Here is a 234,004-nt window from a genome sequence, read left to right on the forward strand (position 1 = left end):
TCATAATAATGCTAGAGCATTTTCCATACTATGTATATTCTTACCTTTATCAGACAAAAGATATTTGAGCACTTAACTGTTTTGGACACGATTCTAAGAGCTGGCCATCGAGCATTGAACAAAACAAGCAAAAATCGGGGCACCTGGGTGGCTCCGTCAGTTAAGTGTCTGCCTTAGGCTCAGGTCATTATCCCAGGGTCCTGGGATCGAGCCCCATGTTGGGCTCCCTGCTCAACAGGGAGACCGCTTCTCCCTCTCCCTCTGCCTCTTCCCCTGTTTGTGCGTGCTCTCTCTCACTCTCTCTCTCTCTCTCGCTCACTCTGTCTCTCAAATAAATAAAATATTTTAAAAAAAGCAAAAATCATCACAGGCGAAACCTGAGTAAAACTGTATAGCGCTCCATCTCCTTAATAACTGACAAGCTGTTAGGTCACACTTACGGGGTGGAAGGGGACGGAGAAAAAAAGAAATGAGAAAAAGAAAACCTTCGGACTCTTTCCCAGTATCCCTAAACTCACCTGCAAGGCTGCTTTTTTTTATATCTTTTGGAAACCACTGGCAAATCTGCCCGGGAGAGGGGAGCGGAGAAGCTTTTAGGCAGAAAAATGGAATTCAGTTTCCATCAATCAGTATTGACCTAGCATTGCAAGTGTTTAACACGATCGGGAAAAAGTCTGAGATTGTATTATGAGAAAAGTCCACACAACTGGTTCTCATCCTCAGATGATAGGCCATCTAGTAAGAGTTCCTGCTCCAGGACTTTGCATACTGATCGTTGTGACAATGTTCCACATCGCTCTGTAACTGCATGCACATTTTATCATTGGTTTTAGATTTTGGCTCTGTGCCCTCCTGCTCTGAAACACTTGTGTCTTCTCAGTTATCAATCAATATCTGTGGCTTCTGCCTGTAGGGTGGGTGATCTGCGTTTAACTTGCATGGTGAGGGCTTCCATAAATTGGAGAAGTATGTGTGATAACTACTCAGACCCTTCCAGTCTGGAGTTCCCCCTTGCTAGACCACCACTGAACCACCTGTATCACCTTTCCAAGTTTCGGCCTATCTTCTGGACATCCTGGTGACTACTAAAACCTGGAGAAGTGGAATAATACTCCTGAAAGTCCTAAGTAAAGAATCTATTGAAGGATTTTTCCGCATGCTCAGTGGCAGATGCGGGTAGCAGGAACCCTGCAACACAAAGAAAGGGAGACAACAGACACAATGAGAACAAAGAGCTGCGAGCTTCCCCATTAGCAAAAGAAATTGGGAAGAGACACATAATAGTGAAGACAGCAAGAATTCAGATGTAAAGAAAAGCAGTCATTTCACTACAAAATGTATATACTCTAGAGAAGCAGTGAAATAAACAGCCCACACCTCCCCCATTTACTCACTACGGTCTACGGAATATAGCCAAGCAACCAGTAGTCAAGTCTTAGAACTGTGTCTTCTAAGTCACAGTTATCAAATAAAACATTAGTGTTTAAAAAGTAAGTGTTCACTGCAATTTAGACATAGAATAGAGATGACACATTCTGCCCTAAATTTCTTTTCTTCATTCTTCTTCTGAAAAGAAAAATTTGCCCTCTTCACAACTGTTTTAAAAAGTATGAAATGACTCATGTCCAGAGAAATTTTAAACAATTTCTTTTCCTTTCTATTAAAGCATCTCTTTTTGTCTCCCCTTCTGTGAGCTACTCATGTACACACACCAGAGAGGACCAGAATGTACACAGATTTTAACTTGGTATCCCCAGGATGCCTGTCTCTTTAACACGTAATTAAAGAGGTTGATGGTGTCAAGGTTTTAATTAAGCAGTCTTGATTTTTTATTTTGATGCAAATTTGCAAAGCTTTATGCTTTGAAAGAAATTGCATGCATAGTTGCTCCACTTTAAGTTATTATTATTTTAAATAAAATATATGATTTCAGAGGCTTATGAAATATAAAAGTGCACATCTCATTAAGAACTTTGCTTTAACAATGCATTTGAAATACCATAAAGTGCTGAGAAACATCCATATATCACACAATCAAACCAGATAGATAAATAAATGCATATTTCTCTATTGTTTCCCATTGCTTAAGCTTCAGAACTATGGTCACTAAGTCATTTTACTGAACTTAAAGAGAAAAAAATAACTTTTTTTGATTTGTATGTTTGCATATATCTTTAACACTGTCTATGGACATTAAATTGACCTCGCCACAGAACTGAAAAGGCAGCAGTTTCTTCTTGAGTGTGTAAATCTAATTCTCTGAGGGAATCTAGGAACAGCTTGTTATTATCCTAGTTTTACAGATGGGACCTAACAAGGTTAGGCAACTCGCCCAAATTCAGGCATGAAAACAATGACGGCTCTCAGCATAGTTTTTAGTGGTGCAACCACTCTTTTCCTTATATCCTTGTCTTAGGGTAAAAGTCCTCTAAGAGGGAGCCCCATTCATTTTAAATGTAAATTTTCCATCAGTGCAATGGACATACCCTAAGATGGGCACCACATTTATCATGCCCATAGATCCAATTACTCTAAGAAGAGGAAATCACTTTAAGTGTTTAACCTAAGATCAAAGATCCCCAACTGTGTTTTCTAGTTCAATCAGACTATGGTGTTTGATTTCGTTTGCCTCTTAATGAAGATTCCTGATTGTCCATATAGAATAAACTCGAATACTGTGGGTCCCCACTGCCTTGATACAGTTCCCCACACAGTGTCTAGCACATAACAAAGACACATTGAATTTTTTTTAAGAATAAATGAATAAATAAATCAATCCCCAAGTTTTAGCTGGAATTTAGACAAAAACGTAAGTAGATATTTCCATAAGCCTCATTTATGGTGTGGTAACATCATGGAAGGATTTAGAGGGCTTTTTGCAACCCCATAATAATTGATTATTTCACATCTGGACCAATTAAAAGCTAGAATCATACTTGCTACATCTAATGTGTTCATTTTAACATGCAGTGATAATGCAGAGAGAAAACAAAAATACGCAAGCCACATATTATATAAATAATCCCTGTGTGGGTTGCCGTGTTCAAACCCCACCCAACTCTACCTCTCGAATTCGGGCCAATAACCCATTTAATTATACCCTGTAAAGTTACATATAGTAGTAGTTATAATAGTAATAATGATAGTTATTCTGTTTATATGAAAAGCTATATTTGTCAGAGACCTCTTTAATAAATACTTATTACATGTCTATTATGTTCAAGTCACAATGCTAGATGATTTTTAGATGTGAGTAAGACAGTGTCTCTTTAAATGTGAGTAAGACAGTGTCTCCACCACCAAGACCTTTATCTGGCTGGAGAAAGAAGCATATTCATAATTAACTGTAGTACAAGACCGTGTGTTAAGTGTCATGGCAAAAATACAAGTCAACAGTATAGGGAGTGTCCAAGTAAAGGCAATTAATTTTGGCTAAAAAATTTAGGAAGAAACCATGGGGCATTGGGACAAGTATTGTGACATTCATTTATCAGACAGGATATCAAAGCAATAATAGAACTAGGGTTAGGGCGCCCATCTCTAATTTCTGATCAGTATTATTTCCTTTGTGGTCACTTTGTTTCGTTTTTATAAATAGCTCACATATCTACCACTCCCCTTAAAATGAAACTTTTTACAATTTACCTTAATAGTAGCAATTGGTGTTTACTAACTGCTAGTACCTGTTCCAAACCCTTTACTAGCATTAAGGCATTTAATCACCCAATAGCCCTTTGAGGTAGTTTCTGTTATTATCCCTGTTTTATAAATGAGGAAACTGAGGCCCAGAGAGGTTCAACACTCTTACCTAGCCAGTAAGCAGGAGAACCAGGATTTGAAGAGAGGCGGTCTGGCTGCAGGGTCTGGGCTTGTAAAATGGAGTATTTCCCTTTGAGTCTTAGGCAGCACCGGCCAGAATACCCTGTTCGGGTCACAGTGGCTTATCAATAAAAACTATTTACTAATGCAAAATCAATAGCAAAGAACATCTTGAACAAAGTCTGATACATTAATCAGCAAATATTACTGGAACTTACAAAGTTACCCAGCACAGATTAGAAAACAGTAGGTTTCCAAGATCAACAAAGTTGCCAGTGCTGGTACAACCTTTGCAACAGTACGTGGGCACACTCATTCTATGCTTCTTTCTGCACAAACAGCATAACAGCATTCATTGTCACTGCTTTGTCCTGCATTTCTAGCCATTTAGCTTCTTCTTATATCAATTCCACTCTGAAGAATACTCAAAACGAACAATGTTGGACTATGTCCCCCTGAACAGATCCCGTCATGATTATTGAAATACAAAAACAAAAACAAAAATTCAGAAACTTTTTTCAAATTTAGAAACTTTTTTTTTTTTTAAACCACAAGATGGTTTGCATTTCTTGAAAACGAGTGTGTGAGATAACTTCAATCCTGAAGGATAACATCAGGCTGAAAAGCATCTTGAATTTTTTTCAAAATGTGTTAACTTCATGAGAGAAAAACTAATCTATAGGGCTTGAGTCTCACTGGCAAAAATCGGTTTGTATGCTACCCACCGTCATACTGGTATCTGCCCTAGAGGTTTTGAAAGTATTTCGATATAGAACAATCTATTTTCTTGTTTTCCTCAAATGTTCCTGCCATCATAAAAGTCAACGTGGTAGAGAGTGTTCTTTTTTTAATTCAAAAGAGTTATTCTTCTTTGATAATTTCCAGGATGTTTGTAAAACTCCCTTGCAAAAAAGTTGCAGTCATACCAGAGTCTTGCAAACCAAAGTCAGAAATTATTTCAAAGACTGTGTGACATTCAGGGCAACAAGACCTCCTACGATAATGGATTCTTCCATCCTCCTTCAAGGCACTAGCCTGGTTTCAAGGACATGACTATCCAAATCTAAGTAAATGGCAGTGAAAGGTGGCATACAGAAAATACCTCAGCATTCTCTCCAGCAGATAACTGTTCACATTCTAGAGGTCGGAAACCAGTCTGAAAAAAAGTAGTTACAAGTTTATCCAAAATAAACAATCAGTGAGTGTCTAACGATGGTCTGTGCACAATTAATTTTCAGAAAAGAATAGTAATTATACCAGAAAGGGCTGGTCTGTGTTTCAGCTATAAAATCTCATCCTAAATGTTTCCCAGTGACAGTGGTTCTAATCGTGCCCTAGAGGATTGTGCCATTATGATTATAGATATGTTCTTATTTCTGATCTCTAGAAGTATGATTTGTTTGTTTTCAGAAAGGAAGATACGTCAATTAGCAGGAAATACTTCATTAAAGGTATGATTGCCTTCACCAAAACAGAATACAAAAAAGCTCAAAGATGAATGCGTTCTTGGCAACTGAAGAAGAGCCAAATGGTTGGGACAGGGACGAATTAGCCACCAAGCAGTTTTGCAAAATCTATCATCAGCTTAAAGCCTCTGTTTTCAGACTCTGGGCTTTATTTGGTGATATTTTAAGCACTTTTTTTAAAAGGGTGTTGGAGTTTGGGGAGGGCTGAGAGAGTGGGAGGATCTTAGGCAGGCTCCATACTGGGCTTCCAGCATGTACAGTTGATCTCAGATCTCATGACGCTGAAATCATGACCTGAGCCAAAATCAGGAGTCCAGAGCTTGAGCACCTGGGTGGCTCAGTGGGTTAAAACCTCTGCCTTTGGCTCAGGTCACGATCCTAGGATCCTGGGATCGAGTCCTGCATTGGGCTCTCTGCTCAGCAGGGAGCCTACTTCCCTTCCTCTCTCTCTGCCTGCCTTTCTGCCTACCTGTGATCTCTGTCAAATAAATGAATAAAATTAGAAGAAAAAAAAAAAGGAGTCCGAAGCTTAGTGGACTGAGTCACCCAGGTGCCCCAGAACTTTTTCTTAGTCTGTGGAATACAGTATCTGAAAGCTCCCAGATGCTACTAAAAAATTGGAGACAGAGCAAACAAGAAATAATAAAACAGGCTGACGAGGTGATCAGGTCAATAGATTGCAAAAGCAGCGCCAAAGAAGAAAATTGAAAATAATTTATCTTGTAGAAGACAAAAACCCAGAGAGTAACTGGAACCCTAACTTGGATATCAGATGGTGGCAATCTGTCCCTTTGATGCCTTACACATGTGGACAGACAGGAAGAGAGTGAGAGGAGGCCTCAGAAGAGTGTCAACCTCACTCAGGTACCTGGGCTCAGGGAGGCTCCATGTCCATGCTTTCTAACAGCCAGCCTAAGAACAAAGGGTCTGGCCAACTGTACCCTAATTCAAAAATGTGGCAAAAACGCCTTCTACTTACGTTTCATTGACCTAAGCAAGTCATATGGCTGTACATAACTTCCCAGCACCATGGAGATGCAATCAAACCACGTGACTAAAAGAACTGGAAATATTTAGTGTACCACACCGAATTATAATTCACTCTTACGTAAATGTTTCTTGCTACTAAAAATACTTAAGGTTAATCTTACCTCAAATATTTTGGCAGAGTCCCATAAATCTTGCAATCTCCTGTTTTTGTGGTTGTTTGCCTGTAAATTCATTGCAATCGTGTCTTAGGTTTGTTTGTAACATTAAAGAAAATTTTTGTTTGTATATATATATGATTTTTAAATCACCTTTTATGGGCGCCTGGGTAGCTCAGTTGGTTAAGCAACTGCCTTCGGCTCAGGTCACCGTCCCTGAGTCCCAGGATGGAGTCCCGCATCAGGCTCCCAGCTCCACGGGGAGTCTGCTTCTCCCTCTGACCTTCTCACCTCTCATGCTCTCTCTCACTGTCTCTCTCTCAAATAAATAAATAAAAACTTTTAAAAAAATAAATAAATAAATCACCTTTTACAATATCGAGTCCTAATTTAATGGCATGGTGACTAGGGGTTATGATCTATATTAATCTGATTCTCTGAAAAAAATTCTTGAGGTGTAATTGACATACAGCATTATACTAGTTTCAGGTGTAAAACATAATGATTTGATATTTGTATATATTGCAAAATGGTTTGTATATATTGAAAAATAAGTCAGGTTGACACCCATCACCACACACAATTACAAACATTTTTTTCCTTGTGATGAGGACTTTGAAGTGCTACTTTCTTAGAAGTTTTCAAATATATGATACAGTATGTTCGATCATGTACCTCCTGCTGCCTGTTATGCCCCCATGACTTATTGGTTTTATAACTAGAAATTTGTACCACCTTCATCCACTTTGCCTTCTCCCATGTCCCCTCTGGCAACCACCAATCTGTTCTATCTATGGGTTTCTTGTTTTGTTTTGTTTTGTTTTGTTTTTAGATTCCAAGTATCAAGGAGATCCTATGGTATTTGTTTTTCTCTGTCTGATTTATTTCACTCCGGTTCATTGAAATTTGATGAGACTTCCTTTGCACCCTGTACACTGTCAATATTTGGAAATATTCTATGAGTATTTGAATAGTATGTATACGTTTAATTTGTTGGATACATACCCACATATATAATTTATATACATATAAATATTACATTTATTTAAAGTTAGATTTATAAAAATATATAATTTGTGTGTATTTCTTTGAAATAATGTTGCTTATATTATTCAGATCTTCTACCGGTCTAAGTTATCTATCAATTACTGACAGAAAAGTGTTTAAATGTCCTATTGTAAGAATGTATATATAAATACACATATATTTGTTGTATTAAATATTTTATGTATCCATGGTCATCATTTATATATTTGTAGATAATTCCATTTATTATTATGCTATGTCTCCTTCATCCTTTTCAATGTCTTTTTGCCCTAAAATATAATTTGCTTAAAACTGATAATATTAATATTGCTATACCAGCTTTCTTTCAGTTAGTATTTTTATCTTCTCTTCCTACTATGTTGCTTTATTTTAGAAGAGATTTGCATGAGGTACATATAGTTAAATTCTGTTTTATCATCCAGTCTGATTGTCTGTTATTTATTAAGTGAATTCATTTCTTGTGATTATTGGCATTTCTGGACTTATTTCTATCATAATATTTTGTGGTTTTTGTTTACCATATTTTTTCCTTTTCTGCTTTTTCTTAGATTTATACATTTTTTATAGTCCACTTTTTCCATTCTGTTGATTTAGAAATTATGCATTTTACCAATTAAAAAATTGGCAGGAAGGTACCGCAGTGGTTTAATTGTGTTGTTTTATGTTAGTTAGGCACCCAACCCTTGATCTCAGTTCAGGTATTGATGTCAGGGTCATGAGTTTAAGCCCCATGCTGGGCTCCAAGCTGGGTGTGGAGACTACTTAAAAAAAGAAATGGGCAAAAGACATGAACAGACATGTCTCTAAAGAAGACATCTAGATGACCATAAGACACATGAAAAGGTGTTAACATTACTCACCATCAGGGAAATGCAAATCAAAACCATAGTAAGATATCTCCTCATACCTGTCAGAATGGCTAAAATAAAAAACACAAGAAACAGCAAGTGTTAGTGAGGATGTGGAGAGAAAGCAACCCTCACGCACTGTGATTGGAATGCAAACTGGTGCAACCACTGTGGAAAACACTATGGAGTTTCTTCAAAAAATTAAAAATAGAACTACCCTGTGATCCAGTAATGACACTACTGGGTATTTACCCAAAAATATAAAAACACTATCTCAAAAGGATATATGTACCCCTATGTTTATTGCAGCATCGTTTACATTTGCCAAATTATGGAAGTAACCCTTGTGTCCATCAACAGATGAATGGATAGGGATAGCCTGGGTGGCTCAGCTAAGTTTCTACCTTCCGCTCAGGTCATGATCCCAGGGTCCTGGAATCAAGTGTCACATTGGGCTCCTTGCTCAGCGGAGAGCCTGTTTCTCCTTCTCCTTCTTCTTGCACTCTCCCTGCTTGTACTCTCTCTCTGTGTCAAATAAATAAATAGAATTAAAAAAAAAAAAACAGAGACAAGCAGTAAGAGCATTTAAAAAAAAAAGAGTCTGTTTCTTGGTTTGTCTCTCTCTCTCTTTTCTTTACTTGTTCATTGTTTTGTTTCTAACATTCCACATATGAATGAGATCATATGGTATTTGTCTTTCTCTGACTGACTTAGTTTGCTTAGTGTTGTTATACTCTGTAGTTCCATCTCTGTTACTGCAAACAGTGAGTTTCATTCTTTTTTATGGCTGAGAAATATTCCATTTATACACACACACACACATATATAATATCTCTTTTTTATCCATTCATCTCTTTTTAAAAATATTTTATTTATTTATTTGACACAGAGAGAGAGAGATCACAAGGAGGCAGAGAGAGAGGAGGAAGCAGGCTCCCTGCTGAGCAGAGAGCCCGATGTGGGGCTCGATCCTACGACTCTGATATCATGACCCGAGCCAAAGGCAGAGGCTTAACCCACTGAGCCACCCAGGAGCCCTCTTTTTTTTTTTTTTTTTTTTTTTTTTTAAAGACTTATTCCTTTATTTTAGAGACAGAGCTGGAACAGCGGTAGGGAGAGAGGGAGAGAGGGAGAGAAGCAGACTCCCTGATGAACACAGAGCCGGACATGGGGCTTGATCCCACAACACTGACATCTAACCTGAGCTGACATCAAGTCAGATGCTTAACCAACCGAGCCACCCAGGTGCCCCAAGAAACAGTGTCTTAACTATAGAGAACAAACTGATGGTTACCAGAGGGGAGGTGGGTGGGGGAGACGGGTGAAACAGGTGACGGGGAGTAAGCATACACCAATCACGATGAGCACTGAGCTATGTACAGAACTGCTGAGTCACTAAATTGTACACCTGAAAGTAATATAACGCTGGTATGTTAACTACTGGAATGAAAATTCTGAGTAGATAGGTATTTTCCTATGAACTTCAAAGATACAATTTTATCTCTTCTGTCATCTCCTGCCAATGTGAAGTCCAGGTGTAGCTACCCTGTCTTTTCTTCCTGGTACATTTTAAGAATATATTTGAATTTTGTTGTCTTATGTTAATGTGTCTAAAGGTGCATTTACTTTTAGTCTTCTGGAGTATTCTTTCCATCTGACAGCCCATATTTTACATAAGCTTTGAAAATTCTCAGTTTTTATCCCTCTTCTTGTTACTTCTGCACCCATTCTCTTCTGGGATTCTGTGGGGGGAGGGAGTGGGGTGTGAGTGTGAGTGCACATGTGTGTATGTGTGTTTGTATGCCTCTGGCATGTGTTCACTCATTCATTCATTCATAACTATCTCCATATCACTCTATCTCCATATCTCTTAACTGATCTTTCATATGCGTTTTTTCTCTTCGCTTCTCTGCTATATTCTTGGTGAAGTCCTGTGAATTGTTTCCCAATTCATTTGTATTATTTTAATTATCCCAGTTTAGTGTTTATCCACTCAACTAAGTTTTAAAGACCACCCTTTTTTTTTTTTTTGCGTCATTTCTCACTCCTTTTTGGAAAGATGCTAGTGTTTTTTATATCTCTTTGATAGCTCTAGATATCGTGAAATCTTCTTAAGATAGCATGTTTATTTTTATTTCATGCAGAATGATTTTATTTCCCAATATTTGGTTTTACTTGGCTTCATTCTTGGTTTTAATATTCTTTGTATGTTTTGAAATTTTGGTTTTTTGATCCACCTGGATTTGGTGCTACTTTCCTTTTTCTTTCTCTTACTTTTCCTTATTTAAAAGATTTTGTGGTTGCCTCACCTCAGCCCCTACAACCCAGAGTCCAACACCGGATCTGCTCTTGATGTCCATATTCCACCATGACACTGGGAATAGTATAAAGTCAGATATTTTGGCTACGTTTGGCCTTGAAAGTTGAGTCCATCCTGATGTCTGTCTTGGTACTCAGATTTTTAATCAGCTGTTGCTCTGGGAAGCAAATGGCAGCGCCTTTTTGCAGCCTCTCTTCCCAGGATGGAGACCAAGGATGGAGGAGGGGAGAATGACTTGCCACTTCTCCACAGTCCGAGGCACTTGCATCTGCGCTGCCTCGGCCACACGTGGTGCTGAGAATGGCAGTCCTGTGGCTTCTGTCCCATATTTCTCTTCCATTCCTGGTCCATACAGAGAACTTTTTTCTCCCAGTTTTATTCCCTGGGATGTGGAATCTGTGGGTGGTTCAAAATATGAACTTTGCCACTTTGATAAGAGGTCTACACTCTTTCATTATATGATAAAAAAACAAAAACAAAAACAAACAAACAAAAAAACCCTAGTGCATTCATCCTAGCCCCACTCCACAGCAGATGTCTGACTGTGCGCTAGCTCTCTCTGCAGGTTACAACCCCACTTGGCCTCTAGTGCGCCATGGACGGTATGCCATTTCATGGGTATGTTGTCCCTGATCACAGAATGAGACGAAGCTACGGTGATTTTAAACTTCTCTCTCTGATGTAAAAACCAGGAGGTAAATTGCATAAAACATCTTCTCACCAAAAAAAAAAAAAAAAAAATCACATGCATTTAGGTATAGTGATATGCTCTCTGTGTCAGTCTAGAAGAGTCAACTGGGCCGTGGCGGCAGCTTTCTCTCTGCTGGTGCCTCCTAGAAACTGTAGTCTCATAACTCTTGTGCTCCTACTTCTTGGTCACGAGTGAGGGAAAGAAAGCGGATAAAAATCAAGCACTAGCTGGCCAAAGAAACCACAAACAGCCCACTGTTTAAGATGAGTTGTAATGGATTTTGAAAGCTAGGATAAATGATACGTTTAAAATAAACATCTCGGAATCATACTTGTGATGTTTTTCTCCCCTTTCTTGGCAAAGAGTGGGATGGAGAAGAGGAGGGAGGTTTACATTTGGATTTGTTTTAAAATTTCAAAAGCTGTTCTTTTAAATTTACCATCTGTTCCTTCAGTGCTTCAAAGTGGCTACGGTGAAGGTAACTGTTCGGGGAGACCAGACAGAAGCGTGGTGTAATCGGGTATGGCTTGACCCCTACTGTGCCTTTCTAATGGAGGGAGACCAACTCATTGTGAGTCCTGTCACATTACAAGAGAGTTTCTCTGCAAATATGTTAGCCCTGGCGTCACACACAGGGGAGATAAGAATTAGTTTATAGACGTGCTTGTGAATCATCTGAATATGAGGTGCTAATTCTTTTTTTTTTTTTTAAGATTTTATTTATTTATTTGACAGATCACAAGTAGGCAGAGAGGCCGGCAGAGAGAGAGGGGGAAGCAGGCTCCCTGCTGAGCAGAGAGCCCGATGCAGGGCTCAATCCCAGGACCCTGGAATCATGACCTGAGCTGAAGGCAGAGGCCTTAATCCACTGAGCCACCCGGGTACCCCTGAGGTGCTAATCCTGAGAAGAAGACTCTACCATCCTCCGAGCCGGACTTCACACATAAACAGTACCTCCACTGATCTTACATAACACCAAGTAACTATGCTTAACCCATGCGATTTGTCTTTGCTTAAGAAAGAGTCATCCATAGGGTCAGTTTTCAGAGTCTCTCCTTTTCCTAGAGATACTTTGACTTGAATTGAAGAAATTGCGAGACATGTATTGTTGATCGTGGTATCGATATGGTTCTTTAGAGACTGTGACATGTGCACTCAGCCATAAAGCAAATGAGTGTTACATTTGTGTCCCTGAGTACTGGTGTTAATAGCATAGGAGAAAAGGGATCTCCACTAAGATCATGAGTTCAACTTCTTATCCTAAACTGAACTGGAGTATCAGTTCAAACTCCTTTGCAGTACAAAATATTTATTTTTAGCACTAGTCACTGAAATTGCTTAGAGATACTGACCAACACAATAGCAATGAGTTACCCTAGTGCCTCGGTTTTGGTCTTAAAATACCTTTTTTTTTTTTTTTCCCCCACAAAAAGAGATCAGGGTTCTTGAAACCTGGTTGGAAGTCTGAGGTACGAAATGTGGTAGATGATCCTGAAACTTTTTATCAGGAGCCAGTAGGATTGTGTCAAAAAGACCCAGGAACCAACTTCAATAAGTTCCCACTATCTGAAGATTACACAACTCAAGTGACAATATAAGGAGAGGGACTGCCATAATTAAAGCGCATCAAATATACTTACTGACACTTACACACATAGATCATCTTTGGAGCATATGAAGGGCTTTGGGTTATCATTTTGAAAACTAGTAAATAAAGGAGAAAGACTTTATTCTATCTTTTTTATACAAATTATGGGTAACCAAATTAGTGATGAGAGAAGGTATCTTTCAATGGCTGTGTTCTGGCTAACAAATGAACAAGGAACAATAGAAGGAGAATATCGCTTTTTATAGTCTCAGGCAAATTGCTAATATCACAAAATGAGAAATATTTTGCACCTCTCGTGAAAGGACCCAACACCACTTGCTAGGTAGTCTTCATACTTGCACCACACCACCACCAAACCTGGTATCTCAAGACATGGGAATAAGGCCAGGAAACACTTATAAAATACAACAAAAATATAAACTGCAGGAAACTATAAGACAAGTGACCCAGCTTCTTTTCTTTCTCCCCCTTCTTCCCCTTCTCCTTCTTCTACAAAACATACAAAATTCCAAAGGGGAAAAAAAAGAGAGAGAGATGGAGACAACATGTATAGATTAAAGGAGATAAGAGCATGTTAACCAGATGCAGTGTACAGAGTTTTCTGAACCATGATTCAAAAAAAACTCAAATAGAGAACATTTATAGCACAATTTGGGAAATGGCAGCACTGATTAGATATTTGAGGGGATTAAGGAATTGTAGCTGATTTGGGAAATATATTGGTGATATGGTGTCATGTTTTAAAAGTGTAAGGATGGTAAATGTCATACAGAAAGCATCCTATTTTAACCACCATTGAATCAGTCTCCTGAAGCCTGAAGTAAGGGGGAGGCGGGTCACGGAGGTAGAAAGGAAGGGTTGCTGCCTCCTTTTTCCAGAAGAATAAACTATAAAATGTATTTCAAGCTTGGTTTTAGTTCACCCTGAAGCATGCGCGTGAGTCGTTTAACAAATGAACCCACGATGCTGTTAAGACACGTAGATGGTGGAAAAAGTTTTCTCTCTGGCTCATTTTTCTCTAGTAAAGAAAGAGTATTGAAACTTTGTCACAGATTCAAACATCTCCACGTATACTAGAGAATAGAAGTCAACACTTCATGAGAGAGTTAAACATACAGACATATGCCTGCATTTTAGAATTTTGTGTTTGTTAGAGGCTAGTAGAATCCTAAGACTTTCCCCCTGCTCTCCCTAAATTAACCATCCAATACAGAGTAGAAGACAACCATTTAAGAGGCGCCTGGGTGGCTCAGTGGGTTGGGCCGCTGCCTTCGGCTCGGGTCGTGATCTCGGGGTCCTGGGATCGAGTCCCGTATCGGGCTCTCTGCTCAGCAGGGAGCCTGCTTCCTTCTCTCTCTCTCTGCCTGCCTCTCAGTATACTTGTGATTTCTCTCTGTCAAATAAATAAATAAAATCTTTAAAAAAAAAAAAAGAGTATGAAATAATAAAGAAAAAGGAATCTTCGAGGCTGAATATTTTGATACTTATATATTTTTTCTTCCCATGATACATATTTCCTTTTCCATATCAAAGTATCATGGAATCAAGCCCTTTGCTGTATACACCTGTAGCATTTCTTAAATGGTTTTGCCTTCACTTTCCCCAAGATGTGACATCTCTGAAATAGTGAGATATTAGACCCAGAAACATATGCATGGAAAATGAAACAGTTGGTATCCAGTGAATGAAAGTTACTATTATTGTATCAGAAAAAAAAATATTGGCATATGCTTTGATTTTCACCCATTTTCCGGACTGTCAAAGAAAATTTGCATCAGGGAACCCAATTTTCCACCTCTTCCAAGTTCCAAAGGGGATGGATACTTTTGTGCTGAATTTAAGACTAAACTCTACTAAATAATGTTAGGAGAAAGAGGAGAGAGGGAGGGAAATATTAAGATACTCTGGGAGTCTAAGAGGGTTTTGGGGGGCAGGAAAGGTTGGGAATGAGGGAAGCAGATTTAATAAAAGTGGATGTGGAGCATGTATTTGGATCCTCTTGAATGTCCTTTGAGAGTCACTAGTTACAGAGATAACTCTTTTTAATTACATTTTAAGAATTGAACTATATTTCTTAAGTGTAGCATTGTTATGGGAATGAATCCCAAGTGTGTCTGAATTTACAGGCTTATATTATTATTTACTTGAAACTTATATACAGTAAAAGATTGACCTTGCCTAAGGAGAATAAGCCTTTGCCCCTGTTTCTTGGCGGGGGGGGTGTCTTTAGAATGTTCTGCCTGCTATGTGTATCTTTGTTTACTTGGAGGTCTTGGGCCACTCCAGATACCCTCAGCTAACAATGGTGGGGCTTTGGGTCTCATGGTATCAGCTCCACCTCTAGTGGGGCTGGAGATTAAGGTCAACGACACAAGCAGTCAACCAAGTCTACATGATTGAACCCCACTAAAAACTCTGGACACCAAGCCGAGATGGGGTTCCCTGGCTGTCACAACTCATTGCCTATCATCACCTATCATTGCTGGTAGAAACAAGAGCAGTCCCCACAAATCCACTGGGGGAGGACACCAGAAGATCCGCGTTTGCTGTTTCCTGGACACTGCGCTATGTGCCTCTTGCCCTGGCTAATATTAACCTGTACGTTTTCACCATAATAAACTATAATTGTAATAGTTGTTCTGAGTTCTAGGAATCTTTCTTGTGAATTACGGAAATGAACAGTGGCCTAGAAGAACGCTTGAACTTGTGGTAGAAGCCAGAAATGAGAATGGTCTTGAAAACCCACACTTTGCAGAAGCACGTGGCAAAATATATCTCTGCAGAAAATGTAAGGTAAAGTGTTTATGGAAAAGCCTTAAAGCGAAATAGAAAATCAGACTTCGAAGGGAATAAACCTAGAATTGGAGACCAATCAGCTATATTTCTAGAAGAAATATGGGAATACATACGCAAAATAGGAAAATGTGGAAAATAATGTAGACTTTAAAGGAGTAAATCCTAATCTAATTTCTTTTTTTTAGTAATAGGAATAAATATAGTAAATTGAGAGGTATGTAATGGATATAACACATAAGAATTTTAGTAAACTTTTTATTTGGTCCCAGGATTTGACTCTAAAGCATCTCATATTAAATGGGAGCCAAAGGACTATAAATTTAACTAATTCAATAATGACACATGGAGAGTACAAAAAGCAACTCATAGAAGAAGAAATCCATACAAATGCAAGCTAGGACAGAACTTATTTTTCAAATGTATGGCATAAATTGATTTAGAATCACAAAAACCACAAGATCAGTAGGAGTTAGCAGTGTGTCACTGTAATTCTAAAAGCTAATAAAACACTAAATTCTCTAAACAGGAGAATGGCAAGGGAGGCTTGGCTTAGTCTGCCACTGTTATCTATTCTGGTGAGATCAATTTTAGATTATTGTATTCACTTGAAAACCCCACAGTTAGTGAAAAAGACTTCAGCACACTGGTCTCTAATCCAGTTTTGCCACTGAAAAATTCAAGCCCCCAACTCTCCTCATCCATAAATCCTATAAATTGGGGGCATCAGGCCAGAATTATTCTCAAATGGCCATACAAATCTAAAATCCTCTGTTCATCCGGAAAAGACATTATTAGTTGAGATGCCCTTCAGCAGATGAATGGATAAAGAAGTTGTTGTCCACATATACAATGGAATATTACTCAGCCCTCAGAAAGGGTGAATACCCAACATTTTCATCAACATGGATGGGAATGGAGGAGATTATGCTGAGTGAAATAAGTCAAGCAGAGAAAGTCAATTATCACATGGTTTCACTTATTTGTGGAGCATAAGGAATAACACAGAGGACATGGGGAGAAGGGAAAATTGAAGAGGGGAGAAATCGGAGTGGGAGAGGAACCATGAAAGGCTATGGACTCTGGGAAACAAACTGAGAGTTTTAGAGGGGAGGTGGGTGGGGGGGTGAGCCTGGCGATGGGTATTAAGGAGAACAGGGATTGCATGGAACACTGGGTGTTATACGCAAACAATGAATCATGGAACACTACATCAAAAACCAATGAAGTATTGTACGGTGACATAACATAATAAAAAATAAAAGTTAAAACAAACAAACAAAAAACAATGGCTGTGGAGAATTGGATCACAATACCTTTGTATACAAAGCAATGTTTATAGGAGGATCTGTGATCAGATCCACTGATAAGGTCTCGCAGGGGCTGGAGGAAGAAGTCCTAGTTCATGGGCTCCTGTGCCAAAAGGACCACCTGCTCCCACAACCCATGGGTCCATCCTCTTAGGAACAGAAATCTCAAATTGTCTTAGCAGGCACATGGCTAGGACCGACATGTCACCCGGCAGTGACGTGTGGCTGACAAGACATGAGTTGCCAATTGGACGTGACCCACAGGAACAGGGTGGCTTTTCATTGCTTTCTTTTCCTCTCCCCTCAGATAGGGCCATGGTTCTGCGGCGTGTGAGCCCGCTTTGATGGTGAGATGCTAGGGGACGGCAGCGCAAGGATACGCCCTAGTCAACATCACGGATACGGCATATTCCTCTTTTACCATGAGAAAGGGAACAGAGCATCTTGCCCGAGCCACTGGACTTTGTTATAGCCATTTAGCTGTCCCCTCGCTTGTTTAGAAACTGGGGCTAGAACGAGTACGCTCTCAAACAAAAGCCTAAATCGTGTGGTGTTAGCTAATCGCTCATGCAGGAGGGAAGGAGGAACGACATCCTGCAGGCTGGGAATCCCCAACCCTCATTACACCAGGGCCCAACATCTGGCCGAGTTCTCACTTACCTTAGCTACAGAGCCTGTGATTCTGTGATTCTTGGGGAAGGGATAAAAGAAATTCAGAAGACAGAAACTAAAACTAAAGCCTAGATTTTATTCAGAACTCTTCAGTTTTAACCTAAGTTCTCCTCACCCCCCACCCCCCAGTATCTCATCCATGAACACATTACATTTAGACACCAGTTCTTCTGGGCTCTTCTTGGCTGTGATGGTTTCTCAGACTTTATCGTATTTGATGACTGGCCTTTTCTTTTTTTTTAAAGATTTTAGTTATTTATTTATTTGACAGACAGAGATCACAAGTAGGCAGAGAGGCAGGCAGAGGTGGTGGTGGGGGGCAAGCAGGCTTCCTGCTGAGCAGAAAGCCCGATGCGGGACTCGATCCCAGGACTCTGGGATCATGACCTGAGCGGAAGGCAGAGGCTTTAACCCAATGAGCCACCCAGGTGACCGTTTTGAGGCATGTTGGCTCTTCAATTAAAATGTGTCTCATGTGGGGGTGCCTGGGTGGCTCAGTGGGTTATTTATAAATAAATAAAATCTTAAAAAAAAAATGTGTCTCATGTGTTCCTCATGATTAGATTGGGGTTACAGGTTTTTAGGGAAGAAAATCAGAGAGCAATTGTGTCATGCTTATCACATTTTATCATGGATGCCTGTTAGCAGGATAATTTCTTGTCATTGACGTTAATCTTGGTAACCTGTCTGAGGAAGTGCTTATCAGGTCTCTCCACTGTCAAGTCACTCTTTTCTTTCATCCCACACTGTACTGGGGAAGGCAGTCACTATGTGCAGCCCACATGTAAGAAGGGGACAAGTATACTCTACCTCCTTGAAGACAGAGCAGTTATAGAAATTATTTGAAACTCTTCTGCATGGGAGGTTTGTGTCTCCTGCATTTATTGAATTTATTTGCTCAATCATTAATTTAAACCATCATCGACTTGCAAATGTTCACTTTATACGTTGGGTTATAATTCAGTACTACATTATTTATTTAGTTACTCAAATTGTTCCAGCCTTGGGCATTGGAAACTCTTTCAGTTGAATCCTATATGCCTTTAGCATATCCACATTGAGGGGTATGTGTGTGTGTGTGTGTGCGCGTGCGCGTGTGTGTGTATTTATACATGTGTATTTGAACACTTCCTTATTTTCTAGCACTATAAGATGCTCCAGATTCATCTTACATACATCCTGCTCCAGTCCTAGAACCAGCCATTTCTCCAAGAAGCCTTAGTCCCTTATACTGGAGAATGGCATTAGAAGTCAAATCTAGATACCAACTACACCCATTGCTATTGGAGTTTCATTGCTTGTAGGCCCTCTCCGTTGACAGAACAATATATGCATGTACAGCAATCCATGTATATGTACATATCTGGAAATACTTCTATATTTGACCATTTGTATCCATGTTAAACTAAACCTGAATGCAAATGGATGTACTCACTATCACACAGATCATTCTAGCCTCCTCCCTTTGCTTATCTGTAATCTCCCCCTCCAGCTATGAGATATCTGACCCCCTCTATCCACTATTTACTTAATTGTTCAATTCCAGCATACAGTTATAGTGGCTGAAAAATTGTTAACCTGGACCCCTCAGAAAACAACTTTATTGGCTAGAATACGGTGTTCTTATAGATACTTTTGTCATTAATCTTGTAGAGGCCACTCATTTCCAGAGTTACTTAGGTCAGCATTTTTCCACTCAGCCCCTTCAGTGAGATGGTGTTATACATTTTTAATACAGTTAGATTCTTTTGGTACATTCTGCATTCTATCCTGAGATCTCCGGTCCCTGACCACCTAAATGAGATTCTAAATCTGCTTATAATAAGGTTCCTTCTTTGTCCTGTGAAGTTCTATGGGTTTTGACAAAAGCATAGTGTCATTTATCCACCAGTACAGTGTCACAAAGACTAGTCTGCTCTAAAAAATTCCCTGTGCTTCACTTACTCAACTCTCCAGCTTCCCAGACCCAGGCTCCCTTAACCTCCAGCATTCACTGATTTGCTTACAGTTTCTATGGTTTTGTCTTTTCCAGAATGCTGTATAGGTGGAATCATATGGCATGGAGCCTCTGTCCGACTTTGTTCATTTACCAATATAAGAACATTTAAGAAGGATCCATGTTTCTGCAAATTTTTTTTAATTTTTAACAAATAATTTAATCATGTGGAGAAATTTTTATAATCCAAGATTATGAGAAAAAAACTTAAGAGGAAGAATAAAAACACTGGTAAGCCAACTCCTAATTTCACAAGTAAGTATAGGCATGAACCAAATGCATCCTTGAAATATACCAAGATACTAATAGTGTAAGAGCTCTATTATGAATAATTCTTTTAAAAAAAATTTTTTATTTTTTATTTTTTATAAACGTATATTTTTTCCCCAGGGGTATAGGTCTGTGAATCGCCCGGTTTTGTTTCTGCAAATTTGATAGTTTCTTGTTTTATGAGCCTGAAGGGCCCTTGAAGCTCATGAATCCCTTTTCTCTTGAGAAAGGAGGTAAAATTAACAAACTGTGATTTCCAAGAAAGTTATACCAAGATATGAATGTTTCTTTCCACCAGATCCATTATTCATATTGCAAGAAGGTAAGAGAACATGTAATGTTTATCAAATTCCTAGGAGAAGTCTCTCCCAGATCAGAAATCATGCTGGCTGTTTCATGTTTCCACTTGGAAAACAGAAAGTGACTTAATCCTTAGTGCCTCAAATGAAGTGAGCAAAGGTCATACCCACGGTTTCCAATCCATTTGAGGGCTTGTTCAGACTTCCCTCTCGCCCATCACCACCTTTGGCAGAGTCACCAGAACAGGCCCTTTGGCTCCTTTCTCTGAGTGAGCACTTCAGCCTGAGGACCAGGATTTCTGGAGCCACTTGATGTAATCCACCCCTTTTTGAAAGCTATCTGAGTAATATTTGAATATTGTTTTGGATGAAGACCAGAGGAAGCTTAAAAAGTTTTGGTTGATCTTTGCCTCCCGGCATCTTGAACTTCTACCTTATTATTTTTAAAGGGGAAAATGCTCTGATTTTGGCCAATTCTAAGACCTGGTCACTATGTTTTATTTCTTTCATGGGTCTTACTGGTTTCAGAGATTACTGTGTTTATTTTCTGTCTTTTGAACTGCTCCTTTAGCCTATAAATCTCATGAGGCCAGGAACCTTGGTGGTATTGGTCATCTCTAAGATCTGGAACATATGATTAAAATGAAGATTTTTAAGTTTACTGAATAACAGAACAAATGACTGACCAACTGAATAATAGTAGATTATAAGCCATGCATTTTTTTATATAGCACCTAGAACAGTTCAGCAATTCAATGTTATAAGGAGAGAATGTATTAAAGAAACTACAGAGGCAATGATGTTAAAACATCCTTCTCATATCATTCATAAGGCAATCATAATGTTTAGTTTCCTCTCTTCTAGTGAAAAACTGAAAAAAATGTCTTTGAACTTTTCTGTAATGTCTCTGAGAGCCATACTTTTCAAATGACAGGACAAAGATACAGTAAATAAAGTTCAGATGGAGGCGTGTCTTGAAAGAATTTACTGTGGCTCATGATGAAGTTATTGCCTATGTTTTCCTCTAGGATTTTGATGGATTCCTTTCTCTCATTGAGGTTTTTCTTCCATTCTGAGTTTATCTTTGTGGATGGTGTAAGAGAATGGTCGAGTTTCATTCTTCTGTACATAGCTGTCCAATTTTCCCAGTACCATTTATTAAAGAGACTATCTTTTTTCCACTGGTTTTTTTTTTTCCTGCTTTGTCGAAGATTATTTGACCATAGAGTTGAGGGTCCATATCTGGGCTCTCCACTTTGTTCCATTGGTCTATGTATCTGTTTTTGTGCCTGTACCATGCTGTCTTGGTGATCACAGCTTTGTAATAAAGCTTGAAATCAGGCAATGTGATGCTCCCAGCTTTTTCATTTTCAACATTTCCTTGGTGATTTGGGTTTTTTTCTGGTTCCATACAAATTTCAGGATTGCTTGTTCCAACACTTTGAAAAATGCTAATGATATTTTTAATCAGGATGGCATTGAAAGTATAGATTGCTTTCGGCAGCACAGACATTTTAACAATGTTTATTCTTCCAATCCATGAGCATGGAATGTTCTTCCATCTTTTTGTGTCTTCTTCAATTTTTTAAAAAATATTTATTTATTTATTTATTTGACAGAGAGACAGAGAGAGATACAGCGAGAGAGAGAGAGAGAACACAAGCAGGAGCAGCAGAGGAAGAGGGAGAAGCAGGCTTCCCGCTGAGCAGAGAGCTAGATGTGGGGCTCAATTCCAGGACCCTGGAATCATGACCCGAGCTGAAGGCAGACGCTTAACAACCGAGTCACCCAGCTGCCCCTACAGTTTCATTGTTAGTGCAAGGGAAACAAAAGCGAAAATGAACTTTTGGGACTTCATCAAGATAAAAACTTCTGCACAGCAAAGGGAAGAGTCAAAAAACAAAGAAGCACCCCCCTCCCCACAGAATGGGAGAAGATATTCACAAATGACATTACAAAGGGCTGATATCCAAGATCTATAAAGAACTCCTCAAACTCAACACACAAAAAACAGATAATCAAGTCAAAAAATGGGCAGAAGACATGAATAGACTTCTCCAATAAAGACATACAAATGGCTAACAGACACATGAAAATATGTTCATCATCACTAGCCATCAGGGAGATTCAAATCAAAACTACAAGAAGATACCACCTTACACCAGTTAGAATGGCCAAAACTAACAAGGCAAGAAACAACAAATGTTGCATAGGATGTGGAGAAAGAGGAAACCTCTTACACTGTTGGTGGGAATGCAAGTTGGTGCAGCCACTTTGGAAAACAGTGTGGAGGTTCCTCAAAAAATTAAAAATAGAGCTACACTATGTCCCTGCAATTGCACTACTGGTTATTTATCCTAAAGATACAGATGTAGTGAAAAGAAGGGGCACAAGCACCTCAATGTTCAGAGCAGAAATGTCCACAATACCCAAACTATGGAAAGAGCTGACAGACAAATGTATATACATTTGTTGAAGGACAAATGTATAAAGAAGATGTGGACCATATATACAGTGGAATATTATTCATCCATCAGAACGGATGAATACCCAACATTTGTATCAACATGGATGGGACTAGAGGAGATCATGTTGAGGGAAATAAGTCAAGCAGAGGAAGTCAATTATCATATGGATTCACTTACTTGTGGAACCAAAGGAATAGCATGGAGGACCTCAGGAGAAGGAAGGGAAAAGTGAAGGGAGGGAAATTGCAGAGGAAGATGGGAGTATGAGAGACTGGGGACTCCAAGAAACAAACTGAGGGTTTTAGAGGGGAGGAAGAGTGGGGGGGATGGGTGAGCCCAGTGATGGGTATTAAGGAGGGCCTGTATTACATGGAGCACTGGGTGTTATACATAAACAATGAATCTCAGAGCATTACATCAAAAACTAATGATATACTGTATGGTGACTAACATGACATTAAAAATAAATTAAAAAAAAATAAAATAAAGTTCAGATGGTGCCAAACATTTGTACTGTGATAAAGCTAACATACAATTCTAAAGTACAAGAAGATATAACATGTAAATATTCATGCAGTCAACATAGGAGCACCAGGATATGTAAAGCAAATATGAACAGACCTAAAGTGAGAAATAGACAGCAATTCAATAACAGCAGGGGACTATAATGGCCCACTTACATCAATGGATAGATCATCCAGACAGAAAATCAATAAGGAAACATCTGCCTTAAATGGTATGTTAGACCAGAAGGACTTAACAGAAATATACAGAACATTTCATTCAAAAGCAATAGAATACCCATTCTTGGGGTGCCTGGGTGGCTCAGTGGGTTAAAGCCTCTGCCTTCAGCTCAGGTCGTGGTCCTAGGGTCCTGAGATCGAGCCCTGCATCAGGCTTACTGCTCAGAGAGGAGTCTGTTTCTCCCTCAGCCTCTCCCCCTGGCTTGTGTGCTCATTCTCTCTCTCTCTCTCTCTCACTCACTCGCTCTCTCTCAAATAAATAAATAAAATCTTTTTCTTTTTTTTTTAAGAATACCCATTCTTTTTAAGTGGACATGGAACACATTCAAGTAGAGATTGTAGATTAGGCAACGAAACAAGCCTTAATAAGTTTGAGAGGATGAAAATCATATCAACCATCTTTTCCAAGCACAATGGTATGAAACTAAAAACTAATTACACAAAGTAAAATTCACAAATATGTGGAGATGAAGCAACATGCTACTGAACTACTAATGGGTCAAAGAGAAATCAAAAGAAATTTAAAAACACTTTGAGACAAACAATAGAAATGTAGTATACCAAAGTTTGTGGAATGCAACAAAAAAGTTCTGAAAGGGAGGTCTATAGTGACAAATGCCTACATTAAGAATTAAGAAAAGTCTCAAATAAACAATCTAACATTACAGCTTAAGGAACTAGAAAAAAGAACAAAGTCCAAAATTAGTAGAAGAAAAGAAATAACAAAGATTAGAGCAGAAGTAAATGAAATGGGACTAAATAGACAATCGAAAAAAAAATTCAGTAAAATGAAGAGCTGATTCTTTGTGGAGAATAAAGAAAAATTGTTTGAAAAAATTGACAAGCCTTCAGCTAGACTCACCAAGAAAGAGGACTCAAATAAATTAAATCAGAAATGAAAAAGGAGATGTTTCACTGATACCACGGGAATACAAAGAATCATAAGAGACTACTATGAAAAATAATACATCAACAAATTATACAACCTAGAAGAAATGGATAAATCCTAGAAACATACAACCTAATAAGACTGAATTCAGTAGGGAGCCCTCTCTCTCTGCTGCTCACCCTGCTTGTGCTCTCTCACTCTCTCTGTCAAATGAATAAATAAAATCTTCATTAAAAAAAAGACAGAATCAAGATGAAATTTGAAAAATCTGAATAGACTGATTAGTAGTAAGATTGAATCAGTAATCAAAAACCCTCTAACAAACAAAAGTCCAGGACCAGATGACTTCACTGGTGAATTCTACCAAACATTTGAAGAAAAATTAATACCAATCCTTCTAGAACTCTTTCAAACTCATTTACGAGGCCATTATTATCCTAATACTAAACCAGACAAGGAGCCAAAACTTATATGCCAATATCTCTGCTGACGATAGATGCAACAATCCTCAACAAAATATTAGCAAACCGAATTCAACAATAGATTAAAAGGATCATACATGATCATGTGGGATTTTTTCCAGGGACACAAGGATAGTACAACATCCACAAATTGATGGGATATATCATCTTAACAAAATTAAAGATAAAAATCATATGATCATTTCAATAGATGGAGGAAAGCATTTGACACATTCAATATCCATTTATGATAAAAACTCTCCACAAAGTGGTTATAGAGAGAAAGTAATAAAGACCATATATGGTAAGTGCACAGCTAGTATCATACTCAATGGTAAAAGCTGAGAGCTTTTCCTCTAAGATAAGGAAAAGGACAAGGATGCCTAGCTCACCAATTTCATTCTACATAGTAAGGGAAGTCCTAGCCAAAGCAATTGGACAAGAAAAAGAAATAACAGGCATCCAAACTAGAAAGAAGTAAACGTCACTATTTGCAGATGACATATTATACACAGAAAACCATAGAGACTCCATCAAAAAACTGTTAGAACTAAAAACAAAAAACAAACAAACAAAAATACCCCTAAAAATCCTGTTAGAACTAATAAACTCATTCAGTAAAGTTGCAGGATACAGAAATGATACACAAAAATCTTTTGCATTCCTAGATACCAGATAACCACAATGAGATATCACCTCACACCAGGTAGAATGACTATTATCAGGAAGAAAAGAAATAACAACTATGGATGAGACTGCAGAGAAAAGGAAATTCCTGTTGGTGGAACGTAAACTGGGGCAGTCACTATGGAAAACAGTATGGAGTTTCCTCAAAACATTAAAAAATAGGAGCACCTGGATGGTGCAGTTGGTTAAGTGTCCATCTCTTGTTTCTGCTCACGTTGTGATCTCAGCAATGAGATCAAGCCCTGTGGCAGGCTCCACACTCACCAGGAGTCTGCTTGAGTTTCTCTCTCCCTCTCCCTCTGTCTCTCCCCTACCACCTTCTTTCTCTCTCTCTCTCAAATAAATAAAATCTAAAAAATAAAAAGAGAACTACCTTGTAGTTCTCCTTGGGTGGCTCAGTCAGTTAAGCGTCCAACTCTTGGTTTTAGCTTAGGTCATGTTCTCAGGGTCACGAGATTGAGCTCTGCATCAGGCTCTGTGCTCAGGGGGTAGTCTGCTTGATATTCTCTCTCTCTCTCTCTCCCTCTCCCTTCACCCCTCCTTTACCCTGCCTCTTGAATAATAAATAAATACATAAATACATAAATCAAACTGCCCCATAATCCAGCAATTCTACTTCTTGGTGTGTATTCAAAGAAAATGAAATTGCAATTTGCAACAACACAGATGGGTCTTAAGGTCAGTGCTAAGTGAAGTAAGTCAGAGAACAACAAACACAAAATGATCTCTCTTATATGTGGAATCTTAAGAAACAAAAACAAGGGGTACCTGGGTATCTCAGTTGGTTAAGCATCCAATTCTTGGTTTTGGCTCAGGTCATGATCTCGCAGTTGTAGGATCGAGCTCCACATTGGCTCTGTGTTCAGTGCAAAGTCTGCTTCAGATTCTCTCTCCCTCTTCCTCTCACCTGCACTCTCTCTCAAATAAATAAATAAAATCTCAAAAAAAAAAAAAGAAAAAAAAACACAACAAAAAAGCAAAACCGAAAACCACCACCACCATCAAGTCCATAGACATAAAGAAAAAATAAAAATATAAAACATTCAACAACCTGTAGGCATCTAATGAAAGAGATTATCTCAGAATGAGGCAAGCAGCAGGTTCACAGATCCATGCAATGTTGGAGCTGGTAGGGTACATGTTCTAAGAGTTCTAAATCTCACATTTTATTTTTATTTAAAACTTTTTTTTACTAAGTGAAATCTATCCCCAACATAGGTCTTGAACTTGCAACCCCAAGATCAAGAATTGCATGATCTACTAACTGGGCCAGCCAGGCACCCCTGAATCTCACATTTTAAGTAATGAATAGGACCACAGGGAAAAGGGCATGCCCCAAGTTAAAGGAGACATTTAGGGGTGCCCCTGGGAAATGCTGAGTACTGAATAGGTAGAATTCTAAAACTAACTTATTTACATTGTTACAAAATAACCAGTAAATTCAGTAGGAAACACACACACAAATAAAAATCAACATAGGCATTGTCAGTTTGCCATAATATAGACCAAACAGTCACTTGTTTTGGTAGAACTCTGAATCAAGCCACATAGGAAAATGTTCCAAACACTCATGATTTTCTATGGTAATAGACAAGTCAGAGACCACACTGACAACAAGCACTGGACCATAACTCATCACTCATATTTAAGGACAGGAATAGTTGCAATCAAACAATTAGGGTGTACAAATTACTTCCTATGTTTTTATTTCTTAGCCTTATTAAAAGAAAGAATACTATCTTAACAAATCCTATTTCTGAGATTATTATATTTCTTCCATTTCGCTTTTTTAGAAGGATATTGCTATGTTGCAGCCATTCTTTTCAGAAGTATCTCTTAATTAGCAATAGAATTCAGGACCTGGTGTTTGAGATTTAGGCAATCGTGCCCAGGAAAAGTATAGCAGTTATAACATAATTAATTTGCTGCCAAAAAAAAAAAAACCCAAACAAAAAAACTATAACCTTCCAAATCGTCTTAGAAATCTGTATTCTGATGGTGCAAATAAACCCAGACATAATGAAGTGGTCTTAGTGAATTGGAAGCCTTGCTCTCTCCACTCTGTATTCTTTCCATTTTTACAACAGTTTTTGGTTTAATTTAATACATTATTATAGAAGGAAGGGTCCATTAAACAGCTACAGAAAAGTGAGAAATATGTTTCTTTTAAGTTTTTTAAAATGCAGCATTAAAAATTAGAATACTTCTAAAATGATGTTCAAATGATTTTTAATTACTACAAAGGCATTGAGATGTTAATAGACTTTATATAAAAGGGAGGGATACTCTTCCATCCGTCCTTTTCTGCCACAAATTCCAACCCTAAGAAAATTATTTCTTTTGATCCACTCTGATAGCATGTAATAAAAGAACAATAAAACATATGGCCCAATTACCACTGCTTCTCATCAAGCATGAATTAATGAATATCAAATTATTATTAATTGTTTTTTTCTGGCTTCCTCTCCATAGGACAATTATACATTGCTGTGTTTTGATAAGGGTTTTGTATTTAACACTTTGCAGACCAGTCTCTAAGAGGAACAGATGCTGATATCATTACACAGAAGAATAATTCTTTAAATTTATCAACATTTGGAAAATATATGATGATCATTTAATCTCCCTAATTGATGTCCGTTTTTCACAACTACCTTAGGCTTCCCTAAAATTCCACCCTCTCTTCAATGTTCTGTATGCCTTCCTTTGAGAAAGCAGTTCTATGTGCACATAATATAGTTTATAAGAACAATTTCTCACAAATATACTAGATCCTCATATAGGATTATTGAATTTTCAATTCCTCAAGAAAAAGCTCTTAAAAAATAAATGCTGTGGGGTGCCTGGGTGGCTCAGTCAGTTAAGCAACCCCACTCTTGATTTCAGCTCAGATCATGATCTCAGGGTTTTGAGATGGAGCTCTGTGTCAGGATAGGCACAGGCCATGGAGCCTGCTCGGGATTTTCTCTCTTCCTCTGCCCCTCCCCCACTGCGCTTCTCTCTCTCTCTCTCTCTCTCTCTCTCTCTCTCAAAATAATAATAATAATAATAATAATAAAAAAAAAACTATAGTTCAAGTAGTTAAAGAATTAAGTTAACCAGTATGGCACAGAATATAATAAATTGTGATCTCTGTAACTGATGACATCAAAGTCAGTGAATATTTATAGACATTCCACAAAAAGATTCTGTGTAACTGGTAATTCATTTTATTTTTATTTATATGCTGTCTGTAGCTGTAAAGTGCTATGTAGTATGAATAGATATGCAACAAGCAGAAGAACATGTCTTTGTAATCCACAACCATTATTTCTCAGAGATTATTCATATACCGGGATTTTGAAATACATGCAAAGAAAATTGAACAATTTATCATATGTAAACTATCCACATCATGTGATTTTTTTCCCATTACCCATAAATCCATGTCTATTTTTAAAACATTCTATAAAAATTATATCTCTGGCAAATTGAAGGATAACATCAAATTGTTTAGAATGTACTATTTAGTTCAATATGCTTAACAAACACATATTCAATTGTAGTTTTGAGAAGAAAACAACACTTGCTTTAGAATCAGATAATTTGGGGAGCAGAAAGGGACCCTAGAAATCATTTTGTTTGGAAGGGTCAAGTGATTCTCTGAGGTTCATTCAACTTTATATGAAACATCTTTCTGCCAAACTTCATAAAAAATTTCTATCAACATTTCTTTTGAGCATAAAAGAAACATATTTTGCTTTTTTGACAGTTTGTCAGGATGTCAATAATGTCTGTAAATCCAAATCCTTAGGGAAACAAAGATGAGAAAAAGGAAACTCTTCCATAACAGCAACCACAACGTCCACACACACATAGGGGACAGACATGAACCTAGTTAAGGTTGACACAGCTCACTGCCCTCAGAACAATCATTCCTTGGACACTGGTAGCTGGAACCTCTTGAATTTTTCATGGCTAAATCTAGCCAGACACCAGATGGTTTCCTTTTTGTATATGACCTTATTGAAGGCAATTAGATTATTTGTGCAATAGCAGAATTGTTAGATACAAGAGTCAATCTTCAGTGTAAATGCTTTTCCAGATGAAATATTCTTAAAATAAAATTGTAACTTCTTAATGTATGCTTTTCTCTTGATTTCCACGTGCCAGAATTATTGAATCCACTTTGCTGAAAATTTGAAAGAAAATAACAGTTAGAAATACAACTTCAGTACAAACATAAGCCTACAATTAAAAAATGTTAAATAACTATCATTGGTGGGGTAGTGGTGGGTTAAGCATTCAATGTTTTCTTTCTACTGCATTCATTACTATGGCTTTTGGTCATACACCATAAACACAAAGTTACCAATGCCTGATACTTGTACTTATGAGATGTCTTGAGAGTGGTGTCTTGACAACTGATACATACTATAAAAAAGGCAATGCCTGTGGAGTGCACCTAGACAGGGAGGAAGATACAAAGATTTCTGAGTATTCTGGTAATCATATCTCCCAATCCATGTCATGGATTTCTAGAAGACTGAAAGTTTCAGATTGTCACCATGCACACCAAGGCCTTTGATACAATACTGGATCATAATAAGTCTGCTAAATTAGGAAGAAAACAGAATATGGGAACTGGCTGGGGAAAGCAGGAAATAGAAAGCAAAGTGTGAATATAATTAGGTTTGTTCTTATAATTGATACTGCAGCCTGATGGAACGTGGGTTTCTGAGTATTTCTCAGAACATTTTCCAGATGCAGCCTCCCAGTACCTCATTAATGTCACACATTTGTCATTAAATTCCATATTTTGGATCCCATGGAAGAATCCCACATGCTCCTCTTTTATTTACCACACCAGTAAGATGTCAGGGAACTTGCCCCCATGTAGGGCTGTTGTCCTGGTATCCAATATCACCTCGGTTATTCTATGTACCATTGAATTAAAAAATAAAATGCTGACACTGGTTATTAAAAACTACTCAAGTTTCATAGGATTTTATTTTACTATCTTAGTGTACATTGTACATAACTTTAAGATCAACTTTTACAGTTTTCACACTGTTTAAAGAAAATGAGTTAAAAATGCCAGTCCTTAGTGTTTTCTTTTCATATCATTTATGACAATTAAGAGCACATTAAAAAATACTTAGATGCTATATTAATATAAAATTATATAGAACTAGCTCTAAACCTTGCATTTAAAAATAACATTAAAGGATTTGTGTAATAACCAAATTAGGTACAAAATTATATTTCAGTGCAAAAATAATAGGTCATTCACAGAAATGGACTTCAAGTCAAGAAATTATTTGAACAAAGATCTTTATTTTTGTTTGGAAAAAATAAAAAAACTTCCCAAATTAAGTGGCTTCATTATTTAGTTGTATTATGCCTGGTCTGATATCAGGCGACAATAATACATGTTGGCAGATTATATACTTTAAAACACTATGATAGTGTAACTACCTTCAGCTGAATTCTTAACTAAGTATAATTAATAAAATATTTTTTTACTTTATTATTTTATTTATTTAAATATTTTTTACTTTATTTACTTTACATTTATTGAAATGAAAATCTTCATTTCAACATCAAGTGCTCATTATTATTTGTAAAAGTGATCATTTCTTAAAGTGCTTAACACTTACCCATAACTTTAGAGTAGCAAGGTTCACAGTGTATTGTCCGTCTATAAATCCAAATACTGTCACCTGCTTGTAGGTTTTCCAAAGGCTGTTGGCATATTTCACACTTTAAAAAAAAAAGATACATGAAGTTAACATGTATTATGCATGGTGTCTAGATTCTTAGTGCAACAGGATAGAAAAGCCCTTTCACTTCATTCAGTACGGTCCTACACAGTAATGCTCAGATGAAAGAGAACCCTCAGGGATTGTGAGAATGTACTTGTCCAGGATCCAAACATTGAACTTTTCAAATAAACTCTTATGACATCTCGCTACTCTGAAAATGTGTATTTCAGGGCATATTAGCACCGGAACATCTATTTAACTCACAACAGAGTAGATATAATTTTTCAAAAATGGGTTAATGTCAATAGCAAGATCACCACTCAATATCTCAAACAAAAGCACAAAGCATATCGCTGGCTTGCTAAGGATGAATTATGTTGTCTGCTTAGAGTCTCACTGGACAAAACAGACCTGTGATCTTAAATAGGCTTTAGGGAACAGTTTGTTTTGCATTGTGTTGGTTATGGAGGCAGAAAAATGTTGACCTGTGTTCTTTGGAAACAAGTTCACTGCTGGATGGCTGACTTTCAGGCATGCGGCTGTTACTGATTGGATGGCTTTCAGAGGTGAGTTCACTGCAGCAAATTGTCATTGATCAATTCAGCATGCTTAAACAAGTCCAGGTGGTTCTCTATTATCATGGCTATAAGAGCAATACCTCTTTTCCGAGGAGTGTGGCGACATTTTTATTCTCAGTAGTATTTTATAATTAAACCAAAAATGGAAATATTATCCAAAATACAATAAATGGGGCACCTGGGTGGCTCAGTGGGTTAAGGCTCTGCTTTCAGCTCAGGTCATGATCTCGGGGTCCTGGGATTGAGGCCCGCATCGGGCTCTCTGCTCAGCAGGGAGCCTGCTTCCCCCCACCCCCCCCACCCCCAGCCTGCCTCTCTGCCTACTTGTGACCTCTCTCTTTCTGTCAAATAAATAAATAAAATGTTTTAAAAATATATAATAAATGGGAATTATTGTTATTTACAAAAAATTAAATGGGAGAATTATTTTATTTTAAAGTTTTCTGCATAATAACTTTCAATAAAGATATGTGGACTAACTTTTGTTTTATTGAGTAAATTTTCATAACTAAAAGGAAATTTCATTTTCCCATAATTAATTGTGCAAATTTCACATTTTATTTTATATGGAATTCTATAAATTGTGGCCTAAAATTTGACTTTTCTTATCAAAATGAGGCATCATATATCTGATTGCTATGTGTCACTGTCTAAAAGCAAATTGAAGGAAAAGCAATCAGTTGTCTAAAGAATTACAGGTGCTTGATCACATTAGGTAATTTATATCAACCACAGAAGGTCAGCACAGAAAGGACACTTGGATTTAGGCAAATGATTCTTAAACTGGTTGCCCTTGGATCTATCCAAGGAGCTTTTAAAAATACCAATGCCCAGGAATCTTTGAGAGTTTTTTATTTAACTGGGGCTGGTCCTAAGCAGTCTATTTTGCTCCTAACTGCCCCCAGGTGATTATAATGTACAGCCAAGTTGAGAACCACTAGTCTAGTCAGCTACCTCATTTAACAGAAAAGGAAACTGAAGCCAAGCTAATTAGGGGCTGGTCCAAAATGACAATCACAGCTTGTGGAAGTGAGAACTTGTACTCAGGCCTTCAGACTCCCAATCCAGTGCTCATCAAGTTACACCAACAACTGTCATGTTGACTTACCCAAATTATTGTGAGAAGCAAAAGAAATGGCAAATGAGCACAAGCTGAAGCATTCTTCTGCATAAGCTTTATTTTTATTACACTAAGCCACAATTAGTTATAACTAACCATGTTCTCAAAAGCAGACTGAGTTTCAACTGTTAAGCTTATCAGTCCTAACCACATGCCTCATGTAAAAAGTTGCTAGGTTTCTTCTCAACAATTTCTTTTTCTTTTTGGATTTTGTGACTTTTTTATGCAACGCATGATTCATTAAAATGTTGCAAAAGCTTTTATAAAGAGGACAAGTGTTTATATTTTTACAGATTTAAATCTCTAGGGTAAGAGTAATAAATGTGTCAGTAATCAACTCTAAGCCTAAAGCCAAGATAGTAATTATAAACCTTTGAGGTTCAGGCTGCAGAACTCTGAGAAATATTTAAGTAGTGCATTATTAATGTGGATGAGAGTGTTTCTGAAGGCTTTAACTTCATCTCATGTATTTCATTAAATAATTATTTTGATTCCAGCCATCATTATGCAGTTTTATATTTCATTAACTACAATAAACATGTCCTTACCTTGAAGCAAGTGGAATGGCAACAAATTTGTAATTCATCTAAAATCATTTTTGTTTCTGTGCCCAAAGGTTTCCGGCAATAAGTACACATATCTCTTTCTATGACAGACCTATAGGGATGTAAGGAATTACAAATACATTTGTCATCATGCAAGAGATGGATGTTTTCCCCATAAAGTCATGTAGAAGCAATATGTTAATTTTGTTGATACTTTAGGAAATTGTGTGAAAATCAAGGAAATTTTGGGACTTACTTATTCTATTGATAGAATTGATTCTTCTAGTTACCTCAAAATGATATCAAAGAATTAACATGAAGGAAAGTCTCAAATTATTAATTCATTAGCAATCAAGGGTGCATCTGGGCAGGGCAAAGATGTTCACAGTTTCCTAACTGAACTAGGTCATGAGTACCCCTTGAAGCTAGAAGAGGTTTTGAATTATTAATTTGCATATATCATAGAAAAAATTATACAGTAGATTAATATAAAATTTTAGGTCTCGAAACATTCAATAGGATAAAAATACAAATCCACTCAAAAATATTTTGGTAAATTCACAAATGTTGGGTCCATATTACCCCAGACTCCAGGGTCTAGAGTCCCCAAAATGCTCCCCTACAACTCCTATAATCTCTTGGTGTCTTTTAAGACTCAGAATACAGGGCTAGCTTTCATGACCAAATTTATGTTCTCCAATAAGAAATAACCCACATATTTGATGAGGAAAAGAGTTTTGTTATTTATTTTCAAAAAATAGTGTCCAATAACATGAACCACAGATACGATCAGCAAGTCCCAAAGACCTCGGGTCAGCACCTTACAGAAGGCCAACAGCTCTGCAATTCTTTTCCTTTGGGAAGGTACTAGAACTGTCTTACATAGCACCTCGCGAAGTTTATTAGTTTCAGGCAGGCCTGAAATTTCCACAGTAGAATACACAATGGGGTGGTAAAATAAAAATATCCAATACTGGGTACCTGGGGGGCTCAGGCAGTTAAGCATCTGACTCTTGGTGTTGACCGATGTCACGATTTCAGGGTCGTGAGACTGAGCCCCACTTTGGGCTCCGTTCTCAACGTGGAGCCTGCTTGACTCCCTCTGCCCCTCCCTTCCACCCTTCCCCTTTTTCATGCGTGCTCTCTCTCTAAAATAAATATATTTTTTAAAATAACCAATACTTATAGAGTGCTAATCGGCTTTATGCGGGCAGTGCGCTTTCCATGCACTTGGCTCACTTAAACTCATTTATTTTTCACCACATGTCTTGAAAAGCAGGTACTACTATTTTTACATCAACATACAGAAGAAGAACTAAAGCACAGAAGGGTAAGAAATTTGTTCCAGTCATGCAGCTAGCTGAGTGGCAGCAGCAGGATTTGAGTGAAGGCAGTGTGGCCCCAGAGTCCCTGTGCTACCTAGGCCTGCCCACAAAGACTCTCAGACTCCCTGTGGAAAAGTGAACTAGGCATGCCCGGGAGCCTTGATCCTAGGATCAAGCCCAGGACCAGAAGCAGAGAGGAGGGAAAATGGTTAGAAGAAGGAGGTAGGAGAGAAGATTCAAGCAGAAGAATATTGTCCAATTTTATACTTTCGGTCATTCTAAGCCATGTCTTCCTAGTCCTTATGTATATCAATAAATATTTTCCTCTTTCAATTAACTCTAAAGGTACTTGGGTATATATTCCTGGCAAGCACTTTCCTATGGATAATTCATATACATACATATATATGTACACACACATATAAATTTCCCCTGTAAGACTGCAAGCTCTTGAAGAGTAGAAAACAGGCACTCTCTATTCTACTTCCATTCCAGAGGCACTGAGGGAGGAGCTGGGAATATAAAGAAGAATGAAATGGTCTCCTTCTTTTCATGAGGGCAGCCAAGTGTATGATTTGATGATCACAGCGTATTATGGCTACATGGAGAGAATTAGGAGACCCACGAAGCAACTATTCCCCAGGCTGGAGTCAGGGAGGTCTTGCTGGAAAAAGTGCCACATGAGTTAAAGCTTGAAGACAGAGGGCCTTCAAGGTGAACTCGGCGAGGTGTAGAGGGGCAGGAGAGAGGAATTCAACAGAGTGAACAGGATATACCCAAGAGGGTATCTGAAGTCATTAAACATCAGTTAATATTCAGAAGGAGCAAGTTCTAAAGGCCCTTAAATAATTGTGCAAAGGAATTAGTCTTTATCCTGTAAAGGGGGAAGCCACTTTAAATGGGATTGAAATGCTTAGATAAGAACTCAGGGGATTCAGCTAATTTCACACAATAATCAACAAAAAAAGTTGCTTGGCTAGTCTTACAGAGAACTGACTTTTGCTCTGAGAACTAAGATAAAATTTCAAGGACCACTTGAGTAACAGAACTGAAATTCTTCACATTAAGAGCAATGCTTTTCCTTCCTTAAGTTAATAATAACAATATGAGCCAAGGGAAAGCCCTGATGTTGGTATTGTCCTTATTAAGATCATACTGTTAGTCAAAGACCTTTTTTCAAAGCATTATGAAAAAAAAAAAAAAACACCAAACTTTGTTTTTTTTTAATTTGTTTGTTTTTAGTTATCTAGACAGTATTTGTAGTTCTAACACTTGCAGGGATGACTTCATTCCTCAAGGCAGGTATGACTTAAGGGCAAGACACTTGAAAGATGACTTGTACTACAAGATCTCTTAAAAGAGACAAAAAGGATATAATTTTGATGGCTGGCCTATCTGTGTTTTCTGTAGCAAATAAAGCATTAGTTTTCTTTTTCTGAAAACATTTACTGAGTACCTGCTGGGTGCCAAACACTGCATTTCAGGCTGAGGCTGTGCATAAAAATAAGACAAGCCCTCACCCTCATAAGTCATATGTCCAGCCTCTGCTATAAAGAAATACCATTCATAGAATGTTGTAAATTTGCACTATAGCTGGTTTCCAGTGGTTGGGTATGGTAAAAAAGGATCACCAACAGCAAAAGCCTGGCGTCTCTTTCCCAGAACTACCTTGATATGCACTGTAACCCCTGTCTTGAGAACTGAGAGTGGGCCCAGAGTGGGTCATAGCAGCATATCCATATCCACGCAGCGGTGGGTAAGTAAGCTGGGTTTTGAAAACCAGAAGAAGGGAGGGTTGAGGGCATAGTCAAGTGATGCAATGAAGCCTAGACACTAAAAATGTGACATCAACAGGAATTCCTGGGAATCAGCAACAGTCTAGGGGCTGGTCTGTGAAGAAGCTGGAAGGTGTGCAAAGCTCTGTTGGAAGGTGTGCAAAGCTCTGTTGGAATCAAGTACATCAAGTACATCAAAATCAGAGAGCAGCAATAGCCAGGAAGTCAAAGAATTAATTCCTGGATTCAGAGGTTGTTGTACATTGTTCCATTCGTACACATATGCAACAGTAACTGTCAGGAGTGCCATCTCTAAGTACAATGGACAACAAGAATCACATATTTCAATAGTATATATATATAATAAAAATACATCAAATGTGAATATAAAATATTATATATGAACATATATGTATGCATACATACATATATACATATACAGTAAAATAAATAAAATATATATTATCTCTAAAAGTGTATATACACACATATATGTCTATATAAGTGTACATATGTCTGTGTAAGTATGTGTGTATACATACTTTTAGGTGTGGAAATACAGACAAACTCACCTGTCTGAAGTTGAATAAACAGTTTGTATGTATTTTCCAGAGATATTCTCCTGATATCCATCCTTCAGTGATTTACTAGAAACAAACACACATGGACATGTGAGAATTGGGTGATTTCCATAGTCTTATTGTACACACCGATATGCAGGTGACAAAGCACACATACCTCCTCATGCAGCCTTATTATTCTTCTCTGTGATGTTACCAACATCATGTACTAATGTCTTTTTTTTTTTTAATACAGAGAAGATCTAACACATAAGCCATTTCCAAGATGACATAAGTTGACATACCAACTGAAGTAAACAGAGAATAGGGCAAGAGCACAGGGACAAGGGTGAATGGGATAAGAAGTTACTGTTTCTCATGAAATTTATACTTGCCCCTCCCTTGTTCATTTACGAAAAGAAAGCCACATGTAATCTAACAGAGAAAAGGGAATACACAAAGCACGAACCAATATAAGCACCTACAAACATCACCGTTCAGGTAGGGAAGCAGAGACTCGTAGGTAGAAATGTTGTTTTTACTTGAAAACACCCAAAAAAGAATGGTCCAGAATGAAAGAAAAAAAAAAGTAATTTTAAGTCTCTTTGTTCCATTTCTCAGACTGCCCCAGTTTGTAAATGTCAGTCTTTCCGGGAGACAAACGGAGTCTGGCAATGCACTAACCAGCTGGCCACTCATAATTGCTTCCCAGTACTTGTGCTACCTGGAGTATATTACGGCTGGAAGCGATACATTGCTATTACTTCATACAGTGAGTGGTAATTCCACAACCTTCCCCTGGGAGTTGTAAATAGGAAATCTCTCTCTCCCTTCCAACTGCCCACAGGCAGACTGTTGTCAGAATACATAACCCACAATGCTAAGTAAGAGTTTGCACACATTTGTGCAAGATACATACATATATCATTACTCCCATTTTATTGATGAGGAAACTGAGATGTGAAGAAATTAATTATCTTTTGCCAAGACTACATGGTTAGTAAATGATAGAGATTCAATCCCAAATCTGAAGCCAGGATCTCCACACTATACTGCAACATCAGTGTACAATTTAGGGAGAATTAGATTCGACAGAAAAATCACACTTGAAGCTACATTTTACAAGGTAACTTATGTGTGCTTTGAAAAACCTTTTTTGGAAAATTGTCCACTTTCTGACATATAATGAAGTTCCTTGAGTCCTTTCAGGGAGCCCTCTCCACAGATGCTCTCCCTTCTTTGAAATGGGCTCTGGTTAACACATATGTCACATAGATCATATTTGTAGTCCCCATCAGTATATTATCCCACAGTTAGGCTAATTCTTATTTTTGAACTCCTTAAAATGGAATGAGTTATGAATTAATGACCTTGTTTGATGTTTTCCTCAACATTCATCACCCCAAGCAGCAGATTTTTGGAGATACCAATTCTCTGTAATTTGAGCCAGAGTGTGTCTCCTAAAAGTAATACCCCCTATTTCAGACTGGAAGTAAACAAGAGGAGATAGAACTAGAGTTATTTAATTAAAGTGGGACTTAAAATTACCATAGAAATAATGGAGTCATTTTGTATTGCATGATTTTATAAAGCTTGTTATAGACAAATAGTTACATACAATTATGTAAGAACTGACAAATGGTTATCCTATTATGTATACAGTTGTTATATTCAAGTATTTGGTTCAACCAATGACTATTTATGATTATTTGCCAAAAACTTAACACTGGATCTATTATAAAGAATTATATGCCTAGAACTTAATATACTCTAAAATGGTCATCTATTTGAAAAAACAAAACAAAACAAAAAAAAAAACAAAAAAAAAAACAAGCTTACTCCAAAATAATAGCATCTCTTCTTATACACAGATTATTTCAAAATTGGAATAAATGGAGCAAAATATTTTAAATAAATTTCCAGTACCTGTTCTCCACATACGTCCTTGTATACACAAAGGTATCCTTTGGTCCTGCATGCCTGGTTTCAGCATTGAAGCTGCAATATGAACCATTTATTTAATGTTTAAAGTTCAGTTACAAAGATAATGAAAATAATTAGGCTGTTATCCAATTCAGTGCAAACAAACAGTGCTTATATATTCCTTTTAAATTATAACTTTTGAAATGTAATTGTTAAAAGGGTATTAACCCACTTCTGCAAAATGTCTGCATATCTCCTATTTTATTCTTAGCTTCCACTGTCTTGGCCTACCTCCAGAACACTATGAAAATTGGTCACTCAGAATATCTGCTGTAGAGCATGAAGATTATTCGGAGTTCTGTATCATACATTTTGGTGTTTGTTTCCCGGGTGTTTCATTCATATTTCCAAACCATCTCTTTCCCCACAAACCTCAAGAAGTTGACCTTAATGAACTAACATGATAACATCCATTTTAATGAAAACTTTAAATCTACCTAGAGAATCTCAACACTACTGTCACAAAGAGGCTCTTCAAAAAAAAAAAAAAAAAAAAAGTAAAAATTTCAGGGAAAAATCACATTTGCATTTTCCTATCCAGATATCAAAACTTCCCAATGACTAAGTTTCTGACTTAATGCCTTTGTGTGAAGCGGTTTACATACAGCCACTGATAAAATTAGAAACTTAAGCATTTCAAAGGAGCGGTCAGGTTATGTATAAGATGATTTTTAAAAACAGGAGAGTAGACCTGTCATTTGTTTTATATTTGGCTACAGTACCTGAGATTCTTCCTGGCTTCATACGAATGGGCAGGAGATCCAGTGAGCTGGTCGTTCAAAGCATCCATGGATCCATTGACTTGGCCATCTAGCCTGGGAAAGCAAACGCGAATATTTGGCATTTCGAAGGCCACTTAGACGTTTTCTGTTTTTTTAAAATTTGTTCAATTAACATTCTTTACATACAGTGAACCTCACTATATTTTTCTGGTTTCTGTGCAGATACACGAATAGAATTACTCTCCACAGCAACCACTGTCTTACCTTTAAGAATAATCCTCAGGCTTGTGTCATATTTTCTAACACTAGGACAGAATACCTTTTCACCAAGGGCAAAAACCATCTGAAATTGGTTCCAGTAACATTGTCACACCAGCAGTGCCACTGTAGAAAGCTTCTCTTGTGTATCTTGAGCTTATCAACTTGATGAAAATTATCCAGGGATTGCTTTTGGAAATTACAGTTTCCATCTTGTTTTTAATGGAAAGCAATATTTTGAGGATTACAGAACCCTGACCTAGATTTCAGTCAACTAAAACATGCCACTATGCTTAACAAATTGTAGGCATATTTTCTTTTTCCTCTGGAACAGAGGAAAATTTTAAAGCAGGAATAGCTTTAGAATTTTAGCCACTTTTCTCCCTGCAATTTAGTAAACTCTGATATAGAAGAGATGTGAAAACCAAGAGGATAGTTTTGATCTTAATCAAGCCTTATCATTTTTAAACACGCTGTTCCTTCCATTCCCAGAGAGCTCTTAAAGAAGAGGAAAACATTTGTTCACATATTATCTCTGGCATACAGAAGATCATCTTCAAGTTTTAGGATGGATGTTTCACAAAACATACAGCTACATTAAAATGATACTAAGTAATGAAAAAGTAGAATTTACATTAGAAGATTTTCTAACCTGATTATTAGAATATGTCATTCCAGGAATTATTAACCTAACTAGCAGTTGTTTGGAAACATTCAAATCATATCATATACAAAGCAAAACCCAATTTTAACAGATAAACTGCTTCAAAGAATAAAAATTGTCCGTGATTTTTTTTTTAAAGATTTTATTTATTTATTTGAGAGAGAGACAGTGAGAGAGAACATGAGCGAGGAGAAGGTCAGAGAGCGAAGCAGACTCCCCATGGAGCTGGGAGCCCGATGCGGGACTCAATCCCGGGACTCCGGGATCATGACCTGAGCAGAAGGCAGTCGTCCAACCAACTGAGCCACCCAGGCGTCCCGGTTGTCCATGATTTTGAAATGTGTTTGTACCATCCTTGGCAGGATAAAATCGAGTATCACCAGTTAGCAAAATGAGCAAATAAGAAAGGGATGTAATCTGCAAACAGTATTGCTATGGATTGAATTGTCTCCCCGCAAAATTCGTATGTTGGAACCCTAATGCTCAATGTGATTTGTGGACAGAGCCTATAAGAAGGTAAAAAAGGTTAAGTGAGATCATGGGAGGGGCCATAGGACTTGTGTCCTTTTAAGCAGAGGACGTGACAGGAGAGATCTGCGTGTGTTTGTACAAATACAGAGGAGAGGCCATGCAAGGCTGTGGGAATGTGGCCATCTGCATGCCAAGGAGAAAGGCCTCAGGAGAAGCCAAACCTGATAGCACCTTGACCTTGGACTTCTAGCCTCCAGAGTTGTGAGAAAATAAATTTCTGTTGTTTAAGCCACTTGGTCTGTGGTATTTTTGTTATGGCAGCCCAGACAGAGTGATAATATGAGTAGCATTTCCTAGTTGTGTTTATGAGATTAATAACAATGCCTTCGTGAAGATTTAATTTTTATAATTGTGAATAAAACCCAAACACTAGTAAACCAATTTGAAATGTGAAACAACAAACTCTTTGATGGATTTTGCTCTGCCACTAGGTTTGGAAGATGACAGATTAATTAAAAAAAGGGAGAGATCTTTTATTCTCGAGTAACTCTGAATGTGTGGAAAAAGTGCAAAGATGATGTGGCCAAGCCGTGTCACCCCTTCACCTAGCTTCTCCTAATACTGCTATCACACATAACCATGGTACATTTGTCAAAACTAAGGAATCAACGTCAGTACAATACTGTTAATTAAACTATAGACTTCATTTGTATTTCGTCCATTTTTCCACTGATGTCTTTTCTCAGTTCCAGAATCAGAACCAGGATATATCTTTCACAAAATCATCATGTCTCTCTAGTGTTCTAGGGTCTGTGATTGTTGCCAAGTCTTTCTTTGCTCTTCGTGAGATGGTGATAGATGTTACACAGGAAATTCTATCTTGATGCCAATAAGTGGTGATCTATTTTTTTTTTTTGTATTATTATTTAGAACCATAGAAATAGTTAGAAAATACTTTGGCAACCAGTGAAATCACCTGTAGTGCTTTTATTAATGCTACTGGGTCTTACCACCAGGTATTCTGGTTTAATTAGCTTGAATAGCAGCTTACGTACTGGGATTCTTTTAAGCCTCTCCGGTGAGTCTCACACGCAAGTGAAGGTTGAAAACCAACACCTTAGAGGTTGGGCAGCCCCACATCTTACCAAAAAGAGAACTGGTTCTCAAAGTGTGATCCCTGGGTCAGCAGGTGGTTGTGACATGCACTAAAGTTTGGGAACCGGTACAAATCAAGTATTTGTCTCAGATGCCTTGAATAATCCTCATAAAGGAGAACTCATGACTCACAATGTTTGTTGTTAAAAAACAGTTTTATGATTAAGAATCTATTCTTCATTGAAAAAAAATTGTCGAATTATAACTTCCAATTAATGGTCATAGTTTTGTCTCAATTAAATAACAACTCTACAAAATATAAACTCAAGCACTGTGTAGGATCTTACAGAATTCTTAATGAAATTGCTCTTGAGAAAATGTTTCCTGCAGTGGAAATTCACCCTGAAAATTTACCTATCTGGAGCCCTCATGGATTGCCGATGAGAGTATAAAATTGTACAGCTGATCTGAAAAACAGTCTGGCGGTTCCTAAGATAGTTAAACACAGATTTACTATACAATCTAGCAATTCCACTCCTAAATATATACCCAAGAAAAATGAAAGATACCCCCCCCCGAAAAAGCTATGTATACAGCATTGTTCACAATAGTTAAATACAACTCCAAAATCAGAAACAATTCAAATGCCCATCAATTGATGAAGGAACAAAATGCTGTTTAGCCATACAGTGGAATAAGAACTATTTGGGAATAAAAAGACAAAGTACTGATATATGTTATAATACGGATGAATCTTGAAAACATTACAAAAAGTGAAAGAAGCCAGTCATAAAGGACCACATATTGTATGATTCCATTTATATGAAGTGTTCAGTATAGGCAATTCACAGAGACAGAAAGTAGATTAGCAGTCACCTAGGATGAAAGGTTGGGGAGAAAATGATGTGTGACTGCTAACAATATGGGGTTTCTTTTTGAGGTGACAAATATGTTCTAAAATGGACTGTGGTGATGGTTGCACATCTGCATGCGTATACTGATTAGGAACATATATTTACTCGTACATCCAATTACTATACAAAGTGAATGCATTCCTAAAGTGAATCAAGTCTGTTTAGCACATTGGCCCAAGATTCTTATTTAGATTTCCATCAGCTTACTAGATTAAACTTGGCAGCCTGACGTTAACTACCATAAAACAATTTCAATGGATAAACATCTATGCCCCTATGAACTTTATAAATCTCTTTTGCATAAAGAATAAAATTCTTATTAAAAGCCCACTATTTTGTATCATATGTGTTAGGGTTTACTTCTACAAAATGTCAAGGTCTTAAGCTCTTGTAAAAATTTCAAATTTTAAATATTTTTTTAAAAAAGTACTCTATTGTAAAAATTGTAAGAGAGGATTTGCTGCCCTAACACTTGGATTCATCCTACCTCTCTGACTTAGTAACCTTCCACACTTAGTCGTCTCTTACTCTCTGTGAGTTTTCTCAAATTTTTTTCTATTCGAGATTTACCCATTCACCCATTTTGATAGTCCTTTTTGCAGTCAGAATCCATTCCATGGGCTTAAAAGTTGGGCCTAAAGATTTCTTCTTTCCACTTTTTTCTGGGTGAAAATTTTTATTATGATGGTTGTGTCAGTGCCAGGGTGGGAGTGACATTTTCCATTTAATTTTTAGATAGCAGAACCATGAGAAATTGTACACATACAGGATAGTGATAGACCTGAAGGAGAATAAACACCACCTGAAAACAGAATTCAGGGATCAACAAATGTCTTGTAATGGTGGTGTTAAGGCATCTGGATGTAGACACCGATTGTGCTGATTCCCATCTCCCTGGGGAAAGAGTGGGTGTGTTTGCAAATGTTTCTGTCATCATTGGATTATGGGAGGCAGGAGACACAGATGAAATTGCTGGAAAGGAAAGGAGACTGTGCACCTTATTTTCAACCATGGTGTTTTCCCTCTACACACCATCTTTAATGCAGATGGCCAAACCCATACTGCCTTGTTTTAAGAGGCCAAACAGACCACGGAAAGCTAAAGTAAGCTCCAGGTATGAGGAGGCAGAAACTGAGAGGCAGCAAAGAACCTTGGTTATTGAACAGATACAGAGTAGAGAATAAGGAAGCCAACAGGCAGACGGAAGACTGGGAGAAAAACTGGGATGAGCCAAAATTCAGGGAGAAGCTGAGTTACAGTAATGATAAGGAACTAGCGTTAGCGTTCAGGGATTCCTGATGGAATGTTCTCCGGCCAAGAAGGAACAACCTTCCAGTTGAGGTCTCTACAAGACCTGGGCATGCTACCATTCCTGCTCTTGAAGTGACATACAATTTCATTTCTTCGTTAATTCTTCTAATAAAACCCATTTTGTGAAAAAGCCACACTGAAATTGAACCATCTTTCAAATCATATTAAATGAGATATTCCTTAAGCATACATGATCATTTACTTATAATTTTTTTTTACCTTGATCACTTCCATATAATTCTCAAATTATCTGGAAGACTGGTTAATTGTAAGCCCAATCCTATTCTCAAAATAACAGATGTTTTTCTAAGATAAACAGATCCTACTGAAAATTTACCCTCCCTCATTTTATCAAAGGCTTTTTTGTGACCACAAGAAGAGAAGGCAGAAGATGATGTAGGGAATTAAGGGACAGAACGAAACTACCCATTAGATGCAGTCTTTTGTAGACATTATGGGGAAAAAGTGACCCAGATCTTTTTTGCTTTTTTACTCTCCATACAATATTGGCAATATCATTTCGTTGCATAAAAAATTTTTACTAGAAAAGACAACTGCCCCTTACAAAGGTAAAAAATAAGAACCTATAGGTTTTGGGTCTCCTATATGTGTGTGGGAGGATTACAAAACATAGAAAAAAATTTTAATTCTTTCTTAAACAGTCTGTAACAACGATGAAGTATACTTTCCCTTTAAAAAAAAAAAAAAGTACAACAGTTTTAATGCCATTATACTCTGTGGTATAAAGAAATTTCAAAACTAGGTCCTGTCTTGTAGCTGTGATGAATTTGTACATTCTTTTAGCACTAGGTATCCAAGGAAGAGAGTCCCAGAGTGTTTTCTGCACCACTGAAAAACTACCAAGCAACAAAAAGTAAAAATAAATCTTCACAGCCCAAGTGCAGAGCTTTGAATTTCCATGATACCTTTAACATGAAGGAATTGAGTAGAAGGCTCTTTGACAGAAATTCCAACAGAATTTGAATTTTGTTAACTTTTTTCCATATCAACTATTAAGTACCCTGTATATTAATTTTTGTATTTCAGTAGCATTTATAACTAAATACCATAATATAACTCCTCAGCAAATCTTCTAAGATTTAAGATTATATAATTTATGTAGACTTATACGGGATTGGTAACAAAAAAGGAAATTATAATAACTCTTACCTTCCATTTTTGTTTTTAGGCACATTAGAATTTACTTCAGTTACATTTTTCAGATCTTGGTCTCTATAGGAGAAAAATATATATAATTAACATGTATAATATATATGTACAAATATAAAATATGTATATTATATGGGACATTGGAAATCCAACTTTGAGTTAATTGATCTATACAACTCATTTATAAAACCATTGATTATGCGTGATAGAGAAATAAAGAACTAATGTTTAGTAGTTTTAAGAAATCTGGTATGAAAATAGACAACCAATTTATAGTCCCATTCAGTTAACATTTAATGATTACTAACTTTGTGTCACAAAGTACTAACTATGTATTTTCACATGGATTATTTCATTCAGCTCTCACAAAATCCTGCAGGACAGCATCTGGGGCTCAGGAAGGCTAAGTGAATTTTCCAAGGTCAATTAACTAATTTGTAAAAGAGTCAAGATTTGAGGCCAAGCCACCTGCCCATCTGAAATCACTTCTTGGATATTTAATTAGAGTCTTCATTCCAGCTTTGTAGATCACAGAAACATGAAACCCAAAATTTTAGTAAACAATTCACAATGTGGAGAATAAATGGGACAATCAGATTCTTGAATCTTGAGCTACAGTAATGATCTGATATACTTTCATGATATACAATATCCTCTAGTATGTTGTTTATACATTAGTTATTCATATATTTGGTTACAACACTGGTGATTCTTGATTTTTTTTTTCCCCATGAGTTTGGAAAAGCCTTTGTCCTGAACCCAATTGATGAGAAAGCTTTTAGGAGTCAAAACAATGAAGTCATCTCTTTCCCTATTTCCTTGTTAATCAACCTTCCTAATCTTCTTTTTGTAAACTAGACTAATCATACCTAATTTCATCAGGTTGTGGTGAGAATGAATGAGCTAATGTAAATAAGAGTCATGGCACAATGCCCCCAGTCGTGGGTGAAATGAATAAGCCTAAGTAAATAATTACTAGAAGTTTGGTGACACAGCAGTAGGCACCATTGATTCCAATATTTTGACGGACTACCTTTCCATTTTTACTTCCGCTCTAATTTTCTTCACCTTTTTAATTAGCACTAGTTTTCATAAATCTCCTTTCTCATGATTATAAATAGTACATTTAAATAAGATTATTATACATGGAATCAGAGTATGGATTATCACTCCTGAAATTAATATTGATAAGGATGAAAAATACTATAAAAAGTTCTTGCAGTATAACAAGATGTAATGCTCTTTTTACATAACATCCAAACCCTCAATAATTGTTCAATCTGTAAATTAGGCAGCATTCCATAGCCACACTTAAAGTTCACATTTAAAATACTAGCTGCATAATTTTGAAAATTTAGAAATTAGTTAGATTATATTTTCATGCGAATTATAGTCAGGAAAACATGCTAATTAATACATGTCAAAAGCACAAGGTTTCGGAAGTAGCTCAGAAGTGTCGCAATCTTTTGATGCTGCAGTCTGAATGATGTAAAATTCAGAACTTACTCCCTCAACATAACTGCTAGAACCATGTAAGGAAACCTCCCAGATCACATTGTTCAAATTTGGAAATGGAGACAGAAGGCTTTTGTTGACACCCTGATGGTCCTTGGCCCCAGATTATTAAAGCTACCTCTGTGGCCTCAGGGACCACTGTACTATTTTAATAACCTGGTATTAAGTGGTCCTCCTTTTATCATTTTAAAATAATACTTTACTAAATACTTGGGGGATAGTGAAATAAAATGAAAAAATGAACCATAATGTTGTATAATCCACTCTCTTAGGAGTGCCAGCTGGGATGGTTGGCAGTAGTAAATAGTGAGATCACCAGAACTGTGAATCTTGGAGGAATTAGAATGTTGTCCCAGCAAAAGATTCTCCTTCCACTACTAACTTAGGATGAACTGAGTGCCATTTTTTAAGGACCCTGGTGGTTTTCACTACAACGTGGGAGTAGAGCCTCATTACCATGGCCTTCCATGGCCTTGTACATGGAAGCTTCTCCTAACATACTGAAATAGGAAATTAAGCTTAAATTCTCTTTTTCTACTTCCCCAGGGGAAATCTTTAACTACCTTACCTAGCTCTGGGAAAAGATATTAAAGGGGCCCCAAGGGGAAGACATTAGACTCTAAACCTTTAAGGCAGTCAGCTCTACCCACATCTAGACACAGTGTGCACCATGACCTTGTAGAAAAAGATCAGTAAAGGCAGTGATGGATATTTCATCTCCATTGGTGTCAGTCAGCCGGAACCTGCCTTACCTCACCCCCAAATTACATATATTTCTTTTTTATATACAGCTCTCAACTCTGGCTTTGTTTCCTTGTTTTGGGATGTTGTTACGGGCCAAATTGTGTTCTCCCACCAAATTCATATGTTGAAGTCCTAATGCTAGTATGGTCAGAAAGCGACCTTCTTTAGAGACAGGGTCTTCACACAGGTCATCAAGTTCAAATGAGGTCATTGGAATGGGCCTTAATCCAGTTGGACTGGTGTCTTTACAAGAAGAGGAAGTTTGGTTGAAGACACACACAGATGAAAGACAACGTGAAGTTACAGGATAAAGGCAATCCTCAAGAAGCCAAGGAGAAAAACATAGAGTCTTCTTTCTCAATCTTCAGAAGGACCCAGTCCTATAGACATCTTATTCTTGGACTTTCAGCCTCTAGCACTGTGAGAAAATTTCTATTTTAAGCCATTCCGTCTGTGGTATATGTTATGACAACCCTAGAAAACCAACGGAGATCTGCTTCTGCCCTCACAACACAATTACATTTAGTTTGTTAGTCTGATCCTGGACATCCTCTCTTTTGCTGGTACTTTCCATTTGTTCCTGGCTGCTGCAGATACTGGATCTTTGTGTATCCTCTCACCCTTGCCTCAGGACCCAAACCTTTTTGGATCCCAGCTCTCATGAGGGAGAGCAGGAATGAGTTTGGACCTGAGGAAGAATAAGAAGTGAGCAGATCTAATAACTACAAGTAGGTAACTCAAAATTGGAACCTATGCACATCTTCAAAGAAGCATGCTCCCAAAGTGATGTAATTATGAACCATCAAGTAAGCCATATTATTAGTGGTTTTATAGAATTTTTGGTGTTTTTATTAAACAGCATCACATATCAAGTTTGATAGAGTGAATTATAAGATTTTATTCTGAATAATCTATACCAATATTTAAAGCAAGATGAAAAGTTCCAGATTATGAAAAGCAAGGAATGTGTATTTGCTGTGGTTGTTCACCCTGACTGATGTCATCAGCTAGATCTGAAGATCCAATAAAAGAAGTTCAGATTGCCCATAAACTGCTCAAGTTGAAGGATATAAAAATAAATTTTCACTCTTTAATTAAGAACATATCTACTGCATCCTGTCTTTTACACTATGGCAGAAAATGAAACACTGTGAGCCAAAGTGTGACAAGAGGATTTTTATAGAAACCCAGACCCAGGCAACAGGGTGGAGCAAAACTTGATTGTGAACCTTCTCATGGCAGTTGCAGTGGAAGGAAGACCTGTGTACATTTATGAGCAGTTGGAATTAGCTCCAAGGAAAGTTCTCTGTGGATACAATGAGAAATGCTAAAAAGAAATTTTAATTTTTGCAACGAAAAATATTTTTTTAATGTAGATTTGAAAATTTGGGGGAGGGGGAATGAGCCCTCTGTTATGTAGTGTCACAGCACAACTTTTGAATATAAGCCATTTATCCTTGCTATCGTAATGTGTTTTCCACCGTCTCATTAAGGACAGTGACACATCCCTTACAGCTCAGATTAAGAAAAAAATAGGTATTACTATGTCTGGTATTACACAACTTCTGAGATAAGCTCTGCCTGAGAGAAAGTTAACAGCTCACTCACCACTGCTCTTCCTCTCTCATGAGGGTGTGGGAGGTATTTATTAAAAGCTGCAATATGTTTCTCTCTCTACAGCTTACTTAAATTGCTTTTGTAGAGTACCAAACACATTTGCAAAATTAAGAGCCTCCATATAAAAAATTTACTATGGCAGTTCTTTTGTGCCAAGAACTAAATCTTAGGCATTAAGCTTTAGTTCAAAGGGAATATTTGGCTCTCTGAAAGGAGTATAGAATACAGTGAAATTACTGGTATAATTCTTCGGTTCTGTTGACACAGCAAAATGGGCTCAATGTATATATAGTTCTTTTCAATGAGAGAGGCTTTAATATTTTATATTTAAGAAATTAACATGTCCATAGAGAAATTGGACAACATAGGTATTTTAAATATAAGATGTAACCAAGAATTTTAGTGACTCTAATTCACCATGGTTGATTGAGATTATGCCATGAGCAAGAGTTAGTCTTTGGCTTAAGCAAGCAGACCAATCACAAGATATCAGATTCCTTCAATCTGATTTCACTTCTGGGGGACTCAGAATGGTAGACCTGGAAAGCAATAAGCTTTAGTAGCTGGATGATCAAAGGTCCTCTATTAGTTTGAGATTTTGACCTTTGATTCACAAAGTATTTGTTAAGCACCTAATTGGGAGCAAGCATTATATTCTGCATTGCAAATAAAGAAGGGAGTAAGACAGACCCAATTCTTGGAGATGATTAAATAATAATTCCCTCTATGAGACAAAAGCCATGGAACAGGAAGTTCAGAGAGCTTGAGAATTTCTAGAAGAAGCACCTGAGACAGGGGTGGTGGGTCCAGGGGACCTCCCAGAGCTAAGTAAGAGACACCTATTTTGAGACCTAAGGGATAAGTAAAAGTTAGTGCGATACAGATGAAGGATGGGTGGGGTTTGCTGGTCGGGGGAGCATGATGGGAGGTAGGCGTGGGAAAACCTGTGGAGGCAGGATAAGGTAGACTGGAAACCATGTTAAGGAAGATGGTCATTGTCCAATGGTAATGGAAAGCCCCTGGATTTGATCAGAATGACATGATCAGATGTGTGTTTTAGGAAGGTCACTCTATACTGTTGCCAATGGATTGAAGATCAGGAGGCAAAACTGACAGCAGAGGGACCAGTTAGGAGACCGATTTACAATCCGGTTATGGTAGTATCAGAAAAGATCAAGTGTCTTAGTTTCTGAGATAGAAGCATCCAAAATAGCCTACTGATTACGTGAGGAATGAAGCACTGGAAAAAGTTGAGGTTTTCCCTCCCCACCAGCTTTCTTTCTTGAGCAGCTATATGAGAAATCTGCATCAGGAAGATAGCAAGAACCTCTTCTCTTGTTGGAATACTAAAACTTAAGAGGTATATGTTTTAGCCAATAGGAAGCCCTTAAAATATGGAAGTGCAATAATACAAATACTTCAGAATATTTTTTCACTTCAGATGAAGGATGCCTTTTCTAACTGTAAAGGCCTAAATGGCACTAGTTGCTTTTCAATCTTCATTTGGGAGCAGCAGTTTATAGGCGACAGATAATTGAATGTCTTCCTTTTATGTTGGTTCACGAAAATGTGAAACTGTCCCTGCTAAAAAGCCTTGTAGTTTCTCCCTGAATAAATGAAAATTCTGTGCACATCTGCATTTGTTCAAGTTGTTGTGTTCCTAGAAGGAGCTCAGGGATACCTACTTACATTCAGATCGATGACCAAAGTTTATTCTGCCTCTAACTGTGAATTAAATATACAGCTGCTGGAAATGTCAGCAAAATCACATAAAAAGGCCTCTGATTCACTGCTGTTCTACTATTAAATAATCGGTGCTCCTGTCACATTGAATTGGATGTAAAAGTGCCTGTGGCTGTTATTCCTCTGGGAGACCCTTTAAAAGGCCCCTCTCCCCGCTCCCACCCCATCCTCCCCCAGCCCTGCTAAAATCAAGTGGGTATGATAAATACATTATAGTTGCAGGTGGCTGTGCCAATTGAATGAAGTCACTCTTTTCAAATATGCAGCTTTCCTGTTCGTCTGTTCTGCTCTAATTCTTGAACAACCTGGCTGGTCATCATTAAATCTGGTGTCACCCCTAAAGAACAGTGAGACATTGCTTAGGTTCCATTCATGGATTCATGGCTGCCTTCTGAATGCAACATGATGGCCAAGATTTTAAAATTTCCTTTTCTTAGGAATCTCATCCATATAAGGAAAATTCTTATTATAGAAATTGTTCTAGAAGTTGCTGAAATACGAACTACCTTTTTATAAAATTAGTGTCTTCTAAGAAACAATAGGCAAAGAAACACGAGAAAGTTGCCATTGTCTGTCCACAAAGCACATTTGCCAGACGTAGGGAGAGAAGGAAGGGAAAGTGAGATAAAGGGGAAAGTGTGTGTGTGTGTGTGTGTGTGCGTGTGTCAGAGACAGTAGTACATTTTGTGGAATCTGAGGGAAGAGTTGGCTACAGTAATCACTGTTAGTGATTCTGCATGTGGTTAGTAAACCTAATCACTTCCAACATGGTGGGGAACCTCCTCATACTGTTACTAATGAAAAGAAAAATCTGTCCCCACCAAAACCACTATGAAGAAATGGTTTTACTTAACAAAGATATTCCCATACAATTCTCAGTAGCAGGGTCAGCAGAAGTCTGCTGTCATTTCAGCTATCAGGAAACCTCTATGAGACTACTTTCTCTCCTCCCTGTCACTTTTGTGATAACTTTCTAGAGTAAATGTTTCTAATTGTAGCCCTTTGGCTGCAGAGTGGGAGGTGGGGACTTAGAAGGGAAGAGACTGTGGGGAATATGAAGGGTGGACAGAAAAAGAGGGTCTGAACTGTTTTGGCCATAGTTTTTGTTCTTCTTCTAGACAGTGACATCAGAAAGGTGTGAGTTTAGATGTTTAGATCTGGGATGTGTTTTCTTTCTTAATAAGGTCATTTAATGACTTTGAGCTACAGTTTCCTCTTCTATAAAACAGGGTTTGTGAATAAATTTCTCTTGGGTAGTTGTAAGAATTAAATGTATAGAAATTGCCAGTCACACAGGAGGTGCTCAATAAATGCTACTCTCAATAGAGATGGCTCTGCAAACCTCTTTATGCCCGCCTATTCCAAAGACCCCAGCAGCACAGAGATAAAAAACATACAAACAGAAATGGCAAAATCATGCACGAATGTAGACAACAAACTAGGAGATAGAAGATCTGAGCCAGTGAGTGTGTATTAAAAGGTCTTCTTTCTCCCAGTGGTCTGCAGCACTTTTCCCTAGATTAATTTGCTCTCTGAGCCTAGAATATTGAAACTATAGTTCTCAGCTCTGTGTTTATCATGATAACATTGTGAACAATTTGAATTTGAATTTCTAATATAATGTACTCTGGGGCATTAGCTAATATTATCTTATTAGCGTATATTATCTTATTGTTTATTAATAAAGGACTTTAGGTAAAAGATGTCACGTAAAGATAGTAAATTGTAAGATATTTGTAGAACTCAAACTGGAAGTTCACAGACAAAATCTGCTGTAATATTTTGTGAGCCCACACAGACTGTTGAGCCTGTGATTTTGAGGACCCTAAATATCCTTTCTGATGCTCTACAGTCATCCTTATGAGCCACCAGTTTGGTTCAATTCCTCAAAATACTTTTTCTCCTGATTTAACACTCCATTTGCTACAGACAGGGAACACTAAGTTGTCTTACTGCAAATAAAAAGTTAAAACTGAGTCAAGAGTGGTTTGATTGTTGATTCCAGAAGAATGCAACATGTTTCCTTGCTGACAGGAGAAACATGAGTCACAATTGTGTCTTCACTTGAACACTAAAGAAAGAGAAAAGAAAAACTCTCTTTTTTGGGAGAGAAGGAAACAAAATTCCTAACCAGAACGTTGAGACCTATCAAGATACTTAGGCAAAGTCATTTACCCCTCAGGGTTTCTGAGAGCTGAAGATTTCACTTTAATGAGATTGTCCAAGCCTTCACTGTTTGAAAGAGAGGAAAAAAAAAAAAAAAGTTCAGATTAGGGATAGGTTTTTGGTTGGGCTAGATCAATAAAGCAACATTATAAATCCACGCCATCCAGGGGCAACAGACAGATGAAAACATGAAATGACTGCTTTTATCTGATTACCTCTGACGACTTCTGGCCACTGCAGGATTCACTTTGATGAGGTTATCCAGATCCTGGTTTCTTTAAATAGAAAAATAAAAGGCGAGCAGGTTAATGATAAAGTTCTTTTGGCAGGAGCAGTCAGGTTACAAATCTGCTTGAAATAACAATAAAACAAAACATTCTTCCTGACCAAAGCACAAAAATGAATATAGATCGGTTACCTCCGGTTGTTGGTGAGAATTTCAGGATTCACTCTGATGAGCTTATCAAGATCTTGATTTCTTTAAGTAGAAAAAAATTTAAAGAAGTTTGTGTTAGAGAAAATGCATGTTCAAGTTGGCTGGAATTAGAAGAAAAGATTAGCTATCTTATCGTGTAGTATGATACATACTGGTTTGGCATAGAACAGCCTTGAAATAAGTTTTCTAGCTAATCTAGGGGGACAAATTATGCTGGATTAGAAGAGAAGCTGCTCTGACTTTACATACTTCATAGCCAGAGCACATCCACAGGGGCACGTTGGCAGGCCTTCACAGCAAACATCTGGTGATTAACAACTTAGCACTCTGCAGTGTTTTAGCATTATGAAGATACATGCTGATTTTCATGTCCTTTTCCTTGTTATTTTTAAGATCCTATTCACCAACTAAAGATATTTTTTAAATAAGTTCTAAAATTGGGATTATACTTAGCCTAAGGCTTGGCATGGAGAATCCCAGCAATCCATTATATTGGTGACTTTTTTTCCTTTACAGTAACTAAAAAACTGAATTAAATGCAGACTCTGAAGACTGTCCACTTCCCACTGTAAGCCCCACCAGTTCCTTTTCCTCAGTCATGAACACTATTTCTTCCTACAAAGTTTGCTGCCATTCACTGCCTCAGTATAATACCTTGTTTTAAGTGATGATTTTTCAAAGTGTTCTCTTAAACCCCTTTTTAATATTTATTCCGGGAAATAAGATAGCCTGTTTTGGCAAGAAATTGCAGGACTGAGAACACTGGCTTTCCCGTACCCTCTTGGACAACAAACTGCCTGTCTCCCCTTTCCCACCCCCTCAGCAGCCCTTTTTCCTTATAGAAAAATAAGAGACATTTTACCCATCAAAAAGATTGAAACAAAGTTAAGAACTGACGGGAAGGCATTTAGAGCTTCATCCCTAAAAAATTCTAAGGAAAGTTCTGCATTTCCCTCCCTCAACCCTAACGTTTCCATAGAATGTGCTTCCCAGCTCCTGGCTTCACTCAGTTTCTTTTCAGATTTTCATGGTAGACAGAAAGCTGCTAATTGAATATTTACTATTTTGAATTATCTCCAATAATAGTATTTGCAATTAAAGATAATCAGTTGGTGTCTACAAATACTATTAAAGGAATGATAACATAAGACAGCTATCCAAAATACAGTTTCCTTGCATGAGCTGACTGCAAATCTTATAAAGCTCAACTGTGCCTAAAAGACAATAACCTCTGAAGGGAGGTTATTGTATACCTCTAACTAAAGTAACATTGTATGTTAACTACACTGGAATTAAAATAAAATAAAGTGAGGTTAATTTCATATATTAGAAGAAAAAGTATTCAAAGGTCACAGTCTTTTAACATATAAATTAATCACAATATTTCTTAGTATAACTGCATGTAATATTCATGTACCAGCAAAATTAGAATAAGCTGCACACACAACCATGAGAACTTCCACTTTCACTGTTCTGATGAGCACAGAAAATCTGATTTATCTAACAGCCTGGACAGTGATATTCAAATTACTGTTTCATAAAGCCCATTAAGAAATACACTTTGCATCACAGTCCAATACTCTCTTTTCAGACAGACAGACATACAGAAGCAAACACGAATTTCATTAAATAACACCTTTACTACATAGGAACACTCATATTCTCCCCTCTATTTAATTAATTTAACTGAAAAAAAGCTGATTGCCACTTACTACATTAATTACAAGACCCTTTAATGGGTTTTGACCTATAGTTTGAGAAATCCTAGCTTAGAAAATATAGAAATAGATGCTATGTTTTATCACTACTCCTAAAAAGACAGCATGGCGTTTTTAACAAAATAAAGGTCTTGGTGTCAGTTCTGAATTGCCTTGATTGATAGCATCATGTGGTTTATCTCAATGAACTAAAAATAACAAATGTATAGACCTTATTTTTTTTAAGGCCCTGGATCCCTGCATACAAAGGAATCTTTTATCTAAAGTTTATCCAGGAAATGTAACATTCTTCCTACTCAAGTGACTGCTTTCATTTGTTTTGCTTCAAGGATGTAGTAAAGAGATATATCCAAATATTTAGCCATTATTACCTCCACGTAGTTGAAGAGTTGTAAAGTTTGCAGTCATTTGCACATTTGTGCCATTGTCATGTATGAAGCCATATTTCAAGAGACTCTGAAGAGAAGTAAAGCACATCTCTGGGCTATCCCATGGCAAGAGCAACAATCCTAGCTTTATAAGTCTCTATTCCCATAGGTTCTTAATTAACTCTGATTTATTTTACGATCAAAGTTTGTGTCTGTGATTTCGAGACCAGGAGTTGGTCTGGGAGTGAGAAGAACTCATAGGAGACTATGAGATTTTTGTTCCTGGCCTCACTATTCTCATCTGTTAAAATAAGGAGATCGGACCATTTGTAAGAATCCACCCATCCCTAACATCTACTCCCAGGAATCTATGAATATGAAGCTGACTGCCTGTCATGTTTACTATACTAGCTAGTCAATGTCACCTTTTCTTTTTAAATGCAATGTCCTGACAATGCATTCTATATGCAGCAAGCAGAATATGAGTGTTCCAAAATGTAATATATTAAATTGACAACCTATTATTCTCTTGGAGTAACATCTCTGTGCCCCCAGTACATAATTAGCTTTAATCTATGATAATTGCCTGCTGTTAATAAGATTGAATATGTCTACTGAATTCTCTTTTTGGCGTCCATGGCCTATAATTATACCGAATGTGCAACTAATGATACCTAGTTGTAAGCTTCAAACCCAGTAGGTGCTCAGTAATTATTCTCTGCCTAGCATATCACAGAACTACTACCAGTCTTCCACCAGTTTTCTCTGTGATGCTGGTCAGATCACTTAGCCTTCGTCAGTCTGCTTCCTCTTCTGGAAATGGAATATATTTGCCTGGAACAGCAGTTTTCAAAACTATTCAGACTAACAGGGCTGGGAGTTCTCTCAGCTTCCTTCCTTCATCTCTAAAATTTTGCAATTTTATATGTACCAGCTAAACTCAATAAGGGAAATCATGAGAACATTCTTAAGTGACATGTGTATATATGTATATATATTATTTATATGACATATAGAATATATAATCTTATATATTGTGTATATTATCTATATACTCCTTTAGTGTGAAACAGTATTAAAAATCCTCATGTACCCAGAGAAAACATGAGTTTTATCATCTTATAGACACCACCTAAAGAAATAACAAATTTAGGCCCATAACTTGGCTGGAGGCATCAAATGATCTAAGGAACAATACGGTTCATAAAATTTCTGCTGACTACCAGAGAACACTCACTAAAAATGAAGTGCATGGTATTGCTGATGATGAATCTCATAAAATGTTCTAGGTCTTTATAAACATGAACTATTATTAATATATTTTCATCAGTTCCAGAGACAAAGAAGGGAAGTCACTACCACATTATTTTCTCCAGCTCTCACTCTTTCTTGCTAGAAACAAATAGATATTTATTTCCAGGAACATATAAAAACTGTGATGGCTTTTTAATACCTATATGCAGTTTGTGCACAGAATAACTATAAGCCACTTACATTCTTACTGTACTTAAAGAGGAAAAAAAAGCCAAAACAAACAAACAAATAACATCTTTCTCTTACCCAGCCATGTTTTTGACAGCTTTGGGGCTTACATTGATAAGTTCATCAAGACCTTCTTTCCTGCTAAAACAAAATAAAAGTTCAAATTCAGCTTGAAATCTGCAAATTTTATGACTGACATTTTTTCTTTTGATACATGTGGATTATACAATGGGATCCTAGATAAAAAGTAATGCTTGCCAAGTTTCTACTTTATGAAGTTTTTAAAAATCCTCAAAAAACCTACTGAGGTAGATATCACCATCCTCCCCTTACAAATAAGAAATTGAGCTTCATGGGATTTAAGGCTCTTTGGGGGCAAGTAGGAATAAGTAAGAGATAATGAACCAGGTTTGGAAACATAGCAACTCGACCCCAACCCTCACACTCCTTTTCACTATCATGTTCCCTCTATGCTCACAGTAATTCCTTATATCTGCACCATGTTTTGCACCGTCATCATAGTAATCTTGAGAGAGATACCTTGGAGTTACTCTGGCATGCTTTTCTTGACCTTTGACCCCAGATACAACGAGTTTTACCTCCTCAAGAAGACAGAACTACGGTCAATGTCGTGCGAAAATATCATGGTCAAGTATAAGAATGCTATGTCACCAATTTTCTTGAGTCATTTAAAAACTAATCCTTGGGTTTGTGGAGAAGAGAAAGTCAATATTCTTTGGTTTATCTAGTTTTATGAACAAATGATTTATTAACTATAAATTTACGGTAATGCTATGATTGTGTCAAAGTGGACTTCTTAAGTAGGGATTATACAGCATTCTCTTTAATATTGTAATGAAATAAATTGAAACAATGAAAAAAGAAGAGTCCATCCAGCATCACTACACATCAACAAATCAATCTGTTCTTATTTTTTTCATGTCCTCTTTCAGAATGCCCTTAGCCAAATGATTGATCTTATTTTTTTGGCAGAAATTGGAGACTTGCTCAGGAGTCTTCAATAATCTTGATATATCTACCTTGTGTTTGCTGAGGCAACATGTTTGGATCCTAAAAAAATGATGCCAAGTTGTAACAGCTGGTAAAATAATTCAAAATCAATAATTATCTTTACATTCTTTTCAACTTTAATATTACATTAAGAGAAATTATTGCTAACTTAAAACTTCATCAGGGGTGTCTCGGTGGCTCAGTTGGTTAAGTGTCTGCCTTCGGCTTAGATCTTGATCCCACAGTCCTGGCATTGAATCCTGCATTGGGCTCCTTGCTCAGTGGGGAGTCTGCTTCTCCCACTGCCTGCCGCTCCCCCTGCTTGTGCTCAATCTCTCTTTCTGACAAATAAATAAACAAAATCTTAAAAAAAAAAAAACACCTTCTTCATTACTTGAATTCCCTTTAGTCCTACATAGAAGCGGGTGGCTATGAATTCATATCTTATACCATTATGTATATATGAAAATTTAATTTAGTTTTATTCTTGTTTCTTTCAAGACAACCCCAAATTTAAATTGCTCTTAAGCTTCTTATTTTCCATATCATATTTTGCATTTAGGATATTTTGGGAGGTTGTAACGAACAAGAGAAAAATACAAAATTGTTTATCATTTACATGTACTCCTTGCTTCCCTCTCTAAAAAATAACAAAAACAGGGACGCCTGGGTGGCTCAGTGGGTTAAGCCTCTGCCTTCAGCTCAGGTCATGATCTCAGTGTTCTGGGATCGAGCCCCACATCAGGCTCCTGCTGCCCCCGCCTGCCTCTCTGTCTACTTGTGATCTCTCTGTCAAATAAATAAATAAAATATTTTTTAAAAATAACAAAAACGAGCAAACAAGCAAACAAAACAACAAAACTTGGGACTTCTAAAAAATAGTTATTTCCCAATTCCGAAGTGTGCAGGTAATATATATGATGCGAATGTGTAACACTGAGGCTACTCTAGGATAATAATTAAATCACTTCAGAATTGCACTTCATGCAAGGCTAAATCAGAACAAGAAGACTTTTGGATTACATAAATTACTTTTATTCTAAGCACCCAAACAGGCAATCATACCTTTAAAGAGACTTTCCTATTATCCCAATAGGCTTTTATACCAACGCTAACTCCAAAGGCCTAAACAAGTTGCCTAATTGGATATGCATTATTATTGGACACTATGTCATACATCCTGAAGAGTAAAAAGGCCAGAAAGGTTTGTATCACTTAAGGAATCTTTAGAATTAACTTGTAAACAATTTTATCATGCACATATCCTTTCATGTAAATTATTATGTTGAACTATTATGCTGAAATAGAATGATGTTGAAATCCCAAGCATGGAACACAAACCCATACTGATAAGAGATATTTTAAGAAATTCTTTATCCTCCATTGAAGCCCACAGTCTGGGAGGCCTGAGCAAGGACATGAACACTAGGTTTATGACACAAAGCTGTTGATTCTGGGTCCCATCACTGGTTGCCTCAATGGTAGAACAGTAAATTACATTTTTTTAAATTAATTTATTTATTTTCAGCATAGCAGTATTCATTATTTTTTCACCACACCCAGTGCTCCATGCAATCCATGCCCTCTATTATACCCACCACCTGGTAACCCAACCTCCCACCCCCCCGCCACTTCAAACCCCTCAGACTGTTTTTCAGAGTCCATAGTCTCTCATGATTCACCTCCCCTTCCAATTTCCCCCAACTCCCTTCTCCTCTCTAACTCCCCTTGTCCTCCAAGCTATTGGTATGCTCCACAAATAAGTGAAACCATATGATAATTGACTCTCTCTGCTTGACTTATTTCACTGAGCATAATCTCTTCGAGTCACATTTTTTTTAAGGTTAAATAGAAAAAAAAAATAGAGGAATTCCATGAACCTCACCTTTGGTTAATTCTGTTTGTTTCAGGAGACACTCTGATAAGGCTGTCAAGACTTTGGCCCCTTTAAAATGTGGAAGAAATGATTAGGTCAGTGGTCGATTTCCATCATGTGGTTGCAAATATTAAAACCAAGAAACATTTTTTGTTATAAAAATATTTTGTTATATAATAGTTATGAATACAGAGATCATCTCAAAGGATTGGAGATTTCCAGTGCTATGAATATATATATATATATGTGTATATATATATATATACACATATATATATATTTGGACCTAATTACTGCTGCATAGAAATAATAAACAATAACCAATGGCTTTAGAAAATTCATGATGTGCCAGGCAGTGGTCAAGTGATTTATATGATATATATATAAGTGAATCCTCACATTTATTCTTGTTTCTTTCAAGACAACCTCAAATTTAAATTGCTCTTAAGCTTTTTGTTTTCCAAATCATATTTTGCATTTAGGGTATTTTGGGAGGTTGTAATAAACAAGATATCACATCAATCATTCAATATAGGAAGTATTATCACCCTATTTTCTCAAAGGGAAAAACTGAGACACAGAAGATTAAGTGAAAACAAAGTAATCTAACTCAAGAGCGCTTGGCTCTGTCCATGATACCACCCATCGTACTGGCACTGAGTAATTGTGTTAGCACTGAAGTGACTACACAGCACCTGGTCCAGTTTCCTTACTGTGAGGACAAGGAAACTGAAACAAGGGAAGTGGCCAGTCTCATTTTGCACAGTTAGTGGGGGCAGAGCCAAGACCTAGACCCACAGCTATGGTCTACCATCTCCCATCCCACTTCTGTGCCAGCCTCTGTGTAAGAAGAATAAACAAATCAAAGAACACAAGTGTCTTGTCCATTCTTGGAAATCAACTGTTTATCTAAGTAATCAAAGATTGTCTCCATTTTATTAAGAATTAGTTGGCCAAAATTTCAGATATGAGGTCATGAAGGTCAGCATGACTTTTCTTGAACTATTAATTGAGTTCAGTGTCAGTCTGCTACAATCATTAATATAGTTATGTTTTTAAGCATTAATATGAGTGAAACAAAAAAATCAGAGGCATATTAAATCTTACCCTTGCATACTTTTTCCTGTTCTTGGAACCACCTTGATGGGGTTATCAAGATTTTTGGAACTTAAAAACAAAAAGCAAAAATGATAAGTAAAAATGGAACTAAATCAGTTAAGTATTTATTTAGAAGATATATGTGCTCAAGATTAATTTTACTATTAGGTTTTGAGAAAAATCAATACCAGTCTTTGTTCTTAATTTGAAAGATACAAATTTTGATGTCCATACAAATCATCAATATATGGCTCAGTTCCTATTTACCCTCAAAATGAAACCATAACATTCAGGCAGTATTGAGTTTTTAAAAAATCAATCAGCAACTATGTATTGATTTGCCAAAAACTTTCACCTGCCCCCCACAAGTATTCCATCTAACACTATAGCTGTTACTATACTAGATTTTGTTAATCATTTCCCTTTACAGTGCTTTCTTGCTTTAAAGGGATTTATATCCATCATTTTGCTTGATCCTTACAATAACCAAGTGATAGAGGTAGACCAGATAGTTATAAATGATCCTCATTTTATAAATGAAGAAGCCTCAGCTCAGGGTGTTCAAGGGACTTGCTCAAAGGCATCCCACTGGGAAGTAATGGATTTCAGACTTTTTGATTCCAACCCAAAGATTTTTTTCCACACAGCTTCTCTGATGAGCGGCACAAATTGATGCAGGCGGGGATGGAAGAAAGATAGTATGTAATCTTCACCCTGTGTTACTGCTGTTTACTTCAGGAGTCACTTTGATGAGATTGTCAAGGCTCTGGCCCCTTTAAAACATTGAAGAAAAATGATGAGGTTAATGAGAGATTAACACCAAATGAATAAAGCCATTTATTAAAACTCAGAAACAGGATAAACACTGAGATCATGCCAAAGAATGGAAAATTGTTAAAAGTAACTATGTAGAAGAATGTAGGGATTTGTACATCTCTAAGACTCAATGAGACAATATTTTAATCTTAGAGGCTTTAGGCCAGTCACAAACACTGTACTTGGACTCTGTCTCGAATATGATTCATTTAATGCTATGCTCTTAACCTTCGCTAGGTGCACTGAACATTTTGTAATAGTCTATATATGCATCTCATGGAACATTCCAGAAAGTACATCCTCTTACTATCAACCTCCAACATGCTGTGGTAATTTAAAATCAACTTTGGAGAATCTATATTTTGTAAAATTGACATTCATTATCAGGTTTTCTATTCATAACACTGGATTAAGAGTAATATACCAATTTTTTGAGGTCCATGTTATTCAACCTGGTATCTGCATGTGGTGCTTACAACTATGTGTTCAAACTACAAAGTTTGACTAGTTCTGTTGGCAACAAATAGTAGGAAGATTAAAATCTATAGAGGTCTGAAATATAAGCTATGTTTACTATAATAAAAACTCCATGTAGTCAGTATTTTGTTGTTATCTTTAAATATTTCTGTTTATGATCTTAATAGAAGTTTACTTTTCTTATTGTTTCTATGTGTTTTCCTTATACATAGCACAAGCAAATGCCCCTCCGATCTACAGAGGATGCCACATGGGTAAAGAACTTCCACAGAAGGTAATCCCTGTTTTTCCATGCCCTATGGTCCTGCTAAGATTGTATCACAAAGTCTCTGAGGTTGCATCTATACAACATCAAAGATAGGGATATTTGAATGCAATCAGATGTTGACCCAAGTTTTGACTTGTATTCAGATAACCAAGACTGTATATACCCAGGCTAAAAGCAGCAAGAGAAAAAATGCAGACATTTTCTATGCAAAATGAAACAATTAATCCAACAGAAGCAACTATTCTGTCCCAGACTACCCCTTGTTGATATTTTTTACCTCTTGTTAATTTTTGCCTACATGAAGTACATGAGATTTGAATGCCAGAGTCTGAGAAAAAAAATTCCCAGAATTCTATTTCCAGATTTGAATACTTAAGAAAAAGTAATAACACACAATAAGCATTGTAACCCCTCCCTTGTAATGTTTGTGTTGATTCTGGCATTTGCTTTGATTATATTGTCAAGAACTGATCTCTTTACACATATTAAATAAAGCACATATAAGTGGAAGGTTATTTAAATCTCAAAGTAAATAAAATCAATAAAGCAGAGTATGCTGATTAATGTAGTCATTTAAAATAATATTTTGAGCTAAACTGTGAATCAATGCCTCATAATGCATATATCTTTATATTCGATCATTCTTTCAAACCACAAATAGTTATGGAAACCTATGAATAATATGGGCTTAGGCTTAGCCCTCATGAGGCTTCGATTCTAACTTGGTTAGAGGCAGGAAGCATACAATCAAACATACAAACAAATGTCACAATTCCAGATAACAATATATACTCCGAAGAAAAGAAGGAGTGCCTGGTGCCTGTGGTGCTGGGATTGAAGGAAGGGGTGGTGACAATTATAGTCAATGGTCAGAAATGACAAGTTGGGCATAAAGTAGTTCCAAAGTGCAAAAAGCATATAAAGAACTCATAAAGCAGGAATGAAATCAGGAATAGAAAAAAAGATTAATTTGGCCATACTGTATGGAACAAGTACGCAACCATTACTGAGGGTTAGAATTGTATTCTACCTGAAATGGAAAAGCCCTGTAATTTTTTAATAAGAGAGGGAGCGTGATTTAGTTTTGTTTTAAAAGATCGACAGGACTTAATTACCTGTAGTGAAAGAAAAAGACAACCAGTGTCCCTGAAAGTTCTCACAAGGTGCATGCACACACACACACACACACACACACACACACGCACACTGTGCATACTCTGAAACACATGGACATGGATGCACACACATAAAGCACATAGACATCCATGTACATATAAAGTCATATACACACAAAAGCATAGAGATATATGTGTATCCATGTACATGCAAGCATGTGAGCACTTTCATGCAACCACATACAGGACATTTGAGAAGACATGCACACGCACATATGCATATGCACTGACACACACAAAGGCACGCCTATACATATACACACACTCACGCAAACACAAGTACACACACGCAAAACATTTATTTTCATGTATACACAGGGGCACACATAGACATGCACACACACATACCCCAATGTATGAAAAACAATGAGATGATTTAAACTACTCATAAACAAAAATGAAGAATACAAGGATTTTTCTTGGAGAATCAAAGTAATTTAAATATTTGAACAGTATCTAAATCATTAACAGAACATAATTCATCTAAATCTTCATTGTTGCTAACAATTACTTATAGTTATTCTGTGCTAGGCATGACAGTGTGATGATCTCTATTTTGTGGATGAGTCAACTGAAGCATGAGGACACAGCTAGCAAGTGACCAAGCCAAAATGTGAACCCAGAATTTAGACTCTCTGCTCCAGTTACCATCCCAGACCACCTAGGTAGCCAAGGAAATCAATGCTTTCTTCTCAGTCTATGGGGGCATATAAGAGTGTCTAACTTGCTGGATTGCTGGGCCTTCGACCATGTCATGCTGCTAGAACAGGACAGCCTGGCAGTGTGTACGCCAGCTTGTCAGCTAGCTGGGCCCCTGCTCTCCTGACTGGGCCTGCAGGCACAAGCAACACATTTTAGAATCAACTAATAATATCATGTATGGAGTTAACTGAATGGAAAGAAGTTCAAAAGAAACCACATGGAATTATTTGGTGTACTGTTTTCAGCAACGTACCAACAAGCTCAGTTTTAAATATATTCCATCTGCTTTTTAAAAAATAAAAAGCAGGAGGACATAAGCTTTCCAGATTTACTTGACAGTTCATGGGTAGCGGAACTCTTTTAATGAAGTACACTCTGTTAAGTTCTTCATCTTTAAATATATACCATGTAGGCATACATATGCTACACACAAATATACTAGACATGCACACACCATTCACACATGAACACATCCACATATACCCACACACACTACTTACACATCCACATACATACACATATATATTTATACTGTTATACATCCATATCCATGGTATATATATACACACATATATATACATTTTGATGGTAATTTCATATGTTAACTTGACTGGGCTACGGAGTGTCTACATTTGGTCAAACATTATTCTGGGTATGTCTGGGAGGGTGTTTGGGGTGAGATTAACATTTAAATGTATAGAGTAAAGCAGATGGTCCTCCCGAACATAGTGGGCCACAACCAATCAGTTGAGGATGGGATAGAGCAAAAAGACTAAGTCAGAAGGGAGTTTGCCTGACTGACTGCTTGATTTAAGACATCTCCATCTTAAACTACATCTCCCAATCCTTAGGCATTTGGATTTGAATAGAAACTTTATTACTGGCTCTCCTAGATGTCCAGCTTGCCAACTACAAATCTTGGGACTTCTCAGTTTCTATAAGATCATGAGCCAATTCCTTAGAATAAATCTCTTTTTCTCCCTATGTATATACATATCCTATTGTTTCAGTTTCTCTGGAAAACCCTAATCAGAACATGTATATACTCTTATACCCAAACCCTTATACATACACACTATTTATATATACAGAAATACATTTGTACAAACACACACTACTTACACACACACACAAGAAATCATTTAACTCAGTAGAGAAACTGAAATTCCCATTTAATTTCTCAAAGTCTACCTGACAGTAAACGTCACTCAAAAAATAAAAATGCAAAAGATCACTTCTAAGCATCATTTGTATAAAACTGCTTAATATGATATGTTTGGGGGGGAAAGAGAACTTGGTTTGAATTTCAATTTACTCTCCTGAATACAAACACTCAGGGTTCCAATGTGCTTATGAATGCCAAAGGGAAGGAAGAAAGCTTTAAATGTCTTACCTCTTGATATTTTTATTTGCTTCAGGATTCACTTTAATAAATCCATCAAGGTCTTGTTTCCTTTGAATAAAGAAATGAGTTTTAATGAATGCTATTAATTAAAACATGAATCAAGTGAATGATGATTGGAGAAGTAATGTAAGTCAAAGTTCTGTACTGGATTCAGGCAGAATATAAATTTCTACTCAAGATATCAGATATAATCGCCTATTCCATTTTTAAATAATAAGAACAATGTCAATAAAAGTAATAATGATAATAATATTTTTTTAAATAAGAATATATGTTTTCATATAAAGTCAACAATTTCCCTAACCCACGCTTTTTAAAAATATAATCAAGTATGACAAATTACAAAGAGCAAGAAAAAAACACCTTGCATAGTAAGAAAATTGACTCATTTTTGGGAAGACACATGTCACCCTCATTAAAATGCACTGAATAATATCAAAAGGAGATCATCTGAACCTAGAAAAAAGAATACTGTAGGGGTTGGCAGAAGTATTGTGACTTCTTGCTGCTATCGTGTTGACAGAGCCGTGAAGAGGAGAAAAAATGGTGGAATTTCTTTCCTCCCAGAGGGTATACCTGCCCAGCCTTTCTCTTGGGCTGCCTTCTGAGACCATCATCCTTAGAGAAGCCGACTTACAAGAGTTTTAGTCAAGCCTCGCTTTTGGCTATCTTTGCTAATTTAGAGATCCACCTTGAAAATGTAATCAAGACCATGCATTCTTTAAATACAAAGAAACTCATTTCAGTAACTCATGCGTAAAACAAATCCAAGTCTAAAATCTAGGATAAAAGGCAACTTACTATCAAACGCTAGCACAGTTCTTCAAAAAATTAAGCGATTTTATTAGAAACAAGAAGGGAAGGTCATGTGGCCCACTATTATTGTCTATCTCCAGGTTAATAAAATATGGTTATGAAGTTAAAATGCTGAATCATTTTATCTTATTGATTGTTACGTACAGAGATCAGACTTAAAGACACTAATAATTCTTTTTTTTTTTTTGACACTAATAATTCTTAACCCAGTGGCATTTTCACTTCCTTTGGGCTTTGCTTAGATAAGATCATCAAGGTCTTTACCTCTTAAAAAAAAAGTTTAGTTCACTTTCTAAGTATTCTCACAGTATTATATCTAAATATAGATATTCTATATTATTGATTAATTGAAAGCTTTTGGAGAAAATCATTATATGGGAATTATATTAATTTTATTATAAAAATTGCCTATCAGTAACATAGTTAAATTAATCTCTGGTAATTATATCAGCCAAAGGTAAATTTAGATAGAATTCATTGTAGAGCCTCCAAAGTGAAAATCAGAGTGGTAGGGATCAGACACAGAAGACAGAAAGGAAACTCAAAGATGTGACCCTCTCAATGTCACTAAAAAGATCACACAGTGAAATCTGGGAGAATACAACCAAGATTCAGAAACATCAAAACAGTTCTCACCCTCTCCTAGTTTTATCTGTCCTGGCATTCACTTTGATAATCGTTTCGAGATCTTGGCTTCTTTGGAAAAAAACAGAAACAAAAACACGAAAACCTTGTGTTACTTAGGTTACATTCAGTTGTCTCTGAAATCTGTATAAACAAGAATGTCCTGGAAAGGATATCATATGTTTCCAGGCCAAATGGCCAGAAAAACTTGGAGCTGTTAATTTCCCCAGCAGTACTTGGTTTAAATCAGTTGAGAACTTCCCAGTGCATCTCTCAGTTTGCAATTTTGTCCTTTATATTTCTTTATTAAATATGAGACTTGGGTCATGTTTACATTGTTTAAGAAAATACAGAATAAGAGATTATGGAGCAGATTTCCTACACTCACTTCAATGTAACTCAAACATGTGGTCCTACGGAAACAGCATACATCATACTCCTTTGCTTACTCTCTGATAGGCCTATAGAGTGCAACAGTTCTTCTGTGATCGAGGAAAGCATTACACTCCCATTTCTAACAAGGTGTGAAAAACTAACTAGAAAAAAAGAGAGCCTCAGCAAGGTAGGACCTTACCCTTCTTCATTTTTGTCCATCCTTTGATTAACTTTAATAAGACTTCCAAGGCCTTGGTTTCTTCATAACATGGGAGCAAGGAGGATAGAAGAGCCACAAAAGAGAGGAAAGAGAGTAATTCAATCTCTTGTGGCAACAGCAGATTTCTCACCCCAGGAGTAAGATGTTAGCAGAACCTAAAGCCTCAGTTTAAAACAAATAAAGCCTCAATGTTTAATACAAATGATGCTTCTCCGTGCAAAATGCTGAATAGATGCCAACTATTCTAATGATAAAGTCTCAGTCATTACTCAGTTACGATTCAATCATTTTAATGGAATAATTTTTAATAAAATAATAAACATTCCTGCTATTTAGAACTGAGTTGTTGTATTGACAGCTTATACTATGTTATAATCTTCAGGTTACTTTTATTACCAGGCATCATAGCACCAGAGCTCAGTATCAGTATAAGGAGAACTGGATTCAAATCCTTGTTCTGATTTTAACATGGTTTGTGACCATGTTCTTTCACATCATGCACCATTTTCCCCACTATAAGGGGATTAGACTATGCTATCTTAGGGTCCTTAATTACTCTGATATTTTATCCTTCATATCCTCAGAAGACCTAGTGGTCATTGAGACTGACCTGTAGATTGAGGCCAAATTATTGCAAACTCTTTATTTTTTTTATTTTTAAAGTAAATTTAATGGTTTTATTTTAAGCACTACTTATTTATTTGAGGGGGGGTGAGAGAGTGTGCCCAAGCACAAGTTGGGGGAGGGGCAGAGTGAAAAGGGGAGAATCTCAAGCAGACTCCTTGCTGACCATGGGATCCAATGTGGGGCTCCATCTAATGAACCTGAGATCATGACATGAACTGAAACCAAGAGTCCCACAGTCAACCAATTGAGACAACCAGGTGTCCTAGTAAATTTAATGTTTTTAATTGAAATAGAGTTGAGGGGCACGTGGGTGGCTCAGCTGGTTAAGCATCTGCCTTTGGCTCAGGTCATGATCCCAGGGTTCTGGAATGAGCCCCAGATTGGACTCCCCACTCAGCGGCGAGTCTGTCTTTCCCTCTCCTTCTGCCTGCCACTCCCCTTTCTTGTGTTCTCTCTCTCTGTCAAATAAATAAAATCTTTGAAATAGAGTTGACACACAATAGTCACATTAGTTGCAAGTATACAACATAGTGTTTCAACAACTCTATATGTGATACAGTGTTCACTACAAGCGTAGCTACTGTCTATCATCATATAATACTATTGTAATTTTAATTCCATTGACTATATTTCCTACAGTGTATCTTTTATTCTCCTGACTTACTCATTCCATAATTAGAAGCCTGTTTTCCACTTCTCTACACACATTTTGTCCATTCCTATACCATCCTCCCCTCTGGCAACCACCAGTTGGTTCTCTGTATTTGTGTGCCTATTTCTGCTTTTTCTTTGTGTGTGTGTGTATGTGTGTGTGTGTGTGTGTGTGTGTGTGTGTGTGTTTTAGGTTTTATATATAAGTGAAATCATAGGGTATTTGTCTTTGTCTGATTTATTTCACTTAGCATAACTCCCTCTAGGTCCATCCATGTTGTCACAAATAGCAAGATCTTATTCCTTTTTATGGCTAAGTAATATTCCATTGTGTGGGTATGTGTCTGTGGATATAAATACACATCACATTTTCTTTATCATTAAACCATTTTAAAAGTAAAAGTTCCCTTCAGGTATCAGTCTGTGCCTTCGCTGTCCTTTCAGGGACAGTTGGTGGGAAGCTAACTTTAATACATTTGTTGATAGACTGTCTTCTTTAAACATGAAAATTATTCATATCAGGGGTGGAAATCAGATGGTCAATATTTTAAACCTAAATTCTTTGGAGATTTTTTTTTTTAAGGATTTAATTTACTTATTTGAGAGAGAGTGAGGAGAGAGTGAGAGCACAAGAGAGAGGAGCACAGAGGAAGAGGGAGAAGCAGACTCCCTGCTGAGCAGGGAGCCCAAGTATGGGCTCTATTCCAGGACACTAAGATCATGACCCAAGCTGAAGGCAGATGCTCAACCAACTGAGCAAGTGTCCCAACCTTTGGAGACTTAGACATGTCATTTTTAGCAAAAAGTTCAAGGTTCTGAAGTACCCTTGGGAAGGTAGGAATAACTCTAAGATAGCTCCAGTGCTTTACATAAACTGACTACAGACAATAAACCTTTTCCATGCAAATGGTTTAAAGCTATTAGGGAACATCAAAGTTAATCCCTCTAAGTCACCCAATTGCCCAGATGTAGCTTTGTCATTTTCATCTGTCTCTGATTTCATGGTGGTAAGACTATTGACATCTTAGTTTCTTGCAATATAAAAAAGAAAACAAAGAGGGAAGACTAAAAGAAGGACCAGGGACTACAGACTGACCCTACCACGTCAGTGAGTTCAGTCATTCCTGCAACAGAAAGCCCGTTTATCACACATTACAAACCACATCTCTTTTCTCCTTGCCAGTCCAGAAATGAATTGCTTCAGATACTCATCCTAATTTTTCTGTTTTCTACCATTTTGATGGATCCTTCCCAATTTAATTTTTTAAATATCTGAAATAGCATCTTTTCTTATAAAGCTCATATAACCACTCAGAGAGAATTGTTTTACCACTTCATCAGTTCTCCATGAGAAGAAAAATTTTTACCTGTAATAATACTTGCACTTTGACATTGTAATAATATATTCTTAATAAGGATTCAGTATCTGTGAAATTATTACTGCCAATTATTTTCACAATATGATCACATAGACTTAAGTGTTCTATATCAGAGACAGTTGAGAATGCATCTGCCAAGATTGACTTGGAAAGCTAGAATACCATTCTGGGCACAGACTGGCACAGATGAATGGCTTTAAAAGATAATCAAGACAATAGAAATAATTATCACGTTAGGAAGGCAAATCTAATGACTAACCAAGTACAGGGTAAACAGCCAATCTGGGGGAAAAACAGTAGTGATTTCCTAAATCCTTACACTTTGTCATTCTTTACAATTCTGTGATTTTCTTTTTCTTCTTCTTTTTTTTTTAAGACTTTATTTATTTATTTGTCAGAGAGAGAAAGAGAGAGAGAGCACAAGCAAGGGGATCAACAAGCAGAGGGAGAAGCAGACTTTCCATGGCATAAGGAGCCCATCCAGGGCATAACCCTGAGATCACAACCTGAGTCAAGGGCAGACACTGAATTGAGCCACCCAGGTGTTCCTTTTCTGAGATTTTCTTTAATAATACTGTCAGGAATTTGATTACTTTCCACATAAAAAATAAAATCAGTCATGTAAGTCAACTTTCTAGGACTTCAGTATGTCTAGAACTATAAGTCAACCTCTTAAATGCTATCAGTTTAGTTATTAATCATTCACTAACCCTTTTTATGATATAGAATAAGTAAAGGCATGACTCTTCACCCTGAGATATTTACAAATATATGTAAGACATACATATGAAGTGACTCAACTGGGAGTCTAACTGAGAAGTATACCTTAGAGCATTATAAAGACTTCAGTGAAGGGGCGCCTGGGTGGCTCAGTGGGTTACAGCCTCCGCCTTCGGCTCAGGTCATGATCTAAGCTGGGATCGAGCCCTGCATCGAGCCCTGCATCGGGCTCTGTGCTCGGCAGGGAGCCTGCTTCCCCCTTCTTCTCTCTCTGTCTGCCTCTCTGCCCACTTGTGATCTCTGTCTGTCAAATAAATAAATAAAATCTTAAAAAAAAAAAAAGACTTCAGTGAAGAGAGACTAGCTTCCAACATCAAAATGTCTTAGAGTAAATATAATTAGTTCATAAACCAGCCTATTGTCCACTACTTGTAACAGCCAACTAGAGTTGCTTCATTTTTAAATACGAAAGGGAGCTTGGAGATCATCTGGGTCATGCTCTTCATTTAATGGGATGAGAACAGAGGTCTGGAGAGGCTAAGTGACTTGCCCAGGGTCATCCAGATAGATGTGGGAGGCAGAGCCCGTTACCAAGATTTCCACCCATCTCCTGTTCCACCAGCCTGCCTGCCCCTTGTCCTGAACAGGAGGTCAAACCTAGGAAATGGCATATAGTCTAGGACTCAATCAAAGGGGCCTGTAAGAGTCAGAGCTTACCCTTTGCTGTCTTTGTCTGTTCGAGTATTCATAAAAATGAGATTTTCAAGGCTTTTGGCTCTGTAAACACAAAGAAATTCAAATAAAAGACTACATATTGAAATAAAATTGGGTGGTATCTTGAGAGGTTAGATACAATAAACATTCTTCATGAATTGCTCATTTACTCTTATTGAATGGAAGAGCAGAAATCCTTTGGGGCAATTATGTCTGAACTAAATGTACAATTCTGAGAGCACTACTCCATCTGCTCATACATTTCCATGCCAGAGGATACAACTCCCTTCCAGCAACCGTCTGAAAGTATAAAGCAAGCAATCTGGGAGATCATATTTTCAGGTTAGGGACAGATGCACTTACCTTTTCTCTGTTTGCTCTGCCTTAGAATTTGCTCTGAAGAGACCATCCAGACCTTGATTTCTTTAAATGCATTGAACAAAAAAAAACCCTCATCAGTGGTAACAGCAGATACGTAACTCTAGAAATATAGACCAATTTATATTTCTATAGATAGATAGGAAGTAGAAGCTGGGTAGGAAAGATGAGCAATAATTCTTAAAATTGCTTTATTTCAAATAGGTATTTTCATAGACACTAAACTGCAGTGGACCTCGGAAAAAATAAGATAGAAAATACAAACTGGGGATCCACACAGCCAACAGGTCCGTGATGCATTGTATGGATTTCACAGAGTGTTTTGTTTTTAATGTGAGCCAATGTTGACCCTCTGTCTTTATAGATGAAGAAACTGAAAAAAGCAGCACATTCAAATGAATTGTTGACAATAAGTCACAGTAAGATCACTGTTGTCAGACAGGGTATGAACACCACACCTTTGGACGCTCCGAGCAATGAGCTCATTTGACACTTAACTTGTTTCTCTGTCTCTCTAGTCCTTACCCATTTAGTATGTTAGGCAGAGTAACAGAGAGATCACAAAAACTGTACACACTTCCAACACAGTCCTCAATTATTATAATCTTTAAAGTGTGCAATTCTAACGGATTCAAAATTAAGGAGGTAAGTCTAACTAAGACTGTAAGTGGCTTTTGTAAAGTATAAACCTGAGAACAGTGACCAAACTAAACTCTGCCCACATACTTATATATTAATATAAAATATATATATTTTATATTAAGAGAACTGTGGTTTTCTATGTAACTGTCTTACTAAATAGAGTGTGAACATCAAAGATACTTTAATATTAGTATCTTTAGATTGTAATAACCATTTATAGCAGTGACGAAATGATAATTCCTGCAAGCTTTTTATTCAAGACTTGTAGGCTATTTTTTAACTTATGTGGGTCCTTATACTCAAATACTAAAAAGATATAAGAAGCCATAAAATGCAACTCAATAATAAAGGAAAAAATAGATTTTTTCAAATCTTACCTATTCAAGCTTTTGTTCATTTTGATGAGATTATCCAATTCTTCACTTTGGGAATAAACAAACAAACAAACAAACAAAATCTCACATCAGTAAAAGCCAGCCCTGAGCCAAAGAGCAGGTCGACCTGAAACCACTGTTTCTGAGTTCCTGGAATACAACACATGATACCAAAATCTTGTTTATCCTTCAGGGCTCTCTTCAGATGCCTCTTCCTCCAACACATAGTCCCCAGTCCTTCAACGGAATACAGTCCTCTGAATTTTGGAAACCTTGCTGCATTTTGTTTTGTCGTTGTTGTTGTTGTTGTTGGGCTTTTTTGCATCTCCTTTATGGCACTAATACTACTATATTTTGTGATGTAGCAGCTGCATACTTCTCTCATGTAATGTCCCTGCTCCTATATCTCTTTCTCACACACACACATCACTTAAAATTTACAACTGTGTTTTGCATTGGATTTTCTTCAGTCTTTAATACCATATATTTTAAACAGTAAATATTTAATACAGGTTTTTATTTGAATCAACATATATAGGCACATTGACTAATTATAGATTCTATCTTTATACAATGTACCTACACAAAGTAGCTATAGGAAAATACCTGTTCATCAGTAAGTCTGGCTGTTTTTTTAAATTGTGATCCTACTTCTTTCCAAGTCCACTAAATTTGTGATCTTTTGTCTGTATTTGAGAACTGCAACTTTCTGGTCGCTTCCTGGGGAGCAACCTATTTAGGCTAAACTCCTGTGTTCTAGAATATCCCTTAGCATCATCTCAGTACAGGTCTCTCTCCGAAGAGGGCAGTTTTAGTGGGCTTCTGGTTCCTGCTTGCCCCTGATAGCATTGTCTCTCTTTAATATTTGTTATCCCTTTGCCCCCAATTTCTCTTGCCTTCCTAGTCTAGTTTTTAGATCCCACATCATGGTTTTCCCTTCTTCCTGCTCTAAATTGCACATTTTCCACACCTTCTCAATGTTCCTTCCGCTTCGTTCTGAGTCTTCCGTGGTACTGACCAGGAGGTTATGAGTAGTTACATATTCAGGGTCTCAGGTCAGGGATACATAGATCCCAACCCAGGATCCACCACTTATTAGCTGGTGACTCTTGCCCTCTTGCCCTCTCAGTTTTTCCATCTGTCCAAAAAGAATGCTAATTGTACCCACCTGAGAAAAGAATCAAAACACTAATGAGTCTAAAGTGTGTAGCATGATGTCTGGCAAGTCCTAAACTCTCAATTAATTTTGGCCATTATAGAAAACAGTTCCAAGTCTACTAAAATTATCATTTAATAAATGCTTGCTATATTTATTTTTTAAACTGCCTTTAGAGACATCAAGACTTTGGCTCTGGCTAGACAGGTATAGTTGCTGAGTCATACATGGGCTCTGAAGATGTCTGGCACAATATATAGCCATAAAAGCTTAGAGACCCTAAAAACATGTTAAATTCACATAGGTGAATCCTTTCAAGAAATGTTACATATTCGGTGGTAGGATCAAAGGCTGAGGAAAAAATACTGAAATACAAATGCTGCTGACCCTGACAAAAAATAGATTAACATATTAGCTAGTCCCTTGACACAATGCCTCAGCGTTGTTTCTTGCTTGAAATTCCACTGTCCAGCTCTGAGAGTATGAATCTGTCCATGTCTCCAAGGAAAAGAGCAATCCTAAGAATCCTGTAAAATGGTAGTCTCAGACCTTTCTGACTAGTATGAGTCACAGTGAAGTGATGATCAGAATTTGGGGTTGCTCATGTTTATCACAAATGAATGGGCATAAATCATGAGAAGACACTCTGTGGTAAATTAAACAAAATGGAGACAATATTCTCACTAGGAAGTTGGACTTTTAAAATGACCTTGTATCAAGGAAAGCTTTGGATATTAAATTTCACCATCTCATGGGTAGTAAATTAAATGTTCTTAATCAGATAGGAGTCCACTTCACACAGGAATATCACCAAGAGCAGCTCAGGGGATTAAAAGTTATTTCTAGTCCCCACAGATGGCCCACAGTGATGGTAGTTGGTTGTGTCGATCTAACAGACACTTTCCCTGGCCGTTGTCAGAGCAGTAACCTTTCCCTGTGAAGAATGCATCTTGCTGTGGAATTAGTTTATTGTGCCTACACAGAAGGGACAGAACCAACTGTAGTTTTTGTTTTTGTTGGCTTTGTGCCAAACCAAATTTCTCTTCAGCATTACTCATATGTCTCTCTTTCAAACACCCCCATCACTCACCAAAAAACTGTTCAATCCCTCTTAAAAACAAAATATTACCTCAATAAGTGTAAATCGATAAAAATAAGAGATCCAGGCTCTTCGACAAGAAAAATGGAAATGAAACACTCAGGATACTTTCTGGAGTCCCCTTCCAGATTCAGAGCTCCAATGAGTTTCATTTATACAGAAGAACTACCTGTCGCTTCTGTTTCTTTTCTCAGGTCTTTTGGCGGAGACTGCGTTACCTAATCACACTTAGCATTGCTAAATTCCACTGAGTGAGGAGGATTTTTGTAGGAATGTGATTTAAATTATGGAATGTTTATACTCCAGGTTTCCTGCTGTTCATCATTCTTTACTATAATCTATTATGTAAGCACCTACTTTGCCTAAAGCATTGTGTCAGACTTTGCAAATGACTTATGGTCAATAGGACAAAATATTTGCCCAAAGAGATTAAAGAGATGATAGAAAAGATGAAGTATTTATATAGATACCATGAAATAACAACAAATATGATTAGTTGTTCTAACACATAAATAGTGGGGCTCTAATAACTTAGAGAAACAGAAGTCACATCTTCCTGAATCATTCTGGGAAGACTCAACAGAGGAAGTGATATCTGATCCAGATCTTGAAAAATAGGTAGGGCTTGAAGGGATTGACACAGTGGCCTTGAGGCTAGGAAAAATGGCCATATGGGTGGAATGGCATAAGCAAAGGCAAGGTATTTGGAAACCGTAGGAAGAATGTGGTTTAATTTGGCATTGCATGTGGGGTAAATGTAAAGGCGAAGTCAGAAATAACTCTGGAATGTTAGGTTGGAAAGAGCCAAGTTAACAAAGGTTAAATGTAATTAAACGGTCAGTGGGGAGCGAAACAGTTGTTCTAGTAGAATTTTAGGAAGAAAACTCTGGCAGTGATGGCTTAGGAGAGGAAATGGTTAATATAAAATGACTTAGGAGGAGCACCTGGGTGGCTCAGTGGGTTAAGCCTCTGCTTTCACACAGCATTGCATCAGCTCTCTCCTTAGCAGGGAGCCTGCTTCCCCCTCTCTTTCTGCCTACAGCTCTGCCTACTTGTGATCTCTCTCTCTCTCTCTCAAATAAATAAATAAATAAATATCTTTTAAAAAATGGTTTAGGAAAGACTGAGGGAATGTAAGTAAATCTGGATAGCTAGTCTAAAAATCTATGATGGAGTTGATGCAGATTTGAACTGGGGTGAGGCCATGTGGGCAGGAGGAGAATTTTAGGCATTTTATGCATATATGGCAGATACTACATTGAGGGGAAAGACATGGAAGAATCAAGAATGATTCCAGAGAGGTGAGCTTGGCTGAAGGAGAGAACAGAAAGAAGTTAGGAAATAGCGCACTTGGGAAGGAAGGTAAATATGGCCTAAGACATTCTAGCGAGGGTTCTGGGAAGACAGGTAAGTTGAGATCTGAGCCAGCAACATAAATACAGGACACGGATTTGGAACAAGGTCAAAACCACAAACAGCTGAGGTGAAGGAGATGAGTATAATCACCGAAAGACAAAGCAGAGGAAGAAGAGTACTGGAAATGTCCATCTGACCCACTTTTCAGGGACACTTATCTCAAGAGACTGATTCTTTCTTCTTTTAAATTATATTTGGTAAACAGCATGGGGATCTTGTTTATATCTGGAACTTCTAAAGGTACTGGTTAAGCTTTTTTGAAACATAAAGAAAGGAAAAACATAAGCTCAAAAGCTCTGAGCTCTTACCCCTTGTTAGTTTTCTGAAATGAAGTGGCCACTTTGATGATGTTCTCGAGATCCTGACCCCTTCAAAGGATGAAAAGGAAACACAAGTCAATGATAGTACAGTACAGCTATCTTTGAGGTTGTCTGAAATTTATGTTTTCAGTAAAGAAAACAATAGTCCATGTGTTCAGGAATTATTGAGTTTAACTGCATATGAAATAGTTCTATCATATCAGCTCATGGGGTTTGCAGGTGTGGGTGTGGGCACATGCAGGTGCACACTCCCCCCCTTTCCCCCAACCCCCCGCCCCACAGCAGTCATTTCACTGGGCATTGGCTCTGCCATCTAGTGCTCACTGAAATAACTACAGTTTCTCCTGAACACCTTGGCTTCTCTCTAGTTCTATACTTAGAGGATATGGAAAAGAAAGCAGAGTTAACTACTCAGGTAAACACAGAAGTGTGTTCAGAGATTTTTTGACCAGAGCCAAAGAGCATTAAGCAACATGTCCAGATGATTAATTCATCCCTCACATGTGGTGAAAGCGTCTGTCTTCTTAAGCTTCCAAAGGGAAAGTACATTTTAAACTACAGGGTATTTGGAAGCACCTGACATAGAGGGGTTGAATCCACACAAATCTCCCTAGTGATCATGGAAAGGAATAATTGGAAACATCCTCATTGATGTTCCTGTAATTAGGAACTGTGTTTCACAGCATAGGAAACAGTCAACAAAACAAAGAGGCAGCCCACGGAATGGGAGAAGATACTCACAAATGACACTATAAAAGGGCTGATATCTAGGATCTATAAAGAAATCCTCAAACTCAACACACACAGAACATATAATCATGTCAAAAAATAGGCAGAAGACATGAACAGACACTTCTCCAATGAAGACATACAAATGGCTAACAGACACATGAAAAAAATGTTCATCATCACTAGCCATCAGGGAGATTCAAATCAAAACCACACTGAGATACCACCTTACAACAGTTAGAATGGCCAAAATCAACAAAACAGTAAACAACGTATGTTGGAGAGAATGTAAAGAAAGGGGAGCCATCTTACATGTGGGTGGGAATGCAAGTTGGTGCAGCCACTTTGGAAAACAGTGTGGAGGTGCCTCAAGAAATTAAAAATAGAGCTTCCCTATCACCCTGCAATTGCACTACTGGGTATTTACCCCAAAGATACAGATGTAGTGAAAAGAAGGGCCATCTGTACCCCAATGTTCATAGCAGCAATGGCCATAGTTGCCAAATTGTGGAAAGAACCAAGATGCCCTTCAAAGGATAAATGGATAAGGAAGATGTGGTCCATATACACTATGGAGTATTATGCCTCCATCAGAAAGGATGAATATCCAATTTTTGTATCAGAATGGATGGGACTGGAAGAGATTATGCTGAATGAGATAAGTCAAGCAGAGAGAGTCAATTATCATATAGTTTCACTTATTTGTGGAGCATAAGGAATAACACGAGGACATGGGGAGATGGAGAGGAGAAGACGGTTGAGGGAATTTGGAGGAGGAGACGAACCATGAGAGACTGTGGACTCTGAGAAACAAACTGAGGGTTTTGGAGGGGAGAGGGGTGGGAGGTTGGGTGAGCCTGGTGGTGGGTATTAAGGAGGGCATGTATTGCATGGAGCACTGGGTGTGGTGCATAAACAATGAATTCTGGAACACTGAAAAGAAATAAAAAAAAAACAAATAAAAATTTTTAAAAAATAACTGTTTCACAAACAATGTCTCATAGAAGGTTAATAGGGTTCCATGAAGAAAGAATTTTGCAGTCAAGTAAATTTAGGAAATATACCCAACTTTTGGAGATTCAGAATGTATATAAGCACATTGAAGGTTCTTAAGAAATCCTGCGATAGAGAACTCTACTTTGTTGTGTCTCCTAAATGGGTCGGCCATGAAATCCTTCTTTCACAGAACATGCATTGACATCTTGGGGCACATGGGACACAGCTTGGGAAATGCTGAGATGTGGTTGTACTTGAAGTTACTAAGTACAAGGTAAATATTATTCTCCCCAAAGGTAAGGTGTCCATGTGATGTATGTTTCAAACTCGGATTTTTCTGAGAATCAGGGGAGATAACAACAACAAAAAAACCCCCAAAGTACACAAGTTTTGAACTTTGAAAAATCATTGGTCAAAATGGATAAGATGGTAAATTTAATGTTATATTTTTACCATAATAATTAAAAGCTGGTTTATCATACTGATAAACCTATAGAATAGCATTATTTAAAACTAATTTTTAAAATAGGGTTTTTGGGGGGGCACCTGGGTGGTTCAGTCAGTTAAGCGGCTACCTTTGGCTCAGGTCATGATCCCAGGGTCCTGGGATCAAGCCCCACATAGGGCTCCTTGCTCAGCAGAGAGCCTGCTTGTTCCTTTACCTCTGCCTGTGGCTCTGTCTACTTGTGTTCTCTCACTATCTCTCTGTCAAATAATAAATAAAATCTTTTTAAAAAATAAAACATAAAAATTGGTTTTTTTCTAAAAAATAAAAAAAAAATAATCAAACCAGGATATAACCAAAATCTATACTGAACCAGATAGGATGAGTAAGACAATGGGCATAAATCAGGACTGTTATGGGGAAAGCTTACCCAAAGATCAATACTATTTGCAAGCCTTTTTCTGATGATGTGGGTAGAGCTGGATATGGCCTTATTATACAGCCAATTCTAGCAAAGCTTTTGTAGAACAAGTTCAGTAAAATGACTATATTTACACCTATTCATTTAAACATCAGCACAACTGTATCACAGACCTTGGGACCTGATTCCCAAGTGCTGGGAATTTTCCTTCTTAAGGGGTTTATTTTATTCTATTATCATGTTCAGACAATTTTGGTTGCTTTCTTAATGTAAAGCTAAGAATAGAAATAAAAGGAACAAAATTCTGTAGGTACATATAAAAATATTAATTACCCGCTATATTGAAGCCAGCTGGAGGACTGATTTTGTCTATTATTAATTGTCTTATATTTTTAAGTATTCTAATAAGACAGACATTATCACTTCAACAATTACATAGATATAAATAGAGATCATTTTACCTTATATTTCTTTCAGCAGATCTGTTGGTTTCTGTATTTACACCTGGTTTAGGTGGACATATTTGCCTATATTTTCAAAGTAAAAGATAATATCTGTTAGGTAATAAAAACACTTCTCTGCTAAATATAAATTTTTAAGGAAACATTCATGTTCAAAAAGATCACAGAGTGTTGGATCAATAGCCCTGCTTGAGATAACAAACCTCACTTTAGCTCTTTTGGTTGGCTAGAACTCAGCCATTTCTTATTTGAAATTCTGAACTCTATTGTAATTTGTAATTTAGCTTATCTCTTTTAATATATTTTCAACCACTAGATATATCTAGAAATATCTGTCTTAAATGTATTTATGTTCATCTTATTTTAGTATCCAATCATCAAAAAAGCATTTTCATACTTCTCTCTTAAGGCTCTTTTTCATTATTGGGCATCAAATGAATGTTTTTTTTCTTAAAGACTTAATCTATTTGAATACAATCCAAAAATATATTTGCTCAGATAAGATGGGAAATACCTTAAGTTTCTAATACAGAAAGTTAATAGAACAAGTTTATGATATTAGGTTCTGTCACAATTTATGATATGAGGTTTTTATCTGTTATTTTCCTAAGTATCTGATTGACCTACTTATATATTCTTGCTTGTTCTCAAAAACCTATATTCAACTATTTTTTGTCCTCCTGAGAACATGTGTTAATTACATAGGAAACACTTCCCTTTCATATTCTTTCATTAAAATCATCTTATTGTGATTAAAGTAATCACAGAGTTTAAAACATGCAAGTTGTCCTAATTTTATTTTTAAGATCACTGGTAGAAGAAAGAAATTAAAGTAATAAAAATGGATTAGACCAACTCCCATGAAATTTAGCTTTTTTTAAAATTTACACAAGCTTACTGCTCTAGAGTTGCTGATTTTAGACTAGAATTTCGATAGTACTAAAGCCAATGTATTTAAGGACCCCTAAAAATTCCTATTCAAATTAAAATTTAATTGCTCAATACTACAAAAGGAAAAATAATATAAGATAAAAAACTCCAGTTATTTTAAGAGTATAATTATAATCATTGCACAAATAAAAAGTTATAAATTTGGTCTATATCTTTCATTAATTCAATGAAGAAGTATTTTCTTGGCTCATTAAACGGAAAAGTAGTATCTTCTCACCCTAAGGACAAAATTTCAGATTCTGCAAAGTTTCAGTGAATAGATATTCAGACCTGGGTTTTTAACTCAATAGGGTTAACACCTAACGCTACATAGTTCTGCTGCCCAGTCAGCATTTCCTAGCTGAAGTTACCCTCTTCCCAAAGAATAGTTCTAGAATTTTCCTTCACGTTGTCAACAAAAATCACCATCAAAATGTAAAAATACAAAAGAATCAAAGGCAGGCAATCAAGCAGATCTAATGTACTCAGTCTTCAATGAGATATTTTTAAAATCTCACAATGATAATGGAATTGTGCAACGTACGTCTCGAAAAACAGCTCAAGATTACTAAACAGTTTAACAGAAACACGTGGGAAATTTTTCAGATCTTTGAATTTGTTTCTAAGTATTAATTATAGGGTGTCAGAGATTCAAAATGAAAAAACAAGTCTGTCTTTTTTCCCTTGATTCAGAGAACATTTTTTAATTGCAATAGTTTTGAAATAAATTGTAAATTCCTTAGCTAAAACAATACTAAAAACCTACCTAGAAGTATTTCTAAAATAAGGAGGGTTTGAGCAGTAACACAAAGTTTTAAGAACATCTTTCATCAGAAAATATAGCTTTTTTTTTTTTTAGAAAATATAGCTTTCAATGGGAAACTTAAGTATGTACACACACACATACACACACATAGTTTCTATCTAGATTATCTATGTCAAATACTATATATGTATACATCTATATCTATGTGTGTATATACACAGGGACAGAAAGAAAGAGCTTCCTTATATAATGCTTCCTCATACATAAATTAGAAGAAACCAGAGGATAAACATTTTCTGGACATGAATACTGTTCAGCTTCTATCTTGAAGGTGTATCCATAAGACAGGATGTGGCTATAAGTATTCGAAGGCAAACATAAATACGCACTTGTGTTGGCAACTAGAAAAGCTTTATAAGTGCTTCTTCTGTGAGTATGTGCATAAAACATACCCACGCTTTGCACAAAACAGGTCACAATTCATTTGCTTTCATTTCTTTAATTTCTTCATTTGAGCAAGAGATTCTGGAACGCCAGGTCTCACCTATTCTCCTGTCTCAGCTGGTTAGGAGATGAAACAGGAGAACTGGGCTTTGGAGGTATTGGAGGGTGAACAGTTGGTTCCCTTTAAAACAGAAAAAAGCAGTTCATTTCACCATGGAGACATGGCAAATTTTAGCATCTATTAACCAAATGTACTTACGGCCTATATGGAAATAACTCATGCATCTTCCACCCCCCACCCCCCCTGCCTTGCACGAGGTAGCTGAAAGGCTAGAGTCTATACAGCACTAAACTTAAGAGGAGTCAAATATTTAAATTGTGGGTATTTTCGAAGTTCATTTAATCAGATTTTTGGAAACCCCATCCCCTCTCACTATAGTTTGAAATAAAATGTGTCCTTTTAAAAGCTTAATATTTTGCTAGACTATCCAGCTCAAGCTGTGGCATTTTGGGTCAGCAGCGCGTGAGCGTAGTAAATGGTTCTTGGGCATTAACATATAATCTTCTTTAGGAATTATGTCAACCATCAGGCTGCTATGGAAACAGCAAGAAAGGTTTTCAGTTTTACAGACCTCAAGATAAAGTTGATTTGAAACTCTTAACTAAATCTGACTTAAATATTGGCAGCACAGGCCAGTTTGCTGCTAGCAAAGCAAGTATATACTGTCAGCCTAAACTTTCCAACCAAGAGCCAAGGCAGACTCTGAGCCAGTGTGATTTGATAACCTAGGAACTGCAGACAGGCAATTATGTCCATCATTTGGATGGAGTCAGTACCTTACCCAGGTCATGTCATGCCCCCACCCCCACCGCGACCACCCTAGTGGTTCCCTGTTAAATTCCATACCTAGTTAAAGTACATTTGTGATCTTGACTCCAGGTACCCCTCTGGCTTCTGCCGCATGCTAAGTGAGCATGTAGGCTCTGGAGTCCAGCTGTCTGAACTGTCAGAGCTATGTGATAATGGGTCAACCTGATTCCATCTCTTTATTGTAATGACCTTTCTCATAGGATTGCTGAGTGTTGTCAGGACTAAATTAGACCATGATTTTATTTCACAAACATTTATTAGCAGCTTTCTACATTAGGTACTCTACAAAGCGGATAATCTGGCTCCATAAGCACCACCTCCCCTCGACCCCGCCAAATTTTGCTAGGAATCCTTGGGCAGTGTTAGTAGCTCAGCTACTGGTTTGTGGTCATGGTTCATGGTCATGGAATTAAAGCTAGTTGCCATTGTTTTTCCAATGGCCCATTCAGCAGCTTAGGGGGCAGAAACAGAGGAAACGGAGAGTTGGATTTAACTAAGTTTATAATTCAGCCACGTGAGGGCAACAAAGAGAATGGTGGTGAAGGAGGGAAGGGAGATGTGAGGAAGTGACGATAAGGAAGGACCATGGGATCTGAGATGGTCATGGAGGGAACAGAGGATATGAGGGGAGAGGAAATGTGAAAAGTCAGTGGATTGGTGGTTGGTGGGGACAAGGCTGAGAAACTTCTGGAATCAGAGGACTGGTGAGAATGAGCTGAATGGAGCAGATAGAAAGTAGAAGCAGAATGGGAAGATTTTGAAATTTGTGTGGTTATTCAGAAGGGCACGATCTATGGGTGGCTAAGGTAGGACAAAGGACTAGATTATTGGAGAGAAGATCAAGAAAGTGAGAGGTCAAAGTGGGGAAGGATCCTCCACATGGATTTGGAAATCGCCGAGCATTATGACAGGAGACACATGTGAGACAGACCATGAGCCTGGTGCCAGCATCTTCAAAGAGTGCGGGTGAGTGACTCTGAGACCTACAGATGACTGCAATGAGGAAGAGGCGCTCCTGATGCCACGATTTCAAGAAGATGGAGCAGTTCTAGGGAGGAGAAAGCTAAAATTGATAAGCAGTAGCAAAGAGGAGCAAACTAGACCTCTCCACTTCCTCTGGATCTTGTGGAAGTGAGTCCTCTGGGAGAGCCCAACAGAGCAGAGTGCCATTGAGCCACAGATGAGACTGCAGAGCAGCCAGTTGTGATGAGAACAGTGGACACATCCAGGGTGGTACTGTGGAAGGTTTGATTGGTTAAGCTACTGTTAGGTCAGGTCAGGCTCCGTGTCGGACAGAGCTCTGTGGGGCTAGTCCTGGTGACAAGCAACGATCAGAGTGGGCTTCTCCTGGGGAATCCGTAGCCATAGGGATGGAGGACATGATGCAATTAGTTCTAAATCTTTCTCAGCAGAGCGTGGGAATGACTGCCCGGGTGACGGGCAGTGGAGCAGCAGAGCGGAGAGCACGGTGGGTCTCCTGGCTCTTGTGTGGACAGCGGCACTGAAGGCCGGAGAAGGGCCTACAGAGCATTTAAGCTCTTCCTGGCTCACACTAAGTGCTCGCTCTATGTGTTGTGCTGTGGTTGTTATTACCCCATGGGAACCCAATACTTAACTGCCAAAATGCTTGCACTCCTAACGACCCCACCACCATGTGCTCTCTGCTCTCTGGCCGACATGCCTCTCCCTTTCCCCTGGATACTTCCTTCTTGCCCTTCAGACTTGGCTTGGACATTACTGAATCTGGTGGTACCAAATCTGTGCTGGATATATCCTTATGTCTCCCCATAGTACATCCTCTTTATGGCCTATCTCTCACTATTTTGGATTACAAATAATTTTCTGTCTCTATACTGGGCTATAAGTTCCTAGAAGGATAGTTATATCCCAAGTACTAGGATTGTGTATGATTTTGGTGCTCAATAAAGATGGTGTTGGAGGGGGAGACAAACCATGAGAGACTGGACTCTGAGAAAAAATCTGAGGGTTTTGGAGGGGAGAGAGGTGGAGGGGTTGGGTAAGCCTGGTGGTGGGCATTAAGGAGGGCACGTATTGCATGGAGCACTGGGTGTGGTGCATAAACAATGAATTCTGGAACACTGAAAAGAAATTAAAAAAAAAACAAATAAAAATTAAAGATGATGTTGAAAGAGGGGATGATAGGCTGGATTTCTATTTGGTAAGGAAGGAAATGAGTAGTGAAGAGGGGCTTGAAACTTCTAAAATCTGTTCAAATTTAGCAAAAACAATTTATAAAAAAACAGTTCCCTGTTCTGGTTTAGTGCTAGATTTTACAATGAGATATTATTTTATTTGAACTACCATTATCTCCTCTTCTCAAAAAAATATCCCTGTGTGGGGAATAATGGAATATCACAAGTGATAATGTGTCTTTTGTGTATCTGGGTGGATTAGCTGATTATATGCTTTTCTTCCAGGGGCAGAGGAAAGGGGTAAGAAGATGGTCAGTCCTGGCTAGTAAATCTGCACGGGACACTGGATATCTGTGAACAGGCAAGAGAGAGGTAAAATGATGGAAAGGAGGGTTGCAAAAAGGAGAAAAAGGATGGTGCCAAACTTTGCTTATGCCAGAATCACATTGATAAAAAGTTCCATTTCTTCCTTGTTACAATGGCTAAGCCCTCAGAGAGGTGGGTAAATATTGACCGGGTGTATCCAGGAAACAGACACGGGGAGAGAAGTAGAGCTGGGGACACGGTGCAGATATGGTTTGGGGATGACCCAGAAAGAAAAGGTGGGCAAGCCGTTGTGAAGGCCAAGAGAAGCAGAGGAACACATTTATTTCCGAGGGTGCTGCATTCAGACCCCCGCTGGGCCAGGGCTAGGCAATGCCACATTGACTTCCGTTCACCTCAAAAGAGCTTTCATTTGCATCTCTGCAATGACAGCCACAGATGACAGAACCCAAACCCTTAGGGGCAATGAGAGAAGTCATTCATGCCATGCCAGGAGCTTGATGGGATGCCAAGCAGGGGGATTAAAATGCAAGAGCGAGGCAGGAAGCTGTGGCCGGGAATGTTTTGAAGAGAAGCAAACAAGAGACATGGATGTGGCATGATCCTGTTTGAATACTGCTTTGAGATGCAATGTTTAAGCTTGGATAAGTTGACCCTTGGCTCTACCCTCTGTCTTTCCCTCAAGCCCCCAAGACCCTTTGCAGGGTTGACACCACCACATTAATGGCTATTATTGTTAAGAATAACTTCCAGGAATAAAAAGGCAGCTTTCACAAGAAATGGGAAAATTTGTAGATAATAGCCCAAAGGCCAGAACTAATAGAAATAACCCTGTGAAGCAGTTTATGTTACTTCATTTTCACATGCTGCTACAAAGATCACTTCTTTCCATTATGGCTTTTTTGCACCACATGCCTGGCTCTGTGACTTCTGTTCGTCTGCCTATGTGAAGAGCATTTCATTACTGCCGCACACACCCAGGTTTGAACCAAGAATAAATGACTGTAATATTTAACTCTGAGTTTTGTTTTTACTTCCCATTACGCTTAGTCTTTGTTTCCCACACACAGAATTTTTAACAAGGACAAAGGGGATGGAACTTATATTTTTCTGAGTTTTAGTGCCCTGCTAACTTTTCCAAGCTCTCACAAACATTATTTTAGTCCAATCATACATCTATCCCCTGGAAAATGGTTTTTTTCTAATGAGTCAATAAGGATGAATAATTTTCCTTGCATCATGGTGCCTAACCAGGGTTCCAACTTAGTTTTTCTAATGTTGAATCTCATGTGCTTCTCTATAATGTACTGCATTAAACCAATACTCCTTTCAATATTCCCAGGGAAAATCTAATAATGATAGATTGTCCTGCATTGCTTCCTTGCCCAAGGACGGCATTGTTAATGAGCGTTTATACCACAGATGCCCCAGGTATAATGTTAGGACACATAGCAACACAGAACAAAATTTAAAAACTAGAAAAGGGGCAGCCCCTGCTCCCAAGGGCTTATTGAATGTGCGGCGTATGTTCAAAAGAATGATTACTGCAATGAAGTCTCATTTCCTGGTGGCCAGGGGCCATTTCAATAAACCATAACCCAGCAATAGGGCATATACAGGACTTAAATTCCAGAGACCTAGATTGTAGACTAGCTTTGCCACTAACTCAGTTTGTCTCTAGTAAGATAGCTGATTCTCTCAACCTCTGCTTCTTTATTAAAGGAGAAGATAGGTCCTGATCTGTCCCACGTGACTGTGGGAAAGCAGGGTCATTGCAAGGCGTCTTCAGCTCACAGAGCCCCGAGCACTTGCTGTAGATTAAGCACCTTCATGTTTATATACTGCGCTTATCAAATGTACGTAGATGCAATTGTGGTTAATACAATTTCAATTAGCATAACTCATCTCAGCTTTATAAGAAAAATGTCAATATTTTCCAGTAAATAGACATAAAGTGTCACAGAATTTTAAGTATTCCTGAATTCACAGAAGCTTTTGGTCCTTAGATATTTTCTCAAAGACATAAAAAAAAAGAACAGCCCAATTATTATCAGGTGAAGTAAAAAATCATAAACATATATAAAACACACAAGTATAAAACTTTCAGAAGAAAAATCTTTGTAACATGGGTTAGGAAGAGGGTTCTCAGATATGACACCAGCAGTACAATTCATTAAAAAAATAATAATTTGATAAGTTGGACCTCATTAAATTAAAAACTTTTTCTCTGGAAAATACATTATTAAGAGAATAAAAAATATAAGCCACATTGGGAGAAAAAATTCGCAAATCACATACCTGACAAAGGACTTGAAAGCAGTATATCATCTTTTTAAAACTCAAAAGTCAACAGTAAGTAAACAAACTACCAACTGAATAAAATAGGCCAATGATTTGAACAGATACTTCACCAGAGAAGATGTACAAATGATAAGTAGCATGTGAGAAGATGCTTGACATTGTTAGTCTCTAGGGAAATCCAATTTAAAACTAGGATGAGCTACACTACACACCTATTAGAATGGCTAAAATAATTCTTTTAAAAGCTGACAATACTTATACAGCCATCAAAAAACCTGAAATCTTGCCATTTGCAACGACATCGATGGAACTAGAGGGTATTATGCTAAGCGAAATAAGTCAATCTGAGAAAGACAGTTACCATATGATCTCTCTGATATGAAGAATTTGAGAGGCAGGGTTGGGGGGGGTCATGGGAGGAAGGAAGGGAAAAAATGAAACAAGATGGGATCAGGAGGGAGACAAACCATAAGAGACTTAATCTCAGGAAACAAACTGAGGGTTGCTGGTAGGAGGTAGGGGCGTTATGGACATTGGGGAGGGTATGTGCTATGGTGAGTGCTGTGAACTATGTAAGACTGATGGTTCACAGGCTGTACCCCTGAAGCAAATAATATGTTGTATTTTAATTTAAAAAAAAAGCTGACAATACTAAGTGATATTGAAGAAATGAGACAACTTGAAATCTCATGCATTGCTGGTGGGGTGCAAAATGGTACAGCCACTTTTCAAGCTGGCAGTTTCCTATAAAGTTAAACATATGCTTACCATATGACTGAGCAATCCCACTTGTAAGCATTTATTCAAGAGAAATGATCATGCCAAGAAACATCTATGTACTAAAACCTGTGTGAGAACATTTGAAGCACCCCCCCAAAACAACCCAAATGTCCTTTACTAGGTGAATGGATAAATAACTGCGTAGCTCCATATAATACTCAGCAATGAAAAGGAATAAACAGCTGATGCATACAGCCGAACAGCACGGATGAATTCCACATGCATTATGCTAAGTAAAAGAAACAAGATCAAAAAGGCTACATATACTGTGGGACTCCGTGTATTTAATATTCTGTATATTCCTGACATAGGAGGAAGAAAGATCAGAAGACAAAGAAGTGCCACCACATGTGCAGACAGTCCTAAGTAAAATGGGGTCCTTGCACCCCCCCACCCACTTTTCCCACTGCCCTCCTCCTAGGCACTTGGAAGCCCAGTTCCTACATCACAGTATGCTTCTGTCACACGCACTGCGCCATACCCAGGATGCCCTGTCTTCTTGCTCTAAAGCCATGCCCTGTTCATGAAATTCAAGCCACCATACTTCAGCATGTCCCAACTCTGCCCAGTTCTAACAGGAAAGAAACATGATTTAGGTCATTAACGCTAAGGTTTAGATGACCAGAGACAGCCCCTTTAACCTCTTAGAATTTTCATGCTTTTCTCTGAGGTGAGATTTATAATCTCTAGTTGATAGACCTTCAAACAATACTACTAAAGGGTGAAATAATTTTTTTAAATCAAACTGTTTGCTTTTTATGGTTGGTGCAGAGGGAGCTGCAACTTGGCAGGGAGCTTGTTCCTAGGTATCCTGATATCCTAGGTATCTCACAGCTTCTTCTTTGTCCCTGCTTCGGAACCTGAATATCCCCCACTTCATTATACTTCGAGGGGCTCCCCCAGTAGCAGGAGAAGCAACAGGGGCTCAAAGGGATCAGGGCTGTTGGAATCTAGACTGGGGGAAAGCAAGGATGACTTTGTTGGTTGTTGTTTGAATGTATGAGTTACTTAAAGCCAGTGTTATGAAACCAGAAGTTATGTTGACCTCATAGGACTGAATAAAAGCAACTAACTCAATGCTAAAGGTTAAGCCCTTCACTGACACATTTTGAATTAGCTTTCTCCTCATTCTAGTCAAATAACACTATTCAAAAATAAAGCTTTTCAAAACCTTATTTCAGGTTAATGTTTTAATTATTTTGAATGTCTAGAATGGGTATTTCTTTTCTTTCTTTCTTTCTTTCTTTCTTTCTTTCTTTCTTTCTTTCAGACAGAGAGAGTACTTGAGCATACGTGCGTGCAGGAAGGGAAGGGGCAGAGGGAGACAGAGAATCCTAAGAAGTCTTCACATCCAGCCTGGAGCCAAGGAGGGGCTGGATCTCAAAATCCTGAGATCATGACCTAAACCAAAATCAAGAATCAGGACGCTTAACTGAGAGCCATTTAGGTGTCCCTACAGTGGGTATTTCTAGGCATTCAGATAATATTTTAAACTCACTGTACTTTGACATTTTACTAATGGTCTTAGAATCTTAATTTTTATGAAACAGATTCCATTTTTATGAAACAGTTAATATAAGAATTTAGTTGAGGTAAAAATAAAATATATTGATTTAATACCATGACAACAAACTTTGCAGAGTGTTTGGTACCAATAGAGTTAAAAATGTAGCAGTATAATTAGAAAGGTTACATTTTACCATTTATAGTTACAGACAGAAAAATATAACTAGTGCAAAGTTGCCATGGCAACTCACATCTCAATCAGGATTTTCTTTCCTCCTTCAACTCCACCAACCAGCTAACTGAAAGTGAAATCCACTGAAGAAGAAAAGATTGAAACAAATATGGATGAGAAATTATAAAAGTACAAGCCTTTAAATATATGGTAATTTCCTAGACAAATTTGTTAGGTGAGTTTCCACTATTTTAACTTTATCAGAAGCTATGTGTTTTATTCTCTATCTTTGGAAATGATTCCAGAAAAAAAAGCACATTGGTGTTTTGGTAGTGACAGTGCTGGCAGTGGCTTAATTGCTGGTCTTGAATCACCATAAGGGGTAACATCGTAAACATTCATATTGTCTGTTAAGCAACTACCTTAAGTCAGCTTCAGTGAGTTTCTTAAATGAGCTCCACATGTCATTTAATCACTGAATCTCTAAGTCACTTTAACACATAGATGCCCTTAAATGTATCATAAAGAGAATATATTTAATGGTTGGTACTGGAATCAGAAGCAACTTCAACATCAACTTCCTAGAAATTCTGTGTCCGCATTTCATTGTGCTGTGATGGAATATTTCTCACGAATGGAGACTATTATCCATGCCCCAGCTCAAGCTTGGCAAATGTAATCACTCTTTTGAAGAACTCAAAAATGAGGAAAAGTTTAAGAACGTGAAAACTGAAGACATATCCAAATGATTGGGGACAATTTGTTTTGCATCAAGCTTTCTGACACATCCTAAAGCAAAAGAAGTGGGAAAGGCAGACTTCACTGGCTCTTACCAAACAATTACCCATAGTGATGACATTGGCATTTTCTATTATAGATTTTATAATCTCTAGCATGCACTCAGAGCTCAAATCACAGAACAGCAAACCACTAACTCTTAAAAAAGAAATCTGATATTCTGAAAAGATACTTAAACTTATCACAGAATATCTACAAATGGATATCTAGATATTTTTCCATATGACATTGAATTTGCAATTACTAGATTTCCTGCTACCACTAAACATAACTAATAGAGGATGAATGCAGATAATGCCTCTTGGATAGAAGTCCCGTAGTTTCACACACATGAACAGATACATGGGTGTGTGTGCATGTGTGCACACATGCATGTACATGCACACACACACACACACACACACACACACACCACACTCTCTGGCATTAGAACCTTTGTCCTGCAATCCTTTCTTCTTGGAACGGCTCCATCCCCCCCTTATCTCTGTATTTGGCTTCTCTTGCCTATCCTACTGTACCTCAAACACAACCTCTACTGGCTCCCCCTCCATGTCTCCACATATTTTGTGGCTATTGCAATCTTTGTGTTTATTATACCCTTAAGGACTCGGTCTACAATTCATTGATAAATTGATATTAATATGTACTTATTAACAAATTACTATGGATAAAATTGTATGGACGACTCATAGAATTATAAGATGATACCATTGGTTAATGAGTATACCATGAAAATAAGTAATGTTCTAAGGTAATGGGCAACTAATTGCCAAGTGAGGATTGTAGAGAATAAGCTTTTTGAGTTTAGATGACAAAAATAACTCCTTGGACGGAGAAAGCTATGGTGGAAGTAAGATTCATACTAGACTGAAAGTTGGGCTGGTTTGGGATGTAGACAGCATCCACTCACTCTGCATCCCTGCTACTGATCTCATACTGATCTTCACCTTTACCATGCAATTGTAAGAGAGTATCATTTTCTGGTTCCTCCTTCACCACCTGAAAGGTTCAACTTTCATTCTCTTCTCATTTAATATTTTCTCCATTTCTGAAGATACCATATTTAAATCTCTGGTATCATTTCCAAACCTGGGTCTGTGGCACAAATGTCTTGTCTGAGCACCTCCCCCATCTCCCACTGTTTGGTAGTCACCTCCACAAACAGACCCTACCTGTTCCAATCAAAACTCAGCCTCTTAAAACCAACCGTGTATTCCCCATTCTACTCCTGTTTATTCCTATCCTGATTGGTGGCATCACTGGGCTTAAAATCACCCTGTGTATTATGTAATTTCTCTCTTCCCCCAAATACCACACCTCTTTCAGAACCTCTTCCCTGAATCCTGTTAGAAACTTTCTTTACAACATCAGAGTTCCCAGAGTATGTTGATGTTTTTCTCATGATCCCACAGCTGATCTTGTGTTGAGATTTCTTCTGTGTCCATGCTATGCAACTTTGGGAGCCATAAAAGACCTCCAACTGCTGCTGCCTGTCAGAGTTCTCTGACCCAGGACTGCCTTCCATTCTGCTGAGTGGCATCACCTACATATGAAAGCCCTTCTGTGAATCTTCCTTTCGTTCACGAGTTCCCTTGCCCTCTTCCCCTTCTGGGTGGTGGCCCCTGTGCAGTAGCTTTAGGGAAGTCTTATGTGGGAGTGACTCCTTCCCCAGACAAATCTATCAAAGTGCCATTCAAATAAGGCTCAGAGTATGCAACTACCCCACCCCCCCCACTGTGGTCATATCCTTTTTCTTGAATGGCACCCAAGTCCCTCACCTTCATTACAGTGACTATTGAAAAAGAAAAAGGAGATAGGCCAATGACAGCTTTGGTGTTTTAAATGTGGGTGACTGGATGTTTATATTATTGTGACACAAGAAAATAATTTTATTTTTAAAAGTAGCATAGAATGTTTCCCAAAGAGAGAATATATCATCATGCTTGGTTATGGGGAAGAGATTCTCTGAGAAGAGCCTGGCACGGCAAAGAGAGAACTGAACTGCCTGCATAAATAATTAATAGACATTTGAGGGGTGGAAGGAAGAGGGGAGAGGAGGGGGGGTAGGGGGAGAGAAAAAGAAAGATGGAGGAAAGAAGGAGTGAGGGGCTGTTGAGCAACAGAGCGACAAGATCAGGCCTGCAGAGAAATCTCAGCCAAGAAGAAATAACCCATAACAGGTGTGACCAAAGAACTACCAAACAGGAATTTCTAACATGACATTTGACCTTGTTTGGGCTGGGCTTCTACAATGTATTGCTGGCACTTTTGCCATCCCACGTCTTTACTGAAATCTTATGCAGGGGGTGTGTGGACAAATCAAGGGGGGAAGCTGCCGTCTTCCATACCTGAGTGAGTATGAGGCAGAGAGGACAGAACAGGCAGAAGTGATATTTCGAAGAGAAGACAGATGAAAACATGGCCATAAGAATGTAAGTGCCTCCAAATGAGGGAAAAGACAGGACTCTAAGCAGAGAGGAACTTATATGCTAAGAGTCTACGGAAGGTGGGATATGGTGCATTTAAAACAGCTTATGTGACCAGAAAAGAGAGCAAAGGGGAGTTATGAGGGATAGAAGCCAGGTAAGGGCAGTAGTCAGTGCTAAAGATTTGGGTCTTTATTCTAAGAAAAATGAAAAGTCATATCTTTATTTAGGGGGGAGATATGTTCCAATTATCCTTTTATAAATATCGCTCGGGCAGCTGTGTAGAGAAGAGATTAGGGGAGTGCGTATCCGGATGGATGAGGGGAGGACACCTAGGTAGCTACTACTGTAGTCCAGAAAAGATATGGTAATAGAAATGGATGGAGGCATATGGATTCAAGAGGTATCTTGCCGATAAATTGATAGGATTTACTAAATGGATTGGCTATTGGTGATTAAGGGAAAAAAGTGTAAAAAATAATGTAAAGTTTTCAAGTGTCAATGGGCTGGAAGATGGTGTTATTAGTTGAGACAGAGCACCAGGTTAGTGTGGAAAATTCGGAATTTCATTCTGAACATGTGAGCTTTACAAGACTTTTGAGAAAGGTAAGGGAAGATGTTGAGCAAATAGTTAGCTGTCCAAAGTCACTCAGAAAAGAGGTGTGGAGTGGCTCTAAGTGGAGTCAAGAGCACACATGTGGTCATTGAGGTCCTGGGCATGGATAACCTGTGGAGGGGCGGAATACTGAACAAGAAGAGGGGAGGAACTTTGAAGCTTCAGGAGCATGAACAATAAATGGCTGGTATAGGATAACGAGGTGGCAAAGGAGACTGAGAAAGAATGGTTAGAGGAAGGAAACCCAGGAGTATGTTTGGGGTGTGGAGTAGGGGGGTTTCTCAAAAGAGAAGGAGAGAGATTTCCTAAAGGCACAAATAGCCAGTAATGTCCTTTGAAGGGTCAAGTAATCACAGAGAGTGAAACGTCAACAAGAATTTATCAGCAAGGTCATTTGTGACGTTGAGGAGAGCTGCTACTACGAATTTAGGGTGGTGGAAACCAGAGAATAAAGATGGCACGTATCATCAACTTTTCTGAAAACCTCGGCTGCAGTGGAGAGATAAGGTGCCCCGTTGAATTGATTTGTGTAATTCGGCTATTATTATTATTATAATTATTTTTAAGTAGGCTCCATGACCAGCCCGGAACCCAAGGTGGGGCTTGAACTCAGGATCAGGAGTCAGATGCTTAAACAGTTGAGCCACCCAGGAGCCCTTAGACTATTCTTTTTTTTTTTTTTTTTTTTTCTGAGAGAGAGAGAGAGAAAGAGAGAGAGAGAACTTGTGCATGGGGAGGAGGGGACAGAGGGAGAGCAAGAGCTAGAACGTTACGCAGGCTTCAAACTCAGTGCAGAGCCTACCCAAGGCTGGATCTCACAACTCTGAGATCAGGGCCCCAGCCAAAATCAAGAGTCTGACACCGTCAACAGAACCACCCAGACCCTCCTCGGATATCAATTTCTAAGAAGCTGTTTTTTAAGGTGAACGGGGCTTGAATATAGGAGGGAGGGAAACCAGTGAAGCAAGGATTTGATCACAGAGGTAGAAGGAAAGACTGACGACAGTAACACGGAGCAGCAATTATAAAAGTTAAATCTTGATTCAGTCTTAATTCAAATGAAAAGAAATTATAAGAAATTATAAAAAAATATATAAGAATATTTCAGAAGAAATAACCTTGTTGACATTGGAGGTCATTCAAATATGATGCTAGATTTTCCCCTTCTCAGCAAAAAAAGGAAGAAGAGGTCAGAAAATATTTCCATCCCAATGACCAAGGAGCGGCCTTCGAAACCAAGAAAAGGTTTTATTTAAGTTTCAAACTTTAAATGCTATATGTCTTGTTATCATGAATCAGAGCTTCTCTCCTTAACCTTGTTTTATTTAAAAAAAAAAAAAAAGGCAAGAGGCTTTCAAAGATACTTAACTCGTAACTCCAAAATTCTGTTTGATCACCCAGATCTCAACCTCTCATCATAAGACTAACGTATATAATACATAAAAGGATACCTGTTTTAAGAAATTGCTTTTTTTATTTAGCTATAATATATGGCTATTTTAGAATTCTCATTTAATCTCTAGTTGAACTCACCAGTCTTATGGTAATTGTACCCAGAATTAGATGTAGATATAGTTATAGGTATAGATACAGAAAGACACATAGAGGTAAACACAGTCCTATGTAGTCATAGGTATAAGTATACATATACATGTAAATATAGATAAAGCTATGATAGCATGGGTTCCTCTGCTGGTAAAAGAGCTTGAGACACTTTGTAATGACTACATCATGCCTGTGACAGATTTTAATCCAAACACGACGTCCACACAGGTCTTCAACCCCCAAACAACTAAGTTTGACTTTTCGATACTCTATGAGAAAGGAACCGGTGAGGGATGACATGCTCCATGGTGTCGAAGGCCATGGAGAGGTTAAGGGGGAGAAAAGTTGAAGAAAAGGACTCACTCCAACAATGGCGGGGAAGTCTGGTGGTCGTTTCAAATGTGCAGCACGGACAGGGGTATGTGAGAGAAAATGAAATCTCTGGGAACGGTCCGGTGATGGGAGAAATGAAGGTTCACAAAATGAAGACTAGAAAGGAGAGCAAGAGTGCAGCAGTAAGGGGAGATTCTCTCGCAGGAGATGTGAGAATGGGAAAAGAGAGAAGGGAACCAATGTGTAAGGGAAGGATGAGGGGAATGGGTTTAGCATTGAGCTATTAGCTAATATTAAAAATCATAGTCCTCCATTTTCATTTTTTTGACCTATTTTCATTTTCTTTGTGTTCTTCTGGGGACAAAGATCTCTTTTTCAAGTCTTTGGTTCTTTTTTATCATTTAATAATTGCTTCTATTTTTTTCAGCTTTCACTAAAAAGGCTCTTTTTCAGCCCTAGGAATGCACAGGCATTAAAGGTGAGAAACAGAAGCTGTACTCTGAGCTTTTCCAAAGAAAAGCACTTTAGAAATCAAAGGCATTGCTATATTGTTATTATTCCCTCCTTTCCCTGAAAGCCTGGTTTGACGTTAGCTTGGATCCTCAAAGAGGAGTCTTTCAGTTTAGCTATTGTATTAATAATCTGTGCCTCTAAAAAAGGAAAGGATATCTAAACTGATCAACCTACTCCAATAATCTTCTCTTTCCTTTAGTTTTGGTGCTATGGATCTGATCCAGGAACCAGAAATAGGAGCACTGTGACTCGTTTTATCTTCCACATAAATTATATCCAGCAATGCTTAAATTGTAAGGGCATATAGCCAAGCCCTACCAGTTCTGTGCAAACAGAGATCCACAAGCTCAATGGGCATTGAAAGCATGAGATACGAACTCATGAATAATCCTTCTGTATTCTTACACAGCTATACAACCAGTTGCTTATTATAGTGACAATTTACATTAATATCGAAAAAATAAATAGAAGATGAACATAAGATTTTAGAAATAAGTAATAAATATTCCCAAGTACCAGTTATCTATCAAGACAAAATTGGATGGATCTTAAAATACTCAGGAAACAACAGTAACTAGCAAAACTCCTAGTTATTATTTTCCGCACTCAGGTGTCTCCATGAAAGGTGTGACTCATGGAGACATACCTAAACACTGCCCGAGGGGAAAGAAGGTTTTAAACTAGAAACATAATCCATACTTGGCAGTTCATATAATTGGAAGTCACCTATAGATGACTTTCTTTTTCTTTAAAAAGAAAATAAGTCAAGCGGAGAAAGACAACTATCATATGATCTCCCTGATATGAGGAAGTGGAGATGCAACATGGGGGGTTAAGAGGGTAGGAGAAGAATAAATGAAACCAGATGGGATTGGGAGGGAGACAAACCATAAGTGACTCTTAATCTCACAAAACAAACTGAGGGTTGCTGGGGGGAGGGAGGTTGGGAGAAGGGGGGTGGGGTTATGGACATTGGGGAGGGTATGTGCTATGGTGAGAGCTGTGAAGTGTGTAAACCTGGCGATTCACAGACCTGTACCCCTGGGGATAAAAATATATTATATGTTTATTAAAAAAAATTAAAAATTTAAAAAAAATAAAAAAGAAAATATTTTAATAGAAGGGAGATACAATTCTAAGTTGTGATTGTTCAACAAGTTTAATAATTATACATGTAAAACTAATATGTAATATATATAAATATATATAGGTGCAACATGTGTGAAAAAGTTTATGGCCATCCTTATAGAACCAACCTAAACTGTAATAAAGGACACTGGTTTCCAAATATATCTATTATTTGGAAATAAAAGAGACATCAAAAGCCTACACAACAGATGACAATTTTAGGAAATAAAACAATCTAATGCTAAACCAGCATACTGTTTAATAACTCTTTTTTCCAATGGTTGCATTGGGAAAATAAGTCCCACTGGAACATGGAAATGTTCACTAAATATATTCTGGGGGTTGAAGACATAAAAACAATGTTGGATACCCTAAAGCATAACCAAATCAGAGACTTATTTTTCTTTGTGTGTTAGAGATGGCATAGAATATAAGAATTCTGCACAAATGTCTGCTTCTCTGAAGATCAGAAGGTAGGTTCCATGTTTTGCTCTCTGATACATCCCAAGATATTAGAAAAATATCTGGCATTCAATAATCATGTATGAAATCAAATGTTTGTTGACATTCCTAACATGGATTTTGTAGAACAAAGTATCTTCCATGTAGTCTATTATTTTAGTTATAATTATTGATCTCAACAACAAAAAAAAATAAAAGTAGAAAACACCCATTTATCTCTTAAAGTTTACAAAGAGCTTGCAACTCACATCCCCATCTAGTTGTCTGGGTTCATGGCTGCCTGGAAGTGGTGGGTGTACCAGGAGCCAGTGGAGCCCTGTCTGCTGCTTCATTCCATTCTCTCTTCTGCCACTTGTGGGTTGAACCGTGCACCCCCAAAATTCATATGTTAAAGCCCTAACCCACAGGGCCTCAGATGCGACCCTACTTGGAAAGAGGGTCATTACAGATGTAATTAGATATGTTAGAGGAGGATAGGGTGCATATCCAATATGACTGGTGTCCTCTTAAGAAGAGCAAATGTGGAAACAGACACGCACTCAGGGAGAACATCATGCCAAGATGAAGGGAGAGATCTGGATGATGCTTATACAGACTGAGGGATGCCAAAGGGGTGCCTAGAAACCACCAGAAACCAGCAGAAAGTGTGAAACAGACTCTCCCTACCAGCCCTCAGAGGGAACCAACCCTGCCAACACAAGGATCTTGGACTTCTAGCCTTTGGAACTGTGAGAAACACTTTTGTTACCCCCCACCCCAACCCAGTTTACAGGTTTTGTTATGGCAGCCCTTAGTAAACTCATACAACCGCTGACTCCTCACACCTCGTCAGATTTCCTACCAGAGGCACTGGTAGCCTGACCTCACTCCCACCCAGCACTGTCGTGTTCAGCGGTCAGAATTTATAAGATCTCTTCCAGTTTATTCCAAAGTTCCCTCAATTATACACAGTCAAGACCCAATGCATTCTTCCATTAAGTTACAAAACAATGACATCTGACACCTTTCCCTTACCTTCTGGTTGTTCCCGTGCTTGGGGTGGAACTGTAACCTGGAGGAGGAGGCGGAATCCAGGACTGTCTGTTAGGAAATGACATCAGCTATAAATGTGGTGCTTGAAGACTTGATCCCACCCACATGTCCACCAGGAAATGCTGAAAATAATTTGACACTCAAGAGGCACTGAGATGACTTTTCTACAGGTTTTGGAAGTAAAATGAAAACTATTTCATAAACTTAAAAGGAAATGACTATACCACAATCTATGTTCTCTGCTCCCCAAATAAGCTCCTTCCCCCCCGCCCATTTTCTTGACACTAAAATGTGGAGATTTCCTCAAAGAGAAATATGAAGAGAATCTGGGAAATAATATTTGTTTAATGTAGCTGGTGGGTTCATGGGTGTTTATCATCAATATACCTCTTTTTCTATTTTCTGCATATCTGAAACATTTTATAATCAAAACCAGTCATATGCTCTATTCTACATAGTTTTTAAAAAGCTGTGTGATTTTAAAAAATCTAAAAGTAAGAGTATTGAAAACATTAGTGAACACCCCGCTAATGTTAACTTCAATTATGTATACATATGTATGTACATATATGCATATATACAATCACATATATATCCAATTAGAAAGATGTCTTCACATTACTGGGACTTAATTTTAATTGATAGAGATAGCTTAGGGCTCTGTCAGAAAGATTTAGATATGGACCAAAAATGAAGATATGTAGAGGACAGTGACATATCAGAGGAAAGCCCAGAGAGGGAAAGGCTAGGATAAGAAGGACAGGAGAGCTGGCTTTAAATTCTTGAAACAGGTCTGTTCTCTGAGGCACCGCAGGTGCCTAAGAAGAGATGGGCATAAATCAAAGTAGATTTCAACTCAATGTAAGTCATCAATGCTACTCACAAGAACTAGTCCAATATATATCATAAAAGTAGAGTCTTATTGCTTCAGTGATCCTGAATTATGCCTAATCTGTCAGAGGAAAGATTCTTGCAGTGGATGGAGATGTAAAATTTGGGTCCAAGTGAGAAAGGTGATCACATTTCCTGAGACTCGGCAGACACAGCCAGAATTCTGACTGCAGGAGTGTTTTGGCAATCAGCCAGTCATTCCACAAACATTGGCACCTAACCCAAACTAGGCAGAGTTCTAGGCACAGGCAAAGAAAATAAAAACATTTTTAAAACACTGAGGTTTGTGAATGCTTGTTTTCCATCTGATGATGATTCACTAGCACTGTGTTCTCTCCAACAAGCAAAAATTGCTTTGAACATCACATTCTGTCTCATGAAGAATATTCTGCCACCACAGGTCTAGCTGCTTCTCTGTGCCTACTACATAAATAGAAGTCTCAAGATGGGGCCTTTGACTCTGTACTTGGAAGTAGGACCAACCGAATCTACAGAGCAGAGGAGACCCCAGCGATGCAGACAGATTTCAGGAGCGTGGCAACATTTGGCCATCCCACAGTCGTAATTATTTCAGGGTAAGGCATTCCCCGCAGTAGGACTCTACTAAAGGTGTTACCTGAAGTAGTTTATCCTTTGCTGAACTCTGTTCATCAAAAGCATTACCTAGATATTCAAGGCCTCAAGGGACCTAGAGAAAAGACTGCATATTTGTTTGTTTAAGATCATATTTATTCTTTTATTTAGCTTGTGAGCAGGGGGAGGGCAGAGGTAGAAGGAGAGAGAATCCATAAGCAGACTCTACAATGAGCGAGCACAGAGGTCCCCCTGGGGTGGATCTCACAACCCTGAGATCATGACCTGAGCCAAAATTAAGAGTCAGACAATTAACTGTCAGACACTTAACCCACTGAGCCACCCAGGTGCCCCAAGACTGCATGTTTGAAACAGAAAAGAGGAGGAAAAGGAACAAAGTTTGAGGACAGCAGAATCCAGTGGAACTGGATCCCTGGAAAGGGAGGAAGGAACAGGGATGAGAGACCAACCTCTGAATGCCGTAGGGCATCTTGATGGATGGTTTGGTTCAGAAATTAATAAAGGACAACCCTGTACAGAACATCAGCAAGAAGCAGATGCAACCAGCCCATCATACCTCTTTTTCTTTACAGGAGTTGTCACAGCGGTGGGAGCCGGGGTGCTGGCAGTGTTGGCACTGAACGAAACTCTAGGTTGCCTGTTCAATCACAACCACAAATCACATTCTTGAAACTCTTTTATGTCATCCCACCTTTGAAAGGTCTTATCCTCTACTCATATTCCCACCTGCTCTTTACCCACCGTAAAATGTTTCAAAGGACAAAGAAGAACAGAAAACAAGTTCTTCCTTAGTTTAGCCATTTTATAAATCATCTGGCCTTCATCCAAGTAACCAGAACCGAAGAAACTGAATGAAACCATTCATTATATGACATTGTGTGTCTGAAATCCAGACCAATGAATTCTGATATGCTCTGGATTCATATTATATATACATAAAATCCTGTATATACTGTGACCTGCAGAATTATACTGCATCATTTTTGCAGTTAATAGCATTAGATTGTTTAAGACAACATTTAAAAATCACACCTTTTTATTTTGTTTTATTTTATTTTTTAAAGATTTTATTTATTTATTTATTTGACAGAGATCACAAGTAGGCAGAGAGGCAGGCACAGAGAGAGAGAGAGAAGCAGGCTCTCCGCCGAGCAGAGAGCCCGATGCAAGGCTCGATCACAGGACCCTGGGATCACGACCTAAGCCAAAGGCAGAGGCTTCAACCCACTGAGCCACCCAGGAGCCCCTGAAAATCACACCATTTTACATCCCTATTTAGCATTTATTAATATACATAGACCTTAAAAAAAAAATAAGAAGGAACCCAGACCTGTTTCAATGACTGAGAGGTATGGTCCAAGGTGAAAATTACTTTATTTGTAAACAAAAATTTAAAAGCCAATTCTGTTTTCAAAAACCCCCCTAATTTGGCTGTTTATAATCGCTAGTAGTACGTTTCTGAGAAAATGTACTTCACCTAAATCGATTACTAACAAACATATGATTTCATGACTCAGTTGAATTGTAATGTGATGGGTGTTTGAAAGACAAGGGAAATGTAGGGGAAGAAAGTCAGTGGCCATAAGAACAGGGAAAAATAAAGATCCATGGGAGAAAAATATTAAAGATCAAATGAGTGATGGGCATTAAGGAGGGAATTTGTTACAATGAGCACTGGGTGTTGTATGTAAGTGACAAATCACTAAGTTCTACTCCTGAAACCAATATTACACTGTATCCTAACAAACTAGAAGTTAAATAAAGATTTGGAGAAAGAAAAAATAAATAAAAAGGAAAGGGGAAAAAATAAGACAAAAAAAAGAAAAGAAGAAAAGAATGACTTAGGTTAAGATGTTTGGTTAAAACAGAGGTTGGTATGGGGGAGACGGGCAGGGAGAGGGGGGTGGAGTTATGGACATTGGGGAGGGTATGTGCTATGGTGAGTGCTGTGAAGTATGTAAACCTGGCGATTCACAGACCTGTACCCCTGGGGCTAATAATACATTATATGTTTATTTAAAAAAATAAATAAAAATTATATATATATATAAAAAACAGAGGTTGGTAAATTTTTTCTGTTAAAATCCAGATGGTATGGGGTGCCTGGGTGGCTCAGTGGGTTAAAGCCTCTGCCTTTGGCTCAGGTCATGGTCCTGGGGTCCTTGGATCGAGCCCCGCATCAGGCTCTCTGCTCAGTGGGAAGACTGCTTCCTCCTCTCTGCCTGCCTCTCTGACTACTTGTGATCTCTGCCTGTCAAATAAATAAATAAAATCTTAAAAAAAAAAATCCAGATGGTAAATATTTAAAGTTTTCTGCACCATTTTCTTATTTCTGCTAAACTCTGCTTAAGCAACAGGAATGTGGCTTTCTTATAATGAAACTTTGGCCCAAGGGGCATATACCCTGGTTTGTCTTCAAAGCATACAAAGAAATACACTTTATTCTTAAAATGTAACTTCCATCAGAAAAATACATACGTCTTTGCTGCTTCTGGTGATCTAAACGTGGACATGTTTCTGGGGAAAAAGACAAGAAAGGCAAAAGTTTGAGCAGCAACAAAGAATGAATACTTGCATCAATTTGCAATTGTCCATGAATTTAGAGTTTCTATTTAAAGGGAGACATTATTTGAGAGAAAGAGAAAGAAAAGCATCACTATTTGAATAAGCTTGATAAGGTGATTTCATGATCTTGTTGTCTCGTACTAGATTCTAAAGGAAATCATTTTATTTCATAAAATTCAGTATCATTTAAGCCCTATGTTTCTATTTATTGAGTTCAGTAATTTTCTTTAGCAAAAAGAATGTAAAATTGGCATTTACATTATTTCATACTCTTGCCACCAGGTTCATTTAAAACAAAAACATGAATGCCGTAAGAATGATGACCTGAAGCAATGAACTCTCAAGAATATTTAAGCAAGGCAACAGGGATGCCTGGGTGGCTCAGTTGTTTAAACATCTTTCTTCAGCTCAGGTCATGATCCCAGAGCCCTGGGATAGAGTCCTCCATTGGGTTAGTTCCTCAGCAGGAAACTTGCTTCCTACCTGCTGCTCCCCCTGACTGGGCCGTCTCTGACAAATAAGTGAATAAAATCTTTAAAAAAAAATTAATCAAGGCAACAAACATTTTCTATTTCTCTAACCATGAAGAAGAATAAAGGTATATACTCCAGAATTTTTATATTTAAAAACTAGAGGATAATAATTTACAGAAAGATAATCAAGTAGGACAGAAGAATTGTAAGTAGATAAGTAATGCTTAGAAAATTATTGTACTTGGGTCTTTCCCAAAGTCAATAAATACTGGTACCTATTGGTTAGTTGGTTATCCAAGGTATTGGCCTTATATGTTTTAGTGGCATCATTTCTGTCTGAGATCCTTTATAAAGAAACAAGACACAAGTTTGGGTGAACATTTAGATCATTAAAGTCCTTTCATACTGCTGTCATGAAAGAGTAACTCCACAATAAAACCTTTTGTTGGTAAAGATATTTGTTTTCAGGTGTTATATTTTAGAATATTTTGCAATTTTAAAAAAAAGCTACTTAAGACAAAATCTATTTATGAGGCTATTTTGATACATTTTGGAATTTTTAAGGTTTATGCTTTCTACTAGACTCTCTGATTCATGGAGCATTTAACCCACTATTTTATTTTCATTACTATTTAATAATACAGTTGACCCTCGAATCAAATGGATTTGAACTACATGCATTCACTTACATGCAGATATTTTCGACAAATACAGTATGGTATTGTAAATGTATTTTCTCTTCTTTATGATTTTCTTAATAACATTTACTTTATTATAAGAATTCATTTATGTATAACATACAAAATATGTATTAATCATCTGCTTATGTTATTGATAAGGCTTCCAGTCAATAGTGGGTTATAGTAGTTGAGTTTTGGAGAGTCATAAATTATGTCAATTTTTGATTGCATAGGGGTCAGCACCCCTAAACCCTGTATTGTCAACTGTATATCCAGTCAATGATGGTACTTCCCAAGTCTGGAAAAGGTATCAATGAAAGACAAGTTTTTTGTTTGTTTGTTTGTTTGTTTTTAGATATTTTGTGGCATAGGCAATGCTATATCTCTGCCAAACTAATTTTCTTTTCCTTCTGCGCACACAGGAAGACCACATTTCCCATTCTTCATTGCAATTAACTTGGGACCATGTGGTTAAATTCTAGACTAAAGAATGTGGGCAGAAATGTTGTTTGCTACTTCCACACCCATCATAAAACCTCTTGTGTAATCCTCCTTGTTCTTTCTTCCTCTTCCTACTATGGTTTTGTTGTACCTGGGCTGAAGATGGCTGCGTCAAAACATGAACTTAGATCCCTGAGTCACTTCAGGGAGCTGAGACATCCCCCATCTTCCAGCCTACCACACTGGACCCTCAAGAGAGTGAACAGTAATCTTCTATTGTGCTAAACCACAAGAGATTTGGGGGCAAGAGAAGGAACTTGTTCAAAGAGTTACTCTACCCTGGTGAATTAGTTTACTTTGACTAACACATTTAGTTAATAGCCACTAATGGCCATCAGAGGTTTTAATCCCTCAGATCTCAGGTCTCCTCAAGGAGGTCATATCTGGAAAAGGTGATTTGTGCCTTGTGTCGGAAAAGATAAATTAGGAATCCTGTGGTCTCCATGCCAATGGTGGGCTCTCATGACTGCAGAGCCTCCTTCCCTTCCTTCCCTCATATCACATAGGAAGGTTCTTCTTAAGTCATAGGACTATTCCCTGGAGCATTCTGCAGACTTGCACAACACTAGGATGTAGCAAAATTAGGCCAGGAAAACAAAATGCCAGCAAAACTTTTCTGTTGATCCACTACTATGTGTCTACTATCACTTTCTCTAAACTGTCAATTTTACCATAGACTTTAGTACATGGCTTTACATAAACTACTCCTAGAAAGATGCAAACTAACTTTTCCTCACTTAAAAAAAAAAACAACAAAAACCAAAATGAATGTGGGAAAAAATGTGACTTAACTGTCATAAGTTTAAAATGATTTCAATTCCTAATGTCATCTTGATATATGTAACTAAAATATTGGATAAATAACTCTAATACATTAAAATGTTGTGCATCAACTCCAAACAAATTTTTGTTTATAGAACATAATGCCACAAACTGATGAACTCTTAAATGCAAAAAGGAAGGGAGATTGAAATCTTCCAGAACTCCATATTCTCAACGAACCATTCAAAATCCAGGCATTAACTTGTACATGCTCCTGGAATTCATGTATAAAAAATTCATGTCCAAAGTGATCATCAGGCCAAGGACTGTAACTGTATCCCTGGCACTAACTGCTACTGAGCCTCTGGGATGGTTATATTTAAAGGGCTCTGCAGTAAACCACCATGAGTACTTTAAGAGGTCAGATGACCTTAAATCTTAAATCTTAAATGTTCCTTGGAAACTCTACTCATACTTTATAGCTGTCTATGAGGCCCTAACATGAGTTAAAAATAATCTTAGAAAATTGCTACTCTGGTTCACTGAAAACAACAATCTGTCTAAAACAAACAAAACCTTAATATCAAACATTCTCAAGGTATATATCAAGGCAAGTTCTGATGTTAAAATTAAACAAAGTTAATAAAAATTCTACAGTGTAGGCCTATGTGGGAAATACTGGATATAATAATAAAAACAGCCACCTACTCTTTGCTGTTTCTTGTATATATTTTCTTCTACTCTTTAAAATATTCTTACAAGGGAGGTGTAATTATTTTCATTTTTAGATGAAAAAATGGAGTCTCGGAGAAGGTGAATGACTTTCTCTTGACCACCCAACTAAGAAGTAGTCTTTCTAGGAGGGCCCAGTGTCATACATCTGATTCTGTAGTGTGATTGTTTTAACACTCCTGTATTAGGTCAAAATGTCTTCCTGAGCTATTCTTCACCTGCACTATCTCTTCTATGCCACTAGGGGGATCAGTCTATGAGTAACAATGGAGAGAGCTCTAACACACCATTCCAATACATACGTCAATTTCTTATTACTTAGGGAGATTCTTTGTATTTCTCTTGAAAGTTAAGTTTCTGCCAGCTTTTGATATGAAATAGGTTGTTTTGATAAGTGTCAATCTTGAAGACAGGAAATACTCAAATATAGCCATTTAGCAGTGTGATCAAAAGTACCAAAGGAAAAGTTACACTTCCATGATGGAACACTAGAGGGCACCACAACCTAGGTTATCCGAATAGTCATTAGACCACCTTGAGGATTTGGACCTTACTGCACGCTACATATATTAGTATTTACTCATATTCCTTTAGAACATCTTGTGCTTTTACTTACATATATATTTTTTAAAAGAGAATTCCAAATATAAAGTCAGAACTTTCCTCAAATTCATTTAAAAATAAATGCATTATTATGGGCCACCATGGTGGGGCATGCCACTCTTGATCTCAGGGTTGTGTGTTCAAGCCCCACATTGGGCAGAGATTACTTAAAAATAAATTTAAAAAAACGCATTATTTAAATACATGCACACATGTATACCAAATATATTTGGTCATCTTCCTCCTAAAATTATTTCCTATCTCACATCTGGAGTGGCCAGCATTATGAAAAGTCTGACTACTGATAGGACTTGCTTTTCTTTACTGATTCCTCAGTTCCTTCCCTCACATCTATTTCCACCCTTAGAAAGATGTAGCATACTGCTGGGACTCAGGAATGCCTTGGAAATGAACTGACTAAACACACAACTAAACCTCTGTGTAAATAAAGCAAGTCATCTCTGGCCTCATTTTCTAGGGTACAAAATGAAGGATTAGGGCCAGATTGGTGGTTCTGAATTCTGGCTGCATGATGGAATCACTTCATAAGCTTTTAAAATGCCCAAGTCCACCTCAGATTAATTAAATTAGAATTTTGAGGGCAAGAGGTGGTGGGACCAAGTTATCGGCAAAGTTTAAAGCTCTCTTAGTAATTCTAATTTGCAGCTGAGGTTGAGAATGACTCATCTTGTTAGCTTGTGAGGTCTGGTCTAGTTCATTGTTAACGTTGCAGGGCTCTGTCTTGACTGGCCCAATGTAGACCTTCAGATACACAGCCTACAAAGGCTTCGGTCTCCCACATATTTACCTTTCTTGAGGCATAATTATCTTTCAGATTCATTCCTAGAAAAAAGGGTTTCTGTCTTCAATTAATGGTGCAACAGGACAGCCCACAAGGCCAATGTGAATGGACAGTTATTTTGACTCCTCTCTCCACTCAGTTCTGTAGAGATGAGATCTTGTACAGATACTTCTACAAACTCGGGGGTTTTTTGTTTGTTTGGTTTGGTTTGGTTTGGTTTTTTTGAGGCTATTACAAGAGAGAAGTTAACTCCTTAGGAATTCTGGTGTGGATTATCCTCTATTAAGGGAGACTGGCTTGAAAACCCATGAATGGTATAGAAGTATGTACATTTCCTACATGAATTAATGCCAATAAATGCTGAATATAGACTATATTAGACACCATGAGTTTCAGCTTGTGTGCTTAAAATGCAGCAGATGGTATTTTTGTCTAGAATAGCAGCATATCTTTAGCTACAGTGAGTGACCTAAACTGTCAATAGCCTCAGGTGACCATTGTCTAGACTTCAACTAAAAATGTTAACTTTGTACTTTATATATGCTTACTGAGTATCTCTACCAAATATAAGATAAAAATGTGATTTGTAGCATTTACACTCCTTCAGTCTAAATAGATATTTCTCAGGGAACCTGGGTGGCTCAGTCGATTAAGTGTCTAATTCTAGATTTTGGCTCAGGTCTTGATCTCAGTGTTGAGTTCAAGCCCTGCACCGGGCTCCACACTGGGTATGGAGCCTACTTTTTTTTTTAAAAAAAAGAATAGATGTTTCTCAAATTTCTGCATAAAGATGAGCCTTTTTCCTCTGTGTAGGAAGGAACTAACAATAGGCACAACATAATGGACCCATTCTATAGACCATCTGGTGACTCTCGTGTCACCCACAAGAGTAGTCTCACTTACTACTGAGCCTTTATACTATAGTGGATCAAAGCTACTTGATTATTAAAACATATAGTCTCTATAAAAACAGAAACAGCTGTTTTTCTACCAGTGGGATGGAAAGTTAGAACAAGAACTGATTACTCATATTCATGAAAATAACTAAATTCTCCTTTTAAACTGAACGGATTCCTTGTAGTGTCCACCCTGCTTATACTCAAATCAGTTTCTTCAGCATTGTTCTTATCAATATACCGTCAGCAGGATTTTAAGAAAATAGCATGTTGAGCCAAGATTTTGTGGATTTTGAAGATGATAATTCAATTCAAATAGCCGTTCTGTCCTAGGGATAAGATATCATGGTTCAAAACTTACTTTGAGAAACATTTAAATACCTCATGAGTGATAAAAAATGGGATTTCATAGACATTTTGCATTCTGCTTTACATGGTTCAACAACACCTTACCTGTCTAAAGTGTCATCAGATCTGTACCGACTAATTGTAGCTTTTGGCTCATGTCTCTCATTTGCTTTCCTGTAGCAAAAAGCAATTACAGAAAGATCAAATAAATTACAAAAAAATTATAAAATCTATCATGTTTTTGGTAAAATTTTGGCCTATTTGAATAGGAGATGTACATGTTGCAAAGGAAAGACAGATTCAGACTATCTAAATCTTCTAAGGTTTTGACCTGGTTAGAATAAATTATGGCAAACCCAACTCCCCATGCTAATAAAGGAATTCTTCTCTAGGTCCAATTATTTCTAACTGCAATGTAACATATTCAAATTAGGGATAAGGAAAGGCAAAACAAAGAACACAGCATGCAAAATAACTAAAACCCATGAATGGTATAGAAGTATGTACATTTCCTACATGAATTAATGCCAATAAATGCTGAATATAGAATATATTAGACACCACGAGTTTCAGCTTGTGTGCTTAAAATGCAGCAGATGGTATTTTTGTCTAGAATAGTAGCATATCTTTAGCTACAGGGAGTGACCTAAACTGTCAATAGCCTCAGGTGACCATTGTCTAGACTTCAACTAAAAATGTTAACTTTGCACTTTATATATGCTTATTGAGTATCTCTACCAAATATAAGATAAAAATGTGATTTGTAGCATTTACACTCCTTCAGTCTAAATACGTACTGTTAGCAATACTGTTGGCTTTTACATTATAAGAACTCAATCCCTTAAAAATCAGCTATGTTTTGTTTGCAGAATTCTAGTAGTACCGTAAGCCAGCTCAACAGGCTGAATACAAATAGCTTTATTTAAAGTTCAGCACCGTGGACAGGGTTGGGGGGGGGGGGACTTGCTGCCTGAAGGGAGAAAGAAAGGAAAAGAAGGGAACAGAAAAAGCTAGAAAGAAACGAAGAGAAGAGTACGAGAAGAGAGAAAGGAGAGATGTAGAGGGAGGAGAGGGGAAGAAAGGGGAGATGAGGAGAAGTAGGGAGAAGAGAGACAGTAGGCAAGCAGAAGTTGAGGAAGACAGGTAGGCAGAACAAAGGGGAGAGGAAAGAAGACAAGAAAAGAAGGGAAGACAGGATAGGAGGTTCAATAGCAGGAATCAAGATCATTAAAGCAAATGGAAATATCTTGATCAGACTGATCGATCAACAAAAACAGTTTGTTTAATGCCTTATATAACCCTGTGATACAAGAAAAGCAAGCTCTTTGATGAATTATACCATGATTTACTCTGTTTGCATTTCAAAGCATCATTTGAAGCTGATAGATCAAAGATACAGAATCTAGAAAAGCACTAAAACAGTACATGCCCTTAGAATTTAATTTTTAACTTGATATAGTGTATTTTTATTAAGCAAATACTTGAAGGTAAACAATATACAATTTACTGTAGCTGCTGACTACGAGGAAGCCAAGAGTAAAAAATTATGGACTTGACTGACACAGAACTAGAGAGACAAATTAGATATGTACACCCAAGGGCAGACAGTGGCCAGTGTCATAAAAGAAGTTCAGGGAAAGTGCAAGGAAGTTCTATGGCGAGAACATTTATTTCTAGGTAAGAGAATCAAAGAGAGCTTCAGGGGTAAAGTGCAGTTTGAGCTGGGCCTTGGGGGATAAATAGCTGTGAACATTTTCAAACAGGAGCAGAGGGAACAGTGTCTGTTGATGCAAGAGAAAAGGAAATAAAATTGCCTAATGTGATTCCCTAAGTTTTAAAGGAACCTCAGAGTGAAATCCTGGTCTAGCCCATCATTGTGTTGAAGGCATGAACGCAAACAGGCACTGCAGGGCCATCAGACTCCCTTCGGTCAAATAGCCCCTTCTCAGACAGCGTCACTTTATGTCTCATTAGCTGACTTTGTTCTTTCTCGAACTTATGGCCACACAGCACATTACATTGTTTATTTTCAGTCTCTCCCTTCCTCCACCTTCAGCTAGGATGCAGGTTCTATGGAAGCAGGGATTTTGTTTTATTCCCAGTCCTCGGGCCAGTGTCTGCTCACAGGAGGCCTCTCTCCAGGTATTTGTGCTACCAGGTTTGTCTGGCAGATCTAAACAATCTGGCAGAAGGACAAAGCGGAAGTTCTTCGTTCATGCCTACTGTAAATCTGTTACCTAAGGTGAGGAGGATATATTGTTTATCTTCCCTTCCCTTTCGTCTTTTCAGTCTCTGCTCACAGTTTTTTGCACACATTGCTACTTCAGCTGGAAGCACTTCTCTCTTGCTTCATGCCCACCAGCATTACTTCCCGACTCAGAAACCCCTCCTCATCCTTCAAACAGCAGTGCCAACACCAACAGCCACTTTCTGGGTGCCATCTCGGATTAATTCAGGCAGAGTTAGGCTCTCTCATCTCTTCTCCCATGGCCCTGTCACACACTTCTACAATAGCACCTCCGTGGTAAATTTTAGTCTTATAGTCTATGGATCCATATTTTTCCAGCATGTAAGGGTTCCCTAAGGTCAAGGGTGGCATTTTATGCATCTTTGTATTCCCAGTACCTAGTACTATGGCAGTAAACATAACAGCTGCTCCAAAATGGGGTGACATGTCCACCAAAGTGGGTACAGGCTATGTGAAAGGGCAGAAAAGGGCTAAGCAGGCATCCATTTGACCAAGTACAAGGAGAAAAATCACCCACACTACCCTTCTAGGAAAGTGTGTTTTGAGACTCTATCTATGGGTTACGGGGAAAACATTCTGGGCTCACACACTTTTGTTACTAAAGATAAAAGTTCAAGGTACTGCATTAGCCAGTACATATGGAGGGGAATTGGCCAATAAAACGGACGGAGTAATTTTCACTGGTAGCTGGACTGAAATGATCAGATTCCCTTTGGTGTGATGAGACTATCTGAGAACAAGGCTGTAATCTTCAAAATCATGAAGACTAAGGAGAGGGCAAAGGTAGTCACAGAACAATGAGTCAGATGAACTAAGCCTGGGAACCAGAAAACCAAACAGATACTTTGTGTAGAGGGCTTTAAGCTTGGTACCCTTAGAACAGGTCAAAATTACAAAGAAGTTTAAAAGGATTTAGAAAAATGCATAAATAAAAGTTTCTAAAATACTTAAGGTGTCTACTTATAAAGTCTATACCATGAAAGACAATCACACTCCTTTACTAAATACAGTTTGGTGACAGACAGACACAGACTACTAGACAGAGTAAAACTTGTGTCTGAAAAATACTCAGGTTCTTCTGATGGGTGTGGTTGCTTGCATGTGTGTGAGCATAAATGTGTTTTAACAAGAGTATTATCTATTTATTTGATCAATCTTAGATTATTCGCATTATTATGATTATGAGCTTTGTCTAAATTTTTCCACTAATTTTGCCATTCAGTATCATTTAATGGTTTTCCACAAACCTGGGAGTTTCTCAAAAGAAGTATACTGCCCATAAAGCAAGTGAACTCTGGGACTGTTACTTCTGTATTTTAAAGTTCCTTTTCCTAAGATTCTGAGATAGCTTATCTGGTTACATTTCTGTGGAAGCCCTTTCTTTTTCCCATCCAGAGGGCTACCTCCATGGATTGGTTATTGTATACCCCCAAGCTGTGGTTCTGGAAGCATGGAGTTGGAGAAGCACAGACTTTGCTCTAATGATACCACAGAGACTTCCAGAATGCCAGGGAAAGCCTGAGGCTAGCCACAAATACTCAGCTTGTCTTGAACAAGTCTTCTCTCAAAACTATTGTCTTTGTGTTTCTGCAAATGATGTAACTTGTCTGAAACACCCACCTGTCCAAGGCATCATGGGAGTTATGTCGGTTGAGCACCACCCTACCATAATTTTCATCTCTGTAAAGAAAGAACAAAACTAAGTCACATGGAGAGTTACCACAGTATTTGGTACACACTAAATAAGGGAGACAGCAAAGAGCTCACTATTTAGAGCAAGGTTAATTCATTTTATTTCAGGCATAAGAACACAACCATATATTTGTTTTTATCAGTCTCCCCTTGAAAGAGCATGGTGAAAAGAAACAAGTTTGTCAGTACAAATGATCATTATTCTCATGTATCCCATGAGATTTCCATATGATTCAACAATGGGATGAGTGGGTTTTGTTTTTTTTTTTTTTCTATCGGAGTGTGGGAACATGTATGTGGACATCAACTTTGTGTACATTATAAGAGTCAGTTTCTGCAGGAAGGCAAAAGGTTTCACAAACATGTCTTAAATTTAATTAAGTCCTTTATACCTATACATTTTCATCTGATGGACCTCATATTTTCCCTAGACAAAAAGCAGGAAAATAAGTACCAATATTTATGGTTAAGAAGGCTGATCATTCACAGGAGATTTGGCCCATTTGAACCATGAGAACTGTTTGGTCCTTAAAATAATCCTATGAATTAGGCAAAGACAACCCTGTCATACCCAATTCACAAAAGAAAAAACTGATCAGAGATTTTGTGGTTTTCTTAAGACCAAAAGGTTAGGATGTAGGACCCAGATCTTTCTATTTCAAACCTTTACTTTTTCTCCTAGTTAACCCTTACTACATACATAGACCTTCATACATAAAATCCCAAACCCTTTCTTATTTTGTGCAGCAGACCTGAAAGTACAGGCAACTTTAGGAAATGTCAAAACATGTAGTAGAGCTTTTGGCCTTGAACCAAGTACCTGAACCTTTTTCATGTTAACCCAACCAAACCTGAAATACGACACTACTCCTGGTTCCGCTCCCCTAATGTTACTCAACACTCTGGAACTATTTGTAATAAAGCTATACAAGAAACTGTGGTAGATAATTGAAAAAGAAAGATGAACAGTGAAACTGAAACAATTCCAGCAAATTTATGCCCTCAAAAATCCCAAGAGAACATTTCCATCTCTCTTGGTATCCATTCCCTAAACTTGTGAGAGAGTAGCAGACACGGGACACATTCTGACCTGAAGAAGAATCATAACACACAGCCCAGACCTGGACCAGCAAGAGTGGGGAGAGCATCAGAGCCCATTTTCCCTTCATTCAGCAGCTGCTATACCATCCAACTTGGCTTCCCTGGCCCTTTATAAATGAGGCATCCTTGGCTAAAAACCATCATTCCTACCAATTATAATTTGCCTTAGACATTTCTATGCTCACACATCTGTGCAAATATTTGCAACACAGAATTTATGATTCACATTTGACATCACTCCACCACTATGGAAAAATAGAAATGCCGTATTAGGCTTTGACAGAAGTAGTAAATGCGTGTTACTACAGGAAATGGTTGTTGTCCAAGAATGACAACTCCAAATGTCAATGTGAGTCTCTAAATACCCCTATATTCCCTTAAAATAATAAGATTTAGTAACAGGAATTAATAGACATCTTCATTTAACAGTCACAAGTATGTTCCTCAGATAACCATACATGGGCAGTTTAGTAGAAAGTTTAGAGTAAGTATCCTGTAATGTTGAGCTTCTCAACTTTAGCACTAGGACACTATGGGCCTGACAATTTTGTGTTGTGGGGAGTGCCCTGTGCATTGGGAGATGTTTAGTGGCACCCATGACCTCTACCCACTAGATGTCAGGAGTACTCCCTAATTTTGATAACTGGAAATGTCTCCAGCTCTTACCAAACATGCCCTGGGGATAAAACTGCCCTTCAATGAGAACCACTGGTGTAACAGAAAGACAATGGGTCATGTTAAAAATCTCAACTCCATCACTTAACAGCTGTGTAGATTGGACAAGTTATTAACTCTTCTGAGTCTCAGATTCCTCTTCTATAAAATAGAGGACGTAATAATACCTACCTTGTGTGATTTGTGAGATTTAAAGATGCTTTTTATGTACCTATATGTAAGAGGGCATCTTAAAACTTATGCATATGTATATGTGTGATTTATAATAAATATATATGGGCTGGACAAATGTTTATTGTAAATCTATGCTGACAATGAGACAATATGCCTGTAATTGTTTTCAGATCTATAACACTGAGCTAGTAGAAGCAATGCTCAAAACAGACAAAACATTCTTGATGGTAAATGTTTTCCCTTGCAAAGTAATACCACATTTAGCACCCACCCGATATCTAGAGATATATGACCACTGGGACTAAAATGAGTTGAGAATGTATTGATTTCACTTGCACATATAGGAATTTTAGATAAATTATTATTAAATTTGTAAATTAGGAATCATGCTATTATTTGTTTATTTCAACTGACATGATGAATATACATGAGGAGGCTCCCTGCCATGGATTAAATAGTACCTGTTGGGAAACTGGAAAGTCATGTTTTTTTCAATTTGTCAAAGAGACACAAATACCCATGCTAGTTGTAACAATGAAACTCTGCTTTTTCTCCCTAATGACTCACATGCTCTTTGTTATGTAAATCATAAAAATGGTAGAAATATTCTTGAAAATCTGAAAGCCAATGTATGCCTGTTAAACCAAACATTAGGCTATGCAACAAAGTGTTTTAAGGAAAAGAACCTGCTTTCCAGATGGCCACTAGCTTCCCAGCTGGAGAACAGCTCTACTTGTCCACCCCCACCCCCACACTCTCTTACTTCTCTTCTTCCGGACGTTTCTTTATCCAGCTGTTGTCCTGTAAGAAAGTCCTTCTTTTGTTCACATCATGAAAACCCTGTTGCCTCAATGTTGTCCCCTGAGAGGTATTCTTCATATCTATCAACAGAAAAATGAAAAAAACTGAGAGATGCAACTGTATGGGGTCAAGTGTGAGTTTGTTAACCTGGGTGTCTTGAGAGACACATCTGATTGGCCATCATCCATCTCCTAGGCTGACAAGTTCAGCACTGTTTCAAAATATGATGCTCTGGTAGGAGAGGACAAATCTCACACCCCAGCATCAGAGATAACATATAAAATTGCTCAGGTGCCAAGTGAAACTGCCAGGGCAGTTCATGATGTCCTGTGCTGCACCCGGGAATATAGAACCATGGGTGTGGGATAAACAAAGCCACGGTTTGGTGGGTTGGCCATTTCATTCATTCATTCAAAAAAAAAAAAAAAATATATATATATATATATATACAATATTTCTTTATATATACATACAAGGAAAAAATATACACACAAGACTTTTTTACAATGTACCTAGTAAATGATAGTCAAGAAGTCCCGGTGCTTTTGATTATAAGTAACTGAATTCTTTTTTTTTTTTTTTTTAAGATTTTATTTATTCACTTGACAGAGTGAGAGAGATCACAAGTAGGCAGAGAGGCAGGCAGAGGAAGAGAGGAAAGAAGGCTCCCTGCCAAGATGAGAGCCTGATTCTGGGCTCAATCCCAGGACCCCGAGACCATGGCCTGAGCCAAAGGCAGAGGCTCAACCCACTGAGCCACCCAGGTGCCCCGTAACTGAATTTTTTAACTTCAGAGGAGTCAGAAGCACAGAATGTCCCACACACAAAAGAACATTTTTGTTGATTTAAAAAAAAAATCTTTGCATTGCAATTACATGAGTAAAAGTTATAGCAATCCTACTTTTTCTCTAAGCCTTACATTGACCAATGCTAATTAAGTTAGACTGTTGCTTCTAAGCATTCCATATCTATGTAAAAGAATTAAGAGCTATGCGTTGTTTTTCTCAGATTTTTAAGTTTTCTGAGTAAGGAAAATATTATCTACATTACCATTTCCTGTGGAAGAAATTTTTCGCGAGGTAAAATTGGACATGCTGGCTTCTAGTAAGGATCTACAAAAAAAATAAGGAGGGGAAAAAATACAACAATGACTTCAAGAATCTACAAGTGATTCTTTCATTGGTAATGACATTTTCCAATGACATTAAGAAAGTCCCATGACCTGGTATCAGGAATACATGACATCAAGTGTCCCCTAAGAACCTGAGAGTTCTTCTATTCCAATGTATTTATTTTACAGATGTAGAAATTGAGGCCAAGAGCAGCTGATGTCCCCAATGTTATTATAACAAGCAACTGGCTGAATGAGGCCATCAATTAATTCATTTATTCAATCAATAAATGGGCATTGGGTGCTTAGAGTATGGTTGACCCTAAGCCAGGAGCTGGAGACAAGAAGATGAATATGAGAAATGCATCAAGTCTATAGGGAGATAGAGACTGGTCAAGTCTATAGGGAGATAAAGACATGGAATTCACAGAAAAATATGCAGAGTACCTGTGGGGAAACCAAAGTGAACTCAGGGCTGCATTACGACTTTGTGAGTCCTAGGCACTTTTGCTTTCATAGGCTTCTTCTTTCACAAACACAGATACACACAGACACACACAGACACACACACACACAGACATACACACACGCATGCCCACACAGTTAAAAAATTATATTTTGTGACTGTTAGTATAAAGATGAAAAATAACTCAGGCTGGCTTACTTAGCAGACTTTCATTATTATAATATTCATTGTTTTCTTCTCTTGTTAAAAGGAATTAAAATTAGAACGTTTTTGTAGGCCCCCAAAAGTATCATAGGCTTTAGGCACTGCTTTTTTTGTTTAATGGTTAAGTTGGTCCTGGTTTCCCTGAATGTGAGGTTTTCAGTTTTAAAACTGAAAAAGTCCTGAGCAAATGGGAATGGCTGGTCCCCTAGGTGGGGTAGTATGTTTTTTGCAGAATCCGGCCAACTGTACAATGGATGAAATCACAGAGGGACATTAGATCTCAAGTCCGAGGCAAGTCATAGGCCGAGCTTTATCACATCAAAGTTCTATAATTGGGGGGTGCCTGGTGGCTCAGTAGGTTAACCACCTGCTTTTGTCTCAAGAGCTCAAGTCATGATCCTGAGGTTGGCCTCCCTACTCAACCAGGAATCTGCTTCTCCCTTTCCTTCTACCCCTCCCCCATGCTTATGCACATGCAATCTCTCTCTCTGTCTCAAAAAAATAAATAAAATCTTTTTTTAAAAGTTCTATAATTGAACCACATAATCTCCCATAAAATGGGCCCATAAAATGGGCTAATGAAACCTGCCATCATAGGTTTGTGATGATTAAAAATAATGTACACAAACATCAATCATTAAACTTTAAGTGCTAGTCCAATTTAAGACCATACTGTCAGGAAGCTGTTCACAGGTATAACTCAGGGGTTCTAAAAGCCCCTCTCACATTCTGATGCAAAAGTATCTCCTACAATAATTTGCCATAGGACCTGATCATATCATCATTTTTCTTGGGACCTTCTCTTAGAATGTCCACACCCCTACCTGGAGTAGGTGAGCAGTGGAATGTATTGGTGCCCAGACCAGGTCCTGTCTACCTATCTCATGTCTGGCACTATGGACTCATGATTGTTGGTGGGGTTACCTGGTTACACACCCTCCCCACACACTACAACTTACAGCCAATGGTTGAATGACCTAGGGTAAAATGTGAATCTGGTGCCCCAAGGTAGAGCCAATTTATGCAGGTGATTTATGCTTCAGAGCTCACTATGGGATCAGACTAAAGCTAAACTAACAGAGAACATATCCTTGCTCAGCCCCTTCCTCTGCCTCTACTTCCTGCTTCCCTTTCTCCTCTCTCCTGAGAGCTTACCCTCAGTAAGTTACAGGCACCCACATTCCTCTCAGGCACTGCTTTTAGGAACCCAACCTGAGACTACCATTACTACCAGAAGGTAGAAAGATCTGCATTTAAAGGATGCTATTTGCTGACTGTTACTTTGAGTGTGTCATAGTCCAGCTCCCTCATCTATCAAAGGACGTGAAAAAGCTGTTCTGAAGATCAAATTAGATGACATTTGTAAAGTGTTTAATTATTGACCAACATACTGAAAGCATTCAATTTTTTAAAAGATTTATTTATCTGAAAAAGAGCATGAGCAGGGGATTAGGGAGAGGGAGAAGCAGACATCCTGTGGAGCAGGGAGCCCAATATGGAACTTGATCGCAGGACCCCCGGAATCATGATCTGAGCCAAAGGCAGACACTTGACCAACTGAACCGCCCAGGCACCCCATCAAAATGCTCAGTTTTTAACCTCATGCCTCTATCATCTTGGAAGCAGAGAACAAAGACATAAGGCAGGTGTGTTTGGGTGTAGGGAGGGGAAGGAACAGCCTTAAACTTGGGTCACTGGGCATGCAGGGAGTGTGGGCAGCCTCTGGCTAGCTGTGTTTGAAGGTCACCAAAATTTGGCAGAAGGGGGTGGGAAAGAGGCAATGTGAAGACAAACTTCAATCTCAACTATTTGTTCATTTCCCTCTTGGTCTGGCCCAGTTAATCTGGGCTCTTGGCTAACCTTCTGCTTCTCAATGGACTCCAATAAATTCTCTTCCTGAGCTTGTAAATACCGAGAGAGCTCATAGCTGACTGAACTGAGATTCTGCAATGGACAAAATGCTGAATGTATATTTGATTATACATTTGCAAAGACTGAAAATTACATGGAAGACACAGGACAAGGTAAATGGAGAAAAGGTATTGTCGTAATTGTCTATTTGCCTATGTCTACCAAAAGACTAAGTGTCCCGGGGTAAAAGGTAAGTCTTTCCCATCTGTATATCCTGGGTCTGGGACAGAGTAGATGCTCCTCAGGTGCTTGTTATGGGCTGAATATGTCTCCCCTGAAGTTGATATGTCGAAGCCCAGTACCCAGTACCTCAAGTTATGACTGTGTTTGGAGGCAGAGCCTTTAAAGAGATGATTAAGTTATAATGAGATCATTAAGTAGGTCCTCATCCAACCTGTCTCATGATTGTATAAGAGAGGAATTTTGGACACACACAGAGAGATACCAGGGATGTATGTGTACAGAGAAAAGCCCATGTGAGTACACGAAAAGTGGCCATCTGCAAGCCACGGAGAGAGACCACAAGAGAAAGCAAATCTGACAGCATCCTGATCTTGGACTTGTAGCCTCTAGTTCTCTTCTAGAACTGTGAAACTATACAATTCTGTTGTTTAAGTCAACAGTCTATGGTCTTTTGTCACGGCAGACCTAGCAAATAAATAGAGTGCTTATGGGAAAAGGGATTTAAATGTTCTTAAAACAGGTCATTCAAAGAGCTCTGGGTCACACTGTCTCTGATCTGTGCCCTTTGTGTCATCAACTGTCCTACTGCTGGGGCCATAATAGCACCTGTTCAGAATGGGGCACTCCCCGGGCATTGTCTCATCCTCATCCTACACTCTGTGAGATAGCAATTATTATCTCCATCTCCCAGACAGGACATCTGACGTTCAGGGAGAGGATGTAACACCTAAGGTGGGAAGAGGCAGAATCTGCCTTCTAAACCAAAGCCACCTCTTTCTACAGAGACCGGCAATAAGGCTCATACTGAGTCACTGCAAGACCGGACCAGTGCGCTGACATTAGCCTGAGCAGAAAGGGAGACCCCAGCGGCCCCCACCTGACTCCTGACATCTCAGGCTTCAGAAGTGCTATGAGCTCTGCCGGCAGTGCCCAGCAGGAGAACCTGGACGGCATCTGCAGCAGACAAGGCCTCACAGAGCAGGATTCTCTGGGTGCTCTCTGATATTCTCTTGGTTATGGAAAGACATCTACGCAAAAACTTGTACAGGAATGATCACAACAGCATGCAAAACAGCCAAAAAGTGGAAATAGCATAAACGTCCACAGAGGGATGAATGGGCAAAGAGCACGTGGTATACAACAGGAAAGTGCTACACTCATAGATTTTACTCAGCAATTTTTCAAAAATGAAGTTTTGATACATACTACAACATGAATGAACTTGACACACGCTCATGAGGGAAGCCAGACATAACAGACCACAGGCGTATGGTTCTACATGGATGTTATTTTTTAGATTTTCTTTGTGGTTCTACCATATCTCACCTCAAGTCTCTCCCAAGCAAGTCTTCTGCTGTCCCTTTAAGTTCTGCTGGTTAAAGAGGAGCATTCAGACAAGAATAATAATTTAGATGCTTATATATTAATTTATAATTTATCCCATTTGATTTCCACAACATTTAAGAGTGATATAATTCCACAACAACACAGATGGACTTAGAGGGCATTATGCTAAGTGAAATAAATCATAGAAGAAGACAAATACGATATGATTTCACTTATATGTGGAATCTAATACAAACAGACAAATAAACAAAGAAACAGAGACAGACTAATAAATACAGAGAACAAACTGGTGGTTGCCAGAAGGGAGGGGGATAGAGGGATGGACAAAATAGGTGAAGGTGATCAAGAAGCCCAAACTTCCAGCTGTAAAATAAATACTAAGTCACTAAGGTAAAAGGTAGAGCATAGGGAATATAGCCCATAATACAGAATAACACTGTATGACAGCAGATGGGGACTGCATCTGTCTCTGCATCCGACTCACCACTGTAAGTGGTGCGCACTAACACAAAGAATTGTTAAAATCACTATGTTCTAGAGGCACCTGCGTGGCTCAGTGGGTTAAAGCCTCTGCCTTCAGCTCAGGTCATGATCCCAGGGTCCTGGGATTGAGACCCACATCGGGCACTCTACTCAGTGGGGAGCCTGCTTCCCCCTCTCTCTGTCTGTTGCTCCGCCTACTTGTGCTGTCTCTCTGTCAAATAAGTAAATAAAATATTTTTTAAAAAATTACTACATTCTATACCTGAAACACATTGTAGGACAACTATACCTCAGTTTAAAAAAAAAAAATTAGAGTGATACAATCCCTACCTCACAGAGACAGAAGCAAAGACTCAGATCGAGTAACTAATGAGTGGCAAAGCTGAGACTCAACCTGAGGTTTTCTAGCTGGAAGCTCATCATTTTTTCCCCTATGTCAGGGACTCCCACATCGTCAGCACTTCCTGCAAAGTTGTACAGAGAAAAGCAGGTATCTCCTCTTTACCTTATATTTAGAGAATGGCTCTAATCAGATCCAACATTCTGCTAGAGGGATTGACATTTTCATGCCTCCCATAGCTAGGTATTCTCCAGAAGTCCTAGTTAAGTGGAATCAAGTGAGATAAGGCATGCATGAAGCTCATGGCCTTTTACCTCATTCTCCCTGACAATGAGTGGCCTCAGCTGTCCTGTAAACACCTCTCTGGCTCCACCCCAGAGTCTCTGTAATACTTTCTAGGGAAGTTTCCTACAAACCCACTTGCTTCCTCTAGGACACCTGGTTCTATCTCATTGCCTCTTCCATGAAAGTCCCCAGGAAGAACTTAGACTTTTGTTCTTCGTACTTCCTCTTCTCTCAAACTAGAATGCATGCAGAAGTTAGGAGCAGCCATCATGGGACCATGGACCAACCATGAAGACTAAAGTTACATACTAAGCATAGCAGAGTGGGAAGCTGAAGGAGCCTGGGCCTTGATAGAATTACAAAGCTGCCACAGTAGCCATAGATGATCTAGCTCTTGACCTCTCCTTGCAAGAAAAAAATAAACCTCCTAGTTTGTTCAGAAGATTGCTTTTCCATATTTTTATTATACAAGATTAATGCTCTTCCTATCTGTTATGAGGTCCTTGTGGAGCAAATAGAAGCTGGGAGATATAAAAAGCCCACGGTGGTCTACAAAATATAGGATATCCGTAACTCTTGGGGCATCTGGGTGGCTCAGTCATTATGCGTCTGCCTTTGGCTCAGGTCATGATCTCCGGGTCCCTGCTCAGTAAGGTGTCGGCTTCTCCCTCTCTCTCACGGCCCCGCCCACTGCTTGTGCTTTCTCTCAAAGAAATAAATAAAATCTTTTTTTTTTTTTTAAAGATTTCTGACTCTTTTATTAGTAAAACACTCTTTCTTGCAATATGTCTATGTGTTCAGTGTTCTTAGCAGAAGGGATCACTTGTTGAGTCCCTACTATTGCTTCAGGTTGTGCCACGTGCCTTATGAGTGTTATTTTATTTAGTCCTTCCAAATGAGTACTATTAGCTCTAATTATAGGAATCCCAAACTCAGAGAGGTTAAATAACCTGCCCAAGGTCACACAGTAAGTGGCAGAACCAGGAAGTATAATTAGGTCCCTATGACCGGAACACCAAGGCTCTTTTGAGTACATGATACTACCTGTCACCCTAAGTACCATGTGATATAACCCACACCAGACACAAGGAAATGCCCTGGAGTTCTGAAAAATGGAAGATAATGGAAGAGTTGCTGGGAGGAGCAGCAGCAGTGAAGGGCTGCCCCAACATCTCTGGACAGCTCAGCCTCGAGCCTCACTCTTGCCTCTACACGGAAGCCATGAGTGGCCTGGCAGGATTCCTGACCGGACTCCTTGCCTGGATCTATCTCCCTATTAGATGACTTAATGATGCTTCATACTCCTTTTTAGCCCCGGGCTGTCTGTTGACACAAACTAAATGAGAAAGGAACATGTAATATATTCCATTTTCAGGTGATGGTAGTTTAATAAATATGCAAGAGTATTTTTTTTTCCTAATAAAAGTGACTAATATTATGAGAAAATAAATTTTTCTCATTAAATCTACATGTGTTCCTCTTTTTGTAAGATTTTATTTATTTATTTATTTATTTATTTATTTGAAAGAGTGCTTGACAGCAGGGGAAGGAGCAGAGGGAGAGGGACAAGCAGACCCCATGCTGAGCGCAGCTTGATGCCATGACCGCAAAATCACAACCCGAGCAGAAACCAAGAGTTGGCTGCTCAACCGACTGAGTCACACAGCGCCCTGCATGTGTCTCTCTTATACCTCCCACACAATCTCCCTCAGCCCCACCTTCTCCTTTTCCTCCTTAGGACTTAGCGGCCATGTTGCCCTAACCATTTCCCCACATCAGCCTCTTTGGTGGCCCAGAACCATTCCTAGAAGCTCCGATCTAAAACCTCTAAAGTGTAAGACCCTGTTTCATCCACCTTTCATGCCTTGGAAAGTTTACTGCAGTGGAACTCTTTCCATCTTACCCAGAATATAAAGCAGTATTGTGTATATATGAATATTTCTTGTACTGTTATTAAAATGGACCAACAACACGTCTTTGAGAATAACCCTTATTAATAATTAATATTAATTAAATATCCTTTTGTCAAGTGAACCAGAGATAATAAACCTCTTAAATTGATAGTGTCAAGAATATCTACAGCCAAATTTTATTTTTAGGGCATTTTTAAAAGAAATTACTTATTTCAGGGACTCAAGTTATCCTGTTTCAAACCTACTCAGACACCTCTGTGTCTGTATGTCTATAAGATGTCTAATAATGACATCTTAGTAGCCTCGGTTTGGCCAATTAGACTTATTTCTAAGTGCTGCCCTTCAGTTTCATTCCAATTAAGTTTGTAACTTTTCAGGAGAAAGATAGACTCTAACGTCAGCTTCTCAAAAAGCTGTTACCAGTGTATATGCCTAACAATGGCAGATAACCAACAATGGTACTTTAAATGTGGAAATTTTGTCGGAAAAGAGGTGGGAAAGCTGTCTGTCTCTATTACACTGGACACTACAAAAGCCTTTCTCTTTAAGGCATCGAATGCATAAGTTGAAAATTCTGATATGAAATCATGACATCAAATCAATAAAGATAGAGGAAAAAACTTCTCAACCTCTGGCCCATCTTTCATTTCCTCTTTGTGGCCAAACACCAGAAAAAGCTGGTTTTTACCCCATGCCTACAGCCAACACACAAAGACATCTGTTTTTAGGTTTTAGGTGAGATCGCTCTTCTTAAGCTCTGAATCACAAAAGCAATCACGTTTCTTCTTTCTCTTTGGGTGTATCTGAAACTATCAAACATCTCCTATTTCCTAAATTATCCTCTTTTCGGTTTCTCTTTATTTCCTTATGGTTGTTCTCAACTCCCTTCACTGTTTTCTATTTGTAATAATAGCACTTTCCCAAGAGCCTTTAGGTCCATTAGATTAAGCCCAATCTCAGTTCCAGCTCCTCTTGTCCCAACTCTAAAATAATTTCCTGGATCACTTCCTAACTGAGCTACAGTCTTTTCCTTCATCATCTGGGTCTTCTTGTCAAAAAGATTGTGTATCTCACTCTTCCCTTCCTGCACAAGGACAAAATGTCTCTTGGCTTATGTAACAAGGTCTTTACTACTCTCTGCTAATGTTCTCTTCAGAAAGATTGGGTGAGCAAAGAAACTGGAATGGGGTGTTGCATAGAGGAAAGGGAATAGGAAAAGTGAGATTGAAAAGGGGAAAATAAGATGATAAAATAGATAAGAGAAGAAAGGAGTTAAAAAAAGGAAAACTCAATGTGACTGCTGGTATTTGGGTCATGTGATAGTGTCAGCAGCATGGAGCTCTGTTTTTATATTTATATATATTTTATATATATATATATATATATATATATATATATATATATATATAATCTCATTTAAAACCCACACACTCAAGGCTTTAAGGTTGATGTTATCATTATCTTCATTCTACACCTAAGTGAAACTGTGCGATAAATGATTTCTTTTTTCAGAAGGTAGGGCAGGAGTTGGAAATGTGGGCAGTGGGTGAAATTACTGGTTTCTGGAAAGAGGTTTTATGATGAATAGTTTGCCTGAGGCTCCATAGCCGGTGCACAAGTTGGGATTTGACCTGGCAACAAAGTTCCTGTCCCTAGAAACCCAGGAAACAAAAAGAGGCTGGCAGGTGGAAAGTAACAGGCTAAAAGAAAGGGAAAGAAGAATGACATTTCCTCTACCATGGATCCCTGATGGACCTCTACTGAGAAAGAGATCAGACTAGGCTTTCTTGGATCATTTTACCAAAGTATAATAAGATCAGCACTGAGTCATACTTGATTATTTTCACTGCTCCAAAATCTTCCAATTTACCAAGCTTCTAATAGACTTAGACAAACTGATATCTTTACGAAAAAGAGCAAACGTGAACACTCACCTAGAGGACATCACTATAGTGATGGAAAGTATTTAAAAGCTAATGTAAAATAAAGAAATAAAAACAGCAAAAAATGGGTAAAGACTGGTAGAGGTCTACACCCTGGTGGCATTCACCTTTGTGTATGAAAGTCTGGGTGGTTTCACAGCCCAATGATTGTGCCATACCCACTAGTCCCTGTTTTCCAGAGATCACTGGTAAGCGGGAAAAAACCCCTAGAAACTGGCAAAAAACAAATGCCATCAAACTGTTTTCTGTAGAAGAGTAAGAGGAAGCTGGTAATTACAAACCAATAAACACAAGCCTTAGCTTCTGGAAGACAAATAAAAACAAACAACCCATTACCACCCAAAAGAACATGAAATATTATGTAAGAAGAAAACAAACAGGTCTTCGTGAAGTGCAAACATTAACAGGTCCATTTAAATTAATGGATTGCGTTTAGCCTTCACATGCAGTGTAGAAGCAAATCCAGTAATTACCAGGCTGGTAAGGATTCATTTAGCCTGCTGCGATGGTTGGAAATTTGCTATTTCTTTAGTCATGCGATCTCACAGTCTGAGCTTAGCACTGAGAAACTTGCTCACTAGCAGTGAAACAGTTCCAAACGTATGCAAGTGAAATCTTTCAGCAGCCAGAGGTCTACAGGCCACTGGTTTTCTGGTACCCACCAAAACATTTTCTGGTTGTTCTATTTTTAGTGTGAGCCCGTCACCATCTCTTTTCCACAGAATGACACCATCGAGTTCTAGCATGAAGAGTTCTACTCTCTGGGACAATGATCTGTTTCAGCCTATAGAAGACACTGATTTAGGGCTGCCTGGGTGGCTCAGTCATTAAGCGTCTGCCTTTGGCTCAGGTCATGATACCAGGTCCTGGGATCGAGCCCCACATCCGGCTCCCTGCTCAGTGGAGAGCCTGCTTCTCCCTCTCCCACTCCCCCTGCTTGTGTTCCTGCTCTCGCTATCTCTGTCTCTGTCAAATAAATACATGAAATCTTTAAAAAAAAAAAAAAAGACACTGGTTTAATACTCGTTAATAAAAATGCTATGGAACAAAAGTTATCTATCACCTGAGCCCTTCATGAGCTATTTTCAGTTTTAGCTGAAAACATTTGTTAAATGAGTGAAGACCCAAATTCTTAACCATGGACTATAAGCCAAAACCTCATTAGTTAACATAAGTACTTTACCATGTTTCATATTCACAATGGCTCTGTCATGAGGTCATTCTTTATTACAATCTTACACTGTACCATCTTTTTTATTATACCAGTAATACATACTCAAAAGAAAATGTGAAAAGTCAAAGAAAGCACAAAGAAAAAAAATGAGACACCTTTCATCTATATCATTATTTTCTTCCAGGGTTTTCTTTGCCTATTAGATCCTACTGATCGACATTTTTTCAATGTCATTAAAAATAATTAAATGATCATTTCTTCTGCAACTAAAATATATTTCATCTTATGTGTCTATGAATATAACATAACTCCTCTGGTGTTTCCAACAAAACCATACAAAAATCTTTGACCACACCTCTGATTATTTTCTTTGGATGAATCCCTAGAAGTAAAATTGCTTGCCAAGGGGTATAACTTCTAAAACCTTTTTGATCCCTATTGTCAAATCTCCTTCCTTAAAACCCGTACCAGCTTATAATGCACCAGCAGTATACAAATGTCCACACATTCACCAGCATTTAGAATTGTCACTTATTAATCCTTTAACAATTTAATAAATGAAAGTGGAATCACTTTACCTCAATTGCATATTTTCATAATTGTATCCATTATTTTATTTATTTTGTGAATTCTCCATTGATTTATATCACGTGCTTATTACTGTTCTCTTATTCTCATCATATATCAGTAATAGTAATTTTTACTTTTCCAATTTTCACTTGCCTGCTAATTCTTTTTTTTAATATTCTCTCTTTTTAAAAAAATCTTTTATTTTTTATTTTTTATAAACATATAATATATTTTTTATCCCCAGGGGTACAGGTCTGTGAATCGCCAGGTTTACACACTTCACAGCACTCACCAAAGCACATACCCTCCCCAATGTCCATAACCCTACCCCCCTTCTCCCAACCCTCCTCCCCCCAGCAACCCTCAGTTTGTTTTGTGAGATTAAGAGTCACTTATGGTTTGTCTCCCTCCAAATCCCATCTTGTTTCATTTATTCTTCTCCTACCTACTTAAGCCCCCATGTTGCATCACCACTTCCTCATATCAGGGAGATCATATGATAGTTGTCTTTCTCTGCTTGACTTATTTCACTAAGCATGATACGCTCTAGTTCCATCCGCGTTGTCGCAAATGGCAAGGTTTCATTTCTTTTGATGGCTGCATAGTATTCCATTGTGTATATATACCACATCTTCTTGATCCATTCATCTGTTGATGGACATCTAGGTTCTTTCCATAGTTTGGCTATTGTGGACATTGCTGCTATAAACATTCGGGTGCATGTGCCCCTTCGGATCACTACGTTTGTATCTTTAAGGTAAATATCCAGTAGTGCAATTGCTGGGTCATAGGGCAGTTCTATTTTCAACATTTTGAGGAACCTCCATGCCGTTTTCCAGAGTGGTTGCACCAGCTTGCATTCCCACCAACAGTGTAGGAGGGTTCCCCTTTCTCTGCATCCTCGCCAGCATCTGTCATTTCCTGACTTTTTAATTTTAGCCATTCTGACTGGTGTGAGGTGATATCTCATTGTGGTTTTGATTTGTATTTCCCTGATGCCGAGTGATAAGGAGCACTTTTTCATGTGTCTGTTGGCCATTTGGATGTCTTCTTTGCAGAAATGTCTGTTCATGTCCTCTGCCCATTTCTTGATTGGATTATTTGTTCTTTGGGTGTTGAGTTTGCTAAGTTCTTTATAGATTTTGGACACTATTCCTTTATCTGATATGTCGTTTGCAAATATCTTCTCCCATTCTGTCAGTTGTCTTTTGATTTTGTTAACTGTTTCCTTTGCTGTGCAAAAGCTTTTGATCTTGATGAAATCCCAATAGTTCATTTTTGCCCTTGCTTCCCTTGCCTTTGGCGATGTTCCTAGGAAGATGTTGCTGTGGCTGAGGTCGAAGAGGTTGCTGCCTGTGTTCTCCTCAAGGATTTTGATGGATTCCTTTCTCACACTGAGGTCCTTCATCCATTTTGAGTCTATTTTCATGTGTGGTGTAAGGAAATGGTCCAATTTCATTTTTCTGCATGTTTGCCTGCTAATTCTGATTGTTTTTATCAGCACCTTTCACTTTTCTAATTATCTTTCAGTCTTTAAAAATTCCTGTAGACCATGCATGAAACTTGTTTCTAACTTCAAAATCCAAGCAATCACCAAGACCCACAACTCTGCTCCTACATATCCCTTATAGGATGTCTTTCCCTATTGGTGCTACCAATTCAAGCTACCACAATCTGCTCACTATTTTAACAGCTTCCTTGATATATTTCTGGTCTCTAGACTTAATCTCTTCTAACCCATTCTCTACCAGAGAGTCACCATCTTGCTTAAAACTTTTCAGTGGTGCTCCATTTCTGTCAGGCTAAAAGCCAAGTTGTTAACAAGGCTTACAAGTCCACACACCCTCCTGTTTCATCTCTCCCCACTCCCCATTCCTCACTCAAGCTCTAGTTTCAGCCACACTAAATCATGCTAATTCCCTGAAGGCTTCATCCATTTTATCACCCTTAGGCTGTTGCTTATGCTATGCACTAGGCCCCAAACAGTCTTTGTTCTGAACCTTTCCTCACCCCTTAACTCTCTTTTTAGGAAAGACTTCTATTCATTCTTTAGGTCACATAACCTCCCAGAAGCATTTAGTGACAACATTGCAACCTGGCCCCCACCTCTCCAGGATAAGTTAAGGGCCCTACCAAGTGTTCAAATAGCAAAGAGTATCTCTCAGTAAAAACGTTTACCAAACAGACTGCCTGTTTGTGTGACTGACTATTCTTCTATCCCTAGAGCAAGTACACATGGGCACACATGTGCGCACGTGTGCTCACACACACACATACACACACAGACTAAATCTTGAAAACTGTAAACAAGACCATCCTCTCTACAGTTGTGTTTCTAGAAACTTATTAGAATATCTAGCACATAATCAGTTCCAGAGGGATATTTATTAGACAGACAAATGGGATTAATTAAATGTTTATGCGTGCTTTCTTAAAATTTTTTTAAAAGTATTTTATTGTTACATGGAAACTCTATTACATATGGATTTACTCTGATAATGGTGAATCCCTTTCCTATTGATATGTGATTCTTCCTTTGTCACATATAAAATTCTTACATATTCTAGAATGCTTCATGATTGTCTGTCTTGTTCCAGAAAGTTGTTTTTAGTTTCTTATAACAGAAATAACATTTTAATTACTGTCTTTTTTATAATACATTTTAATACCAGTGCAAGCACCCCTCATTAATTTCCTTTGTATAAATTCTATCAACTATTCTAACCCACTTATTTCTTTCATATAAACTTTAAAACATTTCCTTTAGTTCCAAAATAAATATTTTATTGGAACTTTTGATCAGAGTTGCATGAGTCCTATAAAATGAATTCAAAAGAGCTGACATTTCTGATATTCAATCTGTCCATCTAGGGACAGTACTCAAAGAAGCATTTACTCAAGAAATTCTTCATGTCTTATAATAAATTTCTGTGGTTTTTTAAAATTGGGTCCCACATTTTTCTCATGGGGATTTTTTCTTGATGTTTCACATATCTTGTGCTGTTGTGAAAGAAATAGTAAATATATATATTTACTACCTCTTTATATATTTATATAAAATATATTTATATATTTCTTTATATTTATTTCTTTATATATATATATATATATATATATATATATATATATATTTCAATAAGAATTCTAAATTTGGGGGGCACCTAGGTGGCTCAGTCAGTTAAGGGTCTGCCTTCAGCTCAGGTCATGATTCCAGAGTCCTGGGATCTAACCCTACATTGGGCTCCCTGCTCAGCAGGGAAATCTGCTTCTCCCTCTGCCTGCCATTCCCCCTGTTTGTGCACCCACACTACACTCTCTCTCTCTCTCTCTCTCTCTCGCAAATAAAATATTTTTTTAAAAAGATTTTAAAAATTTTTTAAAAGAATTCTAAATTTTCTTTGTATCTACTGGTGCTGTGAGACATGCATGATCATACAAATTACCCTTGGTTCAAAGTAGGATCACAATTCAGTCCAAAGTGTATCTGGATTCCAGCCTCCCACAGTTTTTTCTATACGGATTCCTTTCAAACTTTTACCTAATGAAAAAAGCAAGAACACTGGAAAGGACTGGGGAAAAGGGCAGAGTTATAGGAAGACATTTTTCTGCAAAACCTTTTAAGTAAAATTAGCTCGTGGCATCTGTGCATTTTCTCAAATACCACCAGTCTCTGGGATGTGTATGTTCCAGTTTGAAAAGTATGGTCTACAGTTCACTACCTCCCCCCCAGGAGGATCCATAAAAGGATACTTAATTACATTTTAGGCCAGGGGAACTTCGGTCAAGAAATGCAGAATAAATTATTTAGATGCTTGGAGTTCTCAAGTATACAATTACAATGAGGATTCAGCACTGTTGGTTCTCATGTCTAGAAGTAAGCTAGTTGTCATTTAATGGGGAGCCATAAAAGGCACTCTTCCAATTAATAATCACAATAAAAGGATGATTTGTATCCTTAATAAGTTTAGCAACTGACATAAAATGCAATCTAATAAATATAGCTGTCATTTGAGAAAGCGTCCATTTGAAGAAGGGCCTCTCCCAAATTCTAAAATCACACAGATTTTTACAGTGATAAACTAGAAACACTTGAACATATCTGATGAAGACTCGTGATTAAAAAGTAAACCCTGAGAAACTAATGACAGTACACAGAAATTTTACATAAAACCCTTATTCCAAAGTTCTCAGCAAGAGAAAAGGAAATTTGATCAATCAATGGCCTGGAAGCAGATAATATCATAAGATACGCTGTGTGGGACAACAAAGATCTCCCTTGACCTCTTGGCCAAGGATTTTACCACTTTTTTCGTAAAGAATGCTTCAAGTTAATGCCTGGATCACAAGGATACTCTCAGTTAAATCATGTTTACTTAAGTTGACTGCTTAGTGAATTAGATACCGCAGTCTGAGTTTAGTCATTCAAAACATATGCTCTCTGTTTTGTTTACAGAAAAATTAGTTCTTTAGGTATTTCAGTCAAAACTCCAGTGTTGGGAAAGACATTGCAACTACAGAATGGTAGCTGGGGTAGGGATGTCACAGATGGGGAGCACCACTACCTCCAAACACATACCACATTGCCTTCCTGCAGAGGGTCTGACTGCTTGGATTAAAACCCTGGGAATACAATGTTTCACAGGACGGACCCCGGAAACCACAAATAAAAATGTATCTCATTATGTAATAGTCATACCACACGCACAAGTATTACTGCATAAGGAAATTCTTGTTTCCGTATCATTTTAGCTTTTTTATAAAGCCAGAGGAAAGCACATTTATTGTTCCTACATATTTTATGTGAAAGAAATTTGAAAAATCATTGAAAATTTCAGTAAGACAAAAATCAGCCTTCTTGTTCCGATTCTGGTAACCATGTCTTGGCAAGTTGCTCGACACTGATATGTTTCGTTGTCCTCATCTAAAAAATTCACGCATTAGACTAGATAAGGTTATGCTCCATTCTTATCAGAAATTTCTGTCACGGGAATCAAAGATTTACATGAAGCTAAAACTTAAATAAAAACCCTGACCTGTTTATCTGCATTCTGTCTAACCTGACATTTAAAATCAACCCAATGCTTTTCTAAAATTTTTACTGATAACATTTCTCAGTTTTCTCAGACTGATTGTTCCAATAAGCCCTGGAGTACGACAGATATCAGGAAGACCACATCTGCTTTATAAACTGTGGAAGTGATGGCCGGTTTTAAATTTGATTCCCTTTACTGAAAAGTAAACTTACAACCCACAAATGCTGTACTTTAGCTTTCTGATTACTATAAATGTTTGAAAGCCAGGTTATAAAATTCCTCAGTAAATTTGGGAATTGAGCTCTAAACCCCTCTGAGACACACATGACCTGGTCAGCAATGGGAAGTAATGAGAAGGCTAGAACTTAAGGCAGAGCCTCAAGGCTCTTGGGAGGGAGACCCTCTAGTGGGCACAGAGCTACTACTTGCAAACTGCATGCATCCAGGAGTTTGAGTCCCAAGGCTCTATGTCATAAATGGAAACAGTGGAGAAAAAAACATGAGTCAGACAAGTCAGCTTTGTTATCAATTATAAAGGAAAGCCTGGTTAAAATAATTTTTCTAATCCTATCAAAGAATCAGTTTCTAAAGCCAATTTTCAGGACTAGAATATGAATAGAGGTTGAAAATTACCCCCCATCTACATTAACTAATTCTTAGGTTAGAACTCAGGATATAACATAGACAAGTTGGCCAAATACACATGAATCCCTGGAGGACATTATGTGCCCCTCCCCCACCTGCTGCCAGTTCATGTCACCCTGCTTTATTCCTTGGTACACTGTGCAAGAAATGTGGTTTTTCTTATTTGGGGAAGATGGGGTAGAGGGGGTATGGACTTGTCATCTCCCCCTCACAGCTCAGTGCTTGCAATGTTTTTAGCAGTCAAGAAAAACAAATCTGTAAAATAATGGAGTACACCATAAAAGCATCATCTGTGAAAACAGGGAGGTCCTCTTTAAAAATGTTTTTATAGTCACTTGCAAAATAGAATTGCCTTGAAGAAGTTACTACCCTTACAGGTGATCGGATTCACCAGCTGACAGCTCCCACACGGAAACTCAAAGAGGCTTTCATTTCTCTGATACCCATAATTGTGTTAAGTTGCAGAGAAGTTAAAAGGCAATGCCATCTCAAATCACAAGAAGCAGCAGAGCTGATGACAAGCAGAACAGCCCCTTGGGAGCTGTCGAAATTTAACTGGAGAAACGACAAAGTTAATACAGTAAGTTTTCATTGCAGTCATTTGCAAAATACACAGGAAAAGTAATACAAGGAAAGCAGATACATTTATGTTTGCAAATATCATTCAACTTACCTCTCTTGAGGCAAAAACCAGGACCTTTTGTCTAAACTGTCTGCAGCGATTCCCCAGGTGGATCCTGCTGAAACTAATGTGTACCCAGAGTTAAATGAGTGTCCTTTCTACCTCTACTTCACTGTGTTAATGAATAGTTCTGCGGCTTCTCCCTCAGTGGCTGAGTCACCCAGGGAGGAGGTGGGTGGTATGAAAGAGGGTGTCACCTTATATAAATACCAATTCAATTAAAACAGGCTCACTCATGGACCTACTGTCTCTGTTTGGCGAATTCTTGTTCTAAGTTATGGCCTTGTTATGCCAAAAAGAATGTACTCCTGTTATCGCCCTTTTAATTGATATCAACAATGCACAGAACAAGGAGGCATAGTACCCAATCCATTTTGGATTCTCTCTCTTTTTTTTTAAAGGTTTTTTTTTTTAATTTATTTATTTGACAGAGAGAGAGAAATCACAAGTAGGCAGAGAGGCAGGCAGAGAGAGAGGGGGAAGCAGGCTCTCTGCCGAGCAGAGAGCCCAATGTGGGGCTCGATCCCAGGACCCTGGGATCATGACCTGAGCTGAAGGCAGAGGCTTAACCCACTGAGCCACCCAGGAGCCCCCCATTTTGGATTCTCTTAAAAAGCAAAACAAAAACTTAAGGTAGGGAGAGTTTTTCTCTATCTACCCATAGTGGCTGGAAGGCACAACACAAGAAGCACACTGCTCACAGGAACCATATCCTTTAGGAGAGAGAAGGCCTTTGAAATTCTGAAATCAGAAACTAAGAAAGGACACAAATTCTATACATGAGATATTTTATAAAACCATCAGAGGAAACAAGCATTATGAAATGTAAGAATTCTGATCCTTTCATTATTCCAACGTAGATAACAATGTGAAAGAGACGCTTGGAACGTCTTTCACATCTAAGGGCAGAAGTAGACTCTTGTGTTAACCCCTGCTCCGGGAAGGAAGCAACAACATAGAAAAGCCATGCTTGGTGGGAGTTCCCATTACAGGGTCTGAAATGTATCTTCCATCTAGCCAGAGAGACTACATGAAGCTCAGCAAAACTGGGACATTGCCAAGCAAAGCCAAGTCATTAGAACTTCCTGGGTCATCTTTATTCATCCGTCATACCAACAATTAACCAAATCCTCCCAGTTTCAAGACAGCTCCTGAAAACTACAGGCCAGCTGAGCTATAGTCACAGAAATGACCATAACAACAAGTAGAAGTGTTCAGACGGGAAGGCACAGAAATTGTAGTATGCAGTCATTATACTCTGGGACACCACTTCCTTAATAGGTCCTTTATCTGGGCTGAAGAATTTGAAAATCTAAAATAGAAAATTTTCTTTAAAAGTAACATACAAGGCACCTGGGTGGCTCGTGAGTTAAGCCTCTGCTTCCTCCTCTCTCTCTCTCTCTCTGCCTGCCTCTCTGCCCACTTGTGATCTCGGTATGTCAAATAAATAAATAAAATCTTTAAAAAAAAAAAAAGTAACATACAGGAGTGCCTAGGTGGCTTAGTGGGTTAAGCATCCATCTTCGACTCAGGTCATGATCCCAGGGTCTTGGAATCGAGCCCCACCTCGGACTCTCTGCTCAACAGAGAGCCTGCTTCTCCCTCTCCTATTTCCCCTGCTTGTATTCCCTCTTTCTCTGCTGCTCCCCCTGCCTGTGCTCTCTCTCTTTCTCTCTGTCAAATAAAATCTTTTAAAAATTAAAAAAAAATAAAAGTAACATATATATACATGTATATTCCATCCTTCCACAGAATTTTATAAATGTAAAAAATTTTAGAAATATGTTCTGAACTTCTTTGATGCCTGTAAATGTTGGTTAGATTGAGGCAGGATATTAATACTATAGATGAGAAAGTTGAAAAAACATGTTTGTTCAATTCAAAAAATAAATTAGAAGTGATATTCAGCATTATAAAGAAGTAACATTCAGTAAAATAAATTAGAAGTTATATTCAGCATGATTCAGCATTCATTTAGCTAAATGAAGGGCTAAAACAGTTTCAGAGCCAGCTTGTAGGAACAGGCAATAACTTACATTACAGAATGTTTAAATGTATGTTTTTGTCCTCATAAAATATAGAACCAGAAAAATAAGTTTTTAAATTTTAATGAGGTAAAATCTACTGCCCAAGATACGTCTTAGGCTTTTGAGCTTCCAAGCAATTATTTCTGCCTGTAATTGATGGTTCCTCTCATCCGGCAGGAATCCATACCACTAAGCCACACCAGTGTCTTTTCATTTAGAACCAAATCTTTGACTCAAGAAGGGGTTCATTCTAAACACTTGGGGAAAATTCACACCTCCTCCTCGCTGAGCAGACATTCTGCAAAAAGACTGCTAAGAATTAAGAATCTCAGAGTTTGAAGAGGTCAGTCAACAATGTGTTTGGGTGTGGAGGTGGCCAGATAGGTTTGGTCTCGGTTTCACTCAGGCCTCAAGCATGCTTGGAATACTTGGTCCACCGGCCTATTTCGCTGCATCTGAGTTCATGAGGTCTCTTTAGAATGTGAGCTCCTAGGCTGGGATGTTTTATTGCAGGTGCCCAATGCCAATTGCTTGGTAGTGGCTGCCTGGAGGGATATGATGAGATTTGTAAAGCAACTTTTGACTTACTCAGGAGTGCAGCAAGACTGATGAGACCTCTTTACCAACTGCATAAAGGTCACCATGAAGATGTCCGTTTTTTTTAAACAAGGACTCCAAACCTTTGTTCTACAAAAAACATCAGAACGAACCAGAAGGACTCAGCTCTGAGTCCTTTCTGACTCTTCATGCTACAAATAGGAATTCCCCTGCCCAAAGAAAACAGCAGAGATTAGGCATGGTTGATGGTGATTATAATGATGATGATGAAAATAACAACAATAGCAACATTAATCATTTAAATATGTGCCCATCACTGCTAAGTGCTTTACCTGTGTTATTTCATTTGATCTTCACAAACACCCTACACAATAGGAACTGCTGTTATGTCCATGATAGAGATGAGAAAACAAAAGCCTAAGACAAACACAGCTAGGAATTAGACATGTCCCGAATTCCAGTTGAGGTACACTGACTGCAGAGCCCATATTCTTGGATATGAAGCTCCACTATTTCTCCAAAATGCCAAAAAGGATCATGGGTGCTACTTGATCCAAGAGACCGTGGCTAGACCACACGATGAACTAAATGTATAGCAGGCTTGAGCCCTGACTAGTAAGTGACAGAAAAGTACAACGGCTTTTAGCAGGAAATGTACGTAAATCTTAAATCATCATAGCATGTGTTGGATTGCAATGTTAGACGAGAGAATGGCCTTGACTGGCTTCAAAATCCAGGGTCCCTTAATGACAGTGTAAATCTAACTTATCAATAAGTTTTCTTTTTCTCTTTATTGAAAGAATATTTATTTACTTGTTTAAGACTATTTTTAGAGCAGTTTTAGGTTCATAGCAAAATAGAGAGTCATGTACAGTGAAATCCCATGTACCCCCCCCCCCCACGTACAGGTTCCTCTATTATAAACCACCCCCACCAGGCGCATACATTTGTAAAACTTATGAATCTACACTCACACATCATTGTCACTCAAAAGTCCATAATTTACATTAGACCATCACTCTTGGTGCTATACATTCTATGGATTCGGATGAATGTATAATGACATGTATCTGCCATTATAGTATCGTAGAGATCCTCTCACTGCCCTAAAGACCCTTTGTGCTCTGTCTAGTCATCCTACCCTCCCCACAACTCCTGGCAATGACTGACCTTATTACTGTCTACATAGTTTTGTCTTTGCCAAATGTCATCCTGTTGGAATCATACAGTATGTAGACTTTTCAGATTGGCTTCTTTCACTCAGTAATATGCACTTAAGGTTCTTCCATGTCTTTTCACTGCCTGATAGCTCATGGCTTTTCAGCTATTCCACTGTCTATACCACAGTTCGTTTATCCATTCGCACAATGAAAAACATCTTATTTGTTTCCAACTTTTGGCACGTATGAACAAACTTGCTATGATCATTCACAGGCAGTTTTCATTAAAAAAAAATTTACACAATATATTTTGAACCAGCCATATACTTACATTTTCAGAAATTAAAAGTATAGAAAGGAGTACAATGAACAGTCTTCCACTCGCCCCCAAACTTTGGTCTCCAAAAAAGGGCAGTTATTTAGTTTCTTCTGGGTCCTTCCATAGATATTTATACACATATAAGCAAATGTAAGATACAATTATTTCCTCCATTTTTTTCTGAAATGTTTGCATATTACATTATTCTGAATCCTTTTTTTTTTTTTTTGCTTTAACATCATATCCTCTGACAATCTTTCTACACTGTGTTTTTTGTGGCTGCTTGGCCTTTCATACTATGGATATGCCATAATCTACTTCATCAATCCACTATTAATGGACATTTTCATCATTTTGAACCTTCTGCTAATGAGCAATGCTGCAGTCAATAACACTGTACATAAATATTTGGCACATGCGTGTATACACCTGTAGGATAAATGCTTATAGATGTGCTAGATCCAAGAATTCATACATTTTAACACTGGTAGATAAATATTTACCAATTTATCCCTCTTACCCTCATTTGTCTTCTTCAATCATTTGCTCACTTAACAAATATTAAGTACTGCTTAATAGCACTTAATTAATTAAGTGCTTCTAGTACTGTTTCAATCCAAAGGACAGGAAAATTAATGAGACCCAGTACTTGCTCTCCAAGAATTCACCATGGTTGGAGAGATGGACATTGGATTAAATAACTGTAATACACAGGACAAAATAATACACAGAAATATTATGGTCATAGTTACATGGTAGAGAGACTGAAGAATTCTACCTGGGCCTGGGGGCTAATGATGATGCTGAGTTTCGAAGTTTGTATGAACATTGATTAGATGGTCGAAGGGAAGAAGAGCCATCCATCCATTTTGCCCTCCTAGATTTGGTCCTTAAGGTCTTACAGATTCCTGCTTACGAATATAGTTCAGGATTTGGCAGTCTGAGGCAATGTGAGGCATGACTGGTCCAATTAATGAGGGAAGTAGGAGCAGAGATCTAGTTGGGTAAACAGGACTTACAGCCAGATTCTCCTCAATAGTGCCAAAGTCAAGAAAGCCTGCTTGGAAGTTTTGCTACTTTCCTGCTCATTCCTGTACCTACCCAAAGCAGCATTTCTGCAGCAACAATAACAGTTCCACAGAGTGGTATATGTCTGTCCACACTTTCCCAGTCATATCATCTCCTATAGAAAATGTAAGCTACACCACAAACACAGTGCAAGCCTCCTGCTCCAGAATGAAATAACCAATTCTGCAGGGATTAGAAGGGAGAGTTGCTCTTCCTTCCACTGAAAAATCTAGAATGGCAAATCAGCTTTTAAAAAAAAAATTTTTTTTTTGCAAATCAACTTTTTTTTTCCATTTATTTATTTTCAGCATAACAGTATCATTATTTTTTCACCACACCCAGTGCTCCATGCAATCCGTGCCCTCTATAATACTCACCACCTGGTACCCCGACCTCCCACCCCCCACCACTTCAAACCCCTCAGATTGTTTTTCAGAGTCCATAGTTTCTCATGATTCACCTCCCCTTCCAATTTACCCCAACCCCCTTCTCTCTAACTCCCCATGTCCTCCATGCTTTTTGTTATGCTCCACAAATAAGTGAAACCATAGTCAAGCAGAGAGAGTCAACTATCATATGGTTTCACTTATTTGTGGGGCAAATCAACTTTTATAATTAAAGTCTTTACTTTTAGATTGTTATTTCATAATTTCATGATCATCAGGTCTGTTTTTTTTTTAGCTTTTTGGGTTTTTTTCAGTACACAGTCAGTGCTTTCCACTTTATCAGTCTCTACATTGTCAACTACCTCATGGTATTATATCACCCTTGAGATCAGAGAGCAGAGCTTAAATGTGTCTCTATTCTAAATGTATAGCACAGTTCCTGACTCATAATAGCACTCACTAATTATTGACTGAATGAAGGAATAATGATCAGAAGCAATAACCGGGCATACACAAGGGATATTCATCATTTGCCAAAAATCTGGTTTATCTGTCTTGTAAGTCTGATCTTCTTATGATATTTTTCTATCCCTGGCTGAACTATAAAAATTATAATAGGCGGAACTACAGACTAGCCTCAGTTCTTCAACTCACTGGTCATACTCACTGCTCTCTTAAAGCGAGAAAAGATTTCTTTGCATTTTATAGAGATTGCTCAAACAGTAATTATCATAACTGAACTTATTACCGGAGGTTGGAGCCTTCACGACCATTGTGTCTCCTCCCTTGCTCTCTCCACATCCTCATCTAATGAAATGGTCCCTGACCCATCACTGTCAAATCTATCACCTGCTTCACTCTAACCTTTCCCTTCTACTTGACTCCCACCACCTGTGCTTGAGTTGGGAACTTCAACATCCTGAGCGAACACCATTTCAACCACCTGCTAACTGGCCTCTTTGCTGTTCAGACCTGTCCCCTACTGTGTCACTCAGGCTCTTCCAGGATGTAAAGATCAGAGATAAACTCCAGAAATCTCAGTCAACAGAAACACACTACCAATGGCAATTAAACAGGGAAGAGCCACAGTACTCTCAAATAATGGTGCTCAGAAATCTACAACTTAATACAGGAAAAAGACTCAATGTAGCAACTGCATTGAAATAAAGATAGGCATTACAGGAAAAGCCTGTTTCATAGTACAAGGTCAGAGAAGCCTCTTGCAAGCTTCAGTTGTTCTCCCTCTGAAAGGGTCTTTGCAAAATCTGCTTTCTCCCAGAGAACCACTGACTTATGAGTGGATTACCCAAATGGAGTGCCAGCTGGAATTTCTTATACCTTCCTAGTCATGTAAGGCATATTCCTGCCATGTGACCAGGCCTTCTGGGGTCTCACCAGGCACAAATCATCAGTTTTACTGTTAACAAGAAACAATGTTGACCAGCTGGTACAAACCATCCTGAAACTTTTAGGGCACATGCTTACAAAGTAATGCTATTAATACATTTCAGATGAAAGCTGTGCATGCTTACTTTTTAGAGTAACCCAGGCTAATCCCAGCCTTGTTGGAATTAACCCTCACAGCACAGGAGGTTTAGTACAAAGATTCTGGAGGCTGACAGACATTGTCAGCAGCCTTTTTATTCTCTTTCTGCTTCTTCTTTGTACTATGTTACCATTTTATCACAGTTCCTGCAAGTATCCGTTAGAATCCTCTGAGAGAGAAATGCTTTGAGTTGAGCGGGGCGGGGCGGGGTGTTGGTAGTCGTCTGCCTTTCTACAGAGACAGCCTCTTCACCAGTCCATCTCCTGGTCTTCTGGTGAGCCACAGAGGATGGTTTTGCTCAGACACCTACCCCATCTCACTCAGCTCAGACACCTACCCCATCTCACTCAGCTGTGACCAACACCAGCGCTGCATGGTTCAAAGCACAGTTCCTCTCAACTGCTCGGAAACTTCCCAGGAAAGACACATCCCCGTTTAATATTATTTTTCCAAAAGAGAGGCAATCATATCATTCTCCAGCCTTAAACATATCATAACTTCCTGTGTAACATAAAATTCAAACACCTTACATTCATATAGGAATATGTTACCCAATATGGCAGCCACTAGCCATCTGTGACTATTCAAGTTTAAATTAACCAAAATTAAATAAAGTAATAAATTCAGCTCTTCTGGGGCACCTGGGTGACTAAGACAGACTAAGTCTGTCTTTGGCTCAGGTCATGATCCTGGGATCCTGGGATCCTGGGATCGCGTCCCGCATGGGGCTCCCTGCTCTGTGGGAAATCTGCTTCTCCCTCTCCCACTCCGCCAGCTTGTGTTTCCTCTCTCTCTCTCTCTCTCTCTGTCAAATAAATAAATAAAATCTTTTAAAAAAATTCAGCTCTTCAGTTGCACTAGCCACTTTCGAATACCATATTGGACAGGGCAGATAAAATAAACAGGAAGGTGGTCTGCCTTTTTGAAGCCACTTTCGGCTATTCCAGGCTCATCCCCCACCACTTACCCTGTGTACCCTAAGCTCTATTAACATCAAAATCCTTGCTGTTGCCCAAACTACTGTGCAGTTTATGCCTTTACTATTTGTTCTTATGGCACACCTGTGACCTGAAATATCCTCGCCTCTTATGCACCTGGCAATGTCTTACTCACCTTTAAATGCCCGGCAAACACATAGCCTGTTCTGTGAAGATATTCCTACCATTCCACTCTCCAAACATGGGCAGGAACCCCCCTTTCTCTTTGCTCCAAGAAAATTCTGTATGTGCTTCTACTGTAGCACTTAGCTATGTTACTTGGTAACCTAGCTGTACTCAGTGTACCACATACATTCTGGACTTTAATAGTGGAGACCATATAGCTAGTACTTAAGAGGCCCAGTGGCCTCGGCCAGTGACGAATTGTGTAATCTTGCAAAACTCTGGTCTCAGTTTCCTCATCTATGAAATAAGGATAATAAAATACTACTTCCCACATAGGGTCATAATGGTGATCAATTATGTTCCTATCAACAAGCCCTTAGAATGGGGCCTGGGACTGAGGGTGCTACCTAAAAGTAAGCTATCAGTGAAATATTAATCCATTTTGTTTATTCACATATAAAATATATCAAACAAGAACAAGAGGTAAGTGCAACTAATGACCCCACTCATCTAGACATATTTGATGTGTCCAATGGTCAAACTCTAATGAGCAAGTTTAAGTAGTTGTCTACCACTAAACATGGGTTTTGGAGGGTGAATGATGATCTGCTCAAGAGTCAGTCCCTGGGACTTATTGAGAAACTATTGATAGATTTAGAGAAGGCTTGTCATCCAGGAAACTTTGGTCTTTTGAGCCAGAAAGGATTATTTGTGAACAACAGAATGAGAGGTGCCCATGTATGTTCAGTATTCACTGTCGTGCTCCACAATTCCTTCTCTTCAATTGCAGCTTGTTATTATGCACACTCTCTTCATGACTGGCTGGGCGCTTCTCTCTTCTCAATCCCCATCTTTCTCTTCTGCTGCAGTGTTCCAAAACATCCAACCACCATGGTGGAGTTTCATTTCTCTCTTAAAATCTATTTTCTTATAAAAAAAAAAATCTATTTTCTCGGGGCGCCTGGGCCTCTGCCTTCAGCTCGGGTCATGGTCCTGGGGTCCTTGAATCGAGCCCCACATCAGGCTCTCTGCTCGGTGGAGAGCCTGCTTCCACCCCCCTCTCTGCCTGCCTCTCTGCCTACTTGTGATCTCTGCCTGTCAAATAAATAAATAAAATCTTTTAAAAAAATCTATTTTCTCTCTTTAATAATTCACTGTCGTATAAGTTTCCTATTGTTGCTGTAACAGATTACCCCCAATTTGGTGGCTTAAAGCAATACACTGCATTATCTTACAGTTCTGGAAATCAGCAGCCTGAGTCAGTTTCACTGGGATAAAGTCAGTGTGGTGGCAAAGTTGGCTCCTTTTGAAGGTTCAAAGGAAAAAAAATGTATTTCTGCCTTTCTTATAGACGACGCTGCCTGCTTCCCTTGGTTACTGACTCCTTCCTTGCCTCATTCCAACCTCTTGCTCTGTAATTATATTCCCTCCTTCTGACCGATCCTCTGTCTCTGTGTCAGAAGGACACTTGTGATTACATGGGAGCCACCCAGATAATCCAGAATAATCTCCTTATCTCAAAACCCTTAATTTGATCATATCTGCCAAGTCCCTTTTGCCATGCAAGGTGACATGTCCCCAGGTTCTGGGGATTAGGATGTGGACATCTTTGTGGAAACATTATTTGGTCTACTGCACCCAACACACGTTTACAATTTCTCGGCATTCTCGGTTTCCTCTATTTTTACAATTTAAAACTCTAAATATTTCATTAAGTTCAAAATGCATGAAGTTCTTTGATTTAGTAAATAAATTGAAAAAATCTATACTCTTAAAATAGTTGACATCCTTAGGGTTGCATCTAAAGTTTTATACTTAAACATCTTGTGAACAAATGTTAGAGACACATGCGACTTTTGAAACATTCTCTCCATTCCACTCATGAGTTAGATAAACAATATTAACCTAACAGGCATGTTTCCAGATGGTCACTGGATGTTCGAATATGGCTTGCCATGATCATGTGAAATCTATTCCCAGCTGAACTTTGGGAGAAACTTACCTACCTTGTCTATACTATCTATGCCATGCACACACATGTATATACCTCCATATATATCTCTATATGTTCATATTTACACATATATAATGCAAATATATTTTTAATGTTATTTATTTATTTGAGAAAGAGAGAGCACAGGCGGAGGGGAGCAGCAAGGGAGAGGGAGAAGTAGGCTCCCCACTGAGCAGAGGGCATGGGGCTCAATCCAGGACCCCAGGATCATGATCTGAGCCAAAGGCAGACACTTAAGTGACTGAGCCATCCAAAAGCCCCTGCATATATTATATTTATACACATATCTTATATATTAGATTTATACATATATAGCACATATATATTAGATTTAAACATCTACACACACACACACACACACACACACACACACACACACACATCAATAGCTCTACCTGTGCTTGTTTTCCCTATCAGGAAGTAAGCATCTCCAGGGCATAGCTCAAGCTTACATTCCCTCAAATCTATAATGTTTACAATAGGCCTGACTTAGCCAGTGCTCAGTGATTATTTCTTAACTGAATACATTTGCATTACCATGTGGCACAGGGGAAAACCGAATAGAAGTCACCTGACAAGAAAATGAAATCATCAGACCCTTACTTCTGTGTCTTCCTTCTCAATATCTCAGCCTTCAAAAGATTAGACCAAAGAACTGGGCTCAAGCAGTCCCTCACCTTCATGCTTGATTTTTTGCTGTTATTTTTGCATGCTATATTTTACTGTTATCTCCTACACATTCTGAGTGAATCTCTCAAGCCACTTGGTTTTCCAAAATTGTGTCCTTGCTCCCACCCCCCCCACATAATATCTGAAAAGCCCCCACTTCCTAACCTTCAGCCCCTCCCACTCACCTTCTCCACCTGAGACTTTATTTCCTCCACCCACTTGTGTTTCTCCTCACAACTCATCTTTGGATTGTCTCTCATGTTCTTTACTTCAAAAAACCAAAGGATAAATTCTCAGAAAAGAGCAGAGAATTCTAGAAAATTTTTGATTTCCAAACATTATCATAAATTAATGGATAATCCTTTGCTGAGACAAAAATCTATAAAAATTTTAATAATGTCTCTAGAAAAGAGGGAACTGCAAGTATTTTGGAATTGGTATGTCTTATTATTTGCTTTGATTTTACAACAGTTCCTCTCCTCATCAAGTCATTTAAAATTATTAAAAAGTAGTTGGTCTCAATAATTTAGGAGTGGGGTGTGTGTGATAGAAGTGGGGTGGAGAGAAAGAAAAGCCTTGAGATCATTGAGAACACTATGAGGTAATTTGCTTTTTATGTCATGCATTTCATGCTCTTTCTACATTTTTGATGTTTTTCATTTTTCTTTTTTATTTTCTGCTGTTGGTTTGCATTTTATTTTCCATTCTCACTACTGAATATTCAGTTCTTTCAGGAAGAAAAAAATTGTATACGTTTATATTTTCAAATGTCTTCTATGAAAATAAATCTTGACTTCTGCCATTTCTACTATTAATACCTAAAGAAGAAGAGTAAAGAGGTAAGGAAATTTAATGCTACCTAACAATCAAATTCCCAAGGCAGGCTAAAAAGTAACCTAAAGACTTGATTAAATTCATATTTATATATTAAAGCATGATACTGACCCATAATTCCAAAGTCAATGTTTAAAACACGGCAGTTACAAAAGTGTATCTTTCAGAATATTCCTTCCCTATCATGGAAAATTTCCAAGAAACCATCGAAATCAATTTTCACGAATTTTTCATTAGCAAATAAAATGTGACACACCTTGGCTCTGAGTACAGATAGAGGCAAAGGTCATTATGAAAGTATCAAGCCGAATACAAATGTTGTAATAGCTTTCACTATTAACATAATTGATGCAACTTAGAATCAATCCTCTTTTTTGTTCTTTGTTCTATGGCCAGAGGTTGGCAATCTTTTTCTTAAAGGGCCAGGTAGTAAATACTTCATTTCAGGCCTTGTGGGTCATATCTCAAAACTCAACTCTGCTGTTGTACCAGAAAGCAGCTGGAGACAATCTGATCAAGGACTGAGCATGGGCAGAAGGGTCTGCAGGAATAAGAGCTCACAGTGCTGGGCCAACCTCTGGTCCATGCTAACTGAATCCTACTGAGAAAAACATGCCTCCTTCTTTTCCTCCTCCCCATGGAGGGGGAACACTAGTAAGAAAAAGATCATAAACATCTACTACAAACCTCATTTTCCAGACAAGAATACCGAAGTTTTAAATGGTTGGGTGACTTGCCAAACCTTCAACAACTCCATTTGTGTGCAAGTGAGACCAGAGCCCATTCAAAATTACGGAACATTCCTTGACCACTTACTCTCTCAGGTAAGCTTCAAAGCACTTAAACCTTCTCTGAGTTCATCCTCACAACCTCTTTCTAAAGTACTATTATCATCTTCATTTCACAGATGAAAAAACTGAGATTCAGAGAGGTTAAGCAATATGCCTAGGGTTTCACAGCACGGAAATGGTCCAGAGAAGAGCCAGGGCTTTTCACCCTCCACTACTTGCTGCGGCTGCTCCTGCTGCTGCTGCAACACACCCACCCCTCCACTTTCCAATGTGTACTATTCTGTGTCCTCTGGAAAGCCAACACTAGACTTCCCACTGTCACATCGGATCCAAGATGCCATGGTTAGGGTTTTCTCCCCCTCAAAAGCACTTCTGTAACCTGACTCGCTGATCCAGTCCAACTGTAATTCTGCAACACAGAAACAGGGAGTGGACCCTGACTTCACACACCCATGGCCAACCCCATGTAGAAAGGCTGGGAAATGTGAAGTGTTTGATCTTTGCTTGCACAACAACCAAACCAAGGAGACTTGATGAGGAAGTCAACTTCAGACTCCCTCCCTCTCTTAGACTCCTGGAGCAGTTCCAGTGGCCATAGCCACTGGGAGTCCAGAAAAGGGCCCCAGGAAAACTGGACTGGAGTTCACTTTCATTCCACAGCTGAAGTGTGTGACTCTTTTAGAAAGTTAGGCTTTCCCAGCACCTACCACTGCCCGCATTAGCATCCGCCCACTTCCCCTGCTTTGTTTCTCCTAAACCCTGTAAAACAAGTAGGTGCAGAAAATGTAGGAAGAGGGGGAAGACATGTTCAGTGCCCACTTCTTTTCTGAATAAATGTATTTCCTTATAAGGTTTTGGTGTGTCATACCTAAAGCTTCCACTGTTAAAAGATAAAGCCATTGTAGGCTAAATGACAAGCTATGAGCAGAAGAGAAAAGTTCTCTAAGTTGATGTGTTCATGTTACAGAATCAAATATTCTTCACACAACCAATGCATGGATGTAAGCCACTGTTACTTGTCATTTACTTAAGAAGTTTTGTGGTCTACACACTTATTTTTATCTCAGACTCTAGAAAAAGCATATATAAACTGTACTATCCTCAGATTCCTGACACCTGTATACACATATTCCCTCTCTGGCTCTCCTTTCCCAACCAAGTCCCATTTTACCTCTGTAAAAAGAGGTTGAAATGAAAAGATTAAAAGGGAACAAACTCTGTCTTGCCTCAAGAATAATTCCTAGTAGGTTTCTAATGAAGCTACTTGATAAGGTCTATGGTCCTTTACTTTTTCACCCACATCTTTATTTCTCCAACAGTAGGAAAAAAGAATCTGGATCAAATTGGATAAAGTGTTAAGACAGTAAGACGAGACTGGGATAGCAAAGCAATGGGTTACATCATAAAGCAGAGGCATTAAACACCTTCCTCTCTCTTTCACTCACTCAGCAGAGTCCACAGCAGAGAAAAGGAGTGGGGCTCCTTTCAAGGCTTCCTGAGTCGCCTGCACAGATTAGAAGGAAGGAAAACCGACATAACTCACATAACTGTGATTTACCCCAACGGCAGCAGCAAATCAAGAAATGTTAAAAATTATGTCATTGAAGTCATTTACTGAAGGTAAACAAAGTCATTAAAAAACAACAAGAAAAAAAAAAAGAGATAATCAATAGGTCCTCACTGAAGTATTTCAGATATCTCTGGGCAAATGCCTAAGCACAGAAAAACCTTCTACTGCTGCACCTGAGGAGCCCACTGCCCTATGTACGAGTGGCTGGGTAGCCTCCTGGGTCTCCCAGGGAAGGTATGCAGCCCGCCCTGTGGGCTCACCCGCCCTTCAAGCCCAATCTGACAAGGCCCGAGCAAACACACTCTCAAAATCAGAGACATTCTTTAGGGATTGTGCAAGGAATTTGGCAGCTGTACCTTCCTCATGAGGTGTGGCGTAAAGAGCAAGTTCCTCAGCCAGGGGCAGAATCTTATTTACAGCTTCTTTAGAGGAAATCAATATTACATTGTCTTATCCAAAAATTCACATTCACATTAAAATTCCTGTAGACGTCTTCTGCTACTGATCTCTTTAACATTTTAACATAGAAATCGTAACAAAACAAAACTTAGCCTAGCTCATCTTTCTTGTAATGAACCAAGGAAAGAATGGAACTCATACAGGACATTTTGCATAAATATGATTTCTACCTCTCTTTTCTTCCCTCCTTCCCTCCATGACCTCTGGTGAAACAGCTCCTGACGTTCTTGGTGCATTCTGACAGCCCAGGAAGGAGGAGGACTCTAGTACCCCTAGTACCCCTAGGTACCTCTAGTACCCCTAGAGTACTAGTACTCTAGTACATCCCAGGAGGGAAGAGGCCTCTGACCCAGAACAAGCCCTCCAGAGGGCTCTTTTTGAATCCTAAATAACACTATATGTGCAGATCAGTATTAATGTCTTTTAACCATAACTGTGTTTCCACAGGCCACATCAATCATGGGAAAAGTCAAAGGCTTGAGAGCAATTTGGTTCCTGCCCCTATGGTTTTATCTCAAGAGTTCCTACCAGACCCAAACTGATGTCACTATCTCTCTATTTTGGATGTGTGGTTCTGGCTTACTTTGGACAGAATACGGTATCAGGTGAGAAAGTTGCTTTTACTCTGCTGGCCTGCAACACGTAAAACTACTCCACTGGAGGGGAGTGAGAGAACGAGGGAGACTGCCTCCGTGAGCTGAACTGTCACCCTGGGTAAGGGCTGAGTCTCTTGTTGATTCTCAGTGGGAGTCCATTGTCATGGCCCTGTGAATCACCTGTGAACTAGGCATGACCCTCGTGAATGCCAGCATTGAGTGGGTGGGGCACTGAAGGATACTTGTTGTTATTTTGGTTTTTGCATTATGGAAGACTCTCTGACTTGTTCATGGGTAGGGCTAGATGAAATAATAGGCCAGTTTCCTGGAGGCCAGGAAGACAAAAACTGAAAGACAAGAGGATGCTGGGAAGAGAGAAGTCATACAAATGTCTGTGGGATGTTATCAAGACCCTTTGGGACTAGACCAGAGGTAGCTCAGGGACAGAAGGCTGTACTGTCTGTGATCATTTTCGTTGGTGTGTCCTGAAGCAACAATTACTTGCAAATGGCGGTTTATAAACTGCCCCTCTCCCCAACCGCTATTAGAGCATTTGAGAATTGCCCACTCAACATTACCCTCTAAAGCCTGTATTTCCTATGTCTGTCTTCAAGAGGAAACTCCTCAGAGCCAAAGAACATCTGCACGCCAGACAACCTGCCCAAGACAGAGGAGAAGAAAATTGATGTGTCTTAAACATTTATTGCACAGTAAAGAAGAAAGTGATCAAAAATCAAGACGCCAGGGAGAAGGGTTGTGAATTCAAGAGACAGGAATTGGGGTTAAGAGAGTGAGGCACTCCTTAGAGTCACTGGGCATGAGGGAAGTACTATCTCAAAAAATTGATTACATCTCCTTACCAGCATAAAAGCACTTTGAGCACATTCCACTATCTAATATTTGACTTCCTTTTTGCACTTTTGTATGTTTTGTGTTGTGCAGATTATGCCTGGATAACCCAGCATTATCCACCTTCCAGGATGTCTTATTCACGAAGGCTAGAAGACTAGGAACTACATTTCTCAGAATTCCCTGCCAGCAGGGCTTTGCATTACATTCTGCCTCCAAGAGAGACTCACACAAGCTTTGGACAGTGGGAGAGAAGCAGAACCCATAATATTTTTCCTTGCCATTGGCAAGCATGTCATGTGCTCTGGCAAACATTAGATTTAAGATGCTTCCAGAAGCTTCTGGTATTCCTCCTGCGAATTATTTCATTTCAGTGGTGAATATGTAGCTGAGTCACAGTCAGCCATTTCCTGCAACTCCTGCAAATCCTGATTTCCTGAAAGCCATCAGCAGCTTTGTATAACCTTCATCCTCAAGGCATTTGTTTCCTTAGCAGAAATTTGACTGATACATATAACTTATAAGGTATATATATATACCTTAAAATCCATAGTAGGAACTTAAAAAGAATAACATAAATACTAATTCAATTATTTTAGTTAATAAGTAAAATTTTTAGTAATAAAAATATTTGTAATTAATTCTTCTCAATTAATTAGGATATAACTTAAATGTCTGGTTCTAAAATAATTTTATTTCAATATTTAGCTTTAATAGCTATAAGAACTAAAAAAAAGACACCTCACAAAAATTGTAGATAAAAATAGAAGATGTGGGCGTCTGGGTGGCTCAGTGGGTTAAGCCCGCCTTCGGCTCAGGTCATGATCTTGGGGTCCTGGGATCGAGTCCTACATTGGGCTCTCTGCTCTACAGGGAGCCTGCCTCCCCTTCTCTCTTCTGCCTGCCTCTCTGCCTACTTGTGATCTTTCTCTCTCTGTCATATAAATAAATAAAATTTTAAAAATAGAAGATGTACCTCATTAACTATGCTTACTAAATAACAATATGCAAAAAAATTATGATATGCAGAAAATTATGAAACTTTCTAGAAGGACATTAAATAATACCTAAATAAAATGGAAGCAGATCTTGTGTTCTTGGATAGAAAGGTTTAATATTATAAAGACTATAATTTTCCCCAAAATAATCTACAGATGTAGTGAGGTTCCAGTCAAAACATCAATAGAACTTTTCATGGAAATTGATGGATTGATTCTGAAACTTATATCAATGAGAGAGAATACCCAAGAACTTTCTGAATTAGACAGCAGTGGTTGGGTGCAGGACTAGTCTCACCAGATAGAAAAACTTGTTATAAAGCTATAGTAATTAATATAGTGGTGTATAGGGATGGATACATTGATTAATTGATTATTTGGACAAATATCACAGAAGGAAGTTCACACAAATATTTAACTTTGATAGGTAAAAGAACTGTCGGTATTAAACCACCCAATCTTTGGTACTTTGTTATGGCCACCCTAGTTAACTAACACAGTCTCTAAGCCAGAATTCCTAATAGTCACTCCTCCTTGTTTCCAAGTTTACAAGAGAGTACAGCAAAGCCTAGAACACACTAACATCTTCTGCAGTATCACTTTTGTGTAGCTACCCTGGCATCAGTACAGAAGAAGGAAAATGATAAACATTATTAGATTCCAAACTCACCAGATTTTCTTTTGACTTCATGACTATAAAATCAAATTTCACATGATGCTACAAATGTATGCACCAAGCCTGCATTTTGCTTCTTTTTGGTGATTATCACATATAATTATTTATTATACTGACAACAGCCAACACACTTGTTGTTATTAATAGCTAAATAAAATTCCTTTATGTCCATGAAATTTACCCAATGGCTGGCAAGAAAACGTTATGGTGCTGCTCCTCAAAATGAATACCAGGGAAATGATATGAATCACAAGACAGGGAGAGACATTGGAATCCATCTGAAAACCACACATCCCATCAAAGCCAGCTTGCTCCAGACTGCTCCTATCTCTTCCATTCAAAGCCAACAGAAACCAATGGAGCAGAACATCAAGGCAGCTAAGCAACAAGGACACAGAGTCCCAGGTAGCTGTGCCTAGAATGAGAGAAGCCATTTTCCAAGTAATAAGTAACTGGCACAAAAATTTTGCTGAGGATCTTAGAGCAAATGGATTTTGATTTAATGCAGGTGATCAAAGGTTACTATCCTGAAGATGCAAAGAAAGAGAATCCTTTGCCCTGACTAATACAGGCCCTGATACAAAGCATGACCCATCTGTCAGTGCTCCCTGAGTTGTGTTTTCTATGCCTGCAGAAAGATAATAAAACTGCGTATCTTCCCAGAAGTCAGGCCCAGGAGCATGGTTGCTCCCCCACAGTAAGAGAACCAGGAGGCTCAAGAAAGAGTAGGCATCACCATGAGAGAAAAGTTTAGGAGTTTGCTGATCTGAACTCAGATTCAGGGGGTTGGCCACTGAGAACAGTCCAGAAAGTCTTCATAATATTGTAATTGTCGGGGGTGGGGTGGGGTGCACAATGTAGAAGGAAACTGAGTAATTCCAGTAGGATTTGCCGTAGTAGATCTCTGAGAGTTTATTTTAATGATGGCTTAAAGATCACTGAAAGTCAAATAAAATACAATTATTTTCAACCTTTAAATTTTTCCAAATGCATTATAAATCCTAAAAAGCAAAAAAAAAAAAAAAAACTGATCAAAACCAACAATAACAAAAAATCTTTGCCAATATTTAGGTCAGCTTCTTAGATGATAATTAATGACTGTGCTGGGTGTGTTCTAGAAGCTCACAGTAACATATAAGCTCTCTGTTTCTCTAGTTAAGTTTTTCTAGATTTGAAATTTGCTATTTTTAAAATTAATATACTATTTATTGGAGAGGTTTTAGATTTACAGAAAAATTCAGTGAAAGTATAGAGATCCCAAATACCCCTTGACCATCCTACCTTTCTAGTTTCCTCTATTATTATATCTCTTGCATTAGTATGGTCTAATGGTCTGTTCCTGGAATAGGTGCCATTAACAACACATGACAATGATACATGGGTGTCCTTTGAAAGCTCCAGGCAGTATATACATATTTTATTCTGTAATGAGCCAACACTGATAGATTATTATTAACTTTATTATCAAAGTCCCCAGTAAGATTCCCTGTGCTTCACCTATTTCCTCTCCAATCCCTGGCAACCACTAATCTTTTTCTTATCTCTATAGATTTGCCTTTTCTAAGTGACATATAGTTGGAATATAATATATAGTTTTTTCCAAACAGGTTTCTTTCACTTAGTAGAATGAATTTAAGGTGCAACTTGCTCTTTTTCTATAGGGAGTGATGAAAATAGAAAAGGATAAAGCAAACAGAAGCAATTTGAAATACTCATAGTGCTCTACCAATATTTAGTGTGCACAGGGCACACACACACCCCACTCATTTCAGATTTACATTCAACAATATGAATATGCCAAGGAAGGAACCACAGAACTTTAGAGTAAAGACTATTTCCACATACACTGTATAGTCTCAGGTCAATAGTAGATGGAAGTCTCACATTGGTAACATTAAAATTTGTTCTCCTATTAAAATACTATATATGGGGCGGAAAGTGGGGATAGAGAATTTGCAAACAAGTTCTGAAGTCTTTTTTGTAGATGTACTTGTAGTGGCATGAAGGAAGTGATTCTGAAACAACTGAGATATTTTATAGCATTAAGCAATGAGTAAATATGTTTATGCTATTGAGAGGCAGAGTTCCCACTAAGGAAGAAGGGACATAGAAATACATAATGATGAACGACAAGAAGGAGCCTCACAGGAATGGACTGGAATTGAAAGTATTGATGTGGGCTCTTAATTTCTAAAATACATGGGAATGTGTATATGCATGTGTTTGTGCAAGTTTATATGCCTATGCATCTATATGTTTGTGTGTATATACATACATACTTCCTAACTTTGCATACCAAAAGGGTGAAGAAGCAAAGACCATACCAAAGTAACATAAGCAGCAAATCTAATCCCAAAGTTTGGCCTATAATAATACTATTCCAACTAAAGGAAAGGAAAAAAGGCAGTACTTTAGGGAGATATGTTGAGCTAAATACTGAAAACAAAATACCTGAGCCAAATTTATCTGCACAGATGCTTACCATATCAATTGGGCTGAGGGTTCAAAGATATAAGTGCTCTTCACTAATCACCCACAGGCTAGATTCTTTATAGTACAAGATGAATCAGGAATATATTGTTATGCCAGAAAGTGAAGAAGTGCTTTAGAAAAAAATAAACAAACAAAAAAACAACGGGGGTTTAAAACAAGGAACCCACTTGAAAAGGGCCTTCAGTGTCAAGTCAAACTAGGGATAAAATGAGCACCAAAATATTAAGGACAGGAATGACTTACAAACCACTGAAAAATATGAGCTAATATGTATGCTACTGATGTAAGTAAATAAATAAATGAGACAGGGAGGAGGCCTCATGCTTTTAAGGCAGAATGCTGAATGATGGCTGGTTAATGTGGAGGGGGTGCTAGAGTTTGAATCATTGGCAGCATTAGAATAAAGACTAGATCAGGCAAGAATCATCAGTGAATGATAACTAAATCCAGATAAAATTTTGCTGAAAACCAGAAACTTGCACTGGACTTAAAATGCCTTATCACAAACTGTCAATTAATTTCAAGTGAAAAAAAAAAGTTAATTGTACAGGGAGAAACTGGGTATCACCTTCACTGGTGATTAATATTAATGTCACCAGTGAGGAGCAGACGGCCATTGTGTGCCTCCAGATGGGACACCTTGATAAAGACACACATCACCTATGAAGTATGTGGGTGAGAATGTGTAACCTGACTCTAATTATGAAGAAACATTAAGCCAATAAGGAATATTTTATTAAAAAGAGGGGAAGATTATAGTCTTCAAAAATAATATTGGCATAAAACATAAGAAACAGTTGTGGAACTGTTCCAGATTAAGGACACAAGACAACTTTTATTAATATGTTCCAGGCCGAAGATCCAGGACAACTAAATGCAGTATCTGACCCTGGATTGGATTCTAAATTGGAGGGGGAAATGCTGTAAAGAACATTATTGGGGCAATTAAAAAAGGACAATCGTTTAGATAAAACTATTGCACTAATGCTAAATTTATTAAAGTTGATGACTGAACTATGCTTATGAAAGAGAATATTCTGAGGAAATATACAGTGAAATACTTAGAAAAGTGGTATTGGGTTAAAGGGTCATGATGTATATAATTTAATACTGGTAATACAATACAAAAAAGAGGGAGGCAGCAAATGAAAGAAAATGAAGTAAAATGTTAACCACAGATAAATCTGAGTAAAGAGTATACAGGTATTTGTATTATTCTTGTTTTTGCAACTTTTTTGTAAGCTTGAAATTATTTTCAAATCCAACAACCACAATGTTAAGGAAAACGGTATCTAATGAAATAAATAGTGACAGTGAATATTCTTCTACTGAAATCCTCATCAGCTATCACCTGTAAACTCCTATCCATCCTTTAAAATAACCTGCCATGGCATTTCTTTCTCTTTGTTACCTTCCCCAATACCTTTGTCTCAAAACGAAACATAACAAAACACTACACATTCCATATCAGCCCAAATTGCATTCAGATTCTAGTAACACAGTGAAAACAGAAGTAGCATAAATAAGACAGAAATGCATTTCCACCCCAAAACTGAAGGAAAAGCAATCCGCATTTCACTCTGCTGTGTCATTAGTGATCAGACTTTTTCTTTCTTCCTTCCTTGTCTTCCTTTTTTTTTTATTCTAAAGAGAGAGAGAGAGAGTTGGCGGGGGTTGGGTAGAAAGAGAGAGATAAAGAGAGAATCCCAAGCTGACTCCATGTTGAGCACAGAGCCTAATATGGGGCTCAATCTACCCCCCTCCAAGATCATGAACTGACCTGAAATCAAGTCAGACACTTAATTGACTGAGCCACCCAGATGCCCCACTTGTCATCCTTTAAATTGCTTCCATCATTAAGGTCACATTACTCCCCAGTATTGTCCCTGGAGCTCCAGCCATCACATCTACAATCTAGCCTACAAGCCCCAGCCATTTGTCCCCACTCTAAGAAGAACTCAGGAGTTCAATCCCAAACTTCTACTTGCAAAACTTTAACAGAAATTTAGTCCTATGGCTACATCTCCTGCAAGGGAAGATAGAAAACAGAGTCTTTAGCTGGACCTCTTGCCACCTGGAATAAAATTGGAGTGGTTTTATAAGAAATAGGGGGCAAATTAATATTGGGTAAATAATTATCAATCTCTGAATACATCCTATTGTGAAATCTGCCATTATTTTGTCCATGTTCTATTATTACTTGTATCAGACTATATTTTATTTGTATTTATGTCACTATCCTAAACTATAGCATATAATTTTTAGATAGGAAATATCTATGTTGGCTTTTAAATGTACCACTGCCCGGCTCAGAGAGTCCCACAGTCATTGCTCATGTAAGGTTCATGAAATTAAATGAGTTGATAGGCAGCCATCTGAGATATTGAAGATACACATATTTGATATTCCACACGATTACCCTGCCATTGTGGAGAGAATTTAAGGACCCAGTTCTTTAAGTTTTATGTGGTTATAAGACTTAAGTGCGGACAAAATTTGCTGGTGATTACTGGCCATAGAATACAGAAGATGGTAATCATCTCAAAGTTTTATTAGTAAAGTGTGATCCTTTTTCCTTAGTTTTGATGACTTGTGCTTTTATAAGCTCCAACAACTGGGTAGTTCTTCATTTATTAAATACTTTTAAACATAAATGTTATGAAGCATTTATTATTAGATATGTTTCTGATCTCATTTAACCAAACAATAAGGAAGTTGGTTTAGAAACAATTTTGTTAGCATGCTCAACAATGAGCAACTGAATAGGAAACAGGAACCAAGAAATGTCAGAATGCTGAGTGATGTTTCATCTTCTCAAGCATATAAGACCCTGCAGAACCCAAATGATCTTAGGAAAGAGCAAAAGAGGAGTCTTTTTATATAAAAACAGTTACTGAAAAAGAATTATCATGCATAGAAAAACAAAAAGCCCTTATCACTCATGGAGTCACCAAATATATTTGAGCTTTCACTATATGTCAGACAATTAGCTACACATGAAATGTTTAGAATGGCATAAAAGAAAGAAAAATTTCGTAATTTTATGGAGTCTTTCACCTCAGAGTTCTCCCAGCTAGTAAGTGGTAGAATACGTTTTCAACCTCAAGGTTTTGTTTTGTTTTGTTTTGTTTTGTTTTTTCCAAAATCCACACATTTGGCCACTATATTTTCACAGTAAGAATTAAATCTTCTTGGGGCACCTGGGTGGCTCAGAGGGTTAAGCGTCTGCCTTTGACTCAGGATCCCAGTGTCCTGGGATCAAAGAGTCAGGCTCCTTGCTCAATGGGGAGTCTGCTTCTCCCTCTCCCTCTGCCCAACCCCCACCTCTGTCCATGCTCTCTTGCTCTCTCTCTCTCTCTCTCTCTCCCTCTCTCTCAAATAAATTTAAAAACCCAAAAACAAAAACAAACAAACAAAAAATAACTCTTCTTGAAAACCTCTATCTTAAATTTTGGGTCTACAGTCAAGTGATAGTTGAAGATCCTAAAATGTTGCCGTTATTACTTATTTCCATTAAAAACTAAAGCTGCTGATAATGGGTAAGAGAACTAAAATAATTTTTTTGAGTGAAGTAAAATATTCATTGATATTTTATTTTGATAGTCTCACGTTCTGTATAAATGAGTTGCCAAAATTTTGCATTGTTCAGATTTATGGCTGTCTTCACATAACAACCAACATTCCAAACTGCGAAGCGATAGTTTGGATAATATTTTTCTAATTGATGCCATAAATGTAAATTACTGGAGTTTTTTTCTAAATTGACCAGATAATTTGAAACTGTGAGCAGCCTCAGCATCGCTGCCAAAGATATCAGATAAAATACTACCCTAAATAAAAGGTGGGGCTCCAGAATGAGTAAAACAAAAGCCATGCCAAAAAAGATAAACACACACCCTCCTTTGAAGACTACTGCCAAGTATCTTTAAATCATGCCAAAGAAAAGTTCTCATCCAGGTATACTTTATCTCCACCTTCCCTTTTCTAATTCGAAGTACCCAGGATATTGCTTACAACTCAACAGTTCTATCTCGAGCTTTAAAAACAGGGAACGGACTGAAATCCAAGTAATCCAAGTAATGCTTTTACTGTGTCACCTGATCATCATCTGAGGGAGAACAGGCAAGGAGTGTGCAGTTGAGGTGTCTGGCCACATATTTGAGATCACAAAAGGGCAGGGTTGGACAAGCTCTTGGGGCATCCATGTGCCTCCCTGCTGGTCTGTCCAGTACCTTCTTTTTTGAGAAGAGCACAAAGGCATCTCTGACTGGTTGTCACACCTAGATTCTCTGATTAATAAACCTGTCATTGTGGGAAATTGTCCAGCCTGAACTGTGAGATCATCAAATCCTAGAAAAGCCTTAAAAATATCATCTGACCATATATACTCTGCCTCCCGCCAAAAGGAATTTTAAGTGGCTCTGAATCACCCTTCCAAAGCACTGGCCCAGAATGACCACAGAGCCTTTTCTTCCTTGTTTAGAGTATCAACATGAATTCTCTTTCAAAGTAATAACTCTTACTATGGTAGCAAGCTTTGATTATTGTTCTCTTTTTTTGAAGACACTTACTGCCTCAGATGCTCAAGAATGACCACAAATATGAACATGATGATGTCTCCAGTTCAAACAGAGCACTTGACATCTGAAATCCAAATATTAATTCAATTCCTCCTTGTAAAAAATTACTGTTATAACATAATAAAGTCAAAATTTGGTTGTATTAAACCAGTAAGCTGATTTGATTGTATTAACCTACCAGCTAAAAATGGTTCCAGCTTAAGACTACAACATGCACATCACCACATTTGTAGAATTATTAAATTTAGGAAAATATCAGGTCCAGCAGAAGACAGAAACAAACATAAGCATGTGCTTGACTCCTTGAAATCTGAGTATTTTCCAAAAGAGAGGAGTTCAGTGAAGGTGGTGGGTTCATGAGGAAGAGGGAAATCAGATTTATGGACCACACATGCTTCAAAAGGGGCGAATAGTAGGGGCACCTGGGTGACTCAGTCAGTTAAAGTGGCTGCATTTGGCTCAGGTCATGATCCCAGGGTCCTAGGATCAAGACCCATATTGGGCACCCTGCTCAGTTCTCTCTCCCTGTGGCCTGCTGCTCTGCCCTCTTGTGCTCTTTGTCTATCTCTCTGTAAAATAAATAAATAAAATCTTAAAAAATAAAATAAAATAAAAGGGGCAATAGTGTCCAGGTTCTAAAAGAGACTATAATAGTGAAATCCCAAGTTGTTGTTGTTTTTTTTTTTTTAAATGAACAAAGTCCTAGTCCTTTGAGTTGGACATGTCTCCATATAAAATACCCAGGCATATTTCACTTTGGGGCATTAGAGGGAAACAAAGCAAGAAAGAAAAAAAAAAAAAAAAAAGATGAACACTATTCTTTTCATTATTGTATTCTTCTATAACTTTATGGGCAAAAGGCTTTCCAATAGTAGCTGGCTTCAAAATACTCCAGTTTGGATTTTTTTTCACAATACTTGAAAATCTATAGCTGGAAATCTTTAGCTGGAAACTCAGAGAATCATCATCTCGCATGGAGGCAGAAAACAACGGTGAAGCAGTGAGTTTTTGGGCTACACTTGCCTATTATTCAAGGCCTATTTAAATTCTTTTTAGGAAATTACTTTCCCAGTTACAAGTAGGAGCACATTTTTCACTGTCATTTTTAACAGGAAAATTACAACCTGTTTCTGACTTCTGCTTCCTTTTTAAGGACACCAATAGGAAGGTCATGGCTTTCAGAAACAAAACCAAAAAGGAGAAATATTGCAACTGAGTTCACACATTTCATCACCATCTTTCCATAAAGAAAATATGTTGGGGATTTTTGTTATTGGTGATAAGTGTCATTAAACCCTTCTGGAGTTCCTAGTCTTTAACCCTTTATCTGCTGTTCATTTCCACTTTCAAATGGAGCAAAACTTCAGGTAAAGGAAACCTCATCTTCCAAGTGCTACCCCAAAATTGTTTTTAATCATATTTTACATATGAATTAGCTTGATGTTGAGATGATAATGTTTGAACTTGAACTTGTAACTGGCCTCAACAACCATACTTCAAACTTAGGGGTTATTCTTACTGAGAGGAGAAAAAAAACAATCACGTGTCCTAGTACATTTACTCAAAGTATTTGGTGAGGTAATACCTGATTTTAAAAAATATACATGTAATGTGTATATGTGTGTGTTACAGTTTATCAAGAACCAGCCTTTGTTAGACTAGCAAAGTGACAAATGCTAATTTGACTTATTTGAATTTTCTTTGTAAAATCAAAATATATGTATTTTGACTGCTGGTGTATATTTGATCTTCATTTCCAAGGAAGAATGAGTATAAATTTAGTCCTTACTATCTTTTTGGTCCTTAAAATCCTAGGGTTTATAAATTCAGTGCTGTTTGGTGCCTCTAAATTTTTCATATAATAATGAGTCTGAAAAAGTGACATTACACCTGTCTTTCACTTATTCCTAAGTTCCAAAACTTAACAACTCTCATAAATCTTATAGGTTATTAGAATTAAAATAATGATGATAATGAAGATGATGATTATAATGGCAGCATTTTTTGACTTTCATAATCTTGAGGTTTTGCATTTGCAATACTCAAATAATAGTTCTAGAAATGCAGTAAGTCATGCCCTAAAAAAATTTTATCTGAAACAGAAAGGGAAAGTAAATGTTGCAATAAGATATTGTAAACACATTTAAAGTTTGTACAGTTATTACTAGAATGTAAGCTTGACGAGAGAAGCAGCTTTCTTTGCCTTGCTCAGTGTGATGTCCTCATCACTGGATAGTGCTGAACACAGGGAGGAAGTTCAGTCTACCTGGATGCACGTAAGTCAGTCTTGGGGAATAGGGATGAAAACTGTGTCCTCACCTTGAGACTGAAATCACCACTAATAACTAAATAAAATCAAAAGGAGAGTTTAAACTGCAAATATTCTAAATATTCTGACTCATGTACTGGCTAATCTGAGCTAACCAATCAAAGTTCCCAAGAAAATGGGCACAGATACTTAGATACATAGATACATTTTCCATACATGTCCAAGAAAATGGACATGGATACAAAGCCTCTTCTCTGACACTATAAGTTGTGGGAACCACTACAAAATTAAGTGGGCAAAGAAGCATCACTCTTATGCCCATTTTATAGATGAGAAAAATGATTTACTCTAGTTTTCATAGAGGTAACTGGCAGATATGAAATAATCTCTGTCTCTCTGAACTTTGAGTTTGTGGGCTTCACTACTATTCTAGCTCAAGAACATTTACACCAAGGGGAGGAACAAAATATGGGTATAGACATTTAAAAAGTGATCGCCCATGTTACTTTCTTATGCCAAGACCAAAGGTCATGACTACTGGATAGAAGAAGACAGAATTAGGGAACATGGAATTTTTAACAAATCGATTGAAACAGTAAGATCCATCATCCCAGTATAACTATGTCTAAATAGTAAATGAAATACATGCTGTCAAATATTCTTCACCTCAATGCTTCTCTGGCACATTGTCATAGAGCAGATTCTGTTCAGCTGATTTGAGGTGGGGTTCAAGATTCTGCATTTCTAACAGGTTCCTGAATGATGCCCATCTACTGATCCACAGACAGCTCAGTAAGTAGGGAAGCTTTTTACCTGATATTTATTTGAAATATGAGGTGAGGCCTGCATCTCTCTGCCTTGTCAAATGAAGCAAGACCTTTTCAGGTTCCACCAGCTTGAAACAGGTATGGTAATAGCCAGTTGTACCAGAAATCACAGCAATCACAACAGGCTTAGAGTGAGATTTTGGAGATTAAAATTGGGGTTTAGGTGGAGTAATAATTATGCAAAGATTCTAGAACACCACCCTTTTGGTTTCCTTATTAAACCTGCTGTATTCCCTGAACTTCTTATCATTCAAAGAACTAGAATATAAACACCACAGTAGCACAGTTTAGTACAGCATAATGGTAGAATATGTTAAGAATCATGATTTTTTCCAAGAGATCAGATTTGTGGTTCCCAGAAGCAAAGAGTGGGGAGAACAGGGATTGGAGGAAGGTGATCAAAATGTGCAAACTTCTAGTTATAAGAGAAATAAGTACTAGAGATGTACCACATGTTGACCACAGTTAACTTTGTTGTAAGATATATCAAAAGTTAAGAAAGAAGATCTTGAAAGTTCTCATCACCAGAAAATTTTTTTTCTTTTTTGTATCTATATAAGATGATAGATATTAACTTTTCTGCGGTAATCATTTCATGGTGTGTTTAAATCCAATCATTATGTTCTCTAACTTAAACTTACACAGTGCTGTATGCCAATTATATTTCAATGAAACTGGGGAAGAAAAGTAATCATGAATTTTCCATGGCATTTAAAGTACTATGGAGGATCATACTACGTTATTTTTTTAATCTGATGTGTGGTTCCTCATCTGATTTTAAAGGTAGCAAAGAAGTTATAGTTACATTAATATCTTTCTAGCTTTTATGATGATATTTATTAAGGACATACAATGGGTACATAGTATACCAAGTATTTAAATGAATTATTTCCTTCCTCTGCACAATATTTTTATAAGGGCTGTTATTATACCCATTTTAAAGATGAAAAAACTGTGGTTTAAGGAGATGATGTAGTTTATGTAGCTGATGGAAGATTACACAGCTGAGAAGAGGGAGTTGGGGTTTCCTAACGTCTGCCAGAATCCAAAGCCAAAGCTCTTATCCACTATCCTGATGGTTTCTTCTCTGAAAGAAAGGAGTGAATTTTCTTTTGAGTATTTGCAAAGGGCAAGTTTGAGGATCCTTTCTCCAAGTCATTTTCAAGCCAAGAAGGCATTTTCAGTTTACTGTGGGAAGTCCTTTTACTCATTTTAGACTGGATTACCAATAATCTTAAGTGCACCTGATTTTGATTTACATTGTGATAAATTCTGACAGTGGGCATGTTGTTCTTTGGGGATTCTTGTTCTTTTACATCATGCATCATCAGCTCCAAGTTTAATTTGTAACTGCAGCTACCATAAGCAATGTCCTCCCCCTACCAACTATCACCTTCTGGACTCTGTCTCTACAACGCTAAGTGTATACATACATAGGGGTTTGTTTTTGTTTGTTTTTTTGTTTGTTTTTCATCATGCAAATCCAGACTTCTCATCTGTATCATCAGGCATCTGAGGTCATAGGCTTCCAGAATGTGCTGGGTAGAGAAGCAGAAACCCAGAGAATAAAGACACCTCAGTAGAATAAGCATTCCGGAAAGACCCAGGCAATGCCCAGAAGCCCAGAGTGGCATAAGGGTTCAGCAATGGGTAGCAAATGGCTGTTTCAGTGTCATTACTCCAGTGAATGTAAGATTGGATGTGGTTGACATCAGAGGTAGATGCTGCAGGACCTCAGAGGAAGGATTAGACACTTGTCCTTCAGGGGAATGAAAAGAACTTGGCATCCTGTAGGACCTATTAAGTAAGTTCAAGACAAGGGCTTGTTTTAAAAACAACAACAACAACAATAAATTTTAGAATCAAGTAAAGTGTCTGAGAGGAAAATCGTGGCATGTGAGCCTTTAAGCCATTGATATAAATTTTCTGAAATTTCTTCCAGCTCAGAATGGAATTACTCTTCCAGTAAAGCATGCAACTGACCCTGTGGGGGATCTGCTATGGGAATTTAACAAATATGGTTTTAGGAACCCAAGAAGATGACTAAATTTATACCTTATTTTTTTGAACTTCTAATTCACTACTTGAAATAAATGAGCTCCTTTGTGATAATTAAGTACTATATTTTAAGAAACTGAGCAAATGGAGATGGCTTTGAAAAACCTAGATAAACATTTAAGTGCATTTTGCAGTGTATCTCATTTTACAGGTTGATTAACAGTTACCCTGGACCCAAGATGGTAAAGGCTGCTATTTGTTGTGAAAGAGCTCTTCTCCCTTCTTCAGGACACATGACTGTAAAGAGAACAATTCTCAGTTTCTTTTACAGCTAGGCATAGACCTGTGAGTAAGTTCTGGCCAATGGAACATGACTAGAGTGGTGGATGAAGCACCATGATGGGTCCTGAAATGGTGGGAACATGCCTTTCTCCCTTTCTTCATTCCCAGTGTCTGGACGGAGATATGCTGGCTTGACTTGAGAACTGGAGGCCAGGGGATGGAGGACCACCAAGACAGAAGCTTTGATCCTTGAGACTTCAAGAAGCAGAGCTGCCTCCCATTACAGCCATAGAATGCCTACATCTAGGCATTAATGGGAAAGAAATGAATTTTGTTGATTCAAGTGTTGTCATTGAGTTTTACTGAAAGTCACAAACAAATGCAATTCTAAGTTATTCACAGAGCCATCTTCTTTGCAAAAGTCACATCAAGGCTAAATGGTCATAGAGGCTATCAATGTCCAAAGTAGTAAGATGAAGATTATCAGTTCTTAGCTTATTTAACATTCCACTTAATGAAACATACAATAGAGCAGTGATATTAACAGTTCCAGAATAAATATGTTTACTTCCATCACTATTCCTTGAGAAATTGTCACAGTCACCAAATTTTCTTACATAAATATAAGATTTACCTTGAACAACTTTTATACTGTTATTGCTTGCTACAAAAATATTTGTTAAAATAAATGGAACTGAAGGGGAATAAAATAACTGGAGAATGATGAACAAAGGAGTTAGTGGCCTATAAGATGAGAGAGAAGAATTATACTAATCTTTCTCTGACAGCCACCATCATAAAGGTGTTTTTATTAGTAGCTGGATGGATGACTCTCTGCAAAACTGTGGAAAAAAAGGAAAATTAATAATTGATGTCCATTGCCCTTTTGGGTGGGCTCTTCACATTATTTTCTAGCACTCCTAACTGTTTTTGTTTGTCTGGTTTTAAAAAATACATATATTTCTTTATTTGAGAGAGAGAGAGGAAGGACAAAGGGAGAGAAAGAGAATCTCAAGCAGACTCCACATTGAGTGTGCAGCCTGACACTGGGCTAGATCTCACAACACTGAGATCATGGTCCAAGCGGAAACCAAGAGTTAAAGGTTTAACTGACTGAACCACCCACGGTGTTCCTAACATTGTTTACGATGTTCCTTGGCTGCCCCCTACACACACACACACACACACACACACACACCCCTCCCATTAAGGCATAATTCTATTTTCCAGACTTTTCCTCTCACCTACATTAACATAATAGGACTTGATACTTATACAGTCTTTAAATCTAGTTCATTCAACCTTATGAAGTACATAACCGTGAGGTACCCTTATTATCTCATTTTAAAGATGAGAGTGTGAGTCATTAATGTAATAAATTGTGGAGTTAGAATCCAAACACAGGCAGTTTGGCTTGAGGTGAGTCTGTCCTACAAACACATTCTATTCCCTCAGGAATATTTGTGAAATAAATATGGTTGGTATTATTTATCAGATAGCCACATCTTTCACAAAACACAGTTCTTTAGCCTAGCTAAAATGTGTCTTCTCAGGGCACCTGGTTAGCTCAGTCAGTTAAGTGTCCAACTTTTGATTTCAGCTCAGGTTATGATCTCAGGTTCCTGAGATTGAGCCCCACCTCAGGCTTCATGCACAGTGGGGAGTCCGCTTCTCTCCCCCTCTCTCTCCCTCTCCCCCTGCTGCTACACTGGCTTGCGCATGTGCTTTCTCTCTCTCTCTCTTTCTGAAATAAATAAATAAATATTTTAAATAAATAAGTAAATAAATAAAGAAGAAGAATCAACAATCTATTGGAAGAGTATTTTGGGAAGGGGGGCTTGCGTATCCCTCAAATCACACTGTAGACAATTCAACCAGCTGGTGTAAGCTGGTTATCCATCAGAATCCTATGTGTAATCATGACTGAGCTACTAACAACATGAACACCAGAAAGTAAGTTAATTTTACAATTTTTTTAAAGATTTTATTTATTTATTTGAGAGAGAGAGACAGTGAGAGAGAGCATGAGCGAGGAGAAGGTCAGAGAGAGAAGCAGACTCCCTGTGGAGCTGGGAGCCTGATGCGGGACTCAATCCCTGGACTCCAGGATCATGACCTGAGCCGAAGGCAGTCATCCAACCAACTGAGCCACCCAGGTGTCCCTAATTTTACAATTTTTAAAATGAGATTAGTGAGAGTGAACTCTGATATACCTAAGCACAATATATTCAAATTTTCCAAATCATTCTCTTTTCTCTTTGATGATGCTCAAGTCCTTCATCTAAAGAAACTGCTGGAATTTTGTTATTTTCAGCTTAGTATTGAGCTGCTGTTCTTCAATATTACTTATGCTTTATTGTTATCTTCCATCTACCATTGATTTTTTTTTCTCTATGCTGCTAGCCTTTTGAATCCAGCAAATACAGACATTAAAAAGACTTTTTTTCTATTGTGACCATGCTGTACTCTTTATTTCTGAGCTCTGATGCTGAGTTTTTCAGCAAGGCACTATCTAGGGACGCTATTCCCTATAAAGTAGTATATTTATAACAATAACTGATATTTTACATTCTGTGAAACGGATTTTTCATTCCAGATGACAGAAGAAGAAAGTGATGTTCAGAGAGATACCATGCATTGCCCAGGATTAACCAGTGGGTAAGAGCAGAAATCAGAACTCATCCTGATCATCTGACTCCAAACTTTGTGCTCCTTCCATAACACTATTATGTCTTTACCAGATTTAAAGGATCCACCTTAGTAATAGTAAAAAGTCTGAATTATATCTTTGAGGTTATAAAATCAATGAAAATTATGAAACAATTTATAAAAACTCACTAAAATCCAGTTGATATTTGCAAAAACATATTCACTTACATCTCTGGCCAGTATCTTTTTTACGGTGTCAGTTGCCTACCCTCTCTTCCACTGGAAACTGGGAAAATGACTGGCCATACCTGCTGAGAGACAGCAGCCATACCATGGAATAAGGGATTGCACCCTCAACCCCTTACATAAGATTGGACCAAAGCAAAGCACTGGCCTAAAAGGCAGACAATCCATTTGCCTGCCAGGAACCAATACCAATGTGGCCCAGTTTAAAAAGATGAACCTAGCCAAAGAGATTCCTTTCTTGGCAGTGTTGGACTGAGTTACTAGGAGGATCAGAGCTCTTATAGAAAGTATCATGACAACAACGATAGTACAAGTCAACTGGAGTTATGAGGAAATAAAAATAAAATGTATAAATAACAAGAGCTACCATTTATATGGTAGTTACTATGTGTTTCACTTTGTTATTGAATTTACCCTACAAAATAATTACTGTTATTAACAACTCCCACCATCACCTTTTACTGATGAAAATATTGAGGCACAAAGGAATTAAGAAGCTTGTCATAAGCTGTAAGTGGTAGAGCAAGATTGAAATCCAGGCCATGTGGCTTTGCTGTCAAATGTAATTTCCCATAAAGGCAGCTTAGTGTACAGAAACAGGGAAGACAAGAAACAACAACACACATGGTAAGAAAATCCAAAAATCGCAAGAGAGAAAGACTCAGTGACAAGCTGAGAGACACAAGAGGCATCCAGTTCCCAACTATCTTCATTAGCTCCTCTTCTCAGATTCCCATGAAATCCTGATTATGTCCTTACACGGCACAGCTTGTGCATCTATTCCTTGCCAGTGACAGATCCCTAAGTAAAATAATACGACTCCTTTTGGTACTTCATAAATACGGTACTCGAACGCACTGAAGTGATAGTGTTTTGTCCTTGTTGGAGGTAAAGATCAGCTCTCTTGAAGATTTATGGTCTGATGTGGAAGAGAAGGGATATGTTTGTTTAATACACAGCTTGAACTAAGGTAGGTAGAGTACTTTTTGCCTCAGTGGAGAGGAGAAAAAGGCATTGTGGGGTTGGATAGTTAAATCTGTGTGTATGTGTGTTGCGGCAGGGAGGGAGGTTGGACACATGAGCACATGCTTTTGGAATGTAGAGGGAAGACAAAGATAAAGCAGAAAACTTAAATGGAGGCAGGTGTTGAACAATTATACAAGAGCCCAAACCAAGGTAATTAATTTCTCTGGTCTTATCACAATCTAGTATAATTTTGACTGATGCCTTATTTAAAGCACTTAAAGCAAACACATTTTATGATCATAAAACCATCACTGAACTCTTGTTTAATGAAATTTAATCAAATAATCAAGCATCCTGAAATCAAATGCCTCCTTGCTAAGGTGACTTCTGGCCGTATTGTGCCTTTCTTACTGTCCTATGTGTTGGAACATACCAGGCACTCAATAAATATATACAGACTAAATAAGTTAATATTAGTGTTATCTCTCCATTAGAAATGAGATCATATCTATAAAATTAAAAGTCCCATACAAGTTTTTTTAGATGAATTGTTTATACTCCTGTCTTACGAAACCAAAATATTATTTGCTTACATCTCCCTGCTTTCTGCACCCTCACCAGACTACCTACACTTGTTGTATCATGAGGTTCTTGTGACTGCAAACAGATCAATGAAATATATATTTTCAGTTAATTTCAGATTGATTTTGCCCTAAAATGGAATGTCAGCAATGTTGTGTCTGTGCAAGTAACATCCCGGGCCTATCTAACCCAAAAATGCTGCCTGGGTTGAATTCAAGGAACCACGATGCTAAAAAACACAAACTAAAAGCAGTAGCAACACAAAAAGAAAGGAAAAGAAAAGGGAAAAAAAAGAAAAAAGAAGGCAATTCATAAACATATTCTGTGAGAGCAACTGTCCTATAAAATACAGCTGAAAACCTTCTTTGGGCCTCTCAGGGACCTGTTCAGAAAAATTATAGAATAAAGCATCTCTTTTGTTTTTTGTCAGAACCTACATACTATCCTGATGTTTGTTAATCCTTTCCAAGTATGAAAGAAAACACTCAGTCTGAAAGGTTACATGGATAAATGAATATTTATAAAACTACAGATGAGCAATCGTACGTACAATGTTTATATAGCCTAAGTGAACCGGAAGATAACTCAGAGAGTTAATACATTTCCTTTCCACTTTCCTGAATTTTCCAGATTTTCTGCAAGAAATAGGTGTATTTTATGACAAAAGAAGAAATTTCCAGAAAAAGAATTTTAAAAAATTAATGTTGATAAGTCGGGCCCACTAAGCCATATTTTGAAGAATGGTGAACCGCCATCATTTTTCTTAACGTTGTTAACAAAGAACTACATTCAATAGGAGGAGATCTTCCTTTTTTACTTTAAAGCTTGGCAGCAAATCCAAAGTTGCTCAGCTCAAGGACAAAAGCTAATTCACTTTATATAATCATACTGGGTGGGTTCTGAAAACAAATGTGCTCAAAGATAAACCTTTGCATAAATCATTCTTCTCTTGTTATACAAAGCTTCCATGAAACCCTCCTGAACAAACAGATTTTAATTTCAGCTTAGACATCAACATCCAGGCAGGCTATCCCGCTGATTAATGATGATAAAACTGCTGTGGAAAGGGAAGCCATTTATGAAACAAACCCTATAACAATCAATCAAGCCTAGAGCGGGGAAGATTCCAACACTGTCTAGTACTGACTCTCTAGCCCCACTCCGTGGAGGCCAGCTGAGCTGCTAAATACTTTAAAATTAATGCCCAAATGATCAGTGCTAAGGCTCAGTGTCAGTCAGAATGAGTACTCACAGGTATAACGTTGTATCTAGTGATCAACACCAATGAGCTGGATTCTCTATGCTGCACGCTTAGCTTAAATTCTATTATCAAAACACTAACCCGTCTTTCTCCAGCACTCATCTGCCCCCCCGTATCTGCCACATTGACTAACTACTGGAGATCAGATAGGGAGTCAACACGTGACTTTTTGATTCCTTCTATCTTGTGAAATGGGGGTTTTGCTTATAATTTTACCCATTTGGTGTTACCTTCCAACTGTGTTTATGTTGGTCACTGCAATAAGTCCAGGAACCCCACATCAGCCCTCATTCCTTTGTAATCCCAATTGGCTCTGTGAGAAATGAAGCAATCCCTCCACCTTACTCTACCTCTAATTTTGTTTTTGTTTTTTTCCAGTGGCACTAATCACTACCTGACATACCATATACTTCACTTATTAATTTGTCTTCTTCCTGTAAGATTTTTACCCCACTAAGGCAGAAATTTCTATTTGTCCTGCTTTCTTTACTAACAATTACCAATGCTAGGCTCTGACATACTGCTGGCAATCTATAAAAATTGTTTGAATAGGGTGCCTCTGTGGTCCAGTCTGGTTAAACGACCAAAACGACCAACTCTAGGTTTCAGCTCAGGTTATGCTCTCATGGGTCATGAGATCAAGCCCCATGTGTCAGCCCCTGCTCAGGCTCAGCAGGAGGTCTGCTTGGGGATTCTCTCCCTCTGCCCCTTGTCCCACTCGTGTGCATGTTTCCTCCTTCTCTGTCTAATAAATAAATAAATAAATAAATCTTTAAACACTTGTTTGAATAAATGAAAGAATGCATGGTATTTTAAAAACCACTAGGAATCCTAGGGGTTTCCACTAGGCAATTCTTAAATAATAACCCTTACTCCATGTGGTGGAAAGTCGACAAAAGGATTCTGTGGTTGCTGAGAGTTTTCATTCCCATCATAAAACCAGGAACTGAGTAAAGTAACAGAGACAAGCTCGGGTTCCTTTGAGGTAGATTCATTTCAAAATCCCACTTCTTACTTGACCACCATAAACCCTCATCCTGATTGGTCATGAAGGGGTTCTGGATCCCCAGGAACAAGTGTGAGCTCAGAGCAACTGTTGTGCTATACGTGAAAGATCCAAGCATTTCCTTTTCCCACTGTAGAGCCATTCCCATAGCTGAAGGTCCCTTGGCTAAAGTCTAGGAGAAATGCACATTTGTAGTATCATTACAGAATTATTTTTTCAAGAGTACCTAAGCTTCCTTTTCATATTTAAAATTTAAGTTTGGATATTGAATAAGAGGCCAACACTTTTTTTTTTTTAAGTCATGGTTCAAATTGGGCCTTTGGTTGACATATCTAGAATTTGGGGGTTTTGGTTGATGTTGGTGTTGTTTTACAAATCAAATGTTTTCTTGGTGGGCTGTATATATATGTCATTTCCAAATTACTCATGACTGATTAGCAAATACCAAAGATCTCTGGGGGTCAGACCATTGTGATTTCCCACTGAATCATTTCTTCTTCCCCACTACCCACCAAAAACCAACTGTCTCCAGTGTTAACATCCTGATATATGACTTCTGCCACTCTGGGATTCTAATACCCCAGTGAAATCAGAGTTCACTTCAACTGTGTCTCTCACTGAATTTTAGGTCGACAAAGAAGAGATTCTACAGACATTTCCTAAAAGGCTGGGATTCTCCTCACCAATGAATTTCTCAATGCACAACTCAGGGAGGCCTTGGGGCCACAATCAGGAGTTAAAGGAATGGATTGAACACAAAAAAAATTTCCCTATACCTCTAAAGCTTTTAATTTCTTCCTCATTGTTATATAAGAAATGTCTAGGCCACTGTTGAGTCCAAGTTCATCAGCAGACTACAAAAAGTAACTAAAATCCAACCCCAGTTGAATATAGAATTACATATAGGTGCATGTACACATGTTGACATATTCTCCTTGATCTAAGTCACATTCTTCCATTCTTGGTCAACAATCCTCAGAATTCGCTCCCTCATATATCATCCAGAGTTTTGCAAATATAAGTCAATAAAATCTTGCAACCATTGGGTTGACTTTATAATGGGCCCTAGAGCATGCTTACACTGGGAGTGGGGTGGATATAGGGCACAGTGTAGTGGCCTTTGATGGTTTGAACACTAAGCACCCCAATGTTTCTCACACATCTCCACCCCATGTTAAGACCTCTACTTAGCACCCTATTAGTTAATATTGAAACTTCCATATAAGAAACTAGAAAAGGGTATAAACTGATATAAGCCACCTGGCATATAAATCTTTGAGTGTAGGTTCCAATCATCTCAGCCCCGTGGCCAAAAGAGATTACACCTTTTTTTCTCATGAAGTGACTGGTTTTCAGTTGGTGCCTTGAGCGGAGAGCTAAAGACTTGGAGTGTTATTTTCTTCTATTAAACTGCCCAGTCCTAGATCTGCCAGTCCTTGAGTTCCTCACACCCCTCAGCTGCCCTCTTGGAACAATTACCTTGTCTCACACACCAGCCTTCAATGAGGCTGTCACTCAAGGGGACAACAGGCGATAATGTGAGTAGCCATTCTTTTTTTTTCTTTCCCCCACTAATTTCAGTTTCTTCTCAGGTCCATTTCTTAATATCAGCTTTTGCTTTCCCCTCCAAGGACAGGTAATAAACTCTAGGTTCCCCCGATTTTTCTGAAGGTCTATGGGCTGCAGTCTCTCCTGGTACAATTCCAGCAACAGGGTTTTTGGATACAAATAAAGGAACCCAACCCCAGCTAATTAAAGCAAAAATGGAAATTATTTAAAAGATACTAGATAGCTCATATACTCTCTGCAAGGGCTAAAGAAACAAAGTTAGGGATTTTAGAAACAATTCCCAAAAGCAAACCATAGGACTTGTCAAATAAAGACATACTGAAGCTCCTGTCAGGCACAGACACCACATCACATTTGAGCAGCCTCAGGGACCAGACCCTGGACACTGCCTAGGGAGCAGCTCCCACTACTCCCCTTGGGAACCAAATGTGGTTGCGTATGCTGTCCCCAACCCCATATGTTGTCCAAATATATTCTGGATGGTCTTTGCTTCTTGGAGTCACTAGTTACTGATTCACAATCTGGAGAGCAGATAGATCTGATTAACAGAGCCTAGATCCATGCCCTAACTGCAAGGAGCCTAGAAAGAAAGGTGAGTGTTAGAAGGAAAGGGAGGGATAGTAAAGTATCCCACAAACTGATAAGACACTTTGAGCCTGGAAAACGAAGTAGGTGACTCCATACAATTCACAAAGAGTTTCACTCGAGATATCTTACTGATTAGGGATCAGGCAGGCAACGATCCAGCTGCTCCACAGCTATTCTCAGCCAAGTCCAGACCTTAGGCTACAGATTTTATAGAGCAAGGAATGGGATTGAGGAGAGTGGGCTGCAGAAAGATCAAAAGGTTTGCATGCAGCTAATTGAAAACTAAACTTTAATTAAATCTTGTGGTGTCACCTGTGCATCAGGAAAGGGAAAGACTATGTTATCTCTAACAGATTCATGGGAGGCCAAAGCAAGTCTCCCCCGATCCAAGCCTTGGCAGGCATTTCTAAGATATGTATATTAATCTGTAAGTGAAGAACATGCATTCCCAAGAGAGGTCATCGAATGAGCATGAGCAAGGTGGACAGCCAAAGATGGAGTCACTATTGTCAGCATTTCGACAGTAAGTTCTGGCAAGACATAAATAAAGGAGAACATTTCCCAAACATAGAATATGGGTTCTGATGCTTGGGTGGACAAAAACAAAATTGATAAAGGCCCACTACCCATGCTTTATAAGAAATGGTAGGGGCTAAGATGACATAATTGGGAGATAACTTCAGATTAGTGACTATGTTTTATACTATTTTTATTTTCCCCCCCACACAAACACATACCTATGCATGTATACACATACATATACACACACATGAACTAATAAATGAACTAATGTCCTAGATCTTATAAGTAAAAATGAAAGATAGCAATGCTGCATCCTGTAGCAGTGAATCAAGAATATATGAGTACAGAGTACATCACATTGACTTTGAAGTGGATCTTCACTGATCATTGCATGGTCACAGGTGTCTTATTCTGCATTATACCTGGCTCTAAGGGCCCACTGAGCATAAAAGTTAACAACTAGATAATCACTATTATAAGCAACTCAACTAAAAGTTTCATCTGAACCAAGCCAATACAAGGAGCAACACATGGTAATATCTAGAAATAACACAGTAAAAGCAAAATGATAATATGTTTTCTTGTATAAGCCTGATGATTCACAGACCTGTACCCCTGGGGCAAATAATACATTATATGTTGATAAAAATAATTTTTAAAAAGTAATATATTTCTTGTACAAGTCAAAAAAGGGCACAATAAAACTAATTTCAGTTAATAAAAGTGTGGCAAGAATTATTTTTTAAATACATACAGTTTTTTAAAATTCTTTGTAGTACGGAGGAGTACTCTTGCTAGATCAACTTCTGAAGTATAAATCTGGCCGTTTTGCTATCTTCCTCAAATTTCCTCACAGATTCTCAAAATGGACCTTACACCTGCAGAATGGAGATTATACATGAAGAATAGGTCAATAAAACCTGATTTAATTTTTTTTTCAATTCTACCTCCACTTACCCAATGCTTAGAAAATAAAGTTTTTCAACTGTCTCTACCAAATATTAGTGATTCCATAATGATTCAAGTAAGGGGAGGACATATGGGATCCTATTTGTTCCCCTAGGACAGCCTTGGCAAGTCACTTGGACTTACTTAGTTCAATTTCCACACTTGCAAAATGAAGAAATTGGACAAGAGTATTTCCAGCCCTGAAAGACTGTCAGCTCTACTTGGCCAAAGTCTACTTGCCTATGCCTCACCCCCACCTAAAGCAGGTTTTATTTCCATTTGGCTTGATTGATCAAGGTAATCATCCAAAGGAGATAAAACACAAATTGTAAAGTTGCCAATTCTGAGTCATGAAAGCAAAAAATAATCCAGTTGCTCAGAATTTCCATAATGATTTATTATATTTTCACAAACAGTGTTTAGCCATTAATCAACACAAATCATAGTTGCAAACATGAAGGACCCAGCAATGAAGAAAACCATCATTGACAAAATTTACCTAACAAGTCAAAAGCAGAGAAACTGATATTTAAAAATTGTGGATGAATGACCCCAGGGGTGACTGGATGAGCTACATGCATTATGGGTACTGGGTTGTATAACATAATGCTCAAATGGGAGAGAGACACCACAATCTGGATTGAGTCCTACTTCTTGGGTCCTCATCCCCTCCCTGTCCTGTGCACCCTGGCTCAACTGGAGCTAGGATGATGACGTAACTCTCCCACCTGACACCAAGGACCACTATTCTAACACTACCGTACATCTCTCTTTGTTACAATTAGATAAGTCATTCAACCCTCCCCAAGCATTTGTTATGCATGTCAATGTTTCATGTAACCCCCAAGCAAATGAATAATTAGACTCTTCCCCCTTCATCCTTATCACCTCTCTGGCCTTTTCTCTCTCCCTCGTTCTGCTCCTGTCCCACTGACCTCTCTGCCCCCGAGGGTTCTCCACGCCCTCTGAGTGGGCGCTCCGGTCATGATCTCAGGATCCTGGGATTGAGCCCAGTGTAGGCCTCAGGCTCCCTGCTCAGCAGGGAGTCTGCTTCTCCCACTTCCTTTGCCCCTCCCCCCACTTGTGCTCTCCTTTTCTCTTGCTCACTCTCTCTCTAATAAATAAATAAAATCTTAAAAAAATAGAATAGAATTTGTAAAGTCATGGGGGATATGAAATAATAATAATAATAGTTAACATATAATATACCAAGAACTACGATAAGAACTTTTATGTGTTGTCATTTTGCTGCTACATCAACCATATAATGTAAATATAACTTTTCCAGATTAGGAAAGTGAGGATGTAGTGTTAAAAAATATGTTCAAGATCACTCAGTGGGTGAGTATTAGGGTGGGGTATGAATCTCAGGGTCCTCCATCAGTTTCTGACTCCAAAGCCTATGAGCTAGGTTAACACTATCTACTCTTCCAGAATTGAGCTAGCTCATGTGTCCCAAGCAACCCAGCACCTGTGGTCACCGTTTGTCTCCCCACCCCCAAGAGTGGACATCAATCCCTCTTCTACTCTTATGACTTACCATTATCATGACACAACTTCTGTCCTTCCCAATGGCTCTGAGTCTCTCATCTTTGCTTCTCTCTGCCATTGCTCCTCCATTTCTACTGCTTTCTACTTCTCCTCTCTTTCTCTGTCTCACATTCATATTCTCCACAAAAGCCTTTCATTGTGTTAGAGAATTGTCTATACTCATCATTTGTTAGTTTGGACTGTCTAGTATCCAACTCCTATTAACACTCCAATCTCCCTTCAGAGAATTTTCTACCATGTAGATCCAGGCATGGAACCCACATCCTACACAGTAGCCAATGGGCCAGTGCTCTTTCTCTCCCTGCCTAGCCTGGCTGTGGAGCAAGCCTGTCACTTGGCCTCAGCTAGTCAGACAAATATAGGGACAGCTGAAGACCACTCCCATCAAAGGAGCAGCAGTGGAGGCAGCAGGCAAAACCTGCTGCGCCTCCTGCATAACTTTTGCTGTGCTCCCCACTGTAGACCTCTTCAGAGCACCTTGGTTTCTACCTCTTCTCTAAGCCAGGCCTTCTAGGTCCCTATAGATATCTGAGCCACAGACATCCTTCCAGCAAAGATTCTGGTGTGGTTCAATTAGCCAGAATAATTTCCTATTGCTTGCAAACAGGAATCCAACCAGGATTCAGACACCATGTCGTTTTGGCTCTCACATTTGAGCTGCCTTTGGCGACGGCCCGTACATCTGCTGCCTTTGGCTGCAGCCCCTCTCCATAATGCAATCCCTTGAAGCCAGGGTGTCAGGGCCACATAACCGAAAACATGCAGCTTCTGTCAAAGGAGCCACCTGTGGCCTCTGTGTTCAGGAAGGAGCTGGAACCTGTCATTTGGACTCTGATGGACCCTAAATCATAGAGACAAGGGTGAAGCAAGAGCTCTGAGGAAACAAGAGTAGAGGTGGAGGGACTGGTCCTGGAAAATCGGAAGTCTCTGCACCCCCAACCCCAACCCTGCCCCTGGGACCACAAATGCAGGTAAGGTTATAGAGTGAAAGGAACTTGAAGGAGCTCTTGTAAATAGTCTACTTCCTCTGTGAGGCAAGAGCCAAGGTAATCTGGTGATGGTGACTGTGGGGAGTTGTGGGGTGGATTTGAAGAAAGGGATGAAAATTTGGAAAATCCACAATGAGAAACTGGCGAGGGGCCCATTGGGAACTGACAAAAGGACTACCGAGCTGCTTTGAGGCAACTGTTTGTATTTGCATTCGCTAATAGCAATTAACTACTCCACAGATAGTTTTTGAACAAGGACCCAGACAAAGGATAACAACAAGCTTTCCCTGAAACTTTTTTGGTGCAAAAACAAGGGCTTGGCAAAATCTAGCAAATTTCACAAAACAGAAAAAACCTTTAACCTAGCTTCTCAATTTTGCAATTTTGCAACTCTGGGACTTTTCAGAGAGATCTCCTTTGCCAGCCTAGAAGGCTATAATTACTGGACTTAAAAAAAAAAAAAGAATGAAACTGATGAGGGAGCAGGAGACTGGCTGAGGACAGAGCAAAAGCTGGCGCCTTGCACCCCCTCTTCACCTGCTCCCCTCCATATGTGTAGCATTCCTCAGCCACCCCTGACTGCCATAAAACGATAAATAGTTAACTTGCATGGATCGCAATCCTGCAGAACAGGAATCTCCCTTGCTCTACAGATGTTCTAGAGACCTAAACAGGGAGGTTACCTTATCAATAGCACAAATTTCCAGAGGCAAATAACTCTCAGTTCCTGAAGCCCTAATGTCTCCGCAAGGACTCCCCCACCCCCCCCACCCCCGGCACCTTGTAGGCCCTCCCTAACATGTGAAAACTCTGTTGAAACCTCCCATCCCTTCCCCTCACCTTCCCCCAACCGCAAGGTATATAACATGCCGACCCTCACAAGCCGGGGCAGCAGCTCTTCCTGCCCACGGGTCCTGTCCCCGTGCTTTAATAAACCACCATTTTGCACCAACGACGTCTTAAGAATTCTTTCTTTAGTCGTCGGCTCCAAACCTCCTCACCCCACCAAACCTGACTTAGGTTCTGGGACTTCATCAAAACAATAGAAATTTTTTCTTAAGGAATCTGGACTTTGTCTGATTCAGTTCTTATTGAGAATTTTATATATATAAGTATAAAAGAAAATTTAGACCAAAGAGATTAAGGGCCTTTACAGAAATATTAAGTAGTGATAGTCATACTGATAAATTTATTCAAACTGGCCCTTATAATTGGAGGAAAATATAACAGCCAAAATGATCCCTTGCTGAAATTCAGACAAGACAGTGAAAGCTCATCTCTAAAATCTGAAGAATAACACAGCCTGGGTGTGGTTATGTTTGATGATTCAGCAGACTGAATTAAATCTTAGAATGCCCTGCCTGCTGGTTCTGGTAAGCAACTGAACTGATCCATAAATTGCAGACTGTGTTTTAGATTGCTGGTTAGATTCATGAAGTAAAGATGTGCTTCTGACATGTTATAAGAAAATGAACAATTGCTCTGCATCCGTTGGCATGTCCTAAAAGAAGACAGCATCTGAATAAAATTCAACATGTAATTTTAGCTTTTGTCACATTTTGAATAAAAATAGTTGGCTGAACAACTACCTATTTAAATTATTGAAAGCGGGTGATTACAAATAAGCATCCTGGCTGATAATTAGAGTAGCAGTAGAAATTATTCAGAGTATGAAGAGCTTGGATAGGATTCCAGAAGTAGTTTTCCCTTAAATTGAGTGGTGCAGACAAAAGCAGTTTGTTCTTAAAAAAAATAAGTATTCTTACACTATAGCATTCATTGACGGAGGCTACACAGAGGTGGGTTAATTTATTTAACATTTCAGAGGTCTGGGGTTTTCAAACTGCAAAGATGAAACAAAATAGAGGTTAAAAATCATCATTATTTTCTTGTTCTTTTCAAACACGAAAGCTTCATATTCGTCAAGGACAACTCCCAGCACACAGGTTTTTACTTGAGACATGGTAAAGAAACAAAAAGATGAACTCTTTTGGAAACATGATTCAAAATAGCCACTAGAGGGCAGTCAAAACACTGGGGATGCAGAGAGGCAAGTCCTTAGATCAGTAGCTTCCAACGAAAGGATTTTTAAAAGGATTTGATTGTTTAGAGAAAAAGGGATTGTAAGAGAGACAGAGACAGACAGAGAGACAGAAGGACAGAGAGACAGAGACAGAGAACAAAGTATCTTCTTGATCACATGAATGTAACAATGGGAAAAAACAGTAAAAATGTCCCACAAGCCTTGCCAAGATTTTTACTGGCATACATTTCCAGGACAGTGCATTGACAATGTGATGTCTGCCCTGTGCCTTGGGTACAAGAGTTGTAGGACAGTGATTCAGCACATATGATGTAATGAGGTCAGTTCCCCAACACACTCTGATTTCAAACATTGCTTCCAAAACAGCCGAATATCAGGAATAACACCCAAAACACAAATCACTGGCATCTGCCTTATGCAACATTCACAGGCAGCTGCATTGGTAGGTCGTTCACTCTGTGTGTGTGTGTGTGTTGTGTGTGTGCTTTTAATGTAAGCGATGTCTTTTTAGATTCCAGAGTCAGAATTACTACTTTTTAAAAAAAATTCCCATGGCTCTATTTAACCCACGCTATTTGTGGGAGGTGAGGAAGAGATGACTCACATGATTGCTGAAACGCTTGTGAAAATGCAGATAAAATGGTGACAGACATTGAAACACTCAGCTTTTAGTCTTCAAAAATCTCTCCAAAAAGAGAACTGGGCTAGGAGTGAGGAAGGCATGAAGAAAAAGTAATCCTATGCATTATGAAGATTCCCAGACCTTAAAGCTAAAAAGTATTTTAAGGTCCTAGGCATCTGATTTTTTCCATTATTGCCAGTCTATAATTTTTCTGTTAGCCATTTTAAATTAGAAAAATATGTATAATGTGATGTCACACTTAAGAAACTTTCCAAATCAGCTACTGCTAAATTAACCATGGAAATGTGGCTATGGATCTAGTTCGCAAATGTCAAAGGAAACTAAAGAACCTTCTAGGCTTAAGTGAGATGAATAAAGACTGAAGTCAGGGCCAACACATTTTGATTTCCTGAAGCAGAGCTTGGCCAGCCAGTACTAGGACTTCCGTGAATAGCACCCTGGCTCCTTGGAGGAAAAGGCTCTAAGCACTTTGAGCTGACTCAGTGGGAAATAACTATATCCTTGCTCCTTCTGAGTGAGAGACTAATCTAACTTGTTGACGGTAAAAGGGAGCAACTTAGTTAGGTCTCAGATACTTAAATCTCCAACCATTTTCCTGAAATAGACCAAAGATTAATTTATTGAGCATATTTATTTACAAATACTTATTGTAAGCAAATACTTATTTTTTCATATGAATACACAGGAAAACAAATCATTTAGCCTAACATAAGACATCTTAAAATGAGTTTTCTGACCATGTTTTATTCAAATCTCCTCTAAGCATTTGTGACCCTGGGTTTCCCTTTCCTTTTCCTTTCATAAAGCAGATTTGCACAGGGGCAATAGAATCAGATATGCCTTAAATATTTGACCCTTTGGATTCACAGAAGTCATTCTACTTACTGTAAGAGACAGGGGAATTTGAATTAGTGATTCCTAAGATTCCTTAAGAGGCCTTCATACATGGTAGTGCTTCTGAGTACCAAAAGGTTTTTGTAGATCTGGTTCTACTACAGGCAAATATGCTATAACTCTGTAACTTACAGAACAGGTTGTCAAATAAATTAATCATGCACAAAGGTAAAAGGTCAGATCCTAATGTGCCTGCAAGTTTGAGATTTTTAAGCCCAGTTCAAATATACAGATTCCTCCCTGAAACTTCTGTAGTTTCACCAGGAGACATATCCATACCCACAGCTCCTGATTGTACCTTTCAGATGGCCCTGTCCATCTTATATTATAGTTACTGTATATTCCTAAAAAAGCAGGGTTGTGTCTCACACATCATTCAATTGCCTTGATTGTCTTGCATATTTATAACTCAATAAACTTTGACTAGATGAATGAGATTGCAAGGTTGAAGGTAAGCAAGAGATGGGACTCACCCAACACATCTCCCTGGGCACTTACTTTCCTTGTAAGGCAATTTAATCTCCCATCCAGACACATGGCTCAGAGCTTCCACGGATGGCTCTCTGCTTTGTTCCCAGGTGTCCAGGCTGCCTCAGGCCATTACCTCCAGACACAGGAGCTGTTTGGTCTCCTTTGAGAAGGTTAGTCAGCCTTGAGGTTCTTGAACTGCTGGGCAATGTTAATTGATGTTCCTTCAAAGATGTATTGATTGGACAGTGTCTTTGCAGTATGTATCTCATATTGGAAGGTGCTCTGTATAAGAGGAAAGGAAGGAAGAATGACTATATGGAAAGATAGTAAGCTCTAGTTTCTTAAATATAAACAGAATTTTCAGAATAAAATCTGCTAGACTACTGGTGTAGGCCACTTGTTGTTCTGCTCCAAGGCCTTCCTGTCGCTTCTATCCTCACACTCAACAATGCCATTTGAATGAGTCATAGAATTCCCATGATGGTATTTTATAATGTTGAATGTTTTAGGAAGAAGTTGGGTTCTTTGATCTTTAATCTGGTTGATAGCCCTGCTTTCTACTTATTCTCTCCAAACTCTGCTCTTCTTCCCAAACTTCTTCCAGGTATTGATGTTTGTAAATTGCTTGTTCTTTCATTATTTTTAATATGTGCTCCACCAGAAGCCCAGAATACTCCTGTATGAGGGAGAACTAATGCTGATAGACAGAGGGATAAGCTGGTATAACCAAAAGAAAAGAAAAATAATTAAACCTGATGCCCAAACAAACACTGAAATAAAATTCTGCTTGTTTATATTTTTCATAGTTGAGAGGAAAATCTCAAAATTTAATAGGCTCCATTGTTTAAAAAAACAGCACTAAAATAATCATAAAAAAAAGTGTGAACATGTTTATATACTAAGTATGATTTGTCCTCCCTGCCCCCTCCTTTCTTTCTCACTCCTTTATAAGTTCATTCATTCTTCTGCGATAACACACATAAGCAGATCAAACAAAAGGGCTTTTCTTTTTTTGAAAATATTAAAATAAATATGAAAATGAGAGAAATGGGAAAGGGTCCGATACCCTGCAAAAATGGCAAAGGTGTGAATGAATTGTCTTCAGTGGACACTATAATATTCCTAATGGTTTTGCATGAGAAACATTTAATATATTGGCAGGGTCACAATTCTGGTATATCAACCATGTATATTTTAACCTTCAGTATAATTTCATGTGTTTGACTTCATTTCTTTAACCCTGTATGTCAAAATGTAATGGTCTCCCAAAGGTAAGATTCTTTGAAGATTTTGTATGTACGCTTTATGGCAGCCATACTTTCTGTTAACATTTTAGTTAGAGTCATTTGATTAATAGAAATAGAATGGGGCGCCTGGATGGCTCACTGGGTTAAAGCCTCTGCCTTTGGCTATCCGGCTCTCTGCTCAGCCGGGAGCCTGCTTCCCTCCCTCTCTCTCTCTGCCTGCCTCTCTGCCTACTTGTGATCTCTGTCAAATAAATAAATAAAATCTTAAAAAAAAAAAAAAAGAAGTAGAAGCTCATTCATGGCATCTGTGCCAACAATAGTTAGTTGTTCACCAAATGATTTTTCTTTTCTTTCCAAGTACACTGCTGGGTGACATGTCATAGCCACTTTTCCAGTTGGATCCAGCCTGTGACTGGGTGTTGGTCAATGAACTATGAATAGAGTGAACTGTATATGAATACTTCTATACTACTTCCGGCCCTCACATACATAGTTCTCTCTTTTTTCCCCCTTGTACCCACTGAATGGAGAAGTCCAAGGATCAAGAAGAGGATCTAAAGCCCGCATTGCTATTCGGAGGACAGCAGCCACGTAAAACCTTAGCCAGCCAGCCAGCCTCATACGAGTGACAAACGTTTATTTTGGATTTCCAATCCAAATTTTGAACTTCACAGGTTTGACATTCTGTGTCGTAGCAGTTGGCCTGTCCCAACCAATATACCAGCCTGAGAAAACTGATGTTATTCTAAAGATCTTCACAGGTGGGAGCTGGAATGGGAAAACCAAGCAGCTGGGAATTGCTGTGAATATACAGACCTGCTATTTTCTCTGTGTGTGTGTCACTCATTCACAAAGGACCAGACTCACATAAGATAGCCGTGGCAAAGATACTGTTATAAATATTTGATACAAAAAGCATTTAGTAAGCAAAACTATGTGCCAGAAACCAACGTGAAGGGTCATCTTTAGTTAGACACTAGATGGGAATAGCAAATGGTTCTTACGAAAAGGGCAGAGAGCCAGGAAACAATAGTTTTGTAAGACAATTAACTAAAGGTGTTGGTAGGGGAAATAAACCAGGCATGAAGAGATGGGAGAGAAAGGGAGGAGGACACCAGAAGAAGGAGGAATAGAGGTAGGAAGAAGAGCTTACAGAGATTCCTTGAGGTACTCCAGAGGATTTTCAGGTGACTCTGAGGTCCAGCTCAGGAATGGGGAAGAAACAGTAACAAGCACCAATCTGACCTCTGATATCTTCAGGTTTCTATTCATTCTCCCAACTTCTTTAATCCTTTCTCATAAATCTTATTTTCTAACCATGTAATGATCATTTCATTCCCTTTGCTCTTTTAAAATAGGTAGGCTATTTCTTGGCTTTATATACTATCCATTATAGTCCCCTAAACTGTTTGCAAGATAAAAGACGAATCAGAAGAAGCACCTCCCCCATACTTTACAAAGTCACGCTCTGTAGTTATAACTTCCAGTACACCCCGGGTATCTGGTAGGTATTTTGGAGGGATGTCAAACCAATCAAGCAACAGCAACTTCTAGATCCTTTTCTGCAATTGTGAAGCTCAGACCACCATGTGGAGTCTTGGATTTCTATTAAATAATTTTGGTAGGGTATAAAAAAGAAAGAAAAACCCTGCCTTAATGATTGTGATTTTTCTGTAGTTGGCTGTCACTGAGCAAGGTTGAGCAATCTATTTCTCTGAAGGGAACACCCATTTTTCTGGGAAAATTTAGGCACATTCCTTCCTAGAAGAGAAGGGAAAGACTAAGTGGCCTTTGGCAGAATTTTAAGACCTGTCTAAAAAAAAAAAATGACATTTCACAATGATAGCATGCTGTGGCAGTGAAAGTCTTGATTTGACATTGCCCACTGTCTCCAAAAGATTCACAGTACCTTTGCACATAAATCATTTCATCCAAAGATGCTTATTTTGGTAATAGCCTCACTTACAGAGCCCGGTAAGTTAGTCTGTTCAAGGCTTCCTCGGATATACTGTAGGCTTAGAACAGGTGCTTTTATTCAGGAAATAATTAGTCAGAGCTTGGAATCATAATGTTAACCCTTTTGAGTCAAAGAGCCTTGAACAGACTAGGTAACTGCCCTCTGCATCTTTGACTGGGAAATGGGAGTAGGTTGCTACACCACATTCCGGAACTTCCACTTCACTTCCTTGATTTTTATCAATTCTCCCTAGTAGGTCAAGGTGGGTTCTCTTTGTTTCCATCTTGACCCCCTGTGGAGAGAGGTCTTTTTGCATGGTATTCAGAACTATCCTGACATCCCAATCTAAAGGAAACACTCAATTCCCCATCCCATTACTCTGGATTATTTTATCCATGGAATTCATCATAACCTGAAATTATCTTTTTAAAATAATTTATTGGTTCACTCACCAAGCATTTGCACTCCTCCATACATACAAACACATTAGAATATAAGCCCCGTATCTGTTTGTTCACCACTGTATAGTATAGTATTTAGCACACAATAGTCATTTAATTATGTGAATAAATCCAAGCAAGATGTGCTATAGGAAGTGATCAATATTACCTTTTGTTGAACTTTATGGATGCTTTGTTGAACTTTATGGAAGCTTCCCAATTCAAAGAGAACTTACTAAAATAAGTAAAAGTAGTACAGTGACAAAAAGTCAGGACTGAGGGAGAGGGCAGAGGATGACATGGAAATGAGAATGAGACAGAAATAGACTAAGAGAAGAAGGACTGTGAGCCCCCGTTCAGAGCAAAGTTGGCAGGGACTGGAGGCAACCAAGGGGAGCAAGATAGAAACATGGGCACTTTCCTTTGAACTTCGAAGATATTCCTAGTAGACATGAGTAAGCCTGGAGCTATTCTCACTGGACTTCCTAGCCATTTGGAATGGAATCAGGTGTTACAACTGTGATACTTATTTCTAGTGGTGTTGTAAGGATTAAAGTGGGTTCATGTACGTATAATACCCTAGTACCCTGACACAGAGTAAGCAGTGGCCTCAACTCCTTGGATCCCTTCTTTCCTGAGCATCTCAGCATCTTCTATCCCCTCACTATTCCCCATCTGTGTTCAGACTTTCTTTTGAATAATCTCTTTGCCCTTGTATCTATCTCTATTTATCTCTGTTTCTCTGTTCCCCTTCACAACTAAGCTTCTGGAAAAAAACAAAAACAAGAGAAAAACCCACCCCACCCCATCACTGATTGACCTACCATAATCCAGTTATAGAAACTGCTTTTGCTAAGGCCACAAGTTAACCCCTTGTTGTCAAAACCAAGGAGCCACTCAGACCCCTTCTCTCCTACTTTTTTTTGCAGCATTCAACATTTCTGAGCACTTGCTTCTTAAAACCCTTTTCTCCTGGATTTTTTGATACCACACTCACCAGATTCCTCTCCTACCGGTCTAGTCACTCCTTTTCATGCTACATTGTTGATTTTTCCACTTCTGCCTGATTTTTAAATGTTAAAATTCCCCAACAAGCCTGAATGTTACCCTCTGACCTTCTTCTCTGTCTTCATTCTTTAAGTATCCTCATCCATTCTTATGATTTAAGTCCATCTGTATTATAACTCCTAAGTTAACAGCCCCCCAATTTAGATCTCAGCTCCAGATCTGTGTATCCCAATGTCTACTTGACATGTCCACCTGGATGTCCACTTGGACATCACAAACTTCATGTGTCTAAAATGGAACTATTCTCTCCCCTCATCCCAGCCCACAAAATATACCCACCGCTTCCAGTCTTTGTCTTGGCAAGTGACACCTCCATTCACTCAGAAAACAGCAAGACTCTCCCTTAACTTTTGTGGCCAATCCATTACTAAGCCTTGCCGGTCTTCTCTCCAAATTAAATTTTGACTCCATCTCTTTCTCTTCGTCTTCACTTCCTTCACTTTGGTCTGTCCTCCATCATCTCTCATCTGAAATGCTTTTTATTTTCTTCCAATTTTGTACAACTCCAATTCATTCTCAGAATTCCTATGATATCCTAGAATGATAACTTAAAAACTAAATTTGATTATATCACTCCCCAGCAAATAGAATAACATTTGTCTTTCCCATGGTCCATTCAAAATAATCTAGATTCTTCTGCTTCTAAAGTGCATCTTATCTTATTCTCTTAACCCTTGCCATGTGCTAAGCAAATAGTCTCTTTATGCCTTTCACATTTACCTATACCTATGCACAACCTGTTTCCTCTACATGTTTCCTCTACATCCCCTTCACCTGTTTACTGCAATAACTCTTCAGGTTTCCATTCAAATATTCTCTGATTCATTAACCTTTATTGGACCCTCCCCCATTTTTTCCTGAACTCTGTTCTTTTCTTTCATACAATCTAACACATATGGTTATCTATATCATATATCTAACATACATATAATATATCTAACATACATATGGCTATCTATATCATTCTAAAATTATATACATAGCATATATTTAATATGTATATAATATACTGTAGACAATATTACATATAATACTGTATCTGATATATTTAAATATATAAGACATAAAGATATACAGATAGAGATATATTTTATAATTATATAGCTGTACATGTGATTGTTTCCCCAACTAGACAGTAGGAATTGTATGTTTTCCCCATAATTGTATATCCCACTCCTGGCACAATGAGTGACATAATGGGCATACAATAAATACTTGTTTTGTGAAAAGAATATCATTACTTAGTAGTAGTAATGCAAATATGAATGGTAGTATATAGACCCAGATCCCTTTTCTGAGTCCCTTGCAGCCAGAGGTATTTGGGAATTCAGAAATGTTCTGATTTTTGTGCACATATCACATTATGGGACACTCCTGACAGGCTCTAGGGAAGGATTTGTAATCAAACACTAATATTTCCACAGTTTGATGTACAAACATTTATAATAAGTAGAATGAGTTAAAACTCTGAATAGTCACATCAGGTCTGCTCCAACAATATCATCAATGAAATTGTGAAAACAAAGTCTGAGTTTTCAGAGGAGTTTGGATTTGAGAATTGCCTGTAAAGGACTGAGGAGCTGTCCTAACTTTGCCATGGTGTCCGACTTTCATAGGCAGTGCCTACAGAAGAGCTCACTTTGACCATGTGAAAAAGCGCTCGACATTTACTCAGACTGACCCAAAATAAATTTGAACCATTCATGGGGAAATAACTGACTCCAAGTGGACTCAAACAGACAGCCTTTCCACTGTGAAATTTACTCTCACTGACATAACTACCTGGGAGCACTTGAAACTACATTTTGCAACAGATTTGGGAGGAAAAGCTTATAACAAATCCTGTCCAAAGCCAGGAGCACTGCTGCCCAAGATGTATTTAGCATTACAAGTTCTGTCTCACCCATTCCTGCCCCTGCAGACACTCATGACTTATAAAGGGCTCCTCTGCTAATAACTTTCTTGAACTTCCAAGTATCTTGGTGCTTAGATTATAAATGCTTTCACCTTTAAATTCAGGACAATGATATAAGTTACTGGCTATTCCTTGTGATGGTTATTTTATTCTAAATTATTTTGTCCATAGAAGAACTAAGCATTTATGAAAATTTCCTGCCAAACATAAGTAATAACAAACTCATCATTAAAAACAGGACTAGGGGTGCCTGGGTGGCTCAGTGGGTTAAAGCCTCTGCCTTCGGCTCAGGTCATGATCTCAGGGTCCTGGGATCGAGCCCCGCATCGGGCTCTCTGCTCAACAGGGAGCCTGCTTCCTCCTCTCTCTCTGCCTGCCTCTCTGCCTACTTGTGATCTCTGTATGTCAAATAAGTAAACAAAATCTTTTTAAAAATTTAAAAACAGGACTATTAAAGAGGAAAATTCAAGGTGCCTTATATGTATAGATGCTTGATGTCCTCTTTCTTCTTATCTTTTACCACCCACCTGCTGGGGAAAGGAGTAGGTACTATTCTAAAATAAATATTATGTTTTTGGATGAGAATCTGAATTTTAAAACACTTGATAGATCATTGTAACTTTACTTTAAAAAGTGGAAACATTATTCTCACTTTAGTATTATTGGCATGAAACTTTGACACATAAAGGTATTTATGAGAGTTATAGCAGAAAACAGATAGAAAAATAACTTTTCAGGGCATTATTTGTTTACTTTAAGCACCATTAAAAGGTAAAAGAACAGAAGAATTTGGTCAAATATTCATAGGGAAACAAGAAGCTTATCAATAAGTGGGGTTCCCTTTAACAAATAAAATATTTTATAAGCATCTTTAACTTGATGCAAAAATGTGCATTTTAAAATACATTCAATAAGAAGACAGGGTATATCACATCTTTAATATAAACTGCCATGTGTGTAATCTCCCAAAAGGCAATATTCCAAAATGATAATATTATTTTTCTTTATTTACCTTCCATGTTTATAATTGTAAAACAAATGCAAGATACAACTCAGAGGTAACTCTAGTTTATCTGAATTCAAAGCCACAAAGATTTGTCTCAAAGCTGATGGCCTACCAAATGAGACATCTTAAAAGAGCCAAAAGGCACTGGTGATAATTTTATTCAGACTTAAAGCAGCCAGGACACAGTATTTTGGAGATACAGGACTTATTTCCCTCTTAAATTAGGAAAAAGGATAAACATGAGGCCGTTGAAGTCATTTTAAACTTTCTTTTTAAATTTATTTTTAATTGGGGTAAAACAGACATAACATAAAATTTACCATTTTAACCACTGTTAAGTTTACAGTGCTATAGATTTCAGTATATTCACACTGTTATCCAACCTTCACCACTATCCATCTCCAGAATTTTTTCATCTTCCCAAACTGATGCTCTGTACCCATTAAACACTAACTCCCCCGTCCCTCTCCTTCAACCCTTGACAGGCATTATTCTACATTCTGTTCCTATAATAGGATTATTCCAGTTACTTTGTATAAGTGAAATCGTACAGTATTTGTCCTTTTGTGATTGGCTTCTTTCACTTAGCATACTGTCCTCAAGTTTTACTCATGTTGTAGCACGGGTCAGAACTTCCTTCCTTTCTAAGGCTGAATAATAGTCCACTCATGTATATCTCACATTTGCTCCTTCATTCATCTGTTGATGGACATTTCAGTTACTTCTACACTTTGGTTATTGTGAATTATATTGCCTAAACTCTTCTTTTTTAAACACATAAAATATTGGCTCGAAAAATTTCCCAAGAGGATAAAACTGACATCCTTTTCTTCAAAAGGAAGTCTATTTTGTCAGCGAAGAAACTCCACTGGTAATATTATGATTACCTTTCGCAAGTTAAATGTTTCATTAGATGAAAAGTAAACTGTCCTCCTAACTATCTTCCCTTCAAATCACCAAACTTAGTTTTAGAATTCATGTAATATAAGCATTGTAATAAGACATTCTTCTGCTGTTACTAAATTTGCAGCACTGAAAGGTAACAAGCATTTGCCAAATTCAAGTTAGTAACAAGAACAGAGAATAAATCCTTGTCTCTCAACTTTCTAGGGAATTAAGTTTACAACAACACTGTACCTGTAAGCTTCAGAATCACAACATTCCAAATATTGGGTAGATTCTAGAATGAGGTTAGGTCTATCTTAAACACCACATGAGGAGGCTTATTATTAAGACTTTACCTTATGGTCCCTTGTAATGAAGTTCTGAAGGCCAGACTCTCCCAATTTTCTCATAAAGGGTGTAGTATGGAAGATACCTTGGGCAATTCCTCATTTTACATCAGGCCAAGAAGCATTATTTTCGTATCATAGCCAGTTGCCTAAAATCATTTTAGGGATAAAGAGAAAGATAAAATCATTAGTAACATGCTATGTCCTATGTATGTCTTCCTTTTATGTCTAACAGTAGGATTCTACTATAATTTGATGGTTTTCAAGGCAGCACACTAGAGTTTTCATTTCATATTTTCAGGCTGCAGAGATTGAGTGCCATGAATTTGTGATTCCTTGAAAGCATTCAAACCTTTTCATCTCAGGGACTGCTATTAAAGTGGGTGTGTTTATCAAAGGCCAGTTCTAGTTGATAGCTTGCCTGATGGAATGCTTCTTGGAGATGAACTTTCGTAGGGGAGGATCATCACACTGCTCAGTAATACCTACAATTACCTTTCCACAAGTCTAGCACTCTTTCCTTAGATGAAAATTATACTGCCTTCCTCACACTTGCCTTTCTCCCAATCACTGTCTTAAATGTTGCCACTCTATGTAATTTCATCATGAAGGCATAGAGGAATAACTTTGGGGTTTCATACTTTAAAGAAATCATAATAAAAACTCTAGTATTGCTACTAAATTTGTACCACTCAAAGGTGACAGCCTTGTCATCTGTTTAAAAATTTTGTGCTCAGTCTCTCAAACAATGTCACATTAAAAGTCAGCCAAAAAGAAAAAAATGCATTCCCTCTTTTTTTTTTTTTTTCAAATAAAGGATTCAATCATTGCAGTGAAAGCTGAACATCTACTTCTTGCTTTAAAAGGGAAAAGGTCGGGGCTCCTGGGTGGCTCAGTGGGTTAGGCCGCTGCCTTCAGCTCAGGTCATGATCTCAGAGTCCTGGGATCGAGTCCCGCATCGGGCTCTCTGCTCGGCGGAGAGCCTGCTTCCCTCTCTCTCTCTCTGCCTGCCTCTCCATCTACTTGTGATTTCTCTCTGTCAAATAAATAAATAAAATCTTTAAAAAAAAAAAAAGGGAAAAGGTCTCATATCAGAATTCCAAACTTACAAAACCAATAAATTAGGAAAGTTATTATTTGTAATTGCAAAGGAATTCTTATTTTTTTCATATATGGTTTCATTGAGCCTGTATTTTACCTTCAGGATCTTACATGAGATGATTTCATTGACAGAGTATAAATTATAGCCAGAACCAAAAGCAAAGGTGTCTGGAAAACAGGGTTCTCAAGCTTCTAGCCTGCAATGCAGGGGAGAGTGTAAAGAGCATGAAAATAAATGTTGATGATGGATAGATCGATAGATAGACAAAAATCAACATTTATTTTCACATTTTTCTTTATTTTCTTTTCCTTTTCATCTTGTTTTTTGAGTCTAGTTGACACACAATTGTTCAGGTGTACAACACAGTAATTAACTTCTCTATATGTTACACTGTGCTCGCAAGTGTAGCCACCATGTCTGCCCGTAACAGTGCTACCACAATATCATTGACTATATTCTCTATGCTGTGCCTTTTATTCCCATGACTTATTTATTCCATAACTGGAGGCCCATTTCTCTTCACCCATTTTTGCCCATCCTTCCATCGTCCCCCCACCAGAAAGACAAATACCCTGTGACTTCACTCACGTGGAATCTAAAAAACAAAACACACGAATAAGCAAACAAACAAAGAGCAGAAGCAGGTCCTATAAACACAAAGAACAAACTGATGGTTGCCTACTTCCACACTGTTTCATGCTCTCCTCTGTATATATGGAGAGAGCCATAATACAGAATATATTCATGTGAGACAGACAGACACACACATACACATACACACCAGCCAAGTTGGTACATACACACATACTCGCCGATTATCACCTGCTTGCCAGAGGCCACACCACCCAGAGTGATTCCTGCATGGAATCATCTCTAGACTCTTCCATATATAGAGATGGTTATAACACTACTTCATGAAAGGTCACCCCTCGCTTTCCTAGTGCACCCTCTTCTTAATGTGGTCATAGTTATTCACGAATACATTGTTTAAAGAAACCAAAAATAAATAAACAAGCCAGTTAGGCCTGGCAATCCCATTTCCCCATTTATGAATGAGATGAAGAAGGCTTTCTTCCTAAGCGTTTGTCTAGAGCAGCCAGCTGGCTTGCATTTTTAAAGGCAGTTTCAGCATGTTCTCTTGTGTTTGTATCTGAGCAGCCTCTTATTTGGCAACAGTTCTTGAATATCCACACTAAAGGGAAACAAAGAAAAACCACAGACATTTCCCTGGATGAACATACATTCTAGTTAGTTTCCTGAGCACTTTACATATGGTTATGATCATTATTAACATAGATTCACAAGGTAAATATTATCCTTATTTCTCCAATCCAATAAAATTAAAAGGAGAAATTGTATATCTTACAAAACCCAAACTCCAATCTAATTGCTGTTTACATGGAAACCCAGATCAAGGACTGCACCCACAGGTTCACTCTAGTACAGAAGTGCTGAAAGGATGCAGAGCCAAGCAACCAGGAGAGTTGGGTAAAAGGGGGGACACTTATCCCATGGTCTCACTCATATGTGGAATGTAAGAAACAAACCAGAGGAACATAGGGGAAAGGAGGAAAAAATAAGATGAAATCAGAGAGGGAGACAAACCTGAGACACTCTTAAATCATGGGAAACAAATTGAGAGTTGCTGGAGCGGAGGGGAATGGGGGGGATGGGGTCATTGGGTGATGGACATTAAGGAGGGCAAATGATGTAATGAGCACTGGGTATTATATAAGACTGATGAATTACTGAACTCTACCTCTGAAACTAATAATACACTACACATTAATTGATTTTTAAATAGAAAAGTTATAAAAAATAAAATAAAATTCTAAAATAAAGGAAGGATATGTAAAATCAAAGGTTGCTGAAGCATGTCAATTGCCCCAAGTGTTTTAAGCAAAAACAACATTTCTACAAAACGCTTGAATCAATGTTTTACAACACTTAAAGCAATATGTCTAAATTAACATCAATTTGTGCCTCTAACATGCCTTGTCTTCCTTAACAATGGATACTATTGTGCACTAAATTTTTGACACCACACACACACACACATAAAAGCTCCACACAATTTTGACTCTATCATCACTTCCAAGGAAAGTTCGGTGTCTGAGGGTAGCTCTGTATTATGAAGGATCATGTGATAAGGCCAGAGTTCACAGAACTCAGTTACAGCAAAACATAGAGCTCACCAGACGTGGGAAAGGCCCCAGCATTCCCACGCTCCTGTCGCTCATCAAGTTTATGGACTGGCCACAATAAATCACTGGTCAGATTTACAGTTATTCTAGGTCTGCCATACAGATAGAGGACCCAGTCAGAAGGAGGAGCAAACTGAATAATACTCTAGTAAATAGACAACTAATCTTGACAGTTGAGGCCCAAATCACTGTCTCACAAGTGGGAATTTCAAATGGTCTCAGGTCCCTCTTTGTGTCAGCCATATGCTCTTGGCCCTAGGGCCCTTCAAGCCTTTAATTCTCTGAGGAACAAAAAATATCCAATAGAGGACCTTGCCTTGGAGATCAGTTTCTGAAATGAAAGAGATCAACTTAATAAACAATTGAGGCTATTATTTAAGCCTTTTTTAAAAAAGATTTTATTTATTTATTTAGTGAGAGAGAGAGAACGCGTGCATACCCACAAGCCGGGGGAGGGGTAAAGAGAAAGGGAGAGAGAGAATCCTGAGCAGAACCGGAGCCCCATGCAGGGCTCCATCTCAGGACCCTGAGATCATGCCCTCAGCCAAAATCAAGAGTTGGATGCTTTAATGACTGAGCCACCCAGGCGCCCTAAGCCTATTTTTAAAAGCAAAAATTGTTTCTTAACTTGGAAATGACAGCGTGTTTTTAAGGATACAAAATCTTTTTGGATTTTTTTTTTTTAATTTGAAAAAAATCTTTAAAATCTTTAAAAATCTTTTGGAATCTCTGACTCAGTTTATCTGTTACCCAAACTGAAAAGACTTAGCCCACCTCTCTCCCTAGGGAATGGTATCTGATATTACTGGGTTCATGTCATTCAAATGTTCATGTTTAAAATAGTCAAAGACCTAGTGATGCTGGTCCATTATTCTCCCTGCTTCTATATGTCACTACAGGGCTCCAGCAGATCTCAGAGCCATAGGATAGTAGTATCCGATGGTCCCTTCAGTTCATCTCAACAGTCTTTATTTCCAAATGAAAGGTCACCTAAAATTTCCTTACAGTTCTATTCAGCATGTATTGTCGGCTAATTTTCAACATGACTTTCACTCTGAAGATTTTATGTAGCCAAAATAACAAATTCAAGCAATTAAAGCAGCAACAGGGTTAGTTATTTTGGTGTCATATAGACTTGAAGGCTGATTAGCCATCTACCAACAAGATTAGAATTACTGTTATTGAATTTTATTGTTCCACAAGCCACCAAGCACAGTTCCAAGGGGGATAAAGCATCATTTGACAAAGGGTGGCAGGTGGATGCAGATATCATGACACAAGATAATGGTTCTTAGTCATCTTCATTTGTGCCAGCCAACTGGCCCCTAGCCATTATAACCATATTTAATGTGACCTCAACCCAATTCCCGCCACATACATGCAGAGTAAATTTCTAACCCTTGAGATAGGAAATGCAACTCTACATTGATCAAATAAGATTATTCCAAAGCTATAATCTAAGTCAACTCAAGATAGATACAAAAAAGCAAGAGAAGATAATCACATGGTCCTGTCACAAATATAGTTGTATCCTTTACTGAATGAATATACTAAATCTACATCAAAGGAGTTCATAAGTACCACATATGTTTAAAGAAGATTTTTTTTCTTAAAATGGGCATTTTGGCAATCACTCAAGAATAACTCTTTATCTCTTAATCTTTCATCTTTCCTAACAACTAGGTTTTTTTTTTTTTAAAGCTTTTATTTATTTATTTGGATTAGAGAGAGAGAGAGACAGTGAGAGAGGGAATACAAGCAAGGGGAGTGGGAGAGGGAGAAGCAGGCTGCCCCCTGAGCAAGGAACCGATGCAGGGCTTGATCCCAGGACTCTGGGATCATGACCTGAGCTGAAGGCAGATGCTTAATGACTAAGCCATCGAGGTGTCCCCCAACAACTAATTCTTAATGTAATTATCTCCACACTACCATAGGTAATTGTGTAGGTGTCTCTAAGATTTAATCATTTACATTATTTTTGTATTAAATTAATGTTATAGATCTGCCTGTCATCCCCATTCATCAGGAGCAAGAACTATCGTTTTCTTACTCTTCCTCCACAAACCTATGTTCTCCATATTCCTTTGGGGGATAGACATTCAATGGAATTTTAGGGAAAAAATCCAAACAATCAATATACATATTTTAATTGTTTTTCTTTTCTAATCCCTGAAATACCCATTTTAATGTTCTGTACATTGTTTCCTATTCATTAATATAGTCAAATCTTTTAATATGATATCAAAAAGAAATGTGTAAAACAAATATAAAAATATTTCAAATTAGAAATTTTATTTCAACATGTATTATAATCGCTAACCTCCTTTGTTTCAAATACAAATTTCAGAAAGTGACATTTACCTTCAGTTTCCAAGGAAATACCTTTGCTTGCATGTTTAAGGTCTGAGTGTCCTCCACTAACAAAATTTGTATCACCTTATTTAATTTTCTAGTATGAGTCTTGCTACTACAGTTTGTTAATTCTCTATTCTGTGCATGATCTCTTTCTCCTAGTAAACTATGAATTCCTCAAGGACAGGAGTGACATTTTATTCCCATGAACACACAGGGACTGGCAGACTAATTGATGTTTATTGATGTTTTACTATATCTTATAAATCATCCTGGTCTAAAATTCACTTCAACAGAATAATGGTAATGACATCATCGCAGTCACTACAGGCTATACCTTTGTATTTCCAAGAAAATATTACAGAGTTTTCATCTAATTTTCTTGGAAAAAGAAGAAAATGGAGTACAAAAAAATGAGGACAAAAGTTGGGGAATATTATGGCACACAAAATAGTACCAATGTGCCATTACTAAAATGATTGAGTGTTTGAAACTAGTTGTAAAAGTACCAAAATATAACATGACATTTTGCAGAGTCAAGCTCATTTTCAGCTCACTGAAATGTGTATTACCTGCACACATAAAGAATTTGCTCTGGTCTATAATGGAATATACTCATGAAAGTATTACATCTGCTACTGTTCTACTGGACTTAAGGCAGAGAAGATGAGCAAGCATTTGGGCCAAGATTTGGAGATTTGGAATCTAGGTTAGATGCAGCTAACATTTCAACCAGAAAAACAATAAATAACCTTTTTTTTTTCACTTTATTCTTTTCAGTGTTCCAAAATTCATTGTTTATGCACCATACCCTGTGCTCCATGCAATACATGCCCTCCATAATACCCACCACCAGGCTCACCCAACCCCCTACCTCCTCCCCTCCAAACCCCTCAGTTTGTTTCTCAAGAGTCCACAGTCTTTCATGGTTTGTCTCCCCCTCCAGTTTTCCCCAACTCACTTCTCCACTCCATCTCCCAATGTCCTCCATGTTATTCCTTATGTTCCACAACTAAGTGAAACCATATGATAATTGACTCTCTTTGCTTGACTTATTTCACTCAGCATAATCTCCTCCAGTCCCATCCATGTTGATAAAAAAGTTGGGTATTCATCCTTTCTGATGGAGATATAATACTCCATTGTATATATGGACTGTATCTTCTTTATCTATTCATCTGTTGAAGGTCATCTGGGTTCTTTCCACTGTTTGGTGACTGAGGCCATTGCTGCTATAAACATTGAAGTACAGATGGCCCTTCTTTTCACTACATCTGTATCTTTGGGGTAAATACCTAGTAGTGCAACTGCAGGGTCATAGGGTAGCTCCATTTTTAATTTCTTAAGGAGCCTCCACACTGTTTTCCAAAGTGGCTGCACCAACTTGCATTCCCACCAACAGTGTAAGAGGTTTCCCTTTCTCCACATCCTCTCCAACATACATACATGTTTACTGTCTTGTTAATTTTGGCCAATCTAACTGGTGTAAGGTGGTATCTCAATGTGGTTTTGATTCGAATCTCCCTGATGGCTAATGATAATGAACATTTTTTCATGTGTCTGTTAGCTATTTGTATGTCTTCATAGGAGAAGTGTCTGTTCATGTCTCATGCCCATTTTTTGATGTGATTATCTGTTTTGTGTGTGTTGAGTTTGAGGAGTTCTTTATAGATCTTGAATATCAGCCCTTTGTCTGTAGTGTCATTTGTGAATATCTTTTCCCATTCCATGGGTTGCCTCTTCGTTTTGTTGACTGCTTCCTTTGCTATGCAAAAGGTTTTGATCTTGATGAAGTCCCAAAAGTTCTTTTTCACTTTTGTTTCCTTTGTCTTTGGAGACATATCTTCAAAGAAGTTGCTGTGGCTGATGTCAAAGAGGTTACTGCCTATGCTCTCCTCTAAGATTTTGATAGATTCCTGCCTCACATTGAGGTCTTTTATCCATTTCGAGTTTATCTTTGTGTATGGTGAAAAGGGAATGGTCAAGTTTCATTCTTCTACACATAGATGTCCAATTTTCCCAGCATCATTTATTGAAGAGACTATCTTTTTTCCACTGTATATTTTTTCCTGCTTTGTTGAAGATTATTTGACCATAGAGTTGACGATCCTTATTTGGGCACTCTATTCTATTCCACTCTTCTATGTGTCCATTTTTGTGCCAGTACCATGCTGTCTTGGTGATCACAGCTTTGTAGTAAAGCTTGAAATCAGCCAGTGTGATGCCTCCAATTTTGTTTTTCTTTTTCAACATTTCCTTAGTAATTCAGAGTCTCTTCTGGTTCCATACAAATTTTAGGATTATTTTAGCTCTTTGAAAAATACCATTGGAATTTTTATTGGGATGGCATTGAAAATATAGATTGCTTTAGGAAGTATAGACATTTTAACAATGTTTATTATTCTGATCCATGAGCATGGAATGGTCTTCCATCTTTTTTGTCTTCTTCAATTTCTTTCATAAGTGTTTTGTAGTTCCTTGAATACAGATCCTTACAGATCTTTGGTCAGGTTTATTCCCAGGTGTCTTATGGTTCTTGGTGCTATAGTAAATGGAATGGATTCTCTAGTTTCTCTTTCTATATTTTCATTGTTAGTGTATAAGAAAACAATGATTTCTGTATATTGATTTGTATGCTGCCACATTACAGAATTCCTGTATGATTTCTAGTAGTTTGGGGGTGTTTAAGCCAACCCCACACACAAAAAGGGAAATAATCAAGATTAGAGCAGAGATCAATGAGACAGACTCTAGAGACATAGTAGAACACATCAACAAAACTAGAAGCTGGTTTTTTGAAAGAATCAATAAGATCAATAAACCATTGGCCAAACTAATCCAAAAGAAAAGAGAGAGGACCCAAATTAGTAAAATTATGAATGAGAAGGGAGAAATCACAAGTGACACCAAGAAGATAGAAATAATCATCAGAAATTATTATCAATAGTTATATGCCAATAAATTAAGCAATGTAGATGAAATGGATGCATTCCTGGAAACCTATAAACTTCCAAAACTGAATCAGGAAGAAATTGACAACCTGAATAGACCAATATCTAGTAACGAGATTGAAGCAGTGATCAAAAAACTCCCAAAAAACAAGAGCCCAGGACCTGACGAATTCCCTGGAGAATTCTACCAAACATACACAGAAGAAATAATACCTATTCTCCTGAAGCTGTTTCAAAAAATAGAAACAGAAGGAAAACTTCCAGACTTTTTTTTAACAAAGCCAGCATTACCTTGATCCCCAAACCAGGCAAAGACCCCACCAAAAAGGAGAATTTCAGACCAATATCCCTTATGAATATGGATGTTAAGATTCTCAAAAAGATCCTAGCTAATAGGATCCAAGAGTACATTAAAAAGATTATTTACCATGACCAGGTGGGATTTATCCATGGGATGCAAGTGTTGTTCAACATTTGCAAATCAATCAATGTGATAGAACAAATAAATAAAAGAAGAGAAAAAGCACATGGTCATCTCAATTGATGCAGAAAAAGCATTTGACAAGATACAGCATCCATTCCTGATTAAAATGCTTCAAAGTACAGAAATGGGGGGATATCCTCAACTTCATAAAACCTATCTATGATAAACTCACAGCGAATATCATCCTCAATGGGGAAAAGCCAACAGCCTTCCCTTTGAGATCAGGAACACGACAAGGATGCCTACTCTCACCGCTCTTGTTCAACGTAGTACTAGAAGTCCTAGCAACAGCAATCAGACAACAAAAAGAAATAAAAGGTATTCAAATTGGCAATGAAGAAGGCAAACTCTCTCTTTGCAGATGACATGATGCTTTATATAAATAACCTTATTTTTAAGAGCCCATTAGTCTCTAATAAGCAGAATAATAACCTTCTCCCCATCCTCCTCCCAATATATTCACATCTTAATCCCTGGAATCTATGAATACATTTTTTTACATGACAAAAGGGATTCTGAAGATGTTATTAAATCAAGGATCTTGAGATGGGGAGATTATCCTGGATTATCAGGGTGAGCCCAATGTAAAGGACCCTTGTAATAAGGGTTTTTATAAGTGAAAAGAGGGGAGTCAGGAGTGTAAGAGCCAGAGAAGGAGCTATGAGGAGGGAAGTGAAGCCAGAGTCATGAGCGTGCAAGACTTGATTGGCCACTGCTCTCTTTGACCAGGGAAGAGGCCCCCACAGAAGGAATGCAGGCATACTGTAGAAGGCAGAAATGGCAAGGAATAGCCCTCTCCTGGACCATTCCAGCCTTCTGACCTCCAGAAATGTAGATAATAAAATTATATTGTTTTAAGTCACTAAATTTGTGGTTATAGCACCAACAAGAACTCTGATCCAAATATTGCAATTTTCACATTGAAAGAGTTACAGCACGATTTATCCCTACAGGAAGATAATGTGGGAAGGAGGGAGGGAGAAGGAACAAAGGGAAGGAGGGGGGAAGGAAAAGGGATTCTAATGCAGCAAGTTCACAAAAACACTAGGGTTTCTCAAAAATTCAAAATTAGGGGGATTTTGTAGAAATGAACTACTGAGAGGAGAAATGTCAGAAGCGGACAAGTTGAGAAAATTCAGGCAAAACTGTGAGTGTGGGGTCTCCCAAGCACAAAAAGAAAATAGAAAGAGCTTCAAATTAATGAATACAAATGTGACTGAATGGAATTGAACATCACAGATGGGAATAACCAAGCCAGAGAGCATATTCTCATGTGCCTTCCATGGAGTAGGACTTGGGTGTGTGCACAGGACACCACCAGTGCCACAGGGAGTGCTCCAGAAGTGCACATACTTAGTGAGAGGAGGAAGCCCTGATGATCAGGACTGAAGCCAAATTATTCTTCCCAGAGACAAAGCTGTTTTCTAATTCAATAAATGGTTTCCCCCTGGTGAGCCCTAGAAACAAGGAGGGCTCCAATCCATTCCAGTTTGAGTGAGCATGGAGAAGGGAAGCAGAGTTAAAATTGATGGCTTACTCATCTCGTCTTTATTACTCCAACATTCGCCCTGGCAACACTCACTCAGAGCCAGCTCCAGCTCAGAGCCAGGAAGGTAAGATCTTCATTGCATGCAGCAAATTTGGGCAAGAAGATAAGCAGTGTTGCATCACTGTACAGATTTAGAGAAACGCAAATGAGGAACTGTCACTTGTATCTTGTGACTTTGGCTAGATCAAACTTTCTTTAAGAGTACTTTTTTTTTTTTTTTTTTAATTAGAAATGATCTTGAGTGCCAGGGTTAGGAAATTTTTTGAAGGAGACCAAATGTTTCCGATCCTCTCACACCACTTCTTGGCTTCCTCCCTTGCCCTCTTGACTTGCTCAGCTCAGAGAGGCTCTCCCTACATTGTACTTTCTGCGACGTGTCTTCCTGCCAAGGGTCACCCCTCATCAGAAGTGAGGGCTCCATTAATTCCCAGCTGATTAGAAAATGCTCTGCTCCCCAATTTTATCCCCTACTGTGCTGTAACTGTTAGCAGGCTAAAGTATTCCTCCTCAGGGGTCCTGCCTATTACCATGCAGGGGATGGGGGACCTTTCCGTGGTCTCAAGAAATACAACTTAGTATATAAGATTTTCAACAAAAAGGCTTCTCATCCAGCAGAAGTCTTATTGTAAGTTTGATAATGGCCACTCCTCTGGAAGTCCTGTTCAAGTGAATGTGACACTCCAAGAATCAGACAGATAGAATCATAGCAAGCAGAGATCAAATCACATGCTTGAACAAGATGATTGGAGGAAGAGTGAAATATGTCATGTCATGAACGGCTCTAGTGTTTTCTTCCTGTATGTGAGGTTCAATTTTGGAAGATCCAACAAACATCCCAAAGGTGTGTCATGCTTTTATAAAATTAATATTATTTTCCTGCTTATAAGATCTTTTGTCCTTGGAAAGGAGTATAATAGAATTTCACTGGATTATGAACAGATCTCCCAAGGGTATATTTTCAGTTGCCTTTGGAGACTTCAGTATATTTTATATCAGGATCACCAAATTCTAAATAGATAACATGCAATTGTTTTGTTTTGTTTTTAAGAAGTGATACTATTTTCAAAATGATACAAATTGTGTAAATGCTGCGGCAGCACATAATGTTATGCTGATCCAAAACATACCAGCTAATGGAAATGTACTTTGGAAAATAATTTCTGTAATGTAAATAGTATCATCTTCCTTACAGCCATTACTGTAGCAATGACACATGTGGCCTGAGTCTGACTCTCTAAGCCCTGGCAAGAGGTTCATTAGTGAAATAGGGTTGTTTGGGTAGGTGGTTTGTCAATATATCTAAGGTGGCATATATAGTAATCATTTTTATGACTACAAGCACTAGAAAATATACTTTAAAATCACAACTGGGTAACGATAAAAATACAGACTGTAATCATTGTGGTTGTTACCTATCATTTTAGATCTATTCTTTTGTTGGTTGCCACTAGCAACAAGAAAATCAAGCTGAAGAAATTTTAATCAAATAAATATTGCTCTTTACCTCCCTGATCATATACTCTGTTGCAATGAAAAGTAGGCAAGTCCAACAAAAATCAATAATCTGAGATATGAATTCTTCAGATGGGACTTTTTTTTAAATCTTTAAACAACAGTCATCAATCATAAAGATTAGGTACTTAGAGCTATGAAAAACAACCTCCAATGAGCTCAGGAGCATCTTTTTGCTCTGCAGCTATGGAACAGTGAGACTGGCTTTTCTAGCCCTCATAAACAGAGGCAGAGATAAAATTAAATATCCAGTATTTGAATGAGAAATTGATCTGAGTTCTAATATTGCTGATTGTAACCCTGAGAGCTTTTTTCTTTTTTTTTTTTTTTAAGTAGGCTCTACACTCAACATGGGGCTTGAACTCATGTCCCCGTGATCAGGCATCACATACTCTACAGACTGAGCCAGCCAGGCACCCCCTAAGGGTTTTGATCATTAGGACACAGTGAAAATCGAAGGTGCCTTGAAAGAAAACCTTAATAAAAAAATAAAATCATAATAGCACAAAAATGATAGAACTGAAGCTCCTCTTTTTTTTTTTTTTGAAGCTATTCTTAATTGATTATTACTTATGCCAGGCACTGTGCTAAATGTTTATATAACTCATTTAGTCATCACATGTCTACAGATACAATCTTCTTTTTCTTTTCTCATACAAGGGAAATCTTCTCATACAAGGGGAAACAGAAACTCAAAAAAGTTAAGTAATCAGTCTCAAGTCAGATGGCCAATGAATGGCAAAGGAGAGTAAGGCTTGTTCTGTGCTTGTATAGCCTTCTCCCTCCAGTCTGTCACACTGGCTCTCTGAAAATGCAAGCACTACCTGTCACTCAAGTTTATTGTATTACAGGTCAAGGAGCGAAGAACACAGAGGACCTCTATGTGCCAGCACTTTACATGCATTATTTCTTCTAAAGCACACTGTAACCTTGTGAAGTAGGCACTAAAAATATTGACATTCAAAACCCTCAAGGGACACAATCAAGATTAGAGAAATACTAGGTGGCACAGCTAGTATTTGAAACCACATCTGTCTGACTCAAAGATGTACTCTTTCGACCCTCTCCATGCACCTCTACAAAGCGGAGCCCTTAGATAATGCTGGTATTTGTGGACTGAACAAAAAATCATCTTAGATGAGGCTTTTTTATTGACTGTAGTTAGCTTCAGAGGATAGTATTAGTCCTACGGCATAGCTAAATCCATATATATCACAAATTTTTAGGTAACAAAGTTCTGTATTTTCTACTTTTCAGCAGAGGTCACAAATCTCTTTTAAATGCTTTGGGGGAGAAGTGTTTGTTTCTTATTTGACTTGTAAAGAAAAAGAAAAAAGAAAGAAAGAAAGAGGAGAGAGAGAGAGAAAGAGAGGAGGGAGGGAGGGAGAAAGAAAAGACACAATGAAGTAAAAGTATCTTATGGTCAAATAACATAATTAAAGGCAACTGCTTATGCATAAGCTATTCAAAGCTTTTTTAAAAAGATTTATTTATTTGACAGACAGATCTCAAGTAGGCAGAGAGGCAGGCAGAGAGAGGAGGAAGCAGGCTCCCCGCTGAGCAGAGAGTCCGATACAGGGCTTGATCCCAGTACCCTGGGATCATGACCTGAGCCGAAAGCAGAGGCTTTAACCCACTGAGCCACCCAGGCACCCCTCAAAGCTTTTTTTTTGAAAGAGGTGCGTAAGCTACCAGGAGTAAGGGGTAGGGGGAGGGGTTCCAAGGGAGAGGGACAGAGAATCTTAAGCAGGCTCCACATCCAGCACAGAGGCCAACACAGGGCTTGATCTCAAGATCAAGTATTCCTATTCTTGAGCAGAAATCAAGAGTCAGATGCTTAACCCGAGCCAACCAAGTGCCCCAACCTATACAAACTTTTACTGAGTCTTATGACCGTCACTTAAGAAACTAAAGTATCCAAATTCTAACAGAAACTAACACTAAATATTCAGTAATCAAATTGTCATTTTCCATAATCCAAATTGTAACTTATATTCTTACAAAAGTACACAGCATTTGCAAATTTCAACAGCATATTAAATGGAAGCAAGAACATGTAGCCCCTCTCTTCCAGACAATACTTTCCTGCAGACACTATACTAAGACAAAATCCAGCTCTGCCGGCACTACATCTTTTTTTTTTTTTTTTTAAAGATTTTATTTATTTGCAAGAGAGCAAGTGTGTGTGTAGGAGCAGTGGGAGGGGGCAGAGAGAGAGGGAAAGGGAGAAGAAGAATCCTGGCTGAATGCAGAGCATGATCCCAGGACCCTAAGATCATGCCCTAAACTGAAGTCAGACCCAGATACTTAATGGACTGAGCCACCCAGGTACCCCAGGCACTACATCTTGAATGGAATCTACATGCATCTATATACTGATGTGAGCCAGCAAAGATAATGGCAGTGAGAAATCAGGAAGATGTTCTTGCCAACAGTGCTAAACGGCAAAAAGAGAAAATTGGAGGCATAGAAAAGTGGCAGGCATTTACTTTATTTTGAGCAAGATAAGATTATACACAAATTTTAAATTTTAAATTTCAAAATGCTGTTAAAAAAATAATACGTGTCTCAAAACACTACAGTAAAATAACAGCGATAAAACCCTTCACATGACCACATGACCTACCCCTCAGCTCAGTCATCCTCATATTGGCATCTCCAGGCCACTTAACTTCTTCCCCTCTGAGCCTTGGCTTTGTTAAATTTCTCTGTTGTTTTTCTTTAATTTCACTGATTTCTATTATAATTTCTTTCCATTTATTTTCACCTTACTTTACATTTAATTTTCAACCTTCTTAAGATGGAACCGTAGAACATTGATTTTTGGACCTTCTTTCCTAAAATAAATATCTAAAGATTAAATTTCTAAAAGCTGCTTTTGCTGTATCCCACAAATTGTGATCTGTTGTCATTTTGTTATCAGTTTAAAATGTTTTCTAATTTATCTTATTACTTCTCTGATCTGCAACTTATTTAAAAGTTGTTTAATTCCAAAATTTGAGGTTTTAAATTTCCTGTTTAATTTTTGTGGTTATGAAAAGATACTTCATACAGTTTTAATCCTTTCAGATTTATCAAGGCTTGTTTTATAGCCTACCATTATTATCAAATACATTTTTAAAGAATACATAGTTGGTAGCTGCTGGGTGTAGCATTCTATAAATATCAGTTATGTTCTGATGGTTGGTGGTGGTGTTCACATCATCTATGTCTTTACTGACTCCTTTGTCTACTTGTTTCTCAATTAGTGAGAGAGAAGTACTGAAATCTCCAGATATGATTGTGGAATTGTCTGTTTCTCCCTTTAATTCTATTGATTTTTCTTCATGTGTTTGGAGGTCTTATGATGAGTCATGGTGGTATAGTAGAATAGGAATATTTGATCTTTAACTCTGGTTCCTGCACAGAACTCCTAAAACATCTGGAATTCACCATCTTTCGTATGCTTATGAGAGACATGTGGGAGGGACCTAGATAGCTTCAGAATTGGGGCTGACCACCAGAAAAGCCAAACAAGTGATTAGACAGAGAGAGGAGCTAGAGAACAGATCAATCACCAATGGCTAATAATCTAATCAACTGTGCTTACATAATGAATTTTATAAAGATTTTATTTATTCATTTGAAAGAGAGAGAGAGAGTGAGAGGGAGAGCATGAGGGAGAGGGAGAGGGAGAGGGAGAAGCAGGTTCCCCACTGAGAAGGGAGCCCAATGTGGGGCTCGATCCCAGGACCCTGAAATCATGACCTGAACCAGAGGCAGAAGCTTAACTGCCTGAGCTATCCAGGCACCCCCAAGATAAAATTTTCATTAAAAATTTCTTTAAAAAAAACTGGGTTTGGGGAACATCCAGGTTGGTGAACGTGGTGCTGGGAGGGTGGCATGCCCAGAGAGGGCATGGAAGCTTTGGACAACTTCCACCTATATCTTGTCCTAGACATTGCTTCCACTTGTCTTTCCTGAATGGTAGCCTGTGTCATAAACCATAATTGTGAAGTGATTTCTTGAGTACCATGATTCATTTTATTGAATCTGAGTGAAGTTTGTACAAACCCCATACCTGTAGTCAGTATGGCAGGCGTGTAGATCTCCTGGGGACCCCATTTGTGATAGGTATCTGAAGTGACTACAGGATTGTGGGATTCAGCCCTTAACTCTGTCCAGGTAGTATCAGAATTCAGTTGAACTAAATTGTAGGACACTGACTTGGTGTCAGAACATCGGAAAATTAGTCAGGGTCAGGGAAAAAACTACACAGGGGTATAAATATCTATAATTGCTAGGGTTTCCTATTGAAGTGATTCTTTTCTAATTATGAAATATTCCTATTAATCTCTAATAATACTCTTTGTCTTGAATTCTGTTTTACATGACATTTGTATGGTATATCTTTCTATATCCTTATATTTAAAATGTATCCCTTGCAGACAACATATAATTGCATCTGGCTTCTTTTTTTTTAAATCCATTTGATGTTTCCTGTGTCCACAATTGTCTAGTAGAACTTTCTACAATGAAAGAAATATCCCGCATCTGCACCATCCAGTATGAAAGCCACTATTCACATGTAGCTATTAAGCACTTGAAATGTGGCCAGTGTAACTGAGAAACTGAATTTGTAATTATATTTTATTTTAATTAATTTAAATTTAAATAGCTACATATGGTAGTGGCTGTCATATTAGGCAAAGCAGGTTTAGTTCATTAACTTTTGAGGTAATTGCTGATATGTTTGGATATAGGTCTACCTATATCAATTTTGCTTATTTTCTGTTCTATGTTCCTCTTGGATCATTTCTATTGATCTATCGCCAAGTTGCGTAACACTTTACTTTGCCATATGAGCTTTAACTTCCCTTCACAGTCCATTCCTCTCCTTTATCATTTGAAAGCACATAGCCAATCAGTACTCAGTTAAATGATTTTCAGTTCTTTGAAGAAGTTCCTGGATTCCCATATAAGAAGCAGATCATTCCTCCCCTTGGTTCCTCTACTATATTGCACGCATTTTTCTCTCCTGGTACCTTTAACTTTATTATTAGGTTATAGCCCTGTCTCTTCCTCCTAGCTATCTATGTCATTCATCTTTGTTCTTTGTAACACTGATTTGTTCTCCTAATACTGTACTGATTCTTTTTTTAAAAAAATCATTTGGGGGTGCCTGGGTGGCTCAGTGGGTTAAAGCCTCTGCCTTCAGCTCAGGTCATGATCTCAGGGTCCTGGGATCAAGCCCCGCATCAGGCTCTCTGCTCAGCAGGGAGCCTGCTTCCTCTTTTCTCTCTCTCTCTCTCTCTCTCTCTGCCTGCCTCTCTTCCTACTTGTGATCTCTGTCTGTCGAATAAATAAATAAAATCTTTTTTAAAAATAAAATAAATTTTAAAAAATAAAAAAATCATTTTGTAAATCTCATGAAAAGTTCCACTAGAAGGAAAACCATTAGAACTTCTCTTTGCCCTAGACCGGACAGATGTTAATAATGCTATTCTCAGCTTCATCTGACTGAAAAGTTATGAAAGAATTGCCTCTCAGAAAAAAACCCTAACAACAGCACATCCTTTGTCAAGACAGTGCCTTGTTGCTATTAGATTGAATTGAAATCCACATCAATGGAATAATTTAATCAGCTAAAGAGATTCTGGGTTCTAGCAAAGAAGAGAATGTAGGACTCTCTACAGGCTGTGAAATTGGCAGCAAAATATTTGATATTCACTAAGGAGACAAAACCACCTACTGATTTTCACTGCATACATGGAAGGATAAATTTAGTAGACCACTCGGCATAGTCTCTGAACATCAGCAGGTGTATCAGAAAGAGCAAAGTCTCTGAAATAAAACAAACCTAGTTTCGAATCCCAGAGCTTCTGTTTCCTAGCTGTGCCATTTTTGAGAAGTTTCTTTATCTCTCTAAGACTCTATCTATAAAGAGATACTGAGACTTGCTTTATCTATAAAATACAAAAATTGATTCCTAATTTGTGCCACGTTATAAGTACTTAAAATTATATACTTTTTATTTTTATTGAGGTATAATTAATATTCAATATTATGTTAGTTTCAGGTATACAATACAATGATTCATCAATTCTGTTACTCCATGCTCATCGTAAGTACACTCTTAATCTCTTCATCTGTTCACCCATCTCCCCAAGGACCTCCCCTTTGTCAACCACCATTTGTTCTCTGTATGTAGGAGTCTGTTTTTTCACTTACCTCTTTTGTAAGAGTTGTATTTCTTTTCTTAAATTCCACATATAAGTGAAATCATATGGTATTTGTCCTTCTCTGACTTATTTCACTTAATATTATATCCTCTAGGGCCATCCATACTGTTGCAAATGGCAAGACTTTATTCTTTTTATGGCTGAGTCATATTTCATTGTGTATATACACCATATCTTCCTTACCCATTGATCTACTGATGGACATTTGGATTGCTTCCGTATCTTGGCTATTGTAAATAATGCTGCAATGAATATAGGGGTGCACGTATCTTTTTAATTAGTACTTTTGTTTTCTTTGGGCAAATACCCAGTAGTGGAATTGCCAGATCATATGGTAATTCCATTTTTAATTTTTGAGGAAACTCCATACTGTTTTCTACAGTGAGTGCAACAATCTGCATTCCCAGCAACAATACAGAAGGGTTTCTTTTTCCTTGAGATCCTCATCAACATTTTTTTTTCTTCTCTTTTTGATTCTAGCCGTTTTGACAGGTGTAAGGTGATACCTCATTGTGGGTTTGATTTGCAATTTGTGCCATTGTTAAAAGTACTTAAAATGATACATAAAGTGCCTAGTTAATAAAGTTTGCATTGAACAAACAGAAAACATTAATATTATTTTATAAGCATTCTCATTATTATTCTTATTTATAATATACATCTAGTCCAGTTCACTGAAAATAATTTAGGGCATATTAAGGGTGATTTGATAATTTCTCTTGGCAATATGTTCTGCTTCCCACAAATTCAAAAATCTCCAGAGTTTTATTTTATTGTAGCTATTGCTAGGATTTATAAATCAACCTATATGAAGGGAATTTCAGACCTAGAATGATTCTTCAGGATCACATGCCACCAATAGAGAATGCTGTCACTTACCAAGAACTGAACTTGTACCAGGCACTATGCTAAACACTTTACATGAATTATCTAATTTAATCCTTACAATAAACATTGGAGGCTGGGGCTATTGCAAAAGAAGAAAACAAAGACTTTGAAAAGTTTAACAACTTGCCCAACCTCATACAGTTAGATGCAAAGCTGTGATTCAAAGTCATGTTTCTAAAGTCCTTAATCCTTTCATTACCACTCAATACTGTTTCTAGATGACACATATTCTCTATTATCTATTCCTGCTACACCTGGAAGCCAATCCAGGGTTTCATATTCTTAACAGTAAAGGCAATAGTAAAACCAATGTGAACCAGAAAAGCCTTGGGAAACCACATCATTTTAAAAGTGCTACAAGGGGTGCCTGGGTGGCTCAGTGGGTTAAAGCCTCTTTTTTTGGCTCAGGTCATGATCCCAGCATCCTGGGATCGAGCCCTGCATCAGACTCTCTGCTCGGTGGGGAGCCTGCTTCCCTTCCTTTCTGTCTGCCTCTCTGCCTACTTGTGATCTCTCTCTGTCAAATAAATAAATAAAATCTCTTAAAAAGAAAAGTGCTACAAATTAATGTTTCTGATAAGGCAGGGTTCAACTAGTACTGGTAGACATTAGCAGTCCTAATGCTAGGATTAGCGTTCTTCCAAACACATTGCTATGTATTTCACTAATGCTTACAAAGGTTCTTCTGACAGACCTGTCCTTGCACCTTTTTTACCAATGGAGAGAACAGAACCTGCCCATATTCATATACACTGCTCACACAAAGAGTGAATCACCCTCAGAGCTAGCGAAAGTGCAAGTTCTCTTTTCCATCATAGGAATTCTTTCCGCTTAGTTGCTTTAGCTTAATGAATGACAAACTTCAGAACAAAAGAAAAGATGAAGGGGGCGCCTGCCTGGCTCATTCAGTAGAGCATGCGATATTTGATCTCAGGGTCTTGAGTTTAGCCCCAACTAAGTCATGGAGCCTACTTATTTAAAAAAAAAAAAATGAAGATTAAAAGGGGCTACAACAGATATTGAGATCTGTCTATATTTATAAATGCATTAGAGTTGTACATTTTGTTCACTGTTTAAACATGTCTCACTAAGGAAACCCATGTTCTAACCTGAGGACTTTAAAGCTGAATTGAAACATTCTCTTTCCCTTTTATGTCTGAAACTGAAAATAGTTCCATGATCCTTATTAAAATTAATACAAATAGCAGTCTTAAAAGGCCCACTATAGAGGAGCTATAATCAAGGCAAAAAGGGTGTTTTTTTTTTTTAAAGACACATTTATTCAGCGTCATGATCAGACTATTACAGCAAAAAGGGCTTTTAATTGGCCTTTTCATTGGTCAAGAAAGGAATATTCATTTTAATACCTTAATTTTTGGAGTGCATGTGTCTAAGTGATATGAATTGAAGTTTTACGATTTAAGTTTTTATAAACTCTTCTTAAGAAACTTTCACTACAATAATAATTTGCAGTTAATCAGAGAAGTTCAGAGAGCTGTTAATTCCACTAGAAATCCTGTGTCTCTTGCTATGAATCAGGCTGCCCTTAAGTTCCCACTTAACCCAGAACGTATGTGTGTGTACATGCATATCTGAAAGGGAAAAAACAATCTCATGTTCTTTAGAGTCTGGATTTAGCTATTTGTTTTTCTAGTGGCTCACCTAATCCAAACTAAGAAAAATGGCAACAGAAAATTCAAAGAGCGTTCCAATATTAAAATATACAGTTTCAGGGCCCAATATTTTTGGTTTCCAAAATCTAATAAGATCCTATAAAAATTATTTATAGATTACAGTATAAGGAGAGAAGATACTAATCTACCTAATCTACTTTCTTTGAATAATAAAGACTGACATGGTTGTTTAATAAGGTGTAAATCAACAGAGTGCAATCATTTTACATTTTTTCAAATGAGGCAGACTAGGATTTTCTTCATTAAGAAAGACAAAAGGACACTTGCCTTACCTGCTATTCTGCACGCCCCCCCCCCCAAAAAAAAAATCAAGGGAAAGTTGGGATAAACTAGAACACCTAATAGAGCTGTACATTTTGTTCACTGGCTAAACATGCCTGACTAAGGGGGCAAGTAGGTTTAGAAATCTATGTTCTATTACATAGCTGGACTCCATGGCTTTCTCGAAGAATCTCTTTGCAGAGCTAGGCCAAGTCAGGGAGAGCACATCTACAAATGGGTTGTTTGTCCTAATTTATCCACCCTGAGAGAGCACTTTTTCTAATTTATGAAAGGCTCTGGAGATGCCGGCTGTGATCCAGTGAAAAGACCACATTCTTCATGCTATGCCTTTCCTTGTTTAAATCTAAAATTGTTTGTGCTCAATTTCTCCCATGTTGCATTCATTCAACAAGTTATTTATTGAACCCCTTGACTGTACCTGCCACCAATACAACCAAGAAGAAACCATAAACACCTGACCACAAGTTGCTGTCAGTCTAGGTATATGGAGACAAGTAATCAAGATTACAGTGCAATTATATGTAGCCTCTTGTGTGGACGTGTTCCTAAAACTGCCATAACCATCAAACCTAAAACAGACAATATTAAAATCTGGTAGAAAATAGATGTAAAATGATCATTTCTACAACAAACCAGACACTCCCATGTTAAAAACTTGCTATAACACCAGGATGCCTGGGTGGCTCAGACAGTAAAGCCACTGCCTTCAGCTCAGGTCATGATCCCAGGGTCCTGGGATCAAGTCCTGCATTGGGCTCCTTGCTCAGTGGGGAGCCTGCTTCTCTCTCTGCCTCTGCCTGCCACTCTGCCTGCTTGTGCTCTGTCTCTCTGACAAATAGATAAATAAATAAAATCTTAAAAAAAAAAAACTTGTTCCAACACCAAATATTTCTCTTCACTAATCTTATTCAATTATTCAGAAAGCATTGCTGTATCCCTGTGATCCAGGAAATTGTAGAATTTCCTACCAATTTTACTATTTCTGAGCTAAGTCTAATACAAACTCTGCTCTTTGTTAGTATGTAAACTGGGGAAGGTTCTATGCCAAAGTTTTCCAACTCATTAAATATGGATCATAGTTAATGTTTATTCTACAATTGTTATGAGCATTAAATAAGATAAAATTATGAAGTGATTAGTACCTATAAATATTCTCTATTTTCTGCATTTATTTTAAAGTTTGTAAATCTAATATTGTTGGCAAGTTTGAATTTAATCAGTGTTTTTGTTTGGTTTGGTTTGGTTTGCATTTGTATTTCCTGTTGGCCTATTTTCACAATTTCCAATAAAATTTTTATTTGCCTCATGGGACTTTCATAAGCATCGTGTTAGTTGAGAGCTGATTTTCTGAACCTGAAGATGTAATGAGAAAATATTGGTTCTTAAACCATAAAGTCCTCAGTTCAAACCAACTTTTATAGTCCTCAATCCAAATGTATCTGACAAGGTGATCATCTCAGAAACAATATGTGTATGTAAGCCTTATTTCCTTCTCTCCCCGAAAAGCTACTGTTAAATCAATAGTGTTTTGACTGTAGTGTTTTAAGCATTTGGTGTTCTTTGTTTTTGTTTTTCCCTTTTTTATTTTTATAACATATGGAATCTTGGTATGTAGGAAACACAGTATTCTGTGTAAAGGTAAGAAATTTATTTAAACTCCTTAATTTGCCCATTTCTTCATTTGTAAACCTATTTTACTCATAAATGTATTTCTTAAAGTTGATAAAAGTAAATGAAATAATACATATGTGGTACCTGGCATAGTGATTGGCATGTAATGAATGATTTCTACATGTTAGCCATTAATAATTTTATCCACACTCTGCATTGAGAGGATGAAATATAAATAGATCCCCATTCTCTGCAGTAAACCATACATCTATCCCCAGAAGGGTCTATAGAAGAAGTCATTAACATGGACTTTTTAAAGGGAAACACATTAGAAGATTAGAGATCCCTAACTTTGTCATTTACATGTAAGTGGGTGGTGGCTCTTTGGAAAGGATGAGTAGAATCCAAAGAGAATTGGCAGATCAGCCCCCTGGAAATCATCCGTGGAATTTATTCTTGAGAAAAATGACTTCTAGAATGAGACCTGGAAGACAAGCAGGAATTACTCAGTTAAGCACAGGAGAAAGAGATCGTGAAGCAAGAGGAACAGGATGCACCAAGAACTGAAGGTGAGAAAGAACCGGGGTGTGTTTGAGATTCATCAATGTTATTCATAAAGTTGTACTATGTTTACATAATCCTGCATATCTGAGCACAAGTAATGAATGCACTTCTTTCAAGATCAGGGGATCTTTCCTAAATCAAAGAACTTTAGATTCTTAAAGATTTCAGAGATCGAATTAAAGTCTTTCCTTTCTGAGATAAGGAAACCAAAGTTTGAATGAATGAAAGAAAAGAGGGGGGCAATAGAGAGATGGAAGCTAACATGATGGCACTTATTATGTGTCAGACAAGCAACATTCTGTATATATAATAGATGAAGAGCCTGAGATATAGAGATGTTAAATAACTCACTCAACAACTTTAATAAGAGAAGAGCCAGAATTCAAGTCCAGATTTACAATCCTCCAGATTCTAGAATTGTTTTCACTATACTCCCTGGAATTTGTGTGCATTCATCCACCTGTGAATTTATAGTGGCATTATAGTTGTTTATTTGTGTGTTTATTTTTGCACTAGTCTATAAGCTTCTTGGGAGTCTTTCTATTTGCAAGCACATTTTCAGGCAGAAGAATGAATCCAAAAAGATGTCAGAAGATTGGCTGGCTGACCAGAAGGATGAGAGTTTGAGAGATTACTTGGATGGATATTTCAGATGGTCTACCCAATTGCCTTTCAAGCTTAGTGTAATACTTTCAAATAAACTTCTAAATCTAACTAATCACCTACATTTCAAAAAGTCAATGAGAAATCTAACATAATTTTAAGGTGAACAAATTTAAAACTGAATGATTCTGAACAGAGTAATAAGGGGCAGATCTAGAATAGAAGCCCTACCCAGTGAGTTCCTTGCAGACAGAATACCTGGCCAATTTATCTTTTTGTACCTAATACCTGGCCTCAGAGCATATTTGGCATGCATGTACTGAAAGTCTAATCCATCAACAGTTCTGACTAGAGTCATGGAGGGCTAGCCTTTTAAATAATAGAAGGAGGTCAATTCTGAAAATAATATTTTCTGGTGGACAAATAATTCTAACCTGTTTATTATTATTAAAGGAAGAAGAGAAGTAATGTTATACCACCCAAAAGACCTACATTTATTGTCTTCATACTGAGATTCCAATGATGCTATCAGGCATCAAATTAAATGTTAATTATGTGCAGGAATGACATGGAACATATCTAACCACTGATACATACAGGTACCAACAAGTCTGAACAGATGTCATGGCCCAAGAAAAGGATACCTCAATACATCAGAACAGATACCAGTGCAAATAAGCAGTTCAGTGCAGTGTAGGCCCTGCTTAGAGGCCTTTGGAGATGAGAAGCAAAGACATGGTTGATGAGGAATAGAGACATCGATGACAGAAAAGAGGACTTAGAGGCTAAAATGTGAGGACCTGTTTTTAGTAACAAGATGGAAAACAGTTTCCAGAGTTCAACCATATAATGCTTACCAGTCTTGTAACAAGGCACAAGGGTTGCTAGAAAGAGAGCACAGATCAGAAGTTGCCTATTTGGTGCTAGATAACCTGAGTATTGACCTAGAGCTCCTGACAAAGGATGGAATTGGTTCAGTGATCTCAGGTTAAACTGAATCTCCAGGTGGAGTTGTGGGGAAGGAAGAAAATTAGCAGGGCCAGCTTCCTTTCTTATTTCCTCTTCTGTTTCTTTTCTGTCTGAATCAGCTAGAATCAGTTTCTGTTACCTGCAAAGAATAACTATTACATAAGGTATTCTTGCCTTATTATTGACACAATATCCTTATTAATTCTATCTAAGCTCACTAGCTCTTTGAACAACCAACTCCTTACTCATTAGGTATTTCTGCAGGTGTTCATGTAATTTAGTTGGTTTAGCTGTAAAATACTTCAATTCAAGAAAATGGACAAAAACTAGAGTAACATTTAACCATGTAAATAATGGACTCCCCGCCCCCCATGATTTTATATTGAAGAAGCCATTGTCAGTTATTGACTACTGCCAAGTTCCAATATTCTCTCTCCACAGCCTCATCCTTTAGTTCATGCTATTTTTTCTCTCAGAAATGTCCTTCCTACCACCTCCACCTCTAGAAAGCATATTTATCCTCATAAGACTGATTTAAATATCAACGCTGCAAAGTCTTCCCTCTTTCTCAGGTTAGAACTAATCACTCCACATCTGTGATTCCTGGCAACCAAATCTCTGCTGGAACAGTGCCCAGGTGTGTCTTGAAACAACAGATAACTGGGCTCCTCAGAGAATTCATCTTAGATTACAAGAGCTAGGACAAATACAAAAGTCCTATCTATGATTCATTGGCATAAAGATGAATTTATTAATATTATACACTAAAACATTTACTTTGACCTAAAAGTTCATATCTTTTTTCTAATTTCAAAAGAAAGTAAACCATTTCTGTTTGGTAGAGTGGAAACTTGGCACCGTGCCCACTGTCTCATGAGGAAGGTTTCCCTGTGTGCATGTGCTCTCACTTATACATTTTTCTCACTTATACAGCCCACAGCTTAAAGAGGCTTCTCTGAAAAAAGGGTTTGGTTTCAGAATTGGAGAATAGAATCAAAAATAAATGATTCAGCATTAATAGGGTCCTCTTAAAGGAGGCTTATATTTTTTCCTAATCGAATGACTCAAATGTATAATGATTTTTTTAAAAGAGTCCAAACTCATTGACAGTTTGCTAATTAAAAGTCTAGTTTTGTAAAGAACATTTTTCAAGATAGGGCTACTATGGGCATTAACAATCATTTGTTTTATTTGCAGTTTACCAGTTTAAAGCAATATTTGAGTTAATCTGAAATAAAATAGCTATCATTTGCATGATGCTTTACAATTTACAAAGCACTTTCATATATATTACTCATTTAATATACATAATTACCTTGAAAGGTTGGTGTCTTTTATTTTTTACATGCAAGAAAAACATGCCTCAAAAAGATGAAGTGACTTCCCCAAGGTCACACAGCTGGTAGTGCAGAGTCTGGGACTCATGCCCTAGAGGTTCCTCTATTCCCAGAATTTCATATTCTTTCCAGTACATCATGCTGCCCATGGGATGGTGTCGGGGGGAGCATCTATGTAAACACATGCATTAAATGAGTTGAGCTCATACTTCTAAGTAGATTGATGTTCTTGTAGAAAACCTAATGGCATTTTTGTAGATATAATTGTTACAGGTTCAGTTTTAAAACATTTAACAAAAGATGGCTCACAAAATTTATTTTCAGTGGAAGTAAAAATTAACTGAATAATATTTTGAATTTCTATGAAATTCTATGGATCATTAACTTTGATAGAAATTATGATAAATATATCAGGAATGGATCGATAAGATACATATTTTAATTCAAATTTCAAGTCTTTTTTCCATAGCTTGTTAGATCTCACTTTCCTCTCTTTCTCTTCTGTCTCTTAAGCCTCACCTTAGCTGTAAACCCCTTTCATAACCTCTTTTGGTAAACAACCTAAAACAAACCTTTCTGTGAGTCATCTTTTATCAAACTCTTTGTTCCCAAAAGGGGTAATTTCCTCACAAATAAAACAAATGGGGGCACCTGGGTGGATCAGTCGGTTAAGCACCTGCCTTCAGTTTAGGTTCCCGGGATTGAACCAGGCTCTCTCTGTGCTCAGCGGGGAACCTGCCTCTCCCTCTCCCTCTGCCTGCCATTCCGCCTGCTTGTGCTCTCTCTCTCTGTCAAATAAATAAGTAAAATCTTAAAAATAAAAATAAATAAAGCAAGTCAAAGGAAGGAAGAGCATTGAGCAAGTATGATCCTGAGTTCTGCAAACCATGAAGACTAAATCATACATTATCTAGAAAAACAAATAAGGGTTATTAAAGTCAGCATGAACGCTCACTTTTCACAAGAAAGTTGGCCAAAACAAAGAATGAGATTTTAGAGATTTCAGGACTGTAACCCAATGCCATGCCATACACAAATCGACCCTTTCAAGTAAAAACCTGATAGTAGTTTCATAGTTCTGAGAACTAATGTGACAGAAAAGAAATTATATTAAGCCAAGTTTTCAAGGTCAGGAAATGAATAACTGAATGTGAACATGTAATCTCAGTTCAATTTCATTTTGATTACTCACAGAAGAAGAAGGATCAGGAAATACTTACAAGATTTTTCTGGAATACATTTCTGCAGTTTAAAAATCAAATTTTAATTTAATTTCACAAATGTCTTGATATTATATACCTTGCCACATGGTATTCTCCTCCATTGTGATATGAATATAAATAATTATACCATATTATTTTTAAATATACAACTTGATTTCCTTTTACATTCTGTTTTTCTCAACCTTTGGTCTCTGGGTCACAAAACAAAAGGTGTGCTTCTGGTATAGGCTTGCAAAGCTAGTACTGCACAAATCGCTTTACTCACAACAGACATCCTATCCAGAAAGTCAGCAATTCAACCAAAGGCTGCATTAAAACCCAGCTTAACATAGCAATGAAGTACTTGAAGCAATGTTTGCACAATGTGTGTTCCCTGTCCTCAGGCAATTTGCTGCCACAGTAATGGATTTCTTTTGAAAATCTAAGAACAATATTTACTCCCCCATATTTTACTGACTGGGTACATGGAATAGTCCCCAAATTTTGAACAAATGTTACTGGAACTAAGAGGAAACAGTCAATACAAATGGTACGTTTCTTAGGCAGATGGGTTTTTGTAGATTCCTTTAAAAAACGGTTTTATGAAAGGTCAGCTATGAATCAGGTATGTGTCAAGCACGAGGTATACCAGGATGAACAAGACATAACCCCTAATCTCAAAGAGTTCAAAGAGACTATGATTATCTTATCTCCAAAATCTATCACACTAATTGGCACAGAGCAAGTGCTCACTAAATCTTTGATGAATCAGTGGAAGGCCTGCTTAATATTATGGAAAGACTGCTATGAACACAAATACACACATGAGCTCCAAGTCAGAGGGTCAGAGTTAGTAAAAGAAGGAGGCATGAATGGAATGGAAAGGATAATATTAGGTGTGGCTGGTATTAGACAACATGACTGAGAAATGTGGTCTGGAAAAACATTCCTAAAGTGAAAGATACAAGTGAGTTTTACCAGAGAGTAAAAACGAAACTAATGAAGACACCAGAAAGCACCCCCATCCTGAAAAAATGTATAATAAAAATTTATACTAGAAAAACAAAATTTAGATTGAAACTGAAAATTTCATTGATAAACATACATTTTGTGTTAACTCAAAGTATAAATTTTAAAACAAATTTTAGGGACTTTAATCCAATAACAAAATCATCATTGGTCTCAAATTTCCTTTTTTTTTAACCATTGGAATCCCTATGCTGAATCATGATAGATTGTTAAACGTGGTTTTCCCATTATATTCCTTAAATAGTTTTTTTTTATTTGTTTTGAAACTTGGGGAAAGGATGTGATGCTATAGGTATGATAATGAAAATTGTCCAAACTAAAATTTAAGAGCACATTTTCAAAAAACTATTACCCACATAATTTATAACTACCCCAGAAAATACTTAGTTCAAATTTCTGTGGAATTTTACTTTTCATAAAATTACACAAAGCAAACAGGTAATGAATTGCATAAGTCTACTAAAAATAATTTTTCATCTTCACAATGAACTTTTCATCCACTTAAATTAACAGGACTGGAATAAAAAATATAAGCGATTCATCAACTTGACTTAATTGTTGAAATCTGCCAAGGTTCAGAGAGTAATTGGCAAATCAGACATAGAAGAGAGTGCAGGAATTCTATATTTCAGTTCTCAGTGACATTTTGGATATGGGAGTTCTTAAATTGAAAAGCATGATAAACCTTAAAAGGACAATTTCCACCTACTCTTTATGAAAGATAGGTGTTATTGACAAATAAACTAATACATGATTCTGACAAAGATTTATTCATTCTAGTGGTTAAAATGTAGCCAACTCTCAAAAAGTTACCTACTGTTAAGACAGCTTTTAGTACTTTGCTACTGCCAGAGACTTTTCTATTCTAAAAACCTAACCAAATTTCAAAGCCCTTTCAAAGAGGTCCTGCTTCCCAATAATATATATTTATGCTTTCTTTACACAGTAAAATAATAGTCATGACATACTTTTTTCCCCAAAGACCTAAGCAATAATAAATGCATTATTTAATTTTAAACTTTTTTCTTAGTGAGAAAAATTCTGAATTACAAAAGACAAATTTGATGTGCTCAGTAATATTATTTAGAGGTGAATGTTTATATTTCATTTCATATTTTATAATATGGTCTTACAACTGCTTAGCCACTTACCCATTAGGTGAGACTTAAAGTCTAAAGCATCTCACAGAATAATATAGTAATTTTTAAAAAATTAATGGAATAAAATAAAGATTTGCCTTAAATCTATACCTACTCTATTTTTGTAAAAACTGGTGAAAAATTAAAACACATATGCTAGTAGTTTAATATTGCAGCCAAACTGAGAAAATCTGGACAAACTTGATTCTATTCAAGAACAAACTTACATTTTCAAAAAATATAATGACAACTATCAAAATTAGTAATACTTTCTGTACACATAGCCCTTTATAACCTGTGGAGTCCACTGTACCACATGGCTGCAGGTTTTATGCTGTTTCAAAAAATAATAATAAAAATAGATTTGGAACTATCAATTCATCTTTGAAATAAAGGATTAATCCTATTAGAAAAAATAAGGGCAATACCTGGAACAAAGGCTCTCCCACTGGGAGCAGGACAAGTATTTTCCACAATACTAGGAAGAGGGTGCTGAGAAGATGCCAATGTTCTGAAGATACAAAGAAATCTAATCAAGAGAAAATGACCTTCAGAGGGTCAAGAAAGGCAAGATGTAGTTCCAGAGAGCAATGAGGTTCAGGAAATTTAAAAAGATAGGAATAGAACATAGGTGGGTTTGCCTCAGGAAAAGAGAAAGATAGAGAGAGAAATAGAGTTATTAAAACTAAGATAAGTAATTAGAAAATGTCTAAGTAAAATGTTCTCTGTTTAGATTGATATTGAGCTCAATGCTTATGCTTTGCCTGAACCTACTGGTAGAAAGTAACTGAAGGTAGCAGCTGGTAAAGTAAAAAATCTGGGGCAGAAGCCAAACAAGCAGTGTACTATTGGCAAATTGTCCTGGAAAAAGAAAAATGCTTTTATATAAATGTGCACTATGGTAGATTGCTTTTAAAGACGGCCACTAACAATCCCTCTTATCTCTGTACATGCGTACCCCCCTCCCCTTTAAGAACAGCAATCTGTTTCCCCTCATCTTGGTTCTGGCCTGTGACTTATTTTGATCTAGAGGATGAGGCAGAAGAATAGATGCTGTGACAGTTCTGGGCAAAGGATTTGAGAAAAATGGCGGCATCCATTCGTCTTCCTGGAAAGCCAGTTGTCATGCTTTAGGAAAGACAATCTAAACTGCTGGAGAAAGGGATACACATGGAGGAGAATCAAGGTACTCTAGCCACTAATCCATCCCAGATGAGGCAAGAGATATGTAAGATGATTTCTAATGTTCCAGACCCAGTTCAGCCTCCAACTAAGCAGCCATATGACCCCAGCTGACAGATACCACACAGAGCAGAAGTAACTGCCAACCAATCCGTAAAAGAAATAATAAATCATTGCTTTAATCTACTATTTTTAAAGTGGTTACTTATACAGTATTTGATGTTAAGATTTGCAGCAAATCAAAAGGAAAAATAAACAGTAGCTGGAGAGTAGCAGACGAATTTAAACCAAACTTTTTTATTAATGCAATAAGAAGTAATCGATGCTAGGATAGAAGCAAATGATGCAATAGAAAGTAACAGAAGCAAAATGATGGCAATAGAAAATGGCAAAGAAAACCAAGTAACGAAACTGGGAGACCTGATGGTTGAATGGCTAAATTTGCTTTTTTAAAAAGGCAACCTAAAAATTTTCATGAACACAAGGAGAAAAATTAAGTGTTCTGATAAAAGAAAATTAGGTCAGTGTCAACAAGAGTAAGTGAACTTATTACTGCATTCCAATTTGAATATGACTTTAATTCTAAATTTGGACAAAATTTATATAGACAGTCTTTTTGGAAAAATCAAGAAGCTACCAAGGCAGTCAATATTTAAAGTGCCAGATCTCAGAAAGAGGGGAAATTTACTGATATCAAGTCAACATTCTGCAACACTTTCCCCTGGAGGAATTTGATGATTCCTGAGCTACATAGGAAAGGGAGACTAAGAAACCAAGCAGAAAACTGTGTCTAAAGGGCTGCCTACCTACACTGGGATTTCAGTAGTCTTACAACCGAAAAATTAGGGCCCTTCAAGTAGAGGGATCTCTAGACAGTCTCTTATATTTCCAGTTAAGAATCCAGGGCTATATTATAAGAAAAAAATATGAAACAAAAATAGACAAAACCTTACCAAGACTGAAACTCCTCTTTGAATCAGATAAAACCCCAGACAGGAGTCAATGATCTTCCCTTAATCTAACTGCCAATCAGAAAAGGAAAAGAAAAATCTTCCTTGGAAGAAAATAGCTTCTGTGAAAGTCTCAAATTATCTCTACAATTTTTCAACCACAGTGCCTTGTGCTCAATAAAAAACACTCAGGCAAACCTGAAAAGGACCAGATATCAGGCAAATAAAAGAAACAGACAATGGAAGCAGAGCTACAAGTGATCCAGATTTTAGAGTTATATAGCCTTTGGAATTATCATAAATATATGCAAGGAAACACACGACAAGATGGATAATTTCACTAGAGAACAGGAATCTTCAAGAAATAATTAAATATAAGTAAACATTCTATAAATGGGTAGTACAATAGTAAAAATTTAAAATTTAGTGATGGGATTAACATCAATTAGATGCAGCAGAAGAAAGGATTGAAAATTGGAAGAAAGTTCAATGAAATGGATCCACTGAAGCATGGAGAAAAAAATTATTTTAAAAAAAGTATAGAATATAAATATATAAGACATGGTGAAAAAATCTAACATATTTATAAGTATCCCAGAAAAAAATCACAAGATACAGAGAGAGAGAGACACAGAAGAGAAAGGGAAAAGGAGGGATAATGATAGAGATAAAAATGAAGAGAAACTGGCTCATAAATGTTCAAAATTGATAAAAGACAATGTCACATATTTAAGAAATTCTATGCATCTCAAGCAGAATAAGAACAACAAAGTACCCAAGTACATTATAGTAAAACTATTTAAAACCAATATCCACAACAAAAAAACACCTTTAAAGTAAATACTGCAAAATATTTAAAAATGTGAATGGAGTTGCTTTGCTTGAAGTTCCTCTGCAATTATATGAACACACATGGTCAGTGTTGTCTTATATACTCTTCTATTGGCCTGGGACAGAGCAGGGCAGATCCACAAACATTTGTTGGGTGTCTTTATGTGATTTATTGAGATATATAGGTAAGAGAATAAGAAACTTTGCCCCTCAGGCTTCTCTTTACTTCTTTTCATATCTCTTGACTTCCTTAAAGATCCCTTTTAGAAAGCCTCTCCATCACAGACACACACACACACTCTTGAGCCTTGAAACTCAAGGTGGCATCTCCATCTCTAAAATCTCTCTCTAACCATGTTTAGACATCAGTGAGGTCAAAAAATTCATTTAAGTTGTGATAAAAATTGCTTTGAATTTACTTCCTTCCTCCAAGTGTCTTCTCAGTACTTCAAGGATAGCTTTTAATTATCCACTTCCATCTCTTCCTCTAACAGTGTGACAATGTTTCCTTGACTACAGGAAGTGTGTTGCTAAGCAGCACATCATTGTGCTGGATCTAAGACAAAAATCAACACCAGCAATGAAAATAGTCAGGTGATATAATTATTTCCTACCTGTAATTAGCTATGGGGTTTTTTGTTAGAACCCAATAGACTCCATCTGAAAAACAATGTGATTTGAAAGGAATCAACATTCTTAGAAAACTTCTGGTAAGCCCTACTAAAAATTGTACACTATCATTAAATAAATTCATATGTTGTTAACAAGTAAACACTCCTAGATAATTGAATTCGATGGCTTTACAATTGAAACAGTATTATGTTAGAAAAAACAGCATTTTAACTGTCATCACTGAGCATCCTCCCACTCTCCCATTTTACTGCTTTTCATGAAAACATTCATTTTGCCTCACTAGTGCTATTATTTGGGATTTGAGAACTAAATTATTTTCAAAATTCTCTAGTAGCACATTTGCCTGAAATGGTAAAGGATGGAGAAAAACATATAAGGTATAAAATTAGCAAATACTTATGCCAACAGATGAATAAGCTAAAAGTGGAATTTCTTATTTTTCTATGCCTGGAAAATCAAAGGATCTTCTATCTATTTTTCCTTCAGACTCTATGTGATGTTTCATTACATTGCCTTCTAGGGAGTGAGTCATCTTGTCTGCACATCTTATCTTCCTTCCCAGGGATTTTTCCCTGTCCCAGGTCCATATATTTCCACATGTAGCATTAGGATAATGATGGGCCAAATTATGTTGGTTAAACTACCAGCCCAAGTAAGTTCCTACCTACTTAAGCAGTTTCATCTTTGTTGATAAGGCAATGAAAGGATTGCTGTGAACACTGCTTTCATAAAAGGATTAAATTTTGTCTCCAGTTGATTAGAATTCTAATTTAGGGTAAGCCTTTCTTCTAGAATATAGCAACTAGGACCCCATGGAATATAGCATGTTTTGTTTATTTCACATGAAAAACATGTCAAATCTATGGGAACAGATTCTTTTATGAGAAAAATAAGCTTTTCAAAATATTGTATTGTGTTTTTTTGGTTTTTTTTTTTTGTTTGTTTTCTTGTTTTTGTCTCAAAGAAGATGCACTAATAATACCTGCATGCTACATATGACAGTTGCTAAGAGCACAGCAAAAAGTGTGGTTCTTTTACATGGGCAGATCCATCAGAAGACTCATTAGCTGCTGGCTTGGTCTCCCAGGAATGGAACTGAAGAATCACATCAAAGGACCTCCTTACTCTTTTTATTTATTTATTTATTTATTTGTTTAAAGATTTTATTTATTTATTTGACAGAGAGAAATCACAAGTAGATGGAGAGGCAGGCAGAGAGAGAGAGAGGGAAGCAGGCTCCCTGCTGAGCAGAGAGCCTGATGTGGGACTCCATCCCAGGACCCTGAGATCATGACCTGAGCCGAAGGCAGCGGCTTAACCCACTGAGCCACCCAGGCGCCCCCTCTTTACTCTTCTAAGTGTTTCTCATGAAAGGACACAAATGTCTCCCATCATTTTATTGACTTTTTCCTTATCACTTCAGTGGGATTGCTTCATTTTATCTCTGTGCTCTGGGAAGGATTTCTCTGTCTTAAAGTAATCATATATGTCAGAGAGTTCCTTGTTAATCAACTGAATTTTTTATGTGAATTCTACCTTCTGCAATAGCTGGAGTATCTCACTCTTCTCTATATCTTCCCAAAGCAATTTATTTGCATTTTCATATGACCCTTAGTATGTATGATGGGCTAAATTATGTTTACTACAAATTCATATGTTGAAGTCCAAACACCTAGTACTTCAGAATGTGGCCATATTTAAAGATAGGGTATTTAAAGAGGTAATTAGGGTAAAATGAAGTCATTAGGGTAGGCCCTAATCCAATATGACTGATATTCTTATTAGAAAAGGAGATTAAAGAGACTTCAGGGGAAGGTGGCAGAGAAGGAGTATCCTGGACTCACCTTGTTCCACAGACAACTGGATAACAGCCACATCAGTGTATATAACCCAGAAAATGACTCAAAGACTGGCAAAACAGATCCTCTACAGCTAAATATAGAGAAGAAACCATACTGAAAAGGGTAGGAAGGGCAGACACAGTCAGGAAACAACTGACCCTCAAGACTGTCCAAGGGAAAGAAGGACACCACAAGCACTGAGAAGGGATTAGAGCAGCCCCCTACCAGGCACTACAGGCATGGGGTGCCTACACTGGAAGATGAATCTCCATAACACTTGGCTTTGAAAACCAGTGGTACTTAACATCATGAGTTCTTACAGTCAGTGGGACTTAACTCTTAGAACTTTAAAAATCAGTGGCCAAAGGAAACAAAATCCCCATCCTTAAAGAGATAGCCCCTCTGAGATAGTGTTGAAGCAGTCGTTTGAAAAAACATGGGGTATACAGGAAGATTTATTTACTAATCTCAGAATATGTGCTAGAGGGGCAGAGATCTTTAGGAAGACTTCCAGAAGAACATAAAAACTAGCAGGTGCCACTTCCCTTCCCTGACTCCCAGCTTAGTTACACAGAGAGCAGCAGAAACCAGCTCAGCATGGACACTCTCCAACTTGCTTGGTAATAGTGTCCCCACTCCTGCATTCTTCTGCAAGTGTATTCTTTCCAACTTGGCCTCTTGGTTTCCCAAAGCAGCACCACAAACATGGCAGTGTGCAAGCAGCCTCAACAGGAGACAGCACCAACCCAAAGTGATTCCTGTCCCAGGAAGAGATAACCCACACACAGGTTTAACTGCAGCCCAACAGTCAGCTGGTGGCAGATAGCCAGTCTGACTGCAGGCTCCATCTACCAATGAAAACTTCTCAGGGACCAACCCAGGAAGAGCACCTTGCAGTTCAGTGAGACTGCAGCCCTGGCAAAAGTGTGGTCTAAACCAACTCAAACCCAAGATGGCCTCATACTGGCCTATGAACTGCACAGGTTCTGTGGAGATTCAAACCCTACACACAACAGGCCAACAAGGCATTGCACATAACTGGACTGAACATAAATATGGTTCAACCACAACAGTAGGATGCATGCAACACACAGAGGAGATACTCTTGAAGTGCAAGATACTGGCAAACAGAAACTTTCTTGGTAGACTACTATAGAACCTCTTCTTCATAAAACCACTACTTTTAAGATCAGGAGATGTAGCTGACTTTCCGAACACATATCAGAGGTTTAGGCAAAATGTATGACATGGAAGAATAGGACAAAATCACAGCAAGATAGGTAAACAAAACAGAGATAAGTAATATGCCTGATACAGAATTTAAAATAATGGTCATAAGAATACTCACTTGAGAAAAGAGAAAGGACTTGAGAAAAGAGTAGAAGTCCTCAGCGAGATACCCAACAAAGAGATAGAAAGCACATTGTTAAAAATCAGAGATGAAGAACTCAATAACTGAAATTAAAAATATAATAGGGGAAATAAATAGTAAACCAGATGAAGGAGAAGAACAGATCAGTGACCTGGAGGACAGAGAAGAAGAAAGCAATCAAGCTGAACAGGAGAGAGAAAAAATAATAATAAGAAATAAAAATAGATTAAGGGAACTCAAGAATACCATCAAGTGTACTAATACATTGTGGGGAACCTGGAAGGAGAAGAGTGAAAAAAAAAAAAATGTACTTGAAGAAATAATAGCGGAAAACTTCCCAACTCTGAGGAAGAAAATAGAAATCTAGGTCCAAGAGGCACAGAGAGTCACCAACAAAATCAACCAAAGGAGGTCTACACCAAAACACGTAGTAATTAAAATAGCAAAAAAAAAAAAAAAAAAAAAAAAAAAAAAAAAAAAAAAAAATACTGATGAAGAGGGAATTTTAAATGCAGCAAGGGAAAAGAAAATAGTTACATACAAGGTAAACACCATTAGGCTATCAGCTGATTTTTCAGCAGAATCTTAGCAGGCTAAAATAAAGTGGCATTATATATTCAAAGTGGTAAAAGAAAAAAATGTGCAAACAAGACTATTCTATCCAACAAGGCTATCATTCAGAATAGAAGGAAAGATAAAGAGTTTCCAAGACAAACAAAAGTGAGAGGAATTCATTACCAATAAACCAGCTTTACAAGAAATGTTAAAGGGGACTCTGTGAGGGAAAGGAAGACCATAAGCTGCAGTAAGAAGAGTAGGAAGCACAAAAGTAGTAAATAAGTATACCTATAAAAATCAGTCAATGGATTTCCAAAATAAAAGGATGTAAACTATGATGCCATATACCCAGAAAATGAGAAAGAGAAAAGAGTAAAAGTTTAGTGCTTTGGGAATGGGTTCAAATTTAAGTGACTATCAACTTCATATCAACTGCTATATTAGTGTTATATTAAAACCAATACAAGCACAAATCAAAAACTGATAATAAATTTACAAAAAATAAAGAGAAAGAAATCCAAGTAGAAGCATTAAAGAAAGTCAGCAAACAATGAAAGAAGAAAGCAATAGGAAGGTATAGAAAAGAACTACAAAAACAAATACAAAACCTGTAACAAGATGGCAATAAGTATACACCTAACAATATTTACTTTGAATGTAAATGGACTAAATGCTCCAATCAAAAACGTAGGGTGATAGAATAGACAAAAAAAGCAAGATCCATCTATCTGCTGCCTACAAGAGACTAATTTCAGACCTAAAGACATATGCAACTTAAAAGTGAAGGAATGGAAAACTATTTATCATGCAAAAGGTAGTGAAAAGAAAGCAAGGGTAGCAATATTTATTTTGGACAAAATAGACTGTAAAACAGAGGCTATAACAAAAGACAAAGATGGACAATACACAATCATAAAGGAAAAAAATTAACAAGAAGATATAATAACTATGTTTGCATCCAACATAGGAGCACCCAATACACAAAGCAGGTAATAACAAACATAAAAGAAGTAACTAACACTAGTTAAAAAAAAAATAGCAGGGGATTTTAGCACTTATATCAATTAATAGATCATCCAAACAGAAAATCCATAAGGAAATAGTGGCTTTGGATGATGCGTTTGACTAGATGGAGCTAGCAGATATAGTCAGAACATCCTGTCCTAAAACAGCAAAATACACTTTATTTTCAAGAGCACATGGATCATTCTCGAGAAGAGCTCACACATAGGTCACAAAACAAGTCCCATCAAATTTAAGAAGATCAAAATCATACTGTGCATTTTTTCTTACTATAACACTATGAAACTAAATATCAACCACAAGAAAAAATCTGGAAAGAACACAAATATGTGGAGTTTGAATAACATGCTACTAAACAATGAATGAGTCAACCAAGAAATCAAAGAGGAAATTAAAAACTACATGGAGACAAATGAAAATGAAAACACAATAGTCCAAAATCTTTGGGATGCAGCAAATCTATTCCAGGTAGAAGTTTATAGTAATACAGGCCTATCTCAAGAAGCAAGAAAAATACCAAGTGAACAACTAACTTTACACCTAAAGGAACTAGAAAAAAAAAAAAAAAAAGAAAACTGAAAATGAGCAAATGGAAGGAAATAATAAAGATTAGAACAGAAATAAATATAATAGAAACTAAAAATACAATAGAACAGATCAATGAAACCAGGAACTGGTTCTTTGAAAAGATCAATAAAATGACAAACTTTTAGCCAGACTAACTAAAACCAACCAACCAACAACAACAAAACAAAACAAAACCCACAAAAACAACTCAAATAAACAAAATCAGAAATGAAAGAAGAGAAATAATAACTGACACCACAGAAGTACAAAGAATTATAAGAGAACATTATGAAAAATTATATGCCGACAAACTGGACAACCTAGAAGAAACTGATAATTTTCTAGAAACATATAATCTCCCAAAACTGAATATTAAGAAATAGAAAATTTGAACAGACCAATTACCAGCAATGAAATTGAATCAGTAATCAAAAAACTTCCAACAAATGAAAATTCAGGTCCAGGTGGCTTCACAAGTGAATTCTATCAAATATTTAAAGAAAAGTTGATACTTATTCTTCTCAAACTATTCAAAAAAATAGCTTCCAACTAATATTATTAAAATGTCCATACTTCCCAAAGCAATCTACAGACTTATGCAATCCCAATCAAATTACCAACAGCATTTTTCACAGAACTAGAACAAGTAATCCTAAAATTTATATGGAACCACAAAAGACCCTGGATAGCCAAAGCAATCTTGAAAAAGAAGAATGAAACTGGAGGTATCAAAATCCCAGGTAGCAAGCTATACTATAAAGCGATAGTAATCAACATTATGGTACTGGCACAAAAATAGACACACAGAAAAAGGGAACACAATATAAAGCCCAGAAATAAGCCCACAATTATATGATCAATTAATCTTTGGCAAAGCAAGCAAGAATATGTAATGGAAAAAAAGACATTCTCTTCAACAAATGGTGTTGGGAAAACTGGACAGCTACATTCAGAAGAATGAAAGTGGACCACTTTCTTACACCAGACACAATAAACTCAAAAGGATTAAAGACCCTTTCTCTGACATTGGCCATAACAACATTTTCTAGGTATGTCTCCTGAGGCAGGGGGAATGAAAGTAAAAATAAACTATTGGGACTACATCAAAATTAAAAAAAAAATTCTGCACAGCAAAGGAAACAATCAACAAAACTAAATGACAACCTACTGAATGGGAGAAGATATTTGCAAATGACATATCTGATAAAGGGTTAGTATCCAAAGTATATGAAGAACTGAGACAGCTCAACACACACACACACACACACACACACACACACACACACACACATCCAATTAAAAATGAGCAGAAAACATTCAGATAGCTGACCTATACAGCAAAAGATGTTCAGCATTATTAATCATCAGGGAAATGAAAATCAAAACCACAGTGGGCTATCACTTCACAACTGTCAGAATGGCTAAAATAAAAAAATACAAGAAACAACAAGTGTCGGCAAAAATACGGAGAAAGCGAACATTTGTACATTGTTGGTGGGAAGGTAAACTGGAGCAGCTACTGTAAAAACAGTATGAAGGTCCTCAAATAATGAAAAAATTATCTTATGATCCAATAATCCCATTACTAAGTATTTACTCAAACAAAAACACTAATTTGAAAGGATATATGCACCCCTATGTTTATCACAGTACTATTCACAATAGCCAAGATATGGAAGCAGCCCAAGTGCCTACTGACAGATGAATGGATGAAGAAGGTGTGTGATGTGTGATATCTATAGATAGATATAGATAGATAGATGTGTAATACACACACACACACACACACACACACACACACACACACACGGAATATTACTCACCCATAAAAAAGAATGAAATCTTTGCCATTTGAAACAACATAGATGGATCTAGAGGGTATAATACTAAGCAAAATAAGTCAATTAAGAAATATAAATACCATATGATTTCACTTATATGTGGTAAGAAACAAAACAAATGAACAAAGAAAAAAGAGGCAAGCCAAAAAAAAAAAACCCAAAACCAAAACAAAACAAAAAGAAAAACAAAGAACCCAGCCTCTTTTTTTTTTCTTGTCAGAGAGAGAGAGAGAGAGCGTAAGCACACAGGCAGACAGAGTGGTAGAGGGAGAAGCAGGCTCCCTACAGAACAAGGAACCCGATGTGGGACTCGATCCCAGGACGCTAGGATCATGACCTGAGCCGAAGGCAGTTGCTCAAGGAACTGAGCCACCCAGGCGTCCCAGAACCCAGCCTAACTCTATAGAACAAACTGATGGTTATCAGGCATGGTGGGTGGGGGGATGGGTGAAATGAGTGAAGAGGATTAAGAATAGACTTATCATGATGAACACTGAGTAATGCATAGAATTGTTCAATCATTACTGTACATTAACTATACTAGAATTTTTTTAATTAAAAAAATAACAAAGAAGTAGAGGAGATTAGATCATAGACATGCACACAGGGAAAGTCATGGGAAGACACAAGGAGATGGTAGCCATCTGCAAGCCAAGATGATAGGCCTCAGAAGAAACAAACTTTGTCAACACCTTGACCTCAGACGTGCAGCCTCCAGAATTGTGAGAAAAATAAATTTCTGTTGTTTAAGCTCCCCAGTCTATGGTACTTTGTTATGGCGGCCCCAGCAAACAAATGAGCATGCAACCTTGAAGCAAGCTTCTAGAAGCTAATCTTATATATTTATGACTCAGAGAATGTTAAACCTATTAAAAATTATGCTGTGTTTCATACACACACACACATGCTCACAGATATTTTTGTCATGCCTTAAAAATATTCACAACTTACAAAGTCATTTGAATAATTCTGAAACCCTTAAACTATAACATTTACATTGAAAGTCACCAGAACTTCTTTTTTAAAAATAGTCACTACCATTTATATGAGTAAATAGACAAATTCAATATTCTATATCATTGTATAGAATAGCTAATAGGAGTGCTTTTCCCAATTTCAACTCTTTACCGTAATCTGTATAACCACAGGCAAATCATATACAGTTAAAGGAGAAAGTGAGGAACATGGGGAAATTTCCTTTTTTGATACCTGTGCCTGGTTATAAGTAGCCCACTGATCAACTAGGGCTTACGGATATTTTGAGGTGGGTCACCTAATGGGCCTGTTTGCAGTCAGCCCAGTGGTCAATGTGGGTCTTTTTACCTTACTAAGATTTCCATTGCTCAACCTGCTTCCTAAAAGCCTCTACATCACCCACACAGTAAAACTCCATCACAGTGAATTTCACATAAGCTTTACAATTTTTGTAAAAATAAAATGCTAGAAATGACGTGGATGGAACTAGAGGGTATTATGATGAGCAACATAGATAATCAGAGAAAGACAATTATCATAGGATCTCTCTGATATGAGGAATTTGAGAGGCAGGGCAGGGGGTTGTGGGGAGTAGGGAAGGAAACAATGAAACAAGATGGGATCAGGATGGAGATAAAACATAAGACTCTTAATCTCACAAAACAAGCTGAGGGTTGCTGGGGTGTGGGGAGGGTAGGGATAGGGTAGCTAGGTTATTGAAGAGGGTATGTGCTATGGTAAGTGCTGTGAAATGTGTAAGCCTGATGATTCATAGACCTGTACCCCTAGGGCAAATAATACATTATATGTTAATAAAAATAATTTTTAAAAAAGAAAATGCTAGAAAGGAATTCAATATTTACGTTCATATATTGCTCCCATAGAACCTAGAGGTGAAGCATCCAAAAGAGATATGTTAAGAGATAAGAAAATGGAAATTCAATTAAAAAGGAAAGCATTTCCCTTCCATCCCAGCCCAATCTGCTACCAATTATGTGGAGGTGCTCTGTGAATTCAGGTGCCTTTCCTACTATGAGTTGTTGCCAGAACTACATAGGGGATGATCTTACATCTATGGTACAAAGAGCACACAACAAGTTACTCTGACAATGTGTAACAAAGACCAAGAAAAGGCATTAATAAAGGAGCATTCAGAGTATAGAGCCCACAGAAGACTGTGCCCCATTAGCAAGGGCAGATAAATAACTTCAATATGACAAACAAACATTATAAAACATTTTTTGTAATGGTTTTCTTATAATTATACATTTAATAATAAATACTTTCTTACCTGACTAACGCTGCCTGGCCTGTCCACTAGCACCCGCTGGTTGTGTGTGGAAAAGACCAAGCACGTATGTAGAGAAGAACAGATGAGTGCAAATAGCTGTAGGCAGTTCTTTATTCCCAGAAGAACCAGCTTGTTCTCACAGAAGGGTTTAGAAAAGGAGCTGATGGAACCACTGTGTTCAGACAAAGCAAAAAAATCACCATTTCCCTTTGGCAGGCGTAACTGGAAACAACATGTTTTAGTCCTCTTGATTGTAAAAAGTCAATAAATGAGTAGAATATCTATAGTTTTCTCCTATCAACTGTGAATAATTTTCATTAGATTTCATAGTTAATTAACCAAGCTACTGGGGATTAGGGAAGGGAAGACATCTTTGTTTCACTAAAAAAAAAAAAAAAAGTATCTAAAATAAAACTAATTTGGTCATGGATGCTACTAAAAAGCTTTCAAAAACAAAAAGCACCCTGACTGCGGAACAGAGCAGAAGACAATAACTTAATAGATA

The 234,004-nt window shown here is 37.9% G+C and overlaps 1 protein-coding gene across 11 annotated transcripts; it reads right to left on the reverse strand.

The window, feature by feature from the left end:
- Positions 1–28,726: 28,726 nt before the first annotated feature.
- SCEL (sciellin) lies at positions 28,727–233,671 on the reverse strand. 11 transcript variants are annotated; one of them, XM_032314543.1, is made up of 34 exons: positions 233,500–233,671; positions 190,752–190,891; positions 181,905–182,159; positions 117,637–117,698; positions 116,549–116,666; positions 113,764–113,823; positions 110,001–110,069; positions 104,847–104,915; positions 104,012–104,050; positions 102,090–102,170; positions 100,031–100,096; positions 83,189–83,269; positions 80,949–81,014; positions 77,885–77,944; positions 73,909–73,953; positions 72,875–72,934; positions 72,515–72,574; positions 68,400–68,459; positions 67,838–67,897; positions 66,374–66,433; positions 62,256–62,315; positions 61,552–61,611; positions 60,454–60,513; positions 57,636–57,698; positions 53,972–54,031; positions 53,769–53,828; positions 53,563–53,619; positions 45,769–45,831; positions 39,886–39,978; positions 39,107–39,178; positions 37,193–37,267; positions 33,524–33,632; positions 31,173–31,275; positions 28,727–29,704 (listed from the first exon to the last, which is right to left on the reverse strand). In XM_032314543.1, exons 4-34 carry the CDS (start codon positions 117,677–117,679, stop codon positions 29,688–29,690), a joined length of 2,049 nt encoding a protein of 682 aa, XP_032170434.1. In that variant the 5' UTR covers positions 117,680–117,698; positions 181,905–182,159; positions 190,752–190,891; positions 233,500–233,671; the 3' UTR covers positions 28,727–29,687. The 11 variants fall into 11 exon arrangements, with proteins under 11 accessions (XP_032170434.1, XP_032170437.1, XP_032170436.1 ...); XM_032314546.1 differs by lacking the exons at positions 181,905–182,159; positions 190,752–190,891; positions 233,500–233,671 and adding exons at positions 131,960–132,054; positions 134,868–135,055; XM_032314545.1 differs by lacking the exons at positions 181,905–182,159; positions 190,752–190,891; positions 233,500–233,671 and adding exons at positions 131,960–132,075; positions 134,868–135,055.
- Between the last annotated feature and the right edge of the window lie 333 nt (positions 233,672–234,004).

Source organism: Mustela erminea, chromosome 15, assembly GCF_009829155.1.
Source record: "Mustela erminea isolate mMusErm1 chromosome 15, mMusErm1.Pri, whole genome shotgun sequence".
Classification (NCBI taxonomy): Eukaryota; Metazoa; Chordata; class Mammalia; order Carnivora; family Mustelidae; genus Mustela; species Mustela erminea.

Bases quoted from the DNA above. Each gene is read 5' to 3' on its own strand.
- SCEL (XM_032314543.1), bottom strand. From the start codon at position 117,679: ATGTCCAATTTTACCTCGCGAAAAATTTCTTCCACAGGAAATG. The intron at 62,316-66,373 runs GTAAGACATTTA...AATGTTTTAAAG, and splicing joins GCAAATAAAAATATCAAGAG to GGGCCAGAGCCTTGACAATC. The intron at 60,514-61,551 runs GTAAGATTTAAT...CACATTTTAAAG, and splicing joins ACAGGAAAAAGTATGCAAGG to GGGCCAAAGTCTTGACAGCC.